Source organism: Callithrix jacchus, chromosome 17 (assembly GCF_049354715.1).
Source record: "Callithrix jacchus isolate 240 chromosome 17, calJac240_pri, whole genome shotgun sequence".
Lineage (NCBI taxonomy): Eukaryota > Metazoa > Chordata > Mammalia > Primates > Cebidae > Callithrix > Callithrix jacchus.
This window is the reverse complement of record NC_133518.1, coordinates 16,042,869-16,331,226: the sequence shown is the minus strand read 5'-3', so window position 1 is coordinate 16,331,226 and position 288,358 is coordinate 16,042,869. Positions and strand designations below refer to the sequence as shown.

Here is a 288,358-nt window from a genome sequence, read left to right as displayed (position 1 = left end):
TATTTTAGACTATAAGTTGTACATAACTGATAGCAATGCAAAATAACTCTTGTTTACAGATAAGCGAATAAGTAAGGAAGGGACAACCTCTTCCTCACGCCAAGAAAAAGTCAGTTTTGCATCCATCTGCACATTCATTTTCATATTCCTTTATTCCATAAAATATAAGAATATATATTGCCATAAAATGGAGTCTATATTTTTGCTTCTTTCACTTCAAATCTTCAACAAATGTTCATTTTATCTCTATGAGAGTCATAATTTTGTCCCCTTTTTGGGAAAATTATCCTTTAATAAATGTCATGTCTTTACTAGCACATAAAAAGGATGCTCTACTGAAGTAAAACTGACCCTCTGCCCAGCATCCATTCAGCTGCATTCTGCTCTGAACCTTCACATCTAAAAAAAAAAAAGTTTGATAAGGTTTTCACAGGGTTTGCTGCATTGAAATCTGCAGGAAAATAGAAGTGAAAATAGAGACCCTGACAGCAAAAGAAAGCAGGATAAGGAAGAGGGGGAAGGGCATTTGAATATCTTAAACAGTAAAGGATCTGAGAAATTGGGGTAGGATGGGAGAAGGTGGATAGATGTGAAATAGTTTAACTAGCAGCTCAAAGCAATTACCTTTGAGACCCACCCAAATCATTAGTTATTCTCCTAATAAGTTCGTTTACTCTGCCCGACACTCCACATACACTCATGAAATGTGTTGCTAGCAAGTGTCTGGGGCTTGATGACATCTCTGGAATGTTTCAGCCATGTTTAGCATGGCAGCCTGGGCTCCATTCTGCTTGGAAACAGTCAGGGAGGATCTGTGATAAGTTCTCAAGAAAAGGACAGGAAAGTGGAAGAGGAAAGGACTCAAGCAAATTCCTTCTTCCACATCTATTCATCCTCGTCTCTCCCTCTGCAGCCTGGGCCCCTGAACACTCTCCACAGCGTGCTGCAGCAGGGAGAGCCAGGCAAGGAGAAAGGCAGCACACACATCGTGAGCTAAACCCAGGGCCTCCACCTCTGCCTTCCTGAGTCCCAACAGTTTTCATCTCTGTTATTGATGTCTTCCTGCTGTTTTCGTAACTGCCAAGTCACTCTGGGCCATCTCTTGCTGGCCTTTCTATCAAATCTGTTGCCATGGCTACTGCTTTTCCTGACTGACACCTCCACCGTAAGCTGTATAATCTCTCTGGCTCCTTGCTTGGAGGGGTTCTGCTGCTCATTCCTTCCAGGCAGCACAGCTTTCATTCAACTCCAATGGATTTCTCTCCATTCCTCTGAGCATGTGAGGAAAGCTTGTACGGGTTGAGCCACAGTTTATCTTTGCATTTTTATCCCCTGTGGCCATGTCCCTGGACCAAATCCTCATCATCTCTCTTATGGGCCATGCAACTATCTGCTAACTGGATTGCATTAACTTGTAGAAACAAATAGACCTCAAAATTGTAATGGCTTAACATAATAAAAATGTCTTTTTTTGCTACAAGGTTGCCAGAGCAGCTCTCCTTGACACAGTCTTTCAGACTCTGACTGATGGAGACTTGCCTGTGTTCAGTATGTGACCTCCAAGGGCTCCATGGGCATTGAGAGTCCAGTCAGATGGAAAGGGAGCTGAAAATGGAAAGCATGTATGGGAATCTTTTATAGGCCAGGCCTGCAGGTGGCTCACATCCCATCTTCATAAACACAGTCACATGACCACATCTAGCTGCAAGGGAGGCTGAGAAATGTAGACAAAGCTTGTGCCTAAAGAAGGGGAGAATGGGAAGTAGGGGTGAGAGGAGGCTGCATAGCCGCGTGGAGGAGGCAGGAGCCAAAGCGTGAGCAGTAGCTGGGTGGGGACCATGGCTGGGATCACCACCATCGAGGCAGTGAAGCGCAAGATCCAGGTTCTGCAGCAGCAGGCAGATGATGCAGAGGAGCAAGCTGAGCGCCTCCAGAGAGAAGTTGAGGGAGAAAGGCGGGCCCGGGAACAGGCTGAGGCTGAGGTGGCCTCCTTGAACCATAGGATCCAGCTGGTTGAAGAGGAGCTGGACCGTGCCCAGGAGCGCCTGGCCACTGCCCTGCAAAAGCTGGAAGAAGCTGAAAAAGCTGCTGATGAGAGTGAGAGAGGTATGAAGGTTATTGAAAACCAGGACTTAAAAGATGAAGAGAAGATGGAACTCCAGGAAATCCAACTCAAAGAAGCTAAGCACATTGCAGAAGAGGCAGATAGGAAGTATGAAGAGGTGGCTAGTAAGTTGGTGATCATTGAAGTAGACTTGGAACACACAGAGGAACGAGCTGAGCTGGCAGAGTCCCGTTGCCGAGAGATGGATGAGCAGATCAGACTGATGGACCAGAACCTGAAGTTTCTGAGTGCTGCTGAAGAAACGTACTCTCAAAAAGAAGACAAATATGAGGAAAAGATCAAGATTCTTACTGACAAACTCAAGGAGGCAGAGACCCGTGCTGAGTTTGCTGAGAGATCGGTAGCCAAGCTGGAAAAGGCAATTGATGACTTGGAAGATAAACTGAAATGTACCAAAGAGGAGCACCTCTGTACACAAAGGATGGATGCTGGACCAGACTCTGCTTGACCTGAATGAGATGTAGAACCCCCCAGTCCCACCCTGCTGCTGATTCTCCCTCTGACCCTGACTCCGCCTGAGGCCATCCTGCCCGAAGCTGACCTTTAACTGAGGGCTGATCTTTAACTGGAAGGCTGCTTTCTCCTTTCGCTGCCCCCTCCTCCCCTGTGTCTTATTCGCCAAACTGTCTCTGCCTCTTCCCCAGAGATTCCAGCTGGGCTAGAGGCTGAGCACCTTTGGAAACAACATTTAAGGGAATGTGAGCATAATGTCTTTAAAAGCATGTCGTGATATACACATTTTGTAATTACCTTTTTTGTTGTTTTGTAGCAACCATTTGTAAAACATTCCAAATAATTCCACAGCCCTGAAGCAGCAAGCTAATCCCTTTCTCACTTTTGGAAGGTGACTTTTCAGCTTAGTGCATATTGCCCTCTCTATAGAGGAGAGGAAAAGGTATAGCCCTGCCTTATTGAGAGCCAAACAGAGCCCAGGGAAGGACTCCACTATGGGAAACCTCATTGCTCTGTACAAAGTACCAGCTAAACCAGAAAGGTGATTCCAGGAGGAGTTAGCCAAAAAACAACAACAAAAATGTGCTGTTCAAGTTTTCAGCTATAAGATCTCTTTGGACAACATTATTTCTATTTTTTATTTTTTCATTACAAGTGACCAAATTAAGATGGTAAGATCTCTGAGACCAAATTTTTGTCCCATCTCTACTCCCTCCCAGCTGCTTACAGAATGGATCATGTGCCCCTTATGTTGAGATGACCACTTAATTGCTTTCCTGCCTCCTTGAGAGAAAGAAGATTGTTTTTGCCACTGATTTAGCCAGATGAAACTCATCTCATTACCCTTCTCTGGGTTTGAAGCTGCTGTCTCTAAAAAGTGCCATCTCATTGTGCTTTGTATCAGTCAGTGCTGGAGAAATCTTGAATAGCTTATGTACAAAACTTTTAAAATTTTATATTATTTTGAAACTTTGCTTCTTTGGATTTGTGGCACCCTGGCCACCCCATCTGGCTGTCACAGCCTCTGCAGTCTGTGGGCTGGCAGTTTGCTGATCTTTTAAAGTTTCCCTACCCAGTCCCCATTTTCTGGTAAGTTTTCTAGGAGGTCTGTTAGGTGTATATCCTGGAGCTTATTGGCTTAAAATGTACTCTCCTTTTATGTGGTCTCTTTGGGCCTATTGGGAGAAAGAGAAATCAATAGTGTGACTGTTTTGATACTGAATATTAACAACTGTCTTTTTGAAATAAAGAACTAGTCCCTCCAAAAAAAAAAAAAAAAAAAAGAAGGGGAGAATGTGTGTGAAGGCCCATTGGTGGTCTCTACCACAAGACCTTCCTGCCTCCAGTCTTGTTCCCCTCTAGTCTCTTTACCAGCCCCTGTTGCAGAGGTTGCACATGCAGAGTCTCACAGCTGGTGAGTTGTAGAGCCAGCATCAAGCCTGGGCTTGTCTGACAAAATGCAGGTGCTTTCCCTACATTTCTCAACTTCCTGTAGTAGCTTTTCCCATGCCATCTTTCCTTCTTCATTTCTTCCTTCTCTTTAAATCTCACCACAACCTCCAGAATAGGGAGGATTTTTGGCAAATAGAATATAATCCATTCTCCTTTCTTCACCCAACTTGAGCCTGGGTTAGTGTGAACATCTTTCTTTCTTTCTCACATCTTCCCAGCTGCTGCACAGCTGTCATGTTTCCTTCCCCAGGTCTCTTTCTGCCATTTTACCACTGTGGTCTCAGTTTTGCAAATCCCAATTTGTGATTGATTGTGTGAGGCAAGCTCTACCACTGGTGACTGAAAGAAAGGTCTCCACCTTACTCTGCTCCACTGAGGTCCAGTCGTCTCTCCTACATTACCGCTTGTCTCACTTGTTTCCCAACCTCTAGTCTATTGGTCAAAGCAAGTGACAAGGCCAGTCCAGAGTTCATGTGGGAGGGGAAGTAGATACCACTTCTTGATTGGAGGAATGGCAAAGAATGCATGGCCATCTCTAATCAGCCACAAACAACAATAAAAATTAATGATGGTAAACATTCACATGGCACTTGGCAGTTACAGTGTTTTTACAAACATTGTCTTATTTTAAAATGTTAGACTTTATTTTACAAGTGGGAAACCACAGCATAACTGAGTTAAGTAACTTGCTCAAGGTCACTTGTCCAGGTAGTGTCAGAACAGTGGCTCATATTAGATCTCTGGCTGTTTAGTTCATGCTTTTTTTTTGCTACCTCTCACTGCCTAGTGGAATGTGGAAATGGTTTATCTCTTTTTTTATCTACATTTTCATTTGGCAACCTCAAACAAAAATGCTGGATAGCAAGAGAGAGAGTGAGAGGATGAAGAGCTTAGCCATGAAAAATAGAGTGAAGAAATAAATTGACTAAAACATGCATGTATGGCCCTAATGTGTGATCCTAGGCTTTACCAAAGCTATGCCACATATTAGAAGGTAGAAAACAAAGCCCTAGGAAAACTATTGACAACTGTTTGGTGTGGACATGGTTTACACTTAATGAAGAAATAAGGAGAGACATTTCTGGTGGAATCTGCCAGGGGAGAAGTGGGGAATCTTGGTGTGGCTTCTCCTGAGCCAGTGATTTGCAAGGCTAGGTAAAGTATCTAAGTCTTAGTATGTTATTCTAAAATAGCATCTTAGTGCCCCAATGGTGCCATACCAGCCACTTTATCAAGTGGTGAAAATAAAAAGAAGAAGAAATAAAAGAAGAGTCAGGAAGGAGGCAGTAAAGATGGTGAAGCAGCATAAGAAACCCAGGTCTCCAATAACAGGTAGTGAGATTGAATCAGTAATAAAGTCTCCCAACAAAGAAAAGTCCCAAACTGGATGGCTCCACTACCAAATTCTACTAAATGTATAAAGAATTAACACTAGTTTTCTTCAAACTATTGAAACAAATTAAAGGGGAGGGAATTCTCCTTAACTCATTCTATGAGGACAGCATTACCCTGATTACCCAAACAAGGCTACAACCAAAAAAGCAAATTACAGACCCAAATCTCTGATGAATAGAGGCACAAAAATTCTCTAACAAATCACCAGCAAACTGAATCCAACAGCATATCAAAACAATCATACAACATGATGAAATGAGATTTATAGCAGGGATACATGGATGGCTCAACATACACAAATCCACAAATATTATATATCATATCAATAGGATAAACAAAAAAACCACAGGACCATCTTAGTAGATGTGGAAAAAGCATCTGACAAAATTTAACATCCCTTAAAGATAAAAACTCTCAACAAACTAAGCATAAAAGGAACATGCCTTAAGATAATAAATGCCACATGTGGCAAACCCACAGCTAATAACATATTGAATATGGAAAAGTTGAAAGCCTTTTCTCTAAGAACTGGAACAAGAAAAAAATGTTCACTCTCACTACTCCTTTTCAACATAGTACTGGAAGTCCTAGCCAGAGCAACCAGGCAAGAGAAAAAGATAAAAGGCATCCAAATTGGAAAAGAGAAAGTAAAACTGTTCTTTTATGCAGATGATATGATCTTATATCTGGAAAAACAAAAGACTCCACCAAAAAATCTTTTAGAACTGGTAAACTAATTTAGTAAAGTTGCAGGATAAAAAATCACCATACAAAAGTCAGTAGTGTTTTTATATACCAATAATGAAATAGGTAAAAAGAATGCTATTTATACTAACTACAAAATAAAATAACAATAACATGTTTAGGAATAAATTTAACCAAGGAGTTAAAAGACCTCTACAAGAAAAACTTCAAAACATAATGAAAGAAATTGAAGAGGACACAAACAAATGGAAAGACACCCCATGCTCATGGATCAGAAGATTTAATATTGTTAAAGGACCATACTATCCAGAACAATCTACAGATTCAATGCAATTCCTATCAAAATAGCAATGTTTTAAAGAAATAGAAAAATAATCTTAAAATTTGTATGGAACCAAAAAAGAGCCCAAATAATGAAAGTAATTTTGAACAAAAAGAATCAAGTTGGAGACATCACACTGCCTGTCTTCAAAACACAGTACAAAGCTATAGTAACCAAAACAACATGGTATTGGTGTAAAAAACAGATACCTAGATTAACAGCAGAATAGAGAACTCAGAAATAAATCTATTATTTTCAGCCAACTGATTTTCAGCAAAGGCACCCAGAACATACACTTGGAAAAGGACACTCTTTTCAATAAATGGTGCTGGAAAAACTGATACCCATAAGCAAAAGAATAAAACTGGACCCCATCTCTCACCATATGCAAAAATTAACTCAATAAAGAGTTAAAGACTTAAACATAAGATCTGAAACTATGAAACTACTGGAGAAAATGTAAGGGAAACACTTCAGGACATCAGTCTAGGCAAAGGTTTTATGACTAAGACCTTGAAAGCACAGGCAACAAAAATAAAAAATAGACAAATGGGACTACATTAAACCAAAAAGCTTCTTTTCTGCACAGTGAAGGAAACAATCAACAGAGTAAAAGAGACCAACAGAGTGACAGAGAAAATATTTGCCAATATTTTTCTTGCCAATATTTATTCTTCTGACAAAGGAGTAATATCCAGCAGATCAGAAACTCAAACTAGTCAACAGTAAAAAAAATTGAATGATTTCATTAAGAAATGGGCAAAAGACATGAATAGACATTTTTCAAAAGGACATATATACAAATGGCCAATAGGTATATGAAAAAAATGGTAAACATTACTAATCATCAAGAATATGCAAATCAAAACCACAATGAGATATCATCTTGCCAAAATTAGAATGGCCATTAGGATGCAGAGAAAAGGGAGCTTGTATACACTGTTGGTGGAATGTAAATTAGGACAACCACCATGCAAAATGGTATGGCGATTTCTTAAAAAACTAAAATTCCACCAGTTCCACTACTGGGTATTTATCCAAAGGAAAGGAAATCAGTATATCTAAAGATAACTGTGTTCCCATATTTATGGCAGCACTGTTCACAATAGCAAAGACATGGAGTCAACCTAAGTGTCCATCAACAGATGAGTGGATAAAGAAAATGTGATACACACACACACACACACACATACACACAATAGAATACTATTCGGCCATAAAAAGAATAAAATTCTGTCATTTGGAGCAACATGGATGAAATCAGAGGTCATTATGTTAAGTGAAATAATGCAGGTACAGAAAGACAAATATCATTTGTTCTCATTCATATGTGGGAGCTAAAAAATTTGATCGCAGGAAGGTAGAGAATGGAATGACAGCTATGAGAGACTGGGAAGGATATGTTGGAGAAGGGGGAGGATGAAGAGAGGTTGGTTAATGGGTACAAACATATAGTTTGAGAGAAGGAATAAGTTTTAATATTCAATGGCAGAGTAGCGTGACTATAGTTAATGATAATGTATTGTATATCTCAAAATAAATAGCTAGAAGAGAGGACTTGAAATCTTCCCAACACACAGGAATGACAAATACTTGAGGTGATGGGTAGCCCCAATACAATGACTTGATCATTACACATTCTATACATGTAACAAGATTTCACATGTACCCCACAAATATGTTCAAAGATAATGTATCAATAACACATTTTTTAAAATAAAAGGAACCCCAGGTCTTATCTAGCTACCCAAACACTTCCCCATTCCCTCAGCCACAGTGAGGGTACAGCTCTGCAGAGATCTGCCAGGTACAGTTAGACAGGTTGTTCTCAGTAGGGCACTCAGCCGGGGGCCTGTAGGGATTGAAATCCAGGCTGCTCTCTGCTTTCCAAGCCATGCACCCTAGATGCCTACTCAGGCATGAAGGGAGATTTCCCTGTTTTACTGAAAGGCATATCTCTCTCCTGTGTCATATGCCTGGAGGTGGTACCTTTTTCTAACTTGTCATGAAGGTACCTTCTATGCCACTGGAGCCCTGCTTCAGCAGCCAGTGAGTTGCTTACTCAGCAAAGTAGGCTTCAATTTCATAAATTAAAAAGCCACACTGAAGAGTGGCCCTCTCACAAACCTGTCGCCTCTGACCTAGGTCCTCATGTGGATCACACCATGGCCTCACAGCATGAAATTCTGCCCAGGCTTGAATGGGGCTGCCTCACCACCTTTCCACGGGTCATTTGGACAGACCACTTAGTTTCTCTGTTCGTCCCATCCCTGCCTTAGAATGAGGGAGCTGAACCAGGCGTCCTTCCTGGTTCTTACATGGGATGGCTCGTAACTCCCTGAAAGGCAATACATCAGGGAATGGGTCAGATTTGAAAGTCTAGTCTAGGCTCTTCTCTGTATAATTTTATATTTATTCTTTCTGGTTATTTTGTTATCTCTCACTAACACTTGTGGTGATCAGACAACCACAGGTATCCAAAGAAAAAAGATTTCAGCTTAAGATAAAAGACTAGTGAATATAAACAAACATCAAGTATCTTTTTCTCCCTCAGTTCACTTTCTTATTCAAACACACAAATATACATGTGTATGTGTGTGCACACACACACACTTATATATAAATACACATGCTGAGCTTATGACAGAGCTTTATTTCAAAGCAATATGCTATATTTTCCCAGATATAATCATTTAATGCACTTAGATTTATTTCTGTAAAACCCAGAAACAACTAAATTGCCAAGAATTCATGCCAGAGACATTTCTATTTACATGTTTCAGTATAAAATGTTTGAAGGAAGTAGCTCATATCTATAAAGGAGTTGGTTTGCCTCTGCAAGCCTCCTTATAGTAAGTACGATCAAAAACGTCATAGGTCATCCACACCACCCAATCTCATCTGCGTGACACAAAGGAAGCCCTGCTCCACTCAAGCTCTCTCTTCATCCTCCATGCGCCCCATGGGTTTCCAATCTTTATGTTTTTTTCATAAAGTAAAAGACTCCCCAGGTAACAGAGGCAGATAGATAGATAGACATCGCTTGTGCTGACAGGTTGTAAGTAGTAGAGAGAAGAGTGGAGGTGGAAAGGCTGAGTGGAGAACGCCAGCCTTGTTGGATTACACACGTGAAAATGAGGGAGAGAGAAATTGGGAACAGGGAAAATGAAGGAATTCAGTTGACATGGATTTGGCACTTACCTAGCACTGTATGTGCTATTGCTACTAGAATGTCTTCCTGGATGTCCCACAAGCACCTGATGATCAGTAAGTCCCAAACTGAGTTCAGGCCCCACTTGCTGTGCAGACATGCCCCGGATGTCCCTGTGCTATGCACAGAACTGCCATCTATCTAGGGATGTTCACGTATTATCTCATTCGATCCTCCCATCCACACATGAAATAGGAATTATCACCCCTAGTCAATACATGAAGCAACTGAAGCTCAGAGAAGCAAAGTACAACAGCTCGGGCTGCCGTAATGAAATACCACAGGTGGGGTGATTTAGTCGACAGACATTTATTTTCTCACAGTTCTAGAGGCCAGAAGTCCAACATCAAGGTGTTGGCAGAGCTAGTTCCTCTGGAGGGCTGTGAGAGCCTCACTCCTTGGCTTGTTCCTGGCTGTCTTTTCCCTGTGTCTCTTTGTACCATCTTTCCTCTGTGTATCTCTGTTCAAATTTCTCTTTATAAAGACACCAGTCATATTGGATTAGAGCCCACCTTAATGACCTCATTTTAGCTTGACTACCTTTGAAAATAACCTATTTCTGAATAAAGTCACATTCTGAAAATTGGGGTTTAGAATTTCAACACATGGATTTGGGAGCAGAGGAAAGATTGCAGTCCATAACACAAACCCCCAAAGACCTCTCTAGGAGGCAGTATTTGAGGAAAGGAGTTGGCTAGATGAAAATAGAGGCAGTGGATGGGAATGAGAGAAGAGTTCCAGGGAGAGGGATCACTATATACAAGGGAAAGAAGGGGAAGGAGCAGGACACAGCCCAATGCTGCTCATGGGATGAGGGTTCACATTCATATGCCACTCACAGCCCGGTCCAGCAGAGCTGACTGCCAGGCCATCCCTATCCCAGCGTTCTGGGGCTTCCCAAACAAACTCGATTTCTTGTGGACCAAAGGTTGTTTCTGGGACATCAGATTGGAGGGGAGAGCTGAGTTTGGCTGGGGCAGAAGAAGTGATCCTAGGGGCCTTTGAGCTCTAAGAATAAGCAGAGCCAGGAGAGTGGAGAAATTCAGTTATGAGCAGACAGAGCAAAGAGCAGTACTTAGAGGAAAAGCTGAACAGAACTGACAACTAAGGCCTCAAACGCTGGTGCTCCCTGCCAACAACAGCCCTTGTCAGAGAGCCCAGGAAGGGCAGAAAGGAGAAGGAGAGGGAGGGAGGAGGGAAGAAGCTGCATTTCACTTACCTCACTGTCTTTCCTTCTCTGGGGACCCACAGAAAGATGCACTGACTATAAAATTGGAGCTTTTTAACTATTAGGCAACATGGAATAGTGTCTGAGGAAGCCAAACCAAAACCACTTGAATAAGAACATCACTAACTGAGGGGCTGGGGCTTGGCTTCATTTTATTCCAAGCCTTTGGCACACAACACAGAATCTGGCACGTGGTACGAATCTCACAAATACTTGGATGTTTGTTTGTTTACCTAAGAGGACATCCCAAGGATACCAGGCGTTTCTAGGTGAATCCTATGACTCCATTCCTAGCCTGAGAGTCCTGCCTCTAGGAAGGAAGAGATTATTATTCCCTTTATTTTAAATCTTCTCAATGCCAATTTTGTTTTTGATGTATTATTACTGCCTGAGGCTTTAGTCAGGAGACTGAGATCACACACAGATCTTAGAATTTAATAGCTTTTCTCCAAGAATGAAATCAGATTCTTTCTGAAAACTATCTAAAATTCACGCCTCATTACACAAGGAGAGCATGCTTCATGTGAAGATGTGGATATTTTTAGAGCATGTGTTTTGAATTTTATATCTGTGGTCCTATTTACCTGGATGAAACACATTTAAAACTTTCCCAAATTTCTTGCCTTTAAACCCTACGCTTCTTGTGGCTTTGAGGACATTTGCTCAGATTACGCAACACAAATCTTCCTTCATTAAACTGCTACAGTTTGTATTGAATGGCATATAATATATAGGAACTGTCAGACAATCTGGATTATTCACCCCCAAAGGAAGAGTTCTAGGTAAATGAATGATACTATGAAATTGCTGTGGCCAACAACCTTCCTTTTTTGTTGTTTTTGTTTGTATCCTCCAAAAGGGGTCTTCAGGCTACGTTAGCAGGAGAGCACAGAGAAACTAGATGAGACCTGCAGGTCTTTGGGTACAAGAATGCAGCCTCAAAACGTTAGTGGAAGCTGCAGAGAATTCAGAGAAAGTGGCACAGAGGAAAGACACACTTAACATTTGCTATCGAACGCACAGTTGGAAATAATATGGAACAGACTGACCAGAACCGAAAACATGGATTGAGGAGGAGGCATGCTGATCATTTTGGATTGGATGGTAGACATTGGGAAATTTACCTTGTTGAGTGCTGAATATTTGTATATTCCTGTAAACATGCATGAGATTTGTCCTAACAATTAACTTGTCTAGAAACACTTTGATCTTTCTGGGTCTTGATTTTAAGTTTTTTTTCAGGTGTGACCAGAGCATCGTTTACTCTAGAACTAATTTTGCTTCTCTCTTGAGGCAAAGACCTTTTCAATACTCCGTCTTCTGCCCAGTGAATTAAGAGGTTTTCTACTGTGGCTAGCAGAAGCAGAAATTATTTCCAGTTCTGTGTGAGTGTCCGGCATGTTCTCTCTAATCCTGTTGGCTGGTTCATGTATGGACCACAGATACTTTTTTATCTTACATGTGCCAATCAGTATGGAACTAAGACCCAAAGAGAACCTTCCACAGACCTCTGGAGTTCCCTGTGCATGCAGATTTTTTGTCTCTGCAACTCTGCCCTGAGAACTCTGCTGGCTCGGCCTTCCCAGGCTCCCTGCTTCATCTCCTCCACTCAGGGAGAACATTGGACCCTCCTGCATTCCACTTCCCCATGCCACAGCTTGGACATTCTCTCCTGGCAGTAACCTCGGGCAACTGTCCATAGGACTTACTGTCCTGCATTGCTAAGGTCCATAGTCTTGAGTGTTTCACATATTTTGTCCAGATTTTTTTCAGGAGGAAAGTAAATCCTGTCCTTATTACTCCATCTTTGGCTGAAGTGAAAGTCAGCTATTATGTTCAATTGCTTTTTTAAAAAAAAAATTTGACACATTGTAATTGTACATATTTATGGGGTGCAGTTTAGTATTTCAATGCATATATATGTTACATAATAATAAAATCAGAGTCGTGTTTATCATTTCTCTGTAATGAGAACATTCAAAAGCTTCTCTTCTGGCTATAACTTAACAGTCACCCTCCTGTGCAGTAGAACAGCGGTACTTATTCCTTCTAATTATAACTTTGTACCATGGACCAATCTCGCTCCATCATTCCTCCCCATTCCCCTCTCTACTCTCTGGTATTCACTGTTTATTCTCTGTTTCTTTTTGTTTTTTCTAGAGGCAGGGTCTCACTCTGTTGCCCTGGCTGGAGTGCAGCAGCATGATCGTAGCTTACTGCAGCCTCTGACTCCTGGGATCAAGTGATCCTCCTGTCCCAGCCTCCTGTCTACTCTCTGCTTCTATTATATATATATATATATGTTTTTTTGAGACAGAGTCTCACTCTGTCACCCACGCTAGAGTACAGTGGCACGATCTTGGCTCACTGCAACCTCCTCCTCCCAGGTTCAAGTGAATCTTGTGCCTCAGCCTCCTGAGTATCTGGGATTACAGGTGTGCACCACCATGCCCAGCTAATTTTTGTATTTTTAGTAGAGATGGGGATTTGCCATGTTGGTCTTGACTCCTGATCTCAAGTGATCCTCCCTCCTCAACCGCCTAAAGTGCTGGAATTATAGGCATGAGCCACCATGCTCAGCCTTTCAGTTTTTTTTCTTTAGATTCCACATATGAGTGATATCATATAGTATTTGTCTTTTTGCATCTGGCTTATTTCACTTAATATAATGTCTTCCAGATTCATCCATGTTGTCACAAATAACAGAATTTCATTCTTTTTTTTTTCCTTTTTTTGAGAGAAGGAAAGAAAAAAATGAGTAAAGGAGAGGAAGAAAGAGGCAGAGAAAGAGGGAGGGTGAATGGAAATATTGCTTTATTCTGAAAAAAATGGGTATTAATAATGGCCAATCAATGTTTCATTTAAACCTATGAGTAGGTGTGATGTGGTATTGACAAGAATGTATATTTTGTGTATTTGAAGTGGAGAGCTCTATAAATATTTATTAAGTTTACTTGTTCCAGATCTGAGTTCGAGTCCTTGATATCCTTATTAATTTTCTGTCTCATTGAATCTAAGTCTCTATGTATCTGGGTGTTAGGATCGTTAGCTCTTGTTGTTGCATTGATCCTTTTACCACTATATCTTTGTTGCTTTAAAATCTATTTTATCCGATACGAGAATTACAACTCCTGCTATTTATTTATTTATTTATTTTTGCTCTCCATTTGGTTGGTAAATCTTTCTCCATCCCTTTGTTTTGGGTCTTTGTGTATCCTTGCATGTGAAACAGGTCTGGATGTAACATGCCGTTGGGTTTTGACTGTGTCTTTTGATTGGGGGATTTAGTCGATTTAAATTTAGGGTTACTGCCATTTGATGTTAACTGGCTGTTTTATCCATTCGTTGATGTAAATTCTTCTTTATGTTCATGCTCTTTACTTTTTGGTATATTTTTAGAAAGGCTCATACTGGTTGTTTCTTTCTGTGTGTAATGCTTCTTTCAGAAGCTCTTATAAAGTAGGCCTGGTGGTAATAAAATCTCTGAGTACTTGCTTGTTCATAAAAGATTTTATTTTTCCTTCAGTTGTGAAGCTTAGTTTGGCTGGATATGAAATTCTGGGCTGAAGGTTCTGTTCTTTGAGGATGTTGAATATTGGCCCCCACTCTCTTCTGGCTTGTAGAGTTTCTGCTGAGAGATCTGCTGTAAGTCTGATAGGCTTGCCTTTGTGGGTAACCTGACCTTTCTCTCTGGCTGCCCTTAGTATTTTCTCCTTCATTTCAACCCTGGTGAATCTAACGATTATGTGCCTTGGGGTTGCTCTTCTTGAGGAATATCTTTGTGGTGTTCTCTGTATTACCTGGGGTTGAATTTTGACCTGCTTTGCTAGTTTAGGAAAATTTTCCTGAATAATATCCTGAAGGGTATTTTCCAGCTTGGATTCATTCTCTCTGTCGCATTCAGGTACGCCTATCAAACGTAAATTTGGTCTTTTCACATAGTCCCACATTTCTTGGAGACTTTGCTCATTCCTTTTTATCCTTTTTTCTCTAACTCGTCTTCTTGCTTTATTTCATTAAGTTGGACTTCGACCTCTGATATCTTTTCTTCTGCTTGAACAATTCGAGTGTTAAAACCTGTGCATACTTCTCAGAGTTCCTGTATTGTATTCTTCACTTCCATTAATTCACTTATATTCCTCTCTAAGTTGTCTATTCTCAATAGGATTTCATCAAACCTTTTTTCAAAGTTCTTAGTTTCTTTATGTTGGGCTACAACATGTTATTTAACTCACAGAAGTTTCTTATTATCCATTCCCTGAAGCGTGATTCTGTTATTGGGATGTGCACGTTCTCCATCAAGCCTTGTTCCATTGTTGATGTGGAACTGTGATCATCTTTAGAGGGAGAGGCATTCTGATTTTGAGTATTCTCAGCCTTTTTATGCTGGTTTCTTCCCGTCATTGTAAATTTATCCTCCTGTCGTCTTTGAAATTACCTACTTTCAGATTAGGTCTCTTGAGTAGATGTCCAAGTTGTTAGTTCCCAGGGCCAGAACAGCGGTGTTAAGATTGATGGTGCTTTTCTGCCCAGGATTCTCCTGTCTGGCTTCCTTCTTGTGTCCCTAATAGGCGACTCTGCCTTCCCTGGGCTCCAAACCTCGGTCAGAAGGGTAACCAGTCTCATTTACTCTGTGCCGAGAGCTGCCGTGCTGAGGTGCCATCAGAACCGCTGGGCCGGCCTCAGGAGTCGTGCTGGGGACCCGTGTGTGTCCTCCAAACCTCAGTCAGAAGGGGAGTCAGCCCTGTTTACTCTGCTCCGAGAGCTGCCACGCCTAGGCGCAGGCGAAACTGCTGCGCCAGCCACAAGTGTCGCGCTGGCGACCCGTGTGGCTCCTCCCCCGGGAATCTTCTGCTCCGTGAGTGACCAGAATTTGTCTGAAACTGTGGTGTCCTCTAGTTCTCTGAGCTTTCACTGAAGCTGCAATCCTGAGATGCTGGCAATCGGCCATCTTGGATTGTTCCTCCCAGGATTTCATTCTTTTGGATGGTTGAATAATATTCTATTCTGTACATGTACCACATTTTCTTTATCCATTTATCCATTGTTGGGCACTTACATTGATTCCATATTTTGGCTCTTGTCACTTGCTTTTATAAGCAAGTCCAGAACCATAGACAGAACCAGCTTAAGTCAGTCTGTCTCAATAAAATTTTTAAATTTGTATCAGTTTCCATTTTCCTTGATGTATTAGTCTGTTCTCATGCTGCTATGAAGAAATACCTGAGACTGGGTAATTTTAAAGAAAAGAGGTTTAATTGACTTACAGTTCTGCATGGCTGGGGAGACTCAGGAAACTTACAATCATGGCAGAAGGCACCGGTTCACAGGGCAGCAGGAGAGAGAATGAGTGCTGAGTGAAGGGGGAAGCCTCTTATAAAACCATCAGGTCTCATGAGGAATCACTCACTACCATGAGAACAGCATGGTGGAAACTGCCCCCATGATTCAATTATCTCCACCTGGTCCTGCCCTTGACACATGGGGATTATTACAATTCAAGGTGAGATTTGGGTGGGGACACAGATTCATTGCCTCATCTTTTTGTTTGGTTAATAACAATAAGTGGTCTTCATGATGTCTGCTGATTATCTTTTCAGCTCAGTGTAATACCCTTCCTGAAAAGACTACCCTTCCTCAGCCTCCTAAAGTACTGGAATTATAGGCATGAGCCACCATACTCAGCCTTTCAGTTTTTTTTTTTTTTAGTTTCCACATATGAGTGATATCACATAGTATTTGTATTTTTGCATCTGGCTTATTTCACTTAATATACTAGGTAGTATTGGGCAGTGGTGTTTAAGTAATAAAACAAAGATTAAAGTGTCTTTAGTTAGACAAACCTGGCTTTCACTGCTACCTCTTCCATTCCCTAGGGGACCTTTGACAAACGTTTTATTCTCACAGGGACTGTCTCTATCAGCAAAATGGACATGGCTGTAAGATAAGAGGTGCTGAGAAAGAGACTTTTAATTTATGCTATGCATGCCTCTGTACTCTGTTACATGAAGGATGTAATTTTAATTTTAAAAAGTATTTTAAGTACTTTGTTAAATAAATGGTAGTGATAATATCTTATCAACAAGGCCATCATGAGTATTAATTGAAATGATATGCATGGATAGTGTGTTATGACTTGGCCCATCTTTCCATTGTTCCAAGTACAGAACAATCATATTCTAAATAGCCAGTTGAGTTTCACAGATAATAAAAGGATGTTTCCTGTAAATGGTCCAATTTGCTTTTTTTTTTTTTTTCTTCTACACAACCCTGGGAGCATTCCTAAGAGACCACTTGGGTTCTATGTGAATGGTTTGGAATTTTTTTTTAATTGCATTTTAGGTTTTGGGGTACATGTGAAGAACATGCAAGATAGTTGCATATGTACTTAACTGTATATGGATGTTTCGGTACAGATTTCCACGGAGTGACCTCTGATTAGGCAAAACTCAAAAAGTGCTGGTAAAGGAAGACTTTAAGCCATCTTTAAAATGAATGGGGATTTGGATTCATGGTGGGAACCAGTTAAAGAGAGATGAGAGAAGAAATATAGCCTGGCTGGAAAGAGAAGAATATCAACTTGGTGATTAATATTTATTGCATGCCTGCAATTCATCTTGAACTAGTCACTACCTCCCGTTCTTTGAATTCCTGAGTCATACCCTACTCTGTTTTCTTCTCCATCCCTACTCCTACACTCTTTCTGTCTGGCCCTTAAAATGGCCCCAGAATCCCTCTCAATACTACATTAAGGCAACCAGAATGTTCAGGCAGAGTTGGCATAAAATCTGAAACGTATTTATTATCCTGTGAAGGTTTCAACATTCATTTACTAGGCTCATGCAATTATCTAGCCCTTCAGTTCCCAGACCACTTCTTTTAATGACCTTGTCTCGACTTCAGCCATCCATTCACACCTTAGAAACTGTCACTAGTTGGAATGGTTATCTTAATATCCTTCCAGATTTCAATATTCAACATTTCCAATGTTCTCATGACTGACTCTATTTCTTTTGCTTTTGTTCTTTGACCATGGGGGTTCATTTTATCCAGAAATTTCTCTCGTCTTTTCTTTGCAAGTCTGGACCCCATGGTGAGATCCTAAGTCAATTTCTGCCAGTATCTTCTAATTTCTTGCCACCACTTGTTTATCCTGTCCCTTGCTGTATTCATCTAGGAAAACATGGTACAGGATTAGCACTGTAGTTTCATTTTTCCTTCTCCAGGAAACTGAGGAGAAAATCCAACAACTGAAACCAGTCCAATTGTCCCATTCAACTGATTTCACTTGTCCCATAGAATTGATGCTATGGTTTCCTTTGAATAAACATAGAAATTGACTCTTCCAGTCTTAAAATTTAAGAAAGTTACCTTTGTCTTATCTGAGTTATTTCCCAGGAAACCAAACATCAGTCCTTCCAGATAGCATCAAGGAACTGGAACTTACCAGATCACTTCGTTTGGAAAACACTGCAGACCTCTCACCCATCATGATTGCTTATCTAACCACTTGCTTTCTGTTGATTGACCAACTCCTTTACCCCTCCATAATTTCTGTTTTCCTCCATGCTACATTTCTTCCCTGCTATATAAATTCCTGGTTTTAGTTGTCAGGGAGATGAATTTGAGACTGATGTTCCATCTTCTCAGCTGCAGTACCTGATTAAAGCCTTCTTTTCTGGCAATACTCTGTTGTCTCAGTGATTGGCTTTCTGTGAGGTGAGCAGCAGGACCCAGACTGAACCTTTAGTGCTTTGGGAATACAGCCTGCAGATTCATGCAACAGCAGCCTCATGGCTCCAAACCTCAGCCTCTCCTTGTCCATCAATTCTTTAACTTCACTTTGATCAGCTATTCTTCCATTGCCTTCAATGACTCTTTCAAATTTTTTCATTTTCTTTAAAGCTCTCAATCCTTCCACCCTCAGCAAATAATCTTCTCGGTTATTTTATTGAGAAAAATGAGGGAATATCATTTTTCTGATCTCTCCAGCTTTCTGAACTTTCCCTACTAATATAACTACAGCAGTGTCTGACCTTACCATCAATGTATGGACTATGATAAATGATGCTGTCCAGATTCATCATCATTATTTCCAATGTGCTGTACTTGATAGAGAATCTCCAAAGCCTTGCTGATCAAATCCACCCAAATTCTTCCTACCAACTTCAGCTAGACCTGGGTTGCCACCCATAGACCCTGGGGTCTACATAGGGCATATATAGCTTTCTCAGGTCCCCAAGGCTACTTTAGCACTTCTTACCTTCTGCGTCACTGAGCAGAAGGGGGACCTCTAAATCCCAGTTGTCCTCTTTGATCCCCCTTTTTCCATCCTTGAGAGCTCTTCCTTTATGTTTATCCCTTAGGAAGTAACCCCTCAATGACAGCCATTACTGCCACATATCATTTACCTTATCCATCACTTATCTTTGCTATCATTTGCATTTTTCAGTCTCTCCAGATTGTCTTTATGTTGAAAACACAGTCCTAAAAATAAAATACAAATTTTCTACCCAATCAAATTTCCTCTTCTTTCTCCTTCATTTTTTAAAAAAACCTTTGCATGACTTTACTATTGACCTCCATTTGCTAAAAACCTATTTTTTCCCTAACCCCTTAAAATGTAGATTCTGTCCTGTCTTATTGAAACTCTTGTTTTGAAATTAAAAGTAACCCATAAAGCCAAGAGTCTGTCTTCTGCTATTATCCACCTACACCCTACACTGAAATATCTGTGATAATTTTACTCTAAAATAAAAATATGTATACAATTGTGTAACACATAAATACACAGCTTGATAGATTGTTATCCATGTAATCACTTCCCAGGACAAGAAATTAAACAGTGCTGGCCTCCCAGCTGTGACCCTTCCAGTTCCTGTCCTGCCCTCCTCAAGGCGACCACTGCCCTTATTTCTACATCACTTATTTACTCTTTTACTATTAGTGTGCATTCCTAAACACTTAGTTTTGTTTCTGAGAACAAACAAGAGAACAAGCAATATATTCTTTTTTTTTTTTAATTTTTTTGACAGAGTCTCACTCTGTTGCCCAGGCTGGAGTGCAATGGCATGATCTTAGCTCACTGCAACCTCCACCTCCTGGGTTCAAGTGACTCTCCTGCCTTAGCCTCCCAAGTAGCTGGGATTATGGGCACCTGCCACCATGCCAAGCTAATTTTTTGTATCTTTAGTAGCATTTCACCGTGTTGGCCAGGCGGGTCTCAAACTCCTGACCTCAGTTGATCCACCCACATCAGCCTCCCAAAGTGCTGGGATTACAGGCATGAACCACCACACTGGGCCCCAAACAGTATATTCTATTTGGTTATAATAATATTTTGGATATGGATTCTTTCAGTCAACATTATGCTTGTGAGATTTATTTGTTTTCCTGCACTTAGACGTAGTTTCATTATTTTTATTGCTCTTATAGTGCTCCACACAATATACCACAATTTATTTATCCATTCCACTGTTGTGTCATTTACAGATGGAGGTAGGATGAATAGTGCTACTCTGAACATTCTTGGGTATATCTTTTGATGTGTGGGCACACATTTCTTCTGGAGACATGCCTAAGAGAAGAATAGATTGCGTTATCCATTGCTTTGGTAAACAATGCCACACAGTTCTCCAGAGTGTTGTGTTTGTCTTTGTTTATACTCTCACCAGCAGTATATCAGTTTCTACAGTTCTAAATCCTCACCAAAACTTGGCATAATCATTCTGATTAATTTTAGCCATAAAGGGAGGTGTATAATATTTTAAATTTGCTTTCCAATAATTGTTTGTTGAGATCCATTCACACGTTTTGTACATTTGGATATCCCTTATTTATAAAGTACCTTTTCAAGTCTCTTGCCTATTTATCCTTTGTACTGCTTTTCATTTTCTTATTTATTTGTAGTGGTCTTATAAAGTCTCCATTGTGTTCAGTGTCAGTTACCCGTGTTGTCAATATCTTCTCCAATCTGTGGCTTTCCATTTCACTATCTTAATGGTTACTTTTGAAGGACAGAAAATGTTAACATTAATTAAATTGTTCCATCTTTTCCTTAACAGCTAGTGGTTTTGGTCTGCTATTTAAAAAGTAACCTCTAACTCTTGTTCCTAAAGTTTTTCTTCTCGATGTGTCTGAGACCCTGCATTTTTCTCAGTTTTTTTCTCCTTTGCAAGAGTCCATCTCAGTTTCCTTCATGGGGTTTTCTTCTTTTCGCCATATTCAGTGTGGCTACCTCAATATAAGGTGCTGTCCTCTTCCTCTTTGCTCTATGCTCTTTCTCCTGAACGTTCACCTCTCAGAGGATCCACTCCTTTCCCTAGCATCAGACTGGTGTATCTGTGTGCTGGGCAGTTCAAGTCAACAGTTAAGTTCTTTGATGTCTATTGAGAAATTTCTCAGTATCAGGCTTTGTGCTGGGTGCTGGAATTACCCAGGTGAACGTCACACACTCCCTTCCCTTGGGCAAACCACTGAATGAAGATACCTATAATTTGGTCACAGTGATACCTCAAATATTCCAGGATCATCAACTCCCCCCATTCCCCAACATGCTCTTACTAACAGAGTAATGGCACCACCATCTCTTTAAACACACCAGATGTGAGGGTCTTGTTGAACTTCTCTTTCTCACCCATCTAATATCCAATGATGTGATAAGCCCTGTTTGTTTTAAGTCTACACTTGAAACTCCATCTTCCCTTCTTTCCATGCCGCTCCATGGCCCTCACATTAAGTTCCTTACTATGCCTCTCATAGAGGACTGAATTGGCCTCCTCAATGGTATCTCTACATTCAATCTCTTCCCCCTCACTCAGCAGGCTCCATTCTCATGGGTCTTTTGCCTTGGACACAAGCTTTCAAGAAGCAACATTATCAGAGTGATTATCCTCTTCCTCCTATTACCCAGAAGTCTCTTTAAAGGAGATTTCTCTTTAAAGGAGCTAATCCTCCTCTTTAAAGGAGACTTCTGGGTAATAGGAAGAGAGACTTCTGGGTAACAGGAGGAGACTAAACAGAGTCTTAGTCATCTTTGAGAAATATCTACTTGTTCCATCAGCGAGTGTGGGTCTTGAGGCTCTCACTGCTTCATAAGTCGCCTGACTTGATTGACCTAAGCAGCAAACGTCATGCTGATGAGGGCAGCTAAGGGCCTGGTGTATGGTCTCAGCTCTAAGTGCCATGAAGCTCCTGAGAAATGCCCACTCTGGCCTTTGCAGTAGATTCCAGAAAATCTTCTACTCTTCCAATTTTATCACATCCTTCAAAACTTTGTGATTCTAGATTACATTTCATCAGGATATTTGTTTTTTACTCTTTGAAAATGGGATGTACCAGAATAATTCATCTATGTTGCTCACTTAATCAAAAATTTTCCATGAACAGCTCCTCACAGCCTGCAGCCAAGCTCTTTAGGATTTGGTCCAATCTGCTTTCTTGGCTTGCTCTCCTACTTAGCACACCTACCACCAATCAGATTCCTGGCCACGTTCTGTCTGTACTCTGTGCATCCCGGTCTTTGATCAAGCTGTCACATCTGTCTTCAAAGCCTTCTTGCACCATCTCGGCATGTCCAGATCTTACTTACATCTCCTTCAAATCTCAGCTCAAATGCAGCCACCTCCTCCATGAGGGAGGTCTTTTAACCAGAAGCACATACTCCCTTTCTGAACCTCCAGCATTTAATTTTTATCTCCGACCACGCCAATCACCCTCCCCTTATGGTAGTTGGCTGGTTACCTATCACTTTCTTCCCAGAACAGACCTGTGTCCTTCTCATCTTTGTGTTCATTACGAAGCCTTGTAGATTGCTTCTAGCCTGGCAGATACTCAGTAACTACTTGCTGCATGATTAGAATATTTACTGAGGACATGCAACAGGAAAAACTCAGTAGTAGGCACTGTAGAAATATATAAATATGATTCTATTTGTGCTTAAAACATGTATAATCAAATAAGGCATTTACATACATACTATACAGTAAACATTAGCATGCTATACATTTCATAAACAAGTTTGAAATGCTGTAACTCTACTCTTTAAGACCCATCTTTTCAACTTACAAAACACACAGACCCTTTAGAAGAAACCATTGCAGCATGCACTTGAGTTATTCTTATCATGCTATTATTCAAATAAGAACAAACATAAAGCTTAGGTTATACTTTTGATATCTATAAAATCAAGACACACTTATAAATTGTAAACAAGCAAAATTATTCTTTATTGTGTTAACCCCATTCAGGCTACAAAATACCTTGAACAAGCTAGGAGGAGCTTGATGGAGACTGATCTGGGGTCAGGGAGACTATTGGTTGGGTGCACCCATTCCTGGGAGGTAGAGCTTTGGGCTAGGGTATACATCAGAGTCTGCATCTTTGATGTGGTGCCATGGGTGAGAAAGAGAAGGGGCAGAGGCAGCCAAGCAGAGGAAATCCTCATGAAGAGGGATTCTAGCAGCCGCAAAGAGGCATAAAGACCAGGATGAATCCCAGGAAGCATATAAAAAGAACATCTTAGAAGAATGCGTTTGGGCAACGTTTATTTAGAGCTTGTGCTCTCTCTTAGGCTCTCGCTAAAGACTTCCCATTAACGCCATTATTTAATCCTCACAGTAAACCCTGAGAGAGGCACCATCATTAGTCATGGATCAGGATACGAGCATTAAGGAAATTCTATAATTTCCACCAAGTACAAAACTGGCAAGTGAGAGAGCCTGGATTTGAATCCAGATTTACCTGACCCTAGAGTCTGAGCCTGTAACGAATGTGCAGGACTGACTCTTGGCTGGCTCCTTGCCTCCTGGCCACATGTATTTGTTTTCTTTTATTTCCAAATGGCAGCTGGGGAATGTTACCAGGAAAGTAAACTCCCCAAGTCCTTCAGGATTGGGCACCAACCCAAGCATGCCTGTACCCTCCAGGGCAATGTGGGGAGGAAGAGAGAGAAAACCAGAGATGGAATGTGTTTTAGAGGGGGCCTCATGCAAGTCATGCTTACAGGGACTGAATTTCAGAAAGACTTACTGAGATTTCTCATAGAACATTAGGTTTCAACTCCAAATATCTTAGGAGTTTGTACTGTGCACCTATCCCTGTGTTTGGTGTTCAGTTGATTCCGGATTTTTTAATTACCCCAGAAGTGATTACAGCTCCCACGTACATGAGCAGGATATGCTGAGTGTGTGAAAGAGAAGTCTGGGATTTGATAGGCTGGTGTTTATTAGAGCCATTTAGGAGGAAAAGAGAGAGCCTCCTTCTGAGTTGTTGCCGCGAACACCAATCTGTGCATTCGCACTGAGGACAAGCTTGATGGTGAATCAGTAGTATACATTTGTATGCCTCTCAAGAGCAGGTTTATAGACACTACTGGTGTATAATACAATATGCAGATTCCGAAAAAATAGAAGTCAGAGTTCCTATTCCTCTCTGCAGTTGTTAATGACACAGCTGAGATCTAAGTTTATAGCGCAAAATAAAGAGCTCAGGTTCAAAATGGCACCAGCCGTCCCTAGCAGTTACAGTGCCTACAAATAAGGCCAGTTGCCGACTATGTACAGGAAACACAGGGCAATGTCAGTCTCCACTCCCACCCCTCTTTGGAGTCTTTCCCTTGAACACACAAATTCAAATAGGGAGGTAGAAATTGGAGTAAACACTCATTATCTTCAGATTCTTTAGTGCTATGGAACCCAGATGGGCTTCTGGGATGTTAGGGGCCTAATGCTCAAGTGTTCTAGGGGCTCCCAGGGATTAAGAGATGATCAGACTTTGTCCTTGAGCGTAGGGACAGTATGTTTGGGTCTCCATCACCTACAGCAGTGTCTGTCACATAGCGTTGTCTGATAAATGTTGGTTAATGAATCAACAAATGGTGTTCCAGGGACTTTAAAGCTTGGTGAAAGTGGCATGGTGCTCAAGTGACTAGTAGGAGAATGGGGAAAAGGCCGGGCGCGGTGGCTCAAGCCTGTAATCCCAGCACTTTGGGAGGCTGAGGCGGGTGGATCACGAGGTAAAAGATCAAGAACATCCTGGTCAACATGGTGAAACCCCGTCTCTACTAAAAATACAAAAAATTAGCTGGGCGTGGTGGCGCGTGCCTGTAATCCCAGCTACTCAGGAGGCTGAGGCAGGGGAATTGCCTGAACCCAGGAGGCGGAGGTTGCGGTGAGCCGAGATCACGCCATTGCACTCCAGCCTGGATAACAAGAGCGAAACTCCATCTCAAAAAAAAAAAAAAAAAAAGAGAATGGGGAAAAGCCTGGCAACTGCCTGGAGCCCTACAAGATACCTAGTGAATACAGATTCAAATCAGAGTGGCTAGTTTCCACTAGAGACCTGATGCTCACCCTCTTTCCTGAACAGATGCCATCCAACTGTCTGATTTCATCAGGAGGAAAAGATATTTTGCCTGAGGCCATTTTTAGAAGATGAGAGAGAAGAGAGTCATTCTTGCCTGTCACTGTGGCTTGTTCAATTTAAGCAAGCAAGATTCAGGAATGAGCAAACCATTAATGTAAAAGAAAAAAAACAATCAAAGTGAAATGCTCTGACGAGAACTCCTCTGTGCTCTTTTCAAAATATCATTTGGATGACACTCAAAATTGGTTCACATTATTACTACTGGTTTGGGACACTTTGTCATCTATTTTAGTTCACTTATTTCTGACCCCAAGAAAGTACCGAGGCACCTTCTACTAGTCAAAAATTTAGGAAATAAATATCTTACCTTCACTGAAAAGGAATTTCGAAAACAAAATAAGATGTGATAAGGTATCTTCCCTCCTTTAGACGCATGAAAAACTTTGCTTTGTTATTTATAGATTCTGTAATCTGTGATTCATGTTCAGAAAGAAAGCAGCAACCCACTGGAGAACTGCTCACATGAAAAGTGCACTTACTGTATTAACTCAATTAGATGCACATTAGAGTCTGTTCTCTGTGTGGAAGGAGCTGAATAATAGTGTACCAAACCACCGTTATTTGAGTTCCTGAGCAGCATCCTGGGTTTCAAAATGACTCACAGAAAAATTACGAACAGCCCAAAGCTTGCAAATTAGGGTAATAAAAAAATCTCCATAATTTTTTAATATGGCAGTATGACATGATTTTAGTAGCAGCCACAAAAATAATCAATAATTTAAGATGTTTGTGACATGGAGAGCAACTGGGGGAAATGACCTACACTTGAATCAATTAGCAAGAGCTTGAAATACATTGAAAAGTGGGGTTTCAAATCACCATCAAAGTATTTCTCTTACTCACTCATCTCCCTTGGAATTTTCTGGAAACATTTTCTACCTCTGCTTATATTATCAATGACAAATGATAGATTGGTTTTGGGGAGCTATGATAAGGACTCGTCCTTTTTATATCTATGTGTATGTGTGTTATATATAGAGATACATGTATATATCACATTTACATACATATACGCACGTGTGCATTTCTCTTATTCTACCCTCTTCTGAATACACTGTGAGGACAAATTGTCCTGGAGAGTTCCACTACTAGAATAATGTATTCATGAAGTGCCACAGTCATAATTTTATTCAAGTTCTATTGTCTTTTCTTCCCTGAGGAAACTTCTGGAGGAATTAGATGTGTAAACCCAGAACAATGAGAAATTGCTAGTCAGAAATAAATGGCTATAATGAAACTGCCCTACTGATGAACTCTGACTTTCTTTATAGCTTCCGTCATGAAAACAAAAGAGCAGCATTAACGTATTGCCTTTGCAATTTCTTCACAAGTTAAATTCCCTCCTTTTTTTTTTCTATCTAGCAGATCTGAAACTTCTGTAAGCCTGGCATCTAAATCAATTTTTGATTGAAATGAGTACAGGCAAGCTCTGAGGCAGCTCTATCCAGGGCTGTGACTAGATGGAAGCAAACACAGCTTACCTTACATGGAAATGTCCATTCAAACATGTGGAATTTGACAACGGTAACGATTACTGTGGGTCGAACTGGATGATCTCAGAGAATATGTTAAAGTCCTAGCCCCTGGTTCCTGTAAATGTGATTGTCTTTGGAAATAGGGTGGATGCAGATATAATTAGTTAACATACTGGAGTAGGGTGGATCTTTAATTAAATAAAACTGAAGTCTTTGTAAGAAGAGAAGAGATACAGACACAGAGGGAAGATGACCACATGAAGACAGAGGCAGAGACTGAAATTATGCTGCCACAAGCCAATGAACTCCTGGGGCTACCAGAAGCTGGAAGAGGGAAAGGAAGGATTGACTGTAGATCTTCGAAGGGGGCAGAACTCTGCGATCAGCTTGATTTCAGACTTCCGGCCTCCAGAACTGTGAGACAATAACGCTGTGTTGTTTCAAGCCACCTAGTTTGTGTTACTTTGTTATGGCAGCTCTTAAAAACCCACGATGATAATAATAATAACTTGGATAAGCTGAAGGAAAGAGCTCAAAGATTTGGTTTGAATGTGTCTTCAATATCCAGAAAGTCTGAAGATGATGAGAAACTGAAAAAGGAAGGAGGAAGGAGCAATTTGGGATTGTGACAAGTTCACCTGGAACTGGAACCACAGAGGATACACAGGCAAAGAAAAGGAAAGGAGCAGAGCACTTCGGGATTGCCTGATGGAAAGTTATGGGTACTTTCTGTTCTCCAGTGGCTTCCATTTCTCTGATTCTTCTTGGTCACATATATACCTAAATACACAGTCCCGTGCCTACATCCTGCCTCACAACAAGGGAGCATGTATCCCAGGTACATCTGTGAACTGCAACAGCAATTTGACTTATGGCTATTTCAGTTTTAAAGTTGTTGTGTTTTGTTTTTGATTATTCTCCATGTTAATAAAAAAAAATAGAACAGAAAAGAATATAAGCATGTGGTCTTAGAGTCAGACTGCCTAGTTAGAATCCAAGCTTTGCCACTTATTAGCCCTTGGATCTCAGAAAGTTACTGCTCTGGACCTCACTTTCTACCTCTAAAATAAGGAGAGAGGATAACATTTCCTTATGAGTGTTGTGAGTAAATTGTGTCCCCCCAAAATTCACACGTTAGAGCCGCAACGCTCAGTACCTCAGAATGTGACCTATTTGGAAACAGGGTTGCAGCAGATGTAATTGGTTAAGATGAGGTAATACTGGAGTAAGGTAGGCACCTAGTCCAATGTGACTGGTGTCCTTATACAAAGAACACCATGTGAAGAGAAGAATGATATTTGCACAGAGGCATGACTATGCTGAAAGATACAGGAGGAGAGGGCCGCCTATAAGCCAAGGAGAGAGTCTGGAACAGAACCTTCCCTCGCAGCCCTCAGAAGGAACCAACCGTGCCAGCACCTTGACTTCAGACTTCCAGCCTCCAAGACTGTGAAACAATGAATTTCTGTTGTCTTATCCGCTGTTTGTGGTACTTTGTTGTGGCAGTCCTAGCAAACTAATACAATGGGATCTTCGTGAGGATTCAGTGAATTAGTGCATATTGTCAAGAATAAAATTTCAACAAGTTGAATTTATTTATTTATTTTGGAGACAGAGTCTCACTCTGTTGCCCAGGCTGGAGGGCAAAGGTATGATCTCAGCTAATTGCACACCTCCTGGATTCAAGCAGTTGTCATGCCTCACCCTCCCGATTATCTGAAATTACAGGCACCTGCCACCACACCCGGCTAATTTTTGTATTTTTAGTAGAGATGGGGTTTCGCCATGTTGGCCTGGCTGGTCTTGAACTCCTGACCTCAAGTGATGTGCCTGCCTCGGCCTCCCAAAGTGCTGGGATTACAGGCATGAGCCACTGAATTTAAAGATCTAATTGACTTTCATGAGACGAAAAGTATACCATCTTGAAAATGCTCTCTGATGACCAGAGCAGAGGGGGCAGGCTTTCCAGGAAGAAAAGGTTGAAGAAAACAAAAATCAGGAACCAATAGCAGACTGGCCATTTCGAAGGTAATTGCCTTACCAGGCACGGTGGCTCACACCTGTAATCTCAGCACTTTGGGAGGCCAGGGCAGGCAGATCACCTGTTTTTAGTTAGCATTATGGGTGTTTTGCATGCCTCTCAAATACTTCATAAGCCTAACTTTTCATACTCACATAATATTCCGTCTTACAGATATATGTGACTTATTTTGTTATTCATTTACCATGTATCTTTTACACTTCCAAACTGCCTTCTTTTATGCCTGAATATCTTGTAAATTGATTTTTTTCCCTCACAGTTCATCCTCCTTTTTTACCCACTGAGGTCTTTCTTTCTCCCTCTTTATCCAAATCTCACCTTTATAAATTTACATTTATAACAGGTTTTCATAACATGAGTTTTGCATTTAAAAAGTGTTTTCTCACATTCATCACCTTATTTGGTGTCCACAGTAACCCTCTGGAATAAGCAGGAGAAGTAGAAACTACAATTCAGAGAAGTGATTTTCCCAAAGGCACTTAACCCAGATGGCTCTTAGTTCACTGTCTGCACCAGACCTCTCTATAGGATCGTTCTTTTGGACACATGTTTTAATTTTTATTTTTGGGGCACATGTTCTTAAAAGCATCATAAGATTCACATAGGTTTAAGAAAATAGCTTTTCATTGTTCATGTTTATAACATAGTTGATACCTCTTATATGTAATATTAGCTATAGGTTCTACTGAAAGTTTAAAACATAAGGAAAAAATGAAATAATGGGTACCATCAAGCTCTACCAAGGATCTTACAGGGGCATAAAATAGGTATATGTGGTCTTTCACATCTTCTCGGCAGTTTTTCTAAATACTGCACTGCCTCAACATGTCATTCCCCACCATACTTTTGTACTGACTCCACCCTTTTTTAAAGATAAACAAAAAACTAATTTGCTAATGGGTATATTGGAGATTGCCTCCTGTGACCTCAGTTATATTAAATTCTCTCCCTGAAGGGGATTAATACTCCTCATAACCACCCCATTAGCCCTATCTTCCCATGGTTAAAAATCAGCTTTGTTCAATTATGAGGTCAGGTTTCCCCTTTGTGGAGGTCTTCCTGAAACCAGCGGGCTTCCTGAGAACGTGAAGAGAGCCAGGTCACCTGGGATTTCTCCCTTCCTCAGACGGTCTCCCTAAGTCAACAACATCTCTGAATTTTCTATTTCCTTTTGGCAAAGAAAGAAAGAATAAGTAAAACATCTTAGGCTACGCACGACCAAAGGTTAAACCTTTACTGCTTCATGTTGATTGTATCAGCTTTTCAGGACAGTGTTTTCAAGGCCACAGCTTATTTTAATAGCTGTAATAATACCAGTATTTTCTGATAATAATGGCAAACTTTTTTTTAGGCAAACACTTTTAGTGTTTGTTGTGGTTATGTGCCAGGCATGGTTCTCAGCAGTTTTCACTAACTGATTTCATCTTTAAAACAATCTTATAAAGTAAATTTTATGATTGCCCTTTCTACAGATTGGCAAATGAGGCACAAGTGGTTTGGCTAGCCCCAAACTACACAGACAGCAACAGACCGAGGGAGAATTTGGAGATGACGGTCCTACTCCAGTTCATGATCTTACTCACTGCACTATGCCGACCTCTCAGTCACCATGCTATTTACTTTACATACATTGCTTATTCAATCTTCACACAGTGTACGTTTTATTATTTATCTCTATTTTACAGGTGAGGAATGAAGCTCAGTGGTGTCTGGTGGTCTGGCCAGATTCCACTCTGGTAATCTCAGTGAGACAGAACCAATTTCCTTTTCTATTTCTTTTAGTAGATAAAGTCATTGACCGAGTGATGAGGCAACTCAGAAAATGCTCGGAATACCAATCACAGGATTCCCCTGAAAACCAAGTGATGTGGTCAGTAACCAAAGCCTAAATACAGCTTCTCTGCCACTCTGCACGCTGCTGCATTTCTCCATAGAAATGTCACTTTCACCACCACCATGCAAAGCTGAACCAGTTACCAGGGAGCTGCTGGGAATCAAGACGGATACCAGGGAGAGAGGAAAACACTTTAGGGTTAGGCCACTGTTTTCAGATCAGGTAGAAAAGCAGAGATGGTTAGACACACTCAGATTCTTTGACTCTGACTTTAGGCAGGAAGTAAAATCCAGTCTAATCAGTTAATAAAAGGCATTCATCAAAGAGATTCAAACTCACACTGTTACTTCAACAGGCATCTTGCCCTAGTGGAAAAATTAAAGGTAGCCAGCACAATACATAGCATATAGTAAGTTCTTAATACATAGTAGCTATTGCTATTACTGCTGAAACACAAAAGAGTTGAGAGGAGAATAGTTTCTTATTTCCTGTTTCCATTCTGTGTGATTGCTTTCCTAGGAGATTGACTATTAGAGTACAATGATATGACAGCCAAATTTCACAACAAATCCAAAGGTATAGGATTCTTAGCCTTTTCCATATCTTCCTTAAAGCACAACTCATGTGTGAGCCTGTCTTCGATTCAGTTCCTCCCTCCTTTATGTTCCCTTAGCCTGTTTTTTAAATTTTATTTTACCTGTATTATGACACTTCACAGGCTGACTACATTGTACAAATGTAATAATCTTGAGATCTGTTTATGCATCAAAGGGCATGTTGAGTGTCCTTTGGAGAAAGTACTGAGTTCTAGTATATTTTTTTAAAAAAACGATAATGTAAATAACTGAATGGAAAGTGTGTGTCCTGAGTGTGTCAACATCAGAATGAATCAACCAGGTTGATTCATTTTTGGAAGGGGTGACTCATAATTTGGAAGGGGTGACCAGAAAACAATGAGAAAAAAAGGTTGGTTTGAAACTGGAGTCAGTGCTGGAGACTAACACGCAATCTGTGGAGTGAGAGGAAAGTAGAAAACAGCTGTGATTTGAACAGGGTTCAACAGTGTAAAGCTGTTTTGAAATTTGCAGGATCCAGGGTAGGGCCGAAAATGAATGAAGTCGTAAATATTCCGATCCTTTGGGATATGTGTACACAGGGCAATACCAAATTATTAAGGGCAATTATCCTAAACATTGATGAATATAAGGAAGTTAAATGTAGTGAAGAAAAGTAGAAAATGAAAAAGAAAACATGAAAAACAGGAGAAGGGAAAGGAGAATGAAACAAGGACAGAAGAGAAGAGAGAGTTGGCATTTTAGATGTTACATAAACAAGAATTTCTCAATTTAAAAGCTATTAAAAACTTAATGTGCTATTAAAAGTTTCTCAATTAAAAGTTTGTGACATGAATGAAACTATCTCCTTCATTCCCTTCAAAGCCACCTTCAAATTTAAGTATGAACACAAAAAGACTTCTTTGAGTCCTAGCAGTCCATGATGCTTGGCTTTCTGGCTTGTGACTTTGAGCAATACTACATGTTTCTAAAAATCAAAATCTTAAACCTTGGAGCTTGAGTGGCTAATGTACTTTTCAAAGGACTCAAATCAGATTTCTGGCTCTCTCATTCTGTGATCATCATTCAATTACATTTGCCAAACAGCCTACAGACTAGAAACAAATGGGCCAGCTGTAATAGCAACAAGGGCTCCTCCTACCAATACTACCCTATTTTTTTTTCCCAGTATGGACTTTATTTCAGGTTTCAGAGTCCTCAGAGTACAATCTGAATGCCACCGGAAAATGCTGTTCCCGTTATTCTGTTGCTCCTTCATAGAAGTCCAAGGATGAACCGGGCTTGGTGGTGGGCGCTTGTAATCCTAGCTACTCGGGAGGCTGAGGCAGGAGAATCACTTGAACCTGGGAGGTGGAGGTTACTGTGATTTGAGATGGTGCCATTGCACTCCAGCCAGGGCAACAAGAGCAAAAAACAGCCCGAGGATGTATATGTACTTGAAAGTTTTGTAATGCACTGTCTCTCATTCTGTGTCCAGTGAGTAGCCTGGCATGGACACTGTGGCAGCCTCAGTTCCCTGGGACAGAGCGTGAGAACTGGGCAGTTAGCCCTGTGTAAAGAATAGGACCTGATTCAGCTCTGAAACATTAAAGGGTCAGTATTTCTTGCCAGTAATGGTTCCTGCTGGGATACCTTAGAAGGAAATCTTATAGAATGGAAGTTAGAGGATTGGATTCCAAGCCTGCTGCTTGCTGAGATAGGATGGATAGAACCACAGTACATGCCCAGGTATATGCAGTGCCAATGACCTCATAAAGAAATCTAACTGGTTATTTTCAACAACACTCTTAGAGTACAATAAAATCACCAGAGGGTCTGTGCTTCTGAAAGAATGTGCTTCCAGCTGTGGCTGTTGCCACATGAAACCCTGCCTGATACTAACAGAATAATACTCTGCAATCCCATTTCACGAAGTTGTATATTTAAAAAAATTTCCTCTGTTCCTAAGAGCCTTCTGTTCTCCTGCTACCAGTCTCAGGAGTCGTCCCTCCCTCTATGTTCTCTTCATCCATGCCTCTTGTCCCCCACTACATGACTCTACAAATATAATTTTCCCTTACCAACAGTCCATGCTTTCACTGTGCCCCAGTTAATGCTTCTAATTTCCTTTGGTGGTCTCATTACCTCTCAGATTAAGCTCCCCATTGCATTAATATTCAAGCTCTGCCTCTTTAATCCTCAATGTTCAAGAGTTATTGAGTATCTATTATGGCCTAGGCACTTGCTAAGGGCTTTCATACATTATCTCATTCAGTCCTCGCTCACGACAGCCCCATTATCCTGACTTGTCTAGAATCCCTTACACATACACTTGTCTGAAATTTATTAGTAAAAATAAATGGTCTGAAATTTATTAGTAAAAATAAATTCCAGACAAGTGGAATTTATAGATGCTACTATCTAATAGAATCTATATTTGAACATGCCAAAAATACCTTGAAATCATATAGTCAAATCAAACTCATCATTTCAATATCCGCTTCCCAGACAAAATTACAGTTCCTCCACCTGTGTTTCCAAGTGTAATGAATGGTCTCAGTATCATCTCATTTGTCCAAACTAAAGACCTAGATTTCTCTCTTTCCCTTACTCCCAATCTCCATAGTCAGTAAATCACCTAGACTAGCCAGTGCTCCTTTCCAAATCTCAGGAATCGATACACATCTTTCCATCTCCACTCACACTACCCCATTCTGGCCACCATTACATCTCCCTGTGACCACTTGGCCGTAATCTGCTTTCAACACTGAGTAATGTGCTAAAGCACACATCTCTTCTTGCACCTCCTGTTTAACGTTATTTAGAATGTCCTCCCCCAAGCTCCTCAGTAAGAAAGACTCTCCATCCCTGGGCTCCGATCACATTCCCTGGCCCCAGCTCGCTATCCCAAACTTTACAGAAAATCAGTATCTTTGTCAGTCAGCCACTTGGGTGAGATCATCTGACCCTCTGTCCACTGGGTCCTAAATAGCAGAAACTAGGAATATAATGAAGAGGGAGGTTCTTGGCCATGCCCCACCGGCTGGATCTTGGCCAGTGACTGACCCCCTCTCTGCTTTCTGCTTCAGAGGAAAGGATAAGTCTCAGCCCAGAAGGCAGAGGAACTGTGTTCAGGTGTGAGAGAACCTCCAAGGGAAGAGAAAAGGAACTCAGAGGCCCCACCCTGGAGGTGCAGGCCTCAAGTGAGTCACCAGGCCCTTCCTCACTCTCTTCTTTGTACCACCTGACAGCCCCATAACCTGAAGGACCAGACCGAAGGCCTCCTGATGAGGACAAGAATATTACTGATCTGGGGCTAGGCACAGTGGCTCATACCTGTAATCTCAGCACTTTGGGAGGCCGAGGTGGGCGGATCACAAGACCAGGAGTTTGAGACCAGCCTGATCAGCACAGTGAAACCCATTTCTACTAAAATACAAAGAATAGCTGTGCATAGTGGTGCACACCTGTAATCCCAGCTACTCCTTCTGAGTTCATTCAGATGGAAATCACCTTTGCTCGGGAGCACCATTTGTTGCTCTGACTTCCTTCAAGGCCTGTCAGAGATAGTTTGGTTTTGGAATAGGTACCATAGAGCTGAGGCAGGAAAATCACTTGAACCTAGGAGACAGAGGTTGCAGTGAGCCAAGGTCGTGCCACTGCACTCTAGCCTGCCTGGGTGACAGAGCAAGACTCTGTCTCGGTAAATAAATAGATAATAACAAAATAATATGTATTACTGATCTGATATTTTCTCATAATAATGCACAGAATCTTTTTAATCAGCCAGCTGGGGTTTAGGGTAGGGATGAGAGAGCCCATGAGACAGACACCACTCCCTTCCCAGCTATCTGAATCAAAACAAGGACTTGAGATCTGAACCTGAGCTGGGACCGTGGGGATTGGTTTATCGTTGAGTGTTTACTTTCCTGAATTCCTTTCTCCTCCACGCCTCACACCCCGATTCCTCTTCTCTGAGCAGAGATATCTCCTCTTTGTGGTGGAGGCTCAATTACCAGCAGAATCCCTGCAGAGACAGCAAGATGATCTTTCCAGTGTTGAGTTAACCAGGAGGCTGAAAAAACACACATTCTTGTCTCCTGCAAATCAGAGGCACCAAAACAATTGTTTTTAAAGAATTTGGTTGCTAATCCCAAGAAAAGACTTCAAACCAGTCATTGTAGGAAAAAATGAGAATTTTACTGTGCTTTCTAACACTTGTCTTATAAAACTTCATAGTGCTTTAATTTTAAATTACATATGAGGGGACACGAGAGGTCTTATAGAGCCTGTTCTGCTCTATGGTACCTATTCTGAGACCAAACTACCTCTGACAGGCCTTGAAGGAAGTCAGAGCCACAAATGGTGCTCCTGAGCAAAGGTGATTGCCTTCTGAATGAACTCAGAAGGAACTAGACAGGCCTAGGGTCATCAAGAGGACCTTAGATGTCACCTAACCCATCTCACTTTTTGCATTAAGTTTCCTTACTTACGGTTGGTAAGGTCAGGGGATCATACAGTTAGGCTAATGTCAAAGCCTAGTTTTAAAACCTGGTCTGACCCGGGAATAATATTTTTCCAACAATAGCACATGTGGCTCAACAACAGTCCAGCATTCCTTTCCTCACCTCTACTCCCAGATGGCAAACTTACCTCATGTTGGAATTTGCAAACTGCTTTTGAATAACCAGAATCCATGATCCTATCATCCTAAGCTTACAGATCAGGGTAGTGTTGTTTCCTTCTTGTTACAAGCTGTCAGGGTGTTGGGGGTGGGGGTGATAGATGACTTCACCACAGACCACGCAGTGAGTCAGGGGCTGAGCCAACTCCCCAGCTCCCGGCTCCCTGATTTTTCTTTCTGTTTCTGAGTCAACTGAGCTGGTCAGCCTCCCACGCAGTAAACAGCACACAGAGAAGGAAAACAACGAAGCTGCTTATTTAGAAAAGACCGGCTTCCCTGCTGAGTGTCACTTCATGTCTCCCTTTATGCACTGAACAGTCTGCTCCTGCAGTTGGCTACTAGGAAGGCAGGATGGAAGATGACTGTGAAATGGCCCACTTATAGGGTCTTGGTCCACATCTTTATTGACAAAACAAGCCCACCAAAGTTTCAGGTAGGAGCATAAGTGAGCAACAGAGCCGAAATGGAGTCCTTGGGCAGAGGTCCAAATCATTAGGACCATCTAGCCAAATGTGCCTTTATTAGATCATGCCATGTGATACAATCAGGCAATAAACATTGCCTCTGCCCCAGAAAAAATATCTGCCGTCTTCTCAGACAAAATCAAATCTCAAGGTTACAAAGTAGACATGAAGGAGGGAAAAATTCACCTCCCTTTACCCTTCTCCTCAGGCAGTGCTATTTATTTATTTATTTATTTTTCTGTGACAGAGTCTCGCTCTGTTGCCCAGGCTCAAGTGCAGGGGCGCAATCTCGGCTCACTGCAACTTCTGCCTCCCAGGTTCAAGGGATTCTCCTGCCACAGCCTCCCGAATAGCTGGGATTACAGGTGTGTGTCACCATGCTCAACTAATTTTTGTATTTTTAGTAGAAATGGGGTTTTGCCATGTTGGCCAGGCTGGTCTTGAACTCCTGACCTCAAGTGATTCACACATCTCGGACTCCCAAAGTGCTAGGATTACAGGTGTGAGCCACTGCACCAGACCAGGCAGTGCTTTTTAAACTGCAGTGGGCCTGTCTTCAAAATGCAGAGATTTAGGCCTCACTTCCAGAAGGAGGCAGGTCTAGGGGCGGGCGGGAGGCCTGGGCATCTGCATTTCTAACAAGCACGCTAGGACCATACTGCTCCATCTCTACTGTTGCCACCAGGTGGCATCTAAAGGGCGCTGCTTTTATTGAGGTGTCTCCTCTTCCAAACAAGGCTGAAATATTTACAAAAGACTGTGCTAAAGGCCTTGTAATGAAAGTAAAAAGTAAATAAGCACAGAATAGCCTACGACTAAATAATCTGGTTTACAAGAGATAGTTTTCCCACCTTTAGTGCGGAGTGCCCTGCAGGGAGTCTTCCCAGATAGGCTGCAGCCTGTCTATGCGAGATAACATTTTTTTTTTTTTTGAGACAGAGTTTCACCCTGTCTCCTAGGCTGGAGTGCAATGGTGTGATTGCTGCTCACTGCAATCGCCGCCTCCTGGGTTCAAGCAATTCTCCTGCCTCAGCCTCCCAAGTAGCTGGGATTACAGGCACACACCACCACACCCAGCTAATTTTTTTGTATTTTTAGTAGAAATGGGGTTTTACCATGTTAGCCAGGCTGGTCTCAAACCCCTGACCTCAGGTGATCTGCCTGTTTCAGCCTCCCAAAGTGCTGAGATTACAGGCGTGAGCCATCAAGCCTGGCCGCAAGAGGACATTTTTTACCTCCCAGGTGGACATGCCCTCACATATATAGAGACACCTTGAAATCCAGACCTAGGAGAGAAGAGCTTAGCAGGACCCTAGAATTCCCTCCTTGGGCTGCCAAGCAGCTCACCTTCTGATTTTCACTGTCCTGTCTGTGGTCTTTTTTTGTCGTTGGGTTTTTTTGTTTGTTTGTTTGTTTTTGACACAGAGTTTTACTCTTGTCGCCCAGGCTGGAGTGCAATGGCGCGATCCGGGCTCACTGCAAACTCTGCCTCCTGGGTTCAAGTCATTCTCCTGCCTCAACCTCCCAAGTGGCTCACATTACACATATGTGCCACCATATCTAGCTAATTTTGTATTTTTAGCAGAGACGGGGTTTCACCATTTGGTCAGGCTAGTCTCGCACTCCTGACCTCAGGTGATCCACCTGCCTCAGCCTCCCAAAGTGCTGGGATTACAGGCCTGAGCCACTGTGCCCCCACCCCCCCCCCACCCCCCCACCGCCCAACTCATCTCTTTCCTCAGCAACTGATTCTGGAAAAATCTAAATTGGTCAGGTAAAAAGATACAGTCCCTTAAATGCTCATGGTTCTGCCTAACCCAGTACCATATCTGGATAAACCTCAATTCCAGAAAGTAAAAATAGGAGGGAACTTGGGAGGGCTGTGGTAGCTGGCATCAGCTCCTCACAATTCATTCCCAACTCGTCTTGGTGATTTGAGAGGCAGCAGCTTGTAAACTAGACCAGGTTTGATATTTCAATTTAGGATTTGTTCATTCAACCAGTATTTTTTGGAGCACCTGCTTTGTGCTAGAGCCCATGCTAGGCATTATAAGTACCAGAAAGCAATGAACAACACAGACCGCTACCCTTGTCTTCCTGCCTCCCCCAGATCTGCCTCCCTCTGAGAGTGAAGCCTAAACCTCTGCATTTGAGGACATGCTCACCATAGTTTGAGAAGCACTTATAGCTGCAGAGAAGACAACTAAAACAAATCAATATCTCATTGGATGGTCAACAGGCCACATCTGGGCCTATGTAGCATGTTAAACATTTCCAATACAAATCTAGATTTCTAATGTCTCTTTAAAAATAAGAAAAGATGGCAAAAGTAGGCGCAGTTTCAAATGGCAACACTTGCCTGAAGCTGAGATAATGACTGTCTATTTAGAGAAGGATGCACTCTACGATTTGCTACTCTCCACTACTTTGAATTGTCTCACACAGAGTCAGTTTGACCTGTCTGATCTATCAGTTCTGCACATGAACATGTTTGAGTTGAAGACTCTTGTGTAGAATCATATAGAAGAGGACCTAACTCGTCTGGAGACACAAAGGATGAATGGGGATTTCCAGGCGATGAGGGGCAGGGAAGGGAGGTTGGGAATGTGAGGCAGCGGAAGCAGCCAGTGGACAGGCTCAAAGATGAGTCTGAGTGCGAGGAGACAGGTGTGTTTAAGGAAGGTAAAACGTTGCTTGCAGCCGGAGCTCTAAGAGGTAAGAGATGGAGCTGGAAAGATAGGCAAGGAAGAAGTCATATTTAAAATGTTGGACTTTGGATGGGTGTAGTGCCTCATGACTATAATCCCAGGACTTTGAGAAGTCGAGGAGGGCAAATCACCTGAGATCAGTAGTTTGAGACCAGCCTGGCCAACATGATGAAATCCCAGCTCTACTGCAAATACAAAAAAAGTATCCGGGCATGGTGGGGCGCACCTGTAGTCCCAGCTACTCAGGAGGCTGAGGCAAGAGAATCCCTTGAACCTGGGAGACGGAGGTTGCAGTGAGCAGAGATGGCGCCACTGCACTCCCACCTGGGTGACAGAGCGAGATTCTATCTCAGAAAAAGAAAAATAAAGTTGGACTTGACCCATGTTACTCAGAGCAAGACACTGAAGGGGTTCAGCGGGAATAATGACTCTCATCTGACTGGTATTTGGAGGCTACTCAGGCTGCTGTGTGGAGTGGATTGGAGGAGGCAAGACTGACTTGGGAGCAGATATTTTAGGACATTCATGAGCAGCCCGCCCCCTGCTTACAGAGGCCATTCAGGAATGCTGAAGGATGGTGCTGCACATTTCTTCCTGTGAGGTCCTACACCAAGTGTATAGCAGAATCCTGGACACAGAGCAGGTGCTGGAGGGAGGGTTCTGCCTCAGATCTCAGGCAGAAACAATGGCAGAAAGTCTCAGTCCAGTGGTCATCTGTCTTCGCACAAAGAGTATGCTCAGGACTTGCATAGAAATGTTATGTTTTCTTCTTGACACCATTGGAGGGGTACATTTTTAAAAATAATTTTTTAAATGAAGCCATTCTGGAGGGGACTCAAGATGGTGCTGTGAGAACAACCCAGGATTGAAGTGTTCGGTGAATCCGCGGAGAGGTGAGTCAGAGCTGCATTTTCAGACTGATCTTTGTCGCCCACAGAACGGTGAAATTCCCAAGTATAAAGGAGACACGGGACACCAGGCAGAGGCTCTGCCTGGAGAAGCCGGCAGCTGGGGTGGTGGCGGCCGGCCTGACCCAGCGCTCCCCACAGGGCACGCTTGTCTGGGTGCCCTGTTGAACTGGCAACCTGAGACTTGAGAGGGCTGAACTTGAGACTGAAGGAGACTTGGACAGTGGGCCAGCCCAGGGGATTGCAGAAACACAGCGTTTGGGGTAGCTCAGTGGGACAGACAAAACGGCGATTCCAAACGCTCACTGTGGAGACGGTCCCTGAGGTGCTCTGTGGGGGAGGGGCGTCCACCATTACCGAGGCAACCCGCCCCGACTGAGATACACGCCCACTGCTGACACAGCCTGCAGTTGCCGAGGCAACCCGCCCCTACTGAGATACATGCCCACTGCTGACGCAGCCTGCCGTTGCCAAGGCAACCCGCTACAACAGAGAAATTCCGCCGCAGGGCGTAGCCTGTGGCGCAGACCGCAGCAGCAGGGCAGAGCCTGCAGCAACAGGGCGAACCTCACAACAGCAGGACGGAGCCTCGGCAGGCAAATTGTGTCTAGACTGCCTCCTAGCTGGGCAGGACACCTCAACGGACATCCAAAAATAAAGCCCCAACCCCCCAAGACAGAGCATTTGAGAAAAAAAAGGGTTTTTTTAATGAGCTCTGTTGTAGCAGTATCAAACATAGCAGCCCAACAGCCCTGAATGAACAACAGAGCTCACAGCTCAGCAATTGAGCTCCTACAAAGTACAGACTGTCTCCTCAAGCAGCTCCCTGACCCCTCTATATCCAAAAGACTGACATTTGGCAGGCATCATTCTGGGACAAAGATAGCAGAAAAAGAAACTGGTAGCATCCCTCACTGTTCAGCAGCTGCTATAGGTGCACCCCAGATAAGCAGGGCCTGGAGTGGACCTCAGCAGTCGTACAGCGAAGGGGCTAGACTGGTACAAGGAAAACCAAGTAACAGAAATACTTCATCATCAACAATCTGGGCATCCACTCAGAGACCCAATTGAAAGTCAGCAACTACACAGACGACAGGTGGATAAATCCACAAAGATGGGAAGAAACCAGCGCAAAAAGGAGGAAAACACCCGAAACCAGAACATCTCGCCTCCTAGAAGGACCAAAACTCCTCACCAGCAAGATAACAAAGCTGGACGGAGAATGACTGTGATGAAATGATGGAATTAGACTTCAGAAGGTGGATAATGAGAAACTTTTGTGAGCTAAAAGATCATGTATTAAATCAATGCAAAGAAACTAAGAACCTTGAAAAAAGATATGAAAAAAGATTTGAGGAAAGGATAAAAAGAATGGATAACTTAGAGAGGAATATGAATGAACTAAAGGAGCTGAAAAACACAATATGAGAACTTCGCGAAGCATGCACAAGTTTCAATAGCCGAATTGACCAAGCAGAAGAAAGAATATCTGAAGTCGAAGATCAACTCAATGAAATAAAACGAGAAACCAAGATCAGAGAAAAAAGCGCAAAAATGAATGAACAAAGTCTCCAAGAAATGTGGGACTATGTGAAAAGACCTAACCTACGTTTGATAGGTGTACCAGAAGGGGACGAAGGGAATGAATCCCAGCTGGAAAATACTCTTCAGGACATCATCCAGGAAAATTTCCCCCACCTAGCAAGACAGGCCAACACTCAAATGCAGGAAATACAGAGAACACCACAAAGATATTCCGCAAGAAGAGCAACCCCAAGGCACATAATCGTCAGATTCAACAAGGTTGAAATGAAGGAGAAAATACTAAGGGCAGCCAGAGAGAAAGGTCGGGTCACCCACAAAGGAAAGCCCATCAGACTCACAGCAGATCTCTCGGCAGAAACTGTACAAGCCAGAAGAGAGTGGGGGCCAATATTCAACATTCTTAAAGAAAAGAACTTTCAACCCAGAATTTCATATCCAGCCAAACTGAGCTTCAGAAGTGAAGGAAAAATAAAATCATTTGCGAACAAGCAAGTACTCAGAGATTTTGTCACCACCAGGCCTGCTTTACAAGAGCTCCTGAAAGAGGCACTACACATAGAAAGGAACAACCAGTACCAGCCATTCCAAAATCACACTAAATGCTAAAGAGCATCAACATAATGAAGAATCTACAACAACTAATGGGCAAAACAGCCACTTAGCATCAAAATGGCAGTATCAAATTCACACGTAACAATATTAACCCTAAATGTAAATGGACTAAATGCACCAATCAAAAGACACAGACTGGCAAATTGGATAAAAAGCCAAAACCCATCAGTGTGCTGTATCCAGGAAACCCATCTTACATGCAAGGATACACAAAGGCTTAAAATAAAGGGATGGAGGAAGATTTACCAAGCAAATGGAGAGCAAAGAAAAGCAGGAGTTGCAATTCTCCTCTCTGATAAAATAGACTTTAAAGCAACAAAGATCAAAAGAGACAAAGAAGGACATTACATAATGGTAAAAGGATCGATACAACAAGAAGAGCTAATGATCCTAAACATATATGGACCCAATACAGGAGCACCCAGATACATAAGGCAAGTTCTTAATGACTTACAAAGAGACTTAGACTCCCACACAATAATAGTGGGAGACTTTAACACTCCACTGTCAATATTAGACAGATCAACCAGACAGAAAATCAACAAGGATATCCAGGGCTTGAACTCAGACCTGGAGCAAGCAAACCTGATAGACATTTACAGAACTCTTCACCCCAAATCCACAGAATATACATTCTTCTCAGCATCACATCACACCTACTCTAAAATTGACCACATAATTGGAAGTAAAGCACTGCTCAGCAAATGCAAAACAACTGAAATCATAACAAACAGCCTCTCAGACCATAGTGCAATCAAGTTAGAACTCAGAATTCAGAAACAAACCCAGAACCGCACAGTTTCATGGAAACTGAGCAACTGGCTCTTGAATATTGACTGGGTAAACAATGAAATGAAGGCAGAAATAAAGAAGTTCTTCGAAACCAATGAGAACGAAGACACAACATGCCAGAATCTCTGGGACACATTTAAAGCAGTCTCTAGAGGAAAGTGTATAGCAATAAGTGCCCATATGAGGAGAATGGAGAGATCCAAAATTGACACCCTATCGTCAAAATTGAAAGAGCTAGAGGAGTAAGATCAAAAAAACTCAAAACCCAGAAGAAGACAAGAAATAACTGAGATCAGAGCTGAACTGAAGGAGATTGAGACACGAAAAACCCCCCAAAACATCAATAAATCCAAGAGCTGGTTTTTTGAAAAGATCAACAAAATAGACAGACCACTAGCCAGATTGATTAAAAAGAAAAGAGAGAACAACCAAATAGATGCAATAAAAAATGATAAAGGGGAAATCACCACAGATGCCACAGAAATTCAAACCATCATCAGAGAATATTACAAACAACTCTATGCACATAAACTAGTAAACCTGGAAGAAATGGATAAATTCCTGGACTCCTGTGTCCTCCCAAGCCTAAATCAGGAGGAAGCTGAAACTATGAATAGACCAATAACAAGGTCTGAAGTCGAGGCAGTAATTAAGAGCCTACCACACAAAAAAAGCCCAGGCCCAGACGGGTTCACAGACAAATTCTACCAGACACACAAAGAGGAGCTGGTACCATTCCTTCTAAAACTATTCCAAATAATCCAAAAAGAGGGAATCCTTCCCAAATCATTTTATGAGACCAACATCATCCTGATACCAAAACCCGGCAGAGACCCAACAAGAAAAGAAAACTTCAGGCCAATATCCATGATGAACATAGATGCAAAAATCTTCAATAAAATATTGGCAAGCCGATTGCAACAGCAAATCAAAAAACTCATTCATCATGATCAAGTAGGATTCATCCTGGGGATGCAAGGCTGGTTCAACATACGCAAGTCTATCAACGTAATTCACCACATAAACAGAACCAAAAACAAAAACCACATGATTATCTCAATTGATGCAGAGAAGGCATTTGACAAAATTCAACAGCCCTTTATGCTAAAAACCCTCAATAAACTCGGTATCGATGGAACGTTTCTCAAAGTAATAAAAGCTATTTATGACAAACCAACAGCCAATATCATACTGAATGGGCAAAAACTGGAAGCATTCCCTTTGAAATCCGGCACTAGACAAGGATGCCCTCTTTCACCACTCCTATTCAATATAGTACTGGAAGTTCTAGCCAGAGCAATCAGGCAAGAAAAAGAAATAAAGGGTATTCAAATAGGAAAGGTGGAAGCCAAATTGTCTCTATTTGCAGACGACATGATAGCATACCTAGAAGACCCCATCGCCTCAGCCCAAAAACTCCTGAAACTGATAAGCAACTTCAGCAAAGTCTCAGGATATAAAATCAATGTGCAAAAATCACAAGCATTCGTCTACACCAATAACAGACTTAAAGAAAGCCAAATCAAGAACGAACTGCCATTCACAATTGCTACAAAAAGAATAAAATACCTTGGAATACAACTCACAAGGAATGTAAGGGACCTCTTCAAGGAGAACTACAAACCACTGCTCAACAAAATCAGAGAGGACACAAACAGATGGAGAAACATTCCATGTTCATGGTTAGGAAGAATTAATATCGTGAAAATGGCTATACTGCCCAAAGTAATTTACAGAATCAACGCTAACCCCATCAAGCTACCATTGACTTTCTTCACAGAACTGGAAAAAACCACCGTGAACTTTATATGGAACCAAAAGAGAGCCCGCATAGCCAAGTCAATTCTAAGCAAAAAGAACACAGCGGGGGGCATCACACTACCGGATTTCAAACTATACTACAAGGCTACAGTAATCAAAACAGCATGGTACTGGTACCAAAACAGAGATATAGACCAATGGAACAAAACAGAGGCACCGGAGGCAACACAACATATCTACAACTATACAATCTTTGATAAACCTGACAAAAACGAGCAATGGGGAAAGGATTCCCTGTTTAACAAATGGTGTTGGGAAAACTGGCTAGCCATGTGCAGAAAGCAGAAACTGGACCCCTTCCTGACACCTTACACTAAAATTAACTCCAGATGGATTAAAGACTTAAACATAAGACCTGGCACCATAAAAACCCTAGAAGGAAATCTAGGCAAAACTATCCAGGACATAGGAATAGGCAAGGACTTCATGAACAAAATACCAAAAGCATTGGCAACAAAAGCCAAAATAGACAAATGGAACCTAATGAAACTCCACAGCTTCTGCACGGCAAAAGAAATGGTCACTAGAGTGAATCGGCAACCAACAGAATGGGAAAAAATGTTTGCAGTTTACCCATCTGACAAAGGGCTGATATCCAGAATTTACAAAGAACTCAAACAGATTTACAGGAAAAAAACAAACAAGCCCATTCAAAAGTGGGCAAAGGATATGAACCGACACTTTACGAAAAAAGACATATGTGAGGCCAACAATCATATGAAAAAATGCTCATCGTCACTGGTCATCAGAGAGATGCAAATCAAAACCACATTGAGATACCGTCTCACGCCAGTTAGAATGGTGATCATTAAAAAATCTGGAGACAACAGATGCTGGAGAGGATGTGGAGAAAAAGGAACACTTTTACACTGTTGGTGGGAGTGTAAATTAGTCCAACCATTGTGGAAGACAGTGTGGCGATTCCTCAAGGCCTTAGAAATAGATATTCCACGTGACCCAGCAATCCCATTACTGGGTATATATCCAAAGGACTATAAATCGTTTTACTATAAGGACACATGTACACGAATGTTCATTGCAGCACTGTTTACAATAGCAAAGACCTGGAATCAACGCAAATGCCCATTGATGATAGACTGGATTGGAAAAATGTGGCACATATACACCATGGAATATTATGCAGCAATCAGAAATGATGAGTTTGTGTCATTTGTAGGGACATGGATGAATCTGGAGAACATCATCCTCAGCAAACTGACACAAGAACAGAAAATGAAACACTGCATATTCTCACTCATAGGCGGGTGATGAAAAATGAGAACACATGGACACAGGGAGGGGAGTACTAAACACTGGGGTCTATTGGGGGGAAAAGGGGAGGGCCAGTGGGAGGGGGAGGTGGGAAGGGATAGCCTGGGGAGAAATGCCAAATGTGGGTGAAGGGGAGAAAGGAAGCAAAACACACTGCCATGTGTGTACCTATGCAACTGTCTTGCATGTTCTGCTCATGTACCCCAAAACTTAAAATGCAATAAAAAATTTAAAAAAATGCATAAAGTGCTAGAGTAAAAAAATAAATAAATAAATAAAATAAAATAAAAATAAAATGAAGCCATTCGAAAGCTCTTGACCTTCTTTGCCAGCTTTTCAACTCATCTTTGATTTGGGTGAAAGCCATGTCTGTCTCAGGCACGACATTCCTGAGAGAGAGCTTCCAAGTCGTCTTCGGACAGCCATTAAGTTTAAAGAAAAGGCATAAAAATACTGCAGGCTAATGAGAGGCGAAAGGGGCATACACACGTGTGCAAATGAAGCAGACATCTAGAATAAGGGCAGACTTTCTATTTCTGGTAGTGCAGAGGGGACTATTTCCAAAGAAACTTTTTGTTTTTCAGGCTGCTACAACAGATTGGTCTGGAGGTGTAGATCCACTAAAGTCAAATTGATTTAGAGAGAGAAGATACTGTTCATGTCAAAACTATAGTTACCTCAACCCCCACCTCCACCAAAGTCTCAAATCTCAGCGTGGGAGAAACCCATTATAATTCCACTTTATAGTGCCAGAGTAGTCTGCTTAGATTTCATCTGCGGGAATATTTACTTTGGCTAAAATGCAAGCTCGCTGTGGCAGGCTGGGGGAATGACAATAGATGAAACAAGAAGAGAATTTAAAATTTGATCCCAAACCCCAAGTGGGATGCTTCAGTATTCAATTAGTTGACTCTTCCCGCATCTACACTCCCCTTATTTAACCTTGGGTCATTGGATTTTTTATTCTAGGATCTCAAAGTTCTTTTCAAGCAGATGTTTTTCTGCTCAAATTATTGCAGAGATAAAAGAGTTGCAGCTAGTCAAATTAAAACATCCACCTGCCTATTGGGAGTGAGTGGGGAGGGTTGCAGACCATAGAACAAGCTCGCAGCTGCTTTGACTTGTATGCAACGGACTAGTATCCCTCAAGAATTCCCACATCCAAAGGCTTACAGTGTCTGAAAAGCCATCTCCCTTGGTCATTCACACCCAGGTAATAGTAGTTCTTTCTCGTTTACCACAAGAGGAGGGAAATTAGTCTTCCCGGAAGCATCAGGTGGTCTACAAATCCAGGAGTGCCCACGTTGGTTCTCATGTTTATTCTTTTAGCTGAAGGCCACTGATCATAGCCCTAATACGCCAGCACCCAACTTGTTTGCTTGAAACCAATAGAGTGAATCCCGAAAACATCAGTAAAGCTCCCAGAGAAACCCCTACCCTAATTTTCATTCAACAAATACTTAGGGAGCTTCTGCTTGTTGCAGAGGATGGCTGTTCTGGGTACCAGCAAGTCCCTATTCACACAGAGCTTGCCTTTTAGCATGGGGAGAACAGACATAAACAGTTCACAACATAAGTAGTTCGACTTACTGTGCAGTGATAAGTGCTAGAAAAGAAGAATAAAGGGTAAGAATAAAGATAAGGGGTCAGAGGTAGTCAGGAAAGGCCTCTCTGGCAAGCTGACCTTGAGCAGAGGAAAAGGGGATCAAGAGATTAGCCAGAGTCTGCTGGAAGAGCATTCTGGGGATAAGGAATGGCAAGGACGAATGCCCTGAGAGGAGAGAGAATGTGACTCCCGTCATCCTAGGATACAGTCTGTGGGACATAGACTTCCACCGGCAAAACAGAAAATGAAAAAATACCTTTTCTCTTTCTTTTTTCTTCCTTCATTTTCCTTATTTATTTTCTCATCTTCTCTCCCCCATTTCTTCCTTCCTTTCTCCCTGGTCCAAATCTTTGTTTACTGAATCAGCCTCTCTGATTACTTTGCTCTGGGATATGAGCATTAAAGACGATAAACTTCAAATGCTTTTGTGGCAAGACAAGTTTCCCTTTTCTAGTGACTACTGAGAATCAGGATTAGGAGGAAAGCCTTAAGGATGATGGAGAAACAGACATTCGTTGATCACAGTAAGGTTTGTAGCTGTTCTGGTAGGAAATGTGTTTGTAGGGATTCTGTCCTAGGTCAGGATTTGAAGAAACGTGTCCCCACTTCCTAGTCCCTGTGGAGAAGAGGATGGCTGACGCACTGTACTAAGTGGAAAGCTCGTCATGAAATGACCTAAAAGGGCTGAGGGACTGTGTATATGTGCGAGTGTGTGTGTGTGTGTGTGTGTGAGGGACTGTGTATATGTGCGAGTGTGTGTGTGTGTGTGTGTGTGTGTGGGACTGTGTATATGTGTGAGAGTGTGTGTGTGTGAGGGACTGTGTATATGTGTGAGAGTGTGTGTGTGTGTGAGGGACTGTGTATATGTGTGAGTGTGTGTGTGTGTGTGAGGGACTGTGTATATGTGCGAGTGTGTGTGTGTGTGAGGGACTGTGTATATGTGCGAGTGTGTGTGTCTGTGTGTGTGAGGGACTGTGTATATGTGTGAGTGTGTGTGTGTGTGTGTGTGTGTGTAGTAGTGGAAACAGGTTGATGCAAGGAAGATAGTGTAGGAAAAATGAGCTCTGCTGCCTGAGGGCTTAGCTGCAAGGTGCCCCTTAAGAGTCTAGGGTTAAGAGCACCTGTCTGTGGCTGGATCTGAGAACAAGCTAGATGAAATAAAAGAGTCATCTCTGAACCTCAACCACCCTCCCCCACTTTACACTAAGCCCCACACCAATTCCTTGTTGACTTCAGTATTATATAAGTAGGAATTCCCTTGAGCCCAAAGAATTGAATTCAGAATTTTAGAATTCTGAGTATTCACTTGACCCACTGTAACCTTTCTTGTGACTTATAGTACCACCCTTTTATTCAGTGTTAAGGAACATAGTACATGGGTTGCATCTCTTAAAAATGCTTTCGTTTACATAAGCAAGTCAGCCCAGAAACCGGCACCCTTGTTCTCCCAGAATACAGTATGATGAGAGCTTCTTGTTATTCTACTCTCTCAGCCTTTTTCTATCCTTCTTTACCTGCAAAGTTTTTCATTTAAATGCACTGATAACTCCCTCCGCATCTGTTAGTTAAATATGCAGCATCGTTATCCCTCCTTAATGCCAGCCTAAAAAGTCATTCTATTCATTTGAAAGAATGGCATAATTCTGAGTTTAAGGGCATCAACTGAGTTTTATTCCATATCTTTACAATCGAACTGCCTAGTCTTATTTTACCTATTAGTCTCTTAGCCATCAGCTTACACAAACACAAAAATCACTGTAGAATTTTTTGGTATTCATTCAAGCCTTGACAGATACCATGGATTATTATTAGGGACACTTGTGTGGTACATTCATCTAGGGTCTTTTCTGCAGCGTACAAACTGATTAACATAGAGAATTATCAGGCCAAGCCTTGGGAAATCCTTTGTTAATCCTGGGTATATGGTGTCCCTGTACTGCCAGGTGAGATAGAAGTATTACATGTTGAGTGTCAGGATGTTCCACCTAACTGGCATATTTGGATTGCTCACAATTGCCCTGGTTTGCTCTCTTTCGGTGAAAGGCCTACCTCTTACCTGAAATCATCCTTATCTACATGAGCACTGCTTATTACCTTTCAGTCTTATCTTAAAAAAAAAAAAAAAAAGACAGAGTCTCGCTCTGTCACCCAGGCTGGAGGGTAGTGGCATGATCTCAGCTCTCTGCAACCTCTGCCTCCTGGGTTCAAGTGATTCTCCTGCCTCAGCTTCCTGAGTAGCTGGGACTACAAGCATGAGCCACGACACCCAGCTAATTTTTGTATCTTTAGTAGAGACCAAGTTTCACCATGTTGGCCATGCTGGTCTTGAACTCCTGACCTCAAGTGATATGCCTGCCTTAGCCCTTCAAAGTGCTGGTATTAGAGGTATGAGCCATCACACCTGGCCCAGTCTTATTTTTACTAAGTTAAATTACCACTGTTCTGGCCATCTTATTTTCTAACTAGTTCTTTACCTCGAATACCCTCTTCCTGGGCCCTTTACATTGAATTCAGTTGGCAGTGATGCACAGCCTACAATTACCTTATGATTATGTGCCCTAGATAACAGGATGCAGGTCAATTGATCACATAGTCAACTGTACCATGTGCCAAGAACCTCAGAGACAAGTGGACATTTAGTTGGTCAATTTATTGTGCCTAACACAGAGCTCTAATGGCCAAAGTGGTTTGAAAGAATGCTTTTGTATTTGTGTGAGGGGATGTGACTGCTGCCATAGTGTGAGCAGCCTCTTCCCTGGGATGCATGAAAGATCCACAGGATGGCTTTCCCTTTTAAATTACGCATCTCTTTACTACTACCCATCTGCCATGGCAGACCCTGGCTGCGTCCACACCCACTGGGAATGCTTTGTATAATGACTATAGCATAGACAGGAATCTATTACATATTTAAAGCAACGAGGGTTCAACAAGAGGTTGGAAGTCTCGAGCTGAAGATATGGGCCCAGAATACAGATTAAGGAAACAGGTTGATTTCATGCTTACTCGCAAGGAATTCCAATGGGTTCTACTGCACTACTCTTTCTTGAAGCTCCATCAAGTGAATTAAAGCCCATCAAGTTCAAACTAGCTAGTTGCCTAGAAGAATCCCCAGATACAAAGTTCACATGAAGATATGAAGTTCAGCTGCACTCAGAAAAGATCTTTGAAGAACACTCTAGCCCCCAATCTTGCAAGAACACTCTGGATTGCAAATCCAATCTAACCCTTTATGTACAACAATAAGATAAGAGATAGAGTATGCAACTGTCCTGGTGTGCCCAGGACTGAGGGGGTTCCTGGGATGCATGACTTTCAGTACCAAACTTGGGAATGTTCCGGGCAAATCAGGATGAATTAATCACCCTATCCAAGACTGTAATTATATAAACGGGAAGCTTTGGTGCTACCCTTCCACTCCCAGTGCCATAACAGCTACAGAGAGATGGCATTACTTGGCTGTAGATAAGGAGAGCCATGGTCCTTGTGTGTAAACCATATATATTCTGATGCCTATTTAATTAAAAAAACAAATTTAAGATATCTTCTGAAAATACTTGGAACTCAATCAGTGACATTCCAAAATTAGCTTTACGTGATAAAATTTTATGTAATTATGACAACCATCTCTAAAATAAGCGATTAAGTGCTTCAATCACAAAAACAAATGGTCTGAAAACAAATCTCTCAGGAATTATAAATATCCTCTAAGATATTTGCCCAATGACAAGCTCTTTGAGTTTTGTTTTTACATTTTTTTGCCAACAAAGGTTGCTTAGCAACAGTCAGCCATCTCGCTTCTCTCATCAGTTTTCTCTTTTTTGCTCTCCCACCTTTGCTGTTGAATACTAAAGGGGAGGGAAGCCACTGCTGCGATGACCTCCTCTTCTCAGTTTATAAACATGAAAATGAGAGTGTCTAAGTGTAACGGTTCCTAATGTTTGTACCAAGGTTTGTCCAGTCTAAAGGATGTGTTCCTGAAAGAAGCTGCCTCTGATGGTGCCTTAATTCATTCAAACCCATATAAGAGTAATAATTTAATTTGGGGCAAAGTTGCCTTGGGCATCAGGAAATAATTATTCTCCTTATTTTACCAACTTGGAGACTACACAGTTTGCTTGAGTTCTCATGTCTCGCAGGTGGAAGAATCAAATTTTAAACCCAGATCTGATTTTAAGGTATTTTCATTTCACCAGAGAGGGGATTGAAACTGAGACTCTGTAATGACAACAAAGAGGGTAAGTAAAACTGATAAAGTCACTCAATAAAATGAAAACTAAATATACTTGACTATGATATTATTTAACCATGTGTGTATGTGTATCAGAGTTTGATGCACAAAAGTAAAAGATGAAATATACAACGATAGCCCTTCCAGAATGGGTGTATTTACATCTGTGTATGTCTACATCCATACCCATACTCATACCCATACCTATTATGTGTATGTACCTTAAAAAATAATAAACAGCATAGAGCCTGATCATAACTTTCAACCCTTCAATTCTTAACTAGAAGCTGTTGAAACCCTCAGCTAAGAATGCCAAGGGATGTGTCTTTTTCTATTACTGTGAATTTATAGATGCTTTCAATTTCTGAAGGCATTTACCACCCTCACCATCTATATTTGAAATGGCTTCTTTCTTATAGCAGAGATTTCAATACTACTTTACAGAACTCACAAATCTCTTGGCAACAATAATTTTTAAAGTTCATTGTTTAAGTCTTCATTGCATGCTAGAATTTAAGAAGATTTATTCTTCTTTAATACATTCTGCAAAATGCCAGCCAAAGTTGCTTATGACCTAGAAGATGTCTTGTCTCTATTTAAATGGCAGAGCATTTCTCTGCCCTGTCTTTTTGAGCTTTTAATTCTATGTTCTGGGTTGCTGTAGGTGGTGGTAGGGAGAGTTTTATAAACTTATGGCTTTTGAGCTAAGAGACAAATTCCAGGCTCATCTGCACCTTTAAAATGTCTCTCCAGCGTAATGGTGCCCGGGTTTTATGACATTTCCTGTTGCATTCCACTGCATGTTCCTCCTGCATGCAGAAGCTCAGGGTTTCACAGCTTACACATTTCAGTCATTATTATATAGTTATCACTAGGATAAAAATAGCTAAAATAAAATTCCAGAAATGTCAAGATCCAACCTCAAATACAGAAAGTTAGTCTCTGCTACTATCGCAGTCTTGCCTTGTTGTTCTGTTCTGTTTCCTTTGTTAATAAGTGTTAACTAGCTCTCTTTTGTTTTTGTCTATCTTCCAGTGCTAGGCTATGGGGAGACTCGTAGATTCTTAAAAATCAACCTAAGTGTATAATGAAGTGGCAGTTACAGTTTTTGAGTGACCAAAGATCCGCAGAGAAGTCCTTTGGAGGCCCTCTCATTTTACTGGTGGTGATCTAACAATTTCCTAGGCAAGCTTCATAAGGGCCTGCTGTATTCACTCGTATATCCCCAGTGACCAGTGAAGCATTTGACAAACAGGAGGTACCAGATGAAGAGAAGAAAAATAGAAACAAATAACAAATTCCAAAAAGCTGTCAAATATCACACGCATAGGCTATAAACTCAGGAATTCTAATAAGTTCAATTTCATGGAATTTCTGTCATAAGAAAAAATCTATACGGCACATTTATAATTGTACCTACTGTGTTATCAGATACATTCCTGATAGAAGAGAGCTTCTGGTTTGACCACGTGTTGGTAAAAACGGATTCCTTCACTTATAATGTTACACATCTGACATTTGAAAAGAATAAATACACTTCTATTTGTTCAGAGGTGAGCATGTTACCCAAAGACTGAGGACAGGGTGGTGCTGGGGCAGGGGGCATCCCAAGCTTTTTTAGGGGATTAATATATGGAAGGTGGGAGAGTCCATTTGTCCTTCTGCTGGGGTTGCTAAGCTGGAATGATATCATGAGCCAGCAATGTGAGGGCAAACAAGGCCATAGAAACAGAAACAACTGAGAGGGGAGAGAGACAGATGACACCGTTGAAGCCCCTGAACTGAGCCATGCTTAAATGAAGCTACCTCCCTGCCTTCTCCTGTTCTGTGAGTCAACAAACTTCCCCTTTTTTTCAGTCATTTGAAGCCAAGAGTCCTAACTACTATACAAGATGATAGCTATTTGCATTGTCTTACCAGTCTTAAGTCTTAGATAAATTCATATTGCTAAGAAAAAATGATTTAGGCTCATATGGCTCTCTTCTCTATAGGATGCCTGGAAAATGAATATCCCCTATCCCTCTGTTATCTCCTTTCTTTGCTTATTTTAGTCAGAGGGCACTGTACTCTCAGTAATAAGATAGTAGCGGCTTACACTTGCACAGTAATTTAAAGTTTCAAAGTAATTTTGCATATATTGTCTTATCCTCACAGAAGACAAGCACTTTCATCAAAGTTTTTCAAATGAAGAAACTAAGGTTCAGAGAAATTAAGTGAATTGCCTAAGGCTATATAGCTTGCATGGGACAGAGCCAGAATTAAAGTTAATGCCTGGTGCTTCCTAATCCAGTATCCTTTCTGTGACATACCATACTTCCCTGAACACACCTGCAGATACAGGACCTTCTATGCCCACTAGAAGGTATAATTCAGGCCAGAAGACATCCACCTCTGGGGCAGGTACACTCCTGGCCAATGGCCATTTTTTCCTTTCTTTTGTTCACTTAACTTTCTGGATTATTGATCTCTACAACTCTATCTGCTATCTTCTCTTACCCCCTTGCCTAGACTCCAAACTCCCAAAACCTTTCCCATAGCCTGACTTCTAAGAACCACAAACTCAACAATCTTTGCCTCAACAGCTGAATGTCAAACCCCTGTTAAATTTTTAACCATCAGGATTTTCAAACATGATTTCTACTCCCTTATTTCTGAACATCCCCTGTCTACCATATGAGTTCTTGAATCTGACTCATATGACTTCAATCCTTGTCATTATTGCTCTCATACTCTGATTCTATTCTTATCTATTCTGCCCTGTATTGTTTATTTCTAGAGTGGAAGGAAAGAATTGGCCAGACAGCCACCATTATGCCTGTTCACACTGTCGTGTGTCCTGAACAGACCAATAACGAGTTCCAAAATTGAATTCATAATAGGCTGTCAACCAAAAAGCAACCCAGGACTGGATGGGTCTACAGCCAAATTCTACCAGATATATAAAAAAAGCTGGTACTATTTCTACTGAAATTATTTCCAAAAATTGAGGAGGAGGAACTCCTCCCCAACTCATTCTATAAGGCCAACATCATCCTGACACCAAAACATGGCAGACACACACACACACACACACACACACACACACACACACACACACAAACTTCAGGCCAATAGCCTTGATGAACATAGATACAAAAATCCTCAACAAAATACTAGCAAGCCAAATCCAGGGGCATATCAAAAAACGAATCCCCTATGATCAAGTAGACTTTTATCCCTGGAATCAAGGTTGTTTCAACATATACAAGTTAATAAATGTGACTCATCACATAAACAGAACTAAACACAAATACCATATGATTATCCCAATAGAGGCAAAAAAGGCTTTCAATAAAATTCAGCATCTCTTCATGTAAAAAACCCTCAACAAACTAGGCAGTGAAGGAATATTCTTCAAATTAATAAAAGCCACATATGACAAACTCACAACCAACACCATACTAAATGGGCAAAAGTTGGAAGCCATACCCTTGAAAACTGTCACAGACAAGGATGCCCTCTCTCCCCACTCCTATTCAACATAGCACTTGAAGTTCTGGACAAAGAAATCAGGCAACAGAAGGAAATAAAGGCATCTAAATAGGAAGAGAGGAAGTCAAACTATTTCTGTTTTCAGACAACCTGATTCTTTATCTAGAAAACCCCATAATCTCAGCCCAAAAGCTCCTTGATCTGATAAGTAACTTCAGCAAAGTTTCGATATGTGAAATCGATGTACAAAAATCAGTAGCATTTCTGTATATTAACAACATCGAAGCTGGGAGCCAAATCAAGATTGCAATTGCATCCCAATAGCCACCAAAAGAATAAAATACCTAGGAATACAACTAACCAGGAAGATGAAAGGTTACTATAATGAGAATGACCAAACACTTTTCAAAGAAGTCAGAGGCAACACAAACAAATGGAAAAATATTCCATGCTCATAGATAGAAAAAATTAATATTTTGGACATAGGGCTCAAAGCAATTTACAGAGTCACTGCTATTCCTATCAAACTACTAATGACATTCTTCAAAGAACTAGAAAAAAACTATTTTAAAATTTATTTGGAACCAAAATAGAGCCCAAATAGCCAAGACAATCCTAAGTCAAAATAATAGAGCTGGAGACAGACATCACATTACCCAATTTCAAACTATACTACAAGGCCACAGTAACCAAAACAGCATGGTAATGGTATAAAAACAAACACATAGACCAATGAATCAGAATACAGAGTCCAGAAATAATGCCACACACCTAGAAGCATATACTTCTTGTTATGTGTGTGTTTGGAATGCAAAATCTATCTGAGCTTGGGCAACATATTTTGAGGATTTTGAGATGAGGCTTTCTAGGAATGGATTATTAAGAAATGGCACAAAGTTTCAGAGATACTGTTTTAATGGCAAATAAAAACTCTAGAAAATTCCTAAATGGCAGTCTGAATACAGTAGCCTTTCTCTTCACAGCATTAGAAAATAAGGAGAAGCCCAGCATGGACTGGCAGAGGTACCCAAAGTGGCTGCTCTGTGCGGGGGGACATATCACTATCATCAGTCAAGGGATCCTCCCAATGTTACTTTCCAACTGAGGGATCTCTGCAAGCATTAGCACAAAATAATGCCTTCATGAATAAAGGGTTTCGCATTGCTTGGAATCTAAAGAAGAAGATCCTGTGGGTTCAGCCAGGGGACCTTCTGGAATAGCTGGAAAGCTGAAAACAATCTAGCAGATATTTAGATACTATTTCAGAAGGAACTTGTGAACTATGGCTCAGAGGCCATGAGAGTAAACATTATTAATGGTTTTTAAAGCTTCATAGCTTCTTCATAGTTCATTTTTAACACCCTTTGTTTCCTACAAGCTCCTAAATACACGCATGTTATAATACAACAAGCTGTGCATTTGAAGGACAGATACAAAGCCAAGCATCCTGAGGGGTTTAGGAAACCCAAAGCCAGGAATACCACAGGGCAGAGTGGAGGGTGGCAGCTTCAAAACTCTAAAGAGAAGAGATACAGGCAGCCTGATCCTGAGGCATGGCTCTAGGACTCAGTAATAGAAACACCTGAGGAGTTCTCCAGTGTAGGTGGCAATGTTTGTTGTTTCCTGATAACTCATACCCAATATCGTTTCTCCATATTGAGAGAAGCATATTCCTGTTCCATGACCTCCCAGGGAAAGGTACTGATGAGACTAAGCTAATCAGAATGGTCCTATTTCCCTTGTCACTGATTAACTTACTGCTGTGCTTATCCTGGCCAATGAGATGTTTGTGTGTGGAATTTTACTCAAGAGCATCTGGGAAAGTTTTTCTTTTAGCTCTTAAAAGGATGCATACAAAAAGAAACACACCTTTTTATTTTATGGAGTGCTGCATCTTGTGGTCTGGTCCTGTAGCGAACATCTTAGAAACATGAAGAAAGTTAATGTGAAGAATAAGCCAGAATAGCAGAGTGGAAAAGTGTAAGGAAGCTAGGCCCATGATGACGTTACTGATTTGGCATATGTGCAATTGGAATCCCGAAATTAAAGAAAGGAGCAAAAAGTATTAGTAGAAACAATAGACTGTTTTTTTTCCCCTAAATTTGGTAAAAGGCATAAATTTACAGATTCAAAAAGCTCAATGAATCCAAGCAGGATTGCTGCAAAATATACCATATTTAAGTACATCAAAGTCAAAATGTAGAAAGTGAAGGTAAAGAGAATTATCTTGAAAGTGGCCAGAGAAGGCAACTCATTATGCTCAGAGAAACAATGATATGAATTACTATTGATTTCTCATTGGAAACAATGGAGCCCAGAGACAGTAGAATGTCTTTAAAAGCAGGTCAGAATGGAACTGTAAACCTAGAATTCTATCTGTCTATAATTCTATCATCTATCTACCTACCTACCTACCACCAAGCATGGTGGCTCATACCTGTAATCCCAGCACTTTAGGAGGCCAAGGTGGGAGGATTGCTTGAGCCCAGGAATTCCAGACCAGCCTGGGTAACATAGGAAGACCCTGTCGCTACAAAAATTTTTTTTAAATAGCCAGAAGTGGTGGTATGCACCTGTAGTCCCAGCTACTCAGGAGGCTGAAGTGGGAAAACCATTTGAGCCTGGGAGGTTGAGGTCACAGTGAGCCATGATCAGGACACTACTCCAGACTGGGCTACAGAGCAAGACCCTGAGTAAGCAAGCAGGAAAGAAAGAAAGGAGGAAGGAAGGAAGGAAGGAAGGAAGGAAGGAAGGAAGGAAGGAAGGAAGGAAGGAAGGAAGGAAGGAAGGGAAAAAGAAAGAGAAAGAAAGAAAAAGAAAAAGAAAGAGAGAAAGAAAGAACGATCTTTTAGGAATGAGGAAGGTAGAATTTTTAATGATAAATGAGTACAAAGAGAATTAGTTGCCTGCATATCTGTACCACAAAAAATTCTAAAGGAAATTCTTTTTTTCCCACCATCAGTAGTTTAAGAGGAAATTCTATATACTAAAAGAAAATTATGCAATATAGAAGAACCTCAGATATTCAGGAAGGAGAACACTTTCAAACTGATTTTGTGAGCTCAGCATAATGTTAATTAACACCTGAAAAAGAAATCACACACACACACAAATATAAGCAAAATAAAATCACTTGTTCGTGGCAAAAAATTCTTAACAAAATTTAGCAAATAGGATCTAGTGATATATAAAAAGGGTGATACATTATGACAAAGTTGGCTTTATAGGAAATCAAGTTTGGTTAAACACTCCGAAGTCAAGCAACAAATTCAGTGTATAAACAGGAGAAGGAAGAACACAGTCATCTAAATAGACACAGAGAAAACATTTGACAGAATTTACCACTCATTCACAATTGTCTTAAAGCCTAGCAAATAAGGAGTAGACACCTTTCAATCTAATAAAGAGCATCAGAGAAAAACCTACAACTAATATCACACTTCATGATGAGATAGTGTATCTTTTCCCTTTAAAACCAGGAATAGGCATGTATATTCATACCACTCTGTTCCACAGTGTCCTGGAAATTCTGGGCAATGCAATTAAAATAAGCAAAATAATTAGAAGGCATAGAAATTGTAACAGTATAAAGAGAATTATCTTTATTCAAGATAACATGACTGCTATGTAGAAAATACTTGGGATCTACAGAACCATTAACAGAACTAACAAGTTAATTTAGCCATATCACAGGATACAAAATCAACATACAAAAATAAATTGTATTTCTACAAAACAATGACAATTTGAAAACAAAATTTAAAAGAATAGTATTTACAATAATATGGAAACATACATGTAATATTTGGAAATAAATTTAACAAAACATGGACGTAATCTTTACACTAAAAACTCAAGCAATTGATGTGAGAAATTAAAGATTTAAACAAATGGGAAAATGCCAGGTTCGTGGATTATAAGACTCAATATTTTGAGATGTTACTCATCCCTAAATTGATTTATGAATTCATGCATCTTGAATCATAATTCCACCAGGATTTTTGGTAGAAATAAATAAACTGATTAAGTTTATATGGAAGTACAAAGAAGACCAAAGCCAAATGGAGTGAGAAGAATGAAGTTGGAGGACTCACACTATTGACTTGGAGACTTACTATATACCACAGTAATCAAAAGTTCGTTACTTGTATAAGTAAGGAAAGACAACTACATAAATGGAAGAGAGTAAAGAATCCAAAAGCAAAAGCACAATTATATAGTCATTGGATTTTCAACAAAGCCAACAATGTTATCCAATGGGAAAAGGAAAATCTTTTCAACAAATGATTATTGAATAACTAAATATGCATATGGAAAGGAAGTTCAGCTTCTACCTCACTCTATTCACAGAAAAATAATTCAAGGTGGATCATTCCCCTCAACATCAACACTAAAACTATAAAACTTCTCAAAGGACACAGAAAGCAAAAATCATAAAACAAAAAGTTGAAAACTTCTGCTTATCAAAAGATATTATTAATAAAATGAATAGACAAATCATAGACTAAAAGAGAATATTAGTAAAATATACCAAAAAGAAGACTATTATCCAGAATATAAAAAGAATTCATACAATTCAGAAATAAAATGACAACACTGTAAAAAAATTAACGAATTAGTACATAGGCATTTTGGGATGGAATGGGGGTGGGGGGGACACAATGGCATTAAGTACTAATCCCTAATTTTTTACTGGGTTGTCAATGGGCAAAAGATTTGAAAAAAAAATTTGCAAAAGAAAAATATGCAAATCAGTAGGGCTGAAAGTCACCAATTATAATGGAAATTCAGATTAAAGCCGCAATAAAACATCACTAATAGTCACTAGATTGTCTCAAACAGACAGTTGCAAATGTTAGCAAGGATATGGCATAACATAACCAGAACTCTCACGTTGTTGATGAGAATATAAAATTTTACAATCCCTTTGGGGAAAGTTTGAGCAATTTTTTAAAAAGTTAAACATACATCTTCCCTATGATTAGCAAATAATTCCACTCTTGACTGTGTACCTGTGGTAGGCAGAATAATGCCACCATGTGCCCACTTCACCCCCACTCCATCCCAAGATGCCTATGTACTAATCCCTAAGACATCTGCTGAATGGCAAAGGGGAGTTAAGGTTGCTAATCAGCTGACCTTAAATTAGGGAGATTATCCTGGATTATCTGGGTGGGCCCAATGTAATCACAAGGTCCTTAAACGTGGTAGAGGGAGGCAAAAGTATCGGGTATGATGGCAATGCAATTATAGAAGAAACATCAGAGAAATCCAATGTTGCTGGCTTTGAAGATGGAAAGAGGAGGCCACTAGCTAAAGGTGTGGGCAGCCTCTGGAAGCTGGGAAAGACAAGGGAATGGATTCTCCCCCAGAGCCTCCAGAAACTTACACAACACCTTGGTCTTAGCCCAGTAAGAGCCCTGCTGAATTTCTACAGCAATAGAAACTGCAGATCTGCAAGTTAATACGTTTGTATGATTTAAACTGCTAAGTTTTTGGTAATTTGTTGCATCAGCAATAGAAAGCTAATATAGTAACAAAGAGAAGGTTGAGCAGTGGCTCACACACATAATCCCAGCATTTTGGGAGGCTGAGGCAGGCAGATCACCTGAGGTTGGGAGTTCGAGACCAGCCTGACCAACATGGAGAAACCCCGTCTCCACTAAAAATACAAAATTAGCCAGGCATGGTGGTGCATGCCTGTAATCCCAACTACTCTGGAAGCTGAGGCAGGAGAATCGCTTGAAACTGAGAGGCAGAAGTTGCGGTGAGCCGAGATTGCACCATTGCACTCCAGCCTGGGCAACAAGAGTGAAATTTTGTCTCAAAATAAATAAATAAAATAAAAACAAAAATTAGCCAGGCATGGTGGCTCATGCTTGTAGTCCTAGTTATTCAGGAAGCTGAGGCAAGAGGGTTGCTTGAGCCTGGGAGGCAGAGTTTGCAGTGAGCCTAGATCACATCAGTGCACTCCAGCCTGGGCAATGGAGACCGTGTCTCAAAACAAAACAAAACCAACCGAACAGAAACAAACAACAGACAAACAAAAATCAAAGAGAAATGGAAACATATGTCCACAAAAAAATTGTCCCAAGTGTTCTTAGCAGTTTTATTCTTACAGCCCAAGCCTGGAAACAGTCTGGATCTCCATTAATAGGATAATGGATAAACTATGGTATGTTCATATAATCAAACATTGCTCCCCAATAAGAAGGAGTAAACTACTATGCATGCAACAACATGGATGAACTCAGAAACATTCTGAATAAAAACACTGAATACATATTGTATGATTCTCTTTATACGGAATTCTAGAACAGGCAAAGCCACTACTCTAGGGCGAAAAAATTAAAGACAGCAATTGTCTCCGGGAGGAAGTAAACGGGCAATTAACTGGAAAGTAAGCTAGGGAACTTTCTGGGATGAAGGTAATATTCTATATCTTAATTAAATTTCAGGTACACACGTGCACGTACTCATGAAATCTCATGGAATGAATTATGCACTTCGTTGTGCACTGAATTATGTTCTCCCAAAATGTATTTAAAGTCCTAACTTCTAGTGCCTGTAACTATGATCTTATTTAGAAATAGTCTTTGCAGATGTAATCAAATTAAGATAAGGTCATACTGGACGAAGGTGAGCCCTAGCCCCAGTGACTGGTGACATTACAAGGAGGCCATGTAAAGCCCCAGGGATACAGAGATGCAGAAGGGAACACCATGTGATGACAGAGACAGAGACTGGAGTGATCCAGCTGAAGCCAAGGAATGCTAAGAATTATGGGCAACCGCCAGAAGCCAGGAGAGAGGCATAGGATAGATTCTCCCTCAAAGCCTCCAGGAGAAAGCAACCTTGCCAATACCTTGCTTTCAGACTTCTGGCCGGCACAACTGGGAGAGAATAAATTTCTGTTGTTTCTGTGAGACAGAGTTTCAATCTTGTCACCCAAGATGGAATGCAATGGCACGATCTCGACTCACTGTAACTTCCATCTCTCAGATTCAAGCGATTCTCCTGCCTCAGGCTTCCAAGTAGCTTAGATTACAGGCACCTGCCGACATGCCCAGTTAATTTTTGTATTTTTAGTAAAGAAAGGATTTCACCATGTTGGCCAGGCTGGTCTAGAACTCCTGACCTCAGGTGATCCATCTGCCTTGGCCCCCCAAAGTGCTGGGATTACAGGCATGAGCCACCGCACCCGGCCAAATTTTTCTGTTGTTTGAAGCCACCTAGTTTGTGGTAATTAGTTATGGCAAGGCTTGGGAAACTATTATAATACCCACTTAAGTTTGTACGTTTTACTACCTACACGTTTTGCCTAAAGAATAAAAGAACTGTAAAAATTGAACTCTAGTTTATACTATATATGTGAAGTATAAACTAAACAGTTAGTAGTCAAGTGTCTGAAACTTAGTTTGAACTGTTGAAACTAAATAGTGGGTATATGAGCATTTAATGTGTAATTGTTTTAGCTTTTCTATATACTCGAATATTTTCATAATAAAATATTGGGGAAATAATTGTAATATTTGACAACCTAATGGGAGGTGAAATAAATGTAGAGAGTAAATAAGAATTTTTTTTTAAAAAATGGGATAGAATAGACTAAAACAGAACACATAAAATAAACACAAGTGTTGAATGAATTAAATTTTAATTATACATAATACATATGTGTTTATGTATGCATTGGATCATGATGTAAAATTATTTTCTTACTGAGGATCAAGTCAAAACTATTTGAGAAGATCTAAGTCTCACAGGGTTCCCAACGTCCCACCTTTTCCCCTCCACCACCAGTTTTACACCCACACGCAATCCGGGCAGCATCCACGCAGCTCCAGAGCTCTTGCTATGAAAACGCTTTTGTATCCATCTCTCTTTGATCTATTATCATAGTTAATGAACCACACTTTCCTAAAAATGAGTTTCTTCCGGGGAGAATCACAGGACTCTTTGTGAGCTCTATTTATGGCTTCAAAGTCCCAGGGTAGCATTTAGTAATTTTCTGCATCAGGACACTAAATGGAAACTTAGTAGAATCAGTAAAAAACTCTGAGCAGATGTTCAAACTTTGCCATTTTTTTAAAGGCATAGCCAAAGCAAGCTAGCTTCACAATAAACAGTTTATCTGTAAACACCACAGCGAGAGATGAATTCGGTCCATAAAGTATGTGAATTCATAGTCACTGTCATCATTCATATTTAATAACAACATAAGTGAGTCTTAAAGATGCTAATTAAGTTAGAAATAACTATTTTGATCCACTATAATGTTATGCGTAAGTCCTTAATAAGGTAATGAGTGTTCAATTCAACTGAGTTCAACCAAAACTTACTGAACTTCAACTACACGTCAGGCCCAATAGTACAGGTGCAGGAGATACAAGTACTAATGAAGACTGGGCCCAGTGTTTGAGATTACAGTGTAGGAGAACAGACACATAAATAGTTCATTTCGAGAGTGAGGTATACAGAGGGTTCTAGAGGGATACAGGTGTCAGGCCAAGCTGGAGCATACAACATCTGAGTTGAGTCTTGAAGAATGTGCAGAAGTTATTAGGAAAAAAGGACCTGGACAGGCCGGATGTGTTTCTGACTGCCTTTTAAAGATGGTGGTTCTGTCTAATTGTGGAGATTTTATTTTGCTGAATGGAGTTTGCAAGCTCAGGGCCAGAGCTGAATTGCTCCAGACAATACAGTCTCAACCATGTACTGTCTGTCTCTCAGGCTGTCCATCTCTACTTTCCTTTCTTCCATCAGACACTTTGTTTCTCTTTCAAATAGTGGAGGGCAACTTATTAAACATATGTTTACAAACTATCAGTTTGAAGACCTGACAAATCATTATTTGACCTAAGTTGTTCATCTATGTTGTTGTACTCTGAAACTAGCACAACATAGAATAAACAAATAGAAACATTAGCAAGAGAGGGTGGTGGCAAAGACTAGGCAGAATTAGAATGTAGCACCATTCTGTGGATCAGACAACAGTAAGAAGGAACATTCAAGTCTTGGGAGGGAGGGACAGCTACCTCAAAGAATTGTCAAGAATCCCAAGGTAAACCAGGAAACCCTTGGGTACTGAAAGACAAGAGGGGGATTTGTCTTCTAATAATAATGCTGTGTGAGGGTTCAAGAGTCAAAAACTGTTCCTTAAAGCCAATATGGACTAGGAAACAATGCTTGTATTTTTAACTGTAGGACCAAGAACTACTTAAAACTTTATAAAGACATATATTGAGAACTTTGGACAGTATGTCTGGAGAAGGAGAGGCTAGGGTGGGATAGGGATAAAGAATGTCACATAACTAGAAGTCCTCTGGCTCCTATTAAATCTTAAAGACTTAGTGCAGCCACTTCTCCCTCCAGAAGGAGAGATTCAAGAATGTGTGCAGGAGGGTGGGCGCAATGGCTCATGCCTGTAACCCCAGCACTTTGGGCGGCCAAGGAGGGAGGATCACGAGGTCAAGAGATTGGGACCATCCTAGCCAACATGGTGAAACCCTGTCTCTACTAAAAACAAAACAAAAAAAAAAAAAATTAGCTGAGGATGGTGACATGTGCCTGTAATCCCAGCTACTTGGGAGGCTGAGGCAGGAGAATCGCTTGAACTCCGGAGGTGGAGGTTGCAGCAGCCAAGATCGTGCCACTGCACTCCAGCCTGGCAACAGAGCAAGACTCCATCTCAAAAAACACACACAAAAAAGCAGGAGTATGCTCTTCCCAAAGGTGAAAAATCAGAACCATTATTGAGAGATTTCTAATACATCCCTGGTGAAAGACAGATGATGGGAACAAAAGTGAAGTGTCCCAGTCGATTTTAGTAGCAGGACAGTACAATAAAGGGGAGGCCCAAGCAGGAGAGGCCAAGCAAGTACAGCCCAGTCGCTGTCTCTAGGGGCAGGATTCTCTGAAGCACAGGAGAAGGCACACACAGCACTGGCCCCAGACATAGTCTCATGTGGATGACAGTAGCCAGAAACAGGTTCTCACCAAATTTATAAAACATCATTTATAAAGGTCTGACCAATGTTTATAAAACACGCTGGAACAAAGGAGGTTCTTTCAGCAGTAGCAAGCTACAGAAGATCATCTTACCCATCAATTGAGGACGGGTAAGAAAATAGATCCAAGCCTAGAGCAAAGACAAACAGGCGACTGCAAATCTTTTCAATGTCATGTTGGAGTATTATCTAACGGAGCCTGTTGAGGCTTATTTAACACTCCGGGGCAGAGATTGGGAAATTCTGGCTCATAGGCTAGCCACATATTTTTGTAAACAAAGCTTTACTGGAATACAGCCATACTCACTTGTTTCTATATTATCTATAGCTGCTTTGGGGCTATTACATAAGAATTGAGTAGTTGGAATATAGACTGAATGGCCTGTAGGCCTAAAATATTTACTGTCTAGCTCCTTAAAAAAATATGTGCCGGCCGGGCACGGTGGCTCAAGCCTGTAATCCCAGCACTTTGGGAGGCCGAGGTGGGTGGATCACGAGGTAAAGAGATCGAGACCATCCCAGTCAACGTGGTGACACCCCGTCTCTACTAAAAATACAAAAAATTAGCTGGGCACGGTGGTGTGTGCCTGTAATCCCAGTTACTCAGGAGGCTGAGGCAGGAGAATTGCCTGAACCCAGGAAGCAGAGGTTGCGGTGAGCCGAGATCGCGCCATTGCACTCCAGCCTGGGTAACAAGAGCGAAACTCCGTCTCAAAAAAACACAAAAGTGCCAACCTCTGCTCTAGGGGAATGCACTTGTGCTTGATTAGAGAGCAGGTTCTGCAAAGCTATGTGTTAATATGCAGATTAATATGTTACAGATGAATTCTGCCTAGTAAAAAAGATAACCCTAGAATTTATTTCCTTGTAGAATATTAACTAGTTTTATATTCAGTCTAGCACTTTTATCCTAATACTGTTTCTTCAGTACCTATATGTACTAGTCTCTGGAGTATTTTAACAAACTTTTCATTTTAAAGCAGTTGTGGAGTTACAGAATTATTGCAAGGATAGTAGATTCTCCACATACAGCAAACGCAATGTCTCCCATGATAGACAACTTCCATTAGTACGGGGCAGTATCACAATTAATGCCCCGATATTGATATATTACTAAAGTCCATGCTTTCTTCAGATTTTCCCAGTTGTTCTCTAATATCCCCTTTCTCTTCCAGGATGCTATCCAGGATACATTGCATTTAGTAGTCATGTCTCCATGGATACCTCAATTATGACATGCAAAGGTGCTCATCGTGATTAATCATTAGGTAAATACAAATCTAAACCATAATAAGACACCACTTTACATCCACTAGGATGGCTCTACTAAAAAGGACCGACAATACAAGTGCTGGGAAGAATGTGGAAAAATTGTAACCCTCCTACATTGCTGGTGGGAGTGTAAAATGGTACAACAGTTTAGGGCAATAGTTTGGCAATTCCTCAAATGTTAAGCAGAAAGTTACCACATGACCTAGAAATTTCACACCTGGGTATATACACAATATAATTAAAAATAGTATGCACTAATGTTCACAGAAACAGCAACAGGTAAAAACAACTTAAGTGTCCATCAACTGATGGATGTAAAAACAGAATATGGTATATCCATACAGTAAAACATTATTCACTGATAAAAAGAAACAAAATACTGACACAATGCTACAATATGGATAAACCTTGAAAACATTATGCTGATTGAAAGAAGCCAGACACAAAGGCCACATATTGTTTAATTCCATTGATATGAAATGCCCGGAATATAAAAATCCAAATAAACAGATAACAGATTAGCAGTTGTGAGGGGTTAGGTGGAGGGGAGAATAGGGTGATCAAAGTGTTCTGAAATTAGATAATGTTGGAGGTTGCACAACTCTGTATTTATACTAAAAATCTCTGAATTTTGCATTTTAAAGGGGCGAATCTTGTGATATATTAATTTTGTCTCAATAAGACCATTATAAAAATGGTAACTTTGAGCTCACAAAAATTCAATAGCTAGAGTGTGATGATAGCTTATTAAACTATTCTAGGGGTTCCACAGAATTATAAGCCCACTTTCCATTTCTAGAACTATGTATATTCAAGATAAATAAATCAGATAAGTGCTTGATTTGTGTTTTAAAGCAAACAAATTGAGAGTCAACAGCCCTGCTCCCCAACTACTCCACAAGATGATTAGGTTTGTTGTGTGGCAAAGCTTCATACATTTTCCTCACAGAAGAGATTCTTTAGGCAGATGCTATAGAGCTAAATGTGCAGAAGAACTAAATTCTGGTTTATTTCCTAAAATCCTATGGGAAATTAAAAAGACCAGCTTGCAGAATAGCTAATTCAAAAGCTTCTTAATCTGTACTGAGCATGAAGCCATAAAACAGCCAGATTAAGTAAAAATTTCCTCCCCACTCTATCTTTCATTCAGGAACATAATTTATTGCCTGATAAGCCACGTTTATGATCTGGTCACCTTATCAACTGCCTTTATTTTTATTTGTTTTGTTCAATAGGTTTTTGGATAGCAGGTGGTGTTTGGTTGTTACACGGCTAAGTTCTTGAGTGGTGATTTCTGAGATTTTGGTACACCCATTACCTGAGCAGTGTTCACTATACTCAATGTGTAGTCTTCTACTCGTCAGCCCCTTCCCACCCTTTCCCGAGTCCCACAGTCCATTGTATCATTCTTATGCCTTTGCATCCTCACAGCTTAGCTCCCGTTATGAATGAGAACATATGATGTCTGGTTTTCCATTCCTGAGTTACTTTACTTAGAATAAGGGTCTTCAATTCCATCCAGGTTGCTGCAAATGCCATTATTTCATTCCTTTTTATGGCTGAGTAGTATTCCATGGTATATTTATGCCACAACTTCTTTATCCACTTGTTGATCAATGGGCATTGGGCTGATTCTATATTTTTGCAATTGCGAATTTTGCTGCTATAAACTTGCATGTGCAAGTATCTTTTTTGTATAATGACTTATTTTCCTCTGGGTAGATACCCAGTAATGGGATTGCTGGATCAAATGGTAGTTCTACTTTTAGTTCTTTAAGAAATCTCCACATTGTTTTTTTTTTTAATTTTTAAAAAAAAATTTAATATATATTTTATTGCAGTTTAGGTTTTGGGGTACATGTGAAGAACATGCAGGATTGTTGCATAGGTACATACATGGCAATGTAGTTTGCTACCTTTCTCCCCATGTTATTCCTCCCCAACTCCCTACCCCACTGTCCCTCTCCTAGATCCCCCCCCATAGACCCCAGTGTGTGATGCTACCCTCCCTGTGTCCATGTGTTCTCATTGTTCAACACCTCCCTATGAGTGAGAACATGAGATGTTTGATTTTCTGTTCTTGTGTCAGTTTACTAAGAATGATAGTTTCCAGGTTCATCCATTTCCCTACAAAGGACACAAACTCATCATTTTTTGTGGCTGCATAGTATTCCATGGTGTATATGTACCACATTTTCCCTGTCCAGTCTATCATTGATGGGCATTTGGGTTGGTTCCAAGTCTTTGCTATTCGAAACAGTGCTGCAATGAACAGGAATCTCCACACTGTTTTCCATAGTGGTTGTACTAGTTTACATTCCCACCAGCAGTTTTGATTATGGTCATTCTTTATCAACTGCCTTTAAAAACAATTCCAGATGTAATGCCTATCCACAGTTTGTATCTATTTGCTCCACTGTCTCACTTCATGTTGCTAGGATAACACCTACTGGAATATTAAAAATTTATTTTTCATCAAGTTTTCATTCTACATGGCCTTAGGGGGGAAAAAAACAAGAAAAAAAAAACTGTTTTATGTTCAAGCACATATAAAACAGTTTCCAGAATGAGTGAATCTTTGGTAGTAATTCTAAAATCTTTTTTAATTTGGAAACTGAAAAGCCTGACTTTATTATTAAAATTGCAAGTTTTCACTTTGTGTATTCATTTGTCTAAGTGGAATGGGAGGTCATATCACAGAGACGTTTCCTTCCTTCTAAAATGGCTGATTCATTTTATCTGTCAAAGACAAAACCTCCAGGGTACAGAAAAGGTCTTCCTTCAGAGAGGATTCATTTTCATAGCCCTTATTTCTCAGGGATCTCTAGATCCTGGAGAAACTAGAAACTGGAACAATCTATTTTCCTGACTTCTAAAAGCTACAGAGATTAGAGTATTTAAAAAGTTGATATTATTCTACTTATTTTTATTCTAGTTAATTTAACTCAGTAATGTGTATTAAACACACTCTATGTACAATTCACTGTACTAATCAACGTTGAGAGTGCTAAGATGAATGTGTGACGGTCACTGTCTTCAAGATGTTCATAACCTAGTAAGGACATGGACAATGCTCAGTACCAGTCTCCACGGGAGAGCAGGATTTCAGTGTAAACCACATTGTTTGCATAAATAGTTTAGGCCCTGTGAGCTATTCCTATCAGGAAATATTGGGAACCCTCCCAATAGTTCCCAACTGAAAATTCAAGTTTCCAGATGCCATCAAAGGCTAATCTTGCAAGCAGGCCTTTCTAAGGATGGCAGTGTATGTTAATGATTCTGCACCCTGCCCACACTTCTGTAAATAATTTCTAAGGTCTTTTTAGCCGCTATGAGTAGCATCGTCTGTTTTCTCCTAGCACCCTGACAAAAAATAATATTCTCTCCATCTATCATCTATCTGTTTATCCATCTATCATCTATCTATCCAGCTATCATCTATCTATCTATCATCTATCTATTATCTATCTATCTATCTATCTATCTATCTATCTATCATCTATCTCTTCACATATATGAATTGATAGGCAGTTATTTCTACAAACTTACTACATTTCTCTTCAGGTTTACTTCAGAAGTTTCCAGTTCTCATATTCACTAGAGCCTGGGGCATCCAAGGGCCAGGGGCCACTGAGCCACAGCCTTCCCCTGCTTTCACACTACATATGATTGAGTCTCTCTCTCCATTTGTCTTCTAGTTCCCCTTTGGAGCTAAATTCTGTTTCTGACTTCCAGGCTGCTCATCTGAGGTTCTGAAACTCTTTCCGCCATTGAACATCTCTTCTTTCGGGGCTGTGCCCCAAAGAAATCATCTAGAATGTCAGGACTCCTAGTGCTTCCATCCTGACTCTGCACTTGATGCTTTTTAGAATCTTCTACACTACCACTCCTGACACTGTCATTGCCTAGATAGATCATGAGTATTCAAAGTCCTAATAGATGCACACTTAATTGAACTTTTAAGTATTTTAACCCCACCCTTGGACATGCACTCCTCTAGCTGGTGTAGTTCTTTTATGTCTCATCCACTAGAATTGTATTAGACCCTTTATGACCCAGTTTATAAACCCTTCTACATCCTCTCCCTTTGAGGCCTGGTTGAGCAGCTACTCCTAGGCCCCCATGAGGCCTGGCCATGGGGCTGTTTGCCCACTGTAATTAATTCTTAAGAGTATCCTCACAATACATCTCATTATTTGAAGTAAATTAAGTAAGTGCCTGTTTCTTGCTAACAAAAATACTAACGCAATGATTGTAATGAAAAATCACATTATATTCTTTACAGATCAAATGCAGGATAGAGAAAATGCCAATGCTTTTAAAAGTTTGGTGTATCTGGAGACAAAGATAGAAATAACAGACACTAGGGATTCCAAAAGGGGAGAGAGAGAGATGCAAGGATTGCAAAACTCCCTGTTAGGTACAATGTTTACTACTTGGGCAATGAGACCATTAAAAGCCCAAACCTCAGCATCACACAACATATTCACGTAGCAAACCTGCATATGTATCCCCTGAATCAAAAATAAAATTTAAATTCTTTTAAGCATGGTGATTTCATATATAGAAATCAACTTAAGATGGATTAAAGACTTAAATATAATCCCAGAGCTATAAAAATCCTGGAACACAACCTAAGTAATAGCACTCTGGGCACAGGAATGGGCTAAGATTTCATGACGAAGATACCAAAAGCAATGGTAATAAAAGCAAAAATTGACAAATGGGATCTAATTAAACAAAAGAGCTTCTGCACAACAAGAGAAACTATCAAGAGAGTGAATAGACAAGCTACAGAAAGGGAGAAGATTTTTGCAAACTAAGCATCTGACAAAGGTATAATATCCAGCCTCTATACAGAACTTAAATAAATTTACGAGAAAAGAAAAAACAATTCAATTAAAAAGAAAGCAAAAGACATGCACAGACGCTCTTCAAAAGAAGACATATATATAGCCAACAAACATGAAAAAAAGCTCAGTACCATTGATTATTAGAGACATGCAAGTGAAAACCACAGTGAGTTGCCATCACAAACCAGTCAGAATGGCTATTACTAAAAAGCAAAGCAAACACCAGATGTTGGTGAGGTGGTGAAGAAAAGAGAATGGTTATATACTTTTAATGGTTTAATGGGAGTGTAAATTAGTTCACCCATTGTGTAAAGCAATGTGATGATACCTCAAAGAGCTTAAAACAGAACTGCCATTCAACCCAGCAATCCCATTACTGGGTACATAACCAAAGGAATATAAATCATTCTACCATGAAGACACATGCATGCAGATGTTCATTGCAGCACTATTCACAATAACAAAGACATGGAATCAGCTTAAATGCCCATCAATGATAGACTGGATAAAGAAAATACAGTACCTGTACACCCTGGGTTGCAGTGCAGCCATAAAAATGAACATCATGTCTTTGTGGGACATGGATGGAGCTGGAGACCCTCATCTTCAGCAAACTAACACAGGAACAGAAAACCAAATACTGCATGTTCTTATTTATAAGTGGAAGCTAAACAATGAGAACTCATGGACACAAAGAAGTCATGGACACTGGTGCCTGCCTAAGGCTGGGGGTGGGAGGAGGGGAAGATCACAAAAATTACTATTGGGTACTAGGCTTAGTACCTGGGTGGTAAAATAGTGCATACAACAAACCCCTGGGACACGAGTTTACCTATATAACAAACCTTTACATGTACCCTGAACCTACAATAAAAGTTAAAAAACAGTTATGTGATTTGATAGGGCACCATGCCATTGTGACAGTACAGACTTAAGACAATACATGTGTAGGAAGTAATACTTTTTACACCTTCTTCTTAGCTATCCCATTGATGTCATTGATATCACACCTTCACACATCCCCAGATCAACCCCTTGTTTTCAACCCAGAGCTCAAGACAATGTTCCACATTGGAAGAGTATTCATAATATGTTAAACATTGCAGCTGATGACAAATACTGAAGATATAATCTACCAGAAGTTTCAATCAGGGACAGTACCGCTCCCTCCAGGGAGCATCTAAAAACAAATTGGGACATTTTCCTTGTCAATGACTGAGGTCTTCTGTTGGCATTTAATGGGAAAGGGTCATAGATGCTAAAATTTCTGCAATGCCCGTGACAGTCCTATACAACAAAGAATGATCTCAACAAAAATGGAAAGGCTGCCATCTTAAGAAATCCTAGCCACTCACACATATGCATGCAATCATCAGCTAAAAACTATAACCTGTAGCCTAATCTATGGTCAGACAACAGAATAACACATTTGAAATCAGTATTACACCAGAAAATCCCGCCTGTGCAGATTTAGCTGTAGATCAGTCCCAGTTTGTTTTCTAGTCTCTGCCATGCAAGACAACAAACCCTTTTCCATGAACACCTTTAACCATGGCCATAGACAGAAGGTCTATTTGTCAAAGTGCAAAGGCAGAGCATATTTTGTTGAACAATTTGTTAGCTTAATTAATCCTGGTAAATCTTGGGACTCATGGTATGTGGGTTTCTGGTTGTACCATTGCCAAAGTACTGCAAAATGAAGTGTGGGACTGCTCACACCCCAGTTTGCTAGTCTGAGTGCAACTTAAAGAAATAAGGCAGATGACAAGACTCAGGGAAACAATCACTGCTCTCACTCTGTAGGACCTATCTCTAGTTTAAATTCTGTTTCCTGAAGGAAAACTCTTTTCTACATTACATAGACAAATGTCCTCATTTTCATACCGAGGGACCTGTCATTTTATGAAGATTTGTACGTTTTGCAGGGTCTTCTTAGGAATCAGCTATGCCTCTACCCTTTAAATCTCTGCCTCCCATTCCAATTTGAGAAAACTAAAGGCTTTTGTTCACAAACTACATGTTCCCTTATTTTTGATAAAACAGCTGCCTGCCAAACATGATTCTTTTCATCTCCCATACATTACAGTACAGATTAAAGTCTACTCACTGATGTGTTTTAACGGTGCTAAGAAAGATTTCTCAAACGAGTAACACAAAGCTTGCTAACGTTTCCGTTAAAGGATGGGAATGGGGAACAATTTTCTTCCTTCCTTTAAGATCATGCCCTGTGACCAGAAAAGTCCATTTCAATCCAAATTCAATCTCAGAACAATTTTTTCTTTACATTTAGCTAAAACTAAATGTAAATTAATTCAACCTTTGATCATCTTGAAGGTAGGTAAATAAATAAATAAAACACATTCAAATTTTCCTTTTCTGCTTTGAAGGCTTAATGCACAGAATCTTTTCCCTACCCTAAAAGTACCTAAAATGGGCTTTTATCAAAAATCTAACTAGCTTCCCCAAAAGTCATCATCTTTTTCTTTCTACTTCATTTTTTTTTACCACGTTGTTATGACAAGCACCCACTCTATTTTAAACAAGCATTGCAGTGCCAATGTGATGATTTACTGAGGAACAAGAAAGCTGTTTGGTCCTTTGAGCTGAAAAAGGGTGCCATGTCTACGGTCTGTAGATCAAAACCAGAGCACTAGATTAGGAGCCAGAAGATAGCTCAGACATCAATCAGCAGGGTGACCCTCTGGTTTTCAGCTTCCTCCTCAGCATGAGAGGGAGCCAGACTTGTCTAAGGTCACCTTCAGCCCAGAAGATCTATAATTCCACATGCTAACCCCTTCATCCTGGAGGAAATCAACAGAAAGTCCCAGGAGGGCTCAGTCTGTAGTGCTTCAATCAAGGAAGCAGCAATTTTCCTCCCTCTTGCTCTGCAAGCGAGAAGGAAAAGCAGAATGAGATGCTTGAGGAACAGCATCATTTCACTACATGATCTCTTAAGCAGACAATTAATAATATCAAATACTGTACTAATATGGTGTCCCCTGTGTGCCAGAAACTGTTCTAAGAGTTTTATATATGTTAACTCATTGAATCCTCATCACAACTCTGTAAGGTTGGCAAGAGTATTATGCCCCTCTTTTACAGATAAGGAAACTGATACACATGGATGCTAAATATGTCTAGGGTCATTTGACTAGTCATGATGTATTTAAACCCAAGAGATATGGCTCTTGAGTCCAGGTACTTACTGACCACAATAACCACCTTCCACCTATAAATAAGACATTAGTATCATGGGAAATGTCTAATATTTGGAGTCTAATTGTGTTGCAGTTTTGACTCCACTGCATCCTAGTTGTGTTACCTCTCATGACTTAATCGACCTCTCACAGCCTCAGTTGTCTATCAGAAAGACACAACTTTAAAGGCTTGTAGTGTTGTTTGATCTTGATAGTAAAATTATGAAAAAATTATTTTTGTAAACCTTAGATCATTAATGAGACAGTAATTATGAATGTATCTTTGGTAAATAATAATTTAAGGTGGCAGTTTCATTCATCAGACTTAAAGTCACGGTCTAAAAAAATATAGTTCTAACTTTAAAAATACAGGCATCAATTTCTTTTTGGGATGTGGCATGAGAGAAAAGAATGGAGAGTCAAAGACCAAGAACAGAGAGCAATTATGGCATTTTAGGGCAGTGACTCTTTTTAGGAACCTAAAATACCACTAGTTTGCCTGAAGCAAAATAAGAGAAGAACAAAATGGCTTCCGAGTCCCTGATTTCACATAGTCTTCAATGTCATTAAACACCAGAAGGATGTGGAAAGACTGGAGATCCCTGAGATGGGATGGATCCCATCTAACTGTCTGAAACAGGAGCCAGAATGGTCTGCATGACGAGGCACAGAAACATCCACCACAAGACCTGAGGCCTGGCTTCCCGGCTGTTAGCTCCTCTCTGACCCTCAAACTAACCCTGGGTGGATCCTATGAGTGGGCTTGTCAAAGGGTGATGCGGATCTTTAGCCAAGGACTCATCCTCCACCTTCTCCTCTGTCCCCCAAGAATTCAGCCTGCTTTGGTTTCCTATTCAGGATTGCCTATTCTATCTCCTACTTTATATTTTGGACCTCCTTTTCCATCAAGATATGCTGAGACAGAGGACACAATATCCCTAATCTCCTTTTTCTTATTGACCTCCAAAATAAGCATTTAGGCCTCTCTTTTTTTGAGGATTGTACCACTAACTAGTTAGGAGAAGCAATGATAGACAACCAAAGAATACTATGCTCATTTTATATCTTCTTTGATCTCTGTTTTACAAATAGCCCAGAGAACCTCCCCAGAGAGGAACACCCCTAGAAGACTGTACATGGAGAACCGTGTTATGCATCTCAGACCAGCTCTAATAACTCTCAGTCGTGTGAGCTACTTCCGAATTTGGCTCTAAGGACTACTCTTCCCACCTCCCAAGACAGATTCCTTATCCACTTTCAGGTTAATTGCTTGAGTTTCTTCAGAGGAGAAAAGTTGAAAGCATTCCCACTGAGAATAGGAACAAGACAAGGATGCCTACTTTCACCACTCCTTTTCAACATAGTACTGGAAGTCCTAGCCAGAGTAGTCAGACAAGAGAAGGAAACAAAGGACATTCAAATCCGTAAAGAAGTCAAACTGTCATTGTCTGCCGGCGGTGTGATTGCCGACCTTGAAAATCCTGAGGACTCCTCCAGAAAGCTCCTAGAACTGAAAAAAGAATTCAGCAAAGTTTCTGGATACAAAATTAATGTACAGAAATCAGTAGCTCTTCTATATACCAACTGCAACCAAGCGAAGAATCAAGTCAAGAACTCAATCCGTTTTACAATAGCTGCAAAAACAAAAAAAATTCTTAGGTATATACCTCATGAAGGAGTCAAAAGACCTCTACAAGGAAAATTACAAAACACCGATGAAAGAGATAATAGACTACATAAACAAATAGAAACACACCCCATGGTCATGGATGGGTAGAATCAATTTTGTGAAAATGACCATACTATCAAAAGCAATCTACAAATTCAATGCAATCCCCATCAAAATACCACCATCATTCTTCATAGAATTAGAAAAAACTGTTCTAATATTCATAGGGAACCAAAAAAGAGTGCACATAGCCAAAGCAAGACTAAGCAAAAACACCAAATCTAGAGGCATCACATTATCTGATTTCAAACTATACTATAAGGCCATAGTCACCAAAACAGTACGGCACTGATATAAAAATAGGCATATAGACCAATGGAACAGAATAGGGAAACCTGCAATAAACCCAAATACAGCCAACTGATCTTTGGCAAAGCAAGCAAAAACATAAATGGTGCTGGGATAATTGGCTAGCCACATGTAGGAGAACGAAACTGGATCCTCGCCTCTCACATTATATAAAAATCAACTCAAGATGGATTAAAGACTTAAACCTAAGACCTGAAACTATAGAAATTCTACAAGATAACACTGGAAAAATCCTTCTAGATATTGGCTTAGATAAGTATTTCATGACCAAGAACCTAAAAGCAAATGCAATAAAAACAAAGATAAATAGCTGAGACCTCATTAAACTAAAGAGCTTTTACACGGCAAAAGGAACAGTCAGCAGAGTAAACAGACAACCCACAGAGTGGGAGAAAATCTTCACAATCTATACATCTGACAAAGGACTAATATCCAAAATTTACAACAAACTGAAACAAATCAGTAAGAAAAAAACAATCTCATCAAAAAGTGGGCTAAGGACATGAATAGACAATTCTCAAAAGAAGATATGCAAATGGCCAACAAACCGATGAAAAAATCTTCGACTTCACTAAAGATCAGGGAACTGCAAATGAAAACCACAATGTGACGCCACTTTCTCCTGCAGGAGTGGCCATAATAGAAAAATAAAAAAAACAGTAGATGTTGGCATAGATGCAGTGAACAGCAAACACCTCTACACTGTCGGTAGGAATGTAAACTAGTACAGCCACAGTGGAAAACAGCATGGAGATTCCTTAAAGAACTACAAGTAGAACTACCATTTGATCCAGCAATCCCACTACTGCACGTCTACCCAGAGGAAAAGAAGTTATTATGCAAAAAAGATACTTGCACATGCATGTTTATAGCAGCACTATTCAAAATTGCAAAATCGTGGAACCAACCCAGATGCCCATCAATCAACAAGTGGATAAAGAAACTGTGGGATGTGTGTGTGTGTGTGTGTGTATGTGTATGTGTGTGTGTGTGTGTGTATGTATATATATATATATATATATATATATATATATATATATGGAATACTATACAGCTATAAAAAGGAATGAATTAACAGCATGTGTAATAACCTGAATGAGACTGGAAACTATTCTTCTAAGTGATGTAACTTAGGAATGGAAAACCAAACATCCTATATTCTCACTGACATGTGGGAGCTAAGCTATGAGGATGCAAAGGTATAAGAATGATGCAATGGACTTTGGGGACTTGGGGGGAAGAATGGGAGAAGGCAAGGGATAGAAGATTACAAATATGATGAAGTGTATGCTGCTCAAGTGATGGGTACACCAAAATCTCACAAATCCCCATTACAGAACTTACTCATGCAACCAAATACAACCTGTACCCCAATAACTTATGGAAAAATAAACGAAAATAAAAATAAAAAGAGTGTTGTAGTACTGCAAAATACTGGAGAAACATCACTGGTGCTTCTTTTTTTTTTTTCTTTTTTTTGAGAGAAGGAAAAAAAATGAGTAAAGGAGAGGGACAAAGAGGAAGAGAAAGAGGGAGGGTGAATGGAAATATTGCTTTATTCTGAAAAAAATGGGTATTAATAATGGCCAATCAGTGTTTTATTTAAACCTATGAGTAGGTGTGATGTGGTATTGACAAGAATGTATATTTCGTGTATTTGAAGTGGAGAGCTCTATATTTATTAAGTTTACTTGTTCTGGATCTGAGTTCGAGTCCTTGATATCCTTATTAATTTTCTGTCTCATTGAATCTAAGTCTCTATGTATCTGGGTGTTAGAATCGTTAGCTCTTGTTGTTGCATTGATCCTTTTACCACTATCTCTTTGTTGCTTTAAAATCTATTTTATCCGATATGAGAATTGCAACTCCTGCTTTTTTTTAATTAATTAATTAATTTATTTATTTTTGCTCTCCATTTGGTTGGTAAATCTTTCTCCATTCCTTTGTTTTGAGTCTTTGTGTATCCTTGCATGTGAAACAGGTCTGGATGTAACATGCCGTTGGGTTTTGGCTGTGTCTTTTGATTGGGGGGTTTAGTCGCTTTAAATTCAGGGTTACTGCCATTTGATGTTAACTAGCTGTTTTATCCATTCGTTGATGAAAATTCTTTATGGTGATGCTCTTTACTTTTTGGTATATTTTTAGAAAGGCTAATACTGGTTGTTTCTTTCTGTGTGTAATATTTCTTTCAGAAGCTCTTGTAAAGCAGGCCTGGTGGTAATAAAATCTCTGAGTACTTGCTTGTTCATAAAAGATTTTATTTTTCCTTCAGTTGTGAAGCTTAGTTTGGCTGGATATGAAATTCTGGGCTGAAGGTTCTGTTCTTTGAGGATGTTGAATATTGGCCCCCACTCTCTTCTGGCTTGTAGAGTTTCTGCTGAGAGATCTGCTGTAAGTCTGATAGGCTTGCCTTTGTGGGTAACCTGACCTTTCTCTCTGGCTGCCCTTAGTATTTTCTCCTTCGTTTCAACCCTGGTGAATCTAACGATTATGTGCCTTGGGGATGCTCTTCTTGAGGAATATCTTTGTGGTGTTCTCTGTATTACCTGGGGTTGAATTTTGACCTGCTTTGCTAGTTTAGGAAAATTTTCCTGAATAATATCCTGAAGGGTATTTTCCAGCTTGGATTCGTTCTCTCTGTGGCATTCAGGTACACCTATCAAACGTAAATTTGGTCTTTTCGCATAGTCCCACATTTCTTGGAGACTTTGCTCATTCCTTTTTATCCTTTTTTCTCTAATCTTGTCTTCTCGTTTTATTTCATTAAGTTGGACTTTGACCTCTGATATCCTTTCTTCTGCTTGAACAATTCAAGTATTTAAACCTGTGCATACTTCTCAGAGTTCCTGTATTGTATTCTTCACTTCCATTAATTCACTTATATTCCTCTCTAAGTTGTCTATTCTCAATAGGATTTCGTCAAACCTTTTTTCAAAGCTCTTAGTTTCTTTATGTTGGGCTACAACATGTTCTTTTAACTCACAGAAGTTTCTTATTATCCATTCCCTGAAACGTGATTCTATCATTGGGATGCGCTTGTTCTCCATCAAGCCTTGTTCCATTGTTGATGTGGAACTGTGATCATCTTTAGAGGGAGAGGTGTTCTGATTTTGAGTATTCTCAGCCTTTTTACGCTGGTTTCTTCCCATCATTGTAAATTTATCCTCCTGTCGTCTTTGAAATTACCAACTTTCAGATTAGGTCTCTTGATTGGACGTCCAGGTTGTTAGTTCCCAGGGCCAGAACAGCGGCGTTAAGACTGATGGTGCTTTTCTGCCCAGGATTCTCCTGTCGGGCTTCCTTCTTGTGTCCGTTGTGGGCGACTCTGCCTTCCTGGGGCTCCAAACCTCGGTCAGAAGGGGAACCAGTCTCATTTACTCTGCGCCGAGAGCTGCCGCGCCGAGAGCTGCCGCGCCGAGGTGCCATCACAGCCACTGCACCGGCCTCAGGAGTCGTGCTGGGGACCCGTGTGGGTCCTCCAAGCCTCGGTCATAAGGGGAGCCGGCCCTGTTTACTCTGCTCCGAGAGCTGCCATGCCGCGGTGCCGGCGAAACCGCTGTGCCGGCCACAAGAGTCGAGTTGGTGACCCGTGTGACTCCTCCACTGGGGATCTTCTGCTCTGTGAGCGACCAGAAAGTGTGGCGTCCTCTAGTTCTCTGAGCTTTCACTGAGAGCTGCAATCCCGAGATGTTAGCGCCAGTGGTGCTTCTTATCATTACCTACTGAAATAATACCAGTGAAATGTGCATTTCTGAAAGAACAGCCCAATGACTTCAGAATAGTGAATGATAAAATAATGATGTTTATTGCCAAGTATTTCAAAACACCCTGTATAAGTCAAGATATCAGATATAGGGTGAAGGTCAAGTGATGTCTCCTAGCTAGGGCAATTGTCCCTAGAACTGAAGAGTTTCCCCTCAAGTGTTTAGGTGAGAGTAAATCAACAGAAAACTTGTAATATCTCTCTCCCAAGCAAAGGCTAAGGGTATTGATAAGACATTGGAAGCTGGGCATGGTGGCTCACATCCTGTAATCCCAGCACTTTGGGAGGCTGAGGTAGGTGGATCACCTGAGGTCAGGAGTTTGAGACCAGCCTGACCAACATGGAAAAACCCTGTTTCTACTTAAAATACAAAAATATTGGGCATGATGGCACATGCCTGTAATCCCAGCTTCTCGAGAGGCTGAGGCAGGATAATCACTTGAACCCGGGAGGCGGAGGTTGTGGTGAGCTGAGATCATGCCATTGCACTCCGGCCTAGGCAAAAATAGTGAAACTCTGTCTCAAAAAAAAAAAAAAAAAAAACAGACACTGGGGAAGGCCAGGCCAAACCGCAAATGACACTTACTCCCAATTACAGTCTTTTCTGGCACTTCAGGTGTTCCTGTGATTAATATGTATTTTTTACCAACATCCTTCAAGGAACAACTCTGAGAGGCTCTATGGAGGATGCACATAGCATAAGCCTTCAGTCAAAATCAGTGCAACTTAAACAGTTAAATGCTGGAGAAAACCTTTGCTGACTTGCCAAGAATCACCGGGACAATGCACTCTAAATAGTGATATGTAAGTAATAACCTCCCACCACTGAGAGGGTTAGTCTTTGCTTCTTTCTTCCCTGATGAACAAAGATAGTGATTTACATTCCTAAGGAACAAAAAGCTTTGGTTCAGTGAGTTCCCCCTCTGAAGAAACTGAAGCCAATGGCCAGTGGCCAATTTGGCTGAAACTGAATTTGGAACACCTCTAAGATGCATAAATACTGAACAAAGTATGCAGAAACCATATTCCCTGCTCACCTTGGCCCCAGACAGACATCACATAAACACCTGAGTCTGCTCTAAACCTCAAGGAAGAAGACAGAACAGTGAGGAGAAGAAACTCTACCAGAATGAAGAGCGATTTTTCTGGTTACATCTGGCAGTGGTGAGCTGTAGATCAGCAGCTTAATCATTCCAAACCTCATTTTCTCCATTTGAAAAACGGAGACACTAGTTTATGATACTAGTCTAAGTCCACATAGAAATTTTCCAAAGAATATTAAATAAGAGGCATCTATAAAGTACACCAATTATCCTACATTCAAGATAAAAACTTTACAAGTACAGCCAGTGATCTCCAGTTACCCATGAAAAATTCACTGGGGTCCTGAAGTGTGACCTTGGACTCCAGCTGTACTCTTTCAAGAGGGTACCTTTCATTCCACAGTTGACTTTCTTGTCATTCAGTGTCTTCACTCTTTCTCATCTCTGTCTCCCGTTGCAATGAACTCATTCAAGTCATGGATCTCTTTTCTTGTATCCTTTTAAGTTCCCCTGGCAGATACCCTGCAACATGTTGTCAAAGGTATCTGCCTCTCTTTCATCATGGTGTTTCTCCATTTCTCAGTGACTATTTCCTTTCTAATCACATGCACACAAACTCACAAAAAATAACTATCTCCAACCTCTACTATAGATATATTTTAAAACCTTTTAAAATAAGCATTACTGGGGAGACATACTGTCTTAGTGAGGTGGTGGTAGGATTTGTTGTTGTGATGACATTCCCGAACTGTAGATCCCAGGAAGATAACAAAATTGAATCAGAGTGTCTGATATGGTTTGGCTGTGCCCCCGCCCAGTTCTCATCTTGAATTGTAATCCCCATAATCCCCACATGTTGTGGGAGCCATCCGGTGGGAGGTAATTGAATCATGGGGGGGTGGGGATTTCCTCCATGCTGTTCTCATATAGTGACTTCTCACGAGATCTGATGGTTTTACAAATATCTGGCATTTCCCCTGCTGCCACTCATTCTCTCTCCTGCTGCCCTATCTAGAGGTGCCTTAAACCATGCTTATAAGTTTCCTGAGGCCTCCCCAGCCATGTGAAACTGTGAGTCAATTACACTTCATGTCTTCATAAGTTACCCAGTCTCAGGTATTTCTTCACAGCAGCGTGAGAATGAACTAATACAGTGTCTCTGTAGCAAATTAACAAACTGAAAAATCAAAAAACAAATAAAAAAACTACATTTAATCTAGTGGGGAAAAAAGAAGCCATGCACATAAATCGCTAGCCCTCTTTCAAGTGCAGTGTCTTGGACGATCCTAGGGACAGACTTCCTGGGTTCCAAGCCTGGTTCTGCTAAGTAGCCGCCTTGTGGCCTTGGGCAAGTTATTTAATTTCTCTAGGCCTCAATTTCCACCTCGAAATAATGTAAAGCACTAGTGTTCATCCACAGATTTATTCTGAGGGTTAAAGAGAATAACATATTCAGGGCACACATAATGCCTGGCATATAATAAACACTGTACGTATTAGTGATTATTAAGGTATATTGGGTTTAAGAGATTGATTTGTTTAAACAAAGATAATCGGAAGCTACTTGAAGGTAGAATAAAAGAGCTATATGTTTGTGATATGTTTGTGAGATATTACTGGCTTAAAGTGCCTGGCACACAGTAAAAAGAACAAAGATGTAACTACCATGACATAGTCAAAAACTCAGTTGGCTGGAAGAAAGTGCTAAAAAGCTCTGTCCTTTATGGGCACAGCTGCTGGACCTCAGGGGCATACAGTTTAGAGTTCACAATAGGTGAGCCAATTGTGTCAACCATATAAAACCCACCTTTGCTAATGGTAGGACAACAATATTGCGCTAGTTTGTAAAGGCCAACATATTCTCTGGAGAGAGAACACTGTTAAAAAGACAGAAGCATAATGCATCTCTCTGGAATACACACAGAGAACCCTCTCCTCCACATCCCAACCAAGGTGATCAAGTGCTTTCATTGTAAAGAGTGCAATGCCAATGCCAGAGGTATCATCAAATCGTGAATCATATAATGCCAAAAGGTACTCAGGCTGACCTCACTCAGCCCCGTTTGTGAGATGAGGAAATGGGGCTGGGTGGAGGTTGCTGACAGCACAGTTGGCCCAAGGCCACACAGCCAGCGATCAGCAGAGCTGGACTAAGAAGACTTACTGGACAATTCTAACTCTTCACTGTGCTACACTGTCTCCCATTCCCACGCCCATCACCACCCACCTCAGAATCTTAAACCAGATGGCAAATCCAGCTTCTCCTGGATCCCTCGAACGTACTCCTTCCCTGAGCTGTCACACCCTTAGGGACCTCTAATGCCTTGTTCACTGCTGCCACCTAGGGAATTAAAGTGAGTTTTCCTCCTCAGGCTGTTGCTTCAGATGCACCACAGTGGTCATGCCCCTCCATCCTATTCAAGACCTAGCTCCTTAATTCATCATCCCAGTCAGGGCATGCTCAGCTCGCCAAGTAGCAGAGCTATTCATAATGCAGGCATTCAGATGATACACATCTGACCTTTGTTGACTAACACATCTTTTTTTTTGTTCTTTGAAATATTATTGGGGAACTACTCAAAAGCTTTGGGTTAAAAAGTATTACTCCAATAGTTCTGACTAGTTGCTGAGATCTAGTTTAACATCTGATTCTTTTCAAGGTGCTGGTGAGAAGGAGCTCATCTTCATCCCCAGCATCGCAAGTAGGAGACTATCAGACCTGTTTACTCAGGTTTAATGTGTCAAGTTCTATTAATTGAAGTTCAATGTGAGTCATACTTCCACTTTCCCTGGACCACTCCCTCTTTCCTCATTTTATAGCCAGATGCAAGCAGTTAGCAATAAAGTAGCCATTCATGCCCTCTACCTTAATTACTTGATAGTATCCATTGAAACAGAAACACCCATGAACTAAATCCCTAGTGATAAGTCCATTGCTTGGCCATAAAAATGATAAAATGGACTCCTGACAAACGGCAGTCCAGGTTGACTTCCTGTGCAATTAAAACCAGACTCCTGGAATTTCCAATTCAAGAACAGAATACATGGAAATAATCAGAGTTGATTATTTTTCTAAGCAGGGAAGGTTAGAAAGCTTCCTGTTTTAGAATATAAGCACTGTTTTCCAGCTCCATCATTATACCATGCCACATAAAAACACGTGGTATAATGTGTTTTATGTACCCCTTTTTGCTATTATTTCAGTTTTTAAAGATCTGATTAGTAATACTATAGCTCTGAGTATTTCTCCATAGATTCAATTATCTCCTCATGCACAGTATAGCATAGCGGTTTAAATACTTGGGCTTAGAGGTAGTTCGGCCCTAGGTTCAAATCCAGTCTAGTTGGCTGTGCAATCATGTGAAAAATTCTTAGCATTCCTAAGCTTCAGGTGCCTCATCTATGAAATGGTGATTAAAAAAATACTAACTTCCCGGTGGATTTTCTGTGAGAATTGAAGATATAAAAGCTTGATATTGAGCACATTTCTTGGCCTATAGTAAGTAATCAATAAAAGTTCGCTGTTATTGTAATTATCGTTATCATCATTCGTATAACCATCGCCAATGTAAGATCCTCGCTGTCAAGGAGAAGCCAGAGAATAGGGAAGAAGATTGCAAGTGGTTCTGGTAAAGTAGACAGCGGCTTTGTAGCTAGGACTAAAAAATACACTCAATTTTAACTTAGAATGCGTGAATTTAAATCCCAGATCCGTATGAAGGTACTCTCTAGTCCTTGGTTTCCTTATCCGTAAAGTGGAGGTGGTAATAGCAACTGGCGGATTGTTGTAAAAATGAAATGAGATAATGACACCGAGTGTTTCAAGCCCAACACCCGTCCCAGTGGCAGGCAGACATTCTTGCTTTTGCCCAATGAGTGTCTTAGGGCCCTTGCCCTGGGTCTAACTTCTGCTTCTGACTCACCTCCTGCAGATGAGGTGAGGGTGGCAAATGTGGATGGAGGACACTCTGGGAGAACCTGGCATTGTACTTTATATCTTCTTATCCCATAGTCTCAAATACAAAGAAGAAGGCCCTCAGCGGTTCTCTATCAGGTATAAAAGGGAAGAAAGTCAGTTACAATGGCTGGAAGACCGTAGAGGACAGCAGGCCCCGGGATCATGGGGACTAACAGCAAATCCTGGTACTGGCCACAAGCCACAAATTTGTGCAGGGAAGAGGTTATGGGGTGGCTGGAGCCTGAGACCTGGTGTTTCCTATGATCAGTGGACCTAGAACTTGATGACTCATATTCTTCTAGCTTTCGGCAGCCTAGACTGGTATGTCACTGAAATTTAAAAGCTCCCTGAAATATAGGCAGCATTTTCTCTCCAGCTGTATTTTGAAAAGATGACACAATTTGGATGCAACCTTGTTTTCCAACCTGAAGCAATATCCAGACAGTGCGTTGATGTATTTAAGTTAGTAGGTGTGTCTGTTTAGTATGTGTGTATGTGTGTGCATGTGCATAAAACACTCTCCTTCCTGATGCAAAATATGCCCACAAAAGAAAGTTATTTTAAAGTGAACAATCATTTGTTTGGGATATCACTACAGAACTGTCCACTAGCTAGCCCATTGGGCCTGCCAGCTTTGCAGAGGTCAAGGCCAGATTAACACGTACTACATTATTACCGAAATAACTAAGTCTTTAACACCTCTCCGTCCAAAAAAACAAACACACAAAACAGCTTTAACTTCCATCCCTCTCCAATACCACACTGAATGCCCCAGCCTATGCCATAGGCCCACAACCTTCTCCTCCCTCTCCGCTTCTGAGTGGGAAGCCATGAGTGCCCCCTAGTGGTTCAATGGCCAAACTGCACTCCCCAGCTTTTTGTTTGCTTGATGACTAAATTTACCAGCAGGGTTGTAGCCAAGCTCAAGGGTCAAGTTCAAGAACATTTTTGTACTGCAGAGTGGTGATTCTGTTGCAGCTAACAAGCATCTTAAAAGCCTTTGGGTCCGTGTAGCAAAATCTCAGCTTTTTTTTTGTTTGTTTGGCAGAGCTTTTTCTTCCTCCTGTCTTTCTTTTTTTGCTGTTAAATCATTATTTATTTATTTATTTATTTTATCGTACTTTCAGTTCTGGGGTACATGTGCAGATCTTGCAGGATTGTTGCATAGGCACACACATGCCATGGTGATTTGCTGTCTCCATTCCCCATCACTTACATCAGGCATTTCGCCCAGTGTTATCCCTCCCCAACCTCGCCGCCTCTGCTGTCCCTCCCTTAGCAGATCTTCTTAGGATTTCCTTGGTTCCACACAGCTGGTAATGTGAGACAGGTTGCTCCGTCTCCTTTTGCCACAACCCCCACCAGGCCTTCTCACTCCGAAAACCTACAAAGCTGCCCCCTTGAATCTGCTGGTGTGGTAAGGGGAATGGTGCAACGCCTGTGAGAGAGATTGTCCCAGATGGGCAGAACCTTGGGACCCCAGCAAAATCTTGCATTTAGGTTCTGGCCCAATTGCCAAAATTTGTCGATTTTCTTGTTTCTTAGCTCAGAAATGCGTCTCATTGATCCCTTTAAGGGCTTTTGTATGCAACTTTGCCACACCAAGAAAATAGCTCCGCTACCACCCACTCAAAACATCTGTAGAATTTGCTTTCTTGAAATACAATCATAGCAAAAGCCACACAGGAATCCCCACTCACCATGGAGGTCCATTTCCACAGCACACCACATCTGACTGTGCGTCCCTTATGGCTGCAGAGTCAGTCCCTAGAGTAGGAGCTCCTTGGGGCAAGGGTTGAAACATTTTTATAAATTATTATCCCCAGTATGTGGCACAGGGCCCAGCATGTAGTAGGTGATCACAGAATTTTTTTATCAGGGAAAGTGTTATGCATTGAACTGTGCTCCCCGTCCCCACGCCTATTCTCTCTCTCTCTCTCTTCATTTATTTTTTATTTTTTTGAGACAAAGACTCGCTCTGTTGCCAGGCTGGAGTACAGCGGCATGATCTTGGCTTACTGCAACCTCTGCCTTCCAGGTTCAAGCAATTCTCCTGCCTCAGCCTCCCAAGTAGCTGGGACTACAGGCACAGGCCACCAGACCCAGTTAATTTTTGTATTTTTTAGTAGAGACAGGGTTTCACCATGTTGACCAGGCTGGTCTCCATTTCTTGACCCCTGATCCGCCCACCTCAGCCTCCCAAAGGGCTGGAATTACAGGCATGAATGACCACACCCACGTGTATTCTTATGCTAAACCCCTAATTCTCAATCTGACTGTATTTGGAGTTCAAGCCTTTATGGAGGTAATTAAGGGTAAGTGAGATCCTAAGGGTTGGGCTCTAATCTGAAAGGTTCATATAGGAAGGAGAAGAGACAACAGAAATTTCTTTCCTTGTGTGCTCACAGAGAAGGGGTTATGGAAAGACACAGGAATAAAGTGGCTGTCTACACAGACAGGAAGAGAGGCCTTACCAGAAACCAACCTGATCACAACGTGATCTTGAACTTCCAGCCTCCAGAACCATGAGAAAACACATTTCTGTTGTTTAATCCATTCAATCTATGAGAGTTTGTTAATGGCAGCCTCAGCAAACTAATACAGAAGGGGAAGCTCTTCAATGAGATTCCTACAATCAGGCCATGACACAGTTCTGAATTCCAAAGAAGAGGGAGGACAGACACTGATGGGGACTGAGAACTGATGGGTACTGAGAACTGATGGCGACTGAGAACTGATGAATGTGGCAGCACTGAACCAGCTGTTCCTGGAAATTCATCGGTTGTCTTCTGATCTAACAAACACTCCTGGGAAAGCTTGTGCATACCCACAGGTGAAGTGTTTCGCCCTGTGCTATTCCCCACACTGGCCCTTCCCCAGTGGCTGGCTTTCAGTGATCTCTGGGTATGTGAGCTTGGAACCAGCATTTCAGTAGAGGAGATGTAGTCAGGGAGAAGAAAGTGCTCCTGTCTCCCCAGGTGTTGCTCCTAAATGCCTCCCTGAATGGCTACAAGTACGCAGGAAGGAATGTTGCGTTCCTCATCCTGCACTGGATTTTAGCTTTCATTACGTTTTGACCAACAAAACTGAGTAAGAAAACCAGGCTTCCTGCAAGGAATGAGCTAGAATCAGTGTTGGGTTCTCACCGTGAACCTTGCATTTCCCTTTAATAACAGACACCAGACCACCTGCAAAAACATTACGTCTCACTAAGCCAGGTAAAAGTGAAACTAGAGAAAAGTAGAGGAAATGCCTTAAGTCGAAGTAAATCTTAGACCAGGACATGAAGCCCACGGATAAGCAATAGACTGGAAGACTACAGAATGGTATAAGAAGCCGTTTGCTTGTGCCAGAGGAGCAGAAGTTTCCCTGGGTAGAGAAGAATAGCACTGAGGAAGGGCTTTATGTCCTATCCATTCCTGCTTTAGCCTTCCACGATTCTTAGGGAAGGGAGAGATGGCAGAAAACCCATAAGACAGTTTGAGACATCTAAGAACAGAAGCTCTGGGGCACTTGACTGAAGTTCGGAGGGCAGCAGCCATTATGCAGCTTCCCCAAATCCAATTTGAGGAATGGCTACAAAGACTATCCAGGCAGACAGGGCTGAGATGATCCCATGGAGTTTCCTCTTCCCTGGGAGGCTCATGGAACAGCCTGTTATATCTCAGAAGGGTTTAGAAGTCTTGAGAGAAAACCTAGCCCAAAAAAGCTTAGTCTGGTCAACCAATTCCCTTGGTGACCTAATGGGAATCAGAGCACACTAGCAAGGACAATGTCAGTGATGAAGACTATGTCAGGGCCTTGATGCCCTCTGTGGCCTCCGTCCACTCAGTCCAGTGCCACCTGCAATTTCCCTGAAAGAAGTGCAGTCCTACATGAGCTGGCCCCACAGCCACCCTACACAGAAATGCAGGCTGCTCACTGCACAGGGACGCCCAGCTTAAAAACCAGGTGTAGGCAGTTTGTGCTGCCACGGAACTCCATCCTCCTGGAGGGGATCTTTTTCTAACTCGCACAATGATGTTTGGGTTAATGGCAGCTTGACTGAGCAAAACTCGATTTGATAGAGGTCCCTCTGAATTAACTGAACAGTTTTCACCACGAGCAGATTTGTAAACTAAGTAGAAATGAAGTTGGGGTGTGAAAGGATAAAGTTAGTGTCTCTTGCACACCTGAGTCTGTGGTCTGAGATTTGTGACCACCATAAAGAAAAATATAATGAAACCAACTTCTCTCCCCCAATCCAAAGAATTCATCTCTCTCTCTCTCTCTCTCTCTCTCTCTCTCTGGATGGCCTCACTCTGTTGCCCAGGCTGGAGTGCAGTGGCACGATCACAGCTCACTGCAGCCTCAACCTCCTGGGTTCAAGCAATCCTCCCACCTCCTAGCCTCCCGAGTAGCTGGGACTATAAGTGTGCCACCACATCCAGCTAACTCTTTTTGTAAAGATGGGTTTTGTCATGTTGCCCAGACTGGTCTTGAATTGCTGGACTCGAGCCATTCATCTGCCTGGCTTTCCAAAGTGCTGGGATTACAGGCCTGAGCCACTAGGCCCAGCTCAATGTTTATAATGGTTAATACTTTGATCTATTTTCTTCCTGTCTTTTTCCATAATTAATAACGCATAGAGCCTACAACTTGGTATCATGGATTTTCTGCTTAAAACTGTATCACAGAGGGAAATCATGTAGACCAGGGGTCCCTAACCCCCAGACCGGGGACTTTCACCATTCTATGGCCTGTTAGGAACTGGGCCATACAGCAGGAGGTGAGAAGGAGGCAAGATTCGTCGGTATTTACGGCCACTCCCGAGGCTCACATTACCACCTGAGCTCTGCCTCCTATCAGATCAGCAGCAGCATTAGATTGTCATAGAGTAGGAATTCTATTGTGAGCTGTGCACAGGAGGGATCTAGGTTGTGTGCTCCTTATGAAAATCTAATGCCTGATGATCTGATGTGGAACAATTTCATCCTGAAACAATCCCCCATATGCTTTCTCCATCTGTGGAAAAATTGTCTTCCATGAAACCAGTCCCTGATGCCAGAAAGTTTGGGGACCACTGACATAGATGATAGATCTTGATCTGATCTGTATTTTTGAAACATCAGAGGGACTTACACAGGTGCCATGCCCCATGGCCACATCCCAGAGCAATGGAATAAGAAATGTAACGTGTCACCAGAATCACCAACTTAAGGCACAGATGTATTCAGAGTAGAGAAGTTGTGTGAGGGCCGAATCTTTGAGACTCCTTACTCAGATTGGTACTTTTCAACTATTAATGTGATTTGAATCAGCTGAGGATGGTGCTAACATGCAGATGCTGATTCAGCAGGGCTGGGGCCTGAGATTCTACGTTTCTCACAAGCTGGAAGTTGATGTTGCTGGCCAGTGGGAGGACCACACTTGGAGTACCCGGGGCTCAGAGGTCCAGATGATAAAAAAGCAGAAAGATGATTTCTACTAAAGCATTTTTTCCAAGTCATTACAAACCTTTTAAACTATTACTTTTAATATTTAGATATTTCATAGAATAAATAGACCATATTTTTTCTCTTAACCATTTCCTACTGTTTGCCATTTAAATGGTTTTCAATTTTGCTGTTGTAACTAAGGAAGTGAGAACCCTCTTTGTGAATTCTTCTTTGTCCTGAACTTCTCAATGAGAAACTAATAAAGGAAAATGATGAGTAGTGGAGCAGGCCCCAGTGTAACACACACCACTGGCCTGACTTCTTCCAACACATGCCAGTGTTACTATGTGCTCAGGCAAGCTAAGCAATATTTCTTCACCGCAGTTTTCTTAGCTACAAAGGGGCTTCTTCTTTTCTCATATCCTTGAAGTAAAGGGAGTTCATAAAATGGTCTGCCACTCAGCACTCCCTCTGTGGAGCTGCCATGTTATTTTTGGCCACAGCTCAGGGTCAATGATCAGCTGTGCCAGCGGCAATTCCTGGGGCCACCATTCCCCAAAGCCAACCCCATACAGAACTGCTGATGCCAAAATCATAAACAAACTCTGGGATACGGCCCACCCTTGGGTGTTTAGATTTCAGTGCCAGGGTAAGAAATATGAAAGACATGAAAAGAAACAGCTGCATTCCAAGACACTCCTTCAGATAAAGTTTCCTTTAAAACATTTTCACCATTTTTCATCAATATTTATAAAGCGATGAACAGATACAGCCACATTCCTCCTGCGCTGGGCCTCCGACACACCCATAATACCTGATCAAAATACAACTATTATATTTTGATAGTTGTACAACTATCAAAATAGCACTTTTATTGGCAAGCTTCTTTGAAAATGAGGAGCCAAGTCAGCCCCATATAGCAAAAAACAAAAAACAAAAAACAACAGTTACATGAGTAGAAAAAGATGAATGTAATTTTTTTTAAAGGGCAACATGATGTGTCAGAAAAAGCATGAAATCTAGAGTCCTGGATGTGATTCCCAAATTGGTCTGTTGCTGCTGGGGATTCAGAGCAAGTTAATAACCCCATTATTATGAAAATTATTATAAACACAGAGAAGCAGAGCTTTTCTAGAAAGAGTCATTGACTATCTGGCCTCTCAGGAACGCAGAGTGTTAGTTAATGCTTACCAGTGTGTTGAGGCATCAAGGACCCTTAAAGGTTTTATCCAGTATTCCTGGTTTAATCTTTGGGAAACACCATAAAGGACACCAAAGTTTCTAAATAAGTCCCCACTACGTCCCACATGGCAACTGGAATTCCCAAGTGACTTGCCTTTTGGGTTAAGAGAGTGGTTCTCATCCCTCACTTACATAAGAATTGCCTGGGAAGAATTTTTTAAATGCCAATGCCCAGGCCCTCCCTTCAACTAAGGCCATGCGTTCGTATGGTACACAAATCTCCCAGCCGACCCTATTTTATGGCCTGAGCTCAGAGCCACTGAGTTTGGTCTTAAGGTACTAATTGAGAACCCATGGTTGGTAGACCTGTAAGTCATTTTTCTTACCGTGGCCCTCGTTTCAAGAAATGTATCAGTTTATCTGGTCAGTTCCTTGGCAATGCCGATGAGGACATAAATGGGTGATTCTGGAGATGCAGATGATGTACAACAGAGAAAAACCTAGAGCACTATAGAAGCACTGTGGCCCTACACCAAGTCAGTGAGAAAAGGGAGAGGCAACAGTGGTGATAAACTCATCCATCAGCAGCATCACCATCAACTACCATTTACGGAGTCTCTAGTAGTTGCCGGGTACTGTATGGCAAGTGTCTCACATTTCATTCTTACAAGACTCACTAAAGACTGGAGGCAGTGTAGGGGTAGTAGGAGTAGTGAGAGTGCACCTTTTCTGGAAAACAATTTGGCAGTATGAGTCAAGAGCCCACGAAATGTTCATATTCTTTGGACAAAGAGTTACACTTCAAGTGATTATCCCATGGAAGCGTCACAAATGCAGATGGTACTTTTGCTCACAAAGACGGCATCACAGCGTGGATTATATTAGTAAGAACAGGGACCAACCTAAATATCCAACAGATGAGGAGTGATTACATACATGTTGCTACCTTATACACTGGAGTATATAATGGGACCATGAAAGATGTTTTCTTCTATGAATAAATTTTATGACAAGGAAAATTTATATAGCAAAATATTAAGTAAAATAAAGCAAGACATAAAGTAGTATCTAATGCGATTCAAATGTTCAAGAATGGCATATATCCATAAAACTTGATACATGACAAAGTTTTACAGCTGGCAAGACTCCATTTGTATCCATAGGGTCTTCAGGAAACGACCTTCAAATGGTTAAAAAAAGTATATTGCCCGCCAGACGCCATGGATCACGCCTGTAATCCCAGCACTTTGGGAGGCTAAGGTGGGTGGATCATCTGAAGTTAGGAGTTTCAGACCAGCCTGGCCAACTTGGTGAAACTCCTTCTCTACTAAAAATACAAAAAATTACCCGAGTGTGGTGGCGAGCTCTTGTAGTCCCAGCTACTTGGGAGGCTGAGGCAGGAAAATTGCTTGAACCCAGGAGGCGGAAGTTGCAGTGAGCTGAAATAACGCCATAGCACTCCAGCCTGGGTGACAGAGCAAGACTCTGTCTCAAAAAAAAAAAAAAAAAAGTACATTGCCAAAATGAAAGTTTCTTAATAGCAGTCATCTTAATCGATGATGTTATGGTGCTTTAGAGTCATCCCTGTTTTAGTTCCCCACCTCTAAATAAAGCCAGGCAGGGAGGCAGATGCGAATAGTCAGCAGAAACGGAGAGCAAATGACAACCGGTTTGTGGCACAACCGAAATACTTGTTTCACAAGTTTTTCTCACTCCTGGAATCAGGTCTCTCCATGTGTGTGAAGAGATGAAGAAATGAGAAAGAAGAAAAGATGAACAGAGGGGAAACCAAAAGGAAGTGGAGAATGTGGGAGGGAGTAAAGCAAACAGAAACACAATTTCACCTGTGGAAGGAATTTCAAATCTCCCCGTCTATGGCAGAATCTGGTTTTTCCTCACACAGCCAGGATTGCTTTGAGGTTGTTGCTCATTTGCTGTTATTTTGCTTCACTATTCTAGGGAGAAACTAGAACAAACTAACCCCACACAACTAACCCCAATTTGTATTGGGGGTGGGTGGAGACGGGGGCACTTCCTTCTGTCATGAGTTTCTTTTTCTAGTCCCCGATCCCAAGCCAAGGCTTCCCCAGTCTTCTAGCCACCTGTATCCTGCCTGCCTCCTTAGCTTATGACAAGATTCCAGTTCCAGGTCAGACAGTCCAGGCCTATTCCAATCCGTAGTGGCTTTTTCATTTAAAAAATATTTTTAAAGAGCGGGGAGGTGGAGAGGGAGGATGCCATCTGCCAGAATAGTCATACTTTTATCCTCCAGTGATTGACATCATATAGAATGACCAAAGCTACCATATATTAAAAATTGATATTTTTAAAATTTCATTTTAGGAATTGTAACCGCATCCACAGACTTTTGAAAAATGAAAGGCGAGGCATTTTGTTCGTGTAGCCTATGGACAATGCTTGGCATTTAAAAGGTTTCAAAGACAGGTCGGTCAGTACTCTACCTGCGTAGCACCCTCATCTCTATCTAGCCTACCTTCTCACAGACTGGAAATGAGGTCAGTTCTTGTGTTCCTATCCTGCCCTTCTTGTTTTTTTTTTTTTTTTTGAGATGGAGTTTTGCTCTTGTTACCCAGGCTGGAGTTCAATGGCGTGATCTCAGCTCACTGCAACCTCCGCCTCCTGGGTTCAGGCAATTCTCCTGCCTCAGCCTCCTGAGTAGCTGGGATTATAGGCACACACCACCACGCCCAGCTAGTTTTTTGTTTTTAGTAGAGATGGGGTTTCACCATGTTGACCAGGATGGTCTCGATCTCTTGACCTCGTGATCTACCCGCCTCGGCCTCTCAAAGTGCTGGGATTACAGGCTTGAGCCACCGTGCTCGGCCCCCTATCCTGCCCTTCTTTGTGAACTTATGAGTAACCCAAGAAGACACCAAAGCTAGGACACTAACATTTATTGAGCCTATGCTGAGTGCTGGGCACTGTGCTGTGAAATACTCTTGCCTCCATTTTACAGATGAGAACACTGAGGTTGGAGATACTAAGCTAGTAATGGTAAAACTGGGATTCTGGGATGTCAGAGACCTCTTACAATGCAGCTCACTTAAACTGTCTAATGTATTACCTTTCTGAGTAAAAGAGCCTTTGTCCCAAGAAAGAAGTTGGGCACCTTAGCAGAACTGTTTTCCAGTTCACACCACAGACATGGGTATCTATCTTCCGAGCCTGCTCATGGCAGGCTTATTGGGCTGTTGATTCAGGCTATTTTTATGATATATACATGATACGCCATATGGTAATAATATAAATGATAGTGACATAATAGAAAATAATACTATGATAAGTGTGATACATCATAAAAATAGGAGACATTCTTCAATTCTATAGTCTGAAAAGGTTGGATTCAATGAGGGCAGCATTCCTAAAATTCTAGAAAACTGAACCACAAAGAATACAGAAATTACTGATCCTGTGTCAGGTTGCTGTGCATTTGAAAGCTAAAATCGCATTCAAGAGGATACAATTTAGTATTTCAGAGGCAGGCAGGTGATTTTCAGTCTAAAAACCAACTGGTTAAGTTAAATCAGGCTTTGTGGTTCTTGGAAAATATGGACACTGTTTAAATTTATTTCCTGTAATCCAGATGTTTAACCCCTTGTCCAAATCTCTGATCAAGGTGAATCCACTTAGGAACATTACAAAACGCAGCCTTTCTTATGATGTTTTTATTTAATATCTTTCTTCATCATATCCTGAAATACCTTCTGGTGACTTGACTCAGCATAACAGCTGTCCTCTTTCAAGATAGATCATATGTACATTTAAATAAGTTATAAGAGTTATTAAAATTTAGTAAAGGATCCAACTCTCTTCTCTAGCATTAAGAGGAACCACTGTTCTTCAGCTTTTGGAATCAACTCTTTAATGGTCAAAAAAACTATTAGAGCCTGTAAGGAACCCAGTGCTTTCTACAATTTTTATATTCTTTTCATGCTTACCTGTCACCTCTCACTCCAAGTCTCCACTCCTGGTCTCATTTCCATCTCCTCTACTTTTCCCATCACTGCTCTTATCAGTTGCTATCCTCTTCATTATCACTTGGTTCCCATTTCAGACACACTACTTTCTTCCACATTCTCCAAGACATTGCTGTTTTGTATAATAAACTTTTACTGAATGTTTGGAGGCAACAAAGAAGAATCCTAGTACGAATTTTTTAATGACTCAAAATTAAATGCGCACCATTACTGTTCTTGTATTTCCTTGGGTATCCTGATAATGCCTTTCTAGCTGGCTTTCTTGCCATCTGTTGATATGGAATGGAGAGAATGAGTCTAAATAAAGCCATCACCACTATTCTAAGACCAATTTTGTGTTCCAGATTAGTCCTAGAGCCCATTGACCCAGACTCGTGATATTACAATCAAAGAGATAGTTCAGGAGTAAAAATCACTTCAATCTCTAATTATATCTGTTGAAGGCTATGAATAACATTTAGGCCATAGTCCACTGAACCTTTCTTCTCTCTTTTCCTCCTCTCTAACCTCCTGCAGTGATTCCAGAGCCTCTTACTCTCTACTCCACTCTCAATTCTCCCCCAAGGGTCTTTGCAATGCCTAGCCAAAGTGGATTTGTAATATTTGTTTCCTTTTCTTTCAACATTAATTTACAGCGATTTAGCCTCTCGGGCTTCCTTTATTTTCTGTTTTGCCTAGTTGGAGGTTTCAACATCTTAGAGAAGAACCTGGGAGTTGACTGTTAAGCCAAAATCTTTCCCCAGTGAGAAAATAGGGAAGGGGAAGATGAGAAAGAAAGTGGGAAGGAGGAGACATTTAAACAATGACCATTCCTGTCCCTACTACTCATTAATGTGCGTCTCTGCTATAGTCCAGTAGACAAGCCATTTTTAGGAGTTAGGAACATGGTAATGGCCTGTGAGGAAAGCCGTATTAGAACTGTCTCTATCTAGCGGGGGAAGTTTATACAGCAGGAGTTCCCAAAGTACGGTTCCTGGACCAGCAGCACCAGCATTGCCTGGAAACTTAGAAATGCAAACTCACAGCCCACTCCAGACCTACTGAACCAGACACTGGAGCTGTAGCCCAGCACTCTGTTTTAACAAGACCTTTGGGTGATTTGGAAGCAGCTAAAATTTGAGAAACACTACCCCAGACTTCTCCAGGCTAAGAAGCCCACTGAGTTGGATTTAGGGTTTGGATCTGCCTTTTTCTAGCTCTGTGACCTCTGTCACATCACTTAACCCCCCTGAGCCTGAGAGGAGACCCCACTGGACCTCCTCCCGCAGAATCCCAGGGCTCCTCACGTCAAAGGCTGATCCCTGACAAGGTCCTCTTGTTGATTTCTACCCTCAGGGACTCAACCTGCTTTTTCTCTCCCTGTGTCTTTGGGAAGCTGCCATCATTTGTTCTGTTCCCAAGTCAGGACACCATTTTAATAATAATAGCAACAGAAACCACAGGTCCCATCCCTCTTGGAGATAGTTACTGGATATCCCTAACAGCATGGCTTATATTCCTGAAATTAGGGCTCACTAATGCCACCTTCCCTAGTCACCCCCCAAATTATTACTCAGTTTATCCACTAATAAGTGTACATTAGATGAACAGCATACAGAATTGAATTTTAGTTCTTCCCTCAAAATGGTCAGAATGATTGTGTATATATAGATACAGCTTGAAAAGAGAACTGAACTTTTGCAGACTTTGGCTTCAAAGACTCATTCCATTTAGTTAGGCCGGTATTAACTGTGCCTTTTTATATTTCTGATGTGTTGACATTTTCAGGCCTCGCTGACCCTGGAGGGACTGCCCCTCCCAACGTTAGCTAATTACTAGAGAAAGCAATTAGCCTGTGAGTGCACCTTTCATACACAAATCAAACAATCCAGAGCCCAAATCCACAAGCACCATTTTATTGAACCCTCCCAGGACTCTTCCACTCTGGGATTTGCCCTAATCGCCCCAGGGCCAGCTACAAGGCAGCTGGATACAGCTCCCATACCCCAGAGCTCACTGGAAGTGTTCTAATTTGCCCTGAACCTGCTTACTCAGCCTCGCCTGGTTCTTCCTATGAAGCACAATAAAGGCTCTCGCCCATGTTTTCCTGCTCCCTCTGCCTCCTGAATGCTTCCCTATGTGGCCCTGTGCAACCTGCTGCCCTCCCTGCTTCTAGGGATCTGTGAGCATAAAAACTTCTTCCTTCAGGACAGTCATTTCCGTGTCTGCGTGTCTTACTGTGCCTGACTAACAGCTAATCCTTGCTACCCTTAAAACAGGGACGCATACTGAAATGACAGTCCCAGGATCCACATAGTCATCTGGCTCTTGGCCAACAGCGGGTTCAAACTCACTACTGGAAATGCAAGCGCACTCTCTGAAAATCATCACTGTGGAACTGGGTACAGCGCTTTCCCACACAGAAAGTGTTAGGTAAGTGGCTTACCTATACATAGCACACTGTCCCAGCAAGGCCCACAGCGTTTCTATTTTAAATGCCTCTCTCTCTGCTCGCATCACTTCCTAACCTCTCCTTTTTTTTTTCCAGCATGCTCTTATTAGAATCCTGAGCAACAATTTCTTTCATTTTAAGTCATTAAAAACTTGCTCTAGGAATGCTGTTATTGGGAAGTAGAGCCTTTACACTTTATCTATTAGTGCCCACAACGAAGAATTTTGGTGGAATGGAGAATTGTTTCTGCCTGGCCTCTGATTTTTGCTGGCTCTGGGCTTTTCAGGAGAGGGTGGCAATCAATCTTGATCAACATGGGACACATCCTTGGATGCTTCAGTGAGACAGAAGCCACAAAAAGAGAATAAGGAGGCTGGTTTGCCAGGTGTGATGGCCTGTGCCTGTAATCCTACTGCCTTTTTTTTTTTTTAATTATTTATGTATTTTTTTTTTATTTTTATTTTGGGGATGGAGTCTCGCTCTGTCACTCCAGTTGGAGTGCAGGGGCACGATCTCAGCTCACTGAAACCTCGACCTCCTGGGTTCAAGCAATTCTACTGCCTCAGCTTCCTGAGTAGCTGGGACTACAGGTGTGCATCACCACATCCTCTAATTTTTTGGATTTTTAGTAGAGACAAGCTTTCGCCTTTTGGGCTAGCCTGGTCTCAAACTCCTGATCTCAACTGATCAGCCCAACTTAGCCTCCGAAAGTGCTGGAATTACAGGCATGAGCTACTGTACCCAGCCTGATCCTAGCACTTTGGGAGGCCAACGAGGGAGGATCACTTGAGCTGAGGAGTTCCAGACCAGCCTGGACAACATAGTGAGACTCTGTCTCTAATGAAGGAGGAGGAGGAAAAAGATAGGAAGAAAAAGAAGGAAGAAGGAGGAAAAGAAGAAAGATTCTAGAGAGCAGAGAGGTGCTCTGGTACTGACCCTCCAATGTACTGGAAGGAAGAAAGGCAATAAACAGAAAGCTCTCTCCATGCCCTGGAAATGTGCTCAGCAGAAAGTATTTGGCTACCTAAACGAACGCTTCTTAAATGTTAATATGCATATGAATGACCTGAAGCTTTTGTTAAAATTTACATTTTGGACTCAGCAGGTCTGTGGTGGGCCTGAGATTCTGCATTTCTAACAAGTGACCGGGTTATGCTAATCCTGTTGGTGCATAGACCACATGTTGAGTAGCGAGGACCTCACTCCTTGGCTAAGAGGAGGAACTGTAAAAACACAAGAGACTAATTAGCTGGGAGTAGCAGTAAGCATTTCTGCTGAGTGTTATCATCAACCTCAACAGTGTAAGTTAAGTTAAAATATTATCTTAATTTGGAGTCTGTTTGTTTTCACTTTTTTTCAGAAAACAAAATATTTTAAGTGGTATGTGTGTGCTATCATTTTGTGCATGAGCGTATGTTATATTTTCACTTTCTCAGCCAAGTTTTTGCTTAAGTACAAAACTAATTCCTAGGGAGCATGACACAGCGGGGATGAGCATGACTCCTTGCCATGGCAGTGATTCGGAGGCAGAGCACAGAGTCGAGAACCAGACAAGGTCATGAAAGGACATGGAGGAAACTTTACCCATCAGCGCTTCCCAGCCTCTGCCAAGATGTTTTCGAAGATCCCATCTTGACCAGTCCTTCTCAGAGGTTGAGTGCTTGGAAATCATGATACTTCCTGCAAGACACAAGAGGTAAAATGCTGGTATGTGTATGTAATGACATGATTCAGCTTCACTGGCAGAAAAGATGACTCTAAAAAGCGAATGCAACATAAAATAACACCCACCCCAAGTCCTTTGGAAATGAACCGGAGTTTCACTTCTGGTAAAATAAAGGTAATAACCCCTATCTCACAGAGAGAGACCACTGATCCTTCGGTTCCAATCAAAGGTATGCCAAAGATCTTTGCTTCTAGTGCTTGTGTAGCCATCACCATAGGACAACATAAAACAGCACGCCAGCAGGACCTCACTGTTACTGGCTGCCATTTAGTTAGCATCTGTCATGTACCAGATACTATGCTAAGGGCCTTACAAACCTCTCACTAAACCAAAGATCTTTGCTTCTAGTGCTTGTGTAGCCATCACCATAGGACAACATAAAACAGCACGCCAGCAGGACCTCACTGTTACTGGCTGCCATTTAGTTAGCATCTGTCATGTACCAGATACTATGCTAAGGGCCTTACAAACCTCTCACTAAACATGATAAGAACTCATTTAGGAAAACCTTTTTTTTTTTTTTTGAGATGGAGTTTCGCTCTTGTTACCCAGGCTGGAGTGCAATGGCGCAATCTCGGCTCACCGCAACCTCTGCCTCCTGGGTTCAGGCAATTCTCCTGCCTCAGCCTCCTGAGTAGCTAGGATTACAGGCACGCGCCACCATGCCCAGCTAATTTTTTGTATTTTTAGTAGAGACGGGGTTTCACCATGTTGAGCAGGATGGTCTCAATCTCTTGACCTTGTGATCTACCAGCCTTGGCCTCCCAAAGTGCTGGGATTACAGGCTGAGCCACCGCGCCCAGAAACATTTTTTATTTTCTCTGCTCTAACAAGGAGAAAGGCTGAGACAGTGGTATCTTGCTAGCTCATCGGCAGCGTTTGTGCCTCACTCCTCTTTCAACGGGACTCTCACCACCCCATGCTCCCATACTAGAAATTTACTTCCTTTATGGAAAAATTAAGATGTGGGTTTTGATTAAGCACATCCCCATGGCAGTATTTGTTCATCTTTTTTGTGTCATAATCCCTCTGAAAATCCACTGAAGGCCGTAAACTTCTTCCCAGAAAAATGCACATTAAGGAAACACAGCACTTTGTATCCAACTTCAGTGGGCTCATGGGCCTCAAGAAAAGACACCGCTTTTGAGTGGAAGATGAGGGGGCTTTAACAGGCTGCAGAAAAGACACGGCTTTTGAGTGGAAGATGAGGGGGCTTTAACAGGCTGCAGAAAAGACACGGCTTTTGAGTGGAAGATGAGGGGGCTTTAACAGGCTTCACGCTGAACTTGCTCTGTCCTTCCAAGCACCGATCTGAAATGTTTTCCATGGGCATTTTCCTGTTTTATTTTTCAAATATTTATATTGATAAAAGATTAAACAAACTCTAAAATGTCAAAAATAGTCTTTGGCAACAGGGAGCCTATAGGGTTTCCAATTTTTTTAAAAGCATCAGTCATCAAAAAGACTTTCCATTATGAACAGACAATAACAGTTCAGATTAGCAAACAACCCAGAGAATGCTTGTTTCTCTTTTTCTCAGTATCTGAATGAAATAAGATACTCAACACAAAACCACATCGTTGCTCCCTCCTGGTTTCTTAACATAAGAAGAGACTTGAGCTGCTGACAGAGGTGAGAACAGAGGTGAGAAATATAGTGTGGTTTCTAAAACTCTCAAATATGAAGATAAAGAACTGAGAGGTAGGAGGAAGGAAGAAAGGAAGGGAAGAAATACAGAGAAACAAGAAAGAAGCAACCAGATACTTACATTTAGACTAATTTGAAAGGGACTTTTGTTGTGGATCTTGTAGATCTATGTGTGTTCTCTGGACCAATAAAGTGTGCCTGCTGGACCAGCAGCATCAGCAGCTCCTGGGAACTCACTAAAAATGCAGATGCTCAGGCTCTACCCCAGACCTATTGTATCAGAACCTGGGGGTGAGACCTAGCAGTCTGCTTTTTTTCTTTTCCTAAACAAATTTATTTCATAAAGACTTTATGTTTTAGAGCAGTTTTAGGCTCACAGCAAAACTGAGAGGCAGGTACAGGGATTTCTCATACACCTGTTGCCCCTACAAATGCATAGCGTCTCCCATGATCAACATCCCCCACCAGAGTGGTACACTGGCTACAACGGATGAACCTACGTGAACATATCATTATCACCCAATGTCCATACATGACATTAAGGGTTCACTCTTGGTGCTGTATATTCTATCAGTTTGGACAAACATATAATTAATGACATGTATCCACCATTGTAGTATTATATGGAACGGTTTCACCCTGAAATTCCTGTGCTCTGTTTACTTATCCCTCCCTCCTCTTAACCTCTAGCAACCACTGATCCTTTTACTGCCTCCATAGTTTGTCTTTTCCAGAATTTCCTATAATTGTAACTATGTAGTCTGTAGCCTCTTCAGATTGACTTCTGTCACTTAGTAATATGCCCTTAAGTTTTCTCCAAGTCTTTTTATGATTTAATATTAGGTTGGTGCAAAAGTAATTGCAGGTTTTGCAATTAACAGTATTAATAATGGCAAAGACTGCAATTACTTTTGCACCAACCTGACAGCTCATTTGAATGAAATGATATTCCATCGTCTGCACGTGCCACAGTTTGTCCATTCACATGCTGAAGGGTTTCTTGGTTGCTTCCAAGTTTTAGCAATTATGAATAAAACTGCTATAAACATTCATGTACAGGTTTCTGTCTAGACATAAGTTTTTAACTTTTTTAGGTAAATACCAAACAGCATGATTGCTGGATTGTATAGTAAGAGTACATTTAATTTTGTAAGAATCTGGCAAACTGTCTTCCAAAGTGGCTGTACCATTCTGCATTCCCACCAGCAGTAAATGAGAGTTTCTCTTGCTCCACACCCTTATCAGCGTTTGGCCATTCTCATAGATGTGCTGTGTTCAGCAGTCTGTTTTAACAAGCCCTCGAGGTGATTCTGGTGCGTTGAACATTAAAAACTATGATTGTGGACAGATCTCTCATAGAAGTAGCCCTCCCAGCTGGTCCTGATCCAATCTGCTGACCTTGTAATGAAAGTGGAGCATAAAGAAGAGGACAGTGGGGAGGAAAGCAGTGTTTATTGAGTGACCACAACATGCCAGGCACTGTATGATTATGACCTCATTTATTCTTCCATAGGGGCTAAGAATGTTTCCTCTTGTCTCCATTTTAAAGATTTTTTTGAAATGAGATTCCAGATGATAGTAATTTTTAAGCTTACAGACCTACTAAGCAGTGAGTTCACATTAGGGAATTTGAAAAGTACAAAAGTTATAAAGAAGAATGTAGGAATTACCCACAACCCCATTCAAAACAATACTATTACTATTTAATGTAACTCCTCATAGTATTTGGTTTTTTTTCCTGTGTAAAACTCCTTTGTATTTAAGGCTGCTCTGTGGTCTCTCGTAGAGTTTAGGCTCCAGAGTGGGTCCCTTGCTCTGCGATCTGGAGATCCAGGAACTAACGCATCTGCCTCCAGCTTTGTTCTGATCTCCCCTAAAAGCAGGTACCTAGATCCTTTGATTCTCTCTACATCCCTACGTTTGATAAAACACAGGAGCAAGAGCTTAGTAGATCAAACAAGTGAGCTGAAGTAGACGCTGAAAGTTGACCTAAAACAAACTGGGAGCTCAGACTGTACTCCAAGACAGAACAGAAATGGACTTGGAGCCAGATATAGAACAAGCTATTTATGCTCAGTTCTCTAGGAAAAGGATGGAGGCTCGTTCTGAGACATGTGCATCTTGTGCTGGGGGCTGGAATGAGCTGCTGTTCCTGGAACACTCTGCAAGTGTCTGTTCTGGGAGGGGCATCATGGTCTCTTTATCCCAAGCCAGGCATTTTGCACCAGAATCAACGAATGGAAGTCATCAAAATTCTGGACGACACTCTGTGATGTTTGGATGGTTCTCTATTTAACCCCCGTGGAGGCTGGTGTGGATCTGTTTCATGTCAGACTCAGCGAAAATGGTAAAGATAAAAGATAGAAGGTTTATGGCTGTTTTCACAAAGGGTTTGCTTTCCTTGCTGTTAAGACTACTTGTCTAAGCGAATCATTTGGGGTTATATTTTATTAAGGCACCTCAAGAAAAGCCAAAATGTTTTTAGAATCTATAGCAGTGGGTGGTCCAAACATAATGAGCTTCTTCCTTCTGAAAAAAAAAAAAAAAAAAGAAAGAAAAGAAAAAAGGAAAGCTGAGGATTTTTTCCCCTAACCCTGCCTCTAGTCTGAAACCTAGAAGCAATTGCTGCCTTTCCCTCCCAAACCTTTAGTTATTATCCAACAGAAAATGAAGATAACCTGGAAGGATTTTATCTGACAGAGCTGTGTCATATGCAGGCTGTGGATAATTGAAATTTACGATTAACAATTTTGTCAGAAGAATGCCTTTTAGTCCCTGGGGTCCTTTATTATGTATGCTAATAGGACAATTTAGGATAAAGACAGGGAGTGGGTTCTAAAGAGAAAAGCGTCATTTATGTAAGTTAAGGAGTAATACAAGGTATTCACTAATGAGAGAAAAGTTTTAACATATTTCACTTATCTACAGTTGAATAGATAATACATTCATATAGTTCAAAATTCAGTCTGGGCGCGGTGGCTCATGCCTGTAATCCCAGAAGTTTGGGAGACCAAAGTGGGTGGATCACCTGAGGTCAGGAGTTTGAGACCAGCCTGGCCAACAAGACAAAACCCTGTCTCTACTAAAAAACAAACAAAATTACCTGAGAATGGTGGCGCATGCCTGTAATCGCAGCTACTCAGGAAGCTGAGGCAGGCGAATTGCTTGAACCTGGGAGTGGGAGGCTGCAGTGAGGTGAGATCACTTCACTGCACTCCAGCCTGGGCAACTGAGGGAGACTGTCAAAAAAAAAAAAAAAATCAAACCGTATAAAAGGATAGGGAATGAAAAGAATCCTTTTATATCCTTGTTCTGGGATGTTTTAATGGGGTCATCAGAGCTACGGGGTCTTTCGTATGCTATCTGATGTATACTACGCATAAACAAGCAACGCACACATATTCTTGGACTTTTAAAAATGCAAATGCTGACACACACTACACTCTGTTCTATGCCTTGTTTCTACACCTGAGGATGTCTCTTAAATGTTTTTGTTTTAGTGTGTAAAGGACTTCCACATACATGAGTCCTACCTTAGAATCATGCTCACGGTAGAGGTTTCTCCTCTTCTTTTGCTGTTTTCTGCCTCTGCTTTCATTGTAAGCCTTCTTTAGTATTCTTCTTTTATTTCATCTGGCTTAAAGGAAGAAGACCAGACCTTGGTGCAGCAGGGACCCTAAGCTTTTAAGAACTCCAGTGATAGCAGGTCAGAAGACATTTTCTGAGATCGGGAGCTTGCACTTCTCTGAAGCTGCAACAGGTTGTAAGGAGAAAGAAGTAGGGATAAGACAGGAAATGGAACCAAGATGAAAGACAAAGGCAATGGGGAAGAACCAGGCATTTGCAATAATATAAATGGTTTGGGTGATTGAACCAGTAACACCTGTTTTTCTGTGTGATCAGTGTGTGTTGAATGTATAGAGGCAGCTAATGTATTAAAGCGGTAGAGAGGGATTCTGCTAATGTGCACACTGAAAGGTGCGTGGTTAGCTATAGATATTAAGTCTCTATAGATGTGATATAAGTTGATGCAGTTCGAATGGCTGATTTGGAAAACAAAATTAAAAGGATTAAAAATGTACTCTGAGGCCAGGCATGGTGGCTCACACCTGCAATCCCAGCATTTTCGGAGGCTGAAACGGAAGAATCATTGAGCCCAGGAGTTCAAGACCAGCCTTGGCTACGTAGCAAGACCTCATCTCTACCAAAAAAGAAAAAAAAAAAAAAAAAATCACCCACACAATAAAATTGCCCATAAACTCCAATTATTTTAAGGAAACAATAATGAACAAAGTTGTCACATCATTTATAACAGCAAAAATTTAGAAACTATCTAATGTAGGGAATTAATGTAATAAATTATACAGCTAGAAGACTCACTCTGTATATCTATTTTACTAATTTAATTGATTTTCTTTTTTCTTCTCTCTTTTAATTTTTACAGCTAGGATCTTGCTGTGTTGCCCAGGCTGGAGTGTAGTGGCATGATCATCACTCACTGTAACCTTGAATTCTTGGGCTCTAGTGAGCCTCCTACCTCAGCCTCCCAAGTAGCTAGGACTACAGGAGTGCACCACCATGCCCACACCTAGCTATTTTTCCCCCTTTGTGTAGAGATGGGGGTCTTTCTATGTTGCCTAGACTGATCTTGAACACTTAGCCTCAAGCAATCTTCTTGGGATTACAGGTGTGAGCCACCTTGCTCTGCCTATATATTTATTTTAGTATACTAATTATAGCAAATGTTTATTGAGATTCACCATTTACCAGAAGCTCTTTGCAGTGTTTTAAACTCATTAAAATTTACAATCTACAGATTAGGAGCTACAGTAATTTCCAATTTGCCCACAAGAAAACTGAGGCACAGAGCAGTTGAGCAACTTGGGTAATGGTTGGCAAGTGGAAGGAGTGCATCTTGGACTCTGCTTTTCTGGCTAGAGAGCCAGATCCACATGCTTACCCACATGTGATAATGCCTACCTGTGTAGCAAGAAACCTAGGTAACGAAACAGAATTCGGCTTCTGAATAGTGACCGGGGGGATAATACGTCTCTGCATGGAAGGAAGTTATCCACAGTGGGGGACTAAAGGAGGTGAGTGTGAGGGGATTTTTTTCTGTGTTGCAATGGTTTATTTCTGATAAGCCTAATATGGAGCACCAAAATCAAGGGTAAAAAGTTAAATTTAAGGAGAGCTGGAAAGGACCAAAATAAATCAACTTAGTATGTCAAAGATGATATAATCACAAAATATGCTATGAAAGCATTCAGATTTTTTAAAATAACAAACAGCATGCAAGTGTGTATAAATCTGAACTTGCAGTGATAGACTGTTTATTCCTATGATCATTTCTTTAGTCTATAATGATGACTTAGGATTCATTTTATAAGTGTGCGCTCATGCACTTTAAATTAAACTAAAATATTTAAAAGAGTAAAATAAGGCTGTTACAGACAAAACAAAATACAAAAAAAAGCCCCCAATATTCAGCTTACATACTGAGTAATCGTGTGGGAAGACATTGGCCATCTTTCGTAACTTGTCCTTGGAAATGCTTTCAAAACCACTTTCATTGCTAAGCATTCCACGTTTTTAACAACAAAATTATTTCCCCTACACCATTTGCTATACTTGCCACCAAATGATGATGTTTCCAGAAGTTCAGCCACACTGACAAATGATGATAATTAATCACCATAGAGAATATTTTAATGAATGGACTTCAGTTTTCAAGATTCAAAGCAACATTTCCATAATATATTTAGTTATGTTCAACATTGTTAGAATATGTATATTTTTCTAACATGGCTCCTGACAAATTCTGACATTTTTGTTTAAAAATGAAGTCTGTTACATTGTCAGAGGTGTTCGAATCAGCAACTCCATCCTGAATAGGGGCTTGTTGAAATAAGGCTAATAAGACCTGCTGGGCTGCAGTCTCAGTAAGTTAAGGCATACTTACTCATAGGATGAGATGGTCGCTCAGCACAAGTTACAGGTCACAAAGACGTTTCTTATAAAACAGGTTGCAGTAAATAACCTGGCCAAAACCCACAAAACCAAGATGGTAAGGAGGGTGACCTCTGGTGGCCTGCACTGCTACATTCCCACCAGCACCATGACAGTTTACAAATGCCATGGCAACATCAGGAAGTCACCCTATCCGGTCTAAAAAGGGGAGGCATGAATAATCCACTCCTTGTTTAGCATATAATCAATAAATAATCATAAAAATGGGCAACCAGCAGTCCCCAGGACTGCCCTTTCCGTGGAATAGCCATTCTTTCATTCCTGTACTTTCCTAATAAACTTCTTTTCACTTTATTCTGTGGACTCACTCCTAATTCTTTCTGGCATGAAATCCAAGAACCATCTAGGCCCCCTTTTCTGTAACAATATTGCTTTATTATAATTTATGTGACTTCATATATATATATATATATATATTACATTGAACTACATTGATGTACCCATATCTGGAATTTATGTTAGGGTGTATGGGCACAGTGCTCCTTAAAGTACAATAAACACTGTTTACCCCCTTGTTGCATAATGGCCTGCAACCTTGAGCAAACTAAAATAAACTACACTAATTTTTTCAGTTGCATGTTAAAGCCTTAAATCCAGCACATAAATATTCCAAAACCGACTCAGAGCAGTAAGCTGATGGCTGGATAGAAAGCACAATCAGAGGGATTATTCTGAGGATTGAGGGAGCAGGGGAAACGTGTTTCTTGACCTTCTGTTCTGAAAGGCTTCTTTTCATCTGGTTTCAATTCTCTTGTTTGTGCACCTTGCTGTATTTATTATTGAATTCCTGGTTTCTTCTTGTTTCATGTTCCATGTTCCAATGATTTATGAGAAATTGCTGATCTAGATGTTATCTTTGGCATTCAGAGAGTGCACAGAGCCCTTTAAGAATGCTGAGAGAATAAATGTGTTTTGAGCTGCACAATACCCAGGCTGAACAGATGTCCATCAATTCATGAAAAATGCCAGCTGAAGATGCTTTAATAAGATGCATTTTTCTTCAACACAGCAGCAGCAAGCGTGTTTTCAAAATCGCAGATAATTTTTCCTCTTTGGTAGATGATTGTGGTTAGAAATGATAAGACTTGGTTCTAAAATATTCAGATGAGAAAAACTCTGGTAAAAGATTTTTTTTTTTTTCAACTCAAAATAAAGTGGTACATTTTCTACATCAGGGAATTGTCTTGTTAGGTTGACTAAGAAATGAAATATGCTAATGACATTTCAGTTAATTTCTAAACATCTTCATGAAGATGATCTAGTTTATAAGTGGGTAAGGGGTGAGAATTTTTTTTTAGTGGTGTCCAGTTTTTTTCTTGCTTAACTAAGTGAAAGCTAATTAGCAAGCCCAATGTGTTCAGAGGAAGTCATCTAATTAGATAAATTTTACAGACTAATCAAAGTAGTTAGGGAGTTTTCCCTAGACTTCCTTCTCTCCACTAGGGGAGGTTAAACACATCCCCAGAAAACATTGTCCTTACCAAACTTTATCTTCCTATGCAAGTCTTTCTGTAACTAAACTTGCCAAAATATTTTACCAAACATTCTCATGCAGACATGTATGCAGATTCCTTTGTGGACTTAGGGTTCTGTGAATTTTCACATAGAATTTAATAATTTTTAAGAAGGAGATGTGTTTACACATCTTCATTACACATTGCACATTACATTCTTCATTCATTTCTATCTTATTTTCCAGAGTTAAATCAGAAAAGTAACACACAAAATAAAGACAACATGTGAAGAGATTAAGGAACACTAAACAGTGAGCTTGCAATGAAAGGTGTATAAAAGAGAAAATATGTCTTTTTATTTCATGATAATAAAGGAGAGAATAGACACTTTCACGTATTTCATCACACATATGAATCAGCTATGATGGAACCCCCTGAGTAAACACTTTTCTTATTAGATAGTTAAACAAATTTGGCAAGCAACTAAAGATTATTTTAATAAATCAAATGTTAATTTCTGCAATTCCAAATACTGAAATCATTGTGTACTTAAGGAATAATAAAAAAGACTGAAGGGTTCTTCTGTAAATTTCAAGAATTCTTAAAGGATATATACATACCCACACATGTGCGTGCACACGCACGCGCGCACACACACACATCCTTTATTGATATATGTCAATTGATATATGTCCTTTATTCACACACACACACACACACACACACACACATATCCTTTATTGATATATATATATCAATTGATATGTCCTTTATTGATACATACACACACACATATCCTTTATTGATATATGTATCAATTGATATATGTTCTTTATTGATACATACACACACATATCCTTTATTGATATATGTATCAATTGATATATGTTCTTTATTGATACATACACACACATATCCTTTATTGATATATATATCAATTGATATATGTTCTTTATTGATACATACACACACACATATCCTTTATTGATATATGTATCAATTGATATATGTTCTTTATTGATACATACACACACACATATCCTTTATTGATATATATATCAATTGATATATGTCCTTTATTGATACATACACACACACATATCCTTTATTGATATATATGTTAATCCTGGCTGAGGACAAATTTTTTATTTTCAGGGTTGTCTTTTATAGAGCTCATCAGCTTAATTTCCCAAACCCCAATGTTAAATATTCTATGGGACAAAATGTTTATATTTATATGGTGAGATTAAGTATGATTTTCAATTTCTTCTTTAGGCTTTCCCATTTTATATTTTTAAAAAACTAGTCAAGCATGATTGTGAGGGAAGACAATGTTACTCAGCTTAACAATAACCTGAAACCCTCAAACCAACTATTTTGTATTGTCTTATAGTGTTTATTTTTATAGTGCTTATTATTTTTATAAATAGGAGGAAGGATATTGAAAAGAAAATCCTGGGCTACCAAACATACACGGAAGTGCAATTCACAAGTGCATGACACAATGATGAGTTTTGAGACAGGTTTTCATGAGGATGGCTTCTTATCTAATCTACGTTCTATGATTCAGAAACTTAGTCATAAATGTAACCTTGTATCCATATAAGTTAGGTACCTACATGTCTTTTCTAGTTTTCTTAAAAGTTTGATTAATAACTGATCCTACATTAAGAAATGACTTATGATGAAGTTAATAAACATTTAAAACAATGTTTTAAATGCAAAACAAAGCAAAACAACCACTATATAGTTTACAAACACAACTGTATTCCCCCCAAATTGTTTACTCTAGGATACAGAAGAATGATGAACCATAAATGGTTATAGAAACGCCTATGGAAGCCTTGGTCCAGATACTTGTATTCTCTCACAACCTAGTTCAGTATCGGCCACAACTACCTCTCTATGCACAATGGACCATATTACATGGCAGTCCGAGTCCTCACTATAGCACTTGATTTCTTTACATTGTACTTGAATCCTTAGTCTTTCTGTCTCCAATTGTCCAAATCTCAGACTTAAAGAAACAATGTCTTCTTTAACTTCATTGCTAATCGCCAGCTACTTCAGTCTCTAATTGCTGCATCACAGACCTCTGCAAATGTAACACTGTTCAGATGCTATAAATGTCCACTCTTGTTCCTTGTTACAAAACACCTCCTTCTCTCTCAGACAATGGGTGTAGAGAGATTTTTAGATCTCCTTGATTTGTCAGGCAGGGAACTGTTTTCATTTATAATGAAGATGGAAGCTATTACTCCTTTGCAGACTGACTGTTTTAGCCTAATGACAGTAAGAACGTAGGCCTCCACACCATTTTTATACAAGAAGCACAATCATTCTCAGCATTTCAAGATTTTTAAAAATGGATTTCATTAAAAATTTCAAAAAGGAAACACTACAGAGGTCTTACATTACACTTCCTCGTCCAATTCCTGCAAACATCCTCATCAGAGCTGACCATCTTCCCCAACTCTCCAGCTTTGCTGCCAGCTGAGGCTTTCCTTGTCTCCTTCATCCCTCATAGAGCCCCCTGACCCACTGATTCTTTTCCTTCCTATCACCCGAAACCTGCATACTTATATACCCAGTTATCAGCAAATTAAACACCTTATTTAAAAAGTGATGGGGGCTGTGAATAACAATGTTATTTTCCCTTATTACAGTCACATTAAGTGCTCACAACAAGCCTTTGTGATAGGTTTCATCACCCCAAGTTTGCATTAAAGAATGTCGGGAGTACAAACCAAGCTTCTCTCCGGGGTTTCATTCTAAACTATTGTATCATGTCATTTCCTCATACAATAAGACATCTGTCTAACACTCACATAAATGGATGCAAAATGCCCAAACATCAAAATTCAGACAGCTATAGATACTTGGATGGTTTCCATAATTCAAGACAGGAAATAACCACAGAATTGGTTTTTTTTTTTTTTTTTGTCTTTTTGTTTTAATAATGAAGGAGAATAGCTCAATGTCAAATCCAACTTTGGAAGTTGCCTCTTTCAAAAAAATTAGGACAGCCTATCTACCCCATCTATCAGAGTCGTGTTAAAAAAAAACAATTTTCAGGCTTTAGATATTTATGCAGAATAACAGTGAATGAAATATTCTTAACCTTCAGGGTTTATAAAGACACATGCAGTAGCAAATAAACTGTGTGGTGGGGCCACAGAAATAGAAATACAGTTGGTAAAGATTCTGTAGTTTAAAATTTGCCTTGAGAACCGCAAAAAGAGAAAGTGAGAGAAATCTACGTTTTTATTATTATTCTTTGTCAAAGAAGGGAACCATGACTTGCCTGAGTTGTGAACAACCATGGGATTTAGAAGGATAACAATGAATGAACCTGAGTGAAGGAAAAATGGGGGCCAATCACAGTTATGGGGAAATACTAGTGAAATCAGTCCTGACATAAACTTTCAACATTTTCCCTGCATCACACTCCTAGTTCTATTCTACATCTTTGCATAGAACAAAAAAGAGATTCGGTTTTCTTACCTTCAAACAGAGGAAACAGTTTCCAAAGCAAAATCTAGGTATGGTATGATCAGAAGAAAAGTGGTGTATGCTCTTTGGAGATTAAAAGGGCTGTAAAGGCACTGGAGGTGGAAGTTCCTAGGAAACTATCCACAGGAATAAGACGACCCACATATTTTGACTCACTTAGGTGGAGAAAGAAACCATTCTCCCATATGCAACTGCATTGAAAGGACTGTATCAGTCAATATGGGCTAGATTTTGCTGCATAAACAAACAACTTAAGAAAAAATCTCAGGAGCTTAAAATGATAGATGTTAATATCTTGCTCACACTTATATATCCATTGCAATTGGCAAGGATGCTCTGCTCACTGTAATCTCTTAGGGACCCAAGCTGATGGAATCTTCATCTCAACATTGCTTCCACAATCACCAAGGCATGAAAAGGGAAAGTGGCAAAACATACACTAGCTCTTAAAGTTTCCACCCGGAAGTGAATTGTGTCACTTTCCTCTTACATTTCACTGACCAAAGCAAGCAAAATGCCCACAGTTAACTTTAGAGGGAGTTGGGGATGTGTGGTCTCATGTGCAGAAAGAGAGGGAAAGAAGGTACTTGAGATCTGGTCTGATGACCACCACAAGGAACTGCAGTGCTAAGTTAGTAAGGGAGAACTGACAGGTTGTTCTCCCTCAATTTCTCTGTTTCCAAAGGTCACAAAGGCTGTCCATGTGCCTCCATGCGGTGTATCAGTCACTTTGATTCAGTTTTACTATGGATTTCACCATTCAGTAATGAAGAGGGATTAGAATTAACATCAGAAACTTTCTATACTTCGAATTCTATATTCATTAAAAACCATAGATAAATACTGGATTCAGTAAACTGCATATATTCATTAAAAAGGTAACTTTAGCCATTTTCAGGTAATACTCTTAGCCACCTTTAAATAAAAATCTCAAGTAAGAGAGTCATATGAAAAAGTTAAGACGGCCGGGCGCAATGGCTCACGCCTATAATCCCAGCACTTTGGGAGGCCGAGGCGGGTGGATCACGAGGTCAAGAGATTGAGACTATCCTGGTCAAAAAGGTAAAACCCCGTCTCTACTAAAAATACAAAAATTAGCTGGGCATGGTGGTACGAACCTGTAGTCCCAGCTACTCGGGAGGCTGAGGCAGGAAAATTGCTTGAACCCGGGAGGCGGAGGTTGCGGTGAGCCGAGATCATGCCATTGCACTCCAGCCTGGGTAACAACAGTGAAACTCCGTCTCAAAAAAAAAAAAAAAAAAGAAAAAAGAAAAAAAGAAAAAAAAGAAAAGGTTAAGAAAAGGATCACCTTATTTAGGTACCTGACAACTGCAAGCAAGATCCATTTTAATATACTGCTAACGAGACTCCTATTGACATAATCCTTTTGGGGAAAAAATCACGGCACTATTTATCAAGACCCTTAAATTATTCCTCATTCTTTTACCTCACAAGTCAATTATTGAAAATCTATCCTAAAGAACCCTAAGTGTTTAAAAACTAAACATAATGTTCACTGCCCTACTGTTTTTGTAGTAAATAATTGGAAGTAGCTTAAATGTTCCATGATGGAGAAATGATTTAAGCAAATTATGATAAATCTACATGAGGGAACCATTAAAAGTTGTGTTTGCTGGGAAAATGATTACATTATAATATTAAAAATACAAAATTACAAAATGTTGTAATTATAACAAAATTTATAATTTGTAACAAAAATATAAAATTATTCATCTACTGTGGTCAAATCTGTGTTAATGTATCTATATCATATAATATATTTTTTTGTATGTGTTTTGACATCAGTATAAACAGACCATTTCATACAATGGTACTAAAAAGACCTGTTTCCCTTTTGATATGATATGATGCATTTTATATATGCATAACCAAAGGACTACTATTATTTATTATTTATTGTTTATTTTTTTGAGACAGAGTCTTGTTCTGTCACCAGGCTGGAGTGCAGTGGCGAAATCTGGGCTCACTGCAACCTCTGACTCTCTAGTTCAAGTGAGTCTCCTGCCTTTCACCATGTTGGCCAGAATGGTCTCCATCTATTGACCTCCTGATCTGCCCGCCTCTGCCTCTCAAAGTGCTGGGATTACAGGCGTGAGCCATCACCCCTAGCCTACTATTATTTCTTTATTAAGATAGATCAAGGGCCGGGTTCTGTGGCTCACCCCTGTAATCCCAGCACTTTGGGAGGCCGAGGCAGATGGATGACGAGGTCAAGAGATCGAGACCATCCTGGCCAACATGGGGAAACCCCGTCTCTACTAAAAATACAAAAGAATTAGCCAGGCGTGGTGGCAGGCTCCTGTGGTCCCAGCTACTCGGGAGGCTAAGACAGAAGAATTGCTTGAATCCAGGAGGCGAAGATTGCAGTGAGCTGAGATTGAGCCACAGCACTCCAGCCTGGAGACAGAGCAAGAGTCCGTCAAAAAAAAAAAAAAAAAAAAGAGAGATCACAAATTTGTTGACAACACAAGGGTAGAATAACATTTTGAGGCGGGGCGTGGTGGCTCACGCCTGTAATCCTAGCACTTCGGGAGGCCGAGGTGGGTGGATCACCTGAGGTCAAGAGTTCAAGACCAGCCTAGCCATCATGGTGAAACCCCACCTTTAAAAAAAAAAAAAAAGATTTTGAGTTGATTTTAGAAAGTTGGAAGATAAAGGCAAAATGCATACGTGTGTGTGTGCGCGCGCGTGTGTCTTTGTAACAGAAAAAGAGAATATGCTCGCGGCTGCTCCTCCCCACACTACAACTCCCACGGGGCAGCGGGCGCTGCTCCCTGCACCCACCGGCTGGCCGGGCAGGACAGCCACTTCGCGCGAGGGGCGGGAACATGGCAGACGTGGCCGTGGGCAAAGACAAGTGCGGGGAGCAGCGGCTAGTCTCGCTGCCCTTGTCCCGCATCCGGGTCATCATGAAGAGCTCCCCCGAGGCGTCCAGCATCAGCCAGGAGGCGCTGGTGCCCACCGCCAAGGCCACGGAGCTCTTTGTTCAATGTCTAGCCACCTATTCCTACAGACATAGCAGTGAAAAGAAAAAGAAAACACTGGCCGGGCGCGGTGGCTCAAGCCTGTAATCCCAGCACTTTGGGAGGCCGAGGCGGGCGGATCACGAGGTCAAGAGATCGCAACCATCCTGGTCAACACGGTGAAACCCCATCTCTACTAAAAATACAAAAAATTAGCTGGGCATGGTGGGGCGTGCCTGTAATCCCAGCTACTCGGGAGGCTGAGGCAGGAGAATTGCCTGAACCCAGGGGGCGGAAGTTGCGGTGAGCCGAGATCACGCCATTGCACTCCAGCCTGGGTAACAAGAGCGAAACTCCGTCTCAAAAAAAAAAAAAAACAAAAAGTACTGACTTACAGTGATTTAGCAAACACTGCATAGGAATCAGAAACTTTTCAGTTTCTTGCAGATATATTACCAAAGAAGATTTTAGCTAGTAAATACCCGAAAATGCTTAAAGAGGAGAAGAGGGAAGAAGACGAGGAGAATGACAATGATAATGAAAGTGACCATGACGAAGCTGCATCCTAAACAAAAAAAGTGCTTTAAAAACCAGCCTGGCGAGGACTGCCCCGGGCCGCTCCACTGTCTCCGGGTATACACAGCACTGTACGCCTTTAGCGTCTTCGCTTCTTCAGACTTCCAGTGGGTGGGGTTCTTTCCAGGCCAAGACCGAGTGCCTCATGCACCTATGCCACAAACACCCAGTGGGAGAGTGACCCAGACAAGAGCCCCTCGCGAGGCCCACTCTGCAGCTCAGGCACCAAGAAAGCAGCGGAGACGGGCAGCTATTGCCGGCTGATTTGAGCTCCAGACTTCAGAGGCAAGGCCAATCTTATCTTTTAAATTTACAGTCAATTTTGAAAAGCCTCTACATATCAGTTATGTAAATTTTCATATATGTATATTTTGGAATCAGTTCTTATAAACAGCTAGATTCAGTTTTAGCTGGACGTATGTTACATTTGAATTTTTGTCTTTTAAGAAAAGTTGTTCAAATATTTTTCTACTGTAAAGAAATATACTTTTCTGTTAAAGATCTGTACGTATTTTTACAGTAAAATGCTTTATGGAACTAGTTTTAGAGCCCCCCGTGGCTCTGAGGACTTGGTTACTGCCACAAATTTTGTGAAATTAAAAATAAGCATTCTAACACTTTTATTCCCACAGAAAAATTCCACGTCAAATTATAAAATCAAATACAAAAATACGTCTTACCTCTTGTATAAGCGTGTTGTTCTAAAAAATGATTTTGAAACATTTTGTATGTTTAAGATCTTTCTCATTTTACTGCTCTTTGCTTCAAATTCCTGGCACTTGTTTTTACTGTCTATAAGAGCAAACCTATCATAAGCCCAATTTTTTTTTTCTCACGTAGGGTAAATGTTTGGTTCTTCTTTTTTCATTATCTTTCTTTTTTGTTTTTTTAAAAGACAGATTCTCTGTTGCCCAGTCTGGAGTGCAGTGGTGCGATCTTGGCTCACTGCAACCTCTGCCTCCCAGGTTCAAGCGATTCTCTTGCTCAGCCTCCTGAGTAGCTGGGATTACAGGCGTGTGCCACCACGCCCGACGAATTTTTATATTTTTAGTAGAGACCGGGTTTCACCTTGTTGGCTAGGCTAGTCTCGAACTCCTGACCTCAAGTGGTCTGCCTGCCTTGGCCTCCCAAGATGCTGGGATTACAGGCATGAGCTACTGCACCCGGCCTTCATTATTTCTTTTTTAAAAATAAAAAAGTTTATAATTTACATTCAGTAAAATTGCCCTTTTTAGTCTAGTCTGTGAATTTGGACAAACGTATGGTTTTATAACCAATCGCTTGGCAGGACACTTCCATCACTCAGGACAGTCCCCTCTGCCCCCTGTACTCAATCTTGTCTCTGGCCCCCTGGCAGCCACCGGTGTTTTCTGTCCCCCTTGTTCATTAACATTTATTTTAAAATAAAATAAATAAAACTCTAAAAAGAAAGAAAGAAAGAAAAAAACATTATAAAAAACCCATTTTTCGAAGTTGTTAGAAGAAACTGATTTAATACAAAGAGATCTAGTAGAAAAAAACCTAGTGGACACATTGTAAAGACTGAGACTGTTTTGAAGCATAATTCTTGGGTGTATAATAACTGCAGAGAGGTAATCCTCCTATATATAAAGCTTTTAATATACTAATGCATAGAAGATTAATGCTAGTTGTTTTAGAATCATAATAATGTTTGAGAAATGGCTACAATGAAAAATTCTGAAGGGAATTGAGATGATTTAAACTGGAAATAGAAATCGGAGGAGAAAATCAATAGGTACCTAATGAAGTAAAAAGGCGTATTTGTGAGGACGTTGGTAAGCAGTGCTTTAATGGTCATCAACATTGACTCCATTAAACATGTACTGAAAGCAGACAGATTTAAGACAAATTAGAAAGCATTTCCTGGGTCAGGCTTGGTGGCTCAGGCCTGTAATCCCAGCAGTTTGGGAGGCCAAGGCAGGAGGATCACATGAGGTCAGGAGTTCGAGACCAGCCTGACCAACATGGAGAAACCCCATCTCTACTAAAAATACAAAATTAGCCAGGCATGGTGGTGCATGCCTGTAATCCCAGCTACTCTGGAGGCTGAGGCAAGAGAATCGCTTGAACCCAGAAGGCAGAGGTTGCAGTGAGCCAAGATGGTACCATTGCACAATTGCCATCTAGCCTGGGCAACAAGAGCGAAACTCCATCTCACAAATAGATAAAATAAAATGAAATGAAAGAAAGCATTTCCTAAGTAGCAAAGTAACCACATTATGGAATATAATGTGAAGACATTTAGGCAGTTTGCTTTCTCAGGGTTTGTTTTGCTTGAAGGAAAGAAAAAATGGCCACCTATCTTTCGGCATCTGTGGTGACTTTGCTTTGGAGGAGAACAATGGTTTCTCCTTCAGTTCTTTCAGTTTGGACTGCGGGTGCCTTGTCTGACTCATTCTTTTCCTGACTTCTTTGAAGACAGCAAAAATTAAGAGACTCATCTTTTTTGTTTATTTTTTCACTTTAAGTTCTGGGGTACATGTGCAGAACATGCAGGCTTGTTACATGGGTGTACATGTGCCATGGTGGTTCGGTGCACCCATCAACCCGTCATCTAGGTTTTAAGCCCTCATGCATTAGGTATTTGTCCTAATGCTGTCCCTCCCCTTGACCCCCACCCCCAACAGGCCCTGGTATATGACGTTACCCTCCCTGTGTCCATGTGTAAGAGACACTTTTAAAAAAGAAATTAGATGGTTATTTTCAGTTCTATTAATGATAATGAAGTAATATTAAAATTAAAAAAATTCATACAGCACGTCAGCAATAACTTCTTGCATACTTATTTTTCTTGCTTACGATGTTTGAAATTTATTATCAGCTCACAATGTATTTTCCCAAAGTACTGGAGACAAATATATTTTGGAATTCAGTGCTTTTTTTATTCTAAAAAGATAATATACAAATATCATGTATTATGTAACATTCCCAGTGGAATCTGGAGCCGTGCCTATTATCGAAAACATTAACACATATAACCGTACAGTGATGCACATAAACATTAACAGTAAGCAAAGACTATACATAGCCTCACCTGTAAGTTACATTCTGCCATCAAATAGTTTCAGAAATCTTGCGTTTTTAGATAGAGTTGCAAGATAAAATACAGACTGCTCAGTTAAATTTGAATTTCAGTTAAACAACAAATAATAGTTATTATTGTGGCTGTTTTTGGTTTTGGTGGTGGTGGTGGTGGTAGGGTAGGGAGAAGTAATCTTTTAGTATATGTCCTAAATATTGCATAGAACACACTTATACTAAAAAACATACATATTCAGGCCAGGTGTGGTGGCTCACTCCTGTAATTCGAGAGCTTTGGGAGGCTGAGGCAGGAGGATCACTTGAGGCCAGGAGTTCAAGATGAATCTGGACAGAATAGGGAGAAACAATACTCTGTCTCTCTCTTCTCTTTCTCTCTCAGTGTTTAGGTCAAGTGAATGTCTGTTTTTTTGTTTTTTTTTTTTAATTTGTGAAATGTGCCTCTTGTGATTTGAAACTGCAAATAAAAGATTGTAGGACTCAGATCTAAAAATATCCTAATTGAAATACTATTAGCAGCTACTATTCCAGTAGTAGAGTTTCATTTGGGCCTTTCTGAAGGGAAACACAGGAAACAAAGTTTTATTAAGTATGCTACTATCCACAGAGTGTGAGCTATAAAGCCCGTGCAAAGCCAAACGGATGAACAATTCAAGGTATTTCACGGGTTAGATGTAACACGGCTAGTTTAAAAGCAATTTATGTCATGGACTTTAGTAATAGTTCTTTCCTGTTTCACTGGGAAATTCATCATCTATAAAATACCCCTTTTAGAAATTTATAGCATCTTCTTAACAAAGATATAGCTCCATCTAATGGGGGAAACATCAAATTACAGCCCATCATGCAGCTAGGAATTAATCCAGTATTTCTGTGAGTGTTGGTAAAATTATATGTGCATATAGTTTATACACACACATATACAAATACTGGATGTGTTTCTGTGCTTCTCCTTTTTTGCAGCCAGATAGGATCCAAAGCTTCCTTCAAGAGCTGCTCTTTCCCTTGGATTGAATTAATTAAATACATTTTTATTTTTATTTTTTAGAGACAGGGTCTTGCTCTGTCACTCAGGCTGGAGTGCAGTGGTGCAACCGTGGCTCACTGTAGCCTCAAACTCCTGGGCTCAAGTGATCCTCCCACTTTGGCCCTCCATGTAGTTGGAACTAAAGCATGCGCCACTACACCCAGCTAATTTTTGAATTTTTTCTAGAGATAGGGTTTCACCATGTTGCCCAGGCTGGTCTCGAACTCCTGGGCTCAAGTGATCTTCCCACCTCAGCCTGCCAAAGTGTTGGGATTACAGGCATCAGCCAGCACGCCTGGCTATTTTTATTTTTATAGTTCTTTCAGGAGCATCTCTTTTCCTTGGATTAGACTAATACAAATATATTTTTATTACATATAACCACTCATACCTTAAGCTCATTCCCACCCTATTAATCTATAAAATATAACCTTAAGAGTGTTAATTTTCTGTCCTTGAGAATCATGGCCTCTTCAGACGTAGAAAGGACATTAGAGATTATCCAACTTTTGGTTCTCTACCCTGGCTGAGTATTAGAATCATCTGGGAAAGTTAAAAAAATACCCCCACCTGGGACCACCAACAGAAATTCTTGTTTAATTGGTCTGGGTAACTCCTGGGCTTAGTTATTCTGTAAAAGCTCCTCCAGGAAATTCTAATGTGCAGGTGATCCTAATCCCCCAGCTGAATTTAATGTGTAGCCAGGGTCAGGCCCTAATGAATTTTAAGATAGCCAATGTATTTTACAATTGAAGAAACCAAGCTCCACTGAAGAGAAGTGATTCTGTAACTAGAATGTTAGAGTCTCTGATGCATAAGAAATCACAATTCTTAGAAATAGATAAGAAAACACAATCATCATAGTGTTCTTACCCATCCTTTCTTTTATGTAAAACTTTCATCTGTGAAGATACAGCAGGAAAATGTCTATTTCAAAACTCAAACTCAATGACATCAAATCAGAAATTAGAAATATGAATTGTCCTTACTTCTGAGAATTTGACCTCCAGGCTCAAATTATGGTCCATTTTATCTCCATTTTTCTTTCACCCCTCTCTCCATTCCATCACCAAATCCTGCTGGTACCTTTTGTAAGCTCTGTGACAGCAGAGCATGGGTCTATCTTGTTCATGCTATAGTCTTAGCCCTGAGTGTCATGTTTGGCTCATGGCAAGCAATCTATAAACATGCAAAATTAAGCAAATGAAGTCAAGTTCTCTTGCATCCATCCATTCCTTCGTCTCAAGACCAAACCTTCAATTCCTCCTGTCTGGGTAACCATTCAAGTCTCTGCTAATTTTCTTTGATAATTTTCTAGGGATTTTTTTCCCCCAGACATCAGTCTCTTTCAACTAATAGATTTTACGTGTTACCTTCAGCCTTCATCATTTCATTTCCCCGCCCCAAAATACACATCTCTGTTTCAATTTCTTCCTTATTGCCACTCCACTCTAATCATTCAAACTTTTCCTCCACTGTTCCCTGTGCCCTTCCATTCATGCCATGTACCATAGCTCTATTTCCTCCTGCTCATAACTTTCTGCCTTGAAGAAGTGGAACAAACAGGCTCTGGAATCAGACTGATTGCAAGTGGTCCCAATTCCACCTTTGCTATGTAATCCCTCTGAGTCTCAGTTACTTCATTTACAAAATGTATCAGTAGGAGATAAGATAATACATTTAAAGCAGTTGATACTACATCTTGTACATAGTATTGAGCCAACCTTTATATTCTCTCTGCCAGCACCACACAATCTTGATTACTGTAGCTATTTTCACACCATTTAGAAGAGAAAAGCTTTAATTCTAGAAGTACTTAAGTTGACATTCCGCTACACTAATTTTATAAACAAATAAGCAGTGTCTTCCTTGTTTAAGGTATTTGAGTAAGAATAGTTATAATCAAAAGTCAATTTATCCTGAATTTATTTTGAAAATACCTCCCTCTCAGGGGCATTACTATACATGACTCAGCATACTGTGAACCTGAGCACTGTGATATATACTACTCAGTGGAAATGGAGGCTAAACTAGTACAGACATCCTGGAGGACAATTTGGCAACATCTATTAACATCTAAAAACCCATGAGTATACTTATAGGCAAGGACTTATATGCAGAGTCACAAAAACTGTAAACTGCCTAACTGTCCAGCACTAAGTGACTAGTCAAATAATGCATGTTAAAACACACAATAAAATAACATGTTACTACTAGACATTGAAAAATCTATGTATACTTACATGGATTATATCCAGGACATGTTTGCATAGACATACTTGTACACACATTAAATAAAAGTACCTTCAGATGAATGCTGGTAATAGTCATTGCCTTTGAGAGAAGAAATGGGTCAGTAGGCTTCAGGGAAAGGAAGGCATATTTTTCACGCTATACACTTTTACAATAGAAACTGATATTAAACCACCTATATGCATTATATATACATACCTACATAGTATTAAATATATATAAAATTTTTGAAATAGAACTTACATATAGAAAGTGAACAAATCATAAGTGTTAGGAACATTTTTTGAATCAAGTTAACATACCCACCTACAAAACACTCCTATCAAGGAAAAAGGCATTTCCAGTAAATATTTACAAGAATTCCTGTATTACTTTACTACTTCTGTATGTATATCATAACAAATAAAAAAATACCATAATCATACTGAGTAAAAGGAACAATAGGTTTTAAAATACGCAATGCTTACTTTTCTTTTTTTGAGATAGAGTTTTGCTCTGGAGTGCAGTGGCGTCATCTCCGCTCACCGCAACCTCCGCCTCCCGGCTTCAAGTGATTCTCCTGCCTCAGCCTCCCGAGTAGCTGGGACTACAGGTGCACACCACCATGCCCGGCTAATTTTTGTATTTTTAGTGGAGATGGGGTTTCACAATGTTGGCCAGGATGGTCTCGATATATTGACCTCATGATCCGCCCACCTCAGCCTTCCAAAGTGCTGGGATTACAGGTGTGAGCCACCGCGCCTGGCCAATGCTTACATTTTTAAATACCCAGTTCATGTTCAATTATTTTTGCTTATCTCAAAAATATCTATTTACATTTGGTTTGTTTGGATCATTTTCCCAAAATGTCCCCATATTACATATGGCGATTTTTCTCTTAAAACTCTTTTGTTCTATAACTGTCCCACTCTCTTCTGTTAATGCTATTTCTTTGTTGTTGGAGAAACTGGTCATTTATCTTGTAGAATCTCTCACATTCTGGATATGGCTGATTAAACCTTCTGGTGTCATTTAATATGTTCTTTACCCACTGCATTTTTTATAAACCATTACTTAGACCTAGAAACTCAATATGCTTTCTTGAGTTGGTAAATAAAAGTACTCTATGATCCAGTGCATTTAAGGAAAATTATATATTTGGGGAAACCAATGCATAGAGAGTCACAAAGACCCGAAAAGTTTCAAAGTAAGGAAATGTTTAGTTTTGCTTAACTGTGCATTTCCCACGTGTTATTTGATTGTTACTGTGCTATACACTATGTTCACATGGAACTAGAGTCCTGTTTTTTGCACTCCGATAAGCACTGGATCAGAAGATCTGTAGGGTCTTCTCAAAATCCTATGACTTTGCATGATATGAGACATACTGGCTGGACACAATGGCTCACACCTGTAATCCCAGCCACCTTGGGAGGCTGAGGCAGGAGAATCCTGAGCCCACAAGTTCGAGACCAATCTGGGGAACATAGTGAGGCCTCATCTCTACAAAAACGAGAGAGAGAGAGAGAGAGAGAGAGAGAAAATTAGCTGGGTGTCGTGGCACACACCTGTAGTCCCAGCTACTTGGGAGGATGGGGTGGGAGGATCCTTTGAGTCCAGGAAGTCCAGCAGTGAACTGTGATCTACACTCTAGCCTTGGTGAAACAGCAAGATCCTGCCTCAAAAAAAAAAAAAAAAAAAAAGAGAGAGAGAAAGAGAGACATAGTGCAGATGCTCATAAAAGTTTGCTGATTGATTAATCCAGCAGTCATGTATTGTGTTTTTTATTTATAGTGTACTGTACCTGAAGCCACTATTCCTGTCCTTAAGAAATAAGACTGAGTTGATAAATCAGCATGTGTTCAGGCAATAAACTCACATTCTTGTTTAAAGCATATGGCAGTTAAAAAAAACAAAATCAGTTGTATGTGTTGTGTATTTATGGAGTGGCCTGGTGGGTTTCATGAGGAAAGCTCCAAAAGAGGTCAGCCTTGGAGTACATCAACAAGCATTCACAGCAAGTCAGAGCTGGAAACACACACACACACACACACACACACACACACACACGGGAGGGGGGGGGACAGAAATCAGCTGGTTTAATCTCTTTATTTATAGAAGACAGGAAGCCTAAGGACAGGAAAGGATTCTTAGAGCTGATGAGACCCAGACATTCCTGTTTCGAAGCTTAGTGCATTCCCTTAGTAGGTCCAATTCAGGATTACTTCTTTGTAGGTAAACTTTTGTTTTGTTTTCTCTTCCCTCTGGAAGCTTTTAGGATTTTCTTTTTATCCTTTGGAGTACTGAAACTTCTTCAGGAAGTTATGAGATTTTCCCCTTCGTTCTACCGGGACTACCTTGCAATATAAGGATCCGGGTTTTCTTGGGCAGAGGGAAACTTTCTTCTGTGACTCGCATATCTGTTTCTGGGTCACTTGCTTTAATTTGCTCATTCCAATCATTTTCTTTGATATGGTTGGTTTTAGTCGTTTTGGGTGAACCTTGGTTGCCTTTCACATTTATGAATGAAAGGTAATCTTATTAATGATCTGACTTGGGACTTTTTTTTTTGTAGTTATCTGGATTTGTTTACTCAGAAATGCACAGAGATAAATTTGACCTGGTTTTCAGCCTCAAGATATTTACAGTCTAGTGAGGGAGGAAAACAAGTAAACCAAGAACTCTGTCAAAGTGTCAGCATGTTTATGATACAGCTTAAACAAAAAGACAGTGGTATTAATTTGTGTAACAGGGAATTCTGAGGTGTGTACCTCCTCCAACTTCAATATTCTGCCTCTGGCTCCTCTGGGGTTGGCCTAGAAATGAACAGCGTCTGGGAGAAAAAAGGAAAGGACAGAAAAGGTCTGACTCAACCACTGCAGTTTGGTGATGTGGCTTTTTGGGCTTGAAGAAAGTTCAAGGCTTCTTCTTTCTCTTGATGTATAACATTTCTGGATTTCTCAAAGATTTATCACAGAGGATCTTTAGCTGCAACATTCATGACATAGCAATACCATTTCTCAGGCTCTTCACTTAGTACCTTTGGCCCCTGAGCATATGGTGGTCCATTCTACATAGACACTTTCTGTTTTCCCAGTTCTCTCCCAAGCAGTCCTCCGAGATGAACAAGAACTCAATCCAAGCCTGGTCCTTCCCCATGTACTACCTCGTGAACTACATCTGGTCGAGGGGAAGCACCTGTGCATCCTTGTACCTACAGAAATGGACCACTCATTGCTCTCTCATAGGCAAACTGTTCCAGTCACTGCCTTTCCTTAGTTTTTCTCAAGGATGAGTCCAATGCCTAAAAGTCTTCAATTTCTCATGTTTCCTGGAAGTAGGTAATGAAAGCAGACTTAGAAAACCGGAACTGGAGCACCTCCTTTGTAAGCTCTGCATAGATTTGGAATGTAGGAATGTTTGGCACCTTAAATTTGATTTCAGTCCTTGGAGTCTCAGCTGAAATAGAAAGTCTCATTGGAAATGCCTGTTTCATGCCTCAATGAAAAGTACAGGGGTGATGAAACATGGAATCTTCCGTACTATTTCTTGAAGGCAGTAGGCCGTCTCCTATGACTAGCTTTATTACAATAAAACTATGCCAGAGAACTCTCTATTAAGCCAGTTTGTGGGTCTCTGGCAGAGGAAAAAAGAAACTTGGTCATCTTCAAAAGCTAGATTATTCTTAGGCTTGGTTCTCCTAAGGAGCCAGCTGAATGTGCATCACTGTGAAATAGATTGCCTCTCAGAGAGAAATTTAGAAACATTTTGGAGAGAGATCCAAAATGGCTGATCACTAACAGCTCGGGATTGTAGCTCCCAGCAAAAGCACAGAGAATGAGAGGACGCCACACTTTCAGATGAATTTTCATCACTCATGGTCCAGAAGATTCCCAGTGGAGGAGCCCCACGGTTCACCAGCGCGACTCTTGTGGCCGGCGCAGCGGTTTTGCCTGAGCCTCAGTGTGGCAGCTCTTCATGCAGAGTAAACGGGACTGGTTCCCCTGCTGACCGGTGTTTGGAGCTCCGGGAAGGCAGAGCCGCTTGTTACGGACTCAAGAAGGAAGCCAGACCGGAGATTCTTGGGCAGAAGAGCACCTTCAGTCTTATCGCTGCTATTTTGGCCGGCGCAATGGGTTGCTCGGATCCCAGCACTGGGAATCAATAAATTGGAGGTCCACTCAGAAACCTAATTAGAAAGGCGGTAGTTGTAAGGACGACAGATGGATAAATTTATAATAAAGGGAAGAAACCAGCCTAAAAAGGCTGAGAATACCCAAAATCAGAACGCCTCTCCCTCTACAGGGGATTGCAGTTCCTCATCAGCAACGGAACAAGCCCTGATGGAAAAAGACTGTGTTCCATTATCTGAAGTAGGCTTCAGAAGGTGGATGATAAGAAACTTCTGGGAGTTAAAAGAACTTGTTCTAACCCAATGTAAAGAAACTAAGAACTTTGAAAAAAGGTTTGACGAAATGCTAACAAGAATAGACAATATAGAAAGGAATATAAATGAACTAATGGAGTTGAAAAATACAACGCAAGAACTTAGTGAAATATGCACAAGTTTGAATAGCTGAATTGATCAAGCAGAAGAAAGGATATCAGAGATTGAAGACCAACTTAATGAAATAAGACGAGAAGACAAGAATAGAGAAAAAAGGATAAAAAGGAATGAGCAAAGTCTCCAAGAAATATGGGACTATGTGAAAAGACCTAATCTACGTTTGATAGGTGTACCTGAATGTGATGGAGAGAATGAATCCAAGCTGGAAAATATTCTTCAGGATATTATCCAGGAAAATTTTCCCAATCTAGCAAAGCAGGACACTATTCAACCCCAGGTAATACAGAGAACACCACAAAGATATTCCTCAAGAAGAGCAACCCTAAGGCACATAATCGTTAGATTCACCAGGGTTGAAACGAAGGAGAAAATACTAAGGGTAGCCAGAGAGAAAGGTCAGGTTACCCACAAAGGCAAGCCTATTAGACTTACAGCAGATCTCTCAGCAGAAACCCTACAAGCCAGAAGAGAATGAAGGCCGATATTCAACATCCTTAAAGAACAGAACTTTCAGCCCAGAATTTCATATCCTGCCAAACTAAGCTTCACAACTGAAGGAAAAATAAAATCTTTTATGAACAAGCAAGAACTCAGAGATTTTATTACCACCAGGCCTGCTTTATAAGAACTTCTGAAAGAAGCATTACACATAGAAAGGAACAACCAGTATTAGCCTTTCTAAAAATATACCAAAAAGTAAAAAGCATCAACATAAAGAAGAATTTACATCAACGAATGGGTAAAACAGCCAGTTAACATCAAATGGCAGTAACCCTAAATTTAAATTGACTAAATCCCCCAATTAAAAGATACAGCCAAAACCTAAAGGTATGCTACATCCAGACTCATTTCACATCCAAAGATACACAAAGACTCAAAACCAAGGGATGGAGAAAGATTTACCAACCAAATGGAGAGCAAAAATAAATAAATAAAAAGCTGGAGTTGCAATTCTCGCATTTGATAAAATAGATTTCAAAGCAACAAAGATACAGTGGTAAAAGGATCAATGCAACAATAAGAGCTAACGATTCTAACACCCAGATACATAAGACCCATAAAGAGATTTAGACTCAACGAGACAGAAAATTAATAAGGATATCCAGGACTTGAACACAGATTTGGAACAAGTAAACTTAATAAATATGTATAGAGCTCTCCACTTCAAATACATAAAATATACATTCTCCACTTTAAATACACAAAATATTGATTGGCCATTATTAATACCCATTTTTATTTATTTATTTATTTATTTATTTTTTAAATTTTTTATTGGATTATAGGTTTTGGGGTACATGAGCAGAGCATGCAAGACAGTTGCGTAGGTACACACATGGCAGTGTGCTTTGCTTTTCTTCTCCCCTTCACCCACATTTGGCATTTCTCCCCAGGCTATCCCTCCCCACCTCCCCCTCCCACTGGCCCTCCCCTTTTCCCCCCAATAGACCCCAGTGTTTAGTACTCCCCTTTCTGTGTCCATGTGTTCTCATTTTTCATCACCCACCTATGAGTGAGAATATGCGGTGTTTCATTTTCTGTTCTTGTGTCAGTTTGCTGAGGATGATGTTCTCCAGATTCATCCATGTCCCTACTAACGACACAAACTCATCATTTCTGATTGCTGCATAATATTCCATGGTGTATATGTGCCACATTTTTCCAATCCAGTCTATTATCAATGGGCATTTGGGTTGATTCCAGGTCTTTGCTATTGTAAACAGTGCTGCAATGAACATTCGTGTACATGTGTCCTTATAGTAGAACGATTTATAGTCTTTTGGATATATACCCAGTAATGGGATTGCTGGGTCAAATGGAATTTCTATTTCTAAGGCCTTGAGGAATCGCCACACCGTCTTCCACAATGGTTGAACTAATTTACACTCCCACCAACAGTGTAAAAGTGTTCCTTTTTCTCCACATCCTCTCCAGCATCTGTTGTCTCCAGATTTTTTAATGATCGCCATTCTAACTGGCGTGAGATGGTATCTCAATGTGGTTTTGATTTGCATCTCTCTGATGACCAGTGACGATGAGCATTTTTTCATATGATTGTTGGCCTCATATATGTCTTCTTTCGTAAAGTATCTGTTCATATCCTTTGCCCACTTTTGAATGGGCTTGTTTGTTTTTTTCCTGTAAATCTGCTTGAGTTCTTTGTAAATTCTGGATATCAGCCCTTTGTCAGATGGGTAGACTGCGAAAATTTTTTCCCATTCTGTAAAAACCCTAGAAGGAAATCTAGGCAAAACTATCCAGGACATAGGAGTAGGCAAGGACTTCATGAACAAAACACCAAAAGCATTGGCAACAAAAGCCAAAATAGACAAATGGGACCTAATGAAACTCCACAGCTTCTGCACGGCAAAAGAAACAGTCAATACCCATTTTTAGAATAAAGCAATATTCCTGTTCTCTCTCCCTCTTTTTCTTCCTCTTTCTTCTTCTCCTTCTCTCCTTTTTTTTCTTTAAAAAAAAAAAGCAGCAAATTTTAATAGGACATACTAGAATAAATTCATTACTGTTTTCCTTAAAATACATATAAAAAAAAAAAGAAAAGAAACATTTTTTACACTAAAGCATTTTTGTGTAAAATGAAGAGAATGAAGAGCATCAGCATCGAAGCCACATAGATGTGAGTTTAAATTCCAATTTGAAACTTATTAGCTGTGTGAACATAGATCAACTGTTTAGCACTCTAAGCCCTTGGTTTTCTGATTTGTAAAAGGGGATTAATAGCTAATTTAAAGGGTAGCTGTGGAAATTAAATGAGATGTAGTATGTAAAGATTCCAAAACAGATGCCCTTGATGGGTAGTAGCCACTATCACCATTCCTCCTCAGCCTGGAATTCTCTCCATCTTCTTCTCTGACCCATCAATTCCCATTCTTCCTTAAAGACAAGTCAGGGTCAGCCACCTCCACCAGAAGGCCTTCTCAGATTCTTTTTCCCACTCATAATGGTATAGGTGCTTCTAAAGCATTTTGTGGCCGGGCGTGGTGGCTCACGCCTGTAATCCCAGCACTTTGGGAGGCCGAGGCGGGTGGATCACGAGGTCAAGAGATCGAGACCATCCTGGTCAACATAGTGAAACCCCATCTCTACTAAAAATACAAAAAATTAGCTGGGCATGGTGGCGCGTGCCTGTAATCCCAGCTACCCAGGAAGCTGAGGCAGGAGAATTGCCTGAACCCAGGAGGCGGAGGTTGTGGTGAGCGGAGAATGAGCCATTGCACTCCAGCCTGGGTTACAAAAGTGAAACTCTGTCGCAAAAAAAAAAAAAACAAAAAAACCACACAACAATAAAGCATTTTGTCTGCAAACTTTTTAATCAAAAGCAAAATGAAACAAATGAGTCTGTGTATCAAGCTTGTGCTATACCCACACAGGGATGAATCATTTTTAGTGACTTTAAAACATGAAACTTTGTTCATTTCTAGTGGGATATACCATAAGGACAAAAAGAACTGCAAAAAAATCTTAAGCTGTGAAGTCATTATATTATAGGTAGTTATGTTGGTATCATTATATTGAGACTATTATGTGTATGTTGTGAGATAGAGCAAATGAGCGTTTGCATTGGTGTCGTTGAGAACCGGAACTTTCAGCATGGGAAAAAAGAGACGTGGTCATAAAACTGATGAAATAAAAACTGTTTTATCCTGACTTTGAATTGGAAGCATCAGTCACTTTGTCTTAAGAACAAAAATGTATTCCTTCGCTCCGTCCATCAAAAGACCTAGAAACAAACACCAGCCCAGTAACAGCAAGCATCTCCAGCACCAAGAAAATAGCCCAGAGCTCCTTGTAGAAATGGATGACTTCCAGCTGGGTGCACTGGCTCAAGCCTGTAATACCAACACTTTGGGAGGCCAAGGCAGGAGAATCACTTGAGGTCAAGAGTTCAAGACCAGCCTGCCCAACATGGAGGAACCCCATCTCTACTGAAAATACGAAAGTTAGCTGGGTATGGTGGCAGATGCCCGTAGTCCCAGCTACTCAGGAGGCTAAGGCAGGAGAATTGCTTGAACCTGGGAAATGGAGGTTGCAGTGAGCTGAGATTGCACCACCATACTCGGCCTGGGTGATAGAGTGAGATTCTGTAAAAGAAAAGAAAAAGAAAGAAAGAAAGAAAAAAGAAATGGATGACTCTAGATCTGAGGCAGGAAATTTGGAAGAGCCTAGCACATCCTATTATACCGTAAAGCAAATAAGCAATAAACCCAAATAAGATCATGTCAAAAGGATACAAAAGCCAACCTGAAAAGCTCTCACTGGCTAAATATGAGACTATTTGCATATTATGAGGAGAAACTACAAAGGACTAGAATATAACGTATCTTTTTTCATCATAGGTTCAACATGATTCTAAAACAAACAAACTGAAACAAAACCAAATAACAAAAAGAAAACCCTCACTGATCACCTTTAGAGAATATCTGATTGAGAACAACTTGAAAAATTATAAAATAAAGGAAAAGAAGCAAGCATTTATCCTATCTTTCTTATGTGAACTGTACCTCAGGGTCGATGAGAAGTGCCTCTTTATAGGGGTGTTCTAGTTACTAAGTGAAAAAGGAAAGATAGAGTATTACCATTGGGCAATGCTTAGGGAAGCAATGATCTAGGCAATGGTCATCAATGGCTGCTAACACGACAGAAGAGGAGTCTTTTTTTTTTTTGAGATGGAGTCTTGCTCTGTCGCCAGGCTAGAGAGTGCAGTGGCACAATCTTGGCTCACTGCAACCTCTGCCTCCTGGGTTCAAGCGATTCTTCCGCCTCAGCCTCCTGAGTAGCTGGGACCACAGGCGCCCGCCATGGCACCTGGCTAATTTTTGCATTTTTGATAGAGACGGGGTTTCACCATGTTGGCCAGGATGGTCTCGATCTCTTGACCTCCTGATCTGCACACTTCGGCCTCCCATAGTGTTGGGATTACAGGTGTGGAGCCACCATGCCCGGCCAATACATACTTCTTAATAGATATGCACAAAGGCACTTACAAGTATTCAAGTCAAAAAAGAATCACTTGAATCTGATAATTGATCATATTTCTAGATCCAACTATCAATTTTTGGGAAATACAGTGAACAGAGGACCACATTAAATGACACTACAAGGAGGGGAATTATGAAAATCTGAATTGGGAAAATTCTACAGGACAAATGACCCAGTGTAATCAACAAATAAATTGGGGTGGGGGAGTATAGAGAGATAGAGTGAAGGCAAACTTTTAAAGGAGGTTTAAGAGACATTTAATTTTAACTATGGACCTTATGACAACTGTGATTTGTACAAAGTTAAAAATTACCAGATATTGGCCAGGTTCGGTGGCTCATGCCTGTAATCCCAGCACTTTGGGAGGCTGAGGCGGGTGGATCACTTGAGGCCAGGAGTTTGAGACCAGCCTGGCCAATATGGTGAAACCCCATCTCAACTAAAAATACACAAGTTAGCCGGGCATGGTGGCGGGCACCTGTAATCCCAGCTACTTGGGAGGTTGAAGCAGAAGAATTGCTTAAACCTAGGAGGTGGAGGTTGTAGTGAGCCAAGATCATGCCATTGCACTCCAGCCTGGGCAACAGAGCAAGACTCTGTCTCAAAAAACATAATAATAAAAAAAATTGCCAGATATTTGGGGAAATTCAAGCACTGAGTGGGCATTGGGTAATACAGTAATTATTGTTAATTTGTTATAGGTGTGATAATGTGATAATGGTATGGTAGTTATGTTTAAAGAGTCCTTAACTTTTAGATACTAAAATGTATAGATACAAGCATAAGTTTATGGATGAAATGATGCAATGTTGGGAACTTGCTTCAAAATAATCTGGGGATGTGGAGAGTAGAAGGAATGTGGATTAAACACATCTTCCCTACTTACATATATAATGGAAATGTTTCATAACAAGTAAAGAGTTAAAAATAAATAAAAACCATAAAAGTTAAAAACAAACAAAAATTTTCCCAGCTGTTCCAGAGACTGTGCAAGGCAAGAAAATCTAAGAATCTCTCAGCCCTTCAAAATAAAGTCAGCTTCACAACTGCGAAGTCACATTCTCAAAATGCAGAGTCTGATTAAGATGAAGCTCTGCATTCCCATTCCTTCTTGTCATAGAAATGAAATACTTCACTGTAATCTAAAATATGTCATCAGATCGTGACATTTCTCTGCTCAGGTCTATCTGCAGCCCCCAGTGTGTTTCTGTACTCAGAAAAATAGCTGATGCCCTTGTAAGAGCCTACAGAGCTCTCCCTGCTTGATATCCCCTCAGTGGGAGCCAGTCTCCAAGACGGCCCCCAGAAGTGATCCCTACCTCCTGGTATTTGTTATTCTGTTCCAAGACTGGTCTATGTGATCAGTACAATAAAGAAAAAGTGATGGCTTACTACTTCTGAGATTTTTTTTTTTGAGACGGAGTTTCACTCTTGTTACCCAGGCTGGAGTGCAATGGCGCGATCTTGGCTCACCACAACCTCTGCGTCCTGGGTTCAGGCAATTCTCCTGCCTCAGCCTCCTGAGTAGCTGGGATTACAGGCACGCGCCACCATGCCCAGCATGCCCAATGCCCAGCTAATTTTTTGTATTTTTAGTAGAGACAGGGTTTCACCATGTTGACCAGGATGGTCTCGATCTCTTGACCTCGTGATCCACCCGCCTCGGCCTCCCAAAGTGCTGGGATTATAGGCGTGAGCACGCATACTCCTGGCCAATACTTCTCAGATTTGATTATAGACACTGTGGCTTCCATCTTGGTTTCTTCTCCCTCTCCCTTGGATCACTTGCTCTGGGGGAAACCAGCTGTCATGTTATCACCAGTGCCACACTGAGACCACATAGCAAGAATTTCAGAGAACTGAATTCTCCTGCTAACAGCTCTGTGAGTGCTCTGATCAGTGGAGACTGATCTTCCGGCTTCAGTCAAGCCACTTTTTCTTAAAGGGTCAGATGGTAAATAGTTTGGGCTTTGCAGGCCTTGTGGTTTATACGGCAACTACTCAACTGTTCCATTATACACAACATGAAAAATAATGCGTTCCCAGAAAATCTCATTTATAGAAACAGGCAGTAGTTTGCTAACTCTTCCATGACTGCAGCACAGGCTTACAGCTTGATTGCAACCTCATGAAACCTTGAAGCAGAGCTATGCAGATAAGCTGCTCCAATTCCGGAGCCGCAGGAACCGTGAGATATATGAGTTTTAAGCTGCTGTATTTTAGTGTAATCAATAACTAATATATCATCATCCCACTCTCCACATCCCACATTTACCTCTTTTTACTTCTCTAATTTCACTTCTCTCTACTCTCCACCATTCATTCAGCTCAGGACACAGAGGCCTCCTTGTTGTTCCTTGAATATACCAGGGGCTCTCGTGCTTTTGGAGCAATGCATTTGCTATTCTCTATGCCTGAAATGCTTCTCCCCAAGACATCCACTTGAGTAGATTCAGTATCTCCTTTAGGTCTTTACTTAAATGAGCCTTTCTCAGTAAAGTTTCCCTCATCCTACTTATAAATGCAATACACCGTCCTTCCTACAGTCTTAATTTTTCTTCATAGCATTTACCGCCATGTAACATAAACTGCATTTATTGTCTGTTTTCCTCTGCTGGATTGAAATCTTCATGAAGGCAGGAGTTTCCATTTCGTTTACTTCAGTACCCAAAAAACAGTACCTAACCGGCAGTAGCCCCCAATAAATTGTTTATTTAATGAAGCTGCCAACCCCATAAAGGCATGAATATATTTTATTTTTTATTTTGAGACCAAGTTTTGCTCTACTGCCCAGGCTGGAGTGCAATGGTGTGATCTTTTCTTACTGCAACCTCCATCTCTTGGGTTCAAGTGAGTCTTCTGCCTCAGCCTCCTGAGTAGTTTGGATTACAGGCACCCGCCACCGTGTCTGCCTAATTTTTTTGTATTTTCTAGTAGAGATGGGGTTTCACCATGTTAGCCAGGCTGGTCTTGTAGTCCTGACCTCTGGTGATCCATCCGCCTCAGCCTCCTAAAGTGCTGGGAGTACAGGTGGAAGCCATGCACCTGGCCAATGGCATGAATATCTTACTTGACATAATATACTCAGCCCTAGCACATAATAAATATTAAATGCTAAGTTAGCTTTGAAGAATTTTAAATGTGAATATCAAATGTGGTTTTGAAAGATCACTCTAGGAAAAGAATGGAGGAAGCAATTGGTGTTTGCCAACACTGAATTCTCATTTGCTCTCCATGGGCAATTTCACCCGCCCTCAACTGTTCATTACTTCCTAAATGCAATTTGACCTTAAAATTTGCACTGGCCCTGCCCGATTTCCAAAGCTACCCTCTTTCTTTACTTTGGGTTACATAACTTACTGTGCGACTTTGGACAAATTACTTGTTCTATTACTTATTCAGTTTCCCTGGCTGCAAATGGGGATATTAATACTTATCTCAAAAGAATGTTATGACGACGAATCAGTCAATTCATTTAAAATACTGAGAACAGGCCTTGCGCAGTGGCTCACACCTGTGAGCCACTTTGGGAGGCCGAGATGGGTGGATCACTTGAAGTTAGGAGTCCAAGGCCAGCCTAGTCAACATGGTGAAACCCCGTTTCTATTTTAAAAATTTCAAAAATTAGCCAGGTGCAGTAGCACCTGCCTGTAATCCTAGCTACTGGGGAGGCCGAGGCATGAGAGTCACTTGAGGTGGAGGTTGTGGTGATCTGAAATCATCCTCCTTAGTCTCCTGTAGTATGGATTCCGCCAAACTATTTCAATTAGAGCTATCAAAGGCCACTTATATTTGGGAGAAAGGGTCCATTCACTTTTAAGTTTTAATAGACAACCAACATACCAGTGTGGGGGTAGGGGCTTTGTGAAAGAGATGAGGATGGTCGGAGGCAAGATTCCAACCCAGTAAACTAATTTTTCAGACAAGACACACAGTAGATGAAGTAGCTGAGTTGAGATCTGGTTTTCAGTTTCTGGTGCCTACAAAGCAGGCATCTGGCTAGGGATTTCTAGTAAGCAGTAAAATACTGGTCAGCAGGACTGACCCCTACTGTCTTTAGGCTAACTAGAAGAGCAAACTCTGAAGAAGAGTAATACAGAGCACTTACATGTAAGAACTGTTCTAAGCACTTGAGATTATGTTTATAAACTTAAAAAATTTGAGACTGTCAAGACAATTATATGCATTTTATACAGCTATATAAAAATTGTTTTACAATTAAGATTTACAGGCCAGGCACAGTGGCTCACAGCTGTAAAAAACACTTTGGAAAACTGAGGCTGGTGGATCACTTGAGGTTCAGGAGTTCGTAACCAGCCTGGCCAGCATGACCAAACCTTAACTCTACTAAAAGTACAAAAATCAGCCAGACATGGTGGCACACACCTGTAATTCCAGCTACTAGGGAAGCTGAGTCACTGCACTCCAGCCTGGGTGACCAAGGAGACTGCCTAAAAAAACATTGCCCGATTTCCTATAAAACACTACTTTTACTTGAGGACGTTTCTCAAAGCAATTAATTTTGGAAATCCTGGGGAAAAAATTCTACTAGCAATAAGCTATTTAAATACTGTTAATGGAAACGATCACAGGGAAATCAAAATCACATACATAGCATACTCAAAAGAATGAGACAAAAGTTTAAGAGGACAGTATTTTTTATTCACTGATAAACTAAAAGTCAATTTCTTGGTATTTCTCATGTATACTTCATTTATTTTATTAATAAGCAAAGCCCTGTAAGGGAAGCCTTTGCCTAGTCCTCCGACTCTGATTCATCTTCATCTTGACTAATCTGGAAGTAACGAAGTTCGTATGTCTCCTTGTCAGATGCAACCACTCGAAGCCAATCACGAAGATTGTTCTTCTTAAGGTATTTCTTGGTAAGGTATTTCAAATACCTTTAAAATAAAAACATTAAGAAATTCCTACTATGTAAAGGTTTATTATACAGAAAATATACATCATACTCATCTTTTCTGTGCCTAGCTTCCTCCAAAATATTTCATCCTTCCATTCACACTACATTGTGCAAGGTTGTGAGGGTAGCATCCTCGTCATACTGCCACAGCCCAATTATTTAAGCAATACGATTTTACTCTTCAAATACATCATGTGTGTATACATGAAAATGTTTAACATCCCCCTCACCACTATTAAACTCCCTAACTCCCAATTCCACACTGGCTCGAGGTAGCCTATTAAGAGGGTTAAACCTATAGCATCCTCATTAGTCTCAACTTCTCTGATAATTCTTGGGCCCTCTCTACGTCTAATGTAACTAGAGTTGTATTTTTTCTTCTTTTCTTGAGATAGTCTTGCTCTGTCACCAGGCTGGAGTGCAATGGTGCGATCTCAGCTCACTGCAACCTCCGCCTCCCGGGTTCAAGCAATTCTCCTGCCTCAGCCTCCCGAGTAGCTGGGACCACAGAAGTGTGCCACCACTCCCAGCTAATTTTAGTAGAGATAGGGTTTCATTATGTTGGCCAGGATGGTCTCGATCTCTTGAACTTGTGATCCACCCGCCTTGGCCTCCCAAAGTGCTGGGATGACAGGCGTGAGCCACCGCGCCCAGCGAAGTTGTTATATTTTATAGTAATCATATGATTATCTGTAAGATTCTTGAGGATAGCTACATTTTCATCTCCGAATCCTTCGTGATTACATCTCATTTAACAGGTACAGCAACCACTTTAGTCTAAGCCACCATTATCTCTTACTGCAATTAGCTCTTACATCTTTAGTTTCCACCAAGTGTACCACCCTAGTTTTTTTTTTTTTTGAGATGAAGTTTTGCTCGTTTGCCCAGGCTGAACTGCAATGGCATGATCGCAGCTCACTGTCTCTGCCTTCTGGGGTCAAGTCCTAGTCTTTTCCAGCCACAATAAACAATTGCTTCCCAGTACATGTCCCATGGCTTTCAAGACCTGCTCCCCAGGCACCCTCCAAACTCATGCATTCCTCCCAAAACACTATGCCCCAGACACACTGGCCTTGTTACTGTTGCTTCTGGTTCATCCTGCCTGTAACAATTCCCAATTGCAAGGCTCACTTCTGCATTTCAGGTCCTGACTAACTTATTAACTTGCCTAAAAACTTTGCAACTTGCTTTATGCCCTTATCACTGCTTGATAATTCCATTTCACTCTCTCCCTTCTCTACTAGAAGTTCCTTGGTGGGTAAATTGCCTGCTTAGTTCACTGTTGGGTTACCCAGTCCTGTGCCGCCCATGTAGTATTTCATATTTGGTGAATAAACTGAATGAATAAAAACTGGCAGCAAGATATTAGACTTTGCCTTTGGCCACTTCTACTGAATAAAACCTTAAAAAAGTTTAAGTGTAAGTTGAGACAATTCTCCTAGGTACACATCAGACATGTTTCTTGCAACATACTCAAATACTCAAGTACCCAGCATTAAAGGTCATAAACAAATTGGATTTCCAGGGCCTGTCATTTACTGGATAGGAACCCTGGACCCAACTGGTAATATTCTAGCAATAAATTACACTTAAAACTAGTCTCAGCAATTGGCACTCATTTACTGAATTTCCCATTTATGTAGGCCTTTAGTAAGTTCGCATTTATTCTTGCATATAAACAGAATACATGCAATAATTATATATGAAATATTCCAAAACTATAATAAAAATTTGCAGAAGTACCAACCTTTTGGAGAACTGTTTCTCAGAAACAACAGTGATTTTATTCTTGAAGCGTTCAATGTGAACAACATTCCCGAGATTTCCAGTTTTGCCATTAACTTTAACCTTCTCCCGTAGAAATTGCTCCTATTTTAAAACAGAAAGAATGCAAAACTAGGGAAGAGAACCCTAGATATTCACTAGGGAAGGCACCCTAGGAATAGAGCTTAGATTATTGTCAAATATTTATATATTTAAACCATTATCAATAACTTGGATTATAAAAATAAGCCAAGTAGAATGATACTTACAAAATTTCCAGAATCAAAAATTCCATCTTCTACTGGATGAGTAAGGTCCAAATTAAACTTCCAGGTGGACTTCTTGGGTTTCTTGTCTTTCTGCTACATAAATGTGAAATAATTAGTACCTGGCTATGAAGACAATTTTTATAAATAATTTTAAAGTTTGTATCAAGGCAATCTGTACAATGTATTGTGAGGTTACATATACAAAAATAAAACAACAACAACAAAACACCCACTCTGGGGATGATCAGAACCTCTAACCAAGTCCTAATTTGTTCAAATCGTCAAAAAGTTATGGTCTTGGTCTTCCATACCACTGATGTTCAATTTTAAATTATCATGTTTTACTGCCACCGACTGCAGATGGAACAGATTAGTACACCTCCTAGCCCAAGCTGAGTTTAAGTGCCAGAGCTAGGATTCCATCCACTTATGTCGAGAATATTCAATAATCTTGACTTTTGGGAGAAAAACAAAAACCCCCAAATTTCCGCACCCAAACCTTTTATAACAAGACCATATAATAAGGTTACACAAGCAAAACGTTGCTATGGCCAGTAACAACGTACATTCACTGTAATATAAATACACACATCAGGATCAGGATTTATGACTATAAACACCCATTTAGATCCATCTAAACGGCTACCAAGTATTACACCTTAGTTTGCTTTCTCAGGTAGCCCGGTAACAGGTGCCCCCGCCTTCCCAAATTACTTGGTGCACAGAAGTCAATTTGGGAGACACAATTTGTCTAATGGAAGATAACCTATAGGGTTTATGGCCATGCTGAGCATTACCCAGTTTTGTAACTAGCCCAGAAATTTTATCCTAACTTTATTTGTAAATTGCACGTAAATACTTAGCTTTTCAAATATTCTTAGGAACACTGTAACATCTTACTGGTTCCCTTACTAATGCCTTAAGTATAATATCAGAAACACGTTCATTTCACGTTGCAGGAAACTAGACTTTTTTTTTTTTTTTTTTTTTTGAGACAGAGTTTCGCTCTTGTTGCCCAGGCTGGAGTGTAGCAGCACGATCTAGGCTCACTGCAACCTCTGCCTCCCAGGTTCAAGCGATTCTCCTGCCTCAGCCTCCGGAGTAGCTGGGATTACAGGCACGCGCCACCACGCCCAGCTAATTGTGTATTTTTAGCAGAAATGGGGTTTCTCCTAAATGATCTCGAACTCCTGACTAGGAGATCCACCCGCCTTGGCCTCCTAAAGTCTGGGATTACAGGCGTGAGCCACCGCGCTCGGCCTAGACTTGAGAAATTTCTTCCCCAACTTAAAGTTCTCAGAAACTTCTGTGATGTCGGCCAGAGCGGGATATGAGAGCCCCGGAGCTCTGGCCTTGCAAAGGCCGTCAGACCGGCTCGACTACCCACCTTTCCCCTTCCTAGTGCAGAGTGGCAAAAGCATTATCAGGCGCGAGAGTAAAGAAATGGGACAGATTGCAGTACCATCGGCCCATTTACAGTCGTAACTCCCTCTTACCCGCGTGCCCAACTACCCACCCCAAACCAATTCCGGGGCCAGCTCCAACTCCACTAGACCGCATGGCATCTGTCGGAAATCTCGAAAAACAATTCAGGATCATCGCGTCTCGGTTACGTTCCTAACCCAGATTCCATTCCTCCCCTTCCTACATCTCGACTGAGACGTTCCCACTCGACAGATGGAAAAATCATTACAAAGCCGCACAAACACCAAGACGTCGCTCACTCACCGGCGCCATGTTGTGAGTCGCGCGAGCACAGAAAAAGCAACAGCTGCGCGGCCTTTATTTATACCAAAGCCTGCGGCGTCACGCGCCGAGAGCGTCAGATTGCCGCCTCCCGGAAAAGGAAGCGGGAGGAGCGCCGAGGTCGGTAACTCCGGAAACCGGTGCGCTTTCCGACCCGGGCAGGCAGTCGGCTTTTCGGGCGGCGGTGGTTGAAGTGATTCCGCTTTCCGCTCCTGGCTGTACAAGCGCATTGATCACAGTTGCCTCTACGGTTACCTAGCGGCTGCTCACGGATACTCACTCACACGAGGGGTGCAGGAGTCGTCTTTCGCTAATCACCGGAACCCCCTTTCCAATCTGGGCAAGGCAGTGTCTCAGGTTGCTTTGGATCATCAATTATGATCTTCCAGAGACAAAATTATTTGTTTGTGTTTTTTCTGTGAGCCTTGATTTCTAAATGACTATGGAGGGAAATTGGTGCTTTGGGGACCAGGTCCTTAAAAAATGTATGTGTGTACACACACACACACACACACACACACACATATATTTATATGAGGCCGGGCATTGTGGCCCACGCCTGTAATCCCAGGACTTTGGGAGGCGGAGGCCGGCGAATCACTTGAATCCAGAAGTTCGAGACCACCCTGGGAAGTATATAAGGAGAACCCGTCTTTACAAAAAATTTAAAAAATTTAGCCAGTGTGGTGGTGCACTCCTGTATTCCCAGTCACTTGGGAGGCTGAGGCAGGAGTATCACTTGAAGTTGGGAGGCGGAGGTTGCAGTGAGCCAACTTAGTACCGTTGCACTCCAGCTTGGGTGACAGAGTGAGACTTTTTCAGAGAGAAACACGTAGTGCTTGCTTCTTGTTCATTCGTTTGGTATAATTTATTTTATACCAAAAAATCATTACAATGCCGCATAACACACCCACCAAGACATCATTTTAGAGTTAATCCCAGGTCTCCTGATTTCCATCCAAAATGCCTCCCAGTTAAAATTCAATGAATGTTTGCTGTGAACTATCACAAGACACCCGGGTGGAAGTGGCTTACTGACAAAAGGAAAAAGTAGCTTTTGAGCTTTGAAGGATTGTAAATTGACATCTGATCAGAAAAGTGGCATTCCTCTCGGTGTTTAGCAGTAATACGTTTTTGTAGAGATGAAATTGTCATACCTAGCGTTAGGGGTAAGGGATGGGGTGGACTTTTGTGTTAATTTGCAGAGTGACCCAGAAAGTGAGAACTGTTTATGGCCTTTCTGCCAGCAAGTGGTTACTGTGGCAACGATCTTTAATAGAGCATGTGACTTTTAGAGTCTGAAGAGAGGCCCTGAATTCCTACAAGAAATCCATTTCAACAAGATTTTTTAGTTGTTTGCCTTAAGAACCACAATAATTACATTTCTTTTCCAAACATTAAAAGGATAGAAGGGAGCAACTGGAATTTACTCCTCAAGGGCTGCCTAAGCTGAGGGGCAGAAATGATTCTATTTTGCTTGTCTTTAGTAGTCTTCCATGTCTTGACAATAAACTCCTTAAGCACTATTAAGCCATTTGTACAGAGGATATGAGAACAAATGTGTTTCACAGTAACTAGTAATCGCTAACTAGTTAAAAACTGTAATGGGGGAAAATATTTCAATTAGAAAAAAAAAACGAACAAAAATATGCAGATGGGAATGGGAAGACTAAAAGTTGTAAATAATTCAGTTCTTCCCAAACTGCGTGTGTGTGCATGTAGATAGTAACAACGCTAGTCAATACCCCACAGTTACTTTTTAAAAATTTGACAGCTAATTAAAAAAATTTTAACTTTTATTTTAGATTCTGAGGGTACATGTGTAGGTTTGTTGCATGAGTATATATAGTGATGGTGGGGTTTGGGGTGGGATTGGTCCCTTCACCCAGGTAGTATCAGAATAGTACCCAGTAGTTAGATTTTCAACCTTTCCCTGCTTCTAATAGTCTCACTGTCTATTTTTTGCCATCTTCATGTCCATGAGTACCCAATGTTTTGTTTCCACTTATAAATGAGAGGAGGAGGTTGCAGTGAGCCAAGATTGCTCCACTGCACTACAGCCTGGGGAACAGAGCAAGACTCCATCTCAAAAAAAGGAGCAAAAGAGAACTTTTAGACATCAAAAAGAGAAAAACTGAAATTAGAAAAAGTAGATGAGTTAGGCCGAGCATGGTGGCTCATGCCTGTAATCCCAGCACTTTGAGAGACTGAGGCGGGTGGATCATGAGGTCAGGAGTTCAAGACCAGCCTGACTAACATGGTGAAACCACATCTGTACTAAAAATACAAAAATTAGCCGAGTGTGATGGCGGGTGCCTGTAATTCCAGCTACTCAGGAGGCTGAAACGGGAGAATGGCTTGAACCTGGGAGGCAGAGATTGCAGTGAGCCAAGACTGCACCATTGCCCTCTAGCCTGGATGACAGAGAGAGAGACTCTGTCTCAAAAAAAAAAAAAAAAAAAAAAAGAGAGAGAGAAAAGAAAAATTAGATGAGTTAAACAGGAGAATAGACACAGCAGAAGAGAAATTAGGGAGTGGGGGAATTACTTAGAATGCAACGTGGAAAAGCAAAGAGATAGAATATATTAAAAAAATAGGTTAGGAGACCAGGATTTCAGAATAAAAGTTTTCCAGATATGTCAACCAAGATATCCAGAAGGATATAAGAGAGACATTGGGGAAAAGGCAACCTTTAGAGAGACAATGGCCGAATTTCCAGATACAGGAAGCACCAAGCAGGATAATTTTAAAGAAATGGAAACCTAGACACATTGTAGTGAAACTTCAAAACACAAAGACAAAGTCATTTCAAAAGCACCCAGAGAGGGAAAAGACAAAATCTAAATCGCTTATACTAGTAGCTGACTTTTCATCTGCAACAATGGAAGCCAGAGACAAAGGAATATATCTGCAGAGTGCTGTGAGAAAATACCCGGCAGTCTAGAACTACAAACAAAACAAAACAAGACCAAGAATACATTTCAAGAGTAAAGACGCATTTATGACATTTTTAGGCCACAAAGCTGAACGTTTGCCATCAAAAGATCTTTAGTAAAGGAATTCTGAAAGATATACTTTAGGAAGAAGGAAAATGACCCTAGAAAGAAGGCCTGTATGTCAAAAGAAATAGAAAATGGCAAACTTGTGAGTAAATCTAAACAACTACCAACTGTAGACAACAGTAATAATTATGCCTAATTTGTGGGTTTAGGGAACCCTTTTTTAAAAATTAATTATGTATTGTTATGTTGTATTTCTTCATCTTGGTGATGTTTACATGGGTGTTTCCTTTGAGAATTGCTTGAACCTAGGAGGTGGAGGTTGCAGTGAGCCGAGATTGCACCACTGCACTCTAGCCTGGGTGACAGAGCAAGATTCCATCTCAAACAAAGAAAAATAAAAAGAAGAAAACCTACATGGAGAGGCCACCTCAGACTCATTAGGATGACTGTAATCAATACAGAAAATAGCAAGTGTTAGCGAAGATGCTGAGCAGTTGGGACCCTTGTGTGCTCTTACTGGGAGTCTTTTTTTTTTTTTTTTTTTTGAGATGGAGTTTTGCTCTTGTTACCCAGGCTGGAGTGCAATGGCGCGATCTCGGCGCACCGCAACCTCCGCCTCCTGGGTTCAGGCAATTCTCCTGCCTCGGCCTCCTGAGTAGCTGGGATTACAGGCATGCACCACCGTGCCCAGCTAATTTTTTGTATTTTTAGTAGAGACGGGGTTTCACCATGTTGACCAGGATGGTCTCAATCTCTTGACCTCATGATCCACCTGCCTCGGCCTCCCAAAGTGCTGGGATTACAGGTGTGAGCCACCGTGCCCAGCCTCTTGCTGGGAGTTTAAAATGGAGCTACAGCTATGGAAAACAGTATGGCAATTCATCAAAAAGTTAAAAATAGGGCAGGCACGGTGGCTCACACTTGTAATCCCAGCACTTTGCGAGACCAGGACAGGTGAATCACTTGAGGCCAGGGCAGGCGAATCACTTGAGGCCAGGAGTTCGAGACCAGCCTGGCCAACATGGTGAAACCCCATCTCTACTAAAAACAAAATTTAGCCAGGCATGGTGATGCAGGACTGTAATCCCAGCTACTCAGGAGGCTGAGAGATAAGAATCACTTGAACCCAGGAGACGGAGGTTGCAATGAGCCTAGATTGCACCACTGCATTCCAGCCTGGGTGACAGAGCGAGACTCTGTCTCAAAACAAAGAATTACCATAGACTCAATCTCAAACAAAGAATTACCATATAATCCAGCATTTCCACTTCTGGATATGTACCCCCTACAATTCAAAGGGCCTCACACATTTATGCACTGATGTTCATAGCAGTGTTGTTGAGAGCAAATTCTGACATGTGTGAGAAATCATATTGTTTGCCGAGAAATCCTATTGAAAGCGGTGACAAGGGAAACCTAGTTGACCCCCCAAAGTGGAAAACTGCCCCCAAAGCAGCAAACTGCTCAAAGCATTATAAAATAGTAACCAATATAAAGATGTCTCACACCAGATGAATTCGTTCTTTGAACACAGGATACCTGACCCTTTCCTTTGTTCCCTCGTAAAGAGCGCTTTCTAGTTCGTCTTTAACCTACAGTAAACACACACTAGCTGCCTGGTTAGTTTACCGTTAACCAATGAAAGAACACAGAGCATCTGCTTGTAAAACCTGTCACTGGGAAGTCAAGAATAAATATGTAGGTCAGAGTCTGCTCTGGACTCAGCTGGAAATGCTGTGAGACTCCTGGTGCTCCACTCTGAACCCACCTTTGGTTTCTCTCTTTCTGTCCATTTCTTAATTCCTTCAGTGCCACGTGAGTTGGGGTCTCCAAGGCTGAACTGGTCTCGGCACAGCGTTATTCATAGGAGCCGAAAAATAGCAGCAACCCGAGTGCCCACCGACAGATAAACAAATGTGGTCTCTCCATACAGTCAAACATTATTCAGCCTTAAAAAGGAAGGAAATTCCCACTCATGCTAGCACACGGATGAACCTTGAGGATGTTATGCGAAGTGAAATCAGCCAGTCACATAAAGAGAAATACTGTATGATTCCACTTATGGGAAGGACCTAGAGTAACCAGATTCACAGAGACAGAAAGTAGAGTGGTGGCGGCCAGGAGCTGGGAGAGCCAGTAATGGCTTCTTTAATGGGGACAGAGTTTCAGTTTGGCAGGATTTAGTGAGTTCCAGAGTTTGGCTGCACAAAAATATGAATGTACTTACGCTGAAGTGGGTACTTTAAATGGTTGTGGTAAATTTTTTGTGTTTTACCACATTGAAAATTTTTGACATTGGAAATGTATATTTATTGAGCACCTCCACGCTGGGCACGATGATACAATTATCAACACTGTAGTTATAAAAAACGCTCTTGGGGAGGTAAAATTCTAAGTGTAAAAACTAGCACAGACAGACAATAATAGACACAGACCCACAGGACTCAGAGAGCAGGCTTATTAGACAGAGATTATAGATTTCAGCAGGGAACCAGAAATTATTAAAATTACCAATCACGAAATTTATAGTTTAGTAATTTAGCCAATCAGCTAATTTACTAATTACTGAAAATTACATACTGAAAAAGAACCAGAATGTAGTAGAAAGAGATGGCAGAAAGGCCACCTAAAGCCCATCTTTTAGACACTGCTCTTAGCAGATGAGGGAAAGAAGGGCACTTCCTGGCCAGGCATGGTGGCTCATGCCTGTAGTCCCAGGAGGGTCTCCTCAGGAAGCTGAGGCAGGGGAGTCACTTGAACCCAGAAGGCAGAGATTGCAGTGAGCTTATACTGTGCCACTGCACTCCAGCCTGGGCAACAGAGCAAGACTCCATCTCAAAAAAATAAATAGCAGGGTACATTGGCTCACGCCTGTAATCCCAGCACTTTGGGAGGCCGAGGTGGGCAGATCACTTGAGATCAAGAGTTGGAGACCAGCCTGGCCATGCCCGTCTCTAATAAAAATAGAAAAATTATCTGGGTGTGGTGGCAGGCATGTGTAATCTCAGCTGCTCAGGAGGCTGAGGCAGAATTGTTTGATCCTGGGAGACAGAGGCTGCAGTGAGTAACTGTCCTCCAGCTTGGGTGACAGAGCTAGACTCCATCTCAAAGAAGTTAAATAAAGCCCATCTTTTAAACAGTTCTCCTAGCAGATGAGGGATATAAGAGCACTTCCTTACCTTGGTAGCCCTGAGTGTCCAGTCTGTGCCCTTGACCACCACACTCGATGGAGAAACAGTAGAGCAGCCTCCACTGCAAGCTGTACTGAAGATCCCACCCTCGCAGTAAGAGTTCCCTTTAGCCCGCACTTTGGGTTGGATGCATCCTGAGCTCTGAATGTGTTGTGTGCTAAGGCTCCACCTTTCCCTTGGCTGGGAAGTATGTCTTGGTCTTCTGTCTCCAGTGTGCACGTGGCAGAGCCTGACATGGAGTGAGTGCTCCATAGATGCTTGTTCAATTTCCCAGGAACTCAGCAGGCTGGGCCTAACACCACTGCCTGCAAAGGCCTGGCAGGTGGAGGGACTCATCGACCCATGCCTGCTGCTCTTACAGAAAGAGAGGGAGATGGGTGGGAGTGTATGGAGAGTTGTCCTTTTAATAAGGAGGGCCAGGAGCTGTAATAGAGGCCCCAACATAATTTATCCTAGGGAACAGCAGGGGCCCCTCTCCTCTGGGGCCCATAGCCTGGCCTTACTTCTCTTCTTTTCAGTTTGAGATTTCATCTAAGCCAGGACTAGGCTGCCAAAGACTGCAGACTCCTTCACCTTCGACTCTAATTCCAGCTCCTTGACAAGGGCAAGATTCTTGGCTGGGACAGAATAACCAGCATGGAATGCCGGGAAACTCAGAACCATACATGCTTCAAATGCAGGGAAGAGCTGGTTGCCATTGTGCTCAAAATAGTTCTTAGGACATGGAACTCTCCCACTGGTCTGGGTAATTCTCCCCCTTCCTCCACACCTCCACTGTAAACCAAGAGACAGCGTGGCCAGCGAGTCCCAGCCCTGCAGAGAGAGCTCTACCAGCTCCTGTTCATGCCCAAAGTATTTATTAACTTATTCAACAGCCATGTGGGAAGCCACTGCTTCAGAACGCTGACTGTGCACAGGGGGACATGAAATCAGGTTCTCAGCTGCCTGGTCCTGGCTTTCCCTGCCTGACTCAGGGGTCTCCTGAGGCAGGAGCTTCTTTGAGGGGAACTGATAGCTCTTCAGAAGCCTGATAGAGAGCTGCTCTCTGGGGTAGACACACGGGGACTGAAGGCTTTCGAAGGCCTCTGTTTTGGTAGGGGCACCTGTGAACTCAGGCTCCTAGGCTAGAGCATTCAAAGTTTTTTTACTTTCTTTTGGAACATAACCTTTTCCTCTGAGTTTTCAACTGAAGAATAAACCTAGCAGAATCCAATAATGTGTCTCTGGATTGCTAAGGCTGATCATCAACTCAGGAGATGGGGAGACGTGGGCAGTTATGCAATCTTCTCACCGATAGGGGGAGCCCTCTTTGGGCTGAGCATTTGGTAGTAGATTGTGTAGGGTCCAGATTCCAGAGCAAAGGGCCAGGTGTCAGCCACAGGGACTGAGGCAAACTGAAGGCCAGATGCCAGACTTGGCTGTTCCTGGCCTCCCCACCCATGAATCCCTGGTGCACAGCAGGTACTAGATGAAGTTCAGAAGAAAGAACTCCAAGGTAAATGGAAATGAGAAGGTTGGTCCTCCACATTCCCATGCTGGAGGGAAGAGAAGGGAAGGTGGCTAGGATCTGAGTGTTTGCTATGTTTACAGCCTAAAGACCCCAGAGCCCATGCACTGCTCCAAGTGCCTTGAAAGATGTTTGATCTTAAACCTTACGACAGTCCAATGAGGAATGAATGATCTCCTTAATGAGGAAAGAAACAAAGTCTCAGAGAGTTCAGGGTTTCCCCCAAGGTCATATAACCTACAAATGGCCAGGATGGTGCTGATGCGGGCCTGTCTGCCTCCCAGTGCTGCCCAAGCTCAATCACCCCCCACCACTTCTGCTTTTGTAGTAATAGCCTTATGCCACATATGCTACCAGTTACTTTATGAAAGAAAGTCAAGTAAACTTTAGCCATATCCCAAGCCATAATAGGTAGCTCCTGTTCAAAATATCCTGTAAATCAGGTCATGCAAGATCAGAAATGCACCCACAACTGTTACAGGTGCTGTGCTAGCCACTGTTTGGGGAACTCAGCCTAGGAACATGACTGAAGAGACAACTCATAAAGAAAAGCAAGTCACTGGCACGCAGGGGGCCCTGAGCAATTCATAGTCAGATGCAACTAGAGTGTGCAGCCACCTGACCCATATGCTTAATGGATCCATGATGTCGGGTCCACAAAGGAAATGCAGAAGACTTCCCTTTCTGCCTCCCACACTCTGTGGGTCAAGTATTTACCAAAAACCCAGCAGTGGACTGGACACTAGCAGAGATACAAAGAGGAAAAAAACAGTTCTCCCTTCTCAAGGCAGGTTGGACAACATCAATATTTTGCAGTTAGAGGGTGCGGCTGGAGTGTGTGTGCATGCCGAGAATTTAAAATCAAACAGATGGAAGAGGGAATGATTCCTGCAGAAAGACAAATAAATATTCACATCTACAATCTACACTGAACTGCAGCCTAGAAACATAGCAAGGCTCTGTCTCTATGAAAAATTTAGAAATTAGCAGGGCATGGTGGCACGTGCCTGTAGTGTCAGCTACCCAGGAGGCTGAGGCGGAAGGATCACTTGAGCCCAGGAGTTTAAAATTACAATAAAGTATGATCACATTGCTGCACTCCAGTCTGGGTATCAGAGAAGGCCCTATCTCTAAAACAAGAGATAAGACATTTACATAAAAATCAATATATGAAAATCCAAAATAATATATTAGCAAATAAACCCCACTGGGGCTTAAAAAATCTTACCTAAACCAAGTGAGACTTGTACAATGTGAAAGGGATGGCTCAACATTAGAACGTCTATTCATTTCATTTATATTAATGTTGAAAATCATAATCACCATAGACGTTGAAAAGGCATTTGACAGATTCACTACAAAATTTATAAAATGAACTTATTAAATTAGAAAGAGGGTTACTTCCTTAAATTACACACAATAAAAGGAAATTACACCCAGACACACACCCATCAAGCCAAAGCCCAGCATCATTTGTAAGGGATGAAAGCAATAGAAGTTTCCATCAACCTTTGGAATAAAAGAATGCCCTCTGTTACCACTATTATTTTGGAGGCCCTAGCCAATGAAACTAGGCAAGGAGGAAAGTAAGACATGAAAGAAAAAAGCAGAAGTTGAAATAGTTATATTTACTCTGAAAAATGAGGCAGACAGATTTTGCTAAGTTAGGTACAAAAGTAACATACTTAATAGCCTTCCTTTTTCTTAATTTTTAAACTATAGAGATGGGGCTGGGCACAGCTCATGCCTGTAATCCCAGCACTTTGGGATACCAAGGCAGGTGGATTGCTTGAGGCCAGGAGTTCGATACTAGCCTGGCCAACATGGCAAAACCCTGACTCTACTAATACACAAAAATTAGCTGGGTGTGGTGAAACACAACTGTCATACCAGGTACTCAGGAGGCTGGGGCATGAGAATTGCTTGAACCTGGGAGGTGGAGGTTGCAGCAAGCTGGAACTGCATTACTGCACTCCATCCTGGACGACAGAGCAAGACTCTGTCTCAAAAAAAAAAAAATAAAAATTAGAGACGGGGTCTTACTATGCTGCCCAGGCTGCTCTCAAACACCTGGGCTCAAGCAATCCTTCTGCCTCAGTCTCCCAAAGTGCTGGATTATAGGCCTGAGCCACTAAGCCTGGACTCAGACAGTCTTACTATGTACAAACAAGCAGTTAGAAAAGAGAAGAAAACATCCCATTTGCAACAGCACACCTGAAAAGAAAAACCAAAACTCTCAGAAATAAACATGCAAAAATATGCACACAGAATCCATGTGAAGAAATCTTTCAATGAAACACTTTGAATGCAAAGAAAGCCAGGCTGCACATGTTATCAAGAAAGGTTCAACATTAAAAAGATGTCATGGCCAGATGTGGTGGCTCACACCTGTAATCCCAGCATTTTGGAAGGCCAAGGTGGGTGGATCACAATGTCAGGAGTTTGAGACAAGCCTGAGCAGCATAGTGAAAATCTGTCTCTACTAAAAATACAAAACAACTAGCCGGGCATGGTGACCTGCATCTGGAGTTCCAGCTACTCAAGAGGCTGAGGCAGGAGAATTGCTTGATCCGGCAGACAGAGATTGCAGTGAGCTGAGATTGTGCCATTGCACTCCAGCCTGGGTGACACAGTGAAATTCCACTTCAAAAAAACAAACAAAAAGATATCACTATCAATTATCAGTATCAAATGGGTGTGTGTGGAAGTGGAGCCTTCACACATGCTAGGGGAACATAAGACAGCATAGCCAGTCCAAAAGACAGTTTGGCAGTTTCTTAAAAGGTAAATATAAATTTACTTTATGGAGTCAGAGGCAGTGGCTCAGGCCTGTAATCCCAGCATTTTGGGAGGACAAGGCAGGTAGATCACCTGAAGTCAGGAGTCTGAGACCAAACTTGGTCAACATGGTGAAACCCTGTCTCTTCTAAAAATACAAAAAAGTAGCCCAATGTGGTGTCGGGTGCCTGTAATCCCAGATACACGGGAGGCTGAGGCAGGAGAATCGCTTCAAACTGGAAGGTGGAAGTTGCAGTGAGCTGAGATCATGCCACAGCACTCCAGTCTCAGTGACAGAGCCAGACTCTGTCTCAAAACAAAAACAACAAAAAAATAGGTGTGGTGGCACATGCCTGTAATCCCAGCTACTCGAGTGGCTGAGGCAGAAGAATCACTGGAACCTGGGAGGTGTAGGTTGCAGTGAGTCAAGATCATGCCACTGCACACCAGCTTGGGCAACTGAGACTGTCTCCAAACAAATAAATAAATAAAAATAAAGTGTTAACATCAGTGGCTCTTTGTATACTCACAGAATGGTGCATCCATCACCACAATCGATTTTAGAACATTTTCATTTCCCCAACAATGAACGCTGTTATCCTTTGTCATCAGCCGTCCCAATTCTTTCTTCCACCCCCAGCACTAGGTAACCAGTAATCTGCTCCCTGTCTCTCTGGATTTTTCCATCTTGGCATTTTATATAAATGGGATCATAAAATATGTGGCCCTTGGTGACTGGCTGCTTGGACTTGGCATGAAGTGTCAGGCTCACCCACGTGTGGCCCATGTCTGCTTCATTCCTTTTCACTGCCTTATGGCACAAGTGGTGTCATAAGCTCTGCAGGTGAACTGTGAAAAGTCAGGGTGTGTGTTGTAATCCCTAGAACAATTGCTAAACAAAGCATATATAGCTAAAAACATAGAGCAAAAAGATACAGCCAAAAAGCCACTAGAGATGAAAGGATACATGAAGAATCACTCCATTCATCCAAAAGAAGGCAGGAAAGGAAGAATAAAAACAAAAGAGAAATAGGCCAGGCATGCTGGCTCACTGCTAAAAATACAAAAAAAAAAAAACAACAAAACAAAACTAGCCAGCCACAGTGGCACACACCTGTAATCCCAGCTACTCGGGAGGCCAAGGCAGGAGAATTGCTTGAATCTGGGAGGCGGAGATTGCAGTGAGCTGAGATCACGTCACTGCACTCCAGCCTGGGTGAAAGAGCAAGACTGTTTCCAAAAGAACAAAACAAAACAAAAAGAACACAAATGGGATAAGTTAGAAACTCCGTTGAACTATAATTGAACTGAACACTCCAAGTGAAAGTGAGATAGTGAGACTGAATTTTAAGAAACACAAAAACATGACCCACCTATATAACATGTAGAAGAGGCACCCTTTAAATACAAAAACATAGCTAAGGTGAAAACAACAGGATGAAAAAAGATATCTATGTAAACATTAGTTATAAGAAAGCTCTATGAACATTAGATAAATAGATAAGTAATATGTGGGCTTCCTACTTCTTTGATGGAACTATTAAAAATAGAATATGAGGCTGGTGCAGTGGCTTAGGCCTGTAATCCCAGCACTTTGGGAGGCTGAGGTGGGCAGGTCACCTGAGGTCAGAAGTTCAAGACCAGCCTGGCCAACATGGTAAAACCCTGTCTGTATTAAAAATACAAAAATTAGTCAGGCACGAATGCAGTGTCTTTAACCCCAGCTACTCGAGAGCCTGATGTGGGAGAATGGCTTGAATCTGGAAGGCACAGGTTGCAGTGAACAGAGATTATGCCATATACTCCAGGCTGGGTGGCAGAGCAAGACACCATCTCAAAAACAAACAAATACCAGAGAGTGGTACACTTTAAATTGCTGCATTTTGTGGTATGTGAATTACATTTCAATTTCTTAAACGACTGGTAGGAGAAGGAAGGCACTGCAAATGATATTTTGGTTTTGTAATTAAACAAGAGATTTCTTCCTCTCTCCCCAAAAAATGTCCTCTTTCAGTTTCTGCACACTTCCTCCTTCCCTCCCCTATCCATCCACCCAAAGGAATTTTATCTGTTCCTACACAACCACATTAGAAGCCTTTGCTTGTTCTTTGAATCTGAGGCCTGGTAGGTAAATTAGAAGTACCAAGTCAAGAAAGAGAGGCGTCCCGGAGCCCCGTTCCATCTTAGCCTCCCATGCCCCATGACTCACTTTACCCCATAATACACTTCCCTTCCGGTTTACCATCTGGAATAAAGAATAAACTTATTTTTCTTATTCACCAATAATTTATATAAACCAAAAATTGCAAACAAGGATGCCCTTAGCAACCTGATCTCATTCTCTTCAAATACCAATTGCTCTCCAGTAAAGGGATTATCTTTCCAGACAACATTAATTCACTTGGAAATCTCACTTAAAAACAGAAAAGTTAAGGTCTTCAAAGGTTTGCCGTGAGCAAAGCATTTGCAGGAATGCCTGGGGCTGAAGGTAAAAGGCAAAGAAAACAAGGCATAAATTATTTTGCCCTCATTGTGTTTGTCCTTGTACACCCATGGTTAGTGATTAGTAAGGTCAGCTGGCTGGCAGTGACAAAAATATGCTTTTGAAGGTTTTTTTTGGGAGACAGAGAGTCTTGTTCTGTGGCCCAGGCAGAAGTGCAGTGGCACAATTTCAGCTCACTGCAATCTCCATCTCATAGGTTCAAGAGATTCTCCTGCTTCAGCCTCCTAAGTAGCTGGGATTACAGGCACTCATCACCATGCCTGGCTAATTTTTGTGTTTTTAGTACAGGCAGGGTTTCACCATGTTGTCCAAACTGGTCTCAAACTCTCACAGGAGACGCCATGTGATCTGCCCACCTCGACCTCCCAAAATGCTGGGATATCAGGTGTGAGCCACCTCGCCTGGCCAGGTCAATTTTCTCTAATGGACGTAAAAAAACAGGTATAATCCAAAATCACAGATATATAAAAAATGTTAAAACAGTGTTGGAGGCCAGGGGCAGTGGCTCACGAGTGTAATCCCAACACCTTGGGAGGCCAAGGCAGGAGGATCACTTGAGACCAGAGCTCGAGACCATCCTGGCCAACACAGCAAGACCTCGTATCTATAAAACACTTTTTAATGATACTGGAAAATGCTAACTTGGGTAGCGACAGTTTCAATGCATCATTGCCTGGCCTTGCTCTGAACCTTGTGACAGATGATTAAGTCATGTGTCCAAGCTCAGGAACTTCCTGCTGTACAGAGATGATGCTCCCTGGAGCACCCTGCTCCAATCCTTCTTCCTTCACCTTGTCCCGGTGTATCAGATTCAGCCCAGACAAGGGAAAGCCCCGCTCATGTCATTAGCCCTGTTCAGGCCAACAGCCTAGAGAAGATCCCCATCAACCCCCACAAAGGGCAGGGTGACTCAGTTCACTCACATGGTGCAGGCCAGCTGCCTGCCTTGCACTCTCTCCAGACCTGGGCCAGTGTACAAACTACACAGCCAGGGCCCTGTGCTCAGCAGGGTCCCTAACACTTGCTTGAATGCTCTGCTGCTTGAATCTTTTTTTTACTTTTTTTTGAGACACAGTCTCACACTGTCACCCAGGCTGGAGTGCAATGGCATGTTCTTGGCTCACTGCAATCTCGACCTCCCGGGTTCAAGTGATTCTCTTGCCGCAGCGCCTGACTAGCTGGGATTACAGGCGCCCACCACCATGCCCAGCTAAGTTTTATATTTTTACTAGAGACCAGGTTTCACCATGTTGGCCAGGCTGGTCTCAAACTCCTGACCTCATGATCCGCCTGTCTCAGCCTCCCAAAGTGCTGGGATTGCAGGCGTGAGCCACTGGGCCCAGCCCACTTGAATCTTAATTTCTGAAAATTATTGATTTTCATTTTGTGCTGATCCCCGCAATTAAGTAGTAGTTCCTACTTCAGAGCCACTTAATGCAGATTCCTGGGTGGCTGGAGTAGTCTGGGATTTAAAGTAAGGGGCTGGCCAGGCACAGAGCCCCTCCAACAGGGAGACCTTTCCCTTGCTCTAAAATAACCCTCTCAGAGCCATTTCCTAATGGAGCCTGAAAGAGCCTGGTGACCTGCCCTCAACTGTTTTAATCACTGGCTGTCCCCCTCTTCAAGAGTGGGTGCATTTCACATAAGTGCATAATTAATACTAACAAGAGGGGCTGTGCCCATGCGCTGGCGTCCTGTCATGGACATTCTGTGTTCGGGTCCCTGGGAGGCACAGGACCCAGATCTGTCCTTAGAGTATGACAGTAGATCACTCTACAGTGGCCTGTCCTGAGCAGGACAAGACCCAGCAACCCTTTTGGTCAATGCTGGAACGTCTCCCAGGCATGAGCAATGGTGGCATTGGCAGGATGGTTGGCAGCACTTGGCAGTGGGCCAGCTGTGCCTCAGTGGCTCTGGCGGTTCAAACCCACAACCCAGTCAACCCACCCTGGGCTCCAACCAGCCTGGCTAACTGGGAAGAGCCATTCATTCCCAGCTGGACTTGGGCATCTGAAAGACCCTTCCTTTCCCATGAAGCCTCTTGCAGGGTTTCAGGAAGGAAGTGGAAACAGTAAGGGGAAACCACAAACCCATATAACTCTAATAGCATCACCTCTTGGTCCATGGGGATTGGGGGAGGGCACTTCCTGTGTTGAATTTCATCCTGATGCCACTCTGGTGGGGGTAGGAGCAATGCCATTTGCTCCATCTCACAAACATCGCATCTGCCCCCCAAGAGATGAAGCCAGGGACTGAGACTGGCTAGCAAAGCCAGGACCGGGACCGACCAGGCCTCTCTGACTTGGGAGCCTTAGAGCAGGCTGTTGGGGTATCTGCAGATCCTGGCCTAGTGCAGCCTGATCAGCCAGGGCTGAGGTTCCCTCTGCTGACAGAGCTTTCCCTCTTAAAGACACTGGTGGAGCCGTCCCAGTCAGATCATCTGTTTCTGGGAACACTTTTCCAGAGAACTCCAATGAGGAAGAGAAAGTGGGTTCACTGACTTCTGTGTCTCTGAAAATAACTTTGTAAAAGAATGTGACCCAACACTGCGCTTATAATCAGACAGTTCAGGACCCTCTGCTCTGAGAGCATCAACACTGGCCATCTCCTTTTCCTGTCTGGGTCTCAAACTCTGCCTCTGGAACCTTGTTTCCAAGGCTAAGTTTCCAGCCAGAACAAGTGCCCACGCTCTGCTCTCCCAACCCCATGCCCCTTCCACAGCCAGGAAGGCTGAGGACAGACAGGGTCTTTGCTCCACTAGACAGAGCTGGCCATGACTGAAGGACACTCAGATGCAGGCAGAGCCCTTTGTCCTTTTTTGTCATTGTGCTGACCACCTTGGGAGTTGATTATGCTCCGCGAACCTTCTGGGAACACTTAAGGCCCCCAGCACTGAAAAAGGGATTAAGTCAACTGAGATGAGACATGTTTTTCCAATTAGTTATAAACCACCCATGTTGGGTTTTTGCAAAACTGGCTGGTTGCTTTCTCATTACCCAAGATTCCTCATTCTTTCTTTCTGCAAAAATAATTCCACAAGGTTTTCAAGTAAATTTGTTACTAAAGGCCCATGACCATGGAATAAGCAGGACGCACACAGTGAAATGCTAAAGCCAAAATCTTCTCTTCCATGTGCCATGCTATGAGAAAGAAGATGGAAAGTAACTTCCACCTACCAAACTTCCCTACCTCAGGCTTCTTAAGACACACAACAGGTGCAACGATGTTTGTGTTGGGATATGCATTTTACTATATACGTGCATCTTTAAAAAGACTTTTCCCAGCTGGGCATGGTGGCTCACGCCTGTAATCCCAGTACTTTGAGAGGCTGAGGCAGGCAGATCACAAGGTCAAGAGATCAATACCATCCTGGCCAACATGGTGAAACCCCATCTCTCCTAAAAAAAAAAAAAATACAAAAATTAGCTGGGAGTGGTGGCACGTGCCTGTAGTCCCAGCTACTCGGGAAGCTGAGGCAGAAGAATCGCTTCAACCTGGAAGGCAGAAGTTGCAGTGAGCTGGGATTGTGTCATTGCACTCCAGCCTGGCAACAGAGCAAGAATCCACCTCAAAAAATATATATATATATATTTTTCCCACTGACATTTTTTTCTCATGCCAAGTTGGGGAGACTAAGATCCCAGAGCCAATGGGCTCACTCTCCTTAAAGGGCCGTGACACCAGCCAGAGAGGCGGAGAACGCGGTAAAGGCAGGGAAAACACTATCTCACACTTAGGAAGACAGAAGAGGTCTCGCAATGGGCAGGGTAGCCCTGGGAGCAGGTGACTCATAATAGCAGGAATAAATATTACAGCAAGTGCATCCACACATGGGAGGAATTTAACAAGGCTGTTCTTTTTTTGCGATGGAGTCTTGCTTTGTCACCTAGGCTGAAGGGGAGTGGTGCAATATTGGCTCACTGCAACCTCTGCCTCCTAGATTCAAGCAATTATCCTTCCTCAGCCTTCTAAGTAGCTGGGATTACAGGCATGCACCACCATGCCCTGCTAATTTTTTGTATTTTTAGTAGAGACAGGATTTCTCCATGTTGGTCAGGCTGGTCTCGAACTCCCAACCTCAGGTGATCCATCTGCCTTGGCTTCCCAAAGTGCTGGGATTATAGGTGTGAGCCATACTGCACCTGGTCAATACATTTGTTTTTCTTAAGCTCCTAAGATTGTGGCAATTCATTACGCAGCATTGCCAGCTCTGACCAGAGGTCTCAAGCACCAACCCCGACTGTCATACCTATGGAAAAATTCTCAACATGCCTCTCCAGGCCTTCAAGAGACCTCCTGTGGTCCCAATCAGGCTCCTAAAGGCCCCTTAGGGCACTGTCACTATTCTCTGTAAGAGCCACGTGAGGGCAGTGAGAAGAGGAGTGCCTGTGGAATTTGAAGCTTCTAAGTCCTGCCTCCCAGGGCCTCAGGTGTCTTGCCCAGGTGTGCTATTAATGTGATATCGCTTGACGTTAACCTCGGCTGGCTGGCTGGGGCAGTCTGTTGGGTTTTGCCACTGTAATGTTACTCATTTATCCCACTTCCATTCTGGAAGGAAGTCACTGTGCACAGCCCACACTGATGGAGGAGGCATCCTCAACTTTTATTTACTGAGTTTGGCAACGCTGCCTGTCACACCAGCACATTTCAAATACTCCATAGATCCATGAGGCTGCTGACAATCACTTTAGACAGCGCAGCTCTACTCTAGAACATCAAGGAAGAGCAAGTACCCACACCTCAGTCACTCAGGTACCACTGTATTATTATCTACTTAATGGTTTTCTGTAAAAGAGCTCACTTATTTTTTTTTTAAGATGGAATCTTGCTCTGACACCCAGGCTGGAGTGCAATGGAGTGATCTCAGCTCACTGCAACCAGTGACTTCTGGGTTCAAGCGACTCTCCTGCCTCAGCCTCCTGAGTAGCTGCAATTATAGGCACACCACCACATCTGGCTAATTTTTATATTTTTAGTAGAGACAGGTTTTCACCACGTTGACCAGGCTAGTCTCCAACACCTGCCCTCAGGTGATTCACCCGCTTTGGCCTCCCAAAGGGCTGAGATTACAGGTGTGAGCCACTGCACCCAGTCACAGGGCTTTTTAAAAAGGGAACTTGATATCACTACCTTGCAATGGCCCAGTATCAAGGATGGCCCTGGACATCCAGGAGGTAGAGCAGCTCTATTCCTCCACATGGGCTTTTCCAGCCTTCCTTTCTTCTCCTCCTCAGAAGCCTGGGGCAGGCAGGGACCCCTTGATCCTGGTCCCCTGGGCTCCAGGGTCTACACTCGAGGGAGCCATCACCAGTTCACAACAGTGTCACAAGCAGCTCGGACCCCTCCTGTGCCCCAGGTGTCTCTGGGCCAGAAAGCTGTAGATCTGCGCCTGCCAAACCTGGTTGATGATGAGACTCACCGGAAAGCTTTCTAAGAGCTTAGACTTTCTTGAGCCCCTAGCATGTGGATCCTAATGGAAGATATGGGTAGGGACTAGGTTAAAAACAGCCCAGGTGGGGCTCATAAGTAGCTACATGCCGGAGTCCTACATGCAGGACAACCAGGCTTAGCTGTGCTCTGGGAAAATTTTCACCTGCAAGTAATGCACAGTTGTCCAATGGAAGACCCCAGGGCAGGCCCTGACTCTGACTCTTTTATTTGAGACAGGGTCTCACTCTGTGGCCTAAGCTGGAGTGCAGGGTCACAATCTTGGCTCACTGCAACCTCTGCCTCCTGGGTTCAAGCAATTCTCCTGCTTCAGCCTCCTGAGTAGCTGGGACCACAGGTGTGTACAACCATGCCTGGCTAATTTTTATATTTTTAGTAGAAACAGGGTTTTGCCATGCTGGGCAGGCTGGTCATGAACTCCTGGCTTCAGGAAATCTGCCCGCCTTGGACACCCAAGGTGCTGGGATGACAGGTGTGAGCCACCGAGCCTGGCCTGACTCACTTTCTAAAATGAGCAGTACCCGCGGAAGGAAAGTGTCTAGCTTGGCCTTCTCCCAGGCTCACAGGACATGGAATGGGGTGCCGACAGACCCTTTGGAGAAACTCCTTTCCCCGTCCTGTGTGACCAGGAGGAAAGGAGGCTTAGTGGTCTGGTACTTCTTGGTGTGCAGCCTCTTTGTTTCTTCCTTATCTTTCTTGCCCATAGCACATATCAGGTCCCTTGGATCAGGGACAGAACTAGATTGTACCCGTCTGGGTGGCCGCTCACTACACTTTAGGGCCAGGTAACTGGTTTAGTGAGTTCCAGGTTCACAAAGGGAGAGGAACTGCTCAGGATGGGTCATCCCCAGAGCCTCCCCCATGCCAGATTGAGGTTTTAGGTGATGAGATTTAGAGCAGATTTTGGACTCCTGAGTTGATGTTATAATGGGATGAGGCCTTAAGGCAGGGTGGATGTATTTTGTATTTGGGATGAACACACATCTTCGGGGTCTAGAGGGATGACTATGTAGGCAGACTGTCCATCCCCACACAATGAAGTCCATCCCCTAATCCAAAGAACCTCTGAATACATCACCTTATGTGGCAAAAGGGATTTTGCAGGTGGGATTAGCAAGGGATTTGAGGCGGGGAAGATTGGCCTGGACACCCAGGTGAGCCCAATCTAACCACACACGTTCTTAAAAGCACAGGACTTTCTCGGGCTTAAACAGGAATGATAAGGAGGAATGGGAGGTCCGAGAAGTCACCATATCGCACAGGGAGCAACCATGAGTCTCGTTCACCTCGTGTATCCTCAGAGCCTGGAACCCAGCAGGTGTTAGGCCACAGAAAAGCCAATAAAGTGAACTTTTGTGGTTTCTTTTTGTTTTTGAGATGGAGTTTTGCTCTTGTTTCCCAAGCTGTAGTGCAATGGTGCAGTCTCGGCTCACTGTAACCTCCGCCTCCCACGTTCAAGCAATTCTCCTGTCTCAGCCTCTTGAGTAGCATGCGCCACCATGCCCGGATAATTTTTATATTTTTAGTAGAAATGGGGTTGCACCATGTTAACCAAGATGGTCTCAAACTCCTGACCTCAGCTGATCTGCCCACCTAAGCCTCCCAAAGTGCTGGGGTTACTTTAGTGGCATGAGCCACTAAAGTGAACTTTTAAGCACTGGATTCCAGCTGGCAGCCATGTGGGTGAATTATTTAACCTCTCTGACCCCATGTCATCCAGTTTCTATGGATATCAGAAGGGGAGTGAAGTAACCCGCCCAAGGTCATCCAATGAATGAACAGTGGGGCTGGCCCCACTGCAAGCCCTTCAGAACCCAACTGGTTGCCAAATCCAGCAGCTCGGCCTGACCATAATGGACAGAACTCCTGGGTAAACAGGAGTGAAGCTTTGCATGGCCCCATTTTATTCTTTTGCTTCATTCTGTGCCTTTGTTATCTGGTGAGTGGTTGTCATCCCATTTCCCAAGCGAAGACCAGTAGACGGTGCCAGTGCCCATACAGAGACCTTCAGCTCCCAGAGCTGCCCTGGGGAAGAGCTGCCGTGGGGAAGAGACTGGTCCTGGCCACCCACAACAACAGAGTGTCCTTAACAATGAGGAGCACCTACTGGTTCATAACCTGGCTCTGTGGCTGGACAAAGCCCCTGGACAAATGACTTCATCTCCACAGCTGCAGTTTTCAAAGCTGTGAAAGGGGACAGAGGAAATGGACCTCCCAGGGGTACTGGGACAATAAAATGAAGCAACTCATGAGACAGCTTCTAGCACAGTCCCTGGCACTTAATTCTTTGTTGAACTTCCATTCTTTTTGTTTTGCTTTTTTTTTTGAGATAGAGCCTTGATCTGTCGCACAGGCTGGAGTGCAGTGGTGCAGTCTCAGCTCATTGCAACCTCTGTCTCCTGGGTTCAAGTGATTCTTCTGCATCAGCCTCCTGAGTAGCTGGGATTACAGGCACCCCCCCCCACCATATATGGCTAATTTTTGCATTTTTAGTAGAGATATGGTTTCGCCATGTCGGCCAGGCTGGTTTTGAACTCCTGACCCCAGGTGATCTGCCCGCCTCCCAAAGTGCTGGGGTTACAGGTGTGAGCCACTGAGCCCAGCTGAATTTGCATTCTTTATCAAGAGTCAATATTGAAGGCCTCTCATTTCAGATTCTGCCCAAACCACATGAATCATTTTTTGGACTCCGCTGTCTAGCTCCTTTTCCTCCATGCCTTTATGTCTTTACCAAGTCTTCCCTCTACTTAAAGAGCACTCCCCAACAGTCTAGCCATCACCCTCAGGTTCACTATAAACTATACAGGGGGCCCACTTCAAAAGGCCCTCCTAAGCAGGGGGTTCCTTTCATTTGAAAACTGCTTCAGGCCAAGTGTAAATTCAAGACACTGTGCCTTTGCTTGTATATTTCCACTGTCTTCCAGCCTAAAACCCAGCCAGTCCTAACACTGACTGACTGCCCATGTATGTTACATAAGACCCCATGCTGGGCAGGGAAACTGAGATATGTAAGACACAATCACACATCACTGGAAGCACCTCCAACAGAGACAGAGATAGAAACAGATGATTTCAGAACAGCATATGTGCCTGTCTACAGACACCCACTCTCAAGAGGGGAAACTTAATTCAGTTCCCAAGAACCTACCAGGCACCACCCTTCGAAGGAAGAATGGTCTCCACTTCACAGACTGACTTTCAAGGCCAAAATCAGAAAGGAACCAGCAGGAGGACCAGGACCAGAACCCAGGTTTGGCTGACACCACTATCTCCTTTATTGCAAGGAGGCAGAGGCCCCTTGAAGATGTCCTTTTGCCTGAGCTCCAAAGTATCACTAAATGTAGGTCATTATGGCTGCAAATGCATTTTTCCCCTTATCCTTGCAGCTGCTCTGTAAGTTTGGGCTGTAGCCTGATATTCATCTACACCAGCCCCAGCCAACTGCTGGCCAACAGATCACAGGGTTGTGACCCTTGGAATTGTAAGGCATTCTACACACTGTCTCTTCCAGGTGCTTCTCATCAAACATTAAACCACAAACAGGCCAAGTGAGGAAGCACTGCCTTGAGGAAGGGGCCCCGCCCAGGGGCAGGTCCCTGCCGTGCCCCCAACCTGGCGCCTGCAGCCCAGGGGCAAAGGGGTATGGGGTCTTTAATTCAGAATGTTTTCCCTTTGGGTCTTATTATAAAGGAAAAGGGAAGCGGGTGAAGATCTGGGCTCAGGATCTCTGGGGATAGCTAACCCAGAGGTGACCCCAACCCAGTTGCGGCCCGGCACCGGGACTTGATGCCAGCGCCAAGCGAGGACGGGGGAATGCACCAGCGGCCAGCCCAGCCCGTGGCGGGACCCCAGTGCCCCTCCACCCTCAGACAGAGCCTCTAGCCGGCGCCTAGTGGCCATTGGCTGCGAGACACCCCCACCCCGACCCAACTCCGGGATGCGAGAGCCGCCGCCTAGTACCCGCTGCACCCACCCACGGGTGGTGGGAGAGGGAAGTGGCCGGTAGGAGAGGAACAGGGCTGCTGGGCTGAAACCCAGATCCCCGCAGCCCAGCCGAGTCCAAAGGGCAGCGCTCGGGAGCACTGGGGCCGCAACCTTCGGCCGCCCCCCACGCATCCGGGTCCCTGCAACGTCGCGGGAAGCCCCAGGTTGCCACCGCCCGCAAGTCAGGCAGTCCGGGCCCTCCAGTCTACCTGGCCAGGGCGAGGGGCTGCTTCAGCGCGCTGCCGTCCCCGCCCCGCCGCCGCCCGCTAGGCTGCGAAGCCGAGCTCCTCAGCGAGCCGGTGCCCAGCCGCACACACCCAACCCGAAGCCTGTGGCCCAGGGGCAACAGGGTGTGGGATTTTTAATTGAGAAGGTTTTCCCTCTGGACCTTACTATAAAAGGAAAGGGAAATGGCACAAGATCCGGGCTCGGGTTCTCGGGCCACGGAACGCACCAGCGGCACTACCAGCCTGGTGCGACCCGAGAGGGCGCCCTCCTTCCCCCACCACAACCCCCCACCCCCACCCCACCAGACACCGCCTGTAGCCGCAGCCAAGTGGTCCGTCGCTGCAGTGCCACCCCGCGAGGGATGCGACAGCCGCCGCCTTGTCCTCGCTGCACCCACCTGTGGGTCTTGGGAGGAGGAAGTGGCCGTAGAAGAGTGGGGCCGCCGGGCTGCACCCCCAGATCCCAGCAACAGCCGTCCCGCAACCCCGTGGTGTTCAGAGGGCAGCGCTCCGAGCGCGATGGGAGCGCTCCGGGCACAAGGGCAGCCACCTAGGCACCTCCCTCCACTCGTCCCGGTCCCTGCGGCGCCCCGCGAGGCCTCAGGCTGCCACCGGCGAGTGAGGCAGCCCGGGTCCCGCCGCTTACCTGGCCAGGGCGCCTGGCTGCTCCAGCGCGCTGCAGTCCCACCGAGTCGCAGCCCGCTCCGTCCGCGAAGCCGAGCTGCCCAGCGAGCCCGCACCGAGCAGCACACGCTTTCTGCACCGGAGTAGCCGCTGGGCGCGCCCTGGAAGCGACACACGGCAAACGCGCAGGGCCGCCTCTACCGGGCGCACGCGCACTCACCTCAGCCTGCGGGACACGCGCCCCCAACCACTCACTTCGCCTCACCCTCTGTTGGGTTACTGGGGCGGGAAACACTTCCCGGCGACACGGCGCGGCGGGAAGAGATGGAATACAAAGATGCGTCGGAGCCGGGCGTGCACGAGGCCCTGGCCCCCTGGCCCCACTGGGACAGTAGTCAGGGCGGGCCGGTGTACCCGGACCCAGGTGCGCCGGGCTGGTCTACCGGACTGGGGCTGGAGCTCAGACACTGGAAGGCACGGCGCCCCTGAATGCCCCGGGCCCTAGGGAGCACTAAGATTCCCGAGGCAAGTCCTGGCCCTGCTGGCTGGGGAGCTTCACCGGTCTGATCCCACGGGTAGAGCCGTTGAACACCAGACTCCCATCGTGCTACGGCCGCCTCACTGCGCCCTACTCACTCGACGCCCCCGCCACCACCACCCCCGCAATTGTAGGAGGAGACACTAGAGCAAGGAACCCTCGGGGATCTCGGCCTCAGAAAACCCCATCCGGCAGGAGAGGCCCCCTGCTGCCTCCCCACCGTAGCTCCCCTAGGCACGTGCAAGACTCCAAGTCTTCCCTATCTGTTCCCTCTAACCACTCCAGCACCCCGTTTCCCATACCTGTACTGCTTTAGCCCCCAACCCTAGGGCCTCACTCCAGGCCATTTTTTCCTTGCTGTCCTGAATGTGGAGGACCCTGACCTCCCTGGGGCCCTGGGGAGCACACACACACACATCCCCAGGGGAGCCAGTCTTCCAACCCCACAGAGCGAGAGATTCCCTGGGGGCTCTGGAAGGTGGTGCTGGAGACTCCGGTGTCACCTTTGGCCCTCTGGCCCTGTCGTCAAGTCCCAGGTAGATGTGGTAAGCCGTGGGAGACGCACAGGGTGTCTCGTCTAGGCAGAGCGGGGGCTCAGGTGCCTCCCTCCCTGAGTGATTTGCCCTCTTTTCTCCTTGTGACTGCATTAGGTGAGGCTGTGTCCGAACTGGGGGGTAAAGAAGGACAGGGGACCTAGGAGGTGAGGAGAGCCCATCTTCCTGCTGCCTTGAGGACCCAAGCTGAGACCCTGAGAAGAAGGGGCTGGGGGAAGCCGAATCCTGAGCTGCACTAGGGTGAGATACAGTGTGGACTTGGCCTCTCCACACTCTGCCCCCGACAAACACTCACAAATCCCCAGGGCCAGAGCTGCCAGTGGGGGGCTGCTCCTGGTGGGGCAGCTTTGTAGCCACAGGGCCAAAGGTAGAGCTGGGGCACGCCAGCGAGGTTCGTGACCCCCTCCCCGCTCAGGTGAGCATACCTTCACTGCTTACTTTCCACCTTACTTTCCATTCTGCTTACCTGGCCAAAATAAAGTTCATCCAGCCTCCTATGGCCCAGCCTTTTATCCAGTGACAACCGGGGGCAGCAACAATTACGAAACAGTGATTCCATGAAGATAAATTCAGTCATCTTCTTGCCTGACCGTTATGTGGTCACATCCCATAGGAAACCAGACAGCTGTGACTGAAGCTGATCCACACAACACCCCCACCTCCTCAACCCCCCACTGCCTTCTGTGTGAACAAGTGCGGGCAGGCAAGTTGCATGCTGTTCCTTCAATAGCCTCCCTTGAGACCTTCCCGTGGGAAGGCTCTGGGCCAGTCACTGGAAATTAAACTCCATCCCAGTACCCGGGAGTGAGTAGAGACATGGGGCATCTTGGTCAGGCTTGTCTTGAACTCCTGACCTCATGATTCACCTGCTTCGGCCTCCCAATGTGCTGGGATCATAGGTGTGAGCCACCGTTCCCAGCCACCAACTCTTAAAACATAGATGGAGAGATTCCTTTGGCAATGATTTCTTGGATATGACACCAGAGGCCCAAATAACACAAGGAAAAGTAGACAAATTCGATTGCATCAAAGGATACTATTAACAGAGTGAAAAGGCAACCTACAGAATGACAGACAGATGTGAGTTCCCATATAGAATAGATAAAGCACTCTCACAATGCAAGAACAAAACCCAACTAAGGCAGTTCAAAAATGCGCAAAGGACATGAATAGACAGTCCTCCAAATAAGAGATGCGAATGGCCAATCAGCACATAAAAAGATGCTTACCATCACCAATTAGTAGGGAAGCAAACCAAAACCACATGGAGAGGCTGGGCATGGTGGCTCACGCCTGTAATCCCAGCACTCTGAAAGGTGGAGGTGGGCAGATCACTTGAGGTCAGGAGTTTGAGGCCAGCCTGGCCAACATAATAACACCACATCTCTACTAAAAATAGAAAAATTAGCTGGGTGTGGTGCCATGTGCCTGAAGTCCCAGATGCTCAGGAGGCTGAAGCAGGAGAATTGCTCATCAAGCTGTAAATTATAGTCTGTTCATTTTTCTGTATATATATTATAATTCAATTAATAACAATAAGATAGTTTATATTACCAAAATATAGCAAATTAGATAAAATTAGCAAATTCCTAGAAAAATATAATGTATTAGAATGTACACGAGAAGAAACAGAATATCTGAATAGACCTGTATCTTTTAAATAAATTGCATTTGTAATTAAAATCTTCCCACAAGAAGAACAGAGGCAAATTATGTACTATTCATGTTTAACCAGTATATTGTGCCAAACAATTGAGGAAAAAACAATGCCAGTTGTAACAATTTTATGCTTAAACGCACATTCTGCCAGTTTGCCTTTTAATCCAGGGCAGGGGAGAATTGATCTACAGTTTCCAGTCTTCTGCTGATAAATATTTGTCCTTGGGGCGTTAACTCCCTCGCATTTTCAGGTTGTCAATGTGTAAGTGGTTATTGGTCAGGAGGTTCTCACAGGTCGGAGAAGCCATGGGGTAGAAGGTGAAATATATGCGGGGAGGTGCTGTCACGTTACACCTGCATGAAACTGGTCGCTGCTCCTTTCTTTCTTTTGATTGGACAGTGTAGTCCGTTCTATGTCACCACAAGAGAGACTCCAGAAGAATTGAGCCTCAGTTGTCCCCACCACATTTCTGTTTGCTTTTGTTATTTCCTAGTTTCATTTTCCCCAGTTTCTTCTGTTACCTGAGATCACTTCCTAAATAAATCAACTGCATGCAGCCAATAAGCTAAGACACCAATTTCCAAACACTTTGGGAAAATTAGAGACATTCAACACTTTTCAATGAGGCCCATACAACTTTGATACTAAAACCTGACAAGGATGTTTTGAGAAAGGAAACTTATACCCGAGTCTCATTTATGAATATATGAACTTATATGAATATATATATTCATGAATATATGTGCACACATACTATAGTCACAGATAAATATTTAGCAAATCATATCTGACAATATGTCATTAGATTATTTACAATCATTCATAAATATATCCATAATGTAAATATCTATGTATTTTTGAATTATGAGAAAATGCTATGACATTTAGGCAAACAGTACTCTGAATAGAATTCTCTGTTGTGGTCCATTGGTATGTCTTACATCTTCTCTTTCTGCATCTCTGTATCTGTCCTGGGTTTGTGCATCACACAAGGTTTCTTACAGAAGCAGATGGTTCACCTTATTCTGTAGTGTTGCCTTTTGGAAGACCTCAGCTCTGCTAACAGCACAGAGGATCGCACTGTAACATAGAAAGTAGAAAATGTGTGCATCTCTGAAATGTACTTATTATTAAAACTCATCTATTTTTTAGAAGCTGATTTGAAAAAAAAAAAGAGAAGCTTCTAAATTACCCTTTACCCTTAGCTATCAAAGTTATCACCATTTAAGTATTGTAAAAATATATATAGATTTTGTATGTGTAGCAAACAGCATTGCATTTCTTTCTGTGCCATGTGCTGCAAAGTGAAGCATGTTGAGCATGATGAGGCATGGCACTATCATTTCCAGGAAAACATACTTTAATGACATTGAAGTGCATATAGTCTTATGGAAGCTAACTGCAGCTTTGGCCAAGAATGGACTGCAGCCCTTCTGTGCAAACAACAATGAGATACTGAGGACAAACTTAAAACTGCTGAAGAATATTACTTTTCAAGTCCCAGACCTATGTATGGTTTGTTACGTACTCATCAATGAAAGCCAAGGGGACCAGGGAAGGGAAATAGGAACTTAAGTTATTGCTGCTCGCCCTTTCTTCACTAATTGGATTAGAGAGCATTACAAACTATGATTAAAAAGTTTATACTTGCTTCATTGCATCTTTTCTCTCAATGTGTATTTAGGAAAACCTGTTATTTTAAAATATTTTTAACAAATTGCAGTTTCATCCAAGTAATATTTTCTTGTTATATAGTGCCACAGAAATTCTGAGTATTGATCAGCCTTTAAAGTGAAAGTATCTTTTTTCATTGCTTCATTTTATTACTTGTTTTTGTTTGTTTGTTTTTTAAGATGGAGTCTTACTCTGTTGCCCAGGCTGGAGTGCAGGGGCATGACTTCCGCTCATGTCAACCTCTACCTCCCAGGTTCAAGCAATTCTCCTACCTCAGCCTCCCGAGTAGCTGGAACTACAGGCGTGCACTACCATGCCTGGCTAATTTTTTATTTTTAGTAGAGATGGAGGGTCTCACTCACCATGTTGGCCAGGCTTGTCTGGAACTCCTGACCTCAAGTGATCGGCCTGCCTTGGCATGAGCTACCACACCCAGCGAGAACTTTAATTAACAAAATTATCATATGTGAAAAGAAATATTCATGCAAGAAAATATAGAGAAAGCAAAAATATAATGTGTGAAAATGTCTAAAATCCCACTTGCTTAGAAATAGCTATTAAATGTTTTGGGGGTATGCATGTCTATAAATGTGTCTGTGTGCATCTATCTACTCTATCTACCTCCCTCCCTCCCTCCCTCCCTCCCTCCCTCCCTCCCTCTGTCTTGTTTAGACATAAATTTATAAAAATTGGATGGTACTATACTTTTTGAGTTTAAAAAAGTTTATTTAGAATTTAAATGTTATGAAAGATTGTAAAAGTTCAAAGCGCACGTGTGCACGCACACGCGCACACACACACACACTCACACCCTTTATCCAAATTTTTATTTTGTCTCACCATTTGTTCTCTCTGTTTTTCACACACAGACACCTCTTTTATTGTGTCTAGACTTCCAACTGGTTTTGTTAAAGCCAGGTTATAGAGAAAGTCACTCATGTTTTATTCTAGGACTTGTATAGTTTTATAGTTTTCATTTAGATATCTACTTCATTTGTAGTTTATTCTTATGTATGTTGTATGGAATTCATCTTATTTTTCTAATTGTCCTAACAATTAATATGTGTCAATCTTTGCCGAGTGATTTGCAATACTATCTTGATTATATATTGAATTTCTACATGTATTTGGGTCTATTCTGGATTTTCTATTCTATTTCATTAATCTGTCTATTCACTTGCCAGTACCTGTTTTGATATAGATGCTTTGTAATATGTTTTAATTTCTGGTAGTCCCCACTCAGAGATAGTCTCCACTCAGCTCTGTATTTCCAGCATTTTCCCAGTGATTCTTGCATGTTCATATTTCCTTATAAGCTTTATTAACAACTTGTTTAAGTTCACTAAAATACTTGTTGGTATCTTTATTAAGACTATATTAAAATTATAAATAAAATTAGGTAGAACTATCATCTAACATATCAACCAAGGATATGGAACTTGTTCGGGTCAGCTGTCTCTTGGGAGTGCTTATAGTTTTCTTTGTATAGGCTTTGAACATTTTCCTTTCATTAGGTCTTTTAATTGGTTATTTGTAGATATAAAGCTATTTGTTTTTGCATGTTATTTCCTGATGCCTTGATATTGTTTTAGTGTGTACTTCCCTTTTCATTGTACACTGTATAACAGGTTTAGCATTTCTAGTTAGACATTTTTATTTTCTAGTTTTGTTTTTAATTTCACTTGGGACTGGTATCAGTTTTTCATATTTCTGCTTTATAGAAGCTACTGCTGTTTTCTTGGTGCTCTAAATATCCTTTTTTTGTGTGAAAGTTCTATTTGCATTGGAAAGAAAATATCTAACGTCAGGATAGTAATATTTGATATATATCCAAAATATTTACCTCATTGATTATATAGCAATTAAAATGAGCTACGGTGACACCCACATAAAGTGAAACTTACATAATTATGAAGAAAAATGCAGACACACTATGAGTGTTAGTCGATGAACCTCTCTTCTCCCTTAGAATCTGTCTGTTGGGGGCCTTTTTGGCTTTCTTGGGCACCAGACTACAAGTCATTGTGGTTCTGGGAAGTGTCTCTGGGTGTAGCCAGAAATTATTTTAACTGTATTCAGAAAAAACTCTCAAATTGGACCATGGATTGATAGAACCTTGTAGGTAGGTCCTTTTGAACCAATACACACCCAGTGGTTGTAACTGATGACGGCAAGTATTGTGGGAAACAGATACTGTAAGTTCCCAGTGGAGTGTATAATTTAGATAGGCAGTATGGTTTCCAAATATGCAGCTCCACAGAAGGGCATTCTATCTGGAAAGAATGTTTTATGATTTAATGATGGGGGTGGGGAAAGGATAGGATGCAAACTGTAAGAGACATGAAACTCGTAATTAGCCCTTTTCAGTCTTTTTCCTCCCTCTATACCTTCCTCTGGGTAACCGGGCTACCAAATTTACAAGTGGCAAAAGTAGTGGGGAGAGAGGCTAGAAGACTCTAACTGGTGCTTCTTTTTTGCCCAACTTTGCATTGTGGATCTGGTAGATTGTGGATAGTTGTGATGATCATAGATACAAGGTGATAACTGCCATGGTATCCCTGGCATAGCTCACATGTCAGGAAGCGAGAGGGATGTTCTAGAATGGTACAGTGTGTAAGGAAGAAACACTGAGCCACCTAGAAATGAACATGTCCAGTTGGTGTGGATTAGACATGGTGAGGATTGGAAAAAGGGTGAAGAGATTGCTTCAGGGAATTGTTGCACCACTCACTTTGTGGAAAGGGAGCAGCAACCCCAGCTTGTAGGAAAGAAACACCTTAGACCCTGGGAGATCAGGAGTGAGGGAAGTAACATTACCCTCTCTTACATTCAATATCTCTGGAAGGATGCGTAGGAAGGCAGTGAAGAGGGAACAATGTCTTTATTCTTTTGCACCTGCTGAATTTTGAACTAAGTGACTATTTTATAAAACATTGACCTAAACCTCAAACTAAAATTTAGAAATTAAACAGTCCTAGTCATAATGTTAGGGCACTACGTAAGGACATAGAATATAAAGTACTCAATAAAAACAAGTTAATTTTCTTTTAAAGTGATGTATACTTAGGTCATACAATTTTCGGGTATGAAATTGTTTTAAAGATGTATATATACAAGAATAGTGCAAGCTGTTAAGTTAACTTTTATTGAATACAACTGATGAAGTTAACAGACAAATATATTTTAATAATATAACAAAAAGTTATAATTGTTACGGTATTATCTGCATTTTCAAGGGTTTTTAAGTCAATGACTTCGCATTTGAATTTTTACTATTTTTGAAATGCAAAATGCACAATCAGTAATACTACATATCTTACAATTTTAAAGTTTTAGTGAAAACATTTGAGTCTCTGCAGGTAAAAGCAATAGTTCTCCTATATCTAAGAAAAAAAATGTATTACTAAAAAAAGTGCCACTGGATTTAGACAATGCCATTCCAACTGTTTTCTTTTTGGGGAGGAGGATAAAAGTTCATAATAGTATAGAACTAGTCATTTTCATTATACTAGTAAAGAACTAGTAATTTGCATTATGCTGTGTAATAAGCACAAGAGTGCTTATTTATAGTAGATATTAACTGTAATAACTCCTCAGAAAAGATCCAAACAGTGACTTGTGACAAGCTGTTCAGTCACTAATGAAAATAGTCCAGAGTTCTTTAAAAAGTGCAATCTTGAAATAAGATAAACTTAAGTCTACCAATACCAAGAAATAGTTTTAGGGACTTCATATAAATAGAATAACCTGTCTCTTTTATTTGTAAAATAGGTTTCTACCTGCTCTAAGGAGGGGAATAGTGCTGATGGCAAAGTTTGCCAACAAGTATGTTTCTAGCAGGTGAAATCCTGGTATGCATTACTATAAGATGCATCTTTTACAGAAAGAAAACATGCTTCTTAGATGTATACAACACTTTTCAGGCACTTGACCTCACTTGGTAGCTAAGTTGGTGTTCAGATGTTTGTTTAATGGAAAAACATTAAATTACATATTGGCTTCAAGCCATGTTTCCATAGAACATCCATGTTTCATAAGCGAAATCCATATATTCCCTGCCAAAATCAATTACTGATGCCATACACCCAATTCAGAGAAAAAAAATTTAATAGATTGAATTGTCTTCATTTTTAAGGTTTTCCACCATACGTTTTTCTTAAATCTTTGTTGACTTGTCTGAATGCTAGCAGAAAGAAGCCTTGAAAACTATGAAGTATTATGGCAAAATGACATTAAAATGAGAACTGCTGATCAGTATGATATACTGTTCATGGAAATATGCTTATATTTCCACTCTTACACTGCTTAAGAGCCATATTTTCCCATAGTAAATGTGTTCCTAGTTCATATTATAGAATTCCCATGTAAACATTTCAATGTACCCAAAAGAGCATTATTAATTTATCTATTATCCCTAAATATGTTTGGTGAACTTCTACATTAATGGCTGGCTCCAAAACTGTCTTTGGGGTCCATGCCAAAGGAATGCTTTCAGATATATCCTAAGGACAGGATTCTAAGATGGGACTGCCGGATTCTATTCTAAAATGAAAAAAATACGGCAAGATTCCAGTCTGGATGCTACTGTTTCCATTTTTTTTTTTTTTTGATTATTTAGCACGTAGTTTAAGTGTGCTGACATTAAGGATTTTTTTTATATGCATGTATCATGGTATTACAATTTGGGAAAATTTTGCAATATATTTTCAGGCAATTAGCTTTGAAATAATGTAATTTCAACTCTTAGCACAAACAGTCCTGAGAACAATGCATTCAAATTTACAGCTCAACTAGAAATAATCGAATTGAGAAACCTTAAAGTACAAAAACAAGTTCTGCAAAAGTTGTAAATTAAAAAAAAAGTTACCAACAGTCGAGGCACTACCAGACTACAGTACTTTTAAGAGCTGGTACTTTGGAAAAAAGAACATACAAAGCTATATGTGCACATGTGCACACGCAAACTGTGTTGTAATAAAAAGTTGTGTCTCCAATTTTACAGCCTAATCATTTTACTGCAGTGTCTCCTATTATGCTCTAACTGCAGGAGAGTTCTGGTAATTAACAGAAAGCACTGGGAGATTTGTATCATTAAGGGAAAGAGGGCAACAATTTCTTCAATTGACTGACAGCCCTTGGAAGGGAGCACGGAAAGAATCAAGAATCATAATCGTTTATGATGCGAATGCTCACAGTAGCAATGAGATGATCTCTGCTGCAGCAAATAAGGTGTAACAAAATCCTCACAGTACAAATAAAATGTTCTAAAAAGAAGCAAATATTCAACCTGTTAATATACATTGGCGAAATGTATACAGATAAAAATGAATGGCTTATCACTGTACAGTCTATCAACACGACAGTCCACATTCTATACATGTTAACTCATGATATTTAATATTTGCTACAAAAAGTACAACAAATACTGGGAATCAACTTTAACATTTCTGATGTCTAAAAAGAATGAAGTGACTTCTGTTCTATGTTAAAAAATACATGTTCCCTGCTTCCTTTTAAGATAATTTATAAAGCTTTACTAAATGAAATATTTTGTTCTAGAGAAACATCTATTGACTTATGTGAAAATAAAGTCCCATATCTTTAAAATCTATACTTACATATCAAGAGTATTTACACTGCATATATTACTTAAAATGAAAATATTTATGCATAAATAGTTTTTGCCATTCAAAGTATGAAGATAGAGATGCATTATTATAATTATTTGTACAGCCTTACATCACAATTGAAAATATATTTATGTGAAGTTTGACAAGTTAGGAAGAACAGGGGCATGCTAATCGAGAGTTAATACTAAATCATAACACCAGCATGGTTAAGAGGGGCTACAAGAATGACCTGCAAGCAGCACAGGCTAATAATTTTCAGGAATTCCTATGAGTAACAGTGCTAACCAGTAGCAAGGAAGATACACATTACAGAGTACTAATAAACTAGAGCAGTGTGTAGTAGGTACTTAAATAGAACACTGGAAAGAATGTAGCCTAATTTTTAATTGTGCTTTAGATGGGCAAAAGCTCAAATGATACACTAAAAACGATTAACTACAACCTCACTCTCTTGTGCTTTAGAAATTTCCTTTTTGCATTTCTCTTAAAGTATCTTGCTTCTTCTCCAAATGGGTTTGCTGAGGCTAAGACAAGATTTAAAAGTGTGTACAAATTCAGCAACTAAAACTTGGGATCTTCTGTTACTAATGCTATTTCCAGTCACAGATTAGGTCAGTTACACGATCCTATATGATATCTTTTCCTTTAGAAGATAGGAACAAAGGGGTTTTTAGAGGGAAGGCATGATGGGAGAGGTCTAAGAGCCAGTCTTAGAGAATTAAGGTATTTTGGAGATAGTAATTTTGTTCTGTTTTGCTCCAATATGATGATTGTTATTGAGTCAAACCCTGTAACAATGTCTAAAATTCTGGAAGTAATATACATAGGACTCAAAAGATTAAATAGAAATGCAGTGGTGTCACCTAAAATACCTTTTAAAATAGTTCAGTTTATAGAATTGTTAGTTATATTTCACACCAGCAACTGAATTGTCACGCAACAGTCAGAAAAAAATGCATATACTTAAAGTAAGTTAAATAATAATATTCATATACAGTAATATTGCTTCCGTGATTCACTTTCAATTCACTTTAGAAAAAAAGTACATAAAATTAACAAAACTTCCCAAATTCCAAATCAATTTAAGTAATTCTCAGTTTTTGTTTAGTATCTTAATGTCAAAAAATCTATGCTTAAAAATGCTTGGAAAGGGGCCCGGTGTGGTGGCTCATGCCTGTAAAGTGCTGGCACTTTGGGAGGCCAATGCAGGTGGATCACCTGAGGTCAGGAGTTCAAGACCAGCCTGGACAACATGGTGAAACCCCATCTCTACTAAAAATACAAACAAACAAAAAAAATTAGCTGGGCGTGGTGTGCACATGTAGTTCCAGCTACTTGGGAGGCTGAGGCAAGAGAATTGCTTGAACGTGTGGTGCAGAGGCTGCTGTAAGCTGAGACTGTACTCCAGCCTGGATAATAGAGTAAGACTCAGTCTCAAAAAAAAAAAAGTTGGTAGTATTTACTGATAAATAGTAATATTTATTCAACATGGTTGGAAAAAAAAATGCGTTGCGTAGTATCCTGTAAAGCAGATCACTCCTTTAAATGTTGGGGGCAAAGTTAAAAGCAAAAACAACTGAAAAGCAACTTTTCATTTTTATATTAACTTACAAAGTCCTCCCATAAAAACGTATAGCATTAATCAACCTTCTTTGCCACTTTTGTGTCTTCCTTTAATATGCGTTCCTCACTTTCACCCAACAGTTCAGTGCCTTTCTGCCAACCGTAAGAAGGGACTAAAACCACCATATATGGTTACATCAAGTCTGCCAATAATTTGGTACACTGTATGACCAAAGTAATCACGTGGCTGCATGTGGCCACCAAAATAACTGACATTTTTTGATAATGTGGTTTTTGTTTAAGGATTTGTGTTTGCCCTACACAGGCTGAAACTGTAACAATTCCAATATATAATCAGTTCATTTTATATTAAATCTGTAATTAATGCAGAGCAGTTCAACTTACATGTGGTATTTCAATACCACTTTATGCTACATTGTTTGATTTAAAACCCTGGTTTATCATTTAACTAAAACACAGGAATGATTTGCTCAGACAAATCACATCTGCTGAAGCTATCTTGTTTGTTTCTTGGACTGACATACTGAAAATCACAGGAATATTATAGGAAACATACCTACAAAATTCAAAAAAAATTTTTATCAATTGCCTGTAAAACTAACCCACCACAATCTGAAAACAATTAAAAAAAGAAATGAGGTTGCTTATGAAGGCTATAGCTTTGGTGACAACTTAGAACCCAACTTTAGATCTGCAGTTGATTCAGACCTAAACGGTGTTCATGCTTGATGTTCCCATTTATTTGCAGGGTTTTATGGCTACAGCATATTCTTCACTCATTGCACACATGACAGACACCTAGAAGCAAAAAGGCAGGCAACAAGTTATTCAGAAGACAAGACATATAAAAGATTTAACTAGTTCGTCATATATTGTATATTTGTGTATATTTTGTACATACAGACTTTTGAAAGGGGTACTCCAAAACAAGCTACTTTCTTTACAGTTTTCTAAAGCAGAATTTCTTAAATAGTAGTAAGACAACTTCCATGGAACAAAGAATAAGAACTATAAATGTTTCAATACTTACTACATGTTACCTTACTACATGTAGTATCCTGTAAAGCGGATCACTCCTTTAAATGTTGGGGGCAAAGTTAAAAGCAAAAACAACTGAAAAGCAACTTTTCATTTTTATATTAACTTACAAAGTCCTCCCATAAAAACGTATAGTAGCATTAATCAACCTTCTGAAAGTTGTAACAAAACACAGAATAAATCTCCTTCACTCTTTAACAATCCAGTAGCATCATTTCTTACCCTTAAAAATAGCTCAGGGCTGGGCACCTTGGCTCACGCCTGTAATCCCAACACTTTTGGAAGGCCAAGGTGGGCAGATCACCTGAGGTCAGGAGGAGTTCGAGACCAGCTTGGCCGACATGTTGAAACTCAGTGTCTATTAAAAATACAAAAATCAGTCGAATGTGGTGGCACACAGCTGTAATCCCAGCTATTAAGGAGGCTGAGGGGTGAATCACTTGAACCCAGGAAGCGAAGGCTGCAGTGAACTGAGATCATGCCACTGCATTCCAGCCTAGGTGATGGAGGGAGACTCCATCTCACACACAAAAAAAAAAGCTCAGGTGCAGAGCGTGGAAAACAAAGTTGGGTTTGAGAATGTTAATGTAGCAAAAATGAACTTTGATACTTTCTTTGGTAATGAGTCTCCAAGGGTTTTATGGAAAACCTGCCTTAGAGATCATTCTCGACATTTTAGCAATATTTTTAAACCACATTCCATATGTAGAATTTTATGTTAACTAGTTGAGGCCAAAGTTTTTATAAAATGGTTTTCAAAAATAATCTTTAAGTCTTTACCTGTACATCTTCACCTGCATTGTATTTTCCTTCTATTTCTTTGCCTAGTTCACCTTCTGGCAGTTTAAGATCCTCACGAACTTCACCAGTTTCTGTCAGCAGGGAAAGGTAACCATCTTGAATGCATATCAGCTATTAGAAGAAATTATATCATTTGTACTGATTAGATTACATCCACTTCTTTGTAATGTTTACACAGTTAAATTGTAATCGACATTAATTTGTATAAGTACACAGTAATACATTAATATTCTTGGTATTTTAAAATGTTAAAAATACAAAAAATATAAAATACCTACAGAATGGAAGTGTAAGTTTACTCTTCCCAATACTTTCCATCCCCAATCTCTGTGCATTTAAACAGTTTAGGCTTCTTTACAGTGTATTCCATTTATTTTCACAAAATAAATATAGTTGCTTTTTTAAAAAAAGAAATTGGGATACTGTAAGCATTTTACAGTGAACCGTTTTGACTTAATAGTATGTCTTAGAAATACTTTCTAACCAGAAAATATAGACCTAACTTAGTTGATTTAACTACCACATATCTGCATGGACATACTATAACTGATTTAACCAATTTCACATTACTGGGCATAAAAGTTACTTTTGCTATTACAAACAACACATTTTTTAATTTGAATATGAGCAAAATTAGGTAGAAAATTTTTGGTCTTCAGCTCACTGCCAACAACAACAAAAACAACAAAATCCACTAGCCTATTGATAACATTAGTGAAAAAAAAAACCCAGTCATCAACCCAACCTGCAAAAAAGCACGGTTTTGATATCACTGAACTTCTTATTTACTACAGGAATGAGGAGACAACCAGCCTCCACTCATGTAAAACGTGCTTTGCTTCCCCTTTACCTTCCTCCATGATTTTAAGTTTCCTGAGGCCTCTCCAGCCATGTGAAATTGTGAGTCAATTAAATCTCTTTTCTTGCCAGGTGCAGTGGCTCACACCTGTAATTCTAGCACTTTGGGAGGCCAAGGTGGGTGGATCATCTGAGGTTGGGAATTTGAGAGCAGCTTGACCAACATGGTGAAACCCCATCTGTACTAAAAATACAAAATTAGCTGGGCATGGTGGTGCATGCCTGTAATCCCAGCTACTTGGGAGGCTGAGGCAGGAGAATCGCTTGAACTCAGGAGGCAGAGGTTATAGTGAGCAGAGATCCTGCCACTGCACTCCAGCGTGGGCAACAAGAGTGAAACTCTGTCTCAAAAAAAAAAAAAATCTCTTTCTTTATAAGTTACCCAGTTTCAGGTAGTTCTTTATAGCAATATGAAATCTTTTTAATTGAATGATTTATTAAAAAATCTTAAGTTCTCTAGAAAAGTTGCAATAATGCTATGACATCCCATATCTTTTACCTAGATACATCCATTAACATTTAATCACGTGCACTTTTTTCTCTGTATGTACATCCAATATATATAATATCTATCATATACATTCTTATTTTTACAGAACCATTGAGAGTAAGCTCCAAAGATCATGACTCTTCAGCAATAAATGCTTCAGTGCAACAATCATGACTTTTTAGCAATTAAAACTTCAGTGTGTTTTTCTCAAGAACAAGGATATATTCTTAGGTAACGATTTATTTTTCAAAATCAGGAAATATTGATAACCTATTATTCAATATATAGTCCATATTTAAATTTGCAAATTGTCCTAATATTGTCCTTGATAGCAACTTATTTCCCTAACTCCAAGATCATAGCTTGTATTTATTTGGCTATAACGTCAGTTTAGTCTCTTAATTCTAACAGTTCCCCCACCCTTTACGTTTCATGGCATTGACTTTTTTTTGGGCGGGGTTGTTTTTTTTTTTGAGACCAGGTCTTGCTCTGTCAGCCAGGCAGGAGTGTGGTGGTGTGATCATGACTTGCTGCAGCCTCAACCTCCAGGGCTCAAGTGATCTACCCACCTTAGCCTCCCAGGTCACTGGGACCACAGCATACAACCACTATGCCTGTCGTTGTTGTTCTCTTTTTAATTTTTAATTTTAGATACAGGGTCTTCTTGTGTTGCCCAGGCTGATCTTAAACTCCTGGGGGGGGGGGGTTCACTGTTTTAAAGAATGTTCCTCAGTTTGGGTTTGTCTCACTGTTTCCTCATGATTCAGGTAATGCATTTTTGAAAGGAATACTATATAAATGATTGCCCTCAGAGTATCATTATCAGGAGCCAAATGTCAATTCATCCCATTACAAGTGATGCCAACTTTGATAAGTTGACTAAGGTAGTTATCTGCCAGATTTTTCCACTCCAAAGGTACACTTTCCCCCTTTGTAATTTGCAAGCTTAAAAAAAAAGCCAACAGTATCATTGTCAAATCCCCAAGCATATTTTTGTGTAAATGTTACCATCTTCTCTCAAAGGCCTCTCTGACTCCATAGAGTTGGAAGGTGGGGATGGTAAGGAGATTGTTATAAGCCAACTCTAAATACCTCCTTCTGGTCCTTTACCTTTAAACAAACCTAATGACTTGATTACTTTGCGATGTTTTTGAACAATTTTTTTTTTTTTGGTAGAAAGTAATTATTGTTAGTAGCAAGTAGGGAGACAGCAGAGGTCAGAGTCAAAATAGAGATGTTAGGCATGTGGAGGTATACCAAGCTCCTGAGCAGTATATGAGATTATAATGCTATCAGAATGTGCTATTTTTGGCCAATCATGGTGGCTCACACCTGTAATCCCAGCACTTTGGGAGGCCAAGGCCAGCAGATCATTTGAGGTCAGGAGTTTGAGAACAGCCTGACCAATATGGCATAACCTCATCTCTACTAAAAATACAAAAATTAGCCAGGTGTGATGGCACCTGTAGTCCTAGCTACTTGGAAGGCTGAGGCAAGCGAATCACTTGAACCCAGGAAGCAGAGACTGTAGTGAGCTGAGATGATACCACCGCACTTTAGCCTGGGTGGCAGAACAAGACTCCATCCCAAAAAAAAGAAAAGAAAAGAAAAGAAAAAGAATGTGGTATTTTTTATTTCCTGCTAAAAAGAATCTAGGGCTCCTTGGAAAAATGGATAATTCCAGGTCCAGATCAGGAAGTGTGTAAGATGAACCTGGAGTACGCTGTGGCACTAAAAAGCAAGGAGCTATCAAAGAGAATTAACATTAGGCCCATGTCAAAAGGACTCAAGAGCTAACTTGAATAAGCTCCCACTGGCCAAGATGGAACAATGTGAGAATCAATAAGGACAATAACAGCAAAGGGTTGAAACACAAATATGTTTAAATGCTCAAGTTTATAATGAAAAAAAATATGTATTTGGTCATCTTCAGTGGATGCTAGGAACTAATTTATTTTATAAACCGTACGTTAAAAAGAAAGAGTCAAATACACCCACCCACCCCTACGTATGTAGACACTGTCTCTTAAGGTAAACAAACAAAAATTGATGAAGGGAAGTTTCTTTTTATAGAATTATTCTAAGAAAAACAAATGAAGGAATGACAGATCATAATTTTTGTCTCCTCCAATTAACAGATTGAGGCAATGATCACATATCTGATAACAGCCCAAATAGAGAAACAATCAGACTTATTTACCTAATGATCGCACAGAACATTATGGAGTAGTCCTGTTAAAGAAAAGAAAGGAAGAAAATAAAAATCTAAACTTGATCAAGACTCTACCAAGTCTCAGGAAACACAAGGGACAGAGGAACATGTTAAAAAAAACAAAGAAATGCAATTAGCAAAATCCGTACAGTGGGAAAGTGTACAGAAGAAATGATCCAGTATCTTTGTCAAAAAATTGCAGAGAGGAAGGAGAGAGAGAGAGAACCGATCATAATGGTAATTGCTGAAGCGGAGGGATAGGTACACAGGATCCGTTATCCTACATTTTGAACATCTCCATGAAACAGAGAAAAATGCTAACGTATATATGAATTCTAGAAAGAGCACTGTACTGTAACCACTAAGTGCTGGGAGGCACAGTAAGCTAAGGAAGCAAAACATGATCTACAAGGGAGTATGGGGAGATTAGTGGCTGCAGATTCTGTCTTCGATGTTGTCAGTATAGGAAAGAACATTGAAAAGGGAGAATTATCAGGAAACGATTTTGCCTGCATTTGTACTACTAATACATAAGAGAAGGCTGGAGAAGGTATATTATTCCAACAGGTACCTTCTTAGTTCTAATTTCTGAATTTAATTTTGCTCCTCAATCTATTTCAAAACAACTAGACTTGTTTAGGTAACGCATATTCTTTTTTATTTCTTCCTTCTTTTCGCCCAGAGAGTAGCACTCTTGAGCTACTTCTTTAGAGTTGCTGGTCCCTGGTACAGACTGAATGCTTGGTCACTATTATTATAAAGCCTAAGTAAATAATACCACCATCACCTGAAGTGTTATCTGACCCACCAAGCCACACAACTGGGAGAGCACAGCAGCTCTCCATCACTGAGTGGAAGGAGCATATATAAGATCAGCTTGAGAAGGAACTAAAGGTGCAAACAAGTTGTCTAAGGAGTGGTTGAGACTCAGAAAACACCTCCTACCACATTGACACTTGACACTTCTCCCTCAACTCATACCAATGACTTCATGCAGAGTTTCCTATGACCATTTGACTGAGAAAGGAAAATACTCACAATGGTTTCTAGATGGTTATGCATTATACGCAGACATCATTCAGGGGTCAGCGAGAAAGATGGTGGGTTTGGGAAGAACTTCAAGCACTGGACCAGAAAGAAGACAGAACCAGAGGTGTGGATTTGCACTGGTTATGGGCTATGGCCAACAATTTGGCTGGAAGCTTAAGGACAATGAAAGAACAAAATAGGAAAACTGCTGACAGTAAGGTTTGGGGAAGTCGTAGGTTGACAGACCTCTCCAAATAACTAAAGAATGTGACCATATATGAATGCTCAGCAAAGGTAATCTGTAGAGACTAGGCTCTAAAAATTTTGGTGTATGAGATGATTTTTTTCTGTAAATGCCATTTGGCTTCTTTTTTTTTTGAAATGAAGTCTCACTGTCAACAGGCTGTAGTGTAGTGGAGTGATCTTGGTTCACTGCAACCTCTGCCTCCTGGGCTTAAGTGATTCTCCTGCCTCAGTCTCCTGAGTAGCTGGGATTATAGGTGCCTGCCACCACCCCTGGATAACTTTTGTATTTTTAGTAGAGATGGGGTTTCACCATGTTGGCCAGGATGGTCTCAATCTCTTGACCTCGTGATCCTCCTGCCTTGGCCTCCCAAAGTGCTCAGATTACAGGCATGAGCCACCGTGCCCGGCCTCAGCTTCTTTTTGTACTTCCTCAGTCCCTGCTCAGAAATGACACAGGCTTTCTCTCACCAAGACTGATCTGCCTACCGCCACTACTGAACACCTCACAGAGCAGGAGAGTCTTGATATGGCAGAAGAAGAAAAAGAACAGAAGAACAAGTCTTGATATGTTTCCCAGAAGAACACCTGGTCACTTGATTGAATACACTGTACCCTTTCTATCATGGAACAGGCAGCAATTTTTTCTTATTGCAATAGTTTTACTCTACATATGGATTTGCCTTTCTTGCCTGCAGTGCTTCTGCAAAAATCTCATGTAAGTTTACAGAATGCCTCATTCCTGTTATAGTATCTCATACTGCATCACTTCTGACTAGAAAAGTAATTTTACAGGCAAAATAATGAGGCAATGAAACACCCAGATAACTCACTGGTTCATCTGCCTTATTCCAAAACCGCTTCCATCTGTGGACCGGCCTTGTGAAGACTCATATATGGCACTTGCGGCCCAGTACTTTGTTGGCCTGGAGTGTTGTTTTTCGCAGGTTACAATATATTTCAAAATATGGTGCTATTTTTCCCTAGATAGAATACACAGGTCTAGGAACTAAAGTTAGTGGCTCTTATCACGATAACCCTTAATGATCCTGTAACAAATATTTGCTTTTAGTCCTTCCAATATTGGGCCCTACTGGTTTAGAGGCTTTCTATTTCTAGGGAAAGACTGCTCCCATCTGAGAACACAAGGATTCCACGAAACAGGTAAAAATTATAAAAAGACTTTAGGTTCAAGGAATTAACAACCTTAAAATTAAATTAACACATCAACATCCAAAGAATCTACTACTTATTTGAAGAATATGCTAGGATTTAATAGTCACAGTTTGGGCAATTCACTAATAATCCAAAGGCCCACAATATGCACTTTCTGTGTCTGTAGTAATTAGTTTTCTTTCTGGAGAGTGGTCTTCGAATGACAGATAAAACTTTAGTAAATGCAGAAACAGCATCTACTTACTTGTGGTGGGGTGCATATTAACACAGAACTTTCTAAAGAAATAAGAAAGTTATTTCTAAGGCCAAGTGTGGTGGCTCATGCCTGTACTCTAAGCACTTTGGAGACCAAGGCGGGCGGATCACCTGAGGTTGGGAGTTCAAGACCAGCCTGACCAACATGGTGAAACCCTGTCTTAAAAAAAAAAAAAAAAAAAGAAAGAAATATGATTCTAGAGAATACTAAAGCCTGAATAAGCATTTCTATATGAATTTGGGGATTCCCAAAGATGCATCTGGATGTATTTATAATTTACACCATCACTGAGCCCCAGACATCTATAACTATTTTTGGGAGAAGAAATGTAAATGAGCAATTCTAATCCAAGCTAATCTTGAAAGAGAAGTCAGGAGACAATTTTTCTTTCATTCTGAACTTACTTTAAAACACATAAAATTAAAACTATAACTCTTAATACGTTTTCTTTTCTGTTTACTTTTTAATTATTCTAATGAACAGAATACATATTTCTCTTTAGCCAACTGCCCAACTGGCACTCAAAATACTGAATTCAGCGAATATAAAGGATTACACACAGCCAAATAATAAGCAGGAATGTAATCAAGGCAGTTGGATAGGTGAGTGAAGACCACCACAGCACAATATAAAGAAAGGCTCAGAGAAATTTTTTTTTTGAGACAGGGTCCCACTCTGTCACCCAGGCTAGAGTGAAGTGGCATGATAATGGCTCACTGCAGCCTTGACCTCCCCAGGCTCAAGTGATCCTTCCACCTCAGCCTCCTGGGCTGCTGATACTAGCTGTGTTACGCAACCTTGCCTGGCTATTTTTTTTTTTTTTCTGTACTTTATAAAGATGGGGTTTGTTGCCCAGACTGAAGAACTAGCTTTTTCTTTTTTTTTTTTTGAGACAGAGTTTCGTTCTTGTTGCCCAGGCTGGAGTATAATGGCATGATCTCAGCTCACCACAACCTCTGCCTCCTGGGTTCAACTGATTCTCCTGCCTCAGCCTCCTGAGTAGCTGGGATTACAGGCATGCACCACCACACCCAGTTAATATTGTATTTTTAGGTGATCTGCCAGCCTCGGCCTTCCAAAGTGCTGGGATTATAGGCATGAGCCACTGCACTCGGCTGAGAACTAGCTTTTAAAAAAATTAACGGAACTAAGTTTTGTATGCTGACATGAAAATAAAGAGCATAGAAATAATGAGTACTTTCTATGTTGGGCATTGTTGGATTAACCAATGAAACCTCAAAATGATCCCATGAGGCTTTATTATTTACATCTTTGCTTTATAAAGAAAGAAATGGAAGCAAAACAGGTTAAGTAACTTGTCAACCAAGGTCACACAGCTGTTAAGTGCCAAAGTAGAGACTAGGACCAGGCCTGCCTGGCCTGAATCATCCTCTTATCCACTTTGCAGTGTGGAGTACACACCAAGGGCTGGGACAAAGGTGAAGTAAGACATTTGTCTTGGGTGCAAAATTAAAAAGGCATCAAAAAACTCCACAGTGATCAGATAAACACTTTAATGCAGTATTTTAAAAAATTAGAATAAATGCAAAAATCCTATGATAAAATACCAAAATTTTAAATAAAGATGGGAACAGAATTAATTATTTTCTTTGTGCCTTGGGCTCCTATATGGCTTGTCATTGTTACTAGTCCTGTCTTTATTTAAATTTTTGAGCCCGAGGCAAGAACTCCCTCACTTCATTCACTTCACGCTAGTCTAGGACCCAAACATAAATATTCCTTTAAGTCTTGAGCTTCAATCAATGTCTAACTTTATCTCAGTATAACAGTAATTACTGAAATGCTGACACCATCTTTCTGAAATATGCAATAGGCAAAAGCATTCTATATTGAATATTACTGAATATAATGAATATTGAATATTCAACACATTCATATTTTAAGATGAAAAGAGAAACCCAATTTTGACAAAAGAAAATTCTATGCTCAGCTTTGGCCTACTGTATTATCCTTACCACATTCAATAATCACATATACATTTAACAAATGCATTTTGAGCATCTACTACACACCACATCAAATTTGGTGCTCTAACAATAAAGAAATGATAAAGTAGAATTTATACATAGGAAAAGGGGGAAACAGAAGAATACTTGTTGATACATATCCACAAAAGGGGTATATTTTCTCATTTATCCTCATATTATCCTGATTTTGTGATGAGAAAACAGGCTAAGACAGGTTGTATAACTTGTCCAAAATCATCCAACTAGAAAGTGGCAGAACTAGATCCAAACCCAGATCTACCTCATTAAAAAACAAACAAAAAAACAAAAAAAACACTTGCTGTTATATGAAGACAATTCAAATTTCTACAAAGACTTCAAAGCAATCTAGAAAACATTTAGGACAGGTAGGAAAGTGAAAATATAAGTGTTACTAGATTGAAACTCCAAAAATTATGTTTGCAGGTGGACAAACAGCAAAAGAAAATCATTGGGTGCAGCTGATAGCAACATTAAAAAAATCTATATAATACAATAAAAGGTACAGAAAAAAGTCAGTTTAATTTGGATAAAACAAATCTCAGTGTCAACTCTGCATTTTTTACTATGTAAGATGAGCAAAAATGAGTTTGATATATGGTATGCTTGATACAAAAAGTGAAGACTTTCAAGAAAAGCTTTAGCTTTGAGTAATCTGAGCTTCCATATCCTATGAGGTCAATTATTTGGTTACCATCGATATTCCAAACACTAAGATGCTATCATTAAATATGACCTCCCCAATGTATAACTGAAACTTGAGGTTTACATATATAAGTTAGCAAAAGGTCACAGCATGGTCACTAAATATAATTAAACCATTTATATAGTTTTTGTGTTTTCTTTATCATACTCGGTGACCGTGTATTTTATCCTTTATATTTATGGGTTTCAGCTTATTTCCCTACTTAAGAATGTCAAGTTCTGACTCATGTTCATTAACATGAAAAACTTGGTAGGAACATGAATTTCAGTAGTTTCTTGAATGTCTTAAGTCTGATCAGTGAAAAGAAACAAAACATCCAGGAGGGAGCTATCTAAATTAGAAATATTTTACAACAGAGAGGATGGTACTTTTACAAAGCATAGGACTTAGCTGGAATATGCAGTCACTTGGCCTGAGGAACACAATAAGTATTTGACTTTTTAAAAAATGCAAGAATATGAAAAAATAGCAAGCTGGCAATAATCCTATAAAAGGAACACATGTTAAACATCATAATTTCTCCAATTTCTAAGATAGGTGGTGCCTAATACTTGGTTAGAAAAACCTACAAAACCACTCTTGGGTTTTGTCAAATTGCTGTTGATAGTATGAAGTATTTGTACCTTGAAGAAACAAGCAACATTCTAAAGAAAAATCAGTGCTTACTTGGTAATCATTTCTCTTAATATTTGGAACATCCATGTTGTGAGTAGAAGGACAAATATCTTCATATTTTTTGCCCGTGAAAATATCAATTCCAACAAGGTGAACCTAACAGAGGGGAACAGGAAACCTGTTTAATCTCTGCCAAGTATATCACTCATTACACACACAAGAGTACAATACCAACGCTGATTACGACAGGTTCTTTTTCTCCTCCTTCCAAGGTCATCTAATTTTACTTTCTTAAAAAAAAAAAGTAATGGTCATACAATTAAGATGCAGTAACAACTAAAGAGTATCATGACCTGCCAAGACCCAATATAGTCCAGTGATTCAATTATGAGTAGACAAGAAAAATAAAGTGTAGGTTTCTTAGAATTAGTAGAACAGGTTTTCTCATCTGTAAACTGAATAGACCTAGGTCACTACCATTCAAGAAAGTTTCAGTTCCCCGTTAATGAAACATTGTAAGGGTCCAAGAAAGGAATGCTACCTTTAAGTTTTCAAAGTAATAACTGATCACTCAGCAATTGTGGGACAGAAAAAAATAGTGCTTATTACAAAATTTTAAGTATAGTAATCTCATGATCTGCAACAGAATACAAATGAGCAAAATCCCAAGGCCGAAGCCAAAGCCTGAACAGCAAGGGCACTTACCTTGGCATGACCATGCTTTCCAGTTTTGGAAGTTGACATCTCCACTATTTTGCATGGTCGTCCTTTGAGCACCACAAAGCCGTTTTTGCGCAAGGCCGAGCACTGCATAGGGTAAGTGCTGGAAGCCCCAGCATCTCCAGTAGTGAAATCAATTTCGTCCGCCATGGTGGGTTGGGGAGGTGGTAGTTTTTCTGTGTGAACTACACAAAAAGTTTGTGGTTGCTTTTTAACAATGGGTGTGTAGGCAGGGAAACGTCTCATTTCGGACAAGTTATGTGCCAAGCATCATGGGCCTGTTATTTCTGCATGTATAGAACACCCACCCTAGACTAGCGGGCACTCTCTAACTCTGGCCTCTAGAAACTTTTCCAGCTATTGTTTGGGGAGGTGGGATGAGAAGTCGCAGAGGAGCCCGCAGAGGGTGGGGACATCCGCCCTGGGCGCTCCTCCACGCTGGAAACAGCAGGTTCTGGCGCCCATCGCCCCAACGCAGAAGCCGGCGACCTTCCCGCGCCACCCAGCTCTCCGCCGCCGCCCCGAACCCTACTGCGGGGGACCCAGCCCAGGCCGCACGTCCCCGCGAAGGATGCGGAGTAACAGGACCTGGCCGGCAGCACCCGGCCCTCTGCTAACGGGCGCGCACCGCGCCCTCCACCCTTCAGCGCCGCCGCTGCGGCCGCACAAGCGCCTCCTGTTCTGCCGGCATCCCCGGCTCTGCTCGGCTCGGCCCGGCCCGGCCCGGCTCGGCCCCACCAGGGCCTGAGCCCCGGCGGGTCCCGCGCTTGCCTCCGTTCCCCTATCCATTCTTCTTCCTTCCCTCGGTCAGCGCTCGGCTCTGGGCGCCTTCCCCGGCCCTGCCTCGCTCTGGCCCCATCCCCATCAGCTTTTCCCCAGATCCTCACCTTTCAGCTGGCTACGAGCGCCTTTCGCCTGCGCACCCGCGCAGGTCCCCCACAGCTGCGGCGCCGGCGGCGGCGGCGCTGGCGGCCGCGGCAGTTCCAAGAGCCGGGGCGGGGCCGCCACACTTTCCACACCCCAGCCTCCCCGCCCTTACCCGCCCCCACCCCAGCCTTACTTCCGGGATAGGCCCTGGAGCGTCACAGGCACCGCCCCCTCGGGCTACCATTGGCTACCAGGTTCCCGAGGCCCCGCCCAGTCACGTGAAGCGCGCCCTGGCAACCCCACGTGCTGCGGATTAGTGCACTTCCGGCGTGGAGAGCACTTTCAGCATTCTGGTTGCTTGAGTGAGCTCGCTGGCAGAGGAACTTGCGCCTTCCAACTCTTAGGTTTGTTGCGTTTGGGTCGCAGTCTACTTTAATGGGAACCAAGTGAGGCACCCGGTGGCCCGTGCCGTCAGGTACATGGCAGTTATCACGGGACGATCGTCGGCACTCGTGAGGTGCGCAGATTCAGTGAGTGCCAATGTGGCTGGCTGTGAAGGGAACTTTGGGTTAGAGCTTCTGGTTCAGCTTGCAGCCTTTCTTGGGGTTCGAAGCCCCCTCCTGGTCTTCGCAGAAGAACTCACGTGCAGTATTTTATTACCCGGCTCGGCACCATGGGTTCTGAGAACCTCACTCACCCCTTGGTGAGATTTTGGCATTGACTGCCGCAGGGTGCCCCTGTAGAGTCAGCACTGCTCCCTGGGGTGGACACTCCTGAAGCATCCGCCAGCTTACAAGCAGCAGTGAAATGACTTAATCCACTTCTCACACCAAAAGCTGTTGTGAAGTTGTGGAGGCGGAGCTTGTCTGACCCGTATCACATTGTTGGTCCAGACAGGTGTCCTGCCAACTCATCCCTTCTTTCCTCCTGGTATTGGCATTCCTTAGAGTTTGGGTTTTAACTCTGCCGTATTAGAACGCTTGGATGGTCTTCACAACTGACCTAGAGCTTGTAGACTGCAATAGAAAGGTTCTTAAAAGAGATGTGCTCCCCCTTCACATTTTTATTTCACAACCCACTGTGTCCTTTCTTGGGGAGGTGACCTAGGAAATTACTTCTCATTCCACACCCGCATTTATGTGGTACTTTGATTTCCTGTTACTGTCTTATGAATAATCTCATATCTCACATTCATATATGACTACAGTTTACACATATCTTTCAAACATGTACAGTTTAACTTTTACAGTAAGTTACTGCCCTCTCATATACTGAACTCAGCCTCTAGCTAATATATGAAACAGCCATTACAGCAGTGGCTCATGCCTGCGATCCTAGCAGTTTGAGAGGCCTCCGCAGGTGAGTTGCTTGAGCTCAGGAGTAGGAGATCAGCCTGGCTAACATGGCGAAACCTTGTCTCCACCAAAAATACAAAACATTAGTGATGGCCTGCGCCTGTGGTCCCAGCTACTTGGGAGGCTGAGGTGAAATGATCTATCACTTGAGCCTGGGAGGTGGAGACTGCAGTGAGCCGAGATCTGGACATTGCACTCCAAACTGGGTGACAGAGTGAGACCATCCCGCCCCCCCACGCCCAATCACCCAGAAAGAAAAAGCCAGATTGGAGTTTTGGTTCATGAGGTCTTTCTGCTTTTCCTTATACCTTCTAACTTTTCCCTATTGTTTTTAGAATGAGCACTAATAGTATTTAGTATTTATATAGGGAAGTAGGGTACTAAATTTTTCACATGCATTGTTCCTTTGATCTTGACTGCTGCTCTCTATTTTTAACCTTTTTAAGTTATTCATATAAAGTAAAATTTCCCTTTTAGTTTTATGATGAGTTTTATGATGATCAAGATATGTTTTTCAAAACTCATAAAACTAAAAGGGACAAATTTTACTTTATATGGGACTTTATATACTAAAAGGGACAAATTTTAAAATCTATTTTAAGTAGACTGGGCGTGGTGGCTCATCTATTATCATCAAGATATGGAATATTTCTCTCATTCCAAAATCTTCCTAGTGGCCATTTGTGGTCAGTTTCCTCTCTCTACACCCAGCCCCTGGGAAATATTAACCGTACTGTTTTAACCTGCATTTTTAGTTATGGAAAACGGCGAGAAAAGTTAAGCAATTTGCCCTAGATTGTAAAGCTAGCAAGTTGGAGAACCAAGATTGAAATCTAGGCAGTTTGGTTCCAGAGTCACTGCTCTACCTACCACCATATACTACATTCACATAAGATTTGGGTTTGGAATGAAGTGACTGGGCATCACTTATTCAATAAATACAGTCAGTTCTCCTGAAGTCACTAAGAACACTGGACTGGTAAATACTCAATCATTGCTCCTAGGAGAAATACAGGGTTAGGTTCCTCTGAGCCTCTGGCCCAAAACATTGGTTAATATGTGATTTTTAGTGTATGTCTGTTTAAAGACACCTGATTTGCTATGTATTGTTGATTCATTAACATTAAACTGATAGACAACAGCAATGTAATTCATGCCTGAAGGTAGCTTATCTAACATATGCTCTCTGTAAGGCATAGTGTAGCTTTCTTGTGTTTCTCAACATTAGACAATTCTTCAGCACAGTGCTTGGGGGCCATTTTGAACAGTGAAACCACCATAAAAATCACAACAATGCAAAAACTATAGCACTAAATAGACTGAAAAGAATACTTGTTCACAGTTTGACAACTGAAACAAGGCAGAGCATGGCTGTGTTTGACCTCAGCTAAATGTGCATTAAATGGCTCAGATCCCTGTGCATGTTCACAAATGACTTCAAAAGCACTGCAAGTATTGATTTTCAAATTAAGTAGGCTGGGCATAGTGGCTCATGCCTGTAATCCCAGGACTTTAGGAGACCAAGGCAGGTGGATCATGAGGTCAGGAGTTTGAGAGCAGCCTGGCCAATATGGTGAAACCTTGTATCTACTAAAAATACAAAACTTAGTTGGGTGTGGTAGCACGCACCTGTAGTCCCAGCTGCTCGGAAGGCTGAGGCAGGAGAATTGCTTGAACCTGGGAGGTAGAGGTTGCAGTGAGCCGAGATCGTGCCACTGCACACCAGCCTGGGGAATAGAGCAATATTCTGTCTCAAGAAAAAAAAAATGTTCTAAGTAAATTATGTCAATTATGCAAATTCACAAATACTAAATCCAAAAATAATGAGGATTGACTCTGTGTACTTTAGTGGCCTTACCTCTGGTATTACTATGTTGACCAAGACAGCCTCTTGTTCCTAAGGTGCTTACAGTCTAGTGCAGAAGACAGTCTAGTAATTTTAAAACATAAAACAAATGCTACTAAAGAAATAAGTAAAAGGCACTGAAAAAAAAGGGCTTATCTAGGCTAGACAGCGTCCAATTAAAATATGATATAAGCTACATGTAATTTTGAGTTTTCTTTTAGCCACGTAAAGTTACAAAAATGAAACTAATTTCAATAGTATATTCTATTTAACTGAAAACGTCCAAAATATTATTTTACATATAATCAATATAAAAATCATTACTAAGATACTTTACTTTTTTCCCATACCAAGTCTTCAAATTCTGGTGTATTTTACACTTTCGTTTAATTCAAAATAGCTATCATTCAAGTGCTCAATAACTAGGCATGATTGGTGGCTATCATATTGGGTGTCATAGGTCTAGAAGGTTCAGGGACTGCTTCTCTGGGAGGATATCTAATTTGAGATTTGAAAGACAAGAAGAAGTTAGGAATGGAGAGGAGTTTAGAAAAGACATTTTAGGCAAAGAAAATGGGGTTACAAAGGTGTATTGTGACAGAATCATGGCATCATTTGTACTGTAAATGGCTTTGTATGATAGTGTATACTGTAAAGATGGATGAATTTGGAGTTTCTCCCAAGGGCAGTAGAAAAGCATTGAAACAGTACATACAAGAAAATGATAAATAATTTTTAAAATAAATTTAAACCATTCTGGTTGTCATATGGAGTATTTTTTAGGAGGAGACAATATTGGAAGTAGGAAATCAATTAGAAAGACATAATTATGTTGAACAAGCATGATGAATGAGAAGATTACAGAGTTATAAGGGAAAATGGAAAGAATGTCATAATTAATTGAATGCTGAGGGTCAAAATAGGGAGACACAGAGTACAAAGGAGAGGGAAGAGTGAAATTAAGACTCACCAGCTTATGGAGTAAAAATCTGGGTGAATGGTGATGAATTTTCATTGAGTTAGAAAATATAGGAGAAGCAGTTTGTGAAGAAAGTCAAGTTCACTTTTGGGCAGATGGAGTTTAAGGTTCCCATGGGAAAGGGAACTATCTGAAATAGAGATACATGTTTCTGAATCAGTATATAGATGATAATTAAAGGCATGAAAGTGGAATATTTAGAGGAAGAATGCACAGTGAAGAAAAGAGCAAAAAATAGAGCCCTGTTCTATTTAAAGAATAACCAGCAGGACCAAGTGTGGTGGCTCACTGTAATCCCAGCGCTTTGGGAGGCCAAGGTGGGTGGATCACCTGAGGTCAGGAGTTCGAGACCGAGCTGGCTGGATCACCTGAGGTCAGGAGTTTGAGACCAAGCTGGCCAAGATGGTGAAACCCTGTCTCTACTAAAAATACAAAAATTAGCTGGTGGCAGGTACCTGTAATCCCAGCTACTTGAGTGGCTGAAGCAGGAGAATCGCTGGAACTCAGGAGGCAGAGGTTGCAATGAGTCAAAATCATGCCATTGCACTACAGCCTGGGCAACCAGAGCAAGACTCTGTCTAAAAAAAAAAAGAATAACCAGCAGAAGAGGAGAATGAGAAAGAGCCTGAAAGGACAGAAACTGTGCAACTTTAGAGTTTCTGAGAACCATTGTATAGTGTCATCTGATGCTGTTAGAATTAACCTACAGTATTAATACAAAGTCCAAGAGTTAAAGTTCTGGAAGATGGAATTCTGACTGCTCTAGCTTTCATTTTCTGTCCATCCCTTGACAAGGTACCTTGCTCCAATAGTCCTGTTTCTATCTCTTGTGAACCCAAAGTGTCTGAGACAGGTCTCAATTAATTTAGAAAGTTTATTTTGCCAAGGTTTAGGATGCACCTGTGATACAGGTTTAGGAGGTTCTAATGACATGTGCCAAGGTGGTCAAGGTATAGCTTGATTTTATACATTTTAGGGGGACATCAAATGTCAGTCAATACTGACAATGTAAGGTGTACATTGTTTCAGTCTGAAAAGACAGGACAACTCAAAGTGGGGTGGGGGTGGGCATGGGGCTGGGATTTGGGCTCCCAGGTCATAGGTAGATAAAAGACAAATGGTTTCATTTGCATTCTTTTGATGGTTGCATTTGCATTCTTTTGAGTCTTAAATCAACCTTTCACTGAATACACAATTTACATGTTAGAGGGGTTTAGAGGAATAGTTATTTATGCCATAATCTGACTCAGTGAATCTGCATTTTTACGGGAACAGAAGGGCCTAGGAAGCAATCAGATATGCATTTGTCTCAGTTGAGCAGAGGGATGACTTTGAGTTCTGTTTTTGGCCCTCACCTGTGAAGAAAAGCTATCAATTTACATTACCAGGGTGAAAACCAGCAGAACATGTTTTAGGGATCATGCTTTAGGGATCATGGGGAATTTTCTTGTGGGCAAATTGTGAGGGAGGTATGTAGCTTTCTTTTTTTTCCCCATCTTTGTAGCTATCTTATTTAGGAATAAAATGGGAGGCAGGTTTGCCTGATGCACTTTCCAACTTGACTTTTCCCTTTGGCTTAGTAAGATTTATTTTCCTTTCACACTCTGTTTTATGTCAAGAAGGTTCTACCATGTTGATTTATTTTAAAATGGAATAGCACTGGATTCAGAATAGCATTAACCAAACCAGCAAACTTTCTGACATAGCTGCACAAAAATACATTGACATATATACCTACATCAGCAAATTAAGCCTGATTTAAGTTTATTCATCTGATCTCTATGGTTGAGCAATCAACTTTTCACTGAATACACAATTTATACCTCCATTTCCCTGCAGAAATGGAGGTTAACAACCTCCCTTTTCACAAATAATTTTCCACAAATTTTTCTGGAAAATTGCTATCGAGATGCCCAGAGCTGCTTGGTTTTCCACAAATTTAATTTTCCACAAATAATTTTGACCATATAAGTCAACACATGCCTGTGACTCATTTTGTTTTGGTCAAAGTTTCACTTTCAGATAGTTTAATTTCAGGTAGTTTTATTTCTTTCAGTCTCCAAATTGGAATTGGATCCTGGCCTAAGTAATAATGAAGGATGGAGCATAAGGGAATTAATGGTTTCCTCCTCGAGGGAGAGTGACAGTTTCCTCAGGCAAGGCAGATATAGCTGTTTACGAGAAACACTCCTTGTCAGATTATGTGTTATTGATAGCTTTCAGAGGATTTGGAGGTTTGGGGTACTTCAATTTCTGTCTTCTCAGATGTCCCCATTTTCTTTGTAGGGCTTTCCCCCATCAGTTGCCTAAAGTTTACATATGAGACCAGCAACGCACAGATTCAAACTCTTAAATTTGTTTCAAAGAAATCTTAGCCTTTGAGTCAATATTTTTTTCTTGTTCTAAGGAGAAATTTAGGGAACAAACTTCTCTTGCTTTAAGTTACCTAATCCTGTCTGCAGTAGTCATCTCACCCCCAAAGTCTTAAAACTTTTCTCATCCTTTATACTCTTTAAGTTGTTGGGTGGCAGCAGTTACCTTTCTCCTTCAAACAGTTTCATTTTCAGTGGCCACGCAGCCTAAGAGATAATTTGTTGAGCTGTTTCACCACTGCATAACATAGACTACCATATTCTGCTTTTGTAATTTGAACTTTGAATAACCATCTTCTACCCCATCTTGGCTCTATCCAATTCTTAATAACCATATTGGCAAGATAATGTGTGGACTGAAACTCTCTGGTAGATTAGTTAGGGTTCTTTGGTTACAAGCAAAAGAAACAAATTTTTAAAAAGTTAAGCAAAAAGAGAATTTTATGAGATAGTATGAAGGAGCTGTCACAATTGAGGGAAAGAAGGAAAAACTATGTAGAAAGGAATCAAGCAGCTCTGGGCATCTGGATAGCATTAACTATCATTGAAACGAAGTTCAGATCGTTTGAGATGATACAGTTGTTTCCTTAGTGGGTACATGTGTTGGGAAGGTTCACAGTTATGTATAGAAATAAAGAAATAAGGTACTCTTGGGTTGATGGTACAGATTTGATTTTTTATTATATGTAATATTTAAGATAATGTAGCATATTCAAGTGAAGATAAGCCTTGAGATTCCAAATTTTTAAGTGTGTTAGGTGAATGGGAAAAAAAGAAAAAGAGATTTCAAATTTTAAAATGTATAATTGAGTGATTGGATTAAACTTGTAGTTTTAAATTGAAATCTTTCTACATGCTGTGTTTGAATGTTCCCTCCAAAACTCATGCTGAAACTTAATCCCCAATGGAACAGTATTCAGAGGTGAGGCTTTTAAGAGGTGATTGGGTCATGAGGGCAGAATGATGAATTAATGGTTTATTAGATTAATGGGTTATCACTGGAGTTGGTTAATTATCACAAAGTGGGTCTATTATAAAAGTCAGTTTGGCATGCTCTTTTCCTTTCCATGGATGTCCTTTACCATGTTATGACACAACAAGAATGTCCTTAGCAGAAGCCAAGTGGATGCCAGCACCATACCCTTGGAATTCGCAGACTCCAGAATTGTAAGAAATAACTTTCTTTAAAAAACAACCCAGTCTCAGGTATTCTGGTATAGCGACAGAAAACAGACTAAAGACACTAAGTTTTAAATAATATTGCAACATTTAGAAGATCTTAAGCCTCACAACATTTATGAATTAAATTTATTGTATATATAGGAGCTTTTTTTTATACTTGGGAAGATCTTATTTATTTACTAGACTATTGAGGTACTCTTTTAAAAAAGCAATGTATTGAACTTTTAAATACAATATATACTGTTTAAGAGTGTTTAGCTAGGTTTGTAATTGGGGCTAAGCATTAATTAAAAGCTCACTTAAAATTGATTAAAATAATGCGCTATCTTTGTAAGTAGAATGATGAGATTTAAAAGTTGAATTTAAGGAAAACTTCAGATGGAAATGTAAATCTATAGAAGGTAGAAAGAACACCTGAAATGGTAAATATCTGGGTAAATATTAAGTATTATATGTTTTTCTTCTAATTTTTTAAGGGTCATATGATGGATTAAATAAAAAAACTATAACATAATACTGTAATGTGGGGTTTATTACATGTGTAGATGTAATGCATATAATATCTAGCACAAAAGATGAGAGGTAAGTGAAAATATATTGTTGTAAGGTTTTTAGATTTCATGTGAAGTTTTCTAATACTACCTCTAATGGACTAAAATTAGATAACAATGCATATTATAGTTCTTAGAATGACCATTAAAAGCAATATAAAGAGGAATCACTAAAAAACAAATGAAAGAATTAAAATGGAATACTAAAAAATATTAATTTCCCATTTCCTTTCCCCAAAAAGTGAGAAAATATAAACAATGAAACAAATCAGATGGGCAAATGGAAAACAAATAACAAATTGACAAATTTGACCATATCTATAATTGCATTAAATATAAATGGATCAAACATTCCAATTAAAAGTCTGAGATTATCAGATTGTAGACACACAAAATAACCAACAACATGCCATCTATAAGAAACATTTCAAATATGAAATTTCTTGAAAAATACAACATACCAAAATGGATACAAGGTGAAACAAAATCTTAATAGTTGTTTATTTATTTATTTGAAATGAAGTCTTGCTTTGTCATCTAGGCTGGAGTGCAGTGGCATGATCTCAGCTCACTGCAACTTCTACCTCCTGGGTTCAAGTGATGCTCCTGCCTCAGCTTCCTGAATAGCTGGGATTACAAGCACCTGCCACCACGTTCTGCTAATTTGTGTGTGCGTGTGTGTGAGTGTGTGTGTGTGTGTGTATTTTAATGGAGATGGGATTTCACCATGTTGTCCTGGCTGGTCTCAAGTGATCCACCTGCATTAGCCTCCCAAAGTTCTGAGATATGTATGGCAGTTGGGGGTGGTGGTGTCTAACCTTCTTCTCCTTCTTCGACAGAGTTGTAGCTTTTATATGTAATGCTCCTGGTTCTCCATATGAACCTGAGAGATTGCACTGCCAAGATTGCACATAGCTCTGTGTGTCAGACTGAAGGTCCTGGTATAGTTGGTTCATGAGGGGATCTCCTGACCTGAGGTTGCAAAGATCTGTGGGAGCAGCATGGGTTCCTGGGGTTGCACATTTACTCATCACTTCCTGGGTAGAGGGGAGGTTCTCCTGGCTCTGTGTCACTCCTGGGTGGGCTGTTGTCCTGCCTTGCTTTTCTCCATTCTCCATGGGTTGAGTTCTTTCCTTGAGTAGTCCTAATGATAATGAAGGTGCTATATTTACTCACCCTTTCTGTTTCTCTCTGTAAGAGCTGAGCACACTAGCTGCTTCTAGTCAGCCATCTTGGCCAACTCTCACATTTTTAATTTTGAAAAATCCAATTTATCTATTTTTTTCTTTTGTTGAGTTCCTGTTCAGTGCTATATCTAATAAACCATTGCCTAACCCAAGGTCATGAAGATTGCTACTACATTGATTAATTTTTAAATATCAAACAAAGCTTACATTGCTGAGATGAATTTTTCTTGACTGCTTGATGATGTATTACCCTTCTCATATATTGGTATATTCAATTTTTAAGTATTTTATTAAGGACTTTGTCATCTATTTTCATGAGGAATATTGGACTGGAATTTTCTGGTAATTGTCAGGTGTTGGATTTGGGGATATGCTACCCTAAAATAATCAGTTGGGGAGTGTTTCTTTTTCCTCCATTTTCTATAAACAATGTGTTTTTAAAATTTTGATAGATTTCAACAGAAACCCTCTGGACATTTGTTTCTAGAAAGGTTTTTGAATAGTTCGATTTAAAAAATAAACATATGCTGGGTGCAGTGGCTCACACCTGTAATCCCAGCACTTAGGGAGGCTGAGGTGGATCACTTGAGTTCAGGAGTTTGAGATCAGTCTGGCCAACATGGTGAAACTCTGTCTCTACTAAAAATACAAAAATTAGCTGGGCATGGTGGTGGGCCCCAGTAATCCCAGGTACTCACAGGATAAGACTTGGAATTCCAGCCAGCTTCTGGTAGCAGTGTTGCACCTCCCTGAGCTGGAGCTCCCACAGGAAAGGGTGGGCTGCCATGTTTGCTGTTTGGGTGACTTAGCCATTCCAGCCTTCAAGCCACCTGGGGGCAGAAGCAGTCCCCCAGCATAGCACAGCTGCTCTACAAAAATGTGGCCAGACAGCTTTTTAAGCAGATCCTCAATCCTGTTCCTCCTCATTGGGTGGGACCTCCCAAGCAAGGTCTCCAGGCCCCTCACCAGTGTCTTTTGGCTGGCAGAGATTTGAAACCTCCCCAGGATTGAGCTCCCAGAAAGAGTGCCAGGCCACCATCTTTGCTGTTTGGGCAACTTAGCTGTCCAGCCTTCAGCCTTTGGAGAATCCAAGCCAACCAGCACAGCATGGCTGCTCTATAAAAACATGGCTTGACCATTTTTTAAAGTAGGTCCTCAATCCCATTCCCCATCACTGGGTGGAGCCTCCCAACCAGGGTCTCCAGCCACCTCCTACAGGTACATTTGGACCAACAACAGGTCTGTATCACCATGGGATGGAGCTCCCAGAAGGAGGGGAAGGCCACCATCTTTGCTGTTTCACAGCCTTCACTGTTGATACCTTCAGGTACTAGAAAATTCGAGATGACAAGGGACTGGAACCAGCTGCCAGCATACTGCAGCAGCCCTACAGAAAGTGACCACTTTCTTTCTGTAAAGAAAGTGACCCAGCATTTCCAGGGCTGGGCCTCCAGCCATCCCCTGCCAGAGCTATTGGGCCAGTAGCAGCTCCGCGGCTTCCTGGACAGAGCCCCCAGGGGTAACTGAAATCCTCTCTGACACTGCCTAATGACATTGTCTCTGCAGTGGAACTGCCCCTGCGACCCTTGGACTAACAAAAGAGCAAAGACCCTAAGTGCCTTAACCATACCTCCAACAACCTGCATTTGACCCAAGAACAGGAGGCCAGTCTATCTCCCATGGGTCCCACATAACCCACCCCTTGTCACCAGATGGAGAATCCCTGGCTTATGCTCACAACACAGACCCTCCATCCTGGGCTGATTGCACTGAGCTATCACTGACTCACATTTTTCTGGGACCTCCAGGAGACAAGCAAGAGACCCTTGGCCACAACCACTATTAAGGTTTCTTTCTCTGCTGCCTCCAAGCTGGGGAAGAAACATAAACACTGAGAGAGCTCCTGAGCTGCAGTGGGCATCCCAGAGTGCCAAGCCACAATCTACAGCTGGCACTTAAGTGAAAGAAGGACCCACACTTTTAGAGCATTGAGAGGGAACATGAACTGTGAAGAAGGGAACCACACAATAGAGCAAGAGTCTATCAACTGACCAGTGTGCCTAAGTGCCACCCACTGGATCACACCCCAAAGCTTCAACACCAAAAATACTTTGATAACATACCAAATAGAGAAGTCAGCTTCAAATAGAGACCTCTGAAACCAAACAGAGAAGTCAGCTTCAAATAAAGACCTCACATAAAGCTTCGACCATGTGAAAACATTCAGCAAAGTCTATTGACTGTACTCAGTCTACACTGCAGTTAAAGGAACACCCACACACAGAGATGAACCAACACAAGAACTCTGGTAATTCAAGAACCAGTGCAAAAACTCTGGAAACTCAAATGACCAGAATGTCATATGTCCTTGAAACAGTGGCACCAGTTCTCCAGCAAGAGTTCTTAACCAGGCTTAGCTAGCTGGAGTGACAGAAGTAGTATTCAGCATATGGATAAGAATAAAGATCATCAAGATTCAGCAGGATGGCAAAACCCAATCCAAGCAAAATAAGAGTTACAATAAAGCGATACAGGAGCTGAAGGACAAAATAGCCTGTATAAAAAAAAAAATGGGTCTGAGAGAGCTGACTAACACAATACAAAAATTTCACAGTGCAACCACAATATTAGCAGTAGAATAAACCAAACTGAGGAAAGTTTAGGAGGAAAGAATCTCAGAACAGAAAACAGAAAAACAGCAAGGGTTGCGATCCTAATTTCAGGCAAGACAGAGTTTAAACCAACAAAATTTTTAAAAAAATACAATGAAGGGCATTACCTAATGGGAAAGGGTTAAATTCAACAAGAAGACCTAACTCTCCTAAATATTTTGTATCCAACACAGGAGCACTCAGGTTCATAAAGCAAGTTCCTAGAGACCTTGAAAGAGACATAGACTTCCACACAATAATAGCAGGAAACTTCAACACTCCACTGACAGTATTAGATCATCCAGGCAGAAAATTAAGATATTCAGGACGTGAACTCAGCATTGAACCAAATGGATCTGATAGACCTCTACAGAACTGTTCACCCCAAAGCAACAGAATATACATTCTTCTCATTGGCACATGGCACATACTCTAAAATCAACCTCATAATTGGACATATGGCAACCTTCAGCAAATGCAAAAGAACCAAAATCATACCAAACACTCTCGGACCACAGTACAATAAAAACAGAAGTCAAGACTAAGAAAATCACTCAAAATTATGCAATTACATGGAAATTAAAAGTTTGTCAGTTTCTCAAAATATTAAAACTTAGATTCGGCATGTGACATAGCAATTCTATACCAAGATATATGCATAAGAGAATTGAGAATGTACATTTATCAAAAACTTGGATGCTGATGTTGATAACAGCATACTCATAATATGAGTGGAACAAACTCAAACATCAACTGATGGATGAATAAATGAAATGTGATTTTCTATAATGGAATATTAAGCAATAAAAAAGAGTAGAGTATTTATATATAGATCAGACTTGAAAAATTGTACAGTGTAAAAGGAGCCAGTCACAAAAGGCTGCATCTTCTATAATGCCACTTATGTGAAGTGCCCAGAATGGGCAAATCTGTAGAGTCAGATAGTAGGTTAGTAATTAGTTACTAATGCCTGGGTGGAGGAGTGAATTTGGGAGTGACTGCTAATAGGTACAGTGGTTTTGTGTGTGTGTGTATGATGGAATTTTACTGAAATTAAATAATGCTGATGGTTGCACAATGCTGAATATACTAAAACCATTGAATTATATTTTAAAAGGATGAATTTTATGGTAAGGGAATTGTATCTCGACAAGTCTGTTACTTAAAATACTTTAAAAGGGTGAAATTCATAGTAAGGGAATTATACAATCTGTTACTTATAAAAGAATAAATCTTTATAACAATAAATCTGTTACTTACAAAAGAAGAAAAACAATGATCAATACACTCTCACCCATTAATTCTGACATGCCATAGTGGACGTCCTATTATAAATTTATTCCTTTTTATGCTTTCTATGAAAAGTTGCATTTGTTTTCTTGACTGTCCTACAAAGGAGATAGAAAAAAATATGATTCACTGTACTAACAGAAAAATGTTTAAAAAATTATATGATTATCTCTATAGAAAAAGCATTTGACAACACCTAATACCCATTCCTGAGAATAACTCTCAGCATACTAGGAGTATACAGGAACTTCCGTAACAATATAAAGTGCATTTATGAAAAAAGCCCAACAACGAATATAATACTGAACAGTGTTAAATATTAAGAATATAATACTTAGCAGTCTGAATGCTTTCCTTCATTATTTATTTTCTGTTGTGACCACAGCAAGTTGCCACAGATTTGGTGTCTTAAAACAATATATATTTTTAACCTTACAGTTCACTTATGTCAGAAGCTTGTGCACAGCATGGCTCAGTTTGTGCTCTTCCCTGGATTTCAGCAGGACCATCTCAAAATATTGACAGGGCTGTGTCATTTGTTTGTTTGTTTCTGGAGGCTTTACAAATGAATCTACTTCTAAGCTCAGTCAGGTTGTTGGCAGATTCCAGTACCGTGCATTTGAGGTTCTGGGGTCTCTGTTTCCTTGCTGACTGTAAGCTGAAGATTGTTCTCAGCTTACAGAAACCACTCATATTCCTATGGCCCCTTTCTCAGTTTTCAAAGCCAGCAATGGCAGGTTACGTCCTTCTTATACTTTGAATCTTTCTGACCTCACTTTCTGCATTATCTTTCTCTGCTGCTTCCTCTTCTTCAGCATGTATTTGACTCTTCTGCTTTCCTCTTCTCTCAAAGGTTCATGTAATTACATTGGGTCCACCTAGCAAATCCAAAATAATCTCTTTCATTTCAGGTTAGTTTATTAGTAACCTTAAATTTATCTTCAGAGTCTCTACACAGAAATGGGAATCCTGGGGGACATCTTTAGAATTCTGCCTATCATACCCTTTAAGAACAGGAACAAGACAAGGATATTCACTATAACAATTCTTATTCTACATTATATTGGAGATCCAACCTAGTGCAAATGGCAAGAAAAAAATTAAAAGTATATAGATCAGAAGTAAATATATAAATTGTTTTTATTCATAGATGACATGTTCATCTATGTTGTAAATCACAAATCTATAAAGTGAGGACTATATTAACAAGTGAGTTTTCTAGAATTAATAAGTGAGTATAAGAAGGTGAGTAGGAAAATCAATTATATTTCTATACATTAGCAAGGAACAACAAAAAATTGATTTTTTAAATAGAAGAAACCACTTATAATAGCATAAATAAATTAATTAGAAGTAAAATATGTATAAGCCCCATAGACTGGAAACCATAAAATACTTAAAATATTTTTGAGATAAACTAAAGACCTAAATAATTGGAAAAAACATGGAAGAGATATGCCATGTTTATTGATCAGAAGACACAATATTGGTAGATGGTTATACTTCCTAAATGCATAGTTTCAATTCTAATCAAAATTCAAGTAGGCTTTTGTATAGAAAGTGGAAAGCTTACTCTAAAATTTACATGGAAATGCCAAAGACCTAGAATAACCAAATTAATTTTTAAAAAGAACAAGGTTGGAAAATGTTCACTACTTGATTTCAAGACTTAGAAAGTTATAGTAATAAGTGAACCTCAAATAATAAAAGTGACAACTAATTTTTGTTGTCACTTTTTAGTAGACATTTCTCCAGAGAAGGCATACAAATGGGCAAGAAGCGCATATAAAGATCTTTGACATCACCAGTTAGTAAAGAAATGTGAATTAAAACCATAATAAGATAGCACTTCATGCTCACTAGAATGGCTATAATAAAAATTAACCTCCAGAAAATAACAAATGTTCTTGTGGTTGTAGAGAATTTGCATGCATGGCTTGTAGAAATGTAAAAGGTTGCAGCCACTGTGCAAAATAGTTTGGTGGTTTCTCAAGAGTTAAATATAGAATTGTCACATGAGCAATTCCACTCTTAGGTATATACCCCAAAGAATTGAAAACAGGTACTCAAATGAATGCTTGTACACAGAAGTTCATGGCAACAGTATTCATAATAAGTAAAAGTTGGAAACAACCCAAATGTCTTTCAGCAGATGAATGGATAAACAAAATGTGATACACACATACTCATGGGGGGGGGGGGCGGGGGAGGATGCGTGCATTTATCAGATCAAAACCAACCCGGTCAGCACCTCTCCGTCCCCGGCCCGGGCAAGGGCGCCGGCGGCTTTGATGACTCTAGATAACCTCTGGCCGATTGCACACCCCCGTGGCGGTGACGACCCATTCGAACGTCTGCCCTATCAACTTTTGATGGTAGTCGCCGTGCCTACCATGGTAACCATGGGTGATGGGGAATTAGGGTTCGATTCTGGACCCTAATGTTTATGAATGTTACTCAACCATAAAAAGGAATGAAATATTAATATATGCTACAACATGGGTAAAACTAAAAAATATTATGTTAAATGAAAGAAGCCAGACACAAAAGATCACATATTCTATGATATTATTTATATGCAATATCCAAATCAAACACATTTATAGAGACAGAAAGCTGATTGATGGTTGCCAGGGGCTGATAGGAGGATAAAAATTGGGTAGAGACTGCCTGATTGGTATAGGGTTTTCTTTTGAGGTGACAAAATACTAGAACTAGATTGAGGTTAGTGTATAATGTGAAATGTATTAAATGTTACTGATTTATATACTTCAAAATGATTTCGTGTTATGTGAATTTCACCTCAAAAAAAGAACTCTGATGTGTACCTCATAGTCTACATAAATATTAACTGAAAATGGGTCATGAACATAAACATGAAGTAAAACTTAGAGTAGGGAACATAAGAACATATCTTTGCATCATGGGAGAGGGCAAATAATTTTTAGACAAGTAATATAAAGTAATAACCATAAAAGAAGACAAATGTTAAAATTAATCAAGTATAAAACTTCTTATCAAAATGAGTAGCCAAGCTATACTGGGAGAAAATAAGAGAAAATATGTATAGCCACCATGATACCTTTTCAATAGGTGAAAGGATAAACCAACTGTGGTATGTCCATACAATGGAATCTTAGCGATAAAAGATGATTTATCAAGCTATGAAAAATATACAGATGAGCTTTAATGTATAATGCTGAGTGAAAGAAAAGGCTACATACTGCATGATTCTGATGATAAGACTTTTTGGAATAGGCAAAACTAAAGAGTTAGTAAAAGTCAGTTGTTAGCAAGAATTTAGATGGATATGGAGATAGTTGAATAGTTGAAGTTTACTTTTAGTTTTAGTTGAATAGTTGGAAGTTCAATAGTTGAAGAGTTGAAGTGTAGGGCTCTGAAACTCTCCTATATGATACTATCATGGTAGTTACATGGCATGCATTTGTCAAAACCCATACAACTTTGCAACACTAGTGTGAAACTCAATATATGCACCTTAAGAAAATCATTTAAGAGATTGGGGGATGCAAGAAGGAATGCATATATGACAAGAGAATCTGTATTACAAATATATAAAACAACCTCAGTGAAGATGGAAGGGAAGGTGACGACCTAGATAACTATGGACATAAGTGATGTCTATAAGGCTAAATACAATAGGAACTGCATATAAACACTGTACTCCAGTTGATAAAGATGTTTTCTGTGCAAATATAGATTAACAATCCTGATACTACTGTATATGTATGTTGGAATTGAACAATTAAGTAAATGGATGATATAGAGTACAAGCCAGTTTTCTCCCTGCTGGAGTGAGAATCTACAGATAAGCAAGAGGAGATTAGAATGATCTATATGGTACTGTGTAACAGTTGGAGACATATGTATGAAGTCATTTTTAGCTTAATAGATCTACAGATAGTTGCAAGCAGAAATATTTATAGATATATGTATTGCACAGGTTAGTACACACACACATATCCTTGCTCTGTCAGCTAAGATGGCCTAGAAGCAACAATATCCCAGCAGCAATGACCAAATATGCTCTCCAGATTCTAGTTTTTAATATTATTCTCCAATAAAAGTAATCAGGACTTGAAGAAATGGCTGATCCCAGAACTGGGGCAGGAAATACTCAAGATAAGCCAAGAACATCCTGTGGTAACAGAATGTAAGGAAGTGCTCAAAACAAACAAAAAACCAAAAGACACACCTACATTTGTAAGGATACTTTACAAGGGCACAAGAGCAAACTAAAACAGCTTCCAATAGCCAAAGCTGAAACACTTTGAACAACAAAGAACATGAGGTGCTTAATATCACTAGTTATAGAAACGCGAAAGTGAAAAGCACAATGAATAAACGCTATTAACTCACCCAATGATTAAAAGCGAAAAGACTGAAAAGACTAAATGTTGATTGGGATATATTAATCTTAATATAACTCTCAAACATTGCTGGTGAGATTATAAAATGGTACAACCACTTGGGGGAAAGGTTTGGCAGCTTCTTTTACAATGCCAATTTTAGGTATTTACCCCCCCAGAATGAAATTATATCTATAAATTCTATAGATATAATTATGTGTTTATGAATTATGTGCCTATAAATTAAATATTTATAAGTTATATGTCTATAAAAAGGTTTGTACATGAATGTTTATAGCACCTTAACTCATAATAGCTAAAAACTGGAACTAATCCAAATGTCCATAAATATTTATCTTCATTGGCTAAAAAAACTGTATTGTATTCATAAAATGGTACACTCCTCAGCAATAAAATGAAGCAAACTGACAGCCACAATATGAATGAGTGAAAGAACCCAAATGAAATAATTTATACTGTAATGTACTTTATCTGATGTTCCAGAATAGGCAAAACTATATTAAAAATAAATCAGAGAAATTATTTTCCCTGGGTGCGGGAGTGGTATATGGTTTGAAAAGGGGCATGAGAGTACTCCTGTGGGTGATGGAAATATTCTGTTTTCTTGATGGGTGTGAATTACTTGGGAGTATACCTTTATTAAAAATTATCTGTTTGTAAAATAAAGATGTGCATTTCACTGCAGTGCAGTGAATTTTACCTAAATAAAAAACCGCTTAGGGCAAGAAAAGCTTATAAACTAAGGTATTATATTAGTAATTTTGATAAATTGAACATGTATATTTATTTTATTTTAGGTTTGGCAGTACATGTGCTGTTTTATTACATGGATATATTATGTAATAGTGAGGTTTGGGCTTCTAGTGTACTCATAACCGGATAGTGAACATAGGATCCAACAATTAACTTCTCAATTCTCACCCTCATCTCTCCCTACCCCCTTTTTGAGTCCCCAGTGTCTACTTTATTTGTCTTTATGTCCAGGCATACCCATTGTTTAGCTCCCACTTATAAGTGAGAACATATGTTATTTGGTTTTCTGTTTCTGGGTTATTTCATTTAGGAGAATGACCTCCAGCTCCATCCATGTTACTGCAAAGAACATGATTTCATTCTTTTTTTATGGCTGCACAGTGTTCCATGGTGTATATACCACATTTTCTTTCTCTGCTCATCTGTGATGGACACTTAGGTTGATTCATGACTTTGTTGTTGTGAATAGTGCTGTAATAAACGTGAGTGCAAGTGTCATTTTTATATAATAATTTTTTTTCCTTTGGGTAGATACCCAGTAGTCAATAGTAGGATTTCTGTGTTGAATGGTGATTCTACTTTAGTTATTTAGGGAATCGCCATACTGTTTTCTAGAGAGGTTTTACTAATTTACATTTAAACCAGTAATGCATGTGTTTGCTTTTCTCCATATTCATACCAACATCTGTTATTTTTGACTTTTTAATAATAGTTATTTTGACTTGTGTGAGATAGTATCTCATGGTGGGTTGTATTAGTCATGGTTCTCTAGAGGGATAGAACTAACAGGAGACACATATATATATATGTATATATTTTATTAAGGAGTTTATTAAGGAATGTTGCTCACATGATCACAAGGTCCCACAATAGGTTGTCTGGAAGCTGAGGAAGAAGGAAGCCAGTCTGAGCGTCAAAGCTGAAGAACTTACAGTCCAATATTCAAGGGCAAGCAGCATTCTACCATGGGAGAGAGATGTAGGCTGGGAGGCTAAGCCATTCTGGTCTTTTCACATTCTTCTGTCTGCACTGGCGGGGCTGATTAGATTGTGCCCACCCGGATTGAGAGTGAGTCTGCCTTTCCCACTGACTTAAATGTTGATCTCCTGTGGCAACACTTTCACAGACATACCCAGTAACAATACTTTGCATCCTTCAATCCAGTCAACAGTCATTATTAACCATTACATGGGTTTAATTTGCATTTTTCTGATTAGAGATGTTGAGCATTTTTCACATTTCTTGGTCACTTACGCATCTTCTTTTGAGAAGTATCTGTTCATATCCTTTACTCACTCTTTAATGGGATTTTTTTTTCCTCACTGATGTGGTTGAGTTCCTTGATGATTCTGGATAGTAGTCCTTTGACATACACACAGTTTGGAAATATTTTCTCCCATTCTGTAGGTTGTCTGTTGACTCTGTTGATGATTATTTGTACTCTGCAGAAGCTTTTTAGTTTAATATAGTCCCATTTGTCTATTTTTGTTTTTTTTTTTTTTTTGAATTTGCTTTTGATGTTTTAGTTATAAATCATTTGCCTAGGCCAATGTCCTGAAGAGTCTTTATAGAGTTTCTTTTAGGATTTTTATAGTTTCGGGCCTTACATGTAAGTCTTTATTTAATCTTGAGTTAATTTTTGTATGTGGTGAGAGATACAGGTTCAGTTTCATTTTTCTGCATATAGCTAGCCAATTTTTCCAGCATCATTTCTTGGATAGGATGTTTTTTCTCCACTGTGTGTTTTGTCAAAGATGAGTTGGTTGTAGGTATGTGGATTTATTTCTGGCTTCTCTATTCTGTTCCACTGATCTATATGGTTTTGATTCCAGTACCATACTGTTTTGCTTACTATAGCCTTGTAGTATAATTTGAAGTCAGGTAATGTGATACCTCAAGCTTTCTTCTTTTTGCTTAGGATTGCATTGGCTATTTATCCTCCTTTTGGATCCATATGAATTTAGGATTTGTTTTTCTAATGCTGTCATAAATGACATTGGTAATTTGATAGGAATTGCATTGATTCTATATATTGCTTTGGGCAGTATGGTCAATTTAACAATATTGATTCTTCCAATTCATGAGCATAGGATATATTTCCATTTGTTTATGTCATTTATAATTTATTTCATCAGTGTTTTGTAGCTCTCCTTGTAAAGATCTCTTCTTCCTTGGTTAAATGGTTAAATGTATTTCCAGGTCGTGTGTGTGTGTGTGTGTGTTTTGTAAATGGAGTTGAGTTTTTTATTTCATTCTCAGCTTCAATGTTATTGGTACATAGAAATGCTCCTGATTTTTATATGTTGATTTTATGTCCTGAAGCTTTTTTTTTTAAGTCTAGGAGTTTCTTGGAGGAGTCTTTAGAGTTTTCTAGATATGAGGTCATGTCATCAGTGAACAGAGATAATTTTATTTCTTCTTTTTCAAGTGGGATGCACTTATTTCTTTCTCTTGCCTAATTGCTCTGGCTAGGACTTCCAGTACTATATTGAATAGAAGTAGTAAGAATGCATACTCTTTTCTTATTCCAGTTCTTAGGGGGAATGCTTTGAACTCTTCCCCATTCAGTATGATGTTGATGGTAGATTTGTCCTACATAGCTTTTATTATTTTGAGTTATGTTCCTTCAGTGCCTAGATTGTTGAGGGTTTTTATCATGAAGGAATGTTGGATATTATTGAGTACTTTCTTTGCATTGATTGAGATAATCATATAGATTTTGTTTTTAATTCTGTTTATATGGTGAAACACATTTATTGATTTGTATATGTTTAAGCATCCAACTTGCATCACTAGAATAAAACCCACTTAATCATGATGTATTATATTTTCAATGAGCTGTTGGATTCAGTTTGCTAGTATTCTGTTGAGGATTTTTGCATTTATAGTCATCAGGGGTATTGACCTTGGCTTGCTTTTATTGTGTTCTTGGCTGATTTTGGTATCAGGGTGATACTGACTTCATAAAATGAGTTAGGGAGGAACCCTTCCTTCTTGAGTTTTTGGAATACTTTCAGTAAGATTGGTATCAGACTTCTTGGTACATCTGGTAAAATTTGGCTGTGAATCCATGTGGTCCTGGGCTTTTTTTGTTGGAATAATTTTTATTACAGCTTCAGTTTTATTACTTATTATTGGTCTGTTCAGGGTTTCTATTTCTTTCTGGTTTAAATTTGGGAAGTTTTATGTTCCAGGGATTTATGCATTTCCTCTAGGTTTTCTAGTTTATACTTTTAGAAATGAGAGACTTAGGGCCTTTTTCTACATTAGCCATTGTCTTAAAGGGATTTTTGTGGCTTGTCTGATCTTTTATCCAGACCACTAAAACTTACTTCATATCCACGAGGAGGCTGGTTTGCCATTCATGTGTTCACTGGAGTAGCACTGTTAATTTCCTTCAAGAAGTTTTCCTTTGCATTCACATCTTCACTACCTGTTTGGGGCAGGAGGATTAGCTTTTGACTTATCTGAGCTTTTGACATGCCTTCATCACTGAATTTAGTCATTTCCAGCTTTTAATTTAAAGTGAGAGATGTGTGACTCATCATTCACTTGAACACTTAGAAGTCATTGTAGGATTATAAATTGACCTGATTTAAATATTATTTCTCAGGAACAGGGTGGGTTGAGGAGGGGAAGGGAAAGAGGGAGGAAGGGAATAAGAGAGGGAAGGAAAGAAGGAGGGAGGGAGGGAGGGAGGGAGGGAGGGAGGGAGGGAGGGAGAGAGGGAGAGAGAGAGAGAGCCAGTTGGTGGGGGAGTCAGGTACACATAGTCCTTATTGATTAAGTTTGCTGTTTTATTTGAGGGTAGTTTGTCTTGCCTCAAAACAATTACCACAGTAACATTAAAAATCACTAATTGTAGGTCACCATAACAGATTGTCATAGTCTGTTTCCTATTGCTTATAACAGAACACCTGAAACTGGGTAATTTATAAAGAAAAATAATTTATTTCTGACACTTATGGAGGATGAGAAATTCAACATCAGGAGGACTTATCTGGTGAGGGTCTTCTTTCGGGTAGGGACTCTCTACCCATGGTGGTACAGAATATTACATGGTGAGGAGGAGGCTAGATGTGCTAGCTCAGGTATTTTTTCCTCTTCCTATACAACCTCTAGTCCCAGTATTGTGATAACCAGTTAATCTAGTAACCTATTAATTCATGAATGGATTAAGCTATTTATGAGAGCAGAACCCTTGTGACCCAACCACCTCTAAAAGGTCCAGTTCTCAATACTGCCACAGTGGGGATTGTTTCAACATGAGTTGCGGAGGGGACAAACATTTGAACCATAGCACAAGTATAATAATAATGAAAAATTTAGAAATATTGTGAGAATTACCAAAAGGTGACATGGAAGCATAAAGTGATAACATACTGTTGAGAAAGTGTCACTGATAGACTTGCCCAGTGAAGGGTTGTCACAAACCTTTGATTTGTAAAAGAAAAATCAGTATCTGCAAAGCACAATAAAGCAATGGACAATAAAACCAGGTATTTGTGTTTGTGTTCATGAGGGATATTGGTTTATAGCAAGCTTTTTTTTAATCCATGGCCTGTGGGCTGCATGCAGTCCAGAACAGCTTTGAATGAAGCCCAACACAAATTTGTCAACTTTCTTAAAACATGAGATTTTTTGCAATTTTTGTTTTTGTTTTTAGCTCATCAGCTATTGTTAGTATTACTGTATTTTTGTTGTTGTTGTTGTTTGTTCTTTGAGATGGAATCTCACTCTGTCACCAGGCTGGAGTACAGCAGCCCTATCTTGGCTCACTGCAACCTCCGCCTCCTGAGTTCAAGCAATTTTCCTGCCTCAGCCTCCCAAGTAGTTGGGACTACAGGCATGTGCCACCATGCCTGGCTAATTTTTGTATTTTTAGTAGAGATGGGGTTTCACCATGTTGGCCAGGATGGTCTTGATCTGTTGACCTGGTGATCCACCCGCCTCGGCCTCCCAAAGTGCTGGGATTACAGGTGTGAGCTGCCGTGCCCAGCCAGTATTAATGTATTTTATGGGTGGCCCAGGGAGCCAAAAGATTGACAGCCATGGTCTGTAGTTTTATTATAATAGCTTTATCTGGCTTTGGTGTCAGGGTAATGCTAGCTTCATAGAATGAACTGGTAAGATAGAATGAACTGGTAAGTATTATTTCCTTTTCAATTTTCTAAAAGAGTTTGTATAGAATAGATATTATTTCTTCCTTAAATATGTGGTAGAATTCACCAGTGAATTCATTTGAGCCTTGAATTTTCTTTTAGGGAAGATTTTAAAATAGTGATTTTTAAAATAGATAAGTATATTCAAGTTTTAAATTTCTTCTTGCATGGGTTTTGGTAATTTGCCTTTCAATTTGGGAAGTCGTTGAATTTATTGGAGTAAAGTTGTTCATGATCTTTCCATATTATTCTTTTAATATTTGTAGAATCTGTAGTGATGTTACCTCTTTCATTTCTGATGTTGGTAATTTGTGTCTTTTTTCTAATCTGTCTGACTGCAGGCTTTATTGATTTCAAAGAACTGTCTTTTGGTTTCATCAGTTTCTTTATTTTTCTGTTTTAATTTTTTTAATTTCTACTTCGGTTTTTATTATATCATTTTTCCTACCTACTTTGGTTTTATTTGCTCTTTTGCTGCTAGTTTCTTAAGGTAGAATCTGAAATTCATTGACTTGAAATCTTCCTTATTTTTTTATATCTGGATTGAGTGATATAAATTTCTGATTAACTCTTGGTTTAATGACATCTGATATGTTGTGTTTTCTTCTTGTTCAGTTCAAAATACTTTCAAATTTCCATTTTAATTTACTTTTTTGATTCATGAGTTATTTAGTAGTATTTAAATTACCTTTCAATGATTTGAGAATTTTCTAAGGATATTTCTGTTATTGATTTTTAAGAATTCCATTGTGGTCAGAGAACATACTTTGTATAACTTGAATCTTTTTGATTTATTAAGAGCTATCTCATAGCCCAGGATATGTTCTATCTTGGCAAATGTTTCATAGGATTTTGAGAAAAATATATATTCTCATATTATTAGGCATGATGTTCTATAAATACCAATCAACTCATGTTGATAGTATTTTCCTAGTCTACTCTGTCCTTTTTTTTCCCGCTTGTTCTATTAGTTCTATTAGTGATTTTTTTCCACTTGTTCTATTAGTTATTGAGAAAATATTAAAATCTCCAACATAATTATGGATTTATTTATTTCTCTGCATTACTATCAGTTTTGGTTTCATGTGTTTTCAAAGTCACTCATTATTAGGTACTTAAATATTTATGATTGTTACATATTTCTGATTATCTTTTTATCATGAAATATACTTTTTAATTAATATTTTTTGCTGTAAACTATATTTTTTTCTAACATTAATATAGCCACTGCCACTTTCTTCTTACTAGTGGTAACATGGGCTGTGTGTGTGTGTGTGTGTGTGTGTGTGTGATGTAATTTGGATGTGTGTCCCTGCCCAAATCTCATGTTGAAATATAACCTGAATGTTGGAGGTGGCGCCTGGTAGAACGTGATTGGATCATGGAGGTGGATTTCTCATGAGTGGCTTTGTATTGTTGGTGCTTTCCTTGTGATAATGAGTGCGTTTTTTCAAGATCTGATTGTTTAAAAATGTGTGGCACCTCCCACTCCTCTCTCTTGTTCCTGAAGTGCCTGTTCCAACTTTGCCTTCTGCCATAAGTAAAAGCTCCCTGAGGCTTCCCCAGAAGCAGATGCCACCCTGGTTCCTGTACAGCCTACAGAACCATGAAGCAATGAAACCTCTCTTCTTTTAAGTTACCCAGTCCTCTCTCTTGTTTCTGAAGTGCCCGTTACAACTTTGCCTTCTGCCATGAATAAGAGCTCCCCGAGTCTCAGGTATTTCTTTTTTGTTTTCTTCAACTTTTATTTTAAAAGTTCAGGGGTACATATGCAGGATATGTAGATTTGTTACAAAGGTAAATGTGTGCCATGATGGTTTGCTGTACAAATCATCCCATCACCTAGGTACTAAATCTAGCATCTATTAGCTATTCTTCCTGATGCTCTCCCTCCACTCACCACCCTCCTCCAACAGGCCCCAGTGTGTATTGTTCGCCTTCGTGTGTCTATGTGTTCTCATCATTCACCTCCCACTTAAGAACAAGTGGTATTTGGTTTTCTGTTCCTGGATTAGTTTGCTGATGATAATGGGTTCTAAATCCATCCATGTCCCTGCAAAGGACATGATCTTGTTCCTTTTTATGACTTCATGGTATTATATGGTGTATATGTACCACATTTTTTATCCAGTCTATCACTGATGGATATTTACATTGATTCCATGTCTTTGCTATTGTGAACAGTGTTGCAATGAACATGGGTGCATGTGCCCTTTTAACAGAATGATTTCTGTTTCTTTGGGTATATGCCCAGTAATGGGATTGCTGGGTCAAATGGTGTTTCTGCCTCTAGATCTTTGAGGAATGGCCACACACTCTTCACAATGGTTGAACTAATTTACATTCCCGCCAATAGTGTAAAAGCATTTATTTTTCTCAGCAACCTTGCTTGCGTCCATTGTTTTGTCTTTTTAATAATAGCCATTCTGACTGATGTGAGATGGTATCTCATCATGGTATTGATTTGAATTTTTCTCATGATTAGTGATGTTGAGCTTTTTTTCATGTTTGTTGATTGCATGTATGTCTTCCTTTGAGAGGCGTCTGTTCATGTCCTTTGCCCACTGTTTAATGTTTTCTTTCTTGTAAATTTGTTTAAGTTCTTTTTAGATTCTAGATATTTGACCTTTGCCAGATAAATAGATTGCAATTATGTTTTATATATATATGAATCTTATACTAGGATACTTCCCTATCTGGCCTTTTGCTATTTTTTCAAAGATTCTACTTGAATATATGTTATAAACAACACAATACATTGTTATTATTTTCATTTAAATAGTAAATTACCGTTAAAGATTTCTATTCATTGATTAGTCTTCTCTTTATCTGTTGTGTTTTCCTGCTCCTTTCCATGACTGGTGATTTTTGAGGGGATGTCAGACATTGTTAACTTTAACTTGTTGAGTGCTGGATATTTGTGTGTTCCCCTAAGTTTTCTTGAGCTTTGTTCTTAGATGCAGTCAAGTTACTTGGAAACAATTTGACTTTTTTAGGTCTTGCTCTTATGGTTTTTCAGGTGGGCTCAGAGCAGTCCTTAGTCTAGAGCTAAATATTTCCTGCTACTGAGATAATGCCTTTCAGAGTAATCTAGAATAGATTGCAAAAGTTTTCTCCCATTCTGTAGGTTGTCTGTTTACTCTTGATACTTTCTTTTGCTGTGCAGAAGCTCTTCATTTTAATTACATACCATTTGTCAATTTTCGCTTTTGTTGCGGTTGCTTTTGGCTCAGAAATTTATTTATAGCAGTGTGAGAATAGACTAATATAATGTTTGTATATATTTACATTCTTTTATTTTTACCTTCTTGTGTCTTTTTGTTTAAAGTATATTTCTTGTAGGCAGCATATAGTTGAACCTTGCTTTTTTATTGTGGTAAAATATGCCTAACAAAAAATTTACCACTTTGAAGTATACAGTTCTGTGTCATTAAGTACATTCACATTGCTGTGAAGTCAACCGTTGTCCATCTCTAGAACTTTTTCATCTTCCTGAATAAAATCCTGTGCCCATTGAACTCTAATTTCCCATTCTCCACTCCCTAAAGACCCTGGTATCTATCATTCTATTCTGCTTTTCTGTCTCTATAAATTTGACAAAATTTAAGTTATTTTGGAATCTCATGTAAATAGAATCATATATTTTTACTTTTGTGTCTGGCTTATTTTACTTAGCACAGTACCCTTGAGTTTTCTTCATATTGTAGCATAAGTCAAAATTTCTTTTCATTTTAAGGCTGAACGATATTTCTTTGCAGGTATGTACCACATTCTGTTTACCTGTCCACACATTAATGGATACTTGAATAGCTTCCACCTTTTGGCTGTTATGAATACTGCTGGTATGAACATGGATGTACAAATATCTGTTCAATGCCCTGCTTTTACTTCCTTTGGGTAGATGCATAGAAGTGAAATTGCTGGATCAGATCGTAATTCTGTGTTTAATTTTTTAGGGAATTGATATGTGTTCCACAGTGACCGTACCACTTTACATTTCCACCAGCAAAGCAGAAGGGTTCCAATTTCACCACCTTTGCCAATATTTATTACTTTTCTTTTTAAAACAATAGCCATCCTAATGGCTGTGAAGTGACATCTCATTGTAGTTTTGATTTTCGTTTTCCTAAAGTGATGGTTTGAATGTGTTTCCTAAAATTTGTGTGTTGCAAACTTAATTACCATTGTAACAGTATAAAGAGGTAGAGCCTTTAAGAAGTGATTAGCTCACAATGGCTCTGCTCTTATGAATGGATTAATGCCATTATCACAGGAGTGGGATAGTATTTATTTTATTTTATTTTTTTGAGACAGAGTCTCGCTCTTGTTGCTCAGGCTGGAGTGCAATGGCAAGATCTCTGCTTACCGCAAACTGCAAACTCCACCTCCCGGGTTCAAGTGATTCTTCTGCCTCAGCCTTTCGAGTAGCTGGGATTACAGGCATGCACCACCATGCCAAACCAATTTTTGTATTTTTAGTAGAGACAGTGTTTCTCCGTGTTGGTTGGGTTGGTCTTGAACTCTCAACCTCAGGTGATCCGCCTGCCTCAGCCTCCCAAAGTGCTGGTATTACAGGCATGAGCCACTTGCACCTGGCTGGGAGTGGGATATCTTTCTTTTGTTTTGGACTTTTTTGGATTAATCAAGTATTTTGATAATCAAGTATTTTAAAAATTATTCCATTAATCTCTTTTGTTTGCTTATTAGTTATAACTCCTTGTTTATTAATTTAGGGATTATTTAAGGATTTATACTATACATACATCTTTTACTTTTCAAAGGTTTCCTCCAAGTATGACTGTCTTCTACCTGGGACATTGGTTTTCTCCTGCCTTTGGACTCAGACTGGCATTTGTATGATCAGCTCTCCTGCTGTCCTACTTCTGAAGCCTTTGAATACAGACTGGAATTACACATTTGGCTCTCCTGGGCCTCTAGGTTGCCAACTGTAGATCTTGGGACTTACCTTAGCTACCATAATTGTGAGCGCTAACTCCTTATTTTATATTTAATATTATGTTTACGTGTAATATAATATTATGTCTAATAATATATCTGACTGTTTCTGATTATCTGAAGAATGCTAATGTAGATTTTGATGTGAAGAGTTGTTCTAGAAGAAAAAGATTTTATGGATGAGTTTTCTGAATTGTTTCCAGGGTTTTTGGAATTAACTCTTTAATCTGATTAGATTTTAAGATGCTAATAATATTATTTCACTGATAGTCCATGGCATATCCGGGAATAGAAATAAACAAAATATCTCCACTGGATACTCGTAATCAGCCATCTAAAAGAGACAAGAAACTGGATGACTGCGTATATGAGATTCTCTCAGACATTTTTGGAAAACTAATTACTATAATAAGATTGGTTGATTGTTACTAATGCTATAAAGTAGTGAAAGCAAAGGACAAATTCAGGAATTCTAATTCCCAGATCAAGCACTGCACAAATGTCCTGAAGGCTTCTGTGTGTGCCCTAAAGTGGATGCTTATCTCCTGTATCTTTGGGACTGTGATTATTCAAAAAACCAAACTTAGAACCTAATTCTGTGACTGGTTGAATTACAATGCAAGTTGAACTCCTGGCCTTACGATTGTCTAATATTAAAGTGAGGATATTGACTGGAAAAGAATGAGATCCCCCAAGTTGGGATGGGGACATGGGAGAAATCCCTGATAAAGTTGGATATGTTAAGCTCCTTAATTCTGATGAGTCTTCTTTGCCCGGGAAGGGACTTCTCCACCTTCACTGGTAGTTGCCTGTTTATCCATGTCTGAAAGAATTAACCCTACATTGCCTGAGGAAACTTTAATGGCTTCCCCTGAGGCAGTTGACAAGTCAATGCTCATTCTCCTGAAGACTCACATAACATCTCTTAATAACTATACCTGTAACTAGACTGAAGTACCAGCAGGTCCCTAACTAAGGGTGAGGTACCATGTATGATCCATGAAGAGATGGACTATATTCTAAAAGAACTACCTGAATTTTCTAATTTATGCAGACAAATTCAGGGAACATGTGTAGGAATGTCTATTAAAGATATGAGATAATGATGAAAGGAACAAAAAGTTGGATCAGGCTGAATTTGTTGACATGGAGTCACTAAGCAGAGGTTCTGCATTTAATGTTGTAGCTCTGGGAGTTAGGAAGAACTGTAACAGCATGTTTGGATGGTTGGCTGACACGTGGACCAAAGGGTGACCCACGGTGAGTGAATTAGAAATGCTGAACCTGCCTTAGTTTGATATAGAGGAAGGAATTTAAAGGCTTAGGGAGATTGGAATATTAAAATGGATTTGTCACTTAAAACCTACTCACCCATACTGTGAAGATCCAAAGACGTAACTTTCACTACTACTGAGAGAAATAAATTTGTGAGGGAGACTTGACACACATGAAGACCTCTGTGATTGCTCTTCTCTGAAGGTCAGGCCTTAGAGTGAGAACTGCAGTCATTGAATTGGGAAACCAAAATGCAGTAAGAGTAATTGGATCCCAGGATGGCAAATGTTAGGTGGCAGCACTCAACCACCAAAGGCAAAGTGGGCATGGTTAATGTAACGGGCAGAAGTGTTAAAGCAGCGATCAGAATAGTCTGACTCATGCAGACCTATGGCATCAGCTAGTTAATCATGGTTTTCCTAAAAGTGAAAAAGAGAGGAAGCCAACTAAATTCTTACCTGATCTATGTAAGGAGAAAAGATATAGGTTAAGTGAACACAATTCTGACCTGAATCATGAAAACAGAGGGCCATGGCCCCTAAGTCAATTCTCAAACTTGAGCTAGTTTACAGATGTAGAACTCCTTCAAGAAAGAGAGGGTAGGTCCTCTTGAGGAAGGGCCCCAGCACATTGGCAAAAATTTATCCTGTTAAATTTGGCATCAGTATGCATATACTCAGCAGCTAGAAAAAAATCTCCACACTGATTCCCCAGCCTGTGGAGTGAGGGCTATTATGGTGGGAAAGGCCAAATGGAAGCTACTAGAACTGCCTCCACTGAGGACGGAATAAACAAAAAGTAATATTGCTTTTCTGGAGGGATGACAGTGATTAGTGCCACCATTAACGATTTAAAAGTTGCAGGGGTGGTGACGCCCAAAATATACTCATTTAATGCTCCTATCCGGCTTGCGCAGAGGACATACAGGTTTTAAAGAATGACGGTGGATTATTGTAAGCTTAAACAAGTGGTAAATATAGTTGTAGTTGTTGTGCCAGATGCGGTTTCATTGCTTGAGCAAATCCATCCTCTGGTACCTGCTATGCAGCTGTTGACTTGGCAAATCCCTTTTTCTCCATACCTGTTAATGAGGTCCACCAGAAGCAGTTTCTTTCAGATGGCAAGGCCAGCAATATATCTTCACTGATGGAGGTATATCAGCTCTAGCCCTATGTCATAATCTGATTCACAGGGATCTTGATTACCTTTTCCCAATAAAAATATTACATAGTCTTATTTATGTGTGGAAGTTAAAAAAGTTGATCTCATAGAAATAGAAAGTAGAATAGTGGTTCCCAGAGGCAGGGAAGGTTAGAGAGAGGGAGATAGTCAAATGTTGGTTAAAAGTACAGCTAGATGGGAGAAATACATTCTAGTATTGATACAGTTTCAATATGTGTCTCCTCTAAATCTCATGTTGAAACATAAGCCCCATAGTTGGAGGTGGGGCTTGGTGGGTGGTGTTTGGGTCCCGAGGGTAGATCCCTCATGTCCTTGTGATAGTGAGTTCTTGCGAGATCTAGTTGTTTAAAGTATGTGGTACCTCTCCCCACCCCTTGCTCCTGCTCTGGCCATGTGATGTGCATTTTCCCACTTCACTTTCCACTTAACTGCTGGGAGTTAAAGCTCCCTGAGGCCTTGCCAAAGCTGAGCAGATGCTGGCACTATGCGTGTATAGCCTGCAGAATCATGAGACAGTTAAACCTCTTTTTAAAAATAAATTACTCAGTCTCAGGTATTCCTTTATAGCAGCATGAGAATGGCCTAACAGTGTTCTATAGCACTGTAAGATGACGACAGTTAACAACAATTTGTCGTTTATTCTCAAATTACTAGAAGAGTGGATTTTGAATATTACCAAAACACACAAAAATAAATATTTGAGGTGATGGATAAGCTAATTACCTTGACTTGCCCATTAGACATTAAATACAAATATTGAAATATCACATGGTACCCCATAAATCTGTACAATTATTTGTCAATTAAAAATAATAATAGGCTGGGTGTGGTAGCTCATGCCTGAATCCCAGCACTTTGGGAAGCTGAGGGGGATGAATTGCTTGAGCTCAGAAGTTCAAGAGCAGCCTGGCCAACATGGCAAAACCCTGTCTCTTCAAAAAGCACAAAAACTAGCTAGGCATGGTGGCACACACCTGTAGTCCCAGAAACTCAGGAGGATAAAGTAGGAGGATGGCTTGAGCCTAGGAGGCAGAAGTTGCGGTGAGCTGTGATCACACCATTGTACAACAGCCCAGGCAAAAGAGCCAGATCCTCTTTCAGTTAAAAAACAAACAAACAGAAAACAAATATTGAGTTAAGCATGGTGATGTGAACCTGTAGTTCTAGCTACTTGGGAGGTGGAGGCAGGAGGTTCATTTGAAAGCAGGAGTTCGAGGCTGCAGTGAGCAATTATTGTGCCACTGCACTCTAGCATAGGCAACAGAGCAAGATCCTGTCTCGATCAATCATCAGTCAATCAATAAAACTAATAAAGAAAAAAGGCCAATATGAAGCCGTCATCTTAGACCATGGAGACAGTGGCCACATCCTAAATGTGGCAAACTAGGAAACTGGAAGGAGTCCACTTCCCTCTAATCTTTTAGATGAGAAAGAAATAATCTTCAACTTGTTTGCACCTAAAAATATAAATAAATAAAGCACATATAGAACCAAAGTTCAGTAGTATAAGTTGAGCTGTTATGTGTATGTGGAATTTACAGTGAGACACCTTATTTCGAGCTATATGGGACTCTCATCTTGGATCTCATGATACTGACCTTGATTCCTTAACAGGTTTGTGAAGACTAAACTTGTGTAAATAAGAATAATACAGTCTCAGCAAGTAAGCAAAATGCCATGAATACATCACTACCTGTGGCGATAACACAGACTTCCTTCTTCAGAGACTGCCTGGGGAGAGAGGATGGGGCTCATGTAGGTTTGTCCGAAACTGCATCTGCCCCAACTTTCTCAACTCGTGTTCAGACAAGGGGTGACGGCCTAATACCGTCCCTGCTGATGGTTCTGGTCTGACTCTGCCATTGTCCATGAGTGTGGGTTTAAGCAAGTTGAAGGCCACTGGCGTGTACTTTCCTTCAACAGATATTATTTATTGAGCACTTTCTGTACGTCAGGCACTGTTCTGGATACTGAGGCTAGAACAGTGGGCAGTTAACAAAGCAAACAAAATCCTTCTTAGGGAGCTGATACTTCAGTGGGAAGAGACATGCAAGAAAGACAGGAAAAGGGAACTTCGCTGTGTGCTAAGTGTCAATAAATGTTAAGTAAAACGGGGGCAGAAAAGCAAAGATAGGAGAGTGCTGGGGGTGGAGTTGATCTTGGATAAGACAACAAAGGCCTCCATGGAAGGCAAAAAAAAAAAAAAAAAAGTGAGAATTGCTCTAGATTAAGAGACCCCTGAAACATGTCCACCAAATGCAAAGCATAGCCCTGATTACATTCTGGATTTAAAAATGCAACTTAAACGCATTTTTTTGGTGAAAGCTTGGGAGATTTAACTATAGACTGCATATTAGGTGATGGTGTAAAATTATTGTTAATTTTTCAGGTAAGGAGATGGTATTGTTATGCAGAGGATATCCTTAGGAAGTTTATGCTGACAGTTTTTGAATTGTTTTAGTGTCTGTAGTTTACTTTCAGATGGTTCAACACATAAAAGAACTAAAGAAACGGGGCAAAATATAAGTGGTAAATATGATGAGGGTGTAAGGGTGTTATTCTTTCAACTTTTATGTATGTTTGAAATTTTTTCAAAGTAAAAACTTGGTAGAAAAAAAGATGGAATTTAGGGTTGTTGGAGTTGACCTGCATTTTCATCACCAGGTGGTGCTAAAGCTTTTCAAATATAGTTAAATAACAGCAAACAATCTGTTGACAGCTGCATATTAATTTAGGAAAAATGTGAGTGGGAGGAGCACAAATCAGGATTTAAAATTTGCCAGTTTTACTCTTGCTTGCATTATTATATTTTACACAACTTGAGAGAAAACTATTTGTTTTCTCTCAGTTTCCTTCTCTACGACCTTTCCCATTTCCAGGCCTATATTTTCTTCTCACAAAAGAGCTACTGTGATAATTCCCAACACCACATGCCACTGTGATCTACACGCTCACAGAGTAACCTTCCTGCTGCATTTCTCTCCCTTTCATTAGCTCCCTATTTCCCTCCAAATAGTTTCCACTTCTCAGCAAATAATTTGCAGTTGGATATCAGTCTTCTTTTCTCAGTGTATCTATTATTATTGCCTTGCATTAACCCTACTCAGGTTAACCGACTGCTGTCCTTTTTTTTTTTTCAAATAAATGGAATGCACTTTATTGCCTCTGCCTGTTCTGCTTTGTACGTCTCTGTACTCCCAGTGCCCTTCTACCTATTGCTAGTTCAAAATCTGACCTTGCCTGTCATCAAAGCCCAGATTAAATTTCATCTCCTTCCAGTTTCCCCATCACCTTGCTTAGAAATATTCCTCTTTCTACAGCACTTTTAAATTTTCTTACCAAACGGATACATTTTGTCTTACATAACAATGTGTGTACACTAAACTACAAACACCTTCAAGGTAGGCAGCTTATGTTTATAGTCTTCAGACTGTGTTTAGTACTGTGTGGCGTTTACTAGACGTCAGTGGCATTGACTTTCAAGGTTATACAAAAGTAGTTTATAGTAGTGGTAAAAGTGCTGACCAGTTACCGCCAACTGCCAGCCGTACTCTGGCTGTTCATTTTACAGATAAGCAATAAGGGGCCTCCACAGTGAGAAATCAACCTGGATAAAGGATGTTTATGGCTTAGCAGCTCCACCTACCAGAAAGATCATCAATCTGAAGTCAAATTTCCTTTCAGTTTTACTCTGTCAAAACCCTTAAATTCTTGCATTGTCATTTGATCTAGATATTCTACTTCTAGGTAAAAACATGAGAAGAATGATCAAAGATTCGCTTTAAGAATATTTCATAGGTGATGTTTATAAAAGCTAAAAGTTGGAAGCAGCCTAACTAAGCAATAATACAGAGTTGGTTCAAGGCATTCTCATATACCCATACAATGAATTACTATGGAGCTTTAAAATGGTGTCAGAGAATACTATTTAGTGGCATATAAGGAGTTCCCGATGTTATAGGAAAAAAATACGGCATATTGTTGACATAATGCTTTTTAATGGGATAAAATATTTGCATAGAGAAAATACTAAAATTGATGGCAGAGATGTATTTCTAGATTTGGAAATTGATTTAAATTTTCTCGTTTGCTATCTTCCCCCCCTAAGTTTTAACTCTGAGCACCTCAGAGTTTTATTGTTTATATTAAGCAAACAATAAAAATTTGGGAAAGAAATTATATTCCTAATGTTATCCCGTGTGTACATTCACTAATGAAGGAAGAAATTTCAGGCCCTAACATTATGCCTTGGGCCTAACATAGAGCCAGAAGACAAGAAGGCCAAATGATAACACCACAGAAGACAGCATTGGAGGTCAGAAAAGGGCAGAAAGCCAGGGAGAAAAAGATGAGATTTGAAGAGTGTGGTTACCATGCTCAGGAAGGGAGGGAGGCAGGAATACAAGTAGGAGAGCCATAAACATCTAGTAGATACCCAGATTGTAATGAAATAGAAAGGCAACTGCAATTTAGAAATCTAGGTCCCATATTTAGCATTATTATTTATTAATAGGTAATCTTGAGTAAAGCATTTGTTTTCAAGGGTCAGAAAATACCTTGAAGGTGTTTTTGTCCCTATTTTACAAGTAAAGTAGCACTCAGAAAATATAAGTGAGGGCATATATACATAAGCTAGGGCTTCTCAACTTTAGCTCTATTGGCATTTTGTGCCAGACACTTTGCTGTGGGAGCTGAACAAGCACATTTATGTGGGATAAGTGATGATGTCAATTTTAATAAAGAGGAGATTGCCCAGTGAGAAGGAAAGCAGGTGAGAGGCATTTTGTAGTTAAAGAAACTAAAATTTTCCCAATTTACATAAAATCTCCCTAAATACTCAGCATATATATCTCACTAGGGAATGGTTTCCCCTGGTAGGTGACTTCAGAGAACTCCATTGCCTATAGTTGGCAGGCATATATGTCCCAGATCTATATAAGTGAAGTCAAGCCACTAGCATATAGAGCATCTTAGGTGAAAGATTTTAAGCTCAATCTTTTTCAGAATGGGGTCTTTTATATCCTTCCTGTCTATCCAGAAATGGATCCCAAGGGGGTTCAGATACGTATATGAGGCTGAGTCATTGTCTCTGATGTGGAGAAATGAAAAGGGTAGGGAAAAGGCTTTCTGACCCTGATAGAGCTATTTTTGGAAACGGAAGACTCTAAAATAACTCTTGAAATCATGACAGAATGTTAAAGTCTCCCGCATTTGGAGAATATGTTGTTTGCATGAATCCCACTTATTTTTAAAAAGAACTATCATGTATTATTACTTATATGGTTTACCCCAACTTTATTTCAAGTTGGGAATATTAATTAAAATAGGCAGAAATTATGTCTAATTTGAGGGTTACTTTTTGAAAACAAACTTTTTCCATATGCAAGTTAAACACTTGCATGCTTTTAAAAATTAGAGAACACAGTAAATAAAAACAAGAACAACAAAAAAGTAGAATTTATATGTGATTCTCCCGCCCACATACACCCAGTATAAATATTTTGGTTCTTAAATCGGGGGTTCCGAATCCAAGCTGCACATTAGGTTCACCTGAGGAGCTTTAAAAATAAGACTCTCACTAGTCTCATCCCAGAACAGTTAAACCAGAATACCTGGGGGATGGAGCAGGCCTGGGTGATTTTTTTTTTTAACTTCACAGGTGATTTTAATGTACAGACAGGGTTGTGAACCATTGTCTTAAATGAATGACAGATTAGTGCTGAAGCACTAGGCCAAAATAAAAGATGCCAGTGCCTTCAGCTAAGTGGTACTTTGGCTGCAATTGGCATTGGCAATTAGGAAATGAGAGAGGAAGAGAGGCCACTTGGTATGCAGCAACCCTCAGTGGCCTGGCACTGCCAAGCCCTGCCACCGCTGTCTGCTCAGTAATTTGGGCAGTAGGAGCTACAGATATTTTGCAAACAGCAGCCAGTCAACCACACAAGCAGGGACTGCCAGTTACTCTCAGTATAAATGACAAGGCTGGAATTCATCACCGGAATATCACCACTGAACATACAAATCCAAATGGCCTATAAGCTTCGTTAAAAGCCCTCAGGTTAGCTAAGTAGCAGGCATGTGTGGAGGGTGCTGGTTACTTTTCCCTGGCCCCAATGTGGCAGGCTTACAATAGGCTCTGGGGAACTAATTGTACGAGGGTAAGGGAAGCATTATGGAGGAAGCACACTATAAGATCAGGTTGAAAGAAGCATCAGTCACCCAAGAAAGTCTGTCCATCAGCTGTTGCCTGTGGAAAGAGAAGACAGTGGAAGGGAGGCAGGTTGATTGCTCTGTTAAGGTCTCATGGGCTGCCTTTACCACAGTGGGATCTGCCATCAACTTTGCACAGCTCAGAGACGGGATCTCTCCGGTCTCTCCAGTGGATAATTAGCCCTTAGGGCAGCTACACACATTAATGCTACAGCATTTTTCAGAGTAGAAGAGCGCTCATCAGTGGCCAAAATAAGTTGTGTTCATTACTCAAAGGATTCCACCATTCTTATGAAGGGAAAGTAGAGATAATGAGTGAATATTTATTAAAATGTCAGTCTGGCAGATGCTTTACATTTTAGTATATCATTTACAGATGAGGAAAAAAAGCATGGAGAACACACTCAAGTTTCCAAAGCTGGTCAGTGTAGTTGGGGCAAGATTCAAACTCTGGTCTCTCTAATTCCAGAACTGTGCCCTCTGTAGCTACTAGCCTTCCCAGGAGATTGAACAAACATTTGGAAGACTGCTCGAGAACTGAGAAAAGGGAAAATCATCCTGACAGAAATGTCATGAATGCTTGCACTATACCTGTCCATTAAAGGGATAATAACAGTACCCACATAAAGGTGCTGCTGGGATAGAAAACTTATTACAGGTAAAACATTTAAAAGAGTCCCTGGAACATGGTATATGCTTAATTCACGCAGTGCTCATGTTGACAGGGAACTTATTGTCCACTGAAACATTTGGATTGTTAGAAATTCATTATGCTAAGTTGAAATGGGGCCCCTCTAGCTTTTACCTGGAAGGAGTTCCCATCTGAAAATGGAAGAAATTTTCAGTGAGGCAGATTTTGGGTTGATTTAATGAAGTAGTTTCCAACATTTAGAGCTACTTAACAGAAACAAACTGCCTCAGAAGGGACAATTGTTTAACAGACTGTTTTTTTAGGGTAGTTTTAGGTTCATAGCAAAATTGAGAGGAAGGTACAGAGAGTTCTCATTTACCTCTCCCCACACACATGCACAGCCTCGCCCATCATCAGCATTTCCCACCAGAATGGTACATTTGCTATACTCCCTGAGCCTGCATTGACACATTATTGTTATCCAAAGTCCATAGTTTACATTAGTGTTTGCTCTTGATATTGTACATTCTATAGGTTTGGACAAATGTATAATGACATGTATCCACTCATAGAGTATCATGTAGACTATTTTTACTGCTCTAAAAATTCTCTATGAGGTGGAGTGATTTTCACAAGTTAAAATAACCACACACTTGGCAGAGTCCACTGGATAAAATCCACAACTGCTGATTTCAGAGCTTATCTGTGCCACAAGTGGACTCTGAAATGCATTAGGAAAGCGCATGAACAAAGGCACATTAAACTTTGATTTTGTACTACAGAGAAACTGTTATTGACAAACCCAACTTCAAATTGCAGACTTGCATCAGAACATGAGCACATTATCTTGCACTGAATTCCACAAAGGAATTAATATTGCCACATCCTCAGATTAAATTTGGCTCTATAATAGATAATTGGGGACCCCTCTCCTTTGTTACTGTTGAATCTATCAATATTTGTGATAAAATTTAGATTCTGACACTACAATCCAAACCAGCCTTCTACCAGAGACCCCCTCAAAATATTTTTCCTGCAATGAAAAGGCATTGAAAAGGACAAAAGGAACCATGCTACATTTTTGTTAAGTTTGCTTCCAAGGTGTAAGCAGAATAAATATCCTTGTTATTGAGCAAGATTTTCACCGTGGGTTTCCTAGTGTAAAATGTTTTTGACATATTTTGGACTAATGAAAAACAACTATGCTTTGGAACAGACTTTAAGTGGGAGTTGATATGTGCTGATCAGTTTTAAATTGATTTACAATTCATGAAGCCCTTGGATAGCTGAAAAGAATGGCAACTGAATGAAGCAGCTTGCTGAAGGTCACAGGGATAATCAATAGAGGTCAACAGTACATTAAGGCTGGGAATGGAGCTGGGTGGGAGCCCACTGCTGCTGTTGCAGTGGCCATTTGGTCACAGGGAGTGACTGACTCTTCATACATGGTATTTTCATATCCTTTGAGGTATTATCTGTTTTATATAACTGAATAGTTTATTCTTAGTGGTTATAATTCAAGTTGGATTATTTCTAAGACCAAACTATTATAATACCTGGGAACTATGTAGAAATCTACAGTGGAAAATTAGAAGTGGCATTTTATAGGCTATCATTATAATATGCTGTGAGGTGTTTGTTTCTTTAAGAAAATGTTTCAGCCCTTCACTTTTAGATAAGTTCACCTTTTTTTAGGTGGGGCAGGGTCCTATTCTGTTATCTAGGCTGGAGTGCAATGGCATAACCATGACTCACTGCAACCTTAACCTCCAAGGCTTAAGCAATCCTCTTGCCTCAGCCTTTCAAGTGGCTGGGACCCATCAGCATATGCCACCATGTCCAGTGAGTCTGCCAGTGTTGAAGGGGCAGTTCCTTTGGCTTATTTAAACTCAGAAGTGACTTCCTTATCTTTCTCTTAAAATCACCTCTCTTTTTTCAGTGAAGGTTGGCGCCATCTATTCAAGCCAGCCAGGGTCGAACGTGAGGCTCAGACTCATTGTGTCTCAGAATTGGAAGGGCCCTTACAGGACCTAGTTCAGTCACCCATTTGGTGCTTGAATCCTTTACCATCATACAGTTTGTGATTCCCCAAGTAGTTGAGCACTTACTCAATATCAGGTACTATGCTCATTCTACTGAATGATCATTTCTGCCAAATATTGAGCATCTTCTAGAAAGAAAAACGATTTAGCCATAAAAAAGCACAGCCTGGCCTAGTGGAGGAGGTAGCTGGGAACATTTTAATGTGATGTAGTGGGTGGTTTGTAGAGGTAATGCAGAAGAAGAAATGGGCAAGAGAGGAATGAGCCTCTTCTAGCTCAGAGGAGGCTCCAGGGAGGGAGAGTTGGGGCTTGCTTTCTAGAAGAGCAAACAGTAGAAATGAATCTTGAAGGATGAATAGGAGTGATCTAAGTGACTGACAGATGTGTGCTCCAGGCAAGGAAAGTACAAGGGGAAAACATCCCAGAGGGACCATGTATATCTCTCTACATTGTGGTTTTCTCATCTGTAAGAGCATTTACTTTAGAGGAGTGTTGTATGTAATAAATAAGAAAATATTTATGTTTATAATGGACATAGTAAATGCTAGAGCATTTTGATATTATTACAACTGCTAAAGTATATCTGTACAAAGATATCAAAATAACCTTAGAGCCAGCAGGTGGGCCCCTCGAGCCCACAATATTTTCCTGATAGACTAATATATTTGTAGAAAGACTGTCCAACCTGAAAGTACCTTAGAACCTAATGATACTAGGTACTTAAGTTATGCCAACTCCTCTTGCTTGCTGATATTCCATGTTAACTGAGAACGGTGTTGATTTGTCTTCTCTTGGGACCAAGTCAGGTCAACATGAGTCTTCAGTTGCTTCACAACTTTATTTCCTCATTGTCAAATAATTTCCCACTCTGATATTAAGACCAGTCTCTTATCAAGTTTTAATAACACCCGTACAGCATGGACTATGTGCTAGACACTGATCTTAACACTATTCAAATATTAACTTATTTCATTCTGATAACAATCATAGAAGGTGGCTGTTAGCATTATGATCACCATTTTTAAAATGCAGAAAGTACGACACAGGAAGCTGACGTAACTTGCAGCTAGTAAAGGGTGGAGCCCAGGTTCAAAATGAGGTAGTCTGACTCTAGAGTTTCTGTTCTTTATCACCACATATGCTGCATCCCTGAAGCAGGCAGCTCGGGGACCTACAAAAATGACTTTTGAGCCCACAAGGCTGAGGTCAAACCCTGAATCATGGTAAATGTGGCAAGAATATGTCACTTTGCTGGGCGTGTCTGATTGCCTTTGGGAGCTGGTCTTCTGAAGTGCCTGAATATCGGCTTTGCTTGGAGTTTAGACTTTCAGTTCATCCTCAATAAAATAAAGAAAGTGATGAGTCATCTTTTGCTTTGAAGATATCCAATGCAGTGGCCTTCACTGAGACTTTTAGCTTACCCTGCATTGGATCCAAAGTTTGCCCTAATCTAAACAGGAAGGGAGGGCCTTCAGGTCTGGATAAAAGAAAAATCTCTGAAATCTATAGCAGAATAGTTCTTCTGCCATATTTGGAACAAGAATTTACATTTCTCAGATTTGAAAGTGTTTTTTTCCCATTCTTATGGAGAGTAGTATAGTTTGAGTTTATCTCTGATGAAACAGAGGTGGTCAGTAGCCCACCATTACAGGTGCCCTGAGAGAGTCATACGTAGAAGCCAAATTCTAGGCGAGTATACATTGCTCATTCCTGAATACATTTGAGCACAAATCCTGTCAGGCATCCCAGCCTTGCTGAACTAGGCTGAACTCTGTGAGAACCAGGACTCCTTTTGCCTTCCTAGCATAAGGCCAAATCCAAAAACAGATTTTCATTGCGCCTCCGTCACTGCTCACAGTCCGTACTTGACCACTGAGGTCTTACCATGCTGGTGACAAAAAGAAGCAAGGACAGGTGAGTTGCTAAACCCCAGAAAAGTTTTTGCTTTTCTCCACACTTGCAGCCCTCTTTACAGTTGGGGAGAGCTTCCTAAGGCAGAGCTTAGATCTATCCTCAATAGCATCCTGGAAGAGAACAAAGCTCGGGGAGCTGAGAACCAAGAAAAGCTGGAAAGAGAGAGAGAACCCCAAGAGCCCTTCTTGCTGAAGCGAGGGCTTTTACCTACTTCTCTGACAGAAAGCTGCATCTCCTAACAACACACCCTTAGTGTGTTCTCTATCAGTGCTCCGTGAGGGATGGATGAGCTTCTGTGGAGTGGGGGTGGAGTTGGGAGAGAGTAGAGAGAGGGATGGTGTTTGAGCTCCCCTAAAATTTGGCTTGTGCCACAAACACCTTGTAAAGAGCAAATAAAGTCATGGCTTCATCTTAGCTGCTCTTGAAATTCATAGATGAGGCATGATAGAGGGTATTATGGAAGAGAATAGCACGGACTTGGGCTTCTACGGCTAGGAAACGGGAAGGCAGGATTCAAATTGAGCTAGTTAGAATCCTGCTTTCCCATTTACTAGTTCAGTGGCCTTGCCCAATTCACTTGACTGCTCTGTGCCTCAGTTTCAATAATAGCAGAGTTTAGAATTGTAAAAATGTTGAGGACGAGTGTGTATGACAGTGGCACAGGTCAGACAACTCAACAAATCCACAGTTATAGTTGGAGATGTCAACACTTCTCTCTTAGTGATTGATGGGACAAGAGGATAGAAAAATCAGTGTGGATATCTGAACAGCCTTATCAACCAAATTGACTTGATTCAAATTCATAGAACACTCTGCCCCACAACCTCGACTACACAATTAGACTGTCCACCAGATGATTCAGCGCCAAAATGACTGGAAGTTTTGGTTTGATTTTTGGTCTCTAATTGCTAAGTTAATATAAAATGATATTTTATAACAATTGTAGAACCAATAGGACAGTGATTCTTGTCTCACTGTGCATATAGCTTATCTTGATTTTTTTCGCTTTTCATAGTTCTATATATACAGCATTTAGATGCTTTCTCCCTTCGGGAAGTGCAAATGAAGGACATCTACCTTGTTAATCCTTCTTGTACTACTTCCCCGGGAATGTGAGGTGGGCAAGGGATGGTGACGGAGATTGGAAAGTGAATTTGAGGATGGGCATTGAATTTTAAAACATATTTCTACATACCTTTTTATTTGACAGTAATAATAACGCAGGGGAAGAGGGTAGGTCTTTGGCATGTTGTCAGGCTATTGCTCTTCCTTTGCTCAGCTTTCACTGAAGTGCTCTGTTCTCAGAAACCGTCACCTGTTTCTTATTCTAGGTAAGTGATGGCAGGTGATGTGATAGTTAATTGTGAAGAACATCCACGATTGTTTTTCCTACCTACAAAAGAGGTATTAAGAATAATAGGACAAGGCTGGGTGCAGTGGCTCACGCCTGTAATCCCAGCACTTTGGGAGGCTGAAGCAGGCTGATTGCCTGAGCTCGGGAGTTTGCGACCCGCCTGGGCAACATGGTGAAACCCTGTCTCTACTAAAATCCAAAAAAATTAGCCAGGTATGGTAGCATGTACCTATAGTCCCAGCTACTTTGGAGGCTGAGGCAGGAGAATTGCTTGAACCCGGGAGGCAGAGGTTGCAGTGAGCCTGCGCCACTGCACTCCAGCCTGGGTGACAGAGAGAGACAAATAAAAACAGGACAAAGAAGATTTTATCAACATAGGAAAATAAAAATCATATAAAAAGAACTATTCGTGAGAAGAGTGCGAGGCAGTGCAAGCAAATGAAGAAATCTGTACCGGGTGGATGAATCATTACCCTGACTTCCTCTGGGTTTTTGCTTGCTGATGCTCTCCTGCTGAGATAGACCCGCTTTTGCAAGGCAGAATGGGAGGTGAGTAAATAAGAAGCGGGTATTCGCTTTTATTATCACAGTACCCTACATGTCGGTTCAAGGAAATTCTGATGACGAAAGTGCTGTAAGTTTCTGGAATTAGAACCCAAATTACTCTTAGAATTCAAAGAATGAGGGTAGGGACAGCACCAGTTGCTTATTTGATAAAACAGAAGAAGCCTGATGGAGAACATCTTGGTGCATTAGGAAAACAGCCTCAAGGCTCCCGCTGACAGGACACTTTTCCCAAGTACTATTAATTATAATGCGTTATTAGCTAACTGCAGGCAGTGACATCCTTTGCATGTTAACTAAAGTGCAACAGCCATGTAGCTAGTGGGGCCTACTCAGTCTTTAAAATTGTCTTAATCATTAGTGAATTAGTTAAACTATAACGTTAAGAGATAAAAATAATCATCGTTGTTGCTTGGGAACAAGTCTAAACTGGAACTGGTTTTCAGAGGTCCTGAGTACAAATGTTCTTGACTGTGTAGATTGATGGGTGACAATGAACATAGAGTTCTAGACCCAGCCATCCTCACTCTGACCTCGTCAGGGTTACATAATATCCTAAGATCGTTGTTACGGGTTTGATTTTTGCTTTGGAGCCGTGGTAGGGTGTGAGGGAGGGAAGATGGTACCATAGGCTTTATATTCAGTTCTCAGTCATTCAGAAATTTGCAGTGCAGTTGGCAAATTTTTGAAACTCGTGTTCCTTTCAGTGCTTTCTTTCTTTGGATCATTTCACTGATTATTAATGGCTCCACCTGGGGAGGCCTGGAAATGATGCTGAAACTCAGTCAAGCCTCCTTGGCAGTTCTGGAAAGAGGTTTTCAGTGCAGAGGCTGCGAAGAGAAGCTCAAATTGTGCTTTAGGATTATCTCTGGATTTTGATGATTGGCATATTCTTCTTCTGCCACAAATCACCCAGACTTAAGAGAACAAACAAGACTTAATTGGACTGGTTTTGATTCATGTTTTGATGACTGACCACAGGCAGAAAACATGGTGGGAAAAAAAAACCTATCCTCAAGTGAACTGAGAAGAGAAATTCATTGCTTTTCATTTTATCCAAATATTTTTAAATGGCTAAATTTAATTTAAAAAATTACATTAAAATTCACAATTTTTGGTTTTGCTTTTTTTGAGTCTGGACAAATAAATATATGGTTCAGTAAACCACTACCACAATCAAGATAAGGAGCAGTCCCATCGCCCCCCCTAAACTGCTGCTGCTTTGTATGTCAGTCCCAACTCCTTGCATGCACTCCTGTTACCTAGTCTATACTTTGACCCTTTCTAGATGTGTTCTCAATGGAGTCAGATTATGTAGCCTTTTGAGTCTGGTCTCCTTCACTTAGCCTAACACATCTGAGATTCATCCATGTTGCTACATATATCAGTTGTTTATTCTTTTTTATTACTGAGAAGTATTCTATAATTTATCAGTTCATCAGTTGAATGATATATGGGCATTTCTGTTTTTGATGTTTATGAAAAAAGCCACTATAAACATTTCCACACCAGTTTTTAAGAGAACAAAAATTTTCTTTTCTCTTTGGTAAATATGTAGGTGTGAGACTGCCGGGTCTTAAGTGTGTATTTAACTTTATGCCACTGCCAAACTGTTTTTCCAAAACGCTGTCCCATTTTGCATTTCCACCAGCAGTGAATGGGAATTCCAGGCACTTTCCATCCTTAATAACACTTGGTATTGTCAGGCCTCTTTCTCTTACTGATTTCTAAATTAATTTTTAATGATTAGAAAGTACACTTTATATGATTTCATTTCTTTTACATTTGTTCAGATATATTCTATGATCTATTTTGGTGAATGCTTCATGTATACTTGAAAAGAACGTGTATTCTGCTGCTAAAAAAGAGAGTATATTTAAAAATGTTGATTAATTTCATTTGTTTATTGGTCAGGTCTTGTGCATCCTTACTTTTTTTTTTGTCTACATGTGTCAAAGTTTTCAACTACAGTGTAGATTTGTCTATTTTTCCCCTTTCATTGCTGTCAGTTTTTCTTCATATATTTTGGAACACTTGTTAGGTGCATACATATTTAGGATTGTTCTATCTTCTTGGTGAATTGACCTTTTATTGTGTAAGATATCTCTCTATCTTCCATTGCATTTGTGGTCCTAAAGTCTACTTTATCTGGCTTTAATATAGACACTCCAGCGTCCTTCTTTTTTATCATTCTTTTATTTTTAATCCCCCGTATATTTATATTTACAGTGAATATCTTGCAGACAGAATATAGTTGAGTCTTACTTTAATGCCTAATTGCACAATCTCTGTCCTTTAATTGTTTAGACCATTTATTCTTATCATTATTGCCTTAGTTGGATTTATGTCTATTATCTTATAGATTTTTTTTTTAGTATTCCATTTTTTATGTATTGATTTTTCTGTCCTATCTCTTTGTATTGTTTTTTAAAGTGGTGGCTGTAAAGATTACAACATATATACCTAACCATTAACAGTCTACTTAAAATTAATATATTACCCACTTAGGTAAAATGTAGAAGCCTTAAAACCATACAGGTTACTTTATCCCTCTGCCCTTATGTCATAGTGGTCAAATGTATTATATCTATATGCACTGAAAATCTTACTAGATAATACTATAATTTTGACTTTCAACAGCAAAATATATATGTGTTTTAAATAACTTAAGATGAAAATAGTTTTTATTTTTTTAAATTATTATACTTTAAATTCTGGGGTACATGTGCAGATTGTGCAGGCTTGTTACATAGGTATACATGTGCCATGGAGGTGGCTTGCTGCATCCATCGCCCCGTCATCTACATTAGGTATTTCTCCTAATGCTGTCCCTCCCCAATCCACCCACCCCCTGCTATTCCTCCCCTAGCCCCCTACCCCCCATTCACCGGTGTGTGATATTTCCCTCCCTGTGTCCTTGTGTTCTTCCATTGTTGAACACCCACTTATGAGTGAGAACATGAAAACCAGAAAACATCTGGTTTTCTGTTCTTGTGTCAATTTGCTGAGAATGATGGTTTCCAGTTTCATCCATGTCCCTGCAAAGGACATGAACTCATCCTTTTTTATGGCAGCATAGTATTCCATGGTGTATATGTGCCACATTTTCTTTATCCAATGAGCATTTGGGTTGGTCCCAATACTTTGCTATTTTGAACAGTGCTGCAATAAACATACATGTGCATGTGTCTTTATAATAGAATGATTTATAATCCTTTGGGTATATAACAGTAATGGGATTGCTGGGTCAAATGGTATTTCCATTTCTAGATCCTTGAGGAATTGCCACACGTCTTCCACAATAGTTGAATCAAATTACACTCCCACCAACAGAGTACAAGCATTCCTATATCTCCACATCCTCTCCAGCATCTGTTGTCTCCTGATTTTTTAATGATTGCCATTCTAACTGGTGTGAGATGGTATCTCAATGTGGCTTTAATTTGCATTTCTCTAATGACGAGTAATGAGTAGCTTTTTTTTCATATATTTGTTGGCTGCACAAATGTCTTCTTTTGAAACGTGTCTGTTCATATCCTTGGCCAACTTTTTAATGGGGTTGTTTTTTTTTGTTGTTGGTGCAAATTTGTTTAAGTTCTCCATATTACCCCTTGTCAGATGGGTAGACTGCAAAAATTTTTTTCCATTCTGTTGGTTGCTGGTTCACTCTATTGATAATTTCTTTTGCTGTGCAGAAGCTCTTAAGTTTGATTAGATCCCATTTGTCTATTTTGGCTTTTGTTGCCATTGCTTTTGGTGTTTTAGTCATGAAGTCCTTACCCATGCCTAGATCCTGAATGGTATTGCCTAGGTTTTCTTTTGGAGTTTTTATGGTGTTAGGCCTCATGTTTAAAACTTTAATCCATCTAGAGTTAATTTTTGTATAAGGTATAAGGAAGGGATCCAGCTTCAGCTTTCTGCATATGGCTAGCCAGTTTTCCCAACACCATTTATTAAATAGGGAATCCTTTCACCATTGCTTGTTTTTTGTCAGATTTGTCAAAGATCAGATGGTTGTAGTTGTGTGGCATTCTTGCTGAGGCCTCTGTTCTGGTCCACTGGTCTATAGCTCTGTTTTGGTATCAGTACTATTCTGTTTTGATTACAGTACCTTTGAATTATAGTTTGAAGTCAGGTAGCATGATGCCTCCAGCTTGTTTTTTTTTTGCTTAGGATTGTCTTGGCTATGTGGTCTCTATTTTGGTTCCATGTGAAGTTTAAGGTTTTTTTTTCCAATTCTGTAAAAACAGAAAACAGTCATTGGTAGCTTGATGGGGATAGTGTTTAATCTATAAATTACTTTGGGCAGTATGGCCATTTTCACGGTATTGATTCTTCCTAACCATGAGCATGGAATGCTTTTCCATCTGTTTGTGTCCTCTCTTATTTCCTTGAGCAGTGGTTTGTAGTTCTCCTTGAAGAGGTCCTTCACATCCCTTGTTAGTTGTATTCCTAGATGTTTTATTCTCCTTGTAGTAATTGTGAATGGGAGTTCACTCGTGATTTGGCTGTTTGTCTATTATCGGTGTGTAGGAATGCTTGGGATTTAAAAAGCATTTTATCCAAATGTTGCTATTTGTTTTGTTTTTCCTTCATTCCTGAAGTTCCCAGTTTTTGTGGTTTTGTTTGTTTGTTTCTTTGCTTTAATATCATTTCATTTAAGCCTTTAGAACATGTCTGCAGGCAACAAAAATCTCCTGGTTTCTCTTCATCTGAAAATGTCTTTTCTTGCTCTTCATTACAGAAATGTATTTTTGCTACATATACCAATTTATGCTTCTGTCAGTGTATAAGGGTCCTGTTTTCTTAGCACTTTTGCCCACTTCAGTAATACAGGTTGAGTACTCCTCATCTGAAATGCTTGAGACCAGAAGTGTTTCAGATTTCATATTTTCTCAGGTTTCAGATTACTTGCATTATACTTACTAGTTGAATATGTCTAATCTGAGAAACCAAAATGCTGCAACGAGCATTTCTTTTGAACATCATGTGGATGCTCAAAAAGTTTTGGACTTTGGAGCATTTCAGATTTTAGATTTTCAGATTAGGGATACCCAACGTTTCCATTTTAACTTTGCCAATTTGACGGGGAAAACAGTGGCATCTCATTCTTTAGGCATTAAGAATATCTGCCTTGGAGGTTGAAGTGAGCCAAGATCGTGCCAGCCTGAGCAACAGAGCAAGACTTCATCTCAAAAAAAAAAAAAAAAAAAGAATGTCTTCCTTTTGTTATATATGGTGAAATTTTTTTTCACTTTTTTATAAAAAAATAAATTGGGTATTTTCTCCATGTGCCACTAATTGTTTTGGTTAGTGTAAGAGAGGCATTTAAATTTATTTTACTAACTAGTAAATACATATTCAGCAACATTAACTTACATATATTTTTCCTTGTTTGAAATACCTACGTTATCAAATATTAATTACTTTTATTATTTATTTTAGAGCCAGGGTCTTGTTATGTTGTACAGGGTAGACTTGAACTCTTGGGCTCTATTGATCCTTCCACCTCAGCTTCCTGAGTCCCTAGCAGGGGCAAGAGGCTTGTGCTACCACTCTTGGCTAAGTATTAATTACTTTTATATAGTTGTGCCTGTGTGTTTATATTCTATCATGTCACAGTTTTATAATGAAAACTTTTTAGTGTTAACAGATTTAGCAAATGAAAAAAAACAGAACATCCAATTACATTTGAATTTCATATAAACACCAAATTTTTTTAGTATATGTTCTTGCATACAATTCTGAAATTTGGCCAGGCATAGTGGCTCACACCTGTAATCTCAACACTTTGGGAGGCCGAGGTGGGAGGATCACTTGAGCTCAGAAGTTCAAGACCTGAGCAACATGGTGCCTGGGTAACATGGTGAAACCCATGACTACCAAAAATACAAAAAAATTAGTCAGGCATGGTGGCGGCATGCATCTGTGGGAGACTAAGGTAGGAGGATCGCTTGAGCCCAGGAGGTGGAGGTTGCAATGAGCTGAGATTGCACCACTGCACTTCAGCCTGGGTGACAGAGTGAGACTCTCAAAAGGAAAAAGATTCTGAAATCTTACCTATTTTTATTTTATAAATTTAATTTTATATTTAATTAACAAGCAATAATTGTATATATTTATGAAGTACAATATGATGCTTTGATACATGTATAAATTATAGAATAATCAAATCAGGCTGATTAACATATTCGTCACCTCAGATACCTATAATTTCTCTGAGATTAGTATGTTCAAAAGCCACTGTTTTAGCTATTTTGAATATTATAATACATTAAATACAGTATTATTAACTATAGTTATTATGTGCATTAGGTCACCAAAACCGACTCCTCCCGTGTAACTGAAACTTTGCAGTCTTTGATCCATGATCCACCAGCACCCACCCACAGGCTCTGGTGACCACTATTCTACTCCTGCTTCTATGAGTCTGACTGTTTTAGGTTCCGCATATAAGTGAGATCATGCAAAATTTCGTCTTTCTGTGCCTGGCTCATTCAGTTAGCATAATCTCTTCTAGGTTCATCCATGTCATCCTAGCTGATGGAATTTCACGCTTCTAAAAACGGAACATTACTCCATTTTGTATATACACTACATTTTAAACATTCATCTGTTGATGGGCATCATGGTTGTTTTCAAGCCTTGGCTATTGTGGATAATGCTGTGATGAACACGGGAGTATAAACATCTCTTTGACATAGTGATTTCAGTTCCCTTGGGTGTATACACAGAAGTGGGATTGCTGGGTCATGTGGTAATTCTAGTTTTAGTTTGTAGAGGAACCTCTATGTTGTTTTCCAAAATGATTATATTAATTTACATTCCCATGAACCGTGTGCAAGCATTTCTTTCTCTCCACATCCTCACTAACTCTTCTTATTCTGTCCTCTTTTTGGTAATAGCCAGTCTAACAGGTATGGGGTGGTATCTTATTGTTATTTTAATTTTCAATTCTTTGATGATTAGAGATACAGAGCATTTTTCATATATCTTTTGGCTATTTGTATGTTTTCTTTTGAGAAAATTCTATTCGGGTCTTTTGTCCATTTTAAAATTGGGTTATTTGTTTTACTGTTATGGAGTAGATTGAGTTCCCTGTATATTTTATATATTGGCCTCTTAGCCCATGTGTGATTTTTCATATATTTTCTCCCAAGCTGTAGGTTGTCTCTTTACTCTGTTAATCATTTCCTTAGCTGTGCAGAAGCTTTTTAGTTTGATTAAATCCCATCATCTATTTTTGCTTTTGTTGTCTGTGCTGTCACCATTGTATGTTTTTGGTACCTCTGTTGAAAATCAATTGACTACAGATGTGTGGGTTTATTTCTGAGTTCTATATTCTATTTAATTGGCCAGTGTGTCTGTTTTTAGGGCAGTACCATGCTGTTTTGATATAGTAATTATACCTTTTTGACATATTTTGAAATCTGTTTATGTGATGCTGTCAATTTTGTTCTTTTTGGTCAAGATTGCTTTGGCTATTCAGGGTCTTTTGCGGTTCCATACTGAGATTCCAAAATTTAAATATAACAGGGTGTCTTGTATTTTGTCTGACAAGCCTAAATTCCAGCACCTGGCCATACAGGTTGCCCCAGTCTTGTTTTTTTTTCCAAAATATCTTTTTTTTTTTTAAAGAAAAAATAGATTCCTTTGTAAACTGATGGGTAGATTTTTTTGAAAAAAGTATTTCGATGTTATTTAATGGCAACAACATCAAAAAGAAACAAAAATGGGTTACATCTTTCATTCTTCAAAATAGATTAATATTAAAACATAGTAATTTCTCCTTGGCCCTTTACCCCCATCCTCCCTCAGTATGTCTTTTCTTTTTCTCTCCTGGAGATAAAAGCTCTTTACTTTTTGTTATGAATTGAATATTTGTGTCTCCCCAAAATTCATGTGTTAAAGCTCTAACCTCCAATGTGACTGTATGGAGAGGGAGGGCCAAAAGGAGGTTAAATGAGGTCTTAAGAATGGGGCTCATCAGTAGGACTGATGCTGTTTTAAGAAAAGGAAGGGACACAGAGCTCTCGTCCTCTCCACCTGTGAGTACACTAGGAGAAGGGGACCACCTAAAAGCCAGAAAGAGCGCCCTTCCCAGGAACCAAACAGGGTGGCACTTTTTTTCTTTTGAAATTCCATTTAAAAAAATGATTATTATACTTTAAGTTCTGAGATACATGTGCAGAATGTTCAGATTTGTTACATAGTTATAGACGTGCCATGGTGGTTTGCTGCACCCATCAACCTGTCATCTACATTAGGTATTTCTCCTAATGCTATGCCTCTCCAATCTTCCCACCCTCTGCTATCCCTCCCCTAGCTCCCAACCCCCGATAGACCCCGCTGTGTGATGTTCCACTCCCTGTGTCCATGTGTTCTCATTGTTCATTTCCCACTTATGAGTGAAAACATACAGTGTTTGGTTTTCTGTTCTTGTGTTAGTTTGCTGAGAATGATGGTTTCCAGCTTCATCCATGTCCTTGCAAAGGACATTAACTCATCCTTTTTTTATGGCTTCATAGTTTTCCCTGTCGTTTATGGGCTGGCAATTTCATCTTGGACTTTCCACCATCCAGATTTGTGAGACCTAAATTACTGTTGTTTAAGCTATCCAGCCAAGAGTGTTTTGTTACAGCAGCCCAAGCAGACTAATGCACCATTTGAGGACTAAATTATTTGAATGTTGCATTGTGCATCTGTTTTTACAATTTAACAATTATTATTTCTCTTTTCACAAAATCCTACAAGTCAAGCATGCTACCTTTATTTTCATTTTATGTGGGAGTAAATGATGATTGAAATTTTAGGTTATTTGATCCACCCAAGATGACTCAGCTGATAACTCCATAATCAGGGCTCAAGTTTATGGTGCAGCTGGTTTATAGGAGCCTGTAACTGCTCAGGGTATGAGCTTATGTAATACTTTCTTTGCTGAAAAGAGCTAGTCCACCTAATACAAGCAACCTCAACTTTCCTACTCTGTCTAAAAATGTCTCTATATCTTTATTGATTTTTCTATCACCTTTCTGTCTCCTTGCTAATAGAGCTACCTGTGACTTTTTTTATATCAAACTTTCTCATGGTTCACTTGTTCTCCCTTCACTCACCCTAAAATTATTTCTCAATTTGTTTTGTTCCATCAGCCTACACACACATTCTCACATTCTCCCATCAGAAAGGACAGAAATAGATTTGGAGGGGCAGAGGAAAAATTATCAGCACATATACTGATATATGTGCTGATACTGATATTTCTTGCTTTATTGATTTGTTTTGTGTTGACAAATTATTATGATAAACAATAATTGAGCTTTCTTTTCTATACCTTCTCATTCTTAATATTCTCATATCTCATAATATAGTGCTACTATATCTTATTCCAAAACAAGAATTATAACAATATCCAGTGTTTTCCATAATTATGTAAATAATTGTCACTGCCAAGCCAAGTAGGGTATTATAATGTTTCCTTTCTTATGCTACTCTCTTTGCAGAACCTTATATTTTCACTTGTTTAGCTTTCTATATATTTGTCACTATTTTTTTCTAAATGCTCCAAATTATTCTTCATGTAGCCACACACATCAGATAAGCCTTAAGTTCTGTTTTCCCCTAGAACTTTCTTTTCCTTGCTTCAGTTTGAGTTGGTTACTTTCTAGGCCCTGGTCTGGCTGTCTACCTCTGATTTCTCTCTTGGAACTTCATAACTCTGTTTTTTCTGAATCCATGTCTTCTTTTTTCCCCTACTTTGTTTTAGTAGGATATACCTTCCATGAGCTTCATGAGAAAATGTCCAAAGGTGGTAAAATTTTCAATTCTTGCATGTCTACAGATATCTTTATTCTACCTTTGCATTCAATTATCAATATGTCCAGAGACAGAATTCTGGATTGAAAATGGATTTTCTTGAGAATTTCTTTAGAAGGCATTTCTCCTCAGCTTTTTAGCTTCTACCAGTTGCTGTTCAGCTATTACACGTTTTTATGAGTTGTGTTCTTGGTATGTGGTCTGCCTTTTCTTTCTAGATGTGTTTATGTGCTATTATGTTTTCCTAATCTCAGCTGTTCTGAAATTTCATGATGACATTTGGGGGTTTCTTTGTTTGTTTATTGTGTTTGGCATACAATTAACTTTCAATCTCAAGTCTTGTTCTTCAGTTTAGCAAGATATCAGTATAATGTATCTTTGATAATTTCCTTCCCTCCATTTTGTTTTTCCTCTTTCAAAACCTCATTGTTTTTATGGTGGTTCCTCTGGGCTGATCCTTTGTTTAGTTTTGTTTTTTTCCTACCTTCAATCCCGCCTCCAGCAGCATTTAGTTTGTGAATAAGTTATATGAATATTTTAAAAATTGGAAATGTTATCCCTTGTTCATGGACAAAAATACTTGCTTTCATGCTCAATAATGTGGCTGCAGTTGGGCATTAGGCTAGTTCTTTCCAACACCCCTTTCATAATTATCCTCCCACTTTGCAAAAGAAAGTCAAAATCCTCATTGTATCCTGACTGTCACATACAAGAATTTTTGCATGTCACATACAAGAATTTTTGCACGTATGTTCATCAGGGATATTAGTCCATAATATCCCTGATGAACATAAGTGCAAAAATTCTTAACAGAATACTAGCAAACCAAATCCAAGAGTATATCAAAAAGATAATTCATTGTGATCAAGTAGGTTTTATTTCAGGGAATGCAAGGATGATTCAACATATGCAAATCAATAAATGCGATTAACCACATAAGCAGAATTAAAAACAAAAATGTTAAACCTCAAAATTGAACATGAAGAATGGATAATAAAAAATGAAAACAAAAACATAAATCATATGATCATAATAGTTGCAGGAAAAGCATTCATCAAAATCCAACATCTCTTCCTGATAAAAACCTTCAAGACTCTAGGCATTGAAAGAACATACCTCAAAACAATAAGAGCCATATATAACAAACCCACAGCCAACATCATACTGAATGGGGAAAAGTTGAAAGCATTTCTCATAAGAACTGGAACAAGGCAAGAAGAATATACACTCTCACCACTTCTATTCAGCATAGTACTGTAAGTCCTAGCCAGAAAGATCAGGCAAGAGAAAATAAAAAAGGCATCCAAATTGGAAAAGAGGAAGTAAAATTATATCTGTTTGCTGATGACATAATTTTATACCTAGAAAACCCTAAAGATTCCTTCAAAAGACTGCTAAACCTTATAAACAATTTCAGTAAAGTTTTAGGACATAATATTAATGCCAAAAATCAGTTGCATTTCTATACACCAATGATGCTCAAGCTGAGAACTGAATGAAGAACTCAATCCCATTTACATATAGCCATGCACACACACGAAATAACTAGGATTATACACTTAACCAAGGAGGTGAAAGAGCTCTAGAAGGAGAAATACAAAACACTGATTAAAAAAAAAAGTAGATGACACAAACACATGGAAAAACATCTCTTGCTCATGTATTAGAAGAATCAGTATCATTAAAATTATCAAATTGCTCAAATCAATATACATATCCAACACAATTCCTATCAAATTAATAACATCATTCTTCACAGATTAGGAAAAACAATCCTGAAGTTTATATGGAACTAAAAAGTAGCCTGGATGGCCAAAGCAATGCTAAGCAAGAAGAACAAAGTAAGAGGCATCACATTATCTGACTTCAAATTATACTGCAAGCTTATAGTAACTAAAGCAGCATGGTATTGGTACAAAAATAGACACATAGATCAACGGAACAGAATAGAGAACCCAGAAATAAATTGATATGCCTACAATTAACTTATCTTTGACAAACATAAACAATGATGAAAGCATATCCTATTCAATAAATGATGCTGGGAAAATTGGCTAGCCATATGCAGAAGAATAAAATGGGAACCCTAACTCTTACTACATATAAAAAATTAACTCAAAATGGATTAAAGACCTAAATTTAATACTTGAAATATAAAAGCCCTAGAAGAAAACCTAGGAAAAATTCTTTTGGACATTGGCCTAGGCAATGTGTTTATGACTAAGACCTCAAAAGCAAATGCAACAAAAACAAAAATAGACCAATGAGGTGCAATTAAACTAAAAGCTTCTGCACAGCAAAAAGTAATTATCAATAGAGTCAATAGACAATCTGCAGAATGGGAGAAAATGTTTGCCAACTATGGATCTGTCAAAGGACTGATATGTAGAGTCTACAAGGAACACAAACAACTCAACAAGAAAAAACTAAACAGTCCACTAAAAAAGTGGGCAAAGGACATGAACAACCATGTGCTTAAAAGAAGACATACATACAAAAAATTCTCAACATCACTAATCATTAGATAAATGCAAATTAAAACCACAATGAGATACTATCTTATGTCAGTGAGAATGGCCGTTATGAAGTCAAAAGACAACAGATGTTGGCATGGACACAGAGTAAAAGGAATGCTTATACACTGTTAGTGGGAATGTAAACTAGTACATCTATGTGTTAATAAAACAGTAGGGAGATTCCTCAAAGAATTAAAAATAGAACTACCATTCAACCCAGCAATTCTATTACTAGGCATCTACCAGAAGGGAAAAAAGAAAACATGTGTAAAAGACACGTGAGCTTATTCTATGTTTAATGCAGCCCTAGTCACAACAGCAAAATCATGGCATCAAAGTGTCCATCAATAGTTGACTGGATGAAGAAAGTGTGATATATATACACCATGGAATACAATGCAACCAAAAAAAAAAAAGAACGAAATCATGTCCTTTGCAGTATATATCTATATAAATGCTTATACATAATATCTTCTTTTTTTTATGGTGGATAGTAACAAATTACTATAGTTTTCAAATTCCATTGAATAAATAGCATAATTTAAAAATGCCAATATATACTATATTCTGAAAAATTGCATCTTTTGCAGATTTTCTGATATTTGACAAAATATTTAAGATGTCAACTTAAAAATTTGAAAACCACTTATGTGTAATTCTTTATATACTGTTTTACTACACTCTATAGTTCCGTATCTAGTTGTTTTCAAATCTTAGATCTTTTATAAGAATACAGGTGACTGAGGGTAGGGACTACATTTTCTAAACTTTGTTTCACAGAACTTTATTAATAAAGTATTTTGTTCATAAAAGAAGCTCAACTAAATATTTGCTGAATTAAATTATTTTCATCAAATGGAGTCATTCAGTCTTCTTCTACTGTTCTTATTTAATCTTCAGGTTAGTTTTTCTACTACTTATAATCCAAACAACTGCCAGATGGGAATAAAATTTGGGCTTCAAAAATCATTCACATTTTATTTCTAAAATGAGAATGGGAAAATACTGTGAGAAGGAAATGAGTATATACAACAAACCAATATCATTTTTAAAATGTGTTTTTTTATATAAATGAAGCAACACCAAGCATTCAGAAATATATTTATTGATAACAAACTATTGTATATATATACTTTTAACTCAAAGTAGTTTCTTTTCATAGTCATTCTTTTTAATACGTACCAAATAGAAAGCAGTAAAAATAGCAGCAGATGGATCAGAGTGGTTGTCAATAAATGTTTTCTCCCAGGTCACTAATATACAACTGCAATGAAAAAAAACCCCAAATATATATATATTTACACTTGACTCATCACCTCTGCTTAGGACCCTGTATGCACAAGATACTGCTGACCTGCTATATTTGCTACATATGGAACAATTAAGCTAGCAATAAGAAGTAGTTTATGCATATATGCTGGCCTAAATGTATATACCTCTTATGCAATTACTGAGGATTATCAACAAGGTTTGGTCTTGTCTGGTGATTATAATTCTATTAAATTACATTTAAATATGATAGACAGAATTTTGTTTTATAATTAGTATTATTCCAAGAAATAATAGTGCATATAGACCTCATAAAAATAACATAACTTATGCAAAAGCAAACTCAAAAAATACAATAAAAAACTCTTATAATCTTACTTAGAAATATCAGGTTTGGATTTAAGAATTAGCCTAGTATCTCTCCTGATTCTTTGTTGTTGTTGTTGTTTTCAGGGGAGAGTGTGAACACAGTCCCCCACTGCTATAAATTCTGCAGTTGGATTTCCCACGTTTGGGGAAATGGCAGAGGTCAGCACGTCCGGCACGTAATGGATGAGCCTTGCTCTAGGAAAACCACCTTTGGGATCATGGTATCTCCCCTGCCAGGTAAGATTCTCTCCTGATTCTTACCATTTCCTCATTGTTGTGACATTGTTTCTTTGAAGAAACTATTATCTTGAACTTATGAAACTCCTTTTATTTAAAACAAAAATTTGGAGCTATCTCATATATGGTAGTCCTTGATTCTAACGGTATTGCTATGAATACTAGTTCTAGGTAGCATGTATTCAGTACTCTCTTTGTACCAGTCACTGTGCTTAGCACTTTGTGTTTAATCCTCACAACTCTCTGAGGTAGGTAATAGTACTGTGCCCATTTTACAAGAGAGGGCTGGAAGCCCAGGTTCATGGAAGGCAAAAGACACAGATGGGGGTATTAATACGCTGGCCTTCCTGAAATCCCAGTTAGACTGTGAGCTCCTTAAAGTGTAGGGGGAAGGAGCAATGTCTTATTACACCTTAGTTGCATTATGGTGCTGACCACGTAGGGGAAAGTAGGGAGGAGGAAGCTAAAATGGGACTTTTTCCTGGGAGTCATGACAGTGGGCAATGCTAGATGTAGCAGGTGAATGCCAGACCATAAAGTCTATTCTCATATTTCAAACAAGCTAAGAGAAAAATCACATTTGTAAAGATGTTAGCATATAGAAATACTTCCACCAAAATGATAGAGTACCTGGAGAATTAGGTGTTTAAACTCACATCTAATTTCTCTGGGATAAAATCTAATTAATTAACATCAACTTTATTTGTTATTATGATTGAAAAATAATACCACTGAAGACCTAAGATTTTTATTATAGTAAGGCAATTCTTTGGTCCTCCTATAAAGCTTCATCAACTTCCTATTTCCCTTTAATGTTTCTTTTCAACTCACATGAATCTCTGTAAGGAAAATGTTGTAGAAGGGAAGCAGTATAAGGCACTTAAATCTCTCTGGGGCAGAAAACTTTAGAGTCTGAATTTCTGGTGTTTGTGGGCCAGTCAAATAGTAAGTAAGCACTTAAAAGTGGTCATTTAAATCTTTGCTACTTTATTCTGTTAGTGAATTAGATCAGGAATAGTGATTTTATTAAATCACATATTTCGCCTATAAAAATGTTAAGCTCCTTTACCGGTGTTAACACCGGGCTTCCCAAAGGCCATCAGCATCCTGAAGAAGCATACAAGAGCCACCCAGGAGCCACTGTCCTGTTCCTGCCCTATTCAGAGACCCTATATTTTTGTCCAGAGTTCACAGTTTAGCACAAAGATGTCCTGAGTTCTTTAAGCTCATTTTGACTGTATCCTGAAGTTCCAAGTGAAAATAGTTTATCCCAAATTGACCCAAAGGAGAAATGAATCAAACTGAAAAGAAACAATTTCTTGTTGTTTGGACTGCTACATTACATGTGAGCAACTTTAGAAAACAAGGCAAATGTTCAGTGGTTGTTCAATTTTTTCCCTCTTAAAGATTACTTTTTAAAAAGTGCCTTTCTTCAGTACACATTAAAGCAAACATAAAGATTGATCAGGGCTCCACTTGGTGGAGAAAACAGCCTACAGATACGTTAGCACCTTGCTAAGCTTTTGGGACCCATCAGAACTGTATTTCCATAATTGTAAAATTGACTGTAAGCTACAGTCTGTTTAATCACCTATGTATTTCCAATTTGCCTATGAAGACAAAGGCAGATTGATAGCGTACAATACATGTTAGTCATGGCCATAGAATAGTTTGGGTAGAATCTGTATACAGCTAAGACATAGAAGGAAATGTCGAAGGAGGGGATTATTCTATGTTAGGAACATACTGTAAAGCAATCAGTCTTTCCAGGAAAATTAAATAGGGATTTTGATAAAGTCTGAAGTTGAACATTTATGTGAAGTTTCAGAAGCCCACACTCAGGAATGCTCCAACCCTACCTTTTCAACTTATTTTGAGACGTAATAATTCAGAAAATATTTTTAACAAACTGATCAATCCTCTACTTCAAATTTTCTTGCATTAGATTTGATTAAACGTATTAGGAGTTTGAGGTAATATACAAAATGTCTGTCTCATGATTGTTTGAGTGCCTGTGAAAACCAGGCTGTGCTCAATTAAAAAGCAAAACAAACTGTAACTCAAAGCCTTGTTACAAAGAACAGAGCTAAGAATATTAGAACCACCTGCCTTTTAGTGTAACAAAATATGCTAGCCTTTTTGGCTACTTAATTCAGTCTTACCATCAAAAATATATTCTCTAACTTAAAAAAATACTTTTTTGGTAATATTTGATGACATTTCTGATGAGAGCACATAAAAATAAAACAATACTTCAAGATGCGGATATACAATGCTCAAGGAATCGTCATTTAAAAGCAGACGGTTCCCTTATTGTTTCTGTTCATGTCAAAAAGCAGGGTTTTTTGTTTTGTTTTGTCTGTTTTTTACACAGTCTCTGTAGCTCCTAGGAATTTCATTTCTACGGCAGCTTTTGGCCTGTGGGCTGAGCCACTCTTCTTTTGGAATTCTGCAGCAATTTCCTCAAAAGACTTTCCTTTGGTTTCTGGAACTTTAAAAAATGTAAACAGGGTAAAGGCCAGGAGCACTCCAGCAAAGAGGAAAAACACATAAGGTCCACAGAAGTCCTAGAGAGAAAGCAAACACAGACTTCCAATTAGCGGTTGTTTGACCCCATCTTCTGTTGAGTAAATCTGTGGAATCTCAGGCTGCTTACCGCAATGTACTGGAAACACAGAGCTACAATGAAATTGCAGGTCCAGTTGCTGAAGGCAGCTATTGCTAATGCAGCAGAACGGGGTCCTTGACTGAAAAACTCAGCCACCATGAACCAGGGGATCGGGCCTGGCCCAATTTCAAAGAAGCTGACAAAGAGGAAGATGGCTATCATGCTCACGTAACTCATCCAAGATAACTTATTCTGAGGAAAGAACAAAACAAAAACAATGGTGGGGCTGAGATCATTGGCTGCTTCTTCCTGAGTTCAGAGGCAGGCATATATCTTTTTCTAACTTATTTATGTTCAAGCAAGTACAAGTTGTTCTAGTCTGAGACAAATTATTCCAGTCGAAATCATGCTTAACTCTTTCGATTTAGATTTCTTCTAAGGAAATCCTCTGGATTAGGATTTTCCTGTGAAGGAGGCAGAGCAAGGATCCAGTGACCTTTGCTCCTACTCATACCAAGGTTGCTAGGCAAGATGTATGGCTTCCTGTGAAGTAGTGGATGAGAATGCCAGGCTGGCAGAGGTCCAGTACATGCCCAAGGTCGCCCAGGCAGCCATGTGGCAGAGTCAGCATTAAAACCCAGCTGGTGCTAAATCCAGAGCCTATGCTCTAACCATGGGTACATGGCCTCCCTGGATGACAAGTAGAATTTACATGCTAAATATTCAGTCCTTAAATCCAAGAAACTAGTTCATCTTTTCTTTATATATCTCCTTTGTATTTTATGCTGTTGCTCTGGGTTTATTTCATGAGTCAACCTCAAATATTTTTGAATACAAAGCACTTTAACCTGGAGCAAGGAGCTGCCAGGTGCCATCATATGGAAATGAAAAACCTCAGTGCAGGCACCAAACTTACCAGCAGTACAAGTCCCACGGACATGAAGATGGCACAAACAAACATCCCGCTCATTCCAATTAGAAAGAGAGAACGTCGCCCTGCCTTCTCCACGAGGAATACCTAGGACAGTTTTAAAGAATATTATCTCAATTTTGTGAGTCACAACATATTGACTGTTTACTTAAATCATTTTTACTGCCAAAGAGGTCATTTTAACTCATACAACAGGTAGGAGGAAATTCACCATTCCATTTTACAGGAGTGAGATCGAGGTGGGGAGTGACTCTAGCCCCAGATGGCAGAGCTAGTCTCAGTGGACAATGGGTAATGATCAAATATCTGCTTAATTTAGTCACATTGGTTTGAATAGGCAAAGAGGAAAAATACATAAGGTCCACAGAAGTCCTGGATAGATAGCAAACACGGACTTCCAATTAGCAATTCTCTGACCCTACCTTCTGTTCAGTAGATTTGCGAAATATTAGGCTGCTTACCACAATGTAGTGGAATTATAAAGATAGAACCAGAGTGTTTCCACTACTCCAGGATTATCACTTTAGGTACAATATTCAGAGACTGTACCACTGGGGTCTCTCCCAATAGATTTTTTGTACATTCAAAATGTGAAGGTTCCACATTTAAACGTGACATTAACTTATTTTCTGATAATTATCCTAAGTTATAATTAAAAGGGTTTGTGCACTACTGACACCTGAGACAGTACAACTGTCTCAGGTGTCAACTATTCTCATCCAACTTTCTCACGGCTTAATAAAGTCCTATTACGACCACTCACCAGGCAACATACAGAATTTAATCATTGTAGCAAAATAGGCCTGCATTTTTCTGGTATGCTTAATTGTACACTGTGCTGGGAGTGAACTATTCATTTAAAAAGTTAGGACTTTAAAGTAAAGGGTTAAAATGCTTTCTTATCTTAACTGAGGAAATATGTCGTATCATAGACCCCTTTAGTTTTATGGACTTTTGCATTAATGTTAAGATTTACAATTAGTCAAGACCAGAGTTTTTATACTCGTGCTTGATTCTTGGAATGCTGCCAGGGCTGGTGAGTCACTCTCCTCCTCCTCTCCCACAGAACTCCCTGTCATCATTTCTCACCTTGGTGCCTTCAAGTAAATTGGCTAGGTCATCAGCCTATCAGTAAATCAATAGCAATCCGATGTCTTCAGTATAGTGAGCTCTGACTCTGAAGATATCTTAGAAACATTTTGCCTACAGTGAAAGCCTGTTTCTCAGAGGCACACTCGTATCGGAGTTTTAAATCACTTCAGATAGGATGATAAGCAAAGAGTCCACGTTTAATTATTGAGGAGGAAGTTGGAAAAAACAAACTTTTCTCAAGTTCATAACATTTCTTTCTGTATTTTAACTATTTTATTATGATGTTCAAAACTGGTTTGGTGATATCATGTCAAGCTATTGTAAATTACAAGCATTTCTTTGGGAATAAGGTACCTTACTATAAACTCTAAAACTGCATGTCTTGAATGTTAAATTGGCATCTGTCCCTAAGCCTGGTGTGCACTCAGGATGCGTGTGACAAGGGGTGAGACATGGTCATTGGCTGGAGATGTCTGCCCAGTTGGAACACTCATCTTTGCCCCAGTGCCTCACACAAATCCTGGGTACCTAGTTGGAATATGGTAGCCACTGCTTCTCTTTCAGTGTCATTCCTGCCCCCTAGATCCCTCCATATTTCTTTCTGCTTTTTTCTCAAAAGATTACAAACCCTTTTCTACTAACCCATTAGTATGGAAGAAGATACAGGATGTGGAACACAGTTAGTATGGAATTGGGAAAGTCTCTCTTCCCAAAAACAAATTGATTTTCTTCCAAGTTGGTGAAACATTAATATATTCAGTCCATATTCTTATTTGCATATTTTTATTTGAAAGTACACACACAATTTCATAACACTGGTTAGTTTTGGGGAGAGCAACTGGGTGACTGAGGGACTATCCTTTTTATACTATTTGAACTTTAAAACAACATTTCAAAAGTTAATATAATTAAAAATTTTAAATGTGATCTGTAGTCCTGGAGGCTTAATTAATGACTAGGACTGATTTTTAAAGACTATGTCACTTCCCTGTTCAAAAACTTTCACAGAATCAAAGGAAGAACTATAAAAAGGTATATTCAAAATAATTAGGACACTATCTTAAATAAACCAATTCCTCCCACGCCAGTGGGGGTTGGGAGCAGGGTGTAAAAAATGAAACTTTACAGAGATTTTCTCTTTAGATTTTTTCAGAATTTAGGCTACCTAATCTTGACAACTTGATGCTTTACATAGAAAATACTATTATACACAAAATGTTTTAATAATAATCTCTATATTATAAAAATAAAAGATTTGTAAAAAAATATTCCAGGAGACAAAAGAGTGAATAGTCCCTTGGACTGAACTTTAGGAACAGGTCTTGATTGATTTAGAGTGGCTTTTTGGTTTGAACAGGTCTTATCTCTAAAGGTATGTCTACAGAACCATTGGCATTTCATTATTGTATGTTTTTCCTGCTCTTTCCAAGGTCCAGCACTGTTGAATGTGGTCTGGACAAACCTGCCTTTTGCTCTGGGTAACCAGGATGTAATTTATTGATCACCCTGAGGTAATAGTTAAGAGTTCATGTGCAGAGAATGAAAAACAGTGACTAAATTATATTGAGTATAGTATTGTGACCAAAATGGAAAAGAATAAACTTTTTGATGTTTTTATCTTGTTGAACAAAGACAAAAATAAGCTCAATGACTCCCATTCCACAGTGAACTACATTAGTCGGGGAGTTTTTATCTTCATTATTGTTTTCTTCTTAGATTATTATGTTAAATATTCCTGTTGTCAGGCTATTGATTCACTTCTTATATAAAGTTATTTGGTTTTCAGAAGAGCATATGACCTCTTTTTTAGGTCGGAAGGAAACAATAACATTTCTAGTTACTATGTCACTTCCCTTATAATATCACACATACTCTCGCGTGTCACCAGAAGCCACAACCTTGTGAACTACTTGGAAACTCTGCCCAATGGCTTAATGCCATTTGCTGAGTCTGTTTAACTTCATTTAAAGGCTTAAATGTCTGTTAGAAAGGGCCTTGTTTATTTATTCTTAAATATTTCCCCCAAGACACGTGATAAAATAATTTCAACTATGTAAAAAGAGGAATCTAAGTAGACGATCCAGTATCAATAGAAATGACAACCTGTCAGCTAATCTAAGGGGTTTATGTACCAAGAAAAGAAGGAACCTAGGAATCTGCACAAGGAGGAAGTTCCCTGTGCCCCCACATGAATTAATAATTCACAAATGAATGACTAAATGGCATCCCAGCAGTGCAGAGAAGCAGTGATTCACCTTCTCAGTTATGCCTAATCTCAGTGCAGTGGTTGGCTTATTCAGGCAGGATTCTTCTCATGACTCACTTGGGTTTACATACTTAGAGCATATAAACAATAAGTCACTGATTGCTTTTAGATCCCCCCAGCCCCCAATTTCTGGACCAAGGAACAAATGGAGTATTTATCCAGGGCATTGACTTACAGAGACAGCAGTGAAAATCATGTTTATAGCACCAACTCCAATGGTTGCATACACAGGTTTGCTGATACCAGCCGTCTGAAAAATGCTGGTTGAGTAGTAAAAAATCTGCAAAGTAAAAACAGTTTAGCCTTAATCTTAATCAAAAAGTCTGACATTAATGTGTTTAAAGCAAGAAATATTTTAGATTATTTTTAGTTGTTTCTATGACGCCATGCTCCCTAGAACTTCCTACAGATTTTCTCCTTCCAAGGAAGATAACCCTCAGTCTTCCTTTAGTGTTTAAAGCTTCTGATTGCTTAAATGTCCTCTTTATATTTAGCTGAAAACTCTGCTACTGCATTTTCTTTATTTGTTAAAATAACTTGAAACGTTTTGTTAAAGTATACTATATATAGAAAAGTATGCAGAAATATGCAGCTCAATTAATTTTCACAAACTGAACACACTTGTGTAACTAGCACCCAGCTCAAGAGATAATTTCCAGCCCTCTGGAAACTTCTTACATGTCCCTGTATCATTTATTCAAAGGAAACTACTCTTCCAATTTCTGACATCATAGATAAATTTTGCCTCCTTTTGTACTTCATGTAAATGGAACCAAATAATATATATCATTTTGTGCTTGGATTCTTTAGTCAGCATCACCTTGGTGAGAATCATGCTTATTATGTGTTGTGGACATTATCATTACCATGTAGTATTTCATTGTATTAATATACCACGGTTGCTACTATTCTACTATTGATGAGTATTTAGGTAGCTGCCATTCCTAAATGAATAATTTACTATTCTTTAGGCTGTCAGAAATCCTAAATTCAATACTCAACTCTAGAAGCCACTTGCAATTTAGTTTTATTGTGGCTGTGGGGGGGTATAATTATTCTTTTCCCTTCCTTTTATTTATTATGATTTTTGCCATTTGTGTTCAGCTTAATATTAAATAGACATATAATACCACTGACTGTTGACATTTTAAAAAACTGTAATTTTAGAAAACTTTTGAAGCAAAACAAAAGTTAATGCTCACTCAGTACATGTGTGTTGTAGCAAGACACATGATGCCAACATTTTAAAATGTCTTAGCTATTGATTATGAATAGTGATTATGAATAGTGCTGCTAGGAACATTCTAGTACAGTCTTTTTGGTGGAATATGTATGCATTTATAACTAGGTATAGAATTGCTGGACCATGGTGTAGGCATATGCTCAACTTTGATAGACATTGCCAAACAAAAACTGTTGGCAAACAGTTTTTGAAAGAGGTTATGACAATTTTACAGTCTCACCAGCATGTATAAGAATTCTAGTTGCCACTGCATGTAATCCAAAAAATTTCACTAGTCTCAGTAGATATGGATAAATGTTGTTCACAATCTAGCAGCCTTTTAAAATTTAGTTATGTTTATGTATTTGTCATAGCCTTCTAGGTCATTCTGTTATCCATCATCCTTTGCCATTTCGTCCCCACCTAACATGTCCTATTGCTGGTGCCTCTTTCTGAAGACAGGTCTGAGGTAGAGGACTGTGCCGACTATGTTCAGTGCATAGAAGCTTATAGCACGCTTCACACTATCCCACCATTTTTAGGCTACCCAACAGCCTCAGGTCCAACATTTCCTGGATTCCTCTTTAAGTCAGGCACTGGGATGGAAGCTGAAACAGTAAGGTTCAGAGAAATTAAATTTTGTGCCATTGGATATACAGATAGAGCTGAGATACGGGATGTGATTTTGGTCTCTGAGCCTCAGACTTATACAGAATATTCATAAAAATAAACATCAAGGACTTCAAGGAGGTTGGGGACCACAGTGGAGTTTGTGGAGTGAGGTTCAGATCTCATTTTGTTTCAATGGATGGAAATTACTTTCTTTGCCTCCCCCAAGTGTCTACCCATCTTTCAATCAGCCCCAAAGTGTCCCATGTGGATTCGGCATTGGCGCACTACAGCAAATGTCCAATTTACATTTTTAACAGCAACAAAAGGGGACAAGTTGTTTTCATTATCTAGTTTCTTAACAAATGCTTAATTTTTTCCTCTAGTAGTCAATTGCCAGTAGAACCACCTTAGTCTGCATGATGCAGAGGTTTCAGTATAAGATCTAAAAGCTAGCTAGTTTAATGCTCAGTGTGTTTTTCAATCATGTATTGTCTACTATCCTTAGTCATCAATATCATGCCAGTTTACTCTATTATTTATTTTGTGTGCTATCTCCCCAAATGGAGTGAAAGTTTCTTGGATGGTAGGAAACTGCTCTTTGCACCTGGCTATCTGGGATACTTCATTTAAATAGATAAAAGGAATCATGGACTCCATTTGGCTTGGGCTATCAGAAATCCTAAATTCAATATTCAACTCTAGAAGTTCCTTGCAATTTTGGGTAGTGTGTCATATTAATTACTCTCCTTTTCCCTTCCTATATTTATTATGATTTTTACTTTTTGCCTTCACCTTAATAGATATGCAGTACCATTGACTGTTAACATTTTAAAAGATTGTGAAGTAATTTTAGAAAACTTGTGAAGTGGCTGTGCACGGTGGCTCATGCCTGTAATCCCAGCACTTTGAGACGTGAGGTCGGGAGTTTGAGACCAGCCTGACTGATGTGGGGAAACCCCGTCTCTACCAAAGATACAAAATTAGCTAGGCTTGGTGGTGCGTGCTTGTAATCTCAGATACTCTGGAGGCTGAGGCAGAAGAATCACTTGAATCTGGGAGATGGAGGTTGTGGTAAGTCGAGATCATGCCATTTTACTGCAGCCTGGGCAACAAGAGCAAAACTCCATCTCAAAAAAAAAAAAACCAAAAAACAAAAAACAAAAAAAAGGAGAGAAAAGAAAAAAACTTTTGAAGCCAAAATGAAAATTAATGCTCACTCAATATATGTTTGTTGTAGCAAGACACATGATGCCAATATCTTAAAATGTCATTTAGCTATTTAAACTTGAACCTTCTTGCCCTTCCTACCTTAGTTTACTGTGTTCTTAAGAGTTAGTGGGCATTCTTAAACTTACCCCATTGATTCCGGAAAATTGCTGAGCCATGTGCAGCATCAGTGCCACTAGAATAGGCTGTCGGTAGTTAGAATTGGTGAAAAGCTGAATTATAGAGACTTTCTGCTCTCTTGATGCCTCTTCTCTTTCTTTTCTCATTTCATTAATGTCTTTGGTGACATCATCATATCCTCTGAGTCTTTTCAAGCCTGTCCCAGAAAATGATCAGGTTGAAACAACTCAGGTCAAAACAAAAATAAATTTATTTTTATGTTAAGGAAAGAGCTACATTTCTGCATGCCCCTTTTTCTTACTTAATAGCATGGGTGATGGAAGTTCTTTTTGTTAAATTAAGTCCTGCTCTTTGATCTAAAAGAAAAGCAGAACATTTGGCCTCATGTTCTGAGAAATAAAACTATGATCCTCATTATGTAAGAAGCATAATCCTGGAGAGATCTTTTAGAAACCTCTGGTTGAGTCCAGTGCCCTGTATGTGGACTTCTGGCTTGGGCGTAGGTGAAGGCCTATGGGTGCAAAATGACATGTACCAGTCATATAATGTGGTTTTGCACATTCTTCTTACATTTAATCACCACCTTCACGTGGAAGGCACTGTTTTACATTATATACATGCACACTGTTTTACGTTAGCTGATAATGCCGAAACAACAGGAAGACGGAAAAACCATCCACAGACTTACTTTTCTTTGCTTTGACTTCCTCATCTAACTTGATGTAAAGGTATCTGGGGCTTTCTGGACAGAAAAAGAGTAGCACAGACTGAAGGATGGCTCGCACAGCAGACAGGCCGAGCAGGATATGCCACAGATCGTGATTGCCCAGGATAAATTCAAGACCAACAATCTGAAAATGCAAGGAGGAAGCATATCAGCTACACAATACTTCGGGTCTACCTTTCCCACCAATTTGTTGAAAAAGTACTTTGGCAATTTAATAGTAGTCTCTGACAACTTTGGTTCAAGTAAGCATAAGACAGAAACTGTTATTGTTGTGTCTCACCTTAACTAAATGAAGAGCTATTTGTTATATGAGAAATTCACCTAGATTTGTCTTCATTAACTACAATTGAACAGTCAGGGTGAGAATCAACCAAGCTTAAACAAAAATACCTATTTGATATCTAAAGCAACACATAGCTGTATTCTCCAGGCAACGAGATAGAATAATACTGTGTTAAAATTAGCCACAACTTTGGACCTTTGCTTGATATTTCCCTTCTTATATTACCCAGAACTTAAGTAGAAAGGGTTTTCATAGATAGAACAATTACTGTGATAAGAGCTATCTTGGTGATTCCTATGGCAATAGTTTATAGACTACCCTCTGGATTGTCATAGGCATGGGGTCCCAGACTCCCTCTGACACCATGGGGTAGAAGGGAAGGATAGACCCAGCTGATCAGATGCTCCTGTGGCAATCACTTACATGTCAGATTCCCAAGTAAGATGCTTAAAACAAGGGAAACCCAGGCAAGCAAACACTTGAAGTTTTCTATTTCTTGAAACCTAAATGGAATAATTTAACTCTAGAATAGCTCTGAAGTTAAGACCTGGTTTGCCAGGTCACCCCCGGTGCTATCCACCAACAATTCCAAGGGGGAAAAGTGAGGAGTGATAATCATTTACCTTTCAACTAAAAAGTCTATGTCTGTATACCACTTCTGCTACCACTGGTAGAATTGGCTTTTCTCTCTGTGCTGGTCTACAGTGAGAGTGGACTATCAGGGAGGGAGAACATGGATGAAGTGGAGGTGGTACAGTAGAGGATGCAGTAGAAGTAGTACAGTAGAGGATGAAGCAGATGAGTACAGTAGGGGATAAAGATGGGGGGTTTTTACCTGACTAACAAGAATGCCTGTGACAATGGCCAGCTGATGCAAAGTGCCAAGCGCGCCCCTCAGACTGGTTGGAGCAATTTCACCAATATACATAGGAACCAGGCCTGAGATTAGCCCTGCATGAAACATGAACATAAATGTTAACGTGCAACCAGGACCATATGAGTAACAACAATTTGGTTTAAGTTCAGTACATATCTGGAATGAAAGCCCCTTTCTGAGTTCATTGTAAGGATGAGCCCTTGTTCCTAGGTATAGATGTAGTTTGTGCAAGAGGTATTTGATATGACCCCAAATGCAGTTGTAGTTGGAAATATGAATAGAAAGAAATGCTTAGTCATGTATTTTGCAGTTCTTCATGACATTGTCTTATTTAATTAAAATTCATGTTAATTTTTAGTTTACACTATAAAACCTTAGGTTGTCTTCAGAAAAGAAACTGAAGAATGTTTTAGTAATATTCTTAATCAGGGCTCATGGGACTACAGGACATCAGAAAATATCTCCACCAGCTTCTTGATAGAGGTGAGAAACAACTTTCCAAAGATCACAAGCAACAGAGCATTAGTGTGAGAACTACATGCCCTATCTGAATTTCCACAATGTCGAGTGTCCTCAAGACCACAGTTAAGGTGGTGATGAGGGGTGAAGGGAGGTGCAGAGAGGTAGAAGAGGTTAGGGGTCTTAAGGACTCTTCCCCAGTTAGAAATCAGAGAAACTCAGCTTCTTTATTCTATTCAAATATTAGGCTTCAGAAAATATAAAATTTATATGATGAAAGACTTTTGGTACTTAAACGAATACAAAACATTTACAAACACTAGGTCATTCTGCCTTCTGAAGCTTTCTTAAATGCACATGTACTCTATCATGTTGGAAATGGTGGAATGACCAGCCATTTGCTGATTGCATAAAAAGTTCAGAGATCATCAATAGGTAAGTCTGAATTAAATATTTGGCATTTTCTTAAATATTTAAAAATAGGATTTGCAGAGGCTTCTTCTTAGAAACTACCTGCCTATCAAATTGAAATGAATGATCTTTGTGTAAAAGACGCTTTGGCAATTGTTTCCAAAACATATTTTTTAATGCTTTGAATTGGTCTTATTTCACAAATGAACATTTATTTATATGTGTGATATGGCATCTATATTTCAGCTGAATTTTACAGGTGACTTTTAATGTATAGCCTGTTGATCTTAAGACAAAAAATCATTTATTTGGCCTTATTCTAAGTTGTATTAACTTTCTGTAGTACCTAATACTATACCTTAAGAACAGAATAATGTAGATAAGCTCACAGGTCTGAAGTCACATGAACCTGAAGTCAAATTATATTTCCTATAATTTTTAGGAACTTTAACATTCAGAATAGGGCCAAACATAATTTTAGAAGATGGTTGGGGAGTACAAGTTAGTTGACTATGCTAGTTATAGGTTGTTTTACAATATGCTTGTAGTATTTATTTTTAATTTTACCAAAAACATTTCATAATTTTTTTCACACTGTATTTTTTTAAATGAAGAGAAAAGAAAGAAGAGGAATTATAATTGGGACTTCGTTCATAGTGTGATTATCTGCATTTTATGGGAGAAGAAGCTGAGGCTCAGATTTGATATTTAAGGCCATGCAGAGACAGTGCCAGAATTGATTTGCTCTGAATCCAAAGCTCTTTCCATATTTGGGGTTGACTATTTACCTTGATAAAGCTATACTGGCCTTCATTATTTGTATTAATGTTGAAAATAATAAAAAGATGTTTAATTAGGCTGTTAACTTGGCATTTCACACTTTTACTTCAACTGGTCATTGAAGATACATGGAATTAAAGTCTTTTCTGTAGGTGAAAGTGTTAAAAATTCTTTTATATACAAATCCTATGTCCTCAGCCCTCCTTCTCCATCCCCATGGATAGAAATGCCTTGAAAAGCACTAGGATTTGTGAAAGTGGGTTAAATCTCAACCTAGCACCATCAAAATCAGAGCTTCATTGGCAGAAGTTAAAGATTTAGCCATTTGATTTAGAGACTGAATGATTCTCCCTTTAGTAAACCACATTCCCTAGCCCTGTACCATTTTAGACATGACTGAGTGAAGCAATAAAGTGATAGTGTCCATAGGGAGAGGGAATCAGATAGAAGCAGCTGGTATTTAAAAGTTCAGAATAAAGGGAGGCGGTTCCTCCCATGAAGTTTAGAGATTGAATGATTCTCCTTTTGTTCATAGTTTGTCTGCTATTGAATTGAATGATTCTCCTTTCGTTCAGACGTCTGCTATTTGCCTCTGAATGTTTGAAAAGCTGTCTCTAAGAACTAGCGACTCCCACTATTCAGAATGAACTTCACAGGAGGAACCTCCCTCCTTTATTCTGAACTTGTAAACACCAGCTGCTTCTGTGTGATTCCCTCTCCTTACGGACACCACCACTGTAATGCTTCACTCTGTCATGTCTAGAATTGTACAGGGCTGGGGAATGTGGTTTAGGAGATGGGTTCAGAGTGTTAAGGTCTCGTCAGATAGAAGAGATGGAGACACAGCAGCCAGGTAGTCCATAAGCGCAGAATTAAAGGTCTTGGTATAGCCATCTCCCACTGTCTGCTGTAATCACAGCAGTAATAACAACAGCTAGCATTTACTGGTAGCTTACTGTAAATGTGTTCTCACAATTACCCTATAAGGTAGATATTATTATCCACTTCATTTAATAAATGAAGAATCAGAGTTAAATAATTTGTCTGTGATCATGCAACTAGAAATGATGTCGTTGCCATGGACAAGAACCTTGATAGCACCATAATTCCTACTCACTGGTCCCAAATTCCCCTGACTCAGGATTTCAACTTTATGCTATTGCTTTTCCCTCTGTGATGTCACCCTAGACTCAAAAATATCCCTGAATGTTACCACATCTGCCTGCAGAGTTACTTTCAGACAAAGGGGGGAGAGAGAGAGAGAGAGAGAGAGAGAGAGAGAGAGAGAGAGAGAGAGAGAGAGAGAGAGAGTGTGTGTGTGTGTGTGTGTTTATGACTTACCACAATATAGTCCTGATATGCTTCTTCCAGCAATTATAAGTATATGAGATGGCCCCAATTTTGAAAACCCCATCAAGAGAGCTCCGACTAATGAAAGAATGTTTGCTACTAACATGGCTTTGATTCTGAAATTTTAAAAAAGCAAAGATTATAAATTCAGCATCAAAACTTGCTAAAGCTGTTTGCTTTCAGAGCATGTTGAGATTTTTTTAAGAGCAATTATTTTAATTTTGTTATAAAAGCTACTTGGGGAATTTTGAACCAAGATTGCTAATATGATTCATCTGTGGACTAAAGTATTAATAATAAGCAATATTTATGATAAGAGAACTAGGTTGTATCCACCTGATCTTTATTTTGAGACAGGGTCTTACTTGCTCGGTCACTCAGCTGGAGTGCAAAGGCACGATCATGCTTCATTGCGTCCTTGACCTCCCAGGCTCAAGCCTGATCTCTACATTTTGACAGAGATGATTCAATCATGGTGATGGCTAGCTTAAGATAACATTTCTGACAGTTTTTCAAAGGGTTAACTACAAGTTGGTTGTTGTTTTTTTTCTTTTTTGAGACGTTTTGTCGCCAGGCTGGAGTGCAGTGGCGCAATCTTGACTCATTGCAACCTCTGCCTCCCAGGTTCAAGCGATTTTCCTGCCTCAGCATCCCAAGTAGCTGGGACTACAGGCATGTGCCACCATGCCCAGCAAATTTTTATATTTTTAGTAGAGACAGGGGTTTCACCATGTTGACCAGGATGGTCTCGATCTCTTGACCCAATGATCCGCCCACCTCGGCCTCTTAAAGTGCTGGGATTATAGGCGTGAGCCACTGCGCCTGGCCCAGGTTGATTATTTTAAAGAATAATTGTCTGGTGATAGCTAAATTCAGTTCTGTAGTTGTAACCTACAACTTTTTTATTCTTTCAATGGTACAGGTTTTTAATTGATCTAGATAGAAAAGGAACTTTCAGAGTTAAATTTCCTTTTATATAAATTATTTGGAAGTAATTTAAAACATCTTTTACTTTAAGCCTTATCATAGAAAATTATAATTATCTTTATTTTAACATTGTATGCCAGCATATTTCCAAAATCTATAAATTGATAGTCATCAAGGTAAAAGACATAATAGAGGTAGCAACCAAAACACTTTCAAAATTAATCAGATGAAAATTACCAACATTTGCAGACATCTGTTACTTTTATTCCTAATTAGTGAGAAAGTGAGGTACACAAGCAGATAATGATAAGGCCAATAAATGTCTGACTAGACAGGTATGAAAATGTTTGTGCCAAAAGAAATGTCAACACCCTTGTTATATTCTATTTCACTGCTTCAAACTTCGATAGGTGGGCTTTTTCTATGCAAGTATCTTTAACACCAAACAGATTTTTTTTTTCTGGAACATGAAACTATAAAGTCACATACTGCAGTGATTGTGTAACAGCCACATGATAGGCCACATAATGTCCCCAGTAGCCTACAGTCTAATCCCCAGACTCTGTAAATGTTACCTCACACGGCAAATGAGATTTTGTCCATGTGATTAAGAATCTTGAGATGGAGAGATTATCTTGAATTATTTGAGTGAATCCAATGATGTAATCACAAGTGTCCTTATAAAGGTAAGGCAGGCGGAAGAGGAGAAGGTGATGCGATGGCAGAAGTTGAGATTAGAATGTTGTGCTTCAAAGATGGAGGAAGGGCCCACAATCCACAGAACTATAGTTTGTCATTACAAGCTGGAAAAGGGCAAGGAATGCATTCTTCCCTCAGAGCCTCCAGAAGGAACCAGCCTTATTGACAGTTTGACTTTAGCTAACTAAAACTGATTTTGGAGTTTGGCCTCCAAAACTGGAAGAAACCATATTTGTGTTGTTTTAAACCACTAAATTGGCGGTCATTCATTACAGCAGCAATATGAAATGAGTGTAAGGAAACTATTAGCTACTTAAACTCAAGGGAAACAGAGTGATTTAGAGCTGGCTAACCCCAGAGCTACAGAGTAGAAAAACAGTTAAGGGGTGTTTAGTAGTTTAGACTATTGTGAAATGCTTTTTATCTACACAGGGACAGAGGACAGGCAAATTCAATAATTTACCTTAACAAGTTGTTACCACCTAGCTAATAGTCTCTTTTATTAGGGGGAAAAAAGATTAAAAGTCATAAAAGAAATAGCCTGGAAGAATCTTTGGTGCCAGATTGCTCTAAAGTCCCTTTCCCTACCACCAAAGGATACTGGAGCACTTTACATAATTTAAATTCTTTTAATGTCTGTTCAGATATGAAAAATGGCCACAAATAAATAATTTAAAAAATACATGAACTAGCTGAATCAGGGAAAAAGAAACTTGATTTTACCTAAATACTTGTCTTAAAATCTGACTCTAAATACTTCTGATAGTAGAGGCTTCATTATTGTCATGGTCATTGTCATCATTATCATAATCAAAAAGGCCACGTTTGCTGTTTGCTTAATATATGTCATTCATTGTGTTAAACCTTTTATATTTGTTCTCATTAAATTCTCACAAAAATGCTGCAAGGTAGGTCTTATTATTTTTCTCACATTGCAGATGGGAGGTAAACAGCTTAGAGAACCTAAGTAACTTGCTCATTTTCATACAGCCATTAAGTGATAGGTCTTGGACATGATCCGTGTGACACCAAAGGGTAATGCTTCATTTTAATGCATTCCATTTTTGATAGAAAAGAATGCATGCATTCAAAGGCAAGCTACACATATCTTCTTATACTCATGGTAGTGTGGATTGCGCAGACCATGTTCTTCTCTACCATACCCTGCTAATTAAATTGTAAATGTAAAGCTTGGAAAAACTGACCTTGCAAACCCAAAAGTATAAAATGGTAGTCACATACATCTATTGACATCTATTACACAACTGCAAGGAGATTTTTTTTAAAAGCAATAACGGCAGTACTACATTTTTATTTACTTTTAACTGATGGATAAATTGAGACTGGTAAAAATGAAAATCATGTCACTTCTCAATGAATCTCTCTAGAAAGATAATTTTATGGGGGATACTGATAACTTTTGGCCGAATTTTGATGTTGAAATTATGAACTTTTGGGCTGGTTTTCTTTTTTTTTGAGATGGAGTTTCGCTCTTGTTACCCAGGCTGGATTGCAATGGCGTGACCTCGGCTCACCGCAACCTCCGCCTCCTGGGTTCAGGCAATTCTCCTGCCTCAGCCTCCCAAGTAGCTGGGATTACAGGCACATGCCACCATGCCCAGCTAATGTTTTGTATCTTTAGTAGAGACGGGGTTTCACCATGTTGACCAGGATGGTCTCCATATCTTGACCTCGTGATCCACCCGCCTTGGTCTCCCAAAGTGCTGGGATTACAGGCTTGAGCCACCGCGCCCGGCCTGGGCTGGCTTTCAAGGAGGAGTATTTTTCTACTAAAAGCTAAAAGAAACCTCACTTTTTGTTTACCATAGGTCATTTGATACATGGTCATTTGACGTTGTTTTGGGGTAAAACCATTGTTGATGCCAAATCCTGAGATTCAGAGGTTAAGTATTTGGGCTCCATTAAATGTTAATGGTAACTAAATGTTTTAGGGTAAGTCACTGAACTTGTCAGAATCTTATCTCTAAATGAGGGGCAACCAGCATTTACATTTTTTGTTCAGGAATGAGAAGTAGTATAAAATATCAGTAGTTGCTAAATGATTTGTTCATATTCTAAAATGTAATTTAATTTTACTTAATTTGATTTACTTTATTTAAAACTTTTAAAGAATTATTTTTTCTTTTTCCTTTTGTCTGAATCCACTTACTAGAAAACAATTTACTTTAGAAATAGAAAATTAATCTAGAGAATTCTCCATTTACTACTTAAACCAACTCGATGCACTTTGAAATTATTTTTAATTTTTGTGAAATTTAGTTTATCAATCTGTATTTTACAGATTCTTATTTAAACTTCAACTGAACATCAGCAAGTTGATTAAAATGTAAGAAATTGACCACTGTTTTTTATGGTGGAGAAAACTCCTTTTCAAATAAGAATAATAGTAAAACTTGGGTTACCATGATATTGTATTTAAGAAAACTTATAGTCATTTTATATAAAAACTCCAGTGTAAGAGGAAGCGTTATTAGAATTTTAATAACCAGACAGCTAAAAGTTATAATTTATAGTAGGAACTGAAAAAACTAAGTGAATTGTAATCTAGAATTAAGTTAGTTGCCTGAATTGTTATTTATATCTTTAAAGGCATTTTCATTTTCTAAATTTTTCATGTTTGACATGTTATTTTTATCATAAGAAAAATGAATCTACAAAAGCTGGACTCAAAGAGGAGAGAATAAATCTAAAAATTAATAATTTGATATTCTATTTCTTCTCTATATAGGGTGGGAAATCCCAACAGCTTTAGTACATTGCATAAATAAATAAAATTTGAGGGTAAAGGAGTTCCACTGATATTTTTAATCTAAAAAATTTAATAGAAACCCAAGTTATCATATACACCATGGAATACTATGCAGCCATAAAAAAGGATGAGTTCATATCCTCTGCACGGACATGTATGAAGCTGGAAACCATCATTCTCAACAAACTAACACAAGAACAGAAAACCAAACACCACATGTTCTCACTCATTAGTGGGAGTTGAACAGTGAGAACACATGGACACAGGGAGGGGAACAACACAGCCTGTCAGGGGTTGGGGGCTAGGGGAAGGATAGCATTAGGAGAAATACCTAATGTAGGTGACAGGTTGATTGGTGCAGCAAACCACTATGACACATGTATACCTACGTAACAAACCTGCACATTCTGCGCTTGTACTCCAGAACTTAAAGTACTGTTTTTTTAAAAAAAAAAAACCCAAGTGATAAATGGAGATACTCTTGGCTTCATCTCTGGTTGGGGCTTTGAGATAGCAAGCAGTACCAGCAGCCAGAAACCGCATACCAAGTACGTTGAGCAACTGGGAGTCGGGAATATTGACTGAACCTTTGGACTTAACTGATCCAAATGCCAAATTCTAATATAAAAAGGAAAAACTGGGTGTATGAGAAACTGTGATTTGGTGAAGCAAACGGTAGACTCCCAGGTTAAAAACTCTAATTAGTCTCTTCTCCTAAGTTTCTGAGTTAACTGTTCATGTAGTGGTTTTCTAGTACATTTTATAACTTAGAAAGCTAGAGGATCAAAGCAATTATCTAGAAATACACACAAAACTCGCATTTGCTGTAAATGTCTGAACAATTAACCAGACTGTTGCAACAGCTCTTTTCATTGATTTGATCTAACATTGATTTGCCTCATAGGGTCATAAGTTGAAAAACAACTCTAAAACTATCCTGCAAGAAGAAAGATAATATTTTCCTAAACAAATGTTAACAAAATGAAAATACGAACATTTCTGTTTATGCTTATTTATGAAATTTGCCTACCTTCCAAGTGTGTCCCCAAGCCACCCACCAAAGAATGATGCAATCATTCCACCAACTGCAAAGCTGGATACAGACAGGGACCAGAACATGGTGATTAGGTTAGTAGCTGCCACAGTCTCTTCCTCAGTCCAAGGGGTTGGTTCTGGGCTCATTGAGTATGGGATTGTGGGAAGTTCATCTGTACTGTTGATAACATAGTTGTTGATAGCTTTTCGGTCATCCAGTGGAACACCCAAAACATGTCTATAGTGAGATATTATTGTCTACGAGATAAAGAAAAATAGCTTTACTATTTCAAACATTCTATGTATTTTTGTTTGTTTTGTCTTTAAAGTGTTTGTTACATATTTAAATAGTACCATCTCAATTATGAGTTTTATATATGTATAAACATGGATAGATTGGTTTACAGTTGGCCATTTCCTATAAAACAGAGATCACAAATTCCATTGCCACCCAGAACCAGGCAGGAACAAATAAATGAAGGAAACATGTAATACTTTGATGACTAGAGGACTAAGATACATTTTCTACTATTTGGGACTAGTAGGGAATGGTCAGGATTGTAGAACTGGAGCGTATTTACCCCACCTAAAGGAGAAAGCTGCAAATGTGAAACTGGTGTGGAGTGACCTTTACTTTTTTAACAGAAAGTCAGAAATCTGCATTTTTATGCAAAATTTTTCAAGTTTTAAATATTCGCAACTATTGAACTTGAAACTATTTTGCAGGCTAGGCTGGGCGTGGTGGCTCACACCCATAATCCCAACACTTTGGGAGGCCAAGGTGGGTGGATCGCTTGAGCTCAGGAGTTTGAGACCAGGCTGGGCAACATGGTGAAACCCCATCTCTACAAAAAATACTAAAAATTACCCGGGCATGGTGGCACACGCCTATAGTCCAAGCTACTTGAGGGGCTGAGGCAGGAAGATTGCTTGAGCCTGGGAGGTTGAGGCTGCAGTGTGTCAAGATGGAGCCACTGTACTCCAGCCTGTGTGACGAGGTAAGACCCTGTCTCGAATATATATATATATATATATATATATATATATATATATATATATATATATATATATTCTGCAGGCTAAAAAGATACATTTTTATGCTAGTGCTACCTCTGCACAGCAGGATTTAAATTGACTTATAGAAGTATTTTAATAGAAGCATAAAAGTGGATATAAGAAAAAAGACTGGGAAAGATAAGATGAGGGTCAAAAATAAAGTTAGCATACAGAATTCAAACACCAGGTAGTGTTTCTTTGTTGGAAGTGAGCTATACATTTACCAGGAAACTTCCTAGCTGCCAGGGCAAAAAGAGGAAAACAACCAAGAATATTATTGACGAATTCCAAAGACAACCAACAGGAAGTTAGTGGCCCTTGAGAAGGTATTGAGACCTGAAGGAAGTTCCTCCTGTGGGTCCTCATAGAGTTAAGTGTATAACACAATGAACAACATGGAAAACTAAATTTCATGGAGCTATATTTTGTGATGTGCTTCAGTAGGGTCCAATTATACCAAAGTATAATTGAGTAAAAGGCCATCGTCCTCCCATGTCATTGCTCTAAAAGATGATTTGCTCACTGTTTAGCATCAGTGAGCTGGGAGAGTACTCTCTGAAAGGACCTGAAATGCAGCTGCTCTGGGTTACTAGTTACAGGTAAGGCTCATTTGGTAATGCCAGCTGAGTTAGGGGAAGAATCGAGCATCCTTTCATGAAAGAAGTCTGATCAAGACATTTGCTTCGCGCCAGACATGGTGGCTCACGCCTGTAATCCCAGCACTTTGGGAAGCCAAAGTGGGTGGATCACTTGAGGTCAGGAGTTCGAGACCAGACTGGCCAACATGGTGAAACCCTGTCTTTACTAAAAATACAAGAAATTACCTGGGCATTGTGGCTGGAGCCTGTAATCTCAGCTATTCGGGAGGTTATGGCAGGAAAACTGCTTGAACCCGGGAGGCAGACATTGAAGTGAGCTGAAATCACATTGCTGTATGCCAGCCTGGGTGTCAGAGTGAGAGTCTGTCTCAAAAAACGAAAACTAAAACATTTGCCTCACTAGAAGGCTGCCTTATATGAATAATATGCGTAGACAAAAAAAAAGCTGGAAGGAAATATCCAAAATGTTCTCAGCAGTTTGCTCATTCAGGTAGAATAATTATGGGTAATTTTTTTCCTAATACTGTCTTCAGTAGGCATGTGTCATTTTCATAACCATTTGAAAGTGTGATTTTCAAATCCTTTCAAATAATCCCAAATGTCATTCAGCCAATAAAAAAAATAAAGGGCTTAAAAAATCATTCTTATTAAATGGTGTTTCAGCCACTCCTTAAACACAGAAGGAAGGGTTTATATATAGAGAGGGCACCAACCTGGATGCCAGTATGGGAATCACTGTTTTCAGTGCTGGCTCTGGGACTTGGATTGAAGGAGGTGAAACCTTAGCCTAAACTTGCCTCTACAACTGCAGGGGATGGTTTAATTTTTTTTTTTTTCTGGAGATGGAGTTTCACTCTTGTTGCCCAGGCTGGAGTGCATTGGCACCATCTCGGCTCACCGCAACCTCTGCCTCCTGGGTTCAAGCAATTCTTTTGCCTCAGCCTCCCAAGTAGCTGGGATTACAGGCATGCACCACCATGCTCAGATAATTTTGTATTTTTAGTAGAGACTGGTTTCTCCATGTTGGTCAGGCTGGTCTCGAACTCCCAGCCTCAGGTGATCTGCCCACCTTGGCCTCCCAAAGTGCTGGGATTACAGGCATGAGTCACTGCACCCGGCCGGGAATGGCTTAATTAATGATGTGATAAGGTCTTCCACAAAAAGGGGAAGGGGCTCTATTAATCAAGTCGTGGTGATGTTGAACTAAATCCCAGGAAACCTGCTAAATTGGCATGTGTTGTCATTACCCACACAACAGAGATAGGACTCTGGTCTCTTGACCGCCAGCGCTATGCCCTGGGTCTCTCAGCCTGCCACATTCATGATGATTATAGCACCTAATTAGATCACATCTTTCAGCAGGAAGCAGCCCTTTTCAGGTGATGGATTATGGTTAGCACACATTTCACATATCCACCCTGCAGTATCTTACATTTTCCTTGGGGCCCGATGTTCTAAAAGAAGCAGAAGAAATATAATGGACTTATAGAAGGCACCCAGAAATATCTGTCCCTTCAGTTTATGTCACCTCTTCCCCAGGTTCCTTCTCTCTCTCTAATTCACTCCTCTTTATTGAGCACCTTCTTTATGCCAACTACTGTGCTTGGCACCAGTGATAGGAAAAGGAACAATTTATCAGTCCTGCCCTCAATGACCTCACAGTCTGAGTTAGAGCAGAGGGAAATGAGGGCTGTGGGAGCTGAGAATAATATACCTCCCCTGTGTAGTCACTGAATACCAGAAGGGGGATGCACAAAATATGTGAGGAAAATGATTGACGTGATTCGATTAAAAATTCACCCAAATTTAAAAGAAAGAAAGAAAAAAATTCACCCAAATAGTCATCATGGAGAGAAGCCAAACTTTATTGAACTTCTGGAATATTATTCTAAAGTTTTACATCATTTTACTTTGAATCACCCATGGGAGACAGGAATGGTGGGGAAGGTCTATAATCTCTTTTAGTTTAGGGCTTCTTAAGCTTTTACTATAGACTGGAAATGGGCATAATAAGGTTGTTGGGAGGATCCAGTGGGGGGATCCTATTTAAAGCACCTGGTGCAAATAAGTAGGTGCTCAAAACATGTGCCCTGAGTGAAACATATCCTTCTTATTCCCTGGCACTTTTCATTCATGTATGGCTGAGAGCGCTGAATGAATGCTGCAATAAGCTCTTTTTTTTTTCTTAGAAAGTATCCTTCAGCACATGATATTTCTGGCTGGAGTTTTCTGTGAGCTCAGCAAACAGCAGGGTCAGAGATTAAGGAATCTTTATTGCCTCCTTTCTTTGCCCTGCAATTGTTAACTGAGGAGTCAAGGCCAAGTTATCAGCGTTGGAACAATGCACATCATACCTGACAGGCCAGGATAACCGTGTGTCTCCCACGTGGACACCCTTTATCTCTGTGTATGAGGAACATATGATATCTATCCTTGACAGAACTTGCCAAAAAAGAGAACTTATATGTACTTCACTTGCCTGTTGAGGTGCGTTGATCACACCAATGTCATATCCAAACTGGAAGGAACCCAGTGCAGCAGTGACGACAGTGAAAACCAAGGTCCCAGTGACCTGCAGAGGGCAAAACACAGGGCAGGGAGACACCAGGCAATTTTAGTTTCCCATCTCTCTGGCAGGCTGCAGCTTGGATTTCTCACAGGGTTCACAGGCTGTTTCTTTCCCCTCAGTATCAATTTACAGTATGCCCTGTGCTCCTGGCAGGCAGGTGTTGTTTATACAAGAATGTGAGAGCCATCATCATTTCCCATGCACTGCTAAAACTGAAAGAAGTTTGGGACAGCTTCCTCCAGGTGAGGAAACAGACATTCTATTCCATATATGTGTATGACAATAACATACCTCTGCTGTCTGTTCACTGGATACCAGAATAGGGGGAGGCATATAATATATGAGGAAAATGGTTGAAATTATTTGATTAAAAAATCCACCAAAATAGTCATTATGGAGAAAATCCCAACTTTGTTGAACTTTTCATATATGGATTCAGAATCAGGACGGAGAACTAGAATTGCTGCTGATGGAAGGGAACTGCCGGGATAGAAAGTCATTGTATCACTGGGAGCAGTAAAATAAGACACCAGTAATAAAGAGATAGGGAGCTCTTTTGGATGTTGCCATGGTGACAAAACACCTCAGTATTCATATACGAGGCATTAGCTAGTCTGTATCATGTTCTGCATCAACATCTAGGAAGGACACTTTTCAGGACTTGCCTACTTTTCAGTTCAGCCTAGAATTGTAGGATAAAGGACATTATTTTCTCCCCAACTCCATGTAGCTACAATAAAACTGTAGAAAAGGGGCAGAACATTCATCCCCTTGAACTTATATTTACATGTCTAACTGTCTCGGAGAAGTCACGCCATGCATACAGGTACTCAGTGTAGGATTTTTGTGTGTATGTGCATGTGATAGCAAAATTTTAGAAAGAACCCAAATATTCAATGGGAAGTAGTCAGAATTCAGACATATCATAATACAGACATCAGATACATATAATATGCTATGCAGCAGTGAAAGGGATAATATGATTATGTGTACTGACTTACGTTTAAGTGGAAAAGGAAGTTATGTAATCTGATTAATGTTTTGTAAAAGATTTAAACATGAGTTTGTTTGATTAAAAAAATCAGTTACTTGATTTGTGCATGATGTATATAATTTGTAGAATGTTTTCTTGAAGAACAAATGAGTTGATGGTCCTTAAGGAGGAATGTGAGGCTGGAGAAGGAGAGTGAAGGACATTTCTTCTTTATTCATATGCTTAGACGTTTTATAAGGAAAATATTTCATGTGCATTTACATAAATTAAATTTTTGAATAAAAAGCTCAGGTTTTAGTAGGAACTTTGTTGCATAAGTAAGTGAGTCATGTCAACATGGATTCTAGTTCTCACTCTCGTAGTGGGTGTGTGACCCAACAGACGCTTCAGTTTTTCTCTAAATTGTGAGATGATTGTAAATCCCCTTACCCTAATATAAAGCCCTGGTATAAAGAATAGCAAATTGGCCGGGCGCGGTGGCTCAAGCCTGTAATCCCAGCACTTTGGGAGGCCGAGGTGGGTGGATCACGAGGTCAAGAGATCGAGACCATCCTGGTCAACATGGTGAAACCCCGTCTCTACTAAAAATACAAAAAATTAGCTGGGCATGGTGGTGCGTGCCTGTAATCCCAGCTACTCAGGAGGCTGAGGCAGGAGAATTGCCTGAACCCAGGAGGCGGAGGTTGCGGTGAGCCGAGATAGCGCCATTGCACTGCACTCCAGCCTGGGTAACAAGAGCGAAACTCTCAAAAAAAAAAAAAAAAAAGAATAGCAAATTAGCCAGGATCCCTCATTACCCTGAAGAGCTGGAGATCAGGAATTTCACCAAGTATCACAGAACCATCCTGGGAGCCCTTGAAATTATTTAGTCCAGTTGTTCTAAAACCAGACCCTACTTGGAGAGCCTGTTACACATGTAGCTTCTTAGAGATAGCCCCAGACCTACTACTGGATTGGAATGTCTGGGGTGGGGATAGGGAATCTGTAGGTTTACAAAACTTCCACCCCTTTCACTAATATAGGGAGTATCTATACAGACTTTCCCTCCTAACAACTTCCTTCTCTGAAAGAAAGGACTTCAAAGTTGACCCAAAAGATATGGTCATATGATACACATGTATTGTCCAAAAGAATAATATGTATGTGATATATAATATTGTATAATATATTTATTAGATATAAATTGGCCATGCATAGTGAATTATGCCTGTAATCCCATCACTTTAAAGGACTGAGATGGGCAGGTGGCCTGACCCCAAGAGTTCGAGACCAGCCTGGGTAGCATAGCAAGACCCCTACAAAAAAGATCTCTACCAAAAAAAGATCTTTACCAAAAAAAAGTAAAAATTAGCAGGACGTGGTGGTGTACACCAGTAGTCCCACCTACTTGGGAGGCTGAGGCAGGAGGATTGCTTGAGCCCCGGAGGTCCATGCTGTAGTGAGCTATGATTGTACCACTGTACTCCAGCCAGGGTAACAGAGCAAGACCCTGTCTCAAAATATATATGTATATTTATTTTGTATATTTATATATCATTTACATCTGATATATATTTATCACTTATATCTTATTTATATATCATTTGTATCATATGTAAGATATATATTAACATTTTATGTTTATTATGCATGAATTACATATTATATAAAATGCATACACATACTGTATGATATATGGTATATGTGATCATGAAAGATTTTGAATTATCCTCTAAAATGTAACTAGACAGCTAAAACTCGGTGGCTCAGATAGCCAAAGCCAAGATGGGGTTTTATTTACTTAGTTGGTAGTTTCTCCTCAAATCCTTTTTCCCCTCAAGCTGTTTCCAAGGATAGAGATTTTCATCCTTTTTACAGAGAGTAGCCATTGTCAGAAGTGAGGGGGTAAGGAGTACCTGGGAGGGCTTTAGCCCACCGCCCTCATACTCTACATCACTAAAATCAGGAAAATCTGATGTGAGATGCAGTACAGACAGATTCAAAGCCTGATACTACTCATGCTATCTGCATGCCTGCTCACCATGTGGATTGTCTCATAATACTTCTTATACTGGTTTTCTGTTGCTGCCCTAACAAATTATCACAATGCAGCAGCTTGAACAACACTAATGTATTGATTTTAAGGTTTAGCCAGGCATGGTGGCTCATGTCTATAATCCCAGCATTTGGGAGGCCAAAGCTGGAGGATTGCTTGAGGCCAGGAGTTAGAGAGCAGCCTGGGTAGCATAGCGAGACCCCCATCTCTGCAACAACAACAACAAACATCTATAGATGAGAAGTCTGGTATAAGTATCACTGGACTATAATCAGGGTGTTTGTACACACAGGCTTGTGCTCCTTTCTGGAGGTGGTCGGAGAAAATTTGGGTTGATGATGGAATTCAGTTCCTCATGGTTATAGGACTAAAGTCTGTCTTTTTGCCCTGGTTATAAACTAAGGGCCATTCCCAGCTCTAGAGGCCACCAAATTTCCTTGGCTACCAGTGCCCTTCTTTCATCTTTATAGCCAGGAATGGGCAGGTCAAGTCCTTCTCATGTTATTACATCTCTCTGGCACTGACAAGTAGCTGGGAAAGTTTTTCCCTTTTAAGAATACATAGGATTAGATTTGACCCATCAGGGTAATACAGGAAAATCTCATATCTAAGTCTAGTAGGTTAATCACATCTGTAAAGTCTTTTGTCACATAAGGCAAGATATTCCGAGGCTCTGGCGATGAAGCTGTGGACATCTTTGGAGGATGATTTTTCTGCCTACCACATTCCTCATGGCAGTACCATTAATAGCCCCATTTTATACATAACTAGATTAGTCTAACATCTCACAGTTAGTAAATTACAGAACAATGACTTGGTTCCAGAGCTTATGCTTTTAACTTCTTGGTGATTTTGGATCCCTCATCAGTCAGATACAGACATTCAAAAGCCATGCACATATGAAAAATCTAGGATCATAATCTTTATAAATAAAAAGCTAAGAGTGGCTGGGTGCTGTGGCTCACACCTGTAATCCCAGCACTTTTGTAGGCAAAGGTTGGTGGATCAACAAATCAAAACCATCCTGGCCTACATGGTGAAACCCCGTTTCTACTAAAAATACAAAAATTGGCTGGGCATGGTGGCACATGCCTGTAATCCCAGCTACTCAGGAGGCTGAGACAGGAGAATCGCTTGAACCTGGGAGGCAGAGGTTGCAGTGAGCCGAGATGGTGCTACTGCACTCCAGCCAGGTGACAGCCAGACTTTGTCTTAAAAAAAAAAAAAAAAAAAGCCAAGAGCATACATATTCACAGAATTTATCACTTGTGGGTGTTTGGCTGTTTGGCTTCAAACACCTAGAAATCTCAAGCGCATTTTCTCATCACCTACCACACAAATCCCTTTCCCCTTACCTTCCAATAGAAACTTTGGTGAGGTCTTTGGACAAAAGTCCAAAAAGGGAAAGCGTATTCAATGCTCATATGTAGCTGAGCTGAAGAAGCTCAGGATCTTCACACCACCAAGCCCAAGACCACAGTATACTTCCCCAATCTCATCCCTGCATCTTCTTTTCTTTTGTGGCACTTGGTTTCTTAGTGACTGCCACCTCCTACTTCATCCCTGGGTTTCTGCTTTCTGGGGGTTCTCTCCCTCTCCTTCTGCCAGAAAAACATACAATTTATTTCTTTTTTAAGTGTCCAGTCAGAAGCCATGCTAAGGGTGAGCAGGGGCAACACAGAAATTGAAGTTGGGGTGATAGCGATAGCTGCAGCAGACTTACTTCCTGTCATCTCCATTAGTTCTCCCCTGTCACTTTAAATGCACAGCCTAAGTCCCAGCTGTGTTAACTGTTCCCACATTACTTTGACAAAAATAAAAGTTAATTTTTAAAGATGCTGGAGACCCCATCCTATTCCTTTCCAATCAAATTGTTCTAAGTCCTTACTATAAAAATTCTGGAGCTGTTTCTAAGATCAATATCTCATTTTATTGGAATGAAAAAAATAGCAACTATGAAGGAGATAGGAGAGTTTTGAAACATTTAGAAATCTTAGCATGTTATTAAAGTCTTTATTTTCTGGTCTTCCTGGTGGCTTTTTGAGAGTTGGTGTGGTCCTGCCACCCCAGGGCCTGCGGTTCCTTACTTTAACTCCCCTAAATAGAATTTCACCAAATTCTAGGTAAGAGATAAGGAGCAATCTCATCCATTTTAAGCAGGTCACTTGAATTTCTGAGAATTTCCAACAAAAGTGATTATCCCAAATATCAAAATATCTGAAATTGCATGCATTTTCTTTTTACTTTCTTTTTCTCCCTTTTATTTTCAGGTTTAATTCCCCTCTCTGAATTCCATGTTAAAATGGCTCCCTCCTCCCCGTCTTTTCTTTCTCCAGTGTTGTGAAATGAAAAGAAGTGAAGTTTATAGTCGGCCTCATACATGGCTTGGCTCTAGACTTGGTCAGGGAAGGTTTTGTTTCTAAGAGGGTAATTTCTGAAAACAACCAAGTCTTAATAAGCCCCACCAACCTTCATTCATCCACTCCGATCTCTAAGAAGTTGACAAAAAATAAGTACCTAAGTGCTACTAAAAGTAGCAAGAAATTAGAGAGGATCTTAATCTAAGTTCTGAGGTTCTAAATGGTTTGCCTGTTTTCTCAACAACCCTGTTGGTGAGGTAGGAATTACTATTATCATTTCATCTATGGGGGAACTCACATGGAAAGAGTAAATACCTTGTCCAAAGGCCACATACCTAGTAAGGGCAGAAGATCTTCAAGCCTTTTCTTCTAACTTATTCATAGGTTACAGGGTGTTCGGCTTACTTTAAAAATGCCACCTTCATTAGGAGCTTAATAATCTTGGGTTAGAGAAACTAGATTCCATATTCAATTTAAAATATGCTGCTGGATAAATGTGGAAGGGTAAAATAAGCAAATGGCCGAACGTCAACATAAAACAGAATGTAGTGCTTATATTGTGGCTTATAAGCCATATAGGGTCTAGTAGAAAAAACAAATAGATGTAGGAGTCAGAAAGGCCACAGAAGTCTCAGTTAGGCTCCTAACGTCACAGAGCCTAAGTTTCTTTGCCTATAAAATGGGTATAAAAATAGTTAATGCATAGGGATACTGTAAAAACTAAATAAGATAAATAATGTGGTGTTCCTATAAACAGGAAAAGGGCTACAGAACAAATGAATCTTTAATCATGTCTTTATCATCTCATTCATTTCTTTTGTCAAACAGGTGTCAACTTTTTAGACATTAACAATACTCTTTGCAAGAATACCACAAAGTACATGAAATTATTTCTATTTTAGAGGTGGGGAAACCAGGGATTGGAGAGGATTAAAGAGCATGCCTAGCATCACACAGCTAGTGACAGATACTCTAGTGTGGGAACCCAGAGCTGATGTTCTTAAACCCCACTGCTAATCAAAAGAGCCGATTTTCCAGCAACTACTGATTGACTAGATAGAGAGGAGAAGCTCATACCCTTTTCTTTAAACTGCATGTCTCCAAAAGCCAAACCAAAGGTGATCTTGCATGCAACTTTGGAAAAAGCCAGGCGCTTATCAAGTTGCAATTTTTAAGTTGAAAGAGGCCCTGGAGAGCAATGGATTCTTGTCTAATTCCTCCATTCTTCGGTTGTAGAAACTGAGGTCTCACAGGCCAAGTTGTTTGTTATTCGTCTGATTTCTATGAGTATTTTGGGCATATTCAGCGTGACAACTCTGGTCTCTTGACCCTCAGTCCCTTGCTTATTCCTACTTCTTTCAAAGTCTGGATAGATTTGCAAAGCTGAAAAACATTGCACTTTACCTCAGTTCTCATTCTTTCTGGGTTCCATTATTAGGTTGTTTCTTGGTTATCAAGAAAACATCTACAACATAATTTCAAAAGCCCCTGAGGAAATGCAATGACTGTTCTGAATGAAGCTGTAACATCTGCTGTATGCCAGACACTGTGTTAAGCATGTTACCTTCCTTTTTGCGGTATCTTTCAAACTTTATTTGATTACTGTCTTCATGAATTTTGCTAAATCTCTATACCATCTATGTAGCTGTTAACCTAATATTTGTCTTTATGTCGACCTTAAAGTTCTAACTACTTTAGTTTTATCCTGGGCTATAATACTCATGAAATCATGACGTGCTAATGATTCTTTAAATGCATATTATATACACACTATTTATATAATATGTATCATTGGATTAAAACATGTATTTAGAGTGTTTATATAATATATGTATATATATTTATGTATAATATATAAAGTGTTTATATTAAATTTTATAGTTTATATATTATATAAATAGTACTTATAAGTTTTGAAAGAATACATAACACTATTAATAGTTATATAACTATTAACATTAAAATGTTTGTCATCTAAGCCTCTCTAATATCATCTAATTACCCCAAAACTCTAAAATACTAGTATAATTCCTGAATATCCCATATTATATCACTGAGCCTAAGTTTCTTTCCTATAAAAAGGGTATATTATATCCCAATATGTTCTTGTTTTGTCATAAAAGAGAAAGCCCAAAGCTCAGTTAAACAACTTAACCCAGGTTTCCCAGGAGGTTAGTGGCACTGCTAGAACCCAGATCCAGGTCTGGCTGGCTTCAAAGCCAGTGCTCCTAACCGTGCCAGCTAATGACAGGAAGCAGCGCTCACCAGTAAGCTGCACCAGACCACAATTTAAAGGTGATACCATACAAAGGTACAGATTGATTAACTTATATTATTGTGTGTACGTGGGGTGGGTGAGTTTATTTAGGAACCACGTATAAGGGAACAAGGGCACTACATCCTTTTTATTTTTAAGCTTTTTTTTTTTAAAGTATTGGGTTTGAATCTCAACATTTTACTAGGGAGTATAGTTTTAAGCAAGTGGCTCACTGTGACTTTTCTCTGATTAGTTTTTTATTTTTGCCTGATAGAATAGTAATAACTCATATTTTGTTTTCTTGAGTGGATTAAATGTGTAGGTTAAACGAGACAGCTTCAGAGAAGTTGAAACAGCAGTGTAGTGATCGTTCCGTAACCTCCACCTTTAGTCTCCAATGGTTAACATTCACCACACTGATTTAAATCTCACTCTGTGTGTGTCTGTGTATGTGTTGTTTTGGCTGAACCATTTACAGATAGGTACAGATATTTGTGTAATCTCATCCCTAAATACTTCGCATGTACAAGGAGCAAAGACATCCTCCTACATAATTAAATACCATTATTCTATCCAAGAGTGTGGCATTGATACAGTCATATTATTTAAGATGCAGTCATATGAAATGCCAAACGTGGGTGAAGGGGAGAAGAAAAGCAAAGCACACTGCCATGTGTGTACCTATGCAACTGTCTTGCATGCTCTGCTCATGTACCCAAAACCTAAAATCCAATAAAAAATTAAAAAAAAAAAAACAGAAAAAAAAAAAGATGCAGTCATATTCAAGATTTCCCAACTGTCCTCACATTTCCTTTGTTGCTGTTTTTCTCTTCCTTCCACCATCTAAATCATTTGTTGCATTTGGTTGTTAGTTCTTCTTAGTCTTTTTAAATCCAGAACAACACTTCTACCTCTTTTGTCTTTCCTGTTTTTTATGGTTAGATTTAGTTTAATCTGCCTTTGTTTTTTGGTTGGGAGGAGACACATTTCTTTAGATATTACTATGTATATTATCTATATTATATACTGTATATAATATGGTTTTGCAAAAATTACTTGAAAAAAGTTATGCAGACTAGTGGGTTAACAGAGCAAAACTCCTTAAAACCCCAATTACTGAATAAGAAACAGTTCTTCAACTGGCAAAATAAAGAGAATTAATTTTGATCTATGGTAGCTGCACCCAACCTCCCCAAAATCCTCTATATGACTTGAATGTATTCCCCTAACTATCTCCTCAAAGCCAGACTTGAAATGAATATAAAGCTGTTTTACCTTATCTTCTGTCATTTTACTAGTTGGGAGTCCTCCTATCAATTCCAGGTCTTGCTTGAGTGTGGCACATGCACCTAGCTCCTGCCTGTTTATTTGCAGCTCTACCTAGGCCTAGTTATGCATTGCAGGAGGAGGAGCAAGGAGAGGGAGGAGTTGATACTCAGACCTAAGAGTCCAAGTCTAATCTTCTCAGCAGCAGCTGAATATTGATGGCAATCTAATCAATAAGTGCTTTGCCTCTGCAACCTGTGGCTTCAGTGCCTTTGTTCCACTAGGAAAGGAAATGGGAGCAGGTCCCTTAGCCATAAGTTACAAACCAGAGGCAGTCACATTTCAAGGCATGTGTTGTGTGGCAGTGATTGGGAGCAGGTGAAAAGAGAAATCTTTGGAGTCTTTTGTAGAAGATGAAATATGCTGAGCTGCCAGGCTCTGTTGGAGCATGGGAGGCACACTGCATTCTGCTCCACAGACTCTTAGTGCTGTGGTGTTTCTGTTTAGAGCTGGGCTGTGTGGCCAGAGACCATTGTTGACTTGAATGGTTACCTGAATGTGCTTTGGACAGTTGTGGACATGGGTTCGAATCTCAGCATTTTACTGGGGAATATATAACCTTAAGCAAGTGGCTCACTATGACTTTTCTCTAATTTGTTTTTTATTTCTGCCTGATAGAATAGAAATAACACACATTTTGTTTTGTTGAGTGGTTTCAATGAGATAATATGTGAAAGTGTTTGGCATAGTACCAACATCTAAGTACTTAGCTTCATGTGTGTCAGTACCTACATGAAGTATGTACTTCATGTATGTCAAGCTTGAAGTATGTACTTACTTCATACCAGTACTCTGCTTTAGTAGACAGTTCTCAAATAAATCTGCTCATATGGCTTGAGCTTGGGCCTTTCTAAGTAACCCTTACGATATCCAAACCCTGTGGGGGTTCAGAAGATTTCAAATTTATTGAGCTTTAAATGAGCACGTCAAATGGGGCCAGTGATTCCATTGAGGCTCAAATGGAGCCATTTCTCAGCAGAACAAAAATGTAACAAGCAGCAACAAAAGGAGGGGTGTGATGAAGAAACGGTGAGAAAATGGATTAGAGGAGACTCCGATTTCATCTTTTTTTTTGCCACCCTCTTTTCATTTCTGTTACCTCTGCAAGGTGAAACACCTGAAATGTTTGCTTTGAGAAGAGAATTCAGTTCAAACCACAAATTTTTATTGAGCCTAGCACAGTTCCATGCTCTGAGATGATTGAAACAAGTCACAGCCTCCTCTTGCTGGGTGTTTATGACATCTAAGATGAAACATATGTAATGCACGTACAATACAATCATTCCTTAGTGGGAAAACAGGAACAAACATTAATAGTAACGATGGTTAATCTTTACTGAGGTCTTGCGCGGTGCCAGGTGCTGCCCTCAGCATTTGACACGGATTAACTCGTTTAGTCATAATGTGAGTGGCTCTGTGTCAGAGTGCCAATGCCAAGCTTTGAAGGCAGACTGTAGAGCGCGCAGGGAGCCACGCTGACTTTCCGCATCGGTTTTGGCCGGCGATGGGCACGCCCAGTGGCCACAGCGGTCCGCAGTCAGGAGCAGTTCCATGGCATTTGCCAGTTACTTGCCATTCTGCAGGAAAGCGTCTCTGTGCCTCCTCATAAATGCTACTTGTTGCGGCTTACCAACCTTTGTCTTTTCAGAAACGGAATTTGCCTGGAGTGCTCAGCCCCGGCCGGCGCGGAGCTGCCGCGGGAAACCCTTCCCCTCTCCCACCGGGAGCGCCACCCGCCTTTCACTGGCGGGCCCTGGGGGCGCCCTGATCAGCTTCCTCTGGTTTAGCCAAGACCCCTGTGGTTCTGCTCTCAGAAGTGAATGACTGATCTCTGCACCATGCGGGAGGTGCTAATATTTGATCTCCATACGGGTTAGGAGAGCGATTCATTGATTGCACTGACTGCTTTTGCCCACGGAGAACTGATACGCGATTCCAGACTTTCAGGAGAGCGTGCCTGAGCACCCACCGGGTCCCAGCACTGGTGTCAGTTGCGCTCCTGGCTGTGGCGAAGTCAGGCTTTTCGCACTTTGCTGTTGGAGTGGACGCTATTCATAACATGCACGGTGCCCGCAGTCACCCGATTTCCGCTGGGTGGGGCGGAACCAGTTCTGTGTGGTTGTTCTTTAGGCTTCATATTTAAAACCCTCTAGGTCACATTCGGATTACTTCACTTACTAATTTAACCTTAGTGGATGCCCAAAGTTCTAGGTGCTGACAGGACAGAAAAGAGTCCCCCTCCCCGCCCTTTTTTCGTTGTTATCCTTTCCTTCAGTAAAATGAGGACAGTTTTTTTTTTCTCCTATAAATGAGGAGGGGAGAATAGGGAGGAAAACCAGCTATTTCAGCATGCTGTATTCCTCTCCAATTGGGTCAGGAATGGTTAAGTGCAAAGGCATCTCCTGGGAACAAATTAAATGAGGTCAAACTTGGCCAAGCCAGGAGTGCAAGAGATTATCAGAAGGTGCCAGTCCCTGGACAGTCAGTTTGAGACTGGGAGTGGTGACTCATGCCTGTAATCCCAGCACTTTGGGAGGCCGAGGCGGGCAGATTGCCTGAGGTCAGGAGTTTGAGACCAGTCTGGCCAACATGGTGAAACCCATCTCTACTAAAAATACAAAAAAACTAGCCGGGCGTGGTGGTGGGCACCCGTAATCCCAGCTACTCAGGAGGCTGAGGCACAGGAATCACTTGAGCCAGGGTGCTGGTGGTTGCAGTGAGCTGCGATCATGCTGCTGTACTCCAGCCTGGGTGACAGAGTGACAGTCTGTCTTAAAAAAAAAAAAAAAAGATTTTTGAGCCAAAATTGTCCCCGTTGTAGCCTGCCAGAAAACAAAGGGGGTGGGGAGCAAACTCTTTCCACCCTTTTCTTGCCCTCTCCACACCTTCTCCATAGATATCTCTGTGGTCTGCATTGCTTCCAAGTATGTCTGCACAGCCTCCTACCTGGCTTCCCTGCTCCCATTCCTACCCTGCAGTACCTTCTTGACACAGTGGTTAAGATGCATTTTAAAAGTTAAAATCAGATCATAATACACTCCTGCTTAAAAGTCTCCAGAGGCTTCCCAATCACCCTTAGCAAGAAACCCACATTTCTCACCACAGCCCAAGAGGTTGATGTGACACAGGCCTTCTGTGACTCTGAGACCTTCTCCCCTTCCATGGGCCCAGCCACACTGGCCTCAGACTTGTCTAATATGTCCCACGCTCAGCACCTTTGTACTCAGTGAACCTCTGCCTAAAGCCCTTCTCCCTAGATTTGTATGTAGCTGGCTCCTTCCCTTCATTCAGATGATGGCTTAGTGAGGATTCCCTAACCAGGCTTCTTAAGATAGATACCACCTACCTTCTCTCTTTTTTTTTTTTGAGACAGAGTTTCACTCTTGTTACCTAGGCTGGAGTGCAATGGCGTGATCTCGGCTCATCGCAACCTCCGTCTCCTGGGTTCAAGCAATTCTCCTGCCTCAGCCTCCCAAGTACTGGGACTACAGGTGCGCAACACCATGCCCAGCTAATTTTTGTATTTTTAGTAGAGACGGGGTTTCACCTTGTTGACCAGGATGGTCTCGATCTCTTGACCTCGTGATCCACCCGCCTTGGCCTCCCAAAGTGCTGGGATTATAGGCTGGAGCCACCGCCCGGCCACCACCTACCTTCTGTAACTCATCCTTAGGCTGTTACTTTGCTTAATTTTCTTCTTAATGCTTATGCTTGAAATTTTATTATTTGCTTGTCTAAAATTGTTTGACACTTTCCTGCCAAAGCTAAGTTCTACGAATGTGGAGATCCTGTTTTTTTTTTTTTGTTTGTTTGTTTTTGAGACTGAGTTTCGCTCTTGTTACCCAGGCTGGAGTGCAATGGCATGATCTCGGCTCACCACAACCTCCGCCTCCTGGGTTCAGGCAATTCTCCTGCCTCAGCCTCCTGAGTAGCTGGGATTACAGGCACGCGCCACCATGCCCAGCTAATTTTTTGTATTTTTAGTAGAGACGGGGTTTCACCATGTTGACCAGGATGGTCTCGATCTTTTGACCTCGTGATCCACCCACCTTGGCCTCCCAAAGTGCCAAGATTACAGGCGTGAGCCACTGTGCCCGGCTGCAGATCTTGTTTTTATCCCCAGCGCCTAAAATAGTGCCTGGTACATAGAAGGCACTCAGCAAGTACTTATTTAATAAATGAAGTCCAAAAGAGTTGCCACGTGCTTTCTTGTGATGGGGGAAGGGGTATCTCAGGCTGAGATTTGGACATGTATTGATTTAACATTCCATAAATGTATTTACTTAACATTTTGCTAAGCACCAGTTATAAGAGTAAACAAAACAGAGTTAAGTCTCTGCTCTTGCGGGGCTTACATTGTGTGAAAGAAGCTAAAAGGGTGCTGAAACTAAAGGGGTTCTCCAGAGAAATAGAACCAACATAATGTGTGTATATAGGGAGAGATTTTAAGGGATTGCTCACATAATTATGGAGGCTTGGTGAGTCTAAAATGTGATGGGAGAGGCTGGTAGGCTGGAGACTCAAGACAGACTTGCATTTGGATCTGAAGGCAATCTGCTGGAAAACTAGGAAGGGCAGATGTTTCACACAAAGTCCAGAGGCAGTCTGCTAGGAAATTCCTTCTTGCTCAGGAATTAAATGTAAATGTCATCCAACCTACTTAAATGTGAATATCACCTGAAAATGTCTATACAGAAACATCCAGAATAATGTTTGATCAACTATCTGGACACCATGGTTCAGTCAAGTTGGCACATAAAATTAATGATCACAGTGAGTAACCTTTGAGATTGGCTTTTTTCACCCTGTGAAATTCCTTTAAGATTCATCCACTTGTTGTGCATATCATTAGCTTATTCCTTTTATTGCTGAGTAATATTCAGTGATATGGATATACCACAGTTTATCCATTTACATTTGAAGAACATCTGGGTTGTTTTCATTTTTGTTGCTATTAGGAATAAAGCTACTATAAATATTTGTGTAAAAAAACTGTGTGCAGGCATAAATCTTGTATTTGGGATAAATGCAATTGTTGGGTTATATGGTAGTTGCATGTTTAGTTTTTCAAGAAACTGCCATACTGTTTTTTAGAATGGCTGTCCCATTTTCCCACCAGCAATAAATGAATGATTCAGGTTTTCCACATCCTTGCCAACATTTGATCGTCATTATTTTTTATTTTAGCCATTCTGAAATGTATATAGTGATACCTCATTTTGGTTTTAATTTGCATTTCTTTAATGGCCAGTGTTGTTGGATATATTTTTATTTGCTTATTTGACATCTGTGTATTCTCTTTGGTAACATGTCTTTTGATTGTCTTCTAACTGAATTTTTTGTTATTGTATGGGGTTCCGCCTGGTTCTTGAGCACCAAGGCTAATAGTGATAGCAGAGAAGGAGAAGTCCACGTTCAATTGGTGTGTAAAGCAGATAGGACTTGCTGGTAATTGCTTTGGGAGAGGATGGAAAGAGAGAACTCAGGATGATAGATAGTTTTCTTACTTGCTTACATAGGCATAAGCCACTATGCCTGGCAAAAAGTTTAAGTTTTTGAAGAGAATTAAAAACAGGGTCTGGTTCTGTCTCCAGGATGGAGTACAGTAACATGATCTGGGCTCACTGCAGCCTCTGTCTCCCAGGCTCAAGCCATCCTCCCATCTCAGCCTTCCAAGTAGCTGGGATCACAGGTGCGCATTTCCACACTTGGATAACTTTTGTATTTCTTTGTGACAACACGGAGTTTTTGGCATGTTGCCAGGCTAGTTTTGAACTCTGAGCTCAAGTGATCAGGCTGCCTCAGCCTCCCAAAGTTCTGGGATTACAAGTGAGCCACCACGCCCTGCCCATTTGATTTCTTTGATCGTTTTTTACATTTTCAACATACCAAGTCTTGTACATGTTTTGTTAGGTTTACACCTAACTCTTATTTTTCTCAGTGATTTTAAATTGTATTGTGTTTTTAATTTTGGGGGCCAGATATTCACTTCTGGAACACAGAAGTATAAATCATTTTTGTGTGTTCGTTGTGTACTCTGAAATCTTGCTAAACTCATTTATTAGTTCTAGAGGTTTTTGGCAGATTCCTTGGGATTTTCTATGTAGACAATCATGTCATCCAAATATCGGAAAGTTTTATCTGTTCCTTTCTGATCTGTATGATTTTTATTTCCTTTTATTGCCTTATAATATTGGTTACAATATTCAGCACTTAGGTTGAGTATGAGTGATGAGAGTGGACATTCTTGCCCTGTTTACAGTCTTAGGAGGAAAGCATTTAATCTTTCACAATTACATATAATGTTAGTTGTAGGTTTTCTGTAGATGTTCTTTATCAAGTTGAGGGTTTTTCTTTATTTCTGTTTTTCTAAGAGTTTTGTTTTTTTAATCATGAATGAGACTTGAACTTTGTTAAATGCTTTTTCCACATAAACTGATATGATCAGATGAGTTTTCTTCTTTAACCAATTGATATGGTGAATTATATTGATTGATTTTAAAATATTGAATTGGACTTGTTTCTCTGAAATAAGATTCACTTGCTCATGATGTATACTTTTTTTTTTTTTTGAGACGGAGTTTCGCTCTTGTCACCCAGGCTGGAGTGCAATGGCGTGATCTCGGCTCACCACAACCTCCGCCTCCTGGTTTCAGGCAATTCTCCGGCCTCAGCCTCCTGAGTAGTTGGGATTACAGGCACGCGCCACCACGCCCAGCTAATTTTTTGTATTTTTAGTAGAAACGGGCTTTCACCATGTTGACCAAGTGGTCTTGATCTCTTTTTTAATTTGTTAATTTTTTTTTATATTTATTTTTTATTGCATTTGAGGTTTTGGGGTACATGTGCAGAGCATGCAATACAGTTGCATAGGTACACACATGGCAGTGTGTTTTGTTTGCTTTCTCCCCTTCACCCACATTTGGCATTTCTCCCCAGGCTATCCCTCCCCACCTCCCCCTCCCACTGGCCCTCCCCTTTTCCCCCCAATAGACCCCAGTGTTTAGTACTCCCCTCTCTGTGTCCATGTGTTCTCATTTTTCATCACCCACCTATGAGTGAGAATATGCGGTGTTTCATTTTCTGTTCTTGTGTCAGTTTGCTGAGAATGATGTTCTCCAGATTCATCCATGTCCCTACAAACGACACGAACTCATCATTTCTGATTGCTGCATAATATTCCATGGTGTATATGTGCCACATTTTCTTAATCCAGTCTATCATCAATGGGCATTTGGGTGGATTCCAGGTCTTTGCTATTGTAAACAGTGCTGCAATGAACATTCGTGTGCATGTGTCCTTATAGTAGAATGATTTATAGTCCTTTGGATATATACCCAGTAATGGGATTGCTGGGTCAAATGGAATTTCTATTTCTAAGGCCTTGAGGAATCGCCACACTGTCTTCCACAATGGTTGAACTAGTTTACACTCCCACCAACAGTGTAAAGTGTTCCTTTTTCTCCACATCCTCTCCAGCATCTGTTGTCTACAGATTTTTTAATGATCGCTATTCTAACTGGCGTGAGACGGTATCTCAATGTGGTTTTGATTTGCATCTCTCTGATGACCAGTGACGATGAGCATTTTTTCATATGATTGTTGGCCTCATATATGTCTTCTTTTGTAAAGTGTCTGTTCATATCCTTTGCCCACTTTTGAATGGGCTTGTTTGTTTTTTTCCTGTAAATCTGTTTGAGTTCTTTGTAAATTCTGGATATCAGCCCTTTGTCAGATGGGTAAACTGCAAAAACTTTTTCCCATTCTGTTGGTTGCCGATTC

The 288,358-nt window shown here is 40.3% G+C and overlaps 3 protein-coding genes, 2 long non-coding RNA genes, 1 other non-coding gene and 2 pseudogenes across 11 annotated transcripts; 3 read left to right on the top strand and 5 right to left on the bottom strand.

Moving 5' to 3' along the window:
- Window positions 1-1,757: 1,757 nt before the first annotated feature.
- LOC100393965 (uncharacterized) lies at window positions 1,758-2,645 on the top strand (annotated as a pseudogene). Its single transcript, XR_013528410.1, has one exon. The product of XR_013528410.1 is annotated as an uncharacterized LOC100393965 (transcript).
- A 97,403-nt stretch (window positions 2,646-100,048) lies between these two features.
- LOC103788712 (uncharacterized) lies at window positions 100,049-110,234 on the bottom strand. Its single transcript, XR_013528408.1, has 3 exons — window positions 105,402-110,234; window positions 104,972-105,107; window positions 100,049-100,175 (listed from the first exon to the last, which is right to left on the bottom strand). It is a non-coding gene; the product is annotated as an uncharacterized LOC103788712 (long non-coding RNA).
- A 5,480-nt stretch (window positions 110,235-115,714) lies between these two features.
- Window positions 115,715-116,521, top strand: LOC100393603 (chromatin accessibility complex protein 1-like; annotated as a pseudogene).
- A 20,431-nt stretch (window positions 116,522-136,952) lies between these two features.
- Window positions 136,953-141,105, bottom strand: RPL22L1 (ribosomal protein L22 like 1). 2 transcript variants are annotated; one of them, XM_008983464.5, is made up of 4 exons: window positions 140,995-141,105; window positions 139,267-139,359; window positions 138,981-139,102; window positions 136,953-137,213 (listed from the first exon to the last, which is right to left on the bottom strand). In XM_008983464.5, exons 1-4 carry the CDS (start codon window positions 141,001-141,003, stop codon window positions 137,069-137,071), a joined length of 369 nt encoding a protein of 122 aa, XP_008981712.1. In that variant the 5' UTR covers window positions 141,004-141,105; the 3' UTR covers window positions 136,953-137,068. The 2 variants fall into 2 exon arrangements, with proteins under 2 accessions (XP_008981712.1, XP_002759433.2); XM_002759387.7 differs by having other exon boundaries at window positions 139,267-139,356.
- Window positions 141,106-167,084: 25,979 nt separating this feature from the next.
- On the bottom strand, window positions 167,085-189,051 carry EIF5A2 (eukaryotic translation initiation factor 5A2). Of its 3 annotated transcripts, none has more exons than XM_008983462.4 (6): window positions 188,954-189,051; window positions 188,052-188,251; window positions 187,398-187,502; window positions 177,735-177,866; window positions 176,625-176,714; window positions 167,085-168,108 (listed from the first exon to the last, which is right to left on the bottom strand). In XM_008983462.4, exons 2-5 carry the CDS (start codon window positions 188,214-188,216, stop codon window positions 176,655-176,657), a joined length of 462 nt encoding a protein of 153 aa, XP_008981710.1. In that variant the 5' UTR covers window positions 188,217-188,251; window positions 188,954-189,051; the 3' UTR covers window positions 167,085-168,108; window positions 176,625-176,654. The 3 variants fall into 3 exon arrangements, with proteins under 3 accessions (XP_008981710.1, XP_035134727.1, XP_078209974.1); XM_035278836.3 differs by lacking the exon at window positions 167,085-168,108 and adding an exon at window positions 171,825-173,966; XM_078353848.1 differs by lacking the exon at window positions 167,085-168,108 and having other exon boundaries at window positions 174,077-176,714.
- Window positions 189,052-189,243: 192 nt separating this feature from the next.
- Window positions 189,244-246,955, top strand: LOC128930035 (uncharacterized). Its single transcript, XR_008477526.2, has 3 exons — window positions 189,244-189,337; window positions 217,434-217,634; window positions 246,832-246,955. It is a non-coding gene; the product is annotated as an uncharacterized LOC128930035 (long non-coding RNA).
- Window positions 246,199-280,588, bottom strand: SLC2A2 (solute carrier family 2 member 2). Of its 2 annotated transcripts, none has more exons than XM_002759385.7 (11): window positions 280,526-280,588; window positions 271,515-271,607; window positions 267,376-267,638; window positions 261,941-262,065; window positions 258,908-259,023; window positions 257,751-257,913; window positions 257,071-257,258; window positions 254,057-254,161; window positions 250,509-250,610; window positions 249,641-249,844; window positions 246,199-249,551 (listed from the first exon to the last, which is right to left on the bottom strand). In XM_002759385.7, exons 1-11 carry the CDS (start codon window positions 280,538-280,540, stop codon window positions 249,351-249,353), a joined length of 1,575 nt encoding a protein of 524 aa, XP_002759431.1. In that variant the 5' UTR covers window positions 280,541-280,588; the 3' UTR covers window positions 246,199-249,350. The 2 variants fall into 2 exon arrangements, with proteins under 2 accessions (XP_002759431.1, XP_054103147.1); XM_054247172.2 differs by having other exon boundaries at window positions 246,199-246,373.
- Window positions 246,829-246,992, bottom strand: LOC118149076 (U1 spliceosomal RNA). The gene has a single exon (XR_004736238.1). It is a non-coding gene; the product is annotated as a U1 spliceosomal RNA (small nuclear RNA).
- Window positions 280,589-288,358: the final 7,770 nt, after the last annotated feature.

What these genes read in the sequence shown, in the direction of transcription:
- RPL22L1 (XM_008983464.5), bottom strand. An exon ending in TTTTTGATTCTGGAAATTTT is followed by an intron (nt 139,103 to 139,266) that starts GTAAGTATCATT and finishes GTTTTAAAATAG; the next exon opens with GAGCAATTTCTACGGGAGAA. An exon ending in GAGAAACAGTTCTCCAAAAG is followed by an intron (nt 137,214 to 138,980) that starts GTTGGTACTTCT and finishes TTTATTTTAAAG; the next exon opens with GTATTTGAAATACCTTACCA.
- EIF5A2 (XM_008983462.4), bottom strand. Translation starts at nt 188,216, where the DNA reads ATGGCGGACGAAATTGATTTCACTACTGGAGATGCTGGGGCTTCCAGC. An exon ending in GAAAGCATGGTCATGCCAAG is followed by an intron (nt 187,503 to 188,051) that starts GTAAGTGCCCTT and finishes CCCCTCTGTTAG; the next exon opens with GTTCACCTTGTTGGAATTGA. An exon ending in TTAAGAGAAATGATTACCAA is followed by an intron (nt 177,867 to 187,397) that starts GTAAGCACTGAT and finishes TTCTTCTAATAG; the next exon opens with CTGATATGCATTCAAGATGG.
- SLC2A2 (XM_002759385.7), bottom strand. An exon ending in CATATCAGGACTATATTGTG is followed by an intron (nt 259,024 to 261,940) that starts GTAAGTCATAAA and finishes TGTTTCATGCAG; the next exon opens with GGCTAATCTCAGGCCTGGTT. An exon ending in GGAAGTCAAAGCAAAGAAAA is followed by an intron (nt 257,259 to 257,750) that starts GTAAGTCTGTGG and finishes TTTCTGGGACAG; the next exon opens with GCTTGAAAAGACTCAGAGGA.